The 288358-nt window shown below is 38.6% G+C and overlaps 2 protein-coding genes, 1 long non-coding RNA gene and 1 other non-coding gene across 7 annotated transcripts in view; 1 reads left to right on the plus strand and 3 right to left on the minus strand.

Annotated features, from left to right (window-relative positions):
- The window catches only part of WDR25 (WD repeat domain 25), a 66994-nt gene extending 56348 nt beyond the window's left edge, over positions 1-10646 (plus strand). Inside the window, exons 5-7 of the mRNA XM_087952177.1 lie at positions 4594-4764; positions 8841-8981; positions 9743-10646. Coding sequence (XP_087808303.1) covers positions 4594-4764; positions 8841-8981; positions 9743-9964 — 534 coding nt within the window. The 3' untranslated portion in view covers positions 9965-10646. The remainder of the gene's footprint in view (positions 1-4593; positions 4765-8840; positions 8982-9742) is intronic.
- Positions 10647-21660: 11014 nt separating this feature from the next.
- On the minus strand, positions 21661-29711 carry LOC148133474 (uncharacterized). Its single transcript, XR_015746841.1, has 3 exons — positions 29639-29711; positions 28232-28259; positions 21661-21759 (listed from the first exon to the last, which is right to left on the minus strand). It is a non-coding gene; the product is annotated as an uncharacterized LOC148133474 (long non-coding RNA).
- Positions 29712-36431: 6720 nt separating this feature from the next.
- BEGAIN (brain enriched guanylate kinase associated) lies at positions 36432-205596 on the minus strand. Of its 4 annotated transcripts, none has more exons than XM_087952173.1 (8): positions 205347-205596; positions 204408-204436; positions 145340-145429; positions 121162-121323; positions 117151-117217; positions 50362-50469; positions 44191-44274; positions 36432-38756 (listed from the first exon to the last, which is right to left on the minus strand). In XM_087952173.1, exons 1-8 carry the CDS (start codon positions 205539-205541, stop codon positions 37401-37403), a joined length of 2091 nt encoding a protein of 696 aa, XP_087808299.1. In that variant the 5' UTR covers positions 205542-205596; the 3' UTR covers positions 36432-37400. The 4 variants fall into 4 exon arrangements, with proteins under 4 accessions (XP_087808299.1, XP_087808301.1, XP_087808300.1 ...); XM_087952175.1 differs by lacking the exon at positions 205347-205596 and adding an exon at positions 204523-204942; XM_087952174.1 differs by lacking the exon at positions 145340-145429.
- Positions 68452-68558, minus strand: LOC113420368 (U6 spliceosomal RNA). The gene has a single exon (XR_003372035.1). It is a non-coding gene; the product is annotated as a U6 spliceosomal RNA (small nuclear RNA).
- Positions 205597-288358: the final 82762 nt, after the last annotated feature.

Below are 288358 nucleotides of genomic sequence, written 5' to 3' on the forward strand. Positions count from 1 at the left end.
CCTCTTCTCTTATTAAGTTATCCAAGTACAATTATTTATTTGCAGAACTAAAGCTCAGTTTAGAATTAACACGCAAAATTGAAAGGAGAATCTTAATCACTTTGTGTGTTTAGCAAGAATCTTGGCACATGGCAACAAAAGCAGTAGTCTCTTCGTTTCGATAGTATCCTGTTTGAGAATCCTTTTTGTTCTTCCCAACCTGCTGGAGTGCTTGAAAGGAATTTTGCAAAGGGACTTGGTACCTATTGGTCTCTTGTCACGTAGCATAACTCTCCAAAACAGAATCGAGCAAGAAGGGAGAGCTGGCAACAGAAGGACTGGGTTTAAAAATGATTAGATTCAAGAAGGATCTACAAGAAAAATCTAGAAACAAGGGTGTCAAACTCAAGGCCTGCAGGCTGGATTCAGCCTGCAGGATGCTTAGATCTGGCCCATGGGACCAGTCTGGAAATATCAAATATCTGGAAATGCCTTTGCTGGCCAAAATGGGCCACCCGGGGAGGTGCACAGCCCGTTTTTTGATCAGGAGAGTGCTGCAGGAGGACTGTCTTGGGTTGGATTACAATTATGTGGCCTCAAGTAAGTGCCTGATCTGGATAGAAAACAAGCAACATCTTGTGTTAATACTACGGTTTAATGCCAGATTTTACATACTGTAGGTCCATTTAATCTACAATCAGCAATCTATTCTGTATTCTATATACTGTGTTCTATTCTGTATTTATAATTGGCAGCCATTTCTATTTACTATCCTGGAAATTTACCTCTGCTGTTAGATCTTATGTTATTATGTTTGCCAGTAATATCTGGCAGAAGAGATAGGAAAATGGTTATAGTAAAGAACTGTGAAAAGAAAGAAGGGAAAAAATGCATCTTGCCTGTGTCAAACGCCCACCATGGCCACACCCACCATGACCATGCCCAACTCTGGCCACCCACCAATCCACCCGGCCCTCCGAGCTCAAACACATCTCTGATGCGGTCCTCGATGAAATGGAGTTTGACACCCTGATCTAGAACAAAATCCCCCCATGCATTTCTATGGCAGTTGCTGAAGATGAGTTGCTCAGAACAATGCCAACTATTCCAGTCTAAGCCCCGTTTTTTTCTTCTCAATTACGCTGGCTCACATGGCCAAAAAACCGGAGATGAGCACTGTGCCCTAGAGTGGGACACGACTGGTAGGGAAAGCTTTACCTTTAATTGTATGAAATAGACCATCCTTCTCCATGCTTTGCAATGTACACATACATACAAACATGCATGGATGCAATACAAGGGGAGAACAGAAAATAGAGAGAGGCAACATATATGTGCATATTCTGATTATGACTTTACAGATATGTGCATTCCAAATCACTGAAATGAAGAAAAACATGGGAGCTGTTTTGACCCCAGCCAGAGCAAACAAAACAACCGAAAGAAGCCGAACAAGATTGGAAAATGTGGAGAGAGCTGCTTCATAGAATTAGGCATGATTGAATGGATAGCACCATTAATCATCACATCCAACACAAATGCAACCCGTTGCTTTGTGGCATAACATAAAATACAGGTGCCTCCTATAATCACTGTTGGTAAAGGGGTAGGAAGAATCCCATAAGCAGTGCTGTGCATGCTTTCCCTACTTGATTATTCTTCCCAGCCTGATTGAACATTGAGAATTAATTGTGGTGTTAGTGATTCTGTCAGTCTATTTTCCAGTTACAGAACAAGTCCACCATTGCTTAGATACAATTCAAGGGTGCTGGCAGTCACCTTCAAAGCCCTTCTTGGCTTGATTCTGGATTACTTAAAGAACCATACCCATATCTCCTTTGTTGTTTCTGCCTGTCCTATTGGCATGTCCTGAGTCCTGTTGGCTAAGGAGAACTTTTTGTGTCATAGCACCCACGCTCTGAAACATCATCCCTCTGAAGCCTAAAGGTCTTTAACTTCTGGCCTTTCTTAAGGCCTTAAAGACTTGGTTCTGTGCTTGTTTCCAGGTCCCATGGGTGTTATGGATGGATCCTGTCTCTTGGGCTAATGACTGTTTGTGATTTTTCATGGTAGCTATGTACAGTGTTGAGATAATTCCCCGTTAGGAGAATGAGCGCATACAGGGAGACGTATTTGAGAGAAGTGTTTGAATAATACACACACAGTACACAGATACACTGTACAGTAAATGTAGGTTTTTACTTCCAGAAACGTTAAGCAAAGTCCAAACAAGCAATCCAAAGTCATTCACAAGTAAATCAGTCAGTTTTCATCCAGGGATAATCCAAATATCAAAGTCCAGTGTCAAAAAACAGTTCAGTAACAGACTTACATTAAATCCAGTAATATCAGTCAATTAGAAGAAATGGAGCAACGGCAATACTTTCCAACAGAAGGAAACAGAGATACTCACTCAGACACACTCTCTTCTGAGACTAAGACTAAGACAAACCAGGTTTCTGGCTCCATCTTATAGCCGTTTGAGAAACCACACCCAATTGCAGTTTTTGCAATCTCTTAAAGACATAGTACTAAAATGTTTATTCTGGTTTATATATTTCTAACCCAAATACCTGTTAGGTGACTTATATTCCTAACATACAGCATTTATTATGTGTGTGTGTTTGTTTTTATTTTTATAAATAAAATAGCTGCTCAAAGTTATTTATTTGAAATGGGCAGTCATACACATTGATTAAACAATCAATCAAATAAATAATCTACCAGATACCAAGAGCCCTCTTACTCCAAGAAACTGGTGATAATGAGAGTTCCACTGTTTGTTCTTTTGTTTTATAGGATAACAACCAGTCTTACCACTGTAGAAGCAGCTTTTTCCAAAGCTTAGGCTCCTGCCTTTTTTGTTTTTTTAGCATGAACAATAAAGCACCAGACTTTCTTTGAAGACAGCTTGCTATTTTGAAGTTAAGTGTAGAAAGAGAATGGATAATGTTAGAATAAAATGTGCTGTGTAAAATAAAAACATCAAGAAATCTAATGAAGTTTTCTTTAAAAGCATACAGAAAGATTCTGTCAGGTCCAGTCTTCTTTCCTTGAAAGAAATTTGATCAACGGTTAGAAAGCGAACATCAAAAGAATCATTGAAAGCTTTTCTTTTTAAGATTATCCATTAAATAGTGTAAAAAGCTAACTTTTAAATTAATATTAAGCAGTAGCAGTATTAATAGGTGATAAGGATGATGAGGATGACGACAATGATGACTCCAATATGCTGTTTGTGAATTTGTGTTTCGTATAGTTTAATAAAAGTTTTAATAGAATAAAACCATGTGGAAAAGGAGAACTACTAAATGGAAATTGAAGGTGCTGTCAGACCCCCGGATGTGTCACGTGCAGGCCACGCCCACCCCAGCTCTGCAAAGGGAAAAATGTTGTGATACGTCACGTGACAGTAACGTGACGCAGCGAGTTTGATATTCGTGCTCTAGAGACTTATATAAGTTCCTTTATGATGGTGTTTCAAATCTTGTCCCAATTTTGAACTCATCTGTTTATGTTAATAATGTGACTTAGTGGAACATAGGGATAACATACAGATAATTCTCGACTTATGACCACAAGTGAGCTCAAAATTTCTGTTGCTGAATGAAACAGTTGTTAACAGAATTTTGTATCACTTTATGACTTTTCTTGCCACAGCTGTTAAATGAATCACTGCAGTTGTTAAGTTACTAACAAGGTTATTAAAGGAATGGTTTCTCCATTGACTTTGTTCATCAGAAGGTTGCAGAAGGTGACCACATAAACCTGGGATCAGTGGTGGGATTTGAATATTGCTGCCATATTGGGTGTAGCTTGGTGGGCGCACTTTGCTCGCGTGCACACACTTTGCATGCATGTGCAGGTCAAACGTGCACTTTGCGCAGGCACAGAGGCGTTCTAACTCTCCTCCTACAAGCCTGCATGATCCCGGTCGCTTCAGCAGCTGCCGCGCAGCGGTATTCTGTGCTCCGTAAATCAGCCGCGCTTCAAATTCAGCGGATAAAGGTGAGTATGGGAGCCCAGGTGCGCCCAACAGCAGAGCCAGCAGAGCAGAGGAGAGAACCAGTTTGGTCTTGGGCGCTCATCGCTCCTACCGGTTCTCCAGAACTGGGCAGAACCAGTCGAATACCACAGCACCACTGGGATGCTGCAAAAGTCATAAATACATGCCAATTGTCAAGCATCCAAATTTTGATCACGTGACCATGGGGATCCTGCAACAGTCATAAGTGTGAAAAATGGTCATAAGTCACTTTTTTCAGTGCCTTTGTAACTTTGAACAGTCACTAAATAAACTGTTCCATTTCAAGGACCACCTATACATTTATATAGATATGACATGTTATCTGAATGACATTAGAAGCTCAGGCCTCCCATTTTTTTTACCCTATCCATCAGCTAAGAGGTAATGTTTTTTTTATTTGCATTTCTTTGAGTGACAGGTTTTATTTACCTAATCATCATAAGATGGCCTTTGTCTATTTGTCAGAGAAGGGAAGTTAGAAATCACTTGGGGGAGGGTTATGCTATATTCACTTCCTGGAGGAAAAAAGATAGAAACGTAATAAATTAACAAAAAATATTGTCTTTTTTGAATTTTTAAAATCATAGGTTATAAAAGTCTACAAAGCCACAGTTCAACAGACCTTGGACATCATGTTTCTCCATGAAGGAAAAGAATTTTTTACCAGCACGGATGCAGTGAGCCAAGATTCAGCCGATCGTACCATCATTGCCTGGGACTTCCAAACGGCTGCAAAGATCTCCAATCAAATTTTTCATGTGAGACAGACGTTTCCTTTCTTATTTATTCTGAGGGTTCCTAGATTGCTGGGTATGAAAAATTTATCATGAACAGCAAGTTGCTTGGGAAGCAGTTGAAAGAACGTCGTTGTGTTTCTCAAAAGGTCACAAAATAGGATGACTTTAGAAAACTCAAGTACAACCCAAGGTTAGTTGAACCTCTGTAGAAAACAGCACAGTAGTCATGTACTTCAGTTCATTGCATGTTTATTTGAAATGTTCATCTACTCCAAGAACTGTCTTGGAATTGTAATTTTAACAAAGCTGTTGTCTTTGATTTCAGACATTATTATTGTGCCAGGAAAATAAAGCTTTCTTTGTCTCACACCAATCTACCCAAGTATTAGTATCAGAGGATAAGAACACATTTTTTTCTGTAAACATTTTCTCCAGTTTTGTATCTCAAGTGAAGACCATTTTTGCTGAGTCATTTGCAGACAATTGTATTGTAACCTGATTCCCAGCCCCTTCCCACGATCCTTATTTGAACTGTGTTTTTTTTCTGTAGTCCCAGATGTTAGTGTGTGATCTTCAAAAGTTGAACAAGGTCAGAGCTGATTAAAAGTTGGCGGAAAACCCATCAGAAATCCTAAGATAGACAGAGAGAGAAGGAGATAGAGAGGGAGGGAGGGAGAAAGAGAGAGAGATGGGAAATACAAGGCAGAGAGGAAGGAAGGGTTATTTGGGGACTTTCTCACAGAATGCATAGTCATTCTTTTGTTGAAGAAAAAAATCTTTCACAAATGAAGACAAATATACATGTCCTAGGAAAATGTTGCAGGATTGAATCTGGGTCGGTTACCGGGACCAGAGATGTACTTTTCCAAGCTTTTGGTCTCATGCTGGAGGGCATCTTCAGGGAACTTTTCTCTACTGGAATATGTGCTTTGGGTTATTCTATGAGTCGGGTTTATGTGCTGCCTATTCCTATTGGTTAATTGGTGTGTTAATGGCTGGCAATTGGTTGTTTCTTTGTAACCACCAGCTTATTAGGTACTTAGGAGCTGAGGGTTTGGCAGCACAAGGAAACAACAGCCTATCGCCTGCCATAAACACACCAGTCAACCTATAGGAAGGCACCACATGAATTCAACTCACAGAATAGCCCAAAGCACATATATAGAGAAGTTCCCTGAAGATGCGCTCCAGAGTTTGAAAACTCAGAAAATTAAAACCTCTGAGCCCGGTGACCGACCCAGATTCAATCTTGCAAAGTAATCTTTTTTTAAAAAAAGAAAAAGAAATAGCAAGGATGATGCTCATCAATGAATGGATCAGTATTCACAGTGCTTTTCAAGCAACTGATTAACTTTTTGTTCACGGTGTTCTATAATGGAAGAGAGTAAGGACTTTGAATTCACTTTGCTGGTGACAAGAGATTTTGTTTTTTATAACAAAATTCATTCTGAACAGCCTTCAGAGTGTTTAAGAAATGGGTTGGTCAGTCCTAATTGGCTTGGAACAAAAGACAGGAAAGCAAAGTAGGTGCCTGCCTGCCAATCAAACAAACATCTTTCAGGGTAAGTCATGATATTAACTCGCGAGAAGTGATTTATTGCAATCAGGGTTTGGAGGCTATTTCTCTCTGGAGTTGAGATTGGCAGTTTGGAATGCAAGAGAGTGCTTTCTTCCTTTCAGAAAGTAATGGATACCCAGTGCTTCCCAGTTTTGAGGAATTTCTGCCTTCTGTTCCAGAGATGGGTTTTTATGTCTTGCAGAACAGTTTAAGGCCATGACTCCTAAATTTGGGGCAAAGATACTAATTTTGGGTGGCATGATTAAAGCTGCAGTCCCTGGCAATTAAAAAGTTGCTCACTTCTGTTCTAATCTCATGCAAGACAGTCTTGGTAATCTGGCACCTGCTTTGAGCCCATGTTCACTCCATGGCTTCTCTGAATAAAAAAAGGGTCAGATGATAGATGATGAGAAAGACTGTTTGAGACCTGTTACAGGCACACTAGTTAATATTGGACTGGAGGAACAAATATTTTAAAAAAGAATTTTGCATACTAAACCGTTTAAGGATAGTTTTTAATTTTCTTTGATGTATATGGGCTGTATACCTAGTGGGACTTAAGCAACATTTGTGGCTTTAGAGCCGTTCTCCCTGGCATCCACAACTCATATCCTTCTATTAAAAAAGAGAATACATGGCAGATGTGTTGTGTATGCATGTATATACTCATTTAGAGAGCCTTATTTCTGTGTCTTGTTGAGGGAAAGATTTTGAACTTTGGAATAACTAAGATGTTATCGACTGTCAGGCCTGAACATGTGAAGAAGATTTATTTGAAGATGCTGTCCATTTGATGATTTTAAAAAGAGGTCTTATAAGCTCCTTAGGGAAGGATAATAATCTCAGTTATAGCCGAACCTCTGTACAAAGTCAGTGCAAATTTAGTTTCTTTTGAAAGGCAAAGAATAAAGTCAGTTGGTATCCATTCAGTTTTGAAAAGGAGAAATTCAGGTACAAAGTGGAGTGCATGATTTAATAACACGTTCCTATCACTATCTTCCAAGGTGGCCTTTGTCCAGTTTTGCAGATGCACAGTTCTGTGTAAAAAGCTGTTGTAGTTGACTTGGCATTTGCACTTCAAAAGAAACACAGTTCAGTGAATAAGAAATTGCAGTGTGCTCAGTTTTGATGTATTCAGAAACTTTTACCAGATGATTTTCTCTGGAAGGGAGAATGGGGTAGTTTAATACTCTCCAGAGGAAGTATGAATTTGAGAGAAATTGTTGTGGGTGTGGCTAATAATTATTAGAAATTGCCTGTAATATTTTAAATTTCTGTTTCTGAATTTCTAGATAAGTGGCCTGTGCACTCCCATATGTCAATGTCCCACTTACGTTGTGATAAACATGTTTAAATAATTTCAATTTGATTAGCACTTTGAAGGATCTGCAGTTTGCTCATAAACTCAGTTTGGAAAATCTGCAAACTTTTTCACAAAAATGATGGGAATTGATATTAGGAAAAATATCTCATGAAAGTTAATGAAGTGTTAACACCACTTTATAATGCCTTGGTAAGGCCATTCTTGGAATACTGCATCCAGTTTTGGTTGCCACGTTGTAAAAAAGATGTTGAGACTCTAGAAAGAGTTCGGAGAAGAGCAATAAAGATGATTAGGGGATTGGAGGCTAAAACATATGAAGAACGGTTGCAGGAACTGGGTATGCCTAGTTTAATGGAAAGAAAGACTCAGGGTGACATGATAGCAGTGTTCCAATATCTCAGGGACTGCCACAAAGAAGAGGGAGTCAAGCTATTCCCCAAAGCATCTAAGGGCAGGACAAGAAGCAATGGGTGGAAAGAAATTTCCTGATAGTTAGGACAATTAATCAGTGGTACAACTTGCCTCCAGAAGTTGTGAATGCTCCAATGCTAGAAATTTTGAAGAAGAGATTGGACAACCATTTGTCTGAAATAGTATAGGTTTCCTGCCTGAGCAGGGGGTTGGACTAGAAGATCTCCAAGATCACTTCCAGTTCTGTTATTCTGTTCTGTTCTGTTCTATTCCTACTCCTACTCCTACTCCTATTCTATATATCACTGGATAGGAAAGGGTAAATATTTATTTCAGGTATTTGAGGCTTTATTTTAAAAATAAAATAAATACATGAAGTAAATTGGATAATTGATATTAGGGCTGTGTAGCACTTTAGAAATAATTCAGAAGAGAGGTTTTGGAACATGAGGAAGCATGAGTGCAGCACTTGTCACAACTTTAAGGTGCGTGTTCTTGTGCAGTTGCTTTCTACAGCTGCCATGTGATCCTGGGGGAAGAATGGTAAGCAAGATCCTATTGTGTGTGTCCCTCCCCTTGCATATTAGGGCACCCTTTTTGGATCTGAATCTAAAGCACAATCACAATCTTTCTTGACACCCCTAACATTGTATTCTAAACCTGTTGTTGGGTCACCAATTTTTTGAAGGTGTCGATTTGGGGAGAGTGTTGAGGGCCACAAACAGAGCCTGGGGTATCATATGACCTATATAAATTGATTCAGAGTCTGTGACCATTTTCATTTCTTTCTAATTTTCTTTGCAGGAACGTTTTACCTGCCCCTGTCTTTCAGTTCATCCTAAAGAGCCTGCCTTTGTTGCTCAGACAAATGGCAACTACATGGCTTTATTTTCCAGCCAGCCACCTTATCGAATCAACAAAAAGAAGAGGTTTGAAGGGCACAAGGTATACATCCATCAATGGGTTTTATTCCTTTTATATACCAAATTATGTTACTGCTTTTCAGTAGGGATACAATTTAATAGACTTCAATACTATTGTCTGTAGTTTAGTTAATGTAGAATTTAAATTGCAATAAAGTAACTAAAAGCATTATTAGTTAATAACTAGACAATCCGTGACCCTTTGGGTCATCATTTCAGGGATATTTCCTTACCAGATTCTTCAGTGCCTTCAACAGTGACAGTATTTCTAGCACACTGCCTTGAAAATAGCCATGTTGATCTCTATAGCCTAATCAAACATCAGCACAGAAAATATTTTATGACATTTTGTATTGTGTCATAAACTGTTTTATGATCATATTTATCATAAAAGATTTTAGAAAATCAGCCAAATTTCAATTCCACAGAAGTCCTGAGTCTCAGATTTTGGGTGTATTCTGAGAATTAACCCATTTGAGGTGCCTTGGTTCAAAAATTGGTGCCCTATGATGCACTATTATGTTTATGGAAAGGTTATGGAAAGAGAGTTTTAGTAATAGATGGTATTGAGAGAGGGGAGGGGGGGAGAGAGAAAGGCGTGTCACATATTCAACAACTACTGCTAACATGACAAATCTCTAATATCTAGGGAAGCGATTAGGGTAAAAATTATGGTAAAAATTGTCATGTTTATTATAGTGTGAAATTTCAGGAAGATAGATCATATTGTAATTCATTAATTAACGTCTTAATTTATTTACTGTGAATTCTTGACTCAAACAGGTTGAAGGATTTGCTGTAGGCTGTGAATTTTCACCCGATGGAACACTTCTTGTGACAGGGAGTTCAGATGGCAAAGTATTTTTCTACAACTATCGCACAGCTCAAATTATCCGTACCATGTCAGCACATAGTCAAGCCTGTGTGAATGCAACCTACCATCCAGTTCTTCCATCGCTTCTTGCCACCTGTGGCTGGGATGGGGTAATCAAGATCTGGCAATAATAGGAAAGTTAGATAGCCAACTGGCTTTCCAACTTTGTAAATATACTTTTTTCTTGTAGTTTCATTTCTTAGAACTTTTATCTTCTGTATAGTGGTACACCAAACCAGTGCTTCTCAACCTTAGCACTTTTATGATGTATGGACCTCAAATCCCAAAATCCCCCAGGCAGTATGCTTGCTGGGGAATTCTGTGAATTGGTTAACATATTTAGAGCAGCTAAGATTGATAATACAGTACTAAAAGAATCTTACTGTACAGTGACTATGTGGAGCAGGAAATATAAAATTCTCCAGTCATGCTACACAAATAATTAATTTGCCTGGCACTGTCTTTGACTCATATTTTGCCCTTAACTGTTACCCTTCTCCAAAGAGTTTTTTTTTTAATGCCATTAGAGCTATAGTATTTTTTTTAAACAGCTGCTAAATATATAGCTACTACTAGCTTTCTTCAAGTTCTTGTTGCAGGGAATTAGGACAATATGAGCTAGATTGAAAAAGGAATTAAAGATTAACTGAAGCCGCAAATCTATATGTTCTGCCTGTTTTAATTGGATGTGGAATGCACAAATTTAATTGATAGAAGTAATTAAAAGGAATTCAATATCATTCCAGATTCTTCTGGGAGCCTAAATTTTTTAAATCACTTTAGTGTTACTAAATCAGCAGTCCTAGTTTAAAAGCTATTATTTAGCTTCTGTCACTGCTTTACCCTTGTACTGTTACTTGATCCTGCAGGCTTTTCATCCAGTTTTAATGGAGTCACACTACGCTAGAACTGGTGTAGCCATGAAGGCTTTTCTGAGTAATGTGATTAATGGGGTCTCTGTGAGCACCAAGTACCCCTCATTTCAATCCTGAGCTACAAATATTCTCCTTTATTGGTAATGTGGTTAGAATCTGATTCTCATATCTTTATGGTCACATGAAGCTCAAAGAGATTTGGATGCTTGAGAATCTCCATAGAGATTTATGACAATTTACATTTATGATTGATACTTGCAATAAAAAAAAATCTCAACAATTTGCTAATATATAATTTTAATTAGTTTTGTTATAAAAATTTACAACAAACCTGGAAGCAATGGCATTTCTAGCACCATAGCTACTTCTTTTCCCAAAATAACACTTTTCTTCCTGATTGGGAGCTGATATATTATAATAATGGAACTGTTTTTGTTGGTGCTTTGCATTAATGTAAAATTTACTCTGAAGCAACACATTATGCTTCTACAGGATGTAGGAAGAGGGGAATAAAGAGTTTTGTTGCTCTTGGCATATTGGAGGTAGCCCACCAGGGACATATCTAATAATTATCTTTCAAATACGGTAGCCAGGAACGAAATCAGTTGAAAATGTATCTGTCTTTTCTTTGCAAAATACAGTGTGTAGTTTTATATTTTGCTAAAATGTTCAAAATAATATGTTACATAAATAATATAATGTTACATAAAAATTAAAATTTCAAAGTACCCAAAATGTAACATAAGTTTCCTGTTGTAAATATCTTTTTCTACAATATTAACTGTAAAGTACTCATTATCAAACCTATTTGTATATTTTTATTGACTGAATGTATCTATTGGTCAGCTTTCCTGTGCCCAGCAAGACTAGCATTCACTAAAATTGTCTTTTTTTTTAAGTTAAGTTTTAACTTACCATGCACTCAATAAGCTTCATAAAATATAAATTTTAACAGATTTTTTTTATAATTCTTGGTCAATGATTGCCTTGTTTAGTGACAGTTTGAAGTTACAATCACACTGAAAGGTTACTTTATGACTGGTTCTCAAACTATGACCACCACAATATCCTAATGATCACTTGATCCCCATTTGTGCACTTCACAGCTGGCTTCCAACAAGCAAAGTTAATGAAGAAGCCAGCTGTAAAATTGCAAGCCACAGTAATGTCATGACTCACTTAATGACCATGTCATTTAGTGATGAAGATGCCAGTCCCAATTGTGGTTGTTAAATAAGGACTATCTGTTCTTCCCTAGCGATATGAAGTGGAGTACTGTATTTCTTTTATTTGATTGTTTTAAGGTGACCACTTAGTGTAACACTTATCTCTGAAGAATTGCCAGAGCCATTTATAATTTAATATAAAAGCATAATAACCTGAAATGCCATTAAAATTATCTTCTTCTAAAATCAGCAATTGGGCTAACCTGAAATCTGTGGAGTTGTTTTGTAGAGTGACAGCACTTTATGTATGCCTTTCAGTCTCAGTGTAGCTATAGTTCCAAATCCAAAAAACCAAAATTGAGAGTAGATAAGGAAATCAGTGGTATCCCAAGAAAGCAGGAAAGGGTTGTATTGTCATAAGTTTATCACATCTGGGCTGCAAAAATCAACAAGCTATAAAGGTTACAGAAGCAATCAAACCCCCAAAATACAAGTCTATTTGTATGTAAGGGAGAATACCATCTACATTAATAAATCAATAATCTTTCAACCTAAGATTGCTCTGTCCAATAGCCAATGGTTTCTGTTTTCCTACTAAAGTTACATACAGTCTTCTCTTAGGCTTCAAGAGGATCTAGTTTTTTAAATATAAACTATAATTTATATAAGTATAAGGCTGCTGAGAGAGGGATGAAGAGAAAGAAATTGTGAACTTTTAAAAAGTACTGTACTTGTTATTTTAAGAGTGAACTGATTTATTATAGTCATTATGTTCAGAAAAGTACTCTAATAGTGTACAATACTTCACAAATAATGATGGCTGGTCCTTGACTCACCTTTCCTACATAGAAGTTACTGATTTAATTCTCTTAATAGAACATTTCATCACTCTGTATTTAAAATTCAAGTAATGCCACTTTGGAATTATTCTAGATCAATCTCATTACCTCAACTTTTTGCAAGTAAGTTTTGGAAAATTCATAGTGTACTTAATAATGTTGCACTTCAGAGCTTGTCAAACTTTTCAGATTGTGGAAACTTAGTTAAAAGAAAAACTCCTGGAATCCTAGACCAAGAGGAAATGCACTAATGACAGAATTATTTATTTAGTGTATGATGAAAATGTTAAAAATCACGTCACAATTACATTCTCAGTGAGCAAATGTGAAACTGTTTACTCTATTTACAAATTTACTTATTTATTTATATAGTCAATGCATGATGAAGTTGTATAAAGTCTCTGGGGTTTTCCTGATGCTTGGTGCGCAACAGTTTGTTTGTTTTCCTGCAGATGTTCCATTACCCAAATTAGGTAACAGCACTAATGATATTACCTAGTTTTGGTGATGAAACATCTGCAAGAAAACAACCAAGTTCAGAGAGCATCAAGGACCCCTCATTTGAGCTACAAATTCTCTCCTGTATTGGTTTCCCTGGGGGCACTGTTCCACAGTATGTTTACTTGGAGACCCACAGCCCCATTCTGAAGCAGAGAGCTTTCCCCGTTTATGGAAGAGTATAGTGGTGCACCTGCCATGATGAGTCCTAATCCTAGTGAGCATTGACTAGGTTTTATGGGATAGATTGAATCCTTTTGGTTCAGCTGTAAAGCAGGGAACATTGCGACCCTATGGAGGAACAGTAGAGGACCATTCTTGTGTCCAAGCCGAAGCAGATAATGATATTCTAATGATAGAAATTGGCAGTAAAGCAAAAAGTAAACTGATTATTGTAAATGCAAAATTAACATTTTGAATGTGCAAAAAATAAAAAGTTTAATTTCACAATTAACTTGGGAGATTAATGTTTTAACCAAACAGATCAATATTCAATTATTAGGTCTGATTGCATTCCTTGGAAAAAAAGTTCAATATTTGGAACAATTGATGCTACTCGTAAGCAGAGATCATCTTTTATACTTAGTCTATTTCTCTGCTGGCTTGTTCTCTTTCAAAGGTATGTTATTGCAAATGGCATAAGGTATTTCAAACTTGACAGGCAATATTTTTTTAGAAGCTCTAGGCCAGAAAATCTGCACAAGGGAATGTGGTTTATAATGTGAAATTAGTTAAACTGGACCTACGTTGTTTCTTCTTTAATGGTAGTTCAGATGCAGTATAGTGAACATAATGATTCTGGACCTGGTTAATTTTTTTCTTTTAAAGGAGAAAATATACTCTTCCTGTGGCACATAAATCAGATAGGTGTTATATCACCAAGGTTTTGACATTTTCCCTGAGGGATGTTTTGTTTGGAAGATTTGGAAAGCACATACAATTATTTTAGAAATTCACTTCAATGTGTAAACTGAATTGCATTCATTCGCCTTTGTTATTTGAATCTAGTTATATGTGTACCTTGCAGTGAAACTCTAGTATCATTCCAATAAGTAAATATATCAGCCAAGTATACAATCTTTTGCATCCAACAATTGCCACTCAATTTCTGCGCTAGTTCAAAAGGATGTTCCTATAAAAAAGAAATATATCTTCTTACCACTTAAATTAAATCTTCATTTAAAATGAAATAAATATTTGCTGTGAAACCAGTGGTTGGATTCAATTTTTTTTTACTACCGGTTCTGTGGGTGTGGCTTGGTGGGTGTGGTGAGCTTGGTGGGTAGGGCTTGGTGGATAGGGCAGGGGAAGGTTACTGCAAAATCCCCATTCCCTCCCCACCCCGCTAACCTGCTTTCCAGCTCCATTCTCCTGTGCAGGGCAACAAAAGACCGAGCCGATCAGCTGGGACTCGGGAGGCAGAGAAGAGATGGGGGCGGGGCCAGTCAGAGGTGGTCTTTGCCGGTTCTCCAAACTACTGAAAATTTCTGCTACCGGTTCTCTAGAACTGGTCAGAACCTGCTGAATACCACCTCTGTGTGAAACACTCATCTCACTTCAATATGCAGTAGCAATGGGTTCTCTAGACAACACAACACAGTAAATGCCTTAGAGTTGAGTGTGTAAGATTTGTGATTTTAACTGCCTTGTTGGGTACAATCCTGAGTTCTGCTGCCATGTATTACAAATAAATGACAAGACAGCAGTGATTATGTTTAATAGGCGGAGCTGTATTTTTCATGTGGGCCCCATTAACCTTACAATATTCTGACTATAACTGCTGCTCTATCATTCCATATACTGCAATACAAATCCAAAGATATTTTGTGGTTTTTTTTGCATAAATGTAAAATAGATCAATGTAACTATTGTACTTCCTGTAGTTCAGGTAGGAAAAGGTTTGCAAAAAGGCATATCTTTTTCCACAGATGATTCAGCACAAGCACAACATGAGAAAGATTAATAAACCTGAAAACATTAGTGGATTCATCCATTTGAGTGGGGAAACCTGTAGTATACTCTTTTTAATTGTTTTCTTTTCAGAAAATTTGACATATCCTTGTAGCTATTAGCAAAGAGTAGCATACACAATTGACTTTTATGAAATGTTTCAATTAATCATGCAGAGAGCACCAAGTTTAAAGTTTTTAAACCAACTACTATGCCATATAGTATGAGCTTTACCTGTTTTTGCTATGTGATAAATGATTAAATAAGAAATTGGGCATTTTTTGATACACAAAAATGTATGAAGTGCCTTTTATTTGGAATTCATTTGAAACACTCAGGATTTAATTTCAGATTTTAATGTTTGATGTTCAAATACCTTCATAATTTTGCAAGATTCATACTGTTATCTAATTATTGCTGACATTAGCACAATGTGGGTTGTTAAGCACACACAATCCAAACAACTCTTGTTTTATTTCAATGCTGCGAATTATTTTCTTTCCCAGCCCCAAACAGTCCCTCGAGATAAGCACCCATCTTTATCTCCTTTGAATTGCTGCCAACAACTAAAGTGCCAAATTAACTGTAAAAAACCAACCGAAGTACAAAGTCCACACAGAGCTTCAAGGTTTAATCCAAACAGAATGGACGACTTTGCTTTCTGCAAAGGTTTCTCTACCTTTGCACTTCCTTTATACCTTAGGGAGGGACAATCACCTCCAAGCCTTACTCCTGAGTCGCCCTTTTGTCTTATTTGCTGTTGCCTTCTAGCAGCTCTGCGCATACACATACTGGGAACAGGCTCCCTTTGTTCCTCTGCCTCGCTGCTGCCAGGCTCCGGAGTCAGCACACAACTCTCAGATAGTCCTGGCTCCATCCCTGCATCGGACGTAAGACCCTCGTCCAAGTCCTCCCCAGACTGCTGGACTGGTCCCCATTCTTCCCCACTGTCTGATTCCGCTGCCATCTGCACAGGCTGCCGGCGAACCACAACAGGTTGTTTATTGGCACCTGGCCAGCAGAATTCCTCACCAATCAATAGTGGGTCTTCTTCAAACCGAATTTCCCAACAGCCTTGCATTGTGCTGCGATGGACACTTCTCATAATCAAACACGACTCTGTTATGGATAACTGTCATGGTAACTTTCAGAGGCCACTTTGGGGATCGCATACAGAAAGTCACTGTGACATGCCGTATTCAGGAATACCAACAAAGCAGTAGAAGACACACCTTTCCTAAAATTAGGCTTTTGCTCAGGGTTAACTCTGCTTCCCTAGTTTTGCAAGTTAACATAGGCATGTAAGTAAGTTATTGATGGTTAGTCCTTATAAAAAATGTTTTAAATTGTGTAAAGTGGCATACAACCTTTGCCTCCTTTCAAAGTTCTTTCACATGTTGGGATTAGGTGCTGCTTCAGGGTGGTTGCCCCTTAGTTCTTACTGAGCTTGGGCCAAGCTGCAGACAGGAATCACACCATAATGGGCTGCTTATCATTCCTTGTAGTTCTGACAGTTGACTGATAATCCTCTTGCTTACCTGTAATAGTTGTGTGTTCCCACTTTCTTGCCTGTTGGTTGTCTTCTTATCTTTCTCTCCTACAAGATATCCATAGCTTTTTAGGCTAAGGGCCTGGGAGAGGTGAGACTGCCTATGTCAAGAGGTTCATAAAAATGGCAGGGTGTGACTCAATTAGGCAAATACCTGGAACGCTGGTGTGGATGCTTGTGAGTAAACTCTGAATGGGGGAATGAATGAATAGTTTGGGGGCTGTAAACTCTTCTACTTCAGAGTGAATGAAATATGGCATGACTGAGGGTCTAATGGCAATAAGGATGAGTAAGCTAAGGTTGCTTATTTAACAGAACAACAGAGTCGGAAGGGACCTTGGAGGTGTTCTAGTCCAACCCTTTGCTCAAGAAGGAAACCCTATAACAGTGGTGGCTAACCTTTTGGGGCTCCTGTGCCAAAAATGTGCCAGCACCCAGAAGGCAATGTGTGTGCCCCCCATGCCCCCTGTGCATGTGTGCGCAATCTCCCCCACTGCCCCCTTACTTGCACGGTCCCTCTCAGCTGATTTTTGGGCCTTTTGGGGGCCTTTTTTGGCCTCCCAGAGGCTTGAGGACAGCTTCTGCAGCCTTTGCAGGCCAAAAAATAGGCCCGTTTCGTCACTTCCAATATTACTGGAAGTGACAAAATGGGCCTATTTTTCAGCCTGCAAAGGCTGCAGAAGCTGTCCTCAAACCTCTGGGAGGCCGAAAAAGGCCTCAAACAGGCCAAAAATCAGCTATGAGGTGTGCACATGCGCAGTGAGGTAAGTTTGCCTGCAATTCACATGCCGGCACAAATGGCTTTGTGTGCCACCTGTGGCACGTGTACCATAGGTTCGCCATCATGGCCCTATAACATTCCAGACAAATGGTTGTCCAATCTCTTCTTTAAAACCTTCAGTGTTGGAGCAACTACAATTTCTGAAGGGAAAATAGGGTTTCTCTATTTCGATGGCTTCCCTGATTATCTTGTTGAAGTATTCCATGTTGAAGCCATCAAAATAGAGAAACACCCCCATAGCATGAACAAACAGGACGCTTCCTCCCACCTACCAGACATCTGGAAACTAGCCCTTATCAACAAACGAGTCCCAGCCATGAAATCCTAACTACTCATACAAACCAAGGGGATCTGAGTTAGTAATGATGAGTGATGAGGAAAGAGATCTTGGAGTAATGATAAACCATTCAATAAAGACTTCAACATCATCTAAAATAAAGGCCAATAATTTGTTAGAGATAAGAAAACAGGGATGCTAGTATGATAATGCTATTAAATTAATGGTGCATCTCATCTGGAATGTTTTGTGTTACTCTGGTTCAAAGAAGTGTGGTGACCAGTATAGAGAAGGTTCAAAGAAGGGCAGCTAGGATTATCAAGGACTGAAGCAGCTTTCCTATTATAAAAGGTGTCATATTTGGGGCGTTTTTTATCTAGAAAGAAAGTGAATAACAGTCAATACAAATGAAGTGTACAAGATTATGCATGGTGTGGATAAGGTGAATAAGGAGAAGTTATTTTCCTTTTCACAAAATACAGTATTAAAATCAGAGGTCATCCAATGTAATTGAATCTTGGAAACAACAGATAAATCTGCGGGGGGTTTTGCACAACATGTAATTAAACTTTGGAATTCAGTTAACATGAAAAGTGGTGCTGATCTGATGGGCCAAGGGTCCAATTCAGCATAACATAACATAATGTTTATGTAATAAAAATATAAATAGAATCCTTAGCATTACTTTGGTTCCTAGACTTTAGTGTTTTGGGGCCCATGCATCATGTAAATACAGCTCTGTATACACAAAAGGAGTAGGATAATGTTAAAATATAGGAAAATCTAACATAAATAAATCTATGCTATAAATGATAAATAAAAAAGAAACAACTCCAAAGATGCAGCTTTGTTACACTGATATTCTTCCTCAAAACGTGGATGTTTATTCACAATCACATGGGGAAAAGTGTCCTAGTAAACAAGGTTCACAATAAAAACATGACAATATTTTGAATTCAACATAATTTACTGTAATTAAAAAGAAAGAAAAAAAAATCATACAAATGTATTTCATCCATGAATTAGTGGAGCCCCAGATCTTCAGGGGTTTGCATGGTAACTTTCTCTGGGTTTCCAATATTGGCGCTGAAAAAGTGAATAAATATTAGGATTATTCAACCATTTTGATCTCCTTTCAAAACATAATATAGAATTGTCTTTTAATTTCTGGAGATTCTATGTAACACCTGTTTCTTTTTGTAGTGTTTGCATGGCTGCAGTATATGTGCTTTGTTTACCACAACAGTAGGTTTTAATGACACCCTTGTAGTAGTATTACAGCTTTCTTTTCCATTCTCCCACACTTCCCCCAGGTTCAAGGTTTTTCAAGATAATAAGTGCTTTGGGGTTTCTGTTAATGAAAATAAATCTTGCCATGGACAAGCAACCAGGAAAACAAACAGATTGGCTAATCTGGCTCCTATGAGGGCCTCAATTTTTCATTAATGGTGCAATTCACAGCCATAAGTTATATCTTTTGTTTGAGAATGTGTGAGTCCAAAGCAAAAAGAAAAAGAGGAAAGAAAGAAAGAAAGAAAGAAAGAAAGAAAGAAAGAAAGAAAGAAAGAAAGAAAGAAAGAAAGAAAGAAAGAAAGAAAGAAAGAAAGAAAGAAAGAAAAAAAATACATTCAAGATAAGAATGTGAACCCTGATGTTGCTGAGGGAAGGATACCTTTCTAAAAAAATTCAAGACAATTTATTGTATTCAGTTTGTTTAAAGAGCTCATCTTTCAAGGAATGTCTGGAGGTGCCCACAGTTTATTCATAGGTGTGCCTTCAAGTTCTGCAGCTCCAACATTTACTTTTTAGTGGTGCCAGACAACATGGCAAATCTATCAGTAGTTTACTTGTTAATCACTATTTTTGATAATATCTTGGTCTTCTTTGTGGTAGATAGTCAGCCAAAACTTCTGAATTTGAATTGGGTGTTTACTAATTCAAAGGCAAAGGGGAAAAATGGGAGCAGCAGAAACAGCTCTGTTGGAGCAATCTCATTTTGCAGCCATTCCTCCTCTCTGTCCAGAGATTGAAAGGAGTAGGTAACTATAGATAAATGCTCATTTCCAGGCTCAGAAGATATGCCACACCCAAGCTGAGTTGAATAAATTGACAGCAGTGTTTTCCAACAGTAGTGAAACCACTCCTTCTTAACCTTAATTTAATCTATTATCTTACATTTGCAAATCTTGTTAATTTAACCACAGGATGGCTTAGAGCTTTGATCCTCACAATGGCACCTTCTGTGCTATGTGTCATTCCTACAAGGTAAACGGACCAAGAAACCAATGACATACAGGTCATACTTTTATTCAAACAACTATAGTAATAGAATCTTGAAAATCAGAATGTGCTCTCTCCACCCTTTATCTTTGTGTGAAGTCGGGAGGATTTATCTGAAACCCCTTTGTTGGTTTGTCAGATTATTTTCTTGGCCTGGGCTCAAGCTTATCCAACTGTTGCTTTGGTAATGGCTCTTCCTCCTGTCATTCAAGGCCATTCCCTCTATGCCTAAAGATACTTACTTTGAAGGAGCAGGAGGAGGACGAAGAGAAGCAAAGTGCCTGCTTCAAATATTTTATTTTCAAGAAACTTTCTAAGTCCTTCTTATAGTTCAGAGGTAGTCTTCCAAGAAAAATGCATTGGGGGTATTTGACAGCATCCTGCAAGGTTAGAAGGGATGGTGAGGAGCAGTTTATCTTTTCTGACAGGTCACAACTACTATTACAGCCATTTCGTGAAAATGTCCATGAAATGCCCATTGTCTTGAAAAACTGTCAGACCCTTGGTTAAGAGTGGTAAGTGAAAAAAGTCATGGAGAATTAAATCACTCCAGGATCAGAGGTAGAACAATCTTTGTCCCCTAATGTCAGTGACTAGAAGTGCAATTCTCCCCTTAAAAATCTCACAATCCATCTGCATTTAGCGTGTGTCCGTCCTCTCTTAGCATATCTCCAGAATGTTGGCTAGACAATCAACATTGGCATCATATTCCAAATAACTGATTTTTCTGTGTGAAGGAGGGCTATATTTCCATAAAATAAATCAGTAAAATCAGTTTGTGCTACATTGCAGAATGTAAAGAATGAGCTGTTATAATTAAGGCTTCAGATAGTACAGTGTGAGCACTGAAGAATTTGTTTTGTAGTGTATAATTTCAGGTTTTGTCTAAATAGTTGCAATGAAGAGATCTTGTATATTTTCAGTGAACCCATTTTTCAACTCGCAACAATGTGCCCCACCTTTCTTTGTAACTTCTCAATCTTCTGGCAATTTACTTTTTGCATGACGATGGCTGAACGTCAAGCTGTTTCTGACTTGATTTAGAAGCCATCCTTGGAAAAGGCATTATTCCACAATGTTTGTTCCTCAAATGCCTCCTTCTACACAGTCCAAACCAACTGGTATTCGTGTTGCTAAAAGCCTTCTCTCCCAGAGATATTCTTTGAACACGATTTAAAGATCAGGGCAGCATAATAAATGTTTTGACTCTCATGGCTTATTATAGTGAGGCCGTGTGCCAGTTCCCATTATCAAGCAGGAGAACATGACAGTGGGGGGTAGAAACAAACCAAAAAAGAAAAAGAAAGAGAAGAAAAAAAGAAACCCAATCAAGCAGGCACAGAACAATAACGTACAAGATCTTAGCTAAGGGAGCAATTATTTTTTGCCCTCGATGCACACTTCAAAGCAAACCAAGCATTCTGCTTATAAGAGATGAGGAGGGGTGGGATGTCACCCAAAAAGGTGGAAGAATACATTTTGTCAGAGCTACTAAAAAGCTACATTAGTTCAATAAGGGAATATAGATTTAGGTTACAGTATAACCTAAATCTATAGGTTATTGCTCTGTGAAAATAATAATAAATGGTACCTGAACAAAGAATCCAGATCACCTGAAGTGTTAATACCACTCTATAATGCCTTGGTAAGACCACACTTGAAATAGTGGATCCAGTTTTGGTCACCACAATGTAAAAAAGATGTGCAGACTCTGGAAAGAGTGCAGAGAAGAGCAACAAAGATGATTAGGGGACTAAAGGCTAAAACATATGAAGAATGGTTTTATTTATTTATTTATTTATTTATTTGATTTGCCAATTGTTTACAAGATAATAAGTATAAGTGTATACATAGTTGTGAATACATGAAATGGGTACATGTAAGAAAAATAAAAGAATAAGAGAAACAATAGGACAGGGACGGTAGGCACGTTGGTGCGCTTATGCACGCCCCCTACAGACCTCTTAGGAAAGGGGTGAGGTCAATAGTAGACAGTCTAAGGTTAAAGTTTTTGGGGTTTGGGGAAGAGACTACAGAGTTGGGTAGAGTATTCCAGACATTGACCACTCTATTGCTGAAGTCGTATTTCCTGCAATCAAGTTTGGTGCGGTTTACTTTGAGTTTGTATCTATCGTGTGCTCTTGTGTTGTTATGGTTGAAGCTGAAGTATTCATTGACAGGTAGGACATTGCAATGTATGATTTTATATACCATGTTTAAGTCAGACCGAAGGCGGCGTAATTCAAGGTTTTCTAGTTCTAGAATTTCAAGTCTGGTGGCATAAGGTATTCTACAACGAGTAGAAGAGTGGAGAACTCTTCTTGTGAAATATTTCTGGACTTTCTCAATTGTGTTAATATCAGATACGTAATGAGGGTTCCAGACTGATGAACTGTATTCGAGTATTGGTCTAGCAAATGTTTTGTATGCTCTGGTTAGTAGTGTGATATTACCAGAGAAAAAGCTACGTAGGATTAGGTTAACAACTCTTAATGCCTTTTTGGCTATGTAGTTGCAGTGGGCTCTAGCACTTAGATCATTAGAGGTGAGTATTCCAAGGTCCTTTACAGAGCTTGGGTCATCAACAAGATCTTGGCTATTCAGCTTGTATTTTATTTTCTGATTTTTTTTGCCAATATGTAGGACAGAGCATTTATTTGTTGAGATTTGAAGTTGCCATTTGTTTGACCATTCAGATACATAGTCAAGATCTTTTTGTAGGGTAGCAGTATTGTCTGTGGTATTGAACAGCTTTACATCATCAGCGAAGAGAACGCAATTGCTCTTAATATGATCACAGAGGTCGTTTATGTAGAGTATGAAGAGAGTTGGTCCTAGATCACTGCCCTGGAGGACACCACTATTGACAGGTACTGGATTTGATAGGACGCTCCCGATTTTGACCATTTGTTGTCTGTTTGACAGGAATGCTTCTATCCAGTTATTCAGTTGTCCAGAGATACCATAGGATTTTATTTTTAGGAGTAGTTTGTCGTGTACCACTGAATCAAAGGCTTTACAGAAGTCTATGTAGATTGCGTCTATTGCTTTGCCTTGGTCAAGTTGTGTCGTCCATATGTTTTTGCAGTGTAAGAGTTGCAGATTACAGGATAGTTTTTTTCTGAAACCAAATTGTTTATTGGAGAGTAGGTTGTTTGTCTCTAAGTGGAGGATGATGGATTGGTTAATAATTGATTCCATGACTTTACAGGTGACGCAGCATAAGAAGATTGGCCTGTAATTTTCAACTAGGCTTGGGTCTCCCTTTTTGAAGATGGGGATGACTGTGGCTTGTGACCATAGGTTAGGCAAGGAGCTGGTTCTGAAAGATTTTTCAAAGATTATGCTTAGAGGTTTGGCTATGGCAGTGGATAGCTTTCTTAAGAAGTAGGCACATATTCCATCCGGTCCAATAGATAGAGATGGTTTTAGATTGCGTAGTGCAGGTAGGTTGCAGGAGTGCTATGTCTAGTTTAATAAAAAGGAGTAGGAGTGATATGATTCAGTTGTCTTTTGAGAAATTTCAAGGTAGATTTTCAGAGTATTACTGTATGCATGTGTGTGGAGATTTATGTAAATGTATATTGTAATCTTGCACCCTTAGTTTAAAATATCATTGAACTGAATGGAACTTACTTCTAAAATGGGTATATACAGGATCAGACTATTATTCATACTATGACTAAGATTTATTTAACAGAATAACAGAGTTGGAAGGGACCTTGGAGGTCTTCTAGTCCAGTGGTCCCCAACCTTTTTGTACCAGGGACTGGTTTCAAGCAGAAAATTTTTGCAAGGACCGGGGGAGCGCGGGGGAGAAGGGAGAAGAGAAGGAGGCTTCGCTCTCTCGCTGCTCCACCATCCAAGGAAGAAACTGCTTCAAAGAAGCGGGGGGCTTTTCCTGTCGCCGCAGCTATTCCGAGCGCCCGTTTCACCCCCACCCCGCCCTGCGTGGCGCTTCAATCCACAGTGTCCCGTTCTGCCTGCCTGCCTGCCTGCCTTAGTTTCTGGTTGTTTGGGAGCAGCTTCGGCTGAGAATAATAACTATTCGCCTCTTTTACTCAGCGAAGCTGTTCCGATTCAACCATTAACGAAGGCAGGCAGGCAGGCAGAGCGGGCAGTGGACGGGGTGGGGAGAAACGGGCGCTTCGGGAAGCTGCGGTGACAGGAAAAGCCCCCGGCTTCTTTAAAGCAGTTTCTTACTGTGCTGGTGGAGGAGCGAGAGAGCGACTGAGAGAGCTGAGCCAGAGAGCAGGACAGGCTTCGGTTGCTTCCTCCCTCCTCTTCTTTCATTTGTGTCCTTGATCCCGATCCCAGCAGCATTCACCGAAGGTGAAGAAAGCCGCCATTTTTTTTAAAAAAATTCTTTGCGGCCCGGCAGAGAGTGCTCCGCGCCCGGTACCAGTCCCGCCCGGTGGTTGAGGACCCCTGTTCTAGTCCAACCCCATGCTCAAGTAGGAAACCCTATACCATTTCAGACAAATAGTTGTATACTCTCGTCTTAAAAACCTCCAGTTTGGAGCACCCACAGCTTCTGGAGGCAAGTTGATTAAGGGTTCTAATTGTCAGGAAATTTCTCCTTAGTTCTCAGTTGGTTCTGTCCTTGATCAGCTTACCAAGGCATTGCAAAATAGTATTAACATTTCATGTGATCTTGATTCTATCCCTCTGTTAGTGCAGCCTAGGACTGTATTGGCTTTCATGGTGGCTGCAGCACACTGCTGGTTCATATTTTGAAGTGATTGTCCACTAGGACCTCAAGAGCTCTATCGCAGTTGCTACTGTTGAGCCAGGTTCTACTTATTCTATACTTGTGCATTTGGTTTTCCTTACCTAAATGTAAAATGTTACTTTTCTCTATACTGAACTTCATTTTGTTAGATAGGGCCAGTGTTCAAATCTATCAAGATCCTTCTGTATCTTGAACCAATCTTCTACAGCAGGGTTGTCAAACTCACATCGTCAAAGAGTCATCACGTGGTATATCAGGACTTTCCCCCCCTTTGCTAAACTGGGTGGAGGTGTGGCCAGCACGTGACGCATCTGGCCCAGGAGCCACAAGTTTGACAGCCTTGTTCTAGATCTTGATGTCTGAAAATTTGATGAGTTCCCCTTCTATCCCCTCGTTTAAGTCAACGATGAAGATATTGAAGAGTATTGGTCTTAAAACAGAGCCTTGGGGTATCCCACTGCATACTCTCCTTCATGTAGATGCAATTCCATTAAGTGCAGTTGGCCAGTCAGTTACAAATCCATCTGGGATGATTACAAAATTACAAAAAAAGATGTTAAGACTAGAAAAAGTGCAAAGAAGAGCAACTAAAATAATTAAGAGTCTGGAAACAAAAACGTATGAAAAACAATTGCAGGAATTGGGTATGGCCAGTCAAAAGAAAAAGAAGGACTGGGGGGAGATGATAGCAGTATTCAAGTATTTGAGGGGCTGCCACAAAGAAGCAGGTGGTCAACTTATTTTCCAAAGCACCAGAAGACAAGACAAGAAACAATGGATGGAAACTAATCAAGAAGAGAAGCAACCTGGAATCTAGAAGAAAATTCCTAACAGTGAGGACAATTAACCAATGGAAGAGCTTGCTCTCAGAAATTGTGGATGCTTCATCACTGGAGGTTTTAAAGAAAAGATTGGACGGCCACCTGTCTGAAGTGGTACAGGGTCTCCTGCTTCAGCAGGGGGTTGGACTGGAAGACCTCCAAGGTCCCTTTTGTTTCTATTCTGATTGAAAAGAGATACTGTCTAACCAGTGGTGGGATTCAAATATTTTTACCACCGGTTCAGTGGGCGTGGCTTGGTGGGCATGCTTTATGCAAGTGCACACACTTTGCACGTGCCTGCGCACCAAACACGCACTTTGTGCAGGCGCAGAGGCATTTGCACAGGTGCAGAGGCGTTTGCTCAGGTGCAGAGGCATTCTAACTCCTGCAAGCCTGCACGATCCCAGTCGCTTCAGCAGCTGCCGCGCAACACTCTGCTGTGCCGCGCAAAGCAGCCGTGCTTCAAATTCAGAGGATAAAGGTGAGTATGGGAGCCTGGGTGGGCGGGTGGGCCCAACAGCAGAGCGGCTGAGAGAACTGGTTCGGTCTACGCTGCTCATTGCTGCTACCGGCTCAGCAGAACCGGTAGAATACCACCACTGTATCTAACCCACATTTTTCTATTTTATCAGTATTAGGTGTGGTCAACCTTATCCAAGTAAATTATATCCACAACATTTTGCTGGTCCGCTAATTTTGACACTTTGTCAAAGAACGCAATAAGATTTGTCTGGCATCATCTATTTTTGTCAAATCCATGTTGGCTTCTTGTTTATGACTTTGTTTGCCTCTAGATATTTGCAGATTTGTTGCTTGATAATTATCTTTTCCAGAATCTTTCCAGCTATTGATGTCAAGCTGATAGGTCTGTAGTTTCCTGGATCCATTTCCCCCCACCCCACTTTTTCCAATTTTCCAATTTCTCTGTATGGTTTTGTTTTGATCTTCTTACTAATCCTCAGCAATCAATAGTTTTAATATGCTTTAAATTCAAGTAGTGTACAAGATATGAAATAGCTGAGGTTGCTGTGAATTACCCTGTGGAGGATATGAAATAATGCAGACAACTATTGATGCTGGAAACTGAGGAGAGTAATTAATTGACAACTGCTGCTATTTCTATTTTTAAACTTCAGGGATGCATAGCATTAAACTAAATTCGCTTTGGCAGGAAACATCAAGCCAGTTCAGTTGTTCATATGCATCTGTGATGAGAAGGAATACAGATTGAATTGACCCAGGTATATGAACACAATCATTTTTTTACTTTTCATTTGGTAAATCAATATGCACTGGAATGTGGTGTGCATGATGAAGAATGTGATCAGGTTGTCTGAATTTGGCACTAAAACTCAGTCTAGTTCACATCTTTCACCTAGAAAGCTGATCTGTATTATGAGAATGTATCATCTTTACTGTATTGATGATGTCATTATCCTTATTATAAATTATCATCAAATGTATTATTGTCAGAGGTAGGGTATCAATTATGTGACTGCAGCCATCTTGACTTTCGTGATTTCCCCCTCCCCATGCTTTGGACCTGAAATTAAGTCTTTGATATGTGACAAGGAACATGTCATGCCCCTGTCAGAGTCTGAATCCGAGGAGGAAGCCGGACAGCTGACACGGACTGGGAGTGTGGCTCCATTGGCTGTGGAGGAGGCTGGGGAAGGGCAAAGTCCGGCTAGGCAGAGCAGGGGGTAGATAGAACAAGGGAGAGGGAGTTCAGAAGAAGAACGAGGCCCACCCCCTCTTCATCCTAGGGCACGCAGGGAGGAATGGAGAAGAGAGCTACATGGGTTGCGTGGCTTATGAGAGAGGAGAGGGCCCTGATTCCCTTCATTAGCCATAGCTGGGAAGACAGTTGATAAGAAAGGCAGGCTGCGTGTGGCAGGCTGCTGGGAGCAAAGTGATTTTATTCTGTGTTGTTGTGACTTATCTGTGTTCCTGGCGTCTTCCCAACCATGTGTGTTTTGTCGTGCCTTCAGGCCTGAGATTCTTGCTTCTGCCCTGCCAAACTTAATTACTTTATTTTGGTTTGTTTGGACTTTAAGTTACAGTTCGTGTTGCTCATGTTTTGGACTTAATTTTCTGCAGTCAAAGGCTGTTCCTGGGAGAGCCAGAAGGTAACCTGGACATTGGGGGCAAAGTTGGAGATAAAAAAAGGACTCTTATTGCTTATCTGACTGTGTTGTCTTTGTGCCACGCGTCGGGTCATCACAGAACATGTCAAAGATTATATTCACTGTGATCTGGATCTTCCCAAAGATTCTTTGGGAAACAAATATGGCTGATCCATCTGTAATTTATAATAGTATGAATGCTGATATCAAATGATATTATAATGTCCTAGTCTATATCTTGAACAGACAATCTTACTATGGAGACCCATAAACATGATACACTAGCTGTATTTTTTTAAATGATTACATCAGTAAAATAAGGATTTAAAATCATGTAATGTAAGGAAGCCCTTCAAAACATCTCAAATGGACCAAAGACCACTTGAGAAGAAAGAAGAAAGAAAACAAACCAAGCTAAATTTTAAAAAATCTGCAGAATTCTTGAAAGCTTGGCATTCAGACAAATCAAGCATCTATAGATACACATAAATAAACCATACTTACACGCAATTCAAGGGAGACAATAAATATGCTAAGAAGGAAATAAAAAGATTAGAACACATCTTTGCCAGCAACTAACACCCAGATAAGCAGGACTTATAAGAGGCAAGAATCAAAGAGAAAAATCATACCCTGACAAAATTGGCAGGGCAAGTTATGGTATCCAAACAGGGAACAAACTCCTGAATTCACTTGTACTGAAGCTGCTATCTAGTGGGTTAATGAAATGTTTTCAAATAAACAGCCAAGTTCAGAGATCACTCTGAGCTGGGCAGAGGAGGCTAATGTAAACTTGTGGGCAGAGTTTCTCTTCAAAGGGTTTGCCATTAAAAGCAAATAGCTATTAGCGGACAGGCAAAACTTATTCCTATACCTTAGTTTGTCTAGGTAAGAAGTTCTCAGCTTTTCCACAAAGCATTTTGCCTTCATTGGAACAAAATAGAAAGGAAGTCTGTTGGAATTTTTCTGTCCAAAGCTCAAATATATACAAAATTAACAATACTTTAAAAAACCCAAAGGGTATAACTGTGTACTATGTACTCTTGCATGTTAGAAGGATTTCAGTGAGAAACTCCTTTTTGAATCAATGAAGCCAAATTACTAGATATAAAAAAAGAGTTTAGTAAGGGAAAGCTGCTACCACAGAAAATTCAGAGTAGCCTAAATAAACTTGTTACAGAATGCCCTGCTTTTCAGAATCTGTTCAGATTGCATTACAGAGAGGATGGTTGGAGAAAGACCACCTGGATCAGAGGGTGTCAAACTCAAGGCCTGGGGGCCGGATCCAGCCTGTGAGGTGCTTAGATCTGGCCCGCGAGGCTGCCCTAGAAACAGCACTGGCCTGTGCTGCTCTGTGGCCCCTCCGAGCTCCATTTTCGCTGGCAGAGGGTGGCAGGAGGCCATTGCAGCTGAAAATGGAGCTCTGGAGCCTGTTTTAGTTGGCAGGGCCACCACAGACACCCCCAACACGAGTGACGTCAAGCTGGCTACATCCACTCTGCCCCCAAGGTCAAACACAACCCTGATGTGGCCCTCAATGAAATTGCATTTGACACTCCTGATCTAGATCAATTGCATGAATGAGAATGATCATCTAGGAAGGGCCTCACGTAGTCAATGTAACAAAGGTATGGGAGACTCCTATTCTGAACAGCTCACACAGATTCAGAAGAGAAGCCATATTTAATTAATTAAACTTTTTATGCGGCCCATCTCACCAAAGATGATGCTAGGTGGCTTGCAATCATTCAATAAAAATAGATATGAAACATTGACAATAAATAGAGATCTTAAATGTAAAATTCAGTTAATCTCCACAGTGCCACATCCCCACTGGGGCTCCAAAGCAAGTTGGCAGAGCCATGTCTTCATGCCCTTTCGAAAGGCCAAAAGAATGGACACAGATCTCACCTTAGCTTAGGGGGTACAATGTTCCAAAGAGCAGGGGCCATGGCAGAAAAGGCTCTTCTACAGCTGAAATTCCTTGACTGATGGGGTTTACAGCATGCTCCTTCTGCTGGCATGATGGTGGATCAGGCTACTCCCATTGGGACGAAACAGTTTCTCAGATAGCTTGGATCCAAGCCTTATGTGTCTGTTGCAACAAAACTAGTAAACAATTTCATAGTCTCATTATAACATATTGCAAGGAATTATGATGTGAAAGAAGAATGCTGCTACTCACTGTACATTAATTAAACATATAAGTATAGATAAATCTTTACATTCCTTCTGTCAAATTCATTAGCTACAGATGACCTGGAATATCACTACTTCTCATATTGGCTGGGGATGATAGGCTTTCACCCATTACTGTACATCTGAGGACAGTTGGAAAGTTAAGGCTGCTATGAATACAAAGGATGAGAGGAAAGCCATGACCTCTAATGTATGTTCAGATCTCAGTTGAGATGTGGCCTTGGTCTATTCACTATTCCTCAGCTCAGTCAATCTCAAAGTTACTGTGAGAAAAAAAGTGAAAAATATGAAAGACAAATCTTGAAATGGAGCATGATTTTGGGGAAAAAAAACCTATCAGGGAAGGAGCCCTTGAAAGACACTTTAAAAACAAACAGTAGTTATTAACACTTGATGAAAAGCTGCAAGCCAAACTTTTGAACCATCTCTTTTTTTCTCATGCAAAAGGAGTCTGTGTTTGCCAGTGCCTTTTTAAACTTCCACCCTTCCTTCCTGATTTTGAAGTGGGTGGACATCTTCATGTCAATCCTAGTTGTGAGTCTGCAAAATGAAACCTGTCACTCACATGGATGATTTCTGTCTAGAAGCCAAGAAAGCAAATGGAAAAACCCTCAAGGCAGGCTGTCTCAGCTAAATGAGGGTCTGATGAAAAGGGTGCAGAGCACCATCTGTCCTTTAGCAACAATGAACAAGTGGCCATCATTGGAAAACAGCCCATTAAATCTGCTTGCAAATGCTTCCTCCTTACTCCACCTTACTTGGCATCGAATCCATGGTGATTATCAGCTGGTCTAATAAGCAATAAAGCAGAACGTTTCAATTGTTTCTAAGTAAATTTAATTGTCAGAATTGTTGCTCAAAATAAATGCTAAGATCAAATTACTTGGTCCTTCCTATCATTAATTGGCATCCAAAGACAATGATTGACTAGAATTGTGCTTATGAATGAGGTGTCCATGCAGGGCTTTCAAATTATGTTATCTCTCTTCGGGAAATCTTTTACACATCAGCCCCTGAGCATGTACATGGCTACGCACCCTCAGAGTACCTCTGGGTACTTAAAAGGATTAAGACCATCACAATACAAGTGCAGTAATAAATATAAAATAAACACTGTATTGGGAACAATGCTAACAAACTATCTCTATCCATCCCTATATATTTATAGCATATTTACATGTCACGTTAGACCCAGAGGTGTTTTCAAGGTATGGTAAAAAGATCAAGATGGCAGCCCCACAAAAAGCACATAATAAAGCAAGTGGAGCTTGTATAGGCACTGTTGTGGCCACCATCTCAACTTTTTAAACCTGTAGACATCTTTACTATGGGGGGTGGGGTTTAATTCAAGACCAGCTAAATTTCACCCTCTTCCATAGGTCAGACCTTGCAAAATGTGACTTCTACACTTTATCAGAATACACTGCTCAACTGATGGGACCAAGAGTATGTCAATCTGGATTTGTAGTTTGTAGAATGACCAAAGAGAATTGGAGACAGACATTTCCTCAGATATCCAGATTTGCGTCAGATAGGTGACTTCCAGCTCCTTGAATTGCATGTAGATTCCATTAATAATCAGTACAGTTGTCACAGTAGTGGTTATGTGGGTATATTGAGGCATCCTCATAACTACTCATACTGCAGTATGTACCAGCTGTCATTTCTGAATGGTCTTCAAGGGCAGCTCCATGTGGAGCAAACTGCAATGATAAGTGGTTAAATGCTACAAATAAAGAGATCATGAGTTCTAGTCCTGTCTTAGGCACAAAGCCAGCTAGGTGACTTGGGGCCAGGTATTCTGTCTTAGCCCTAGGAAGAAGGCATGGCAAACTAGTTCCACAAATGTTGGCAAGAAAATTACAGGGATTTATCCCAGCCATTTCTAGGAATAATGACTGACTGACTTGAAGGTATCAATATCTTATTTTTTTCCAAACAAGCCAGGAGTCACTATAACGAGAAATAGGTTCAATTGGTGTATATGATAAATTTATCCAAAAGCTAGGTACAGCTGCCACCTGCTTTTCAAGCAAGACTCAGATGGACCCCTGAACTGTACACCAAATGTGTCTGGGGAAGCGCATGACAAAAGCAGCATTGTGGCATTGCAAGCTCTACTCTAGAGACATTATGTGATATCACAACAGCTACAAAAGCAGAGGACTTGAATCAAGATGGTGCAACACTTTTGTCAGTCTAATTTCCTTTGCCTCAAGTAAATGTCATTGCCTTTCACCTTAAAGTCCATCAATTTATGTCCTTGTGATAGAAGCTATACTCTCTTGTTAAATAAAAAAGAATGTTTGTTCATCAATCTGTACAATTACATTCAGGTTTATTCAGCCTTAGGCAGAACCATACTTATGATTTATACTCTAGATTAAATTTAAGTTGTTCATTGTGAGGTTAAATTTCATTTGGTTTCTATTTCAGAGCCACAAATTTTTATCTTTCACATTCAATCAAACTCTAATCTATTATTAATCTCAAATCAGATATAAATAAGTGTATATTCATTCTCACAATGATTTGAGCCATATAGTTAGATGGTGTGTTTAAGGTAACAATTTAACTTTCGTAATAGCAAAGCCTCATTTCTTGTATTTCCACTTGTATTGCAGAGTACACAAACTCTTTAAGATTATTTATTCTTTTCTGGCAACCCTATTAAGGTTCATACTCAAATATATTTAGTTGCCTTTTGGTTTTCTCTTCCTTCATCTTGCAGCATGTATATGTTCACAAGTATAACCCATATACTGTATTCACACACATAAGCATTACATTTTGGATTACCAACTGATATTTAACTTCTGCCATGAAATACCTTACAAATCCAGACTGCTCTCTTCACAAAGTGATTTGCAAATTGTAGCCAGTCTGAAAATATATTGATCCAAGAATTAAATATTGACCTTGACAAATTAACAATCAATTTTCATTATAGTAGTCAAGTTCTTTAAGGAAGAGATTTTCAAAGGCAAAAGGACAAAAAGAAGCTGAATCACAGACAAATTGGATAAAATCTATATCTTGATTGAAAAGCAAGATTAGCTGAAGCTATCCTCAAAGGAAGGATGCCAAATTTAGCTTTGACCGGATTGATGCCATAGGAACAGCTTCAGTTGGCAAACTCAGAATGTTTTATAACCATGAACTGAGGCAAATGTTAAATTTAGATTTCCAAGCCTGCATGCCTTAAAGCTGAGCTAAATTGCAATTTTGAAATTTTTTTAAAACTAGCATTTTATTAGAAAGAGCACTGTTTGTACATATTAGTATGCATTTAATACCTTTAGCTGTTATTATTCAATGTGAGAAACTGTCAACAGATTTTAAATCTTTATCAGAGACATCTATTAAGATTTGATTTATATGTCTTTGTTTAATCTCAGCTTTCTCCCAAGTGATGTGAAAAGTTGCTTATCAGTTGAAGGCCCTCTCGTTGGCAACATCCCAAGGATGAAATGGCTTCCACAAGAGAAGTCATAAATATCTGGACCTGTAACAGGCTGAATTCAGATTTAATCAAAACTGGAGTTGCCCAGCTGAAATCAATTGAGCTTCATTAGCTTGGAAGGCTTTTTACGTTACATGATCTTATTTGCTTAAATTCATACTATTTAAATGAAGATGGATATTTTTTTCAGATTTTGTTCTATTGTACTTTATTAATTTATTTGATTTTGTTAGTTTTTATTGTTATTTTCGTTTTAAATATGGTTTTACATTCTGTAAGCCGCCTCAAGTCGCCATGGGCGAATAGGCAGCAATGTAAACTCAATAAATAATTTTTTCTCCTGCCTTTATTACTTTTACAAATAATGAAGTAAACATATCCCAACATATCTCCTTCCCCTTATTTTCCTCACAATAACCCTGAGATTGGGTTGGACTGAGAGTGCGTGATTGGCCCAAAATCAAACAAAAATAATAGTAAACTAATGTACAGCTAAGAGCCTAGCAAACAAAGATGTGTCTCCCAAATTTCTTAAAGGCAGGTAGAGAGTGAGGCCATGTCTGAGGAGGTCCGATTTCATGCCACCAGATGAATGGGTGGCAGCCAAGGACAAAACCTTAAAGAGTGGTGGGGTTCATGCAAAGGAAGACGTTATGTCAGGAAGATTAACCAGAGTTATGTGGGTTTCATAACCTATTTTGTATCTCATTCAGAAGCCTTTGGGCAGCCAATACTTATTTAAAAACAGGTCCTTTCAGAATAGCCTTTTTAGGGTCTATATCAACCAAATCAGTGGCTGAATCTATGGTCTGAACACAGGGCAGCCTTTCCGTTGTTTTTTTTTAAAAAAAATTAAAGGTGGTTATCTTGTGAGGTTTCAGCATTGAAAAAAGAGCCTTAGGGCAAAAGGTTAGAAATGACTGGTTTAGAATTAATGGCCCTTGGCATTTATAGATCAGTTATAGATCAGCTACTAATTATGTCAAGATCTTATCTTGGTCATCTGAACAAATACTAATACCCCTCATATAATGAGTACTAATTGTCTTCCCTTGGAAAGGCAGAATCTTTTTCCCAATGTTTTTCAGCAGATGACAGAAAGACATTTTACACAGCTGTTTTTATCAGTCCTTCCACATTCTTTTATGTTTGATGTCCTGGGCCTGAGACAAAAAAGAGGGTTTAATTGCTATTTTGTGTACCTTTAAAATATTTGAAAATGTCTCACTTCTTTTTTTCCATGCACACTACTGTAGACTATTTCTTCCAACTTTCCTTGTATGCCATTTACATTAAATCCTTTGATCATGTTCACAACTCATCTTGAAAGCTTCCTGTTATTTTTGTTCTTATTAGACTGAATACTAGATAGTCAGCAGTTTAAAAAAACATGGTTTGTTGACATTCCATATATTTATAAATATGCATATGATCACTTTATACACTTAATTAGGCTATTTTTCCACTTTTGACTTAGTGTGTTGAGTGAACCATACACGAGGGCAGTAAGTTATAATTTATGGTTTAGCATATTTTGTTAACTCAGTCTGTAAGGCAACAGATCAATTAAGCAAACCATGGTTTAGTATAATATCTGAACCCATCACCAAAATATATCTAATTTGAAACAATGTCCTTATCCATAGGCACAAATCAAGGCATTATTAAGGAATGAAGATTATATCCTGATTAATGTGCATATGATTTTTGAGTTTGTATTTACAAGAACACAATCTTTTAAACTGTTTTCAATACTTAAAAGAGGTCTCAATTAAAAATGAAAGAACAAAACAGTATCGCAGAATCTAAGATGATGGTTGCAGAATCCACTGTGACCAGAGGTAGTATTCCCTTTAGAAAAACTTGCTTGGAAAGGCTTACAGGCTTTGTCTCCCAATTACACACTTTCTAGAGCAGGGGTGTCAAACACACGCCATCATGGCAGCGTCATGTGACATATTAAGACTTTTCCTCCATGCTAAACTGGGTGTGGGTGTGGCCAGCATGTGACACATCCAGCCTGTGAGCCATGAGTTTGACAGCCCTGTTCTAGAGCAGGGGTCTTCAACCTTGGCAACTTTAAGACTTGTGGACTTCAACTCCCAAAGCTGGCTGAGGAACGTGGGGAGTTGAAGTCTACAAATTTTAAAGTTGCCAAGGTTGGAGACCCCTGCTCTAGTGGGATGTATTTAGCCTCTCTTGAAAAACAGGATGTTGGATTTAAAAAAAAAAAAGCTTTTCGCCTGTCCTTTAAGCAAAAGGGTCCCAATGATCCATTTATCACAAACACAATTCAACAATTAACGTTCTAACATGTATAAGTGACTAATTGGCACTCATCCATTTCATCATAAAACTATCCCTGCCCAATAAATTAAGCTAAGGTACAGGAAGTTGCCTAAGGCTGGCAAGGGATTACAGGGCTGAACAATTACTTGAATCAAGATTTCCTTGAAACCTTAATCCAACTCTTTCCATTATCTTATGCTGCATCTCAACATTAAAAATAATTTTGAGGAACTTCACCAATTAATCCGATGCTCATTTTAATCAAGAGCATACATCCAGAGGTTACAGAAACAAAGGAGGTATTTAGTCAAACCTTAGATACTCAAAAATGGAAGCAAAATGATATGTAAGTCCATAGGTAGACCAATAGCAGCAGCAATACATTTCATGGTGGCAGGAAAAAAAATTAGTGATGATTGCTAGAGGATGAGTGGCAGATTTTAGGAGTTTTGTGAGGCAGCTGAAGAGCTCTGGGTCAGACATAGATCCAATGCATCCAATTATGCAAGAAGAAAATTCCTTCTTGATATTACAGATTGTGCTCTAGTCCAGGGATGTCAAACTCACATCATCAGACGTATCGTGATCTGTTTCCTTCATAAACAGGGCATGGGCGTGGCCAGTGTGTGATGCATCTGGCCCACAGGCCATGAGTGACAGCCCTGATGAAGCATAAGTACCATATGTTTTGTATATAGCTTAACCATTGAATCCACCACAGTAACATCTTTTAATGAGAAAAAAATCAAAACATTTTCACTGGTGCCTTTTATTAAGTAATGCAAAATACAGTACTAGTTGTGACACTCCATGCAGCTGAGACGATATAAATGCAAGCTTACAGAAAAATAAGTGACCAAAGAACCCCTCAATTAATTTTGAGGTAGTGTACAGTGTGGGGAAGCTGAAACACAATGGGATAGACAAACCAAAATATCTGTATCACTTTGTGCATTCATTTCCCCCCAGTTTTATTGTCCTAAATACATATGTATTAAATAACTTTGTGGTTTGTTTTGATTCCATTTCATTTAAAAATAGATTTCTTTATAATATCACATCCTTGTTTATCTTGCACTGCACACAATCTACGTTTTAAAATCTTATAGGGTCTGTTTTGTCCTTGCAAAAGTTTTCCCCTTCTTTTTCTCTCTCTCGCTCCCTCTTTCTCTTTTAACCCTTTTCCTCCAAGAATTTAGGCACATGTGGCCTCATGCACAAAAAATAAATAAGAAACTTACTTGAAGGGGACAAAAAATGTCACTCAAAGTGCTTGAGAGTACTAAGGATAATCTAATAAATACCGTTTTGTTTATAAAAATATATTAGGTTATAAAAGTGGGCAAAGGGTTAGTATCCAAAATGGAAAAGTCATTACTGTATGTGAAAAGTGTCTTGTAATATTTTTCTTTCCGTTTATCAGGTTTTATCATTTTTCCTGCTTAAAACAGTACCACTGTGACTGTTTGTATGTGTATGTTCTCTCTGTCTCTGTCTGTCTCTCTCTCTGTATATATACATACACACACATGTGTATGTATATATATATATGTGTGTGTGTATGTGTGTGTGTGTGTATATACATACATGTGCATGTATATATGTATACATATACATATAATATTCATATTCTCAGAAACCTACAGGTCTGGACATGTCAAATGTCATCATAGTTGCTGTTCTGTCTCATTCTATCTCCTTATTGCAACTTTGGAAGATGTTTCAATTAAGGAGGGTTCCATACAATTGTGCTTTTGTGAGGCTGTCCTTTCGACTTAAGCCTGTACTTCCAGTCCGTTGAAACTGCTGCTGCTTGCTACGGAGGCTTGAATGGCTTCCTTGCTCAATGGAAGACTGATGGATCTCTGAAGCCTCCATAGAACTATGGTTGAGGGACTCAGCTGAACTGTTTGGACTAACGTCAACATATTCTCTTTTCAACACAGGACTCCCATCAATGCTTTTGCTACTGCACACCTGGACTGTGATTCGTTCACTTTTTTTGTCCCTCAGTTCTTTTGCTTTATAAGAGGACCAACTGGTACTTATGTCAATATTCAGACCACTGTCTGTCCTCAGGAAGCAAGAGTCCACAAGTCTACTTTGACAAATATCATCTCCCTCTGAGAAGCTATCACCTTTGTAACTAGCATAAATGGGACTTGATCGACTGTCTCCTTTCTTTATAGGACTTCTGTAATACTGCTCTGAAAAGCTGCAGGGAGAAAGCCTACCACTGTTCCTGTAAGAATATGCACCAATATCTTCCACACTAAGCTGTCTCCATTGTCCAGGTAGATCTTCTTCTGACAAATGGGAGTTCCTGCTTTCACTGCGCATCTTCTGTGATGCTAAAGCTTGTTGAGTTGTTATGGCCGAGAAATGATAAGGCTCGCCTGCGTAAGGTGACATAGTCCTAGTGAAAGTAGGGGAGTTCTCATTGTCATCTGCCAGCTCCATGTGCTGAATAGATTTAGCCTTGGCAAATCTTGGACTCCCTTGCTCATAACCTGAAGATGGCTTTCTTTCAAACATCTCATTGCGGCTGCTCAGGTAAATGGCTTGCTGGGAGGCTGTCAAAGTGCTAGCTTGGGCATTCTCCTTCTCCTCAGATGTTACACTAAAGCTGGAGTAAGAACTAGAAGTAGGTAGAGAGGTAACATATTCTGGAAAAGCTTCATGAGAGAAGCTGGAATGGAAGCCATCTTCTTCAACTGTGCTGTCAGTGGAATTCTGAGATCTCAAGAACCCAACGCCCTTTACTTGCATGTCTACACTCTGCCTTCTCTCCCGCCTTCTTTCCTCAGGGCAGTAAAGAGCTGTATCACTGCAGTAAATGTCGGACTTGTACTGAGGTCTTTGGCCAAGTTTTCCAAGAGATTCCTGGAAGGCAAGATCTCTGCTTGATGGGCTTGATATATGGGGAGAAAGATTGTTTGGATCAGGCTTTTCCAGGACTTTTGCAATGACACAAGTTGGTATGTTATCGGCAAATGATGTATGACACAGAGGTACCGAGAGGCTGCATCCATGCTTTTCTAGGTGGAGGCTGACACGTTCCTGAAATTCAACTGGCAGCTGAAATAAATGTAGGGAAGGAGAAGAAAAATATATAAAAGGATTGTCAACACTAAAGCTTATGATCTAGAAATCCCAGTTATTGAAGCCTACAAATGTGGCTTTAAAAGTGAAAGAAAACAATAATAAATAAAAAAGCTCCTATCATGAATGAATTATTAACTCAGACGTTCAAACATGGCAGATTGCCCTGGTTGACTAAAGGAGTTAGCTATTTGTTACTTGTTTATATGCTGTCCTGCCTCATAGAGGGAAGATGTTTAACATTCAGATGTTTAAATTTATGAATCTTTGTCTTTTTTTGATTGATATCAATGCACTAATATACCATACACACAAATTACCGTTAAATAAGGAAGACATGTTTACAAATTAACGATCAATATTAAACTTGAGGATTGCTGGCTGTATTTCCCCTTACTTCCACTGTCAAAATAAGCTTGTTCCTGTGACATAAAGTTATTTCTCATTGACATGATTGTGAGCAATAATTTCAAGCTAGGTTAAAGAAGCCTTAAGGGGAAAAACAGCACTGCTTATTCCACTGGCAGAAGCTGACTGGACTTGCAATTGAACCTGTTTTGTTTTTTAAATACACAAATAGCAGGCAAGTTCTGGGCGCAGAGGAAAGATTGTGTGGCAAGGACAATGCTGTCCTCCATTTGAAACTTAAAAGAAACATTAAGGAGGCTACCACACACAGCAACCTGAAGTGCCCCTTTCAATTTGCCTAACAAGATGCCCTAAATGTTGGACTCTGCAATGGCTCTGAGCATAAATTCCAAATAGCAAGAATAAGACTTTGGTACAGCTGTACTACAATAAGGCCAAATGTAGTTTCAGGAAAAAGCATTCATTTCAGAACCGCAATAAATCAATAGGGCAGAGTTCTATGATAGCTAGATCTTCTACTTGTAAAGAAGCTTTTTGCAAGTGTGATGTGCTAATGGAATTGAGTTCTAACAAAATGCATTCATCTTGATAATCCGTCACTGTCAACATAAAGACAAGTTACAGCACTTGGCAAAGAAAGCAAATTAAAAATATTTTGATATGGCCATACCATTTTTTTAACAAGATAACTCAATATCCCCGATCTCCCCCCAAAGCCCAATCTTATGGTATATGAACATCTGCAGCATAGCAGCATGCACTTCACACGTACTGCAACCATATCCTTCATAGGCTATGAAGCCATGAAAGCAGGCTGTTCTCATTTTCTCAGCTGTAATGAAGAACGAGATGGTGACAAAACATGCAACCTGAAAGCTAACTTAGGGCCCAGAAGTCCAAAGACTCCCATATTGATTTTCTGTGACTCCACAAAACTAAGTCTGTAATCCTACAAGTAGTTTTGCTTGGGGAAAAAAAACCCACCTTAAATCCCAGTGAGACTTCCAGCCTGGCAATCAGACATAAAATGGTGCTATAACCCAGTGATTTGGGATCGTTTTCAAAATTAATTTATGAAGGAGGTCTATCCGGGTGATTATGCTAACAATTAAAAAGCAAATAATATTGACTAGGGATGCACAATTTTATTGATGCAATTCCCCCACCCCACCATCTCCGATTGGATTCCAAGGCTGTACTAGATCTCCCTGGTGATGCCTGACTTCAACAGAGTGGGGAAAGGTAAAATCTCCCTTGATCACGTTTAACTCCTAGCAACTTCATGAATAGGTGTGTTCCTATTCCGATACTAATCAATTCTTGACTTTTTTCCCCCCTTTCAGCCAACATTCATATTTTTGCCCCCCTCTCTCTTATGTTTGTGGATGATATGGATACTCCTTGAGTTAAGCCATAACTGAATCCCACAATTACTGCTGTATGCTGTGATGGTCATACAGCGCAACACCACATGACTAGACCCAATTTTATGACTTTGGGGTGTGTGTGTAGTTGACAAGTGAACATGGAATTCATAAAGTGAATGTTGCAATCGTTTAAGCAAATGTTGTGATTGTTAAGTGAACCTATTGCTCCCTATGGGGCAGTTTTGCCAGAAACCAGAAGTAAAAACCAGTTTCGGGGGAAAAAAGTCATAAACTATGGTCATGGAATCTCAGAGGGCTGCAAACACTGTAAATCCAGGTGATTGTATTAGAACATGTGGAATGTAATCATGTCGCTGCAGAAGGGGGATATCAGAACTCTGAAACTGGATTATAAGTCTTTTTTTTTGGGGGGGGGGGGTCCATCGTAAGTTTGATTATGAAGTCACCAGTCATAGGATGAGGGCTATTTTTATCAGTTCAAAACAATGCCTTAAATTGTAGATTTTGAGGGATTTTAGGCAGTGGTGGGATTCAATTTTTTTTTTTACTACTGGTTCTGTGGGCATGGCTTGGTAGGCGTGGCAGGGGGAAAGATACTATAAAATTTCCAGTCAGAGGTGGTGTGTGCCAGTTCTCCGAACTACTCAAAATTTCTGCTACCGGTTCTCCAGAACTGGTCAGAACCTGCTGAATACCACCTCTGATTATAGGATAATTAAAGAGTGAAAGAATTGCAATAAGACACAAAACTTGAATTTAGGTACTTATTTAGTAATTGTAAATTCCCCGTATCTATCCAAAAAGATTGAAAACATTTATCTTGTCTTTAATAAGATGCCAGAAGAGGGCACATGGTCATCATATGTGGACTGTGTGTTCTAGGAGCTCTTCAAAAATTGATAGCTATGCATACACATGGTTTCTTTTCCTTTAATACACCTGGCATAGATATTAACTGTGGAGTTCTTGGGGCTCTCTCTCTCATGTTCTTGTGTTATTTGCTATTTTCAAGATTCTTATATTAAAATACATTTAGAGGCTCAGGATGGTAGTATAATGGGGCAAGAAAAGCTCTTCTAATTTTTCAGAATGGGAGAATAAGGATTATCAATGAATTTGGTTTGGTACATGAATCAGTTAAGTTAAATCTTCAACATTTATTCATCTTTGCAGAGTAAAAGTCAGAGGCTGAGAAAAAGATTGAACTAGAGGCTGGATTCTTCTTTTTTTATAGTGTTAAGGTATCACTAATATTTGACACACTTCTTTGTAATATTATTAGCTCTCCATTAGCTGAGGAAATTTTGAAACTAAATATGTTTATGATTCCTGATAAAGTGGACAGCATGTCTTGTCCCTGGACCACCCAAATGTTGCTTTGTTCTATTTGAAGACTCTGAAAATCTGGAGGGTAAGGAACAGTCTTAGGCCCAATTCTGACAAGACCAAGTGACTGAATATTCAGGCCCTCTGGTCCTGGGGAGCTTCCCTGTCTCATCTTGGGTGGGGCAGCATACCACCATTTGAGAATGGTACACAATTTGGTATATTCACAATATCCATCTAGTGCACTGGTTGCACTCAACCCGAAGGCCCTTCAGACGATCACTCATGTCCTAGTCACCTTATGATTGCAGGGTTATAATGCATTTAGCATGACATTGCCCCTGAAAACCACTTAGAAGCTAGAACTGTTCCAAAATGGGACAGTGTGGGCAGTAATGAGCATGCCTCAATATGCCATGGGAAACCACTGCTCCATGAGCTGTATTGGGTTGCCAATTGAATTTCGGGTTCAATTCAAGCTATTGTTTACCACCTGTAAAGGCCTTCAGGGCTAAAGGCCTGGTTATCTGAGAGACTGCCGACTGACAATTATTTCTGCCTGACCTGTACAATATGGCAGAATGATATGCTTCATGTTTCATCTATGAAACAATGTCATCTAGTGTGCTTTCTCTGTTGCAGCGTTGCCCTCTGGAATAGCATTCACCCCAAGATTTGAACACACTGATGAATTTCTGTAAAGTACTGAAAACATAGCTATTTTCTCTGACTTTAGGACAAGATGGCGAGTGAGCCCTGTGAGTTTTTGTTAGGTATTTAGTTGATTTTGTTGTATTTAGTCTTTCCAGATGCATATCATCCATTTATTTTTTATTGTTTTCCCCCCTTTTAATTATGTATAATGCCCGGCGTAATCTGCAGTTGGGCATTCTTTAAACGGATACAAATAAACAAATAAATAAATTCTATGACTTTTGAACTAAACATGAAATAAACAAGACTGAGTCTAATATGAAGAATGCATAGCATTTTTAAAAAAAATCATATCGCAAAAGCTTAATGGTTAAGATTTTTATTCATTCTTTATTTCTTATTTCTTTCCCTTTTCAAGTTTAATTAGGATTTTTTTAAAACTGCCATTTAGATTTCAAATGAGCATACTGTGCAAATGTAATTGTTAGGTCTTTAACTGACCTGGTTAAGTAGGTTACGCAAGCACAGCAATGAGATGTCTGCAGGACCCTCAAAAGGCATCCTGGCTGCTCCATAGCAAAATAAAAGAAAACAAACAAAGCACTGAAATCTCACGAGGTTGAAAGATCTTGCACAAGAATGCCAAAATCAGAATTATATCTAAGTAGATGTATAGGCATATGTCTGTGCCTCTGCAGATACACATATACACATGTGCCCAGGCACTTCATATGATGCTTTGACAGGTTCCTAGTTCAAAGACAAAACTGCTGATCTCTAGGAATTGCTGAACTATACTGAACAGATGCTTTCCACATATGGCAGGGCTCCAACTTCTAGAATCCAAAATTGCCATAATCATCTAGAGGAGTACAGTTGGGCAAAGCTAGATTTTTAGATAAGTCTAGAAAAGTACTTCATGTCTCCAAAACTTGTGAATTAGATACTTTTGGGAGGTTCACAAGAATAGCTAAATGGATATGCAGATATATAGTATGTTATTGGGTACAATGTCCTTAAATATTTTGTTGCTGCAGGCAAAATACTGAATTTTCCACTATTTCCACTGTTACAGCTTGGCAGTTGAGTCTGGGATAGCCTCTACTCTAGTAACACTCAGGATATCCTTTTCTGCAGAGTTTGTGGTAAGAAAAATCCCAATTCACCATATAACACTATTAGGAGGGGGTGCAGCTGAGCGATTGGATTGTTTTAATGATTTTAAGCAGCCTAGAATCCATGGAAGTTTGTTTATGACAATATAAGCAAATCCAAATAATGTACAGGAGACATGGAACTTCTTGAACATTCTTCATTCTTGCATCTTGGCCTTGCAGCTATTGGCCTCAATCATGGTTGCATTAATATCCACCCATCGTTAGTACTTTGTCATCCAGTTGTTTCAATTTAGGATCTCACCCAAATTCTCTTCTCCATCCCAGTAAGTGAATGTTACTGTCAGGTCATTATATCTTAGTGACCTTCTCATGATAGTGAACATGGACTTGCCCTTGGGTTCCTTGGTTACTTCTCCCTCTGCTGCCTATTTCTTGCCTAGGCACTGCATCAGAGCATCCATCCTGATGTCTCCATCTCACAGTTCTTGCAAAGAAGAATTAGGCCTTGATAGCAAGCACACTGATGAGTTTTACTGATATATTTATTTATGTTACCTCAGAAAGCTTATGCGCCCTGTCGTAATTCTTGCTACACTGGAGCAGCTGAGCAGCTAAATTGCAATCCTTTCTATAGAGTTCCTGAAAAATAACATAAAATGATATTTAAAATTATTAGTTCTACCACAACATCCCAAAAGCTGCCATCAGAGATCTGAGAAAGAACAGAATAAATTTAAAATTTCATCCCAATGATGATGTGATAACAAAAGGTTTTTCCAGATGCCTTCACGAATCTGGAAGGTTGTACTGGACAATGTCCACGCTCTCAAATATCTCATTTTAAAGGGATAAGAAGTCTCCATGAATTTATTGTCATCCTCCCAAGTAGAACAATAATAAATAGAAGTCAGAAGTAACTCATTGACCAAGACAATTATGGTTGTATTACACATAATTATGCAATGCAATAAAAATACAATTGAATGTCAACTTAAGCCTGTTATTATTCTATCTAGCAACTTCAATTTTCAAAATGAGTATAACAATGACATTTCCACAAATCCAATTTCATTATTTTTCTTTTTATAGATTAAGATTTTTGCTGTCTCTATAAATGCTTATTTTGAAAAAATGAAAGAAACACTGATTAAAGGCCACTTGGATACATGATTGCATCACAGAAAATATGGGCAATCTTTAATTCAAATGTTTTTTTTCCCTATTTACTTATGGTGTTCATAAAACTGAATGGCAACGATCTGGAAAGATGTGGGAATACATATTGACTCTCAGGGGTATAGGAAGTATATTCCTGTCCTGCTCAGCAATTTAGTGAAAGGGGTGATACTAGTAACCTAGCAGCTTAATTGCAATATATTTTCAATTAAGCTGCCCAGCTATTGATCTATTCAAATGCCATTTGTATGGTGGTTGTTCATATGAAAACTGATTTGGCTGGAAAAAAACCCATGCACATTAAACACATTTACAATTTTTTTTCTTTCTTTAGATACAATCTAAAATGTTAGTTATTTACAAAGATCTCAGTTTGGTCCAAGAATGCAATTACTTGGAGGAGCCTAAATTAAATTAAGGAAAAACACAAAAGGAACATTTCTGCAGGGAGTTGGAATGAATAGCTGAAAAGGCTCCTTCCAATTCTAAGACTTCCATATCTTCCATCGATAGTTACTACTGGCTCCTGATTCTCCCCCGCCCCCCCGAAAAGTCAGTAGCTTTCCTGACCAATATGGGAATCCAGGTCCAGCGGAAGAAATGGACAAAAAAATCTTCTGTAAATACAGGAATTTATTAACACTGCAGCTTGATTATGAGCAAACCTGTATTCTACCAGTTCTGCCAGTTTCCTGCTTGGTTTAAGTGGAGTCTACAAGTCTCCTAAGCAAGTTCTTTAGGAGTTCAGTGACTGTAGAGAGATGGTGGTATGAAAAACTTTTCTTCTGTGAATTTACTGATAACCCCTATTATGGCATTTAATGCATAGTAAACCTCATCCAATTCACTGAGTTTTACTGAGTACATAGATACAATTGTGCTGTTCAAATTATCTTACTTAACATGCACAAAGCATGACAAACAAAAATATAAAAAAAAGTCTTGAGCCAAGTTTGAACATTTCTATGTTGCTCTCAAAGTACAGACTGATGCTGTTTGCTTTAATCAGTGTAGCTCTCAGAATGTTTCCATTCAAATAAATTCAAACACTTGATTTTGCTCTGAAAATATTATTTATTGTTGTCACCAAAAATGCTGGGTTGATTTACACATAAAATGGGTTTAAATGGTATTTTCATGAAATTGAAATCTGGAGATAATTTCACTTGACCTTTTGATAAAATTCATACCTTGTAGAATGGTTTGTATAAAATATAAATATTCTGTCTATCATTTAAACATAATTTCTTTGTTTCTCCTGTATAGCTACAGACACAATTAATAACTGTAATGTGAATTCCTGACATGATGATACTTGTGTAGATGTCCCAATTGAGTAAAGCCAGCACCAAACCCAGTTATTGGGTAAAGGACACATATAAATCTTTTTCTCTGAAGCACATTCTTTCGATTCCTGTAGAGCTAGAACAATTATAGGAAGGCAGATTTTGGCAGAATGTAAGGAAAAATCTCCTAAGATAAGAGCGTTTTGATGATGGATCCATTTATATAAATGATAGATGCTCTTTTGCTGGACAACCATCTAATGAAGATGGTTTCCTCTGAATTCCTCCAATCAATAGAGAATTGGTCATCATAATATAAATTGCTCCTTGCCACTCAACAGGTTTATGCTTACAGCTATATTCTTATTTTAATTTATTGGTTAAATTGAGATTGTCATTGTTTGTAAAAATGGCTTTCCCTCAAAAAACAAAAAAGTTTGGAAATCAGGAATAATGACTCACTTGAGCATAGAAGAATTTCTGTCTGCCTTTAACAATGTGTTCTAATGTACAAAGAATATCCACACAAACAACTTGAGTTGTGCATGAAAACTATGGTGAATATCTAAATTAATTCTGCATGAAGGCTCTTGTGGTTTTTGCCAAAGCATCCCATTCTAAAAATAAATGGATTCACGATAATGTATAGTAGCCTAACTCTGGCACCTTTATTCGGTTGTTGAGACTGAAGTTTCTAGAAGTTGCACCTACCATGACATTGGGGAAATATTATAAGAAATGAACTGTAAACCAGCAGTTCCCTGCACATGGGTATCATTTATCAAAGAGCCAGCCACTGCTGGCCTCCAAGTTCGATCTCCACTGAAATGTGAGAAAGGAACAGAGAAAAAGCAATGGATTTAACCTGCCATGGTTGTAAGAAAGGAACTATATCCTTACACTGACTAAGGTTGACCAATTGTTTAATAACAAAATGGTTGAAGTTGATGAAATAATAATTTCTGATTCTCATGCTCAGGAAAAACTGTTGGTACACAAGGGCTAAATGACATGGCAGAGAACTTCAGCCTGAGAAAAGAGCAGCCAAGATATGGGAAGAGGAGGTCTAAAATTTGAAGCTTGGAACTCTTTCTCTCTCATAATATAACTTTGACACATCAAGGAGATTTCAGGCAAATCTGAGCTTGGCAACCAAGTGAAATCATGTAAACTTGGAAAACAGAATTATAGATGAATTTTAGTCTTAACGAGTTCTGACAAATGCAACCCACATTTACTTATGGGTTACCAGGCTAGGGAGTCATTTCACATAAAATTCTTCCAATAGAAGAGAATATACGTAGCTCAAAGTTGAATTGTCAAGAACTTTGATGCTCTTGGTCCTTGGTTGTTGCTTGGTGCTCAGAGAGCCCAAAGAGCATCAAGGACTCCATGAAAAATTACTACTACACAGAACAGCGTCTGCTTGTCTGTATCAACTATTTGATTGTTGATGAAACTGCTAATCAGTTTGCAATTTTTCTATTAATCTCCTGGTAGACTATTTTTTTCAAGCAGAAAAGAACTTCTATAAAAATCTCTACAAATATTCCTCAATGATGAAAAGCTTCTTCTGATATGCCATTTTATTTTCAGAAAAAAGGATGGAGAAAAGATTACAGTATTCAATGTTGAGTATAATGAGTTGGTGGGGATCAATGCAAAGTAAGAACTGAACTATATGTTACATTGAAAATACGATGGGTCATCGGAACTAAAAGAAATAAGTTAGAATCTTCAAAGGGAGAAAAGGATATTGCTGAATAGGAAACGGGATGGAAGATCACTGAAGAACATACATGATTCACAGTTCTGAGAAACTAAAATAAATGTGTATTGCTTAGACTTTAATTTCTTTGGAACCAGAGCATGGATCAGAATGCAACAGAATAACTTCCAGGAGTTAATAAATCTGCTAACAATTATTACTTCCTGCTAATCCATGTGGAGGTTGAGAAAAAGTGCAACATTTTACATCATTAGGGACATCGAACATCTAGGAAGGAAGAGGGAAAAGGATTGTAAACAGAAAGAAGAATATTGCCAAAGAATAACTGGCAGTGCAAGTTGTGTTAGATTTGACTTCCTAAATCATAAGCTTGATGATCAGCATAAGTTTCTTGACACAAAATGAATTATATCTTAGAACAGAGGTCTCCAACCTTGGCAACTTTAAGACTTGGGGACTTCAACTCCCAGAATCCCTCAGCCAGCAAAGCTGGCTGAGGGATTCTGGGAGTTGAAGTCCCCAAGTCTTAAAGTTGCCAAGGTTGGAGACCTCTGTCTTAGAAGGTCTGAAAAAAAATGAGTTGGCCTAAAACTGATGAGCTTGGTCAGAAGGGCTTAAATTGAATCCTATGGAGATTAGAGAAGAAAATATATAGTATTGATATCAGATAATGACTTGTACACTAAAAATAAGGAAGAACATTGTCCTAGTAAACCATTAAATAAAAAATCAGAAAGACTGGCTCATAATATTCATGCATTTTATAATATGTATTATTTAATATATATGTAGCAGAAAGCTGATGGGATGACCTCCATGTCTGGAATATAACAACGAAAAGATACAGTTAGTTCAAAGATGTAAAAGCAGTAAAAAAAGAAGCTGCATGGTAAATAAAGGCATCTATGCCTACGTAGAAATTGAAGTGAATGAATTCATTTGGTGATGCTCTAAAGAGCATCTGGGTTAATATATATGGAGGGATGAATAAAAGCAGTACACTATTACCTGCCTAATCAAGGAGAAGATGGGGATGATGCTTTTCAGGAGCAAATTACTCTTCCTCCAAGAAGACATGGGATGGTAGTGATGGGGATTTTTAATTTTCCTAGCATTTGTTGGATAACAAACTTGGCCAAGCATTGTCTTCCCAGGAAATTACTGATTTCTTTTGCTTTCTCCTTCAGAGGGTAGTCAAATCATTGACTTGATATGAACCAATAAGGAAGGCTTCACTGATGAAATGAAAGTCATGAGAGCATTGGGGAAAACATTTAATTAAATGTTTGCCAATTAAAATTCTATATAAAAGAAGGTAACCCATTGTTAAAGTTAACTGATCCCATAAAAATTATTTTAAGGGAAAGTAAACCTGAATATTGTCAAACAGATAGTTCTGAATCAGAGACTGGATGCTTTCATAATAACAGAATTAGAAGGGCCTTTGGAGGTCTTCTAACCCAACCCCCTGCTGAAGCAGGGAATCCTATAACATTCCAGAAAAGTGGTTGTCCAATCTTTTTTTTTAAAGCCTCAAGTGATGAAGCACCCACATCTTCTGAAGGCAAGCTGTTCCACTGGTTTATTGTTCCCATTGTCCTTAGCTCTAGGTTGCTTCTCTCCTTGATTAGTTTCCATACATTGCTTCTTGTCTTGCCTTCTGGTGTTTTGGAAAATAGGCTGACCTCGTCTTCTTTGTGGCAGCTCATCAAATGTTGGAACATTGTTATGTCGCCCCTAGGCCTTTTTTCCACTAGACTAAACGTAACTAATTCCTGCAACCTTTCTTCATATGTTTTAGCTTGAAGATCGTCACATAAACTGGGAGTGAATGGAGAATTACAAGATGGAGAATTTATGGATGGCTTATTTGGGGTAATTGGAATGTAACAGAATTACTTTCATGCTTTAAGTTTTGTTCTTGGTAAGGCTGAACATGCTCAGACATAACAGATAGTTTGAAGATGTTCCTCCAATTATAATTGTTATACCTCTGTAGCCAGAAAAGCCCGTTGTCAGGTTTGGTTGGGTGCCAACTATGTCTTTTTCTGGACAAAAAAAGCAACATTTAGAACATTTGACCAGTGTATAACATATAATTAGAATTTAATGAGGTGGCTCCATTTGATACTGAGATCATTCCCCCATTTATTAGAAAAAAACAACATGTTTTGCTAAAATAAGTAAAATAAGTGTTCTGTTCATAAGTGTAGTACAAGTAGTCCTTATTTAGTGACCACAATTGGGACCAAAAACCTGATCATTAAGCTAAGGAATTTTTTAGTGAAACTATAACTGTATGCATTATTTTACTTCATCTTTCTTTTACTTTATAGACTGAAAAGTTATAAATTCAAGAATTGGCTGTAATTGCAAATGGTTGCTAAATGAAGTAGTCCCTAAACAAGGACTACCTGTAATTAATAGCTGAAGATAACAAAAGAATACCCAAATTACTTGCAATGTAATATTTCTATCCTATGTTGTAGTTTTTACCTTTATCTTTCTATATATTGTAGTAGAGAAAATACTTACATTATCTTCTGATAATTTATCGATTGTCACCTTGGCTTCTATCAAATGGTTATTGAGGGCTATTATTTCGTGGCTTAATGCTCTTTTTTCTTCTTCATAGTGTTGAGCCTGGGTACAAAACAGTTCAATCAACATTTTCTAAAACAAGTTACTAAGCTGTTGTTTTCCCAGACAAAGAATAATTGTATGAAAGGTCTTTTCTCGAATATTTCTCTTTTTTCCTGTTACATTTCTTTCTAAGAATCATATAATAAGAGACTTCAAAACATTCAGTTTTCATATAAATTGATTCCAGTCACTGTTTTGGGGTACCAGTGTTAGGCAAGTACAACTGAACTGTAATATATTTATAGGACCTTCAGAAAAATATACAGTGCTTTAACTTTTTAGTATCACCCTATCATGTTTAAGTCTCTAATGTGACAGCATGTGTATATTCTTATGGTCAATGTTTGCAAGACAGAGATACAATTTAATTTAAGGGTAATTGTTTAAGTTTGCTTTTATAGATCCATCACAATTATGTGATACACCTTCCATACTTGACCTCAAAATCTGGCCCTTAAAGGTCTCACAAACCTCTAGAGCAGATTTTGAAATAATATAAGGAGTTGCAGGTGGAAGAAAGATAGAAGAAATCCCAGCAGATGAATGGAAGTTTGTAGCAATATGTAGATTTTCCCTTCCTTCCTCAAAAACCACTGATGTATCATGTTTTGGCCAATTCTTCTCAGTGTCCTGAGCTGTTTCCTTATTTCTAAGGTTTCAGTTTTGCCATTTAGGACAGTGACTTTTCAGAAGTGTTTATATCTGAAGAATACCAAATATTCTCTCAACAATCATTTAAAGTCCACAGTTCTTGATCTTTGCACTGCAGCCTCTAGGTCTCCATGGGATATTTTTAGTTTTTGAGAAAAACACAGCAGTAGTTCACAGTTTTAGTCTACAGGTGCTGTGAAACAATTACTGAGACACTTAGGGTGCCATGAACTGAGAAAGTTTGGGAACCTCTGATTTAAACTTTCTTTTAAAAAATCCTATAAAATTCAAGCAGTAATAAGTAGTGTGATTTTTTGATATACTTCCTTTGGTGCCAGACTCACTAGGCTAACAATCTAAAAAATAAATGTGAAGCAAGCAGGCTGCAAAACAACATCTTTATGGAAAAAAGATGCTCTGAACCATAATTAGGTAGACCTAATAAATCTTCTCAGAAAGTCAAAAATGCAGCCTAGTTGCTTGTTGCTTGCTTGCTTTATTTATTTATTTATTTGATTTGTCAATCGCTTACAAGATAATAGGTATAAGGATAAACATAGTTATGAATACAAGAAATGAGTACACAGAAGAAAAATAAAAGAAACAATAGGACAGGGACGGTAGGAACGTTGGTATGCTTATGCACGCCCCCTACAGACCTCTTAGGAAAGGGGTGAGGTCAATAGTAGAAAGTTTAAGGTTAAAGTTTTTGGGGTTTGGGGAAGAAACCACAGAGTCAGGTAGAGTATTCCAGACATTGACCACTCTGTTGCTGAAGTCGTATTTCCTGCAATGAAGTTTGGTGCAGTTAACCTTGAGTTTGTATCTATTGTTTGCTCTTGTATTGTTATGGTTGAAGCTTTGTGACTATACTCCCCCAAAACAAAACAGGATAGAAAGAAGGTCCATCCCACCCCTGAAAGGACCTAATGGTAAAGACTGCAACGACGACACCATTAAAGCCAACCTCTTTAACACATTCTTTGGCTCAGTATTTGTAAACAGCAATGAATCATGCCCACTATTTCCTAGTCGAGCCACAGACAACTACAATGATCTAATACATATCGATTTTACAGAAGACAATGTTGAAAAAGCACTATGCAATCTAAAATCATCTCTATCTATTGGACCGGATGGAATATGTGCCTACTTCTTTAAAAAGCTATCCACTGCTATAGCTGAACCTCTAAGCATAATCTTTGAAAAATCTTTCAGGACCAGCTCCTTGCCAAACCTATGGTCACAAGCCACAGTCATCCCCATCTTCAAAAAGAGAGGCCCCAGCCTAGTTGAAAATTACAGACCAATTTCTTTATGCTGTGTCACCTGTAAAGTCATGGAATCAATTATTAACCAATCCATTATCCTCCACTTAGAGACAAAAAACCTACTCTCTAATAAACAATTTGGTTTCAGAAAAAAACTATCCTGTAAATCGGACCGAAGGTGGCGTAGTTCTAGGTTTTCGAGGTCTAGAATTTCAAGTCTGGTGGCATAAGGTATTCTACAACGAGTAGAGGAGTGGAGAACTCTTCTTATGAAATATTTCTGGACTTTCTCAACTGTGTTAATATCAGATATGTAATGTGGGTTCCAAACTAATAAGCTGTATTCGAGTATTGGTCTAGCAAATGTTTTGTATGCTTTAGTTAGTAGTGTAATATTACCAGAGAAAAAGCTACGTAAGATTAGGTTAACAACTCTTAATGCCTTTTTGGCTATGTAGTTACAGTGGGCTCTAGCACTTAGATCATTAGAGATGAGTAGACAACCTAGGACTACGCCGCCTTCGGTCTGATCTAAGTATAGTATATAAAATCATACATTGCAATGTCCTACCTGTCAATGAATACTTCAGCTTCAACCATAACAATAGAAGAGAACACTATAGATACAAACTCAAGGTTAACCGCACCAAACTTGACTGCAGGAAATACGACTTCAGCAACAGAGTGGTCAATGTCTGGAATACTCTACCTGACTCTGTGGTTTCTTCCCCAAACCCCAAAAACTTTAACCTTAGACTGTCTACTATTGACCTCACCCCTTTCCTAAGAGGTCTAAGCGCACCAACGTGCCTACCGTCCCTGTCCTATTGTTTCTTTTTATTTTTCTTATATGTATCCACTTCATGTATTCATAACTATGTTTATACTTATACCTATTCTCTTGTAAGCAATTGACAAATCAAATAAATAAATAAAAATAAATCTTAAAAATAAATAAAGAATCTTGGGGAACTAGAAGAGCTAGTGGGAAGTAGCTTTACTTGCTTATTGTCTTGTAAACACAATTCTTTTGTGGTTGACAATATACACCATGGTACTCATCACATGAAGAGACAAACTTCCATGACAACTATTTTGTGAGATACCATATAATCTGTTTTTAGTATTCCAAATATACTCCAAGGCCTTAAAAAGACTACCCAAACCTCTACTAAATTAAAACATTACAAGACATGTATCAAAACTGACTGAAATAACTTCTATAAACATAAGGTGCAAAGATTTTATGCTTCTTTCCGGTCAGTTGATGAAAGGACCCATAGCTAGCCTTATTTTCTTTAAATTTGAGTCAATGTGCAATTATTTGCTGGCAGAAGAACTTCTTCAATGGGAACATCTGCACTATTTTATCTGCCAATCAATTGGGGTAGTGGCTCAAGGCAATTTTTCTTTCAGTACAAGCTGGAGGAACAGATGGGAGCACCAGATGCATCCTGAGGGTTCTGACAAAAATGTCCACAAATTGCATCAAGACAAAATACTCATATAATAATTTTGGTATTTATTTCACAGTTTTTAAAGTGTTCCTAGGAATACCACTCAATGCAACCTGAATACTGAAAATGTGTATCACAACATTGGAAATTAGAGAGTTTGGGGGGTTTGCTCTGCTTCAGGATGTTTTATCTTACCTTTTACCTGCTTTTCCATCTAGGTTTACAGGTGCTTAAAGATGTAAACTAAACCAGGAGTAAAATATGCATGTCTACTGGCAAATCATGCAATGTCACAATTGCAATCAATTAATAATAAATTATGGTTTCAAATTATGCTTTATTCATAGAACAAGCATCCCTATTTCTATATTAAATTAAGGTCTAAAACAACCAACCCCTTATGGTTTAATATAATATAGGAGTCCAGTCAGTGGCTTCTTTCCAAAATAATCCTCCTCCTCCTCCTCTCCCAGTCCCCAATTATGCTACTGCTATTATCATTTCCTCTCATTTTTTCAGCCTTTTATTTCCCTCTGGAAAGAAAGAAGGGAAGATAGGAAGAAACAACGCCACACATACTCCTTTTAACAACTTCCTTCTCTGCAAAAAAGGGTTCCTCAAACATACACTGATCTCCACTTCCTTTTTATTGCAATACTGTAACACACTTCTCCACTGCATTGCATCCCTAGGAGTAATAAGACTGTCCACTTTCATCAAGCTCCATGACAAAACATGGAGTTGGATCTTCTCTGACATGCTAAGCACTGTCCCACATTTGCTCTCTGTTACATAAGATAGCACAGGAAGGTCCAAAGTCCTGTTTCTAGCTGGCAATTTCTTATTTATATTATTATTCTGAGATAAAAGTTTTATGTTGTCTTTTAATGCTAAATTCTTACAGCATTTTATAATACCCCCAAATCATTACAGCGTAACAACCAAGCAAAAATAAAAGAAAACACCAGAAGGAAAGTTTGAAGAAAAAACAATGTAAGAGACAATCTTTAAAAGACAACTGTTATGAGGAGGTGATAAAAAGGCAAGATCCATCCAGCATCCTTACTTTTATTCCTTCTAATTGGTTTAGGTATTCATGATCCCTTACCTTCCACTCTATTGTACCTTGAAGTAAAAGAAAGGTGCTGCTTTTTGAGAAGAGTGGAGGAGAAAACCACAGGCTTACAGTAATGCTGTATTTTTTTTCATTCTATGTCTTTTTTTAAAGAAGGACTTCTTGCTTTGAGAAAATGTTTCTATGCTATTCCTTATTTTAATGTTTATCATAACTAGCTGAGTAGGAAGAGTTTATTTATATACGTATATGGAATGCAGGGCAAAGGTAAAATGAGATTGCAGAAATCCAGATGTGATAGACTGCTTATATGAAGCAACACATAAGTGACTTCAAGACTTTATTTTTGTGTGAATGGGAAATTATACACCCCCAAATTTAACCGGTGGCAAAAAAAAACAAACAGTTTTTATTAGCTCAGGGCAGGTCTCTACTGTTTCCAATTGAACTATTCAGCATGTAAGTTGAAATGGCAGCAAATTTAGCTGGTTAACTTATTTCAAGTAATGCAATTCCAGTGGAAGACATTAAAGAAAGAGAAACTAATAAATTATTACATGTGCAAACTCTCTGAGAACATTATCTTGTCTGTAAAGAAATAGGTATGTCTTTCAGGTCAAGCCCAGGATAATAGTTCAGCATGAATAAACAGTATCTCTAATACCCTCTGGAAATTAATTTGAAATGCTTGATGAAACTGATGCCACAGGTATCTTTAACAGGCATAAAATGAAAATAATTATGATAATTAATGCAAAGCAATGTCCAGATAACCATAACAATAACAACAGTAGCTTGGTTTTGTGGCTTCACCTTAACAACAGTATTTGCTTGAATGGGATTCAGGGATGCAATTGGGGAGTAAATTTAATAATACACACTTTTCTTATGCAGTCTACATGCAATGTTTCTTATATACTTTTTTGAATATTACTATAAAATATACACATTTCTATAAAATTTACTTAAAGATTAATATATCGTTTAATCTTTAAGTAAATTTTATAGAAATGTGTATATTTTATAGTAATATTCCTTGGAGCATATGGATTAGAAAAACATTATCTGATCCAACTTCTTTCATATGTGTAGATCTCTGCTTTCACATTGCTTTTTCCTTCCAAATGCTATATTTAAATATGAAGAATAATTTCACCCCCCCCCCCTTTTTAAAGAAACCAAGGTAATTTATATTTAGTGCTGATTTGCAAAAAATGCTTCCTTTCGGACTAAGTATTTCTGCAATATTTTGTACCATTTCAACAATTGCACCAAAAAAAATATCTATGGTTGGAAGCAAATGCTTCCAATGATTTTCCCCATGGAAGGTTAGGAGTTCGTGTTTTTTTTTTAAAATTATGCTCATTTTTTTGCGTATTTCCTCCTACAAAAGAACAAGCAGTTATACTATCAATTTTCCGCAATTGCAGTCAGGGCAATGTAAAATGTCATCTCTGACACTGGGACCACTGTTGTTACCAAAAGGGGATTGAAAAAGTACAAAAGTTCAGGTACAATTTGATGTATCAATACAAGATGCATGCTCAGAGGCACATACCCAAGAACTGGATATGGAAAATTTCTACTCAAGACTTTTGCTTCTAATAAGTGTTAATAATCATAAATGGCATATCATGTACCATATGAGGCTTGTATAATTGTAGTTCTCAAACCATCTAAATCTTTTTCATGCTGTTAAGATGAAAGAAGTCATGTGGTGCAGGTTATTTTTTTTTAGTTAAATCTATTAGCAAGTTCCCATGAAAAATATGTGAATGATTGCAAATTGAAATATTTCAAACAAAAAAAAAAAACGTTTCTAATCCAACTTTCTTTTGGAAACAGCTCTACTGTGACCTTTAAAACTTTGAAGAGCTTTGCACTGTTTTATTTTACACTACATTCCATTATTTTATATCGTTAATATTAATCTAGGCAATGATGATCAAAGGAGAACCCATCCTTCCTTTCACCCATCTCCTCGCGCTTATGACTGTAACTTTGTTGCTTTTATCCAAACTATTTTTATTGACTGTTTCCTAGTATGATTAGATTGCTTATTGTACCCCATGAGTATTATTAAGTTGTACCTTATGATTCTTGACGAATGTATCTTTTCTTTTATGTATACTGAGAGCATTTGCACCAAGAAAATTCCTTGTGTGTCCAATCACACTTGGCCAATAAAGAATTCTATTCTATTCTATTCTATTCTATTCTATTCTATTCTATTCTATACTATTCTATTCTATTCTATTCTATTCTATTATTATTCTATTCTATTCTATTTTTTTTAAACAAGTTTTTATTGGTTTTTAAAGACAAACAAAAACATAAAAAACATAAAAACATCCAACTTTCTTTCATAAATGTACAAACAGTGTGTCGGTTGGTTTACAATTTTTTTGTGCATCGATTTCATAGTCTCAATTGCAGTTACATTGCATAATAACTCATATTATCAATAAGAAATTGAATACCCTAGTATCACTATTAATCAGTCATTTGACTATAATTTTGTTCAATGATACTTTGCGAGATAACTATAATTTACTTTTCTATTCTATTCTATTCTATTCTATTCTATTCTATTCTATTCTATTCTATTCTATTCTAATTCTTATTCTTATTCTTATTCTTATTCTTATTCTTATTCTTATTCTATTCTATTCTGATTTAAAAACGGACTCAGGACTCCCAAGTTGCACATGTCTGTTATATGAAAAGTGAGGAACATGATTAGGAATGGTCATATTCCTAAATTTGTACCCAAAATATGTATAATATGAAAATACAGATGTTCCACTGCTCTTAAACCAGGAGAGGAAAGTAGCTATTAGTACTGGTAGTCCTCGACATATGACCACAATTGAGCCTAACATTTCTGTTGTTAAGTGAGACATTTGTTAAGTGAGTTTTGCCCCATTTTACAACCTTCCTTCCCACAGTTGTTAAAGTGAATAACTGCAGTTGATAAGTTAGTAACCCGGTTGTTAAGTGAATCTGGCTTCCCCATTGACTTTGCTTGTCGGAAGGTTGCAAAAGATGACCACCTGACCTTGGGACACAGCAACGGCCGTAAGTATGAACCATTTGCCAAGTGTCTGAATTTTGACGACATGACCATGGGGATACTTCAAAGTTCATAAATGTGAAAAACGGTCACTTCTTTCAGTGCCATTGTAACTTTGAATGGTCACTAAATAAACTGTTGTAAGTCAAGGACTATCTGTAGTGAGTGAATCACTCAAGTTCTGATTCAATTAATCCATTTTTTTAAAGACGTTAGGTCAACTGAACCACTTTTGAAATATCAGATTGAATTGAAAAATAAGTATGGGATACATCAAATTACCAAACCCATTCAAGGGTATCTGATTTGTTTTGAAGGAATGATTTGATCATAGCACCTCCAAATGAAATCTTTGAAGCAAAACTTCACAGAGTCTTAAATTAAGTAAAACTTCTGTGACTACTTTGACACTATTAGCTTGGTAACACCATGAAGTGATGCGTCCCTCTTATCTTCTGGAATTTCATGATGGTCCTATCCAATATTACCTAGGCCCAACTTTAATTTCTGAGATCAGTCCAAAGTAGAAGCAAAGTAGAATTGTTATGCGGCTAATAATTTTTGGATATTTCAGGGTGGAACTAATCCCAAAGATAAAGCTGAAACAACCAATAACCCAGGATACATGGCATCTTTCATAAGGTTTTGACATACTGTGTAAAGAGGAATATAAATATTATTAGAACTTTGAATCAGCATCGTTAACAGATAACAGATAATCAGAGTTGGAAGGGATCTTATAGGTCATCTAGTCCAACCCCCCCACCCAAGCAGGAGACCCTACACCATTTCTGACAAATGGCAGTCCAATCTCTTCTTGAAGGTCTCAAGGGATGGCGCTCCCAAACTTCCGAGGGCAAGTTGTTCCATTGTTCTCACTGTCAGAAAGTTTATCTTTATTTCCAGGTTAAATCTCTCCTTGTTCAATTTCCATTATTCCTTGTCTGGCCTACAGGTGCTTTAGAAAATAGATTGACCCCTTCCTCTCTGTGGCAGCCCCTCAAATATTGGAAAAATGCTATCATGTCTCCCCGGTCCTTCTCTTCACTAGACTAGTCAAGCCCAGTTCCTGTAACCGTTCTTCATATGCCTTAGTCTCCAGTCCCCTAATCATCCTAGTTGTTCTTCTCTGTACTTTTTTCTAGAGTCTCAACATCTTTCTTATAATGTGGTGACCAAAACTGGATGCAGTACTCTAGGTGTGGTCTTACTAAGGCTTTATAGTCCTTTAGTAAATAGTTCTTTACTTAAAGCTCTTTGGCATTTTCAGGAAAAAGCAAATCAAATGTAGGTCTGTATCTTTCCAAAATGGAAAAATATGAAATTACATGTTCCTTTAACATTTTTCTCATTAAAAATACTCTCCCTGTGCGTAGAATGCTAGATAATTGAGGAACATTCATTGAACTATTCCCTATTGGCATGCTGAAATGGTACAGTCCTAAAATATTTTATTGAAAGTTTATATTTTGAATGGTAGTGATTATTTCTTAATATATTATTAATTCACTGTGACACTTAAAATTATTTGCAGTCCAAATTTATGCATGATTGCTTAAAAGGAATTGCTTACTGGAATAAATGGGATTTCTATACCATAACTGGGGAATTATAAAGTCCCCCAATGCAAGATCAAGCACAATATAACTTACAAATTAATCCTCCTATACATACATCAAAAGCAGCAGTCCTTCTACATATGAATCCTTTGAGCTCCTTCTCCAATCTTTTGTAGTCTATTTGACTATGGTAACTAAAATAACTTCTTCAGTAAATGGTGGTTATTTTGGTACTTGTAATTCTATAGAAATAGTTCTATTTTCAGTTAGACCAAATGGAGAATGCTATATATGCTTCAAGGCTGTTTTGCTATTGCAAGAGCATTTTGTAGCTTTTAGCAATCACAGCTTTAATAGTAATGGATTAATAGAAATCTGAAGGTTCACAGGAATGCCATTAACAGCAAAGTAAAAACAAAGGCAAGGGTGTTGATTTTCCAGTTTAAAAATCAGCCTTGATTTTAAAGCTTTACATGCATCCCACAATTCCTTTAATTTACTTTTACCTCCATCAAATATATTCCTAGCCTCCCATCAGCATCCTCTGACAACATGAATGTCTTCAAGAGCATGCATCTCGGAAGTAGGGAAAACAGAGCAGTGGCCTTCCAGAAATTAGAGAACGGCATGTACTAGCAGTCCCAAATAGGTGAAGGATAAAAGATCAATAAGATCTGGTGAGCCACATGTTTCTGCCCTTGCTCTAAAGTCCATGATCCGATGGTTACACTGGACTATACAGATACTATAGCAACCTATTCATTGCACAACAATCTTTCACAGCCAATCTGAGCATGACTTAATAATGCAGTTGACTGGTTCTAATTGTTGAAGAAGAATGTATGCCAGGCTGGCCAGAGACAAGATGCCATCCTTCTTTTTCCAAATGCTGATTGAGCTGTCAGATTACTCCTGAGTCTACACCTGTGATGGGCTCTCCTTCTTGATGACTAAAATTGTTGGGAAGATTTTGATTACACCTTAGGAGAAACTTCCTAGCAGTAAGAGCTATTTGGTAATGGAACAAATTACCTGTGGAGGTGATGGGTTTTCCATTGCAGGACAGTTAAGCAGAGGCTGGATATTTATTTGTCAGGTATGATGTTGGCCACATCCTGCACTGCAGACCTGCATTTAGCAGAGGGTTTGATCAGATGACTTCCAAAGCACTTCCAACTATGTGATTCTGTACAGACAATGTGTTCAATGGGTCAATGATCTGGCTAAGTAACAAGCAGGTTCCAATGCTGTTAATCACAGCATGATCATCAGTCAGATACTCCAAAATGACAACCTTTCAAGCCAAATATTATTTCTTGAGACAGAAACCCCCCCAGATCATATTCACTCTTGCAATAAGAAAAGGAAAGGTCAGTTGCAGCTTCTAGCTAATTAGTATCTGTCTTTGCAAATACTGTTCTTAGGTGACTGACAGATATCACCAAAATGTAGTATTTTTTCAGCATAAGAAAGCCCATTTAAAAAAATACGGTGCACAGGTCCCACACTAAATCATTATTACAGTATATCCATTTCTTTTTCTTTTGATTTTTAAAACAGTTTTATCTTCTGATAACTTTAATATTTCTAAGCCGCAGGAAAACTCTGACATTACTTTTAATGTGGGAATCAAAGACTCACAGAGAGTTATTCCATCAGAAGAATTCTAAAGGTAATTTGACATGGATTTCCCCAGGAGACTGTTGAAGAGATTTTGCACTTTCCTGGAACCAGAATGATAAAAAGGGACAATAACACTAAATACAACAAGCTGGCTGCCCTTTGATAGTCCTATTCAAAAAACATGGCCCGATATACAAGTATTTTCCTCTTGGATTCAATATATGAAAACCAGAGAATCATCAATTTGGAAGGGGCTTGGTGGTCTTGCTGGTATAATCCCTACTAAAGTGCAGGACATACAGAGCAAGGTTGTTCTCAGTTGATGGCTATCTTGTCCCTGCTTGAAGATCTTCAGTAAAAAAGGCCCCAATCAACCATTCCAAATTGCTTCCATGATGAAATGTTTTTTCCTAGTAGAAATTTTTTCGAATGCCACTCATGCCTAAGTCTTTCAGGAATTACCAGGTCTCCTCATCAAGAAGTGAGTAAGTATACCTAATTTTTAGTATACCTAATTTTTTTTCAGTCACAAGAATGCCTACACAGCTTCACTTTACTCCTTTTTGCCCACCCCAATTTGTCTACAACTTCTAAATGTGTCGGGCCTGGAACTAATTCAGTATTAATAAAAGAGAATATTTGTACTTCAGGGTTGAAATGAGGGGTACTTGGTTCTCTCTGAGCTTGGTTGTTTTCTTGCAGACATTTCAGTACTCAAACTAGGTAACATCATCATGATTTTGGAGATTTATCTTTGCACTTTCCCTTAAAGATGAGGTTTGCACTACTGGACCCAATAGTGATGCTTGATAGCTAATAACATCACTGACATGATGGGCTTCTTACCAGCTGCAGTTATTAATTCAAGTAGTTACATCCTTATTTGCAAGAAAGTTATAGGGACGCATGCTGAGACACGTTTATTCCTGAGTTTAATTTGATATACCGTGAAGGCAACTCAGAAGTGGACGATGAAGGCAATTCAGAATTTCAGCTGCCTCAGAATGAGGGCATAGGAATGATCAGCAGTTCCTTTTGGCTTTCCAACATTATCTACATGTTGAAGTAGCTTCACCGGCAACTTCCTAGGCTAGTCACTGCCTTGGCAAAGGTTTTTGGAAATGGTTTGCCACTGCCTCCTTCCTAGGACTGAGAGAGAGTGACTGACCCAAGGCCATCTGTAGAGATTGCCCAAGGCAATCTCCCAGTTCCTAATCTGGAACTGAACACACTCAAAACCGTATAAATGGTGGTAGACTTTAGAAGAAACCCTCCCATACTACCACCTCTTACAATACTAGACAACACAGTATCAACAGTAGAGACCTTCAAATTTTTCTGTTCTATCATATCACAAGACCTAAAATGGACACCTAACATCAAAAACATCATCAAAAAAGCACAACAAAGAATGTTGTTTCTGCGCCAACTCAGAAAGCTCAAACTGCCCAAGGCTGATACAGTTCTACAGAGGAATTATTGAGTCTATCATCTGCACCTCTATAACTGTCTGGTTAAGTTCTGCAACCCAACAGGACAGACACAGACTTCAAAGGGTAATTAGGACTGCAGAAAAAACAATTAATACTCACCTGCCTTCAATCACCCCCATTCACCTGTATACTGCACAAGTCAAAAAGAGGGCTGTGAAAATATTTACAGACCCCTCACATCCCAGACATAAACTGTTTCAACTCCTTCCCTCAAAACGACGCTATAGAGCACTGCACACAGAACAACTAGACACAAGGACAGTTTTTCCCCCGAAAGCCATCACTCTGCTAAACAAATAATTCCTTCAACACTGTTAAACTATTACAAAGTCTGCACTACTATTACTGTTAGTCTCATCACTCCTTATCCCCTATCCCCTCCCATTTGTGATTGTAGGACTGTAACTTTGTCGCTTGTATCCTTACGATTTATACTGACTGTTTCCTAGTACGATTTGATTGCTGATTGTACCTTATGACTATCATTAAGTGTTGTACGTTATGATTCTTGATTCTTAAAGAATGTACCTTTTCTTTTATGTATACTGAGAGTATTTACACCAAGACAAATTCCTTGTGTGTCCAATCACACTTGGCCAATAAAGTATTCTATTCTATTCTATTCTATTCTATTCTATTCTATTCTATTCTATTCTATTCTATTCTATTCTATTCTATTCTATTCTATTCCTATGCCTTAATCTCTACCCCAAACTGGCTCTTCAAAACTGCCTATTCTTGCATAATCCATTTTATAATCTTAGATCATCAGAGGAGCACTTTCTAGAGGCTCTGCCATGCAGGAATTTCATCAATGAACCATTAAGCTTTTTATATGACTTTATGGTCAACGAGACATGTCTTCTCTACCTGAGGGCAAAGAATAAATGCTATACAAGAATCATTTGCTTTAAATTCTGAGAAGCTACCCAAGGGATATAACACGACCTTGTCAATCCAAATTCCAGGATCCAGGAGTCAGGCTTCATGTGGGCTAAGACAACTGAGTCCCTGAGAACATCAGCCCCTGAGAATAGGTTGAGGCTTTCTAAAATAAAACCTTCTTAACTGATATCAGTTATGTTTGAATGGAAGCCGAAAGAATCTGAATTTAAAACCTGACTGGACACAGTAAGATGCTGGAATAACCTATCAGTGACTGCCTCCTATAAAGATGTATTATGTTATGCTGCTGTGTGGCTATTATATGGACTCTGCTTCCTACATGTCTTGATATGTGACTTGCTCTTCTATCCCCTGTATGAATTTGGGATGGATGCGTATGTTTTTCTGGGTACTTCCTAACATAAGGTAGTACAATGGCAATAGCATTTAGGGGTATATACCGTCCATATATACTATTATATACCATTATTTGTATATTTTGCCCAATAATTTGGATTCTCATTTTACTGACCTCTGAAGGATGGAATCCTCAGTCAACTTTGAGCCCCATCAGGATCGAACTCCAGACTGTGGGGAGAGTTTGCCTGCAATACTGCACTTTAACCACTCTGGCACCAGGGCACATTGTGCATCATACACAATGGTTCAAGCTGAGTATGGCTGGTATGGATTTTTTAATGAAACAGATTGCAATTAGAACTAAAGTAATATTTTATTTGTTTTCCTAGGTTTTTTATGTCACTGTTTTAGTTTCTCTGTGTTTCTCACATATTATAATAATTACCTATTCATCCAACAATACCAGTTTTGCCATGGTGTTGATATTGAAAAATAAAAATAAAATGCACAACATTCTTTTAGATATTTTCAGTGAATTGCTTTCCTCACAGAAAATCCAATTAACAATCTCCCTGGTCTTAATTAGATGCCACTGAGTAAGGAAAAAGCTGAATTTCTGTAGTGAGAACTCATTATACGTTTAACACTGAAACCCTTAAATAGTTCTGTGTTTATCATTTCAGAAGAAAAATATGTCCAGCCAAAAAAGGGGAACTATATGACAGCATATAGAGCAAAGTAATAAATAAACTTAAAAGAATTTTAAAAAAAAAATATAAAACACGCAATTCCCAGAATGTTAGAAGTAAATATTTAATGTCAATAAAGGCTTATCTTCTGAAACAATCTCAAGACATACAGTTTCCATGGTAGCTACGTCTCTCTAAGATGGAGATTTTGCAAAGCTCCCATCACTTGAAAAGGCTTTGCTCCTGGTAGATTTCCACTCAACAAGGTCATACTGAACAGACCCCAGGATGATGAGCAGAGAATCTAGAGAACTTGTAGGGGGTCATGACCTTGGGAGACAGAGCAAAGAAAAGCAGCTATCTTCAGATAAAAGGCAATTGATAAAAGATAAAAGGTAACAGCCTGAAGTAGAAATGGGGATAGGGCAAGAGGCTCAGAAGGACCCACCCTAGCTAGGATGAGGGGAAGAAATATACCTTCACACTGCAAGATTGATGTTAACTTTGTGAAGCAGAAACATGGCCCAATAATCAGCTAATTCTACCGCATGTAAGATTATAGTAACAAAATCTTACACATCTGAAAGGGGCATTGGTACTTACCTGACACACCCTTTCTCTGTGAGCTGTGAAGAGCATCCATTGTTTGGGATGATGCTTCTGTTGCTCGTTTGATAGGCTGGGCTTTAATTGAGAGGACGCTCCTCTTCCTCCACAGGACTCCTCCCTAGAGTCCCCAGTTTTGGCGAAGTCGAAGTGATGAAATATTTCTTCTTCTTCACCCTTTCTAATACTTGGCCAGAATAGCATCCCACCAGACGAATAAGGGTGGGGATGGATGCTCTTCACAGCTCACAGAGAAAGGGCGTGTCAGGTAAGTACCAACGCCCCTTCTCCAGATGAGCTGTTCAGAGCATCCATTGTTTGGGACATACCAAAGCTTGGCGTGTCCTACGGGAGGGCTTCTGTCTGGTTCGGATTCCCCTTTTTCTTGGTCCCTATGGACCCTTTGTAACACTCTCCTGTCAAAGGCAGCCTCCGTAGAGGCGAAGACATCATTCTAATAGTTTCTAAATAAAAGGCGATGGTGAGGCCCATGTTGTCGCCTTGTAAATTTTCTCTATTGGCGCTTGTGGCCCATGTTGTCAACATCGCAGTGCTCCAGGTCGAATGAGCAGTGATGCCCCTGGGTACAGGAAGAGATTGTGTCTCATTGGACTTGGGAATTGTGCTCTCAGCCACTTACTGGTCATTGAGGAAGGGGTCTTGCACCCAATGGTGGGTGGTTGAAAAGAAATGAAGAGAACTTTTGTTTCCTAACACACATCATGCGTTTGAAATATATGCAGAAAGCTCGCCTTACATCTAGATTGTGGCATTGTCGTGCCAGATTTTATGTCAGTTTCAGACAAATGTACGGGAGTATCAGTTCCTATGGTCTGTGGAAACCCAAATTTATCTATGGGTGAAAGATGGATCTGGACTAAGGACCACTTTGTCTGTGTGAAAAATACAGAGCTCCTGTCTGTAGGAGGCTACTAGATCCAAGATGTAACTGGCCGATGTAATGGCAACCAAAAGAACCACCTTGTACGTTAGGAATGGAGACGCATGGTCTACATGGGCTCAAAGGGAGTTTTCTTGAGTGTGGTAAGGACCTTGTTGAGGTCCCACGTGTGATATCAATGCACTACAGGAGGCCGTAAGATTGTAGCCCCGTGCAAGAAAATGGCATATGCGTGGGTGATGAGAGATGGACCGCAAGTCTCTCCTAGTGATGACCGATGCTAAGGCCTCCCCTTTGCCTGTTTATATGAACAAGATAATAATGAAATGTCATATAAATAACACTGCCGTCTAACAGGTGTTCCCCTGAGATGAACAGCCAGAGCCATCAGAACCTTCATAAGAACCTTGGGCAGATGACAACCCAAAGGACAGTGCAATATATTCAAAACGTTGAGTATTATAACAAAAACGAAGAGTTTTGCTATGTGAGGATCTAATTGGAATGTGGGGATGGGCCTCCATTAAGTCAATGGAGGGTAGAAAATTGCCCCTTCTGAAGCTCAGAAGTATGGAATTTAGTATATTCATCTTAAGCCTCCTATGAACTATGGATTGATTAAGTCATTTTAAAACTAAAATTGCCCCTGCTGATCTGGTGCCACAGGTCGGTTGCCTGGATCTCCAATAAATGAACAATAGCTGTCTCCATCATGCTCCCTTTAACAGGATCCCCAGAGACGGCAAGTAATGCAAAGGTTCTGGGGAGAGGATGGAAATTCTACAGCCAGGACTAATCTTCTGATACCTCTAACCCAGGAAACAGAGGTAGAGGCATCCCATCTGTCCATGAAAGGCTTGAGCCTTCCACCAATAGGGGCACAGTCCTGAGGACTATGTTGTGCCTAGGAGACCTCTATTTCATGTTCCTCAAGAGATTCTTTTGCTCTGCCCTCCCCTTCAGTATCTATCTCCAGATCAGAAACTATCTGACTGTTGGTAATTCATACGTCCAGACGGTCCCTGGAGTCTGGAGGGAAAAAGTCCCTGGTAGAGGGAATGAAGGAACCCTCCAAAAAGCTAGGAAGGATTATTTTGGGGTCCATGAAAAGAGAGGAACTTATTTTCTGCTTTTAGTCTCTATCAGAGATAGGTCAGGGGCACCACCAACCAAATTATCTCCATATATTGGAGAGGAAGCAAGCTTCCATTAGTTGTGTGATATCTGCTTGCCAATGTCTGAGCCATAGCAGTAGGCAAGGAGTAACCTGAGATGCCCTGGCTCGAGCAGATAATTTAATAGAGTTTTGCGGCGTCCTTGTGTGCCCTGATATTGGAATTTGAGATAATCTCCCTCAGATGGCAGGGCAACCTGAGAGACGATCTAGTAAAAAGAAGGGGGGGGGATGCGGCCAACTCCACTCTTATGGCCCTCACATCAGATCAACATGCCCTACATGGGGACAACTCGACCCTGTATATCCTTTGACTTGAGAGCCTCTTCTGCTTCTGTTGGAATTGCAGAGGAGGATGATAATTGCCATTATTGTTTTATTTACTATCGTGGTGATGAGAAATTTAGCAGAATGAAAAAACCAAATTAAAAATTTGCTATCATATCCTGTAAGAGGGGTATACGCCACTGAAGAGATCCCTTGTTTCTGGACGAGGTCCAAGAACCTCTGTGGAACAGTTATGACTTCCTTTTACATTGTTGGTTGGTAGAAGATTAAATTGTCTGACCACCTTACAGTAACGATTGTTGGGCCGAGGGGAATGGAATATCAAGGCAGGCAGTAGTTTTGTTTTTTTTTTAAACAACAGAGACTTGAAAAAAGTCTGAGGATGAAACAGACCTGAAGGTCGGTGGTCTGGCTTAATGCCTTCAATGTTTGACATACCCCTCCTTTTTTAGGTGATCTGCCTCTGACAGATTTTGGTCACAGTTGTGAGTAGACCCTTCCTCAGCCTGTTTCATCTGGTCTCTAGTTCTCCCTCATCCTGTGAATGTGTAACTGGATTATATAATAATCCCCTGAAGGAGGTACCTGCTGGTAATGAAGGTCTATTCTGCATAGTAACTAAATCGAGTGAGAATCAAGGTCAGATTGTGGATGCTGCCTAGCCATCAACTTCTACTGTACCCCGGCTGCAATGCCTCTTCAGGTTGCCATGTCCCTCCAGGCCTTCAATTTGTCAGGGATATCCTCTGGGAGGAGGAATTCTGGTGTGGTCCAACAACTGTCTGTCAGGCAAGTAGCACTGCTGAAGGCCTGGGTTGAACCGGTCCCTCTGAGGCTCTTCTGGATGGCGTTGAGAGATCCAGGGATGGAGGCAAGGTGAAATATGGAACACTTCACAAATTTGCATGTCATCCTTGTGCAGGGGCCATGCTAATCTTCTCTGTATCATTCCAATTTTAGTATATGTGCTGCTGAAGCAAGCACTCTGGAACTGGGACCAGCCTGGCTGGGGAAGAGGACTGAGACTTCTGTTCAACCTCCCTCGTGCATTTTTTTAAAAAAATTTAAGATATGCTCATCTAACGCATTTTGGTGTCTCTTGGCATCCTTTGTTGCCTTAGAGGTCTCTCTAGGACGTTTTGACCTACTTTGAGTTGGTTTATTGTCCTCTGGGGGTATTTTTGGTTGCCCTTGAAGATTCTGACCTAAAGCCCACAAGGTGAGATATCTATATCTATATGTGTATGAGATATTAATGGACTGTTGACTGGTTCAGAGGACTGATGTAAACAGAGGCAGGGAATCCTCTTGATATTTGCTCTCCCCCCCTTTTTTTTGGTAAATTCAATTTGTTATTATGTTATTATTCATAATAATATTGATATCATTAATATTGTTATTATTGATAATATTTTTGTTATATCTGTGCACAGCTACTAACATAAATTGTTGTGCTGTTACCAAACTCATAATTAGATGACCGAATATGGAATCAAATTGTGAGGCCAAATAGAGAACACCTTTCAGGACCTGTATTGCAATTGGGTGATCCTGCAATCATTGGCCCTCAACAGCTTCCTGCCCAGGCGGACACAGGCCTTGGCGTTCACTGTTACTGTGCTGCTAGATTCTGTGAGGGCTGCGAACTTAAAAAGGAAGCCCAATAGTCAACCTCAGAAAGAGGTCCATAATGGGCATAAATGTCCCCTGGACCCTCACAGAGATCCTTGTGAGGGGAAGTGGCCTCTCAACAGATAATGCCATGGAATTCTAATAAACAAAATGATGCCGGTGTTGTTTTAGTCGTCGAGATGTAGCATCAACCATCACCTCTTATTGTGAGCTGATGCGAATCTAACTGGAATTTGAGAATTTGAGCAGGAGAACTCTGAGTCCTCTGGCTCCACCCGATCAATAGCCCTTGCTTCTTCTATATACCTGTATATCTGAAACTACAGAATCTCCTGTGGAGAGATACCTGAGGGTAAGGATGCTCTGTCCTGCTTAGTGACCGTAGTTATAGGGAATTCCAGTCAGAAGGAGCGCTCTGTTGTTCAGAGCAGTATGCTGCACCCCCGCAGAGATACACTGGCGTATTACTAATTCCATCCACAGTCACATCTTTGCAGGGATCTTTTCCGGTAAGTCATCATCTTGACAGAATCTGGGCGCTGTTGGAGCAATGTGGCCACAGAGGCACTTCAAGTCATTTGTACTGATCTAGATGGGCTATCTTATCTTGTGCAGCTACACTGCATCTGGATTACACAGACAGATTCAGGGGTGGTTGCAGAGGGGGATTGGAGCCGAAGTAGGTCTGGAGGAGATGAGGTTTGAGAATTTTGACAGGCTCTTGAGCTACTGCCGCTTGTCATTGTAACCGCTTATTAAATTTTACTGTTAATGAGGCTGAAATGTTGGGCGGTTGGCACGCCCAGGGGCCTGAACCAGCAATGGCCAGGGAACCCTAAAACAATGCTCCCCAGTTTTGTATAATCTTATGTAAGAATATTGAATTCTTATTCCTGTTCCTATTATTATTATCGTTATTATTATTTTGTTATTAATATTATTATTTCCGAATTAGCCAAATTTGGAACACCTCATAGGCCTAGAAAGGAAGAATTGTTGAAATAAGATGTAGGCCTATGACAGCTTCCTGCACAGGCGGACATGGGCCTTGGTACTCGCTGTGGTGCTGCTGTTTAATTCTGTGAGGGCATAAGCCAACAGTTTCCTCCTTAATGAATAAGGGTCCAAAATAGAATAATTATATCTGAATATCTATATCTATATCTATATCTATATCTGTCTGTCTGTCTGTCTGTCTGTCTATCTAATCTATCTAATCTATCTATCTATCTATCTATCTATCTATCTATCTATCTATCTATCTATCTATCATCTATCTATCTATCTATCCATCCATCCATCCATCCATCCATCCATCCACACACACATATGTATTAGGGTGATTTCCCTCGGGTTCCAGGAAGGAGACCCCTGCTTGGGGAAAGAAAAGCCCCTCACAGTTCCAGAAATAAAATGCAGATCACTACCACATGGTTAGTGAGTCTGCAATGGCGCCAGCCATTATCTCTTTAGGTGCCTAATGAGTTAAATCGGCTCAGCACTTCCACACCTTGTGGGGAGTCGATATTGCAGAGTTTCCCCTTGAATAAAAAGGCGCGGTGGGGCAGATGGGCGCTGATGCCCCCACCCCAGACGGTGTTCCCAGGGGAGAGAAAAAAGCCTCGGACCCTTTTAAAATGGACCCTCTCCCGTCGGGTGCGGGTGGCGGCGATCGTAGCGGCTCGGCTTGAAAAGATCGTAATGTGAGTTGTTAGCCATGCGGCTGAGGCGTTATCACCTCTGATCGGGGGCGAGAGATCACCTCTGATGGGGGCGAGAGATCATTAGCTACGGTGAGCTCCCTTGGCTCGAGTTATATATCGTAGGGAGCTGACTCATTGAAACTAAAAGCCTTAAAGGAGTTGTTTAGAGTTTAAAAGCAAACCTTTTTGTTGACTCCTTTTGAAGCCTTTGCTATTCCAGCCAAGGGAAAGGAAATTAAGCTGCCTATATCCATGAAGGCTGAGCAAAAACTGGGGACGCTAGGGAGGAATCCCGTGGAGGAGGAGGAGCGTCCTCTCAATTAAAGCCCAGCCTATCAAACGAGCGACAGAAGCATCATCCCAAACAATGGATGCTCTGAACAGCTCATCTGGAGAACTAGACTTTCTCCATTCACCTTCATAGCTTAAGAAACTAGTAGTGTCCTATCTGGGCCACTTGTCCTGACCAATATGCTAAACCACGGCTAAGATGGTATAGATTTGTTCAGTAAATGAATATGACAGCTACTGAGAATCTGAGTATTCTTAGTTTCAGTGATAGGAGAAAAGTGAGACATAACAATATGGAATTAGACTTGAGTTATGATGGCCTACTAAATTTTAAAGCTGCAAGTGTATCAGATTTGAAAGTGATTATAAGGAGGGAAGAGACTTAGGGCTCATCCCAGCTTATATACATTCTGTCAGCTTTTGAGTTTGGCTGTAGGAAAGAAAATCCAACTTTGGTAATAAGCAAAAAGTGATAGGGGATTATGAGTATTGCATCTGAGTTTTTGAAAAAAGAGGATACTGTACATAGGGCTTATTTTCATTAGTATGTCATAATCAGTGTAGCATGCAACAAATTTCCCAAACAAACAGCTTTTGCCACCATGGGAGCAGAATGGTACATTGAGCTGGGATATACAGTATATCGCCATGGCAAATGAAAGTGTTATTGATTATAGTCTCACGGGATACTGTTAAGCATACATACACACAATAGTTTAAAGAGAAGGCTCATCAGTCAAATGGATTATTTTGAAACACCAGAACGGGCATTTAAAAGATGCTATTACTGCAGCAGAGAGTTTTTTCGTACTTCATACTGTTCAGTAGTACCACAATGGTTTCAAATCTTCTCAAAGAAAATACCTTGATTCTGATATAGCCTGAACATTTTCAAATGCTTGAACCAAAATGGAAATGTTTCCATATTTGCATTGATTATTATTAACACAATGATGTGAAATTACAGCTACCAGTTTTTTAGCTGGTGTTGGCTTTCATATGCATTTTCTTCCCAAGAACCTAGGATGTCATAATGTATCACTGTAGTATATATGTGGACCCAAGTAGTTTGTCCATTGTAGTTCAGATGCAGATTTTCTAAGCACTGTCCAAGATTTTTTTTTTTTGGTTATAATAACCAGTGTAAAATAACAACTGGGACCACCATGGTGGGCTTATGGCATACTTTTTCAACTTTGATTTTTGGATCTTGATACTTTGTGATCTTCTCCAATTCTTTATCTTCTATTCTACAATCACCTGGTATTACCACATAATTATCCACACTTTCTTCTTTTCTACCACTGTTAAATGTGATGTATGATGTGCCAAGGATTTATTGGTTTGCATTTGGAATTCTCATGGTATTTTAATTGCCTAATTTTATTTTCAACCACTCTTTCAACTGAATGATCCTATCAATTTTTCAGCAAAGGCATGTGAAAGTTTTTACAGATGTTCCCGATGTTCCATCTGAAAGTTTTTACAGATGGTCCAGTCATCAGTGGTGACTGTGTTATGTTGTTGTTTATCAGCAGTTTGTGCAATCTTCCTGCATGAGTTGAGTATATGATTTACTATTTCTTTCCCTCTTTCCACAATCTACACTTTGGATAATTTGATTATTATTTTTTGTTCTTGCATTGATTACATTAGTTTGAATAGCTCGCTCTTGAGCAGCAATCAAGCCTTCAGATTATTTTTGTAATGGTCCATTTGTAAGCCATTACCAGGCTTTATCTTTATTCACTTTCCCCTCAATCTTTTGTAGAAATTGACCATCCTTGCCATTATTCTGCGTTATTATTTCAATATCCTTGTTTTGTTTCCTTTGTAGAGTCAGTAAGTTCCATTTTTTTATTTGCATCAATGCTTGTTCTTGGCTGTCTTTCACATAATTAGCCAATGCATGCTTTTCTTTTCTAAGAGTTTGACTTGAATTAAACATCTGCCTCTATTTCTGCAGGGCATTAATATCAATATTGGGATGTTGTAGTGAATAGTCATAAGGTTTTTTTGTTTTTGAGTCCAAACTGTCCAGTTTGTGTCCAGTGAATAATTCCAGCAGTGTACTGTATCACAGGAATTGATTACTTTGAAGATGCTGTCTTTGAAGATGTTGAAGATATTGTCTTTGTCTTTGAAGACAAAGTTTTTCTTTAGCAATTTTCTCACTCTTTGGATGTATTATTTAGTAATCACATCTTTAACCTGTCCACATTTGATGCTATCCAACTGTAAAATGCCAAGATACTTGTAATGTAAGCTTCATTCTGATGTTTCCTGATGGTTTGGCCATTTGGCATTAATATTCAATTATTGTTCATTATTGTACTCCAATTTATTGCTATTGTATTATCCATGCCAAATTGCCCTGCTATATCTGTGATAAAAATTCTTACAATGACTAGATTTTGATTTCTGATTTTCCATAAAGCTTCATATCATCCATATGCTGTAAAGCAAATGTGAGATTTAGTAGCCAAGATTTGCTTTCTTCAGCATAACTGGCAGTGGGATCATAGCAATGACAAATAATAAGAGTGATAATTAGTTTGTATTAATTTTTAATCTTCTTGTTTAAAAAAGTTTTAATAAAAATTATATATAATTATAAAATATTTAAGGAAATAAAAATAATATATATCAAGTGAAATTGTATCAAAAATAATTATACATTTATAAGTGGTTTTAATGATTTCTGGAGAGCTGAAAAAGGAATGGTATTTGCTTGGCTTTCAGTAAAGAGAAACAGTAATCTGAGTTTGATTGTAGAGAAATTGAGCTTTTACCTTAGCAAGACATGAGGGACATCAAACAATTAATCAGGTTGTAGAAGTTAGAAAGCAGAAGAAAGACACAACAACAGTCCCCTTTTGATCCTGTTGTTCTTTAAAAGGATTCTCAAGAGTCTCTTAATATATCTTACAAGAATAAAGTAGCATTTCTGGAATCCCTGCAGTTTCTGTTTCTTTACCTTGGTTACCTCAAAGGATGGACATTGTTAGTTCTTTGATCCAATTCAAAAAGTATCTTTTCTTGTGATAACAATTGTGATAATAACAAAATATCAGTTACATTATGTAGTTTAACACCAATAGATAGAAAAGCTGAACTACAAGGTAATAATTACTTTCGCCTCTATGTTCATCCCTCTTCAGGGATACTAATAAAAACAGTGTATCTTTATCTGAAATCTTGTGGTTGTCTGCACTTTTAAAAAAAATATTTACAAAGTTGATGTAAAAATTATTGAATAATCAGTATTGCACAATTATCCATATTCATAGTTTTTCCACACATTTTTTTCCAGCATATCAATTTTGTATCACATCTGTCTTGATAATCAGGGTAACTGTAGGCAGAAAAACAAAATCTAGTAAGGTCTAAAAAGCAAATTGTGCACACATTCAAGGTTAGGCGATGGGAAAAAAACTGCAGCAATTGATTTTAACACCAGCTCTTGTGGCTATTTATATCTCACAGAGAATCAAAAATGTGTCAGAAGTTTGATTTAGAATGAATTGACTTCCAAACGAATTATTTGGACATTTATGTCATAAAGAGATTCTGGATGAAACTTAAGAATACCATCTGACAATCCCTCTTGGCCTTGAGGTTTAAAATGTGAACTGTTTTACTCTGGCTCTTCTTAATTGGGAGATATGGCTAATTTTTCTTTTGGTGTGTTGCTGCTTCATTTATAACCATAAAGGCAAACTGCAGTCCATTTTTGTTGAAGCGTATTCTTTTCTTTAAGAAAAGATCAGCAATGGAATGCACATCTATTTTTCTTGTAAGTTTTTTGATACAATTGCATCTAAAATGCATTATTATAAATTATTTAAGAAAAAAGAATGTCCTTACTGGCATAGACAGGGTGTTCCTTATGAACAGGTTATATTCTAAGAGGGGGTTTACAAACCCATTTTTAAAGCCCAACAAAAAAACATGCACAATACTGTTAAGTTACATTTCTTTTCCATCTGAATGACCGGGGACTAACCCTACCCTCATGCCCTCTGAGTAGCAACAGCGACTGCCCTGGCTTCCTTTTGCAGCTCATTCCTGGGTGAAGGCCAAGGAAGTATCCTCCAGGTGATGCTGGTAGCCTGGCTCCAGGGCTAATCCAGTCCTGATAGCCATTCTTGCACCATTACGTTTCCCTCTTTGGGGTGGGTCCATGCCTGCCTTTGCTGTGCTTGGCCAAGTATGTCTGTTAGCCCCACACCCTTAAGTGCAGGGCACAGCCATCGCCCTTGTTGACAGACAATTCACACAACAGCACTGCCAAGCATACATATGCAGCATGTTGTAAACTATTGCATTTCTGTCTCCTCCTGAGCCTTCTTGGTTGAAGCTTTGGACAGGTCTGTTCATATCAGCAAAAGTTTGCAACTCAAAAGTTCATATGTAGGGAAAGTTTCTCAGCATAGATCCAAAGCACATGATATGTCAATCACCCATGCTAGCTAGGGAATTCTGGAAGTTGAAGTCCACACATTTTCAAGCTGCCAAGATTGAAAAACACTGCTATGCCTATTCCCATCAAGTACCTTTTATTTTAAACAGTAGCCAGAGTTCCTCTCATATGTAAATTATCCTTGGTAGCCTTCTAAGATAATAACTAACTAGACATCGTCATTATTCTTTTTTGAAGACCTTCAATATGGCTAAAATTATTTAAGATTCGCCATTCTCCATCGTCTGAAGTTTCCTAAGGAAATGAGTAGGGGAAAAAAACTCTGCAAGCATTCTGTCCTAACTGAATTAGAGAGAAAGAGATTCATTAATATAAATTGTTCTGTTTCAACTTCCCCTTAATTCAAATACTTTTTAAATATGTCATTTTAAAAATCTACAGTCAAATCACTATATTAGTTAACTTATAAAGCAAATAGACTTGTTAAAAAGGGAAAGGCCATTATGCAAATTGCTTGGCTAAAAGTGTGTGTCTGTGGGGAGATTCGGCTTCCAAATTTACTTAATATGTTTCTCAATTCTATTCCATCACTGCTTCCCCAGAACAACCAATAATACACATTGCATTTTGCATTTTTATGTTGAAGGTTAGTTAGTAAATGGGAGAGAGGAACCAGATGAATGGTTTAGTTTGATCTTTATACATCTGTAGTGGAAAGTAGTCAGGAGTTGCAGCGGGGAGGGGCTCTTTCCTAGAGGCAAAGAGAAAGCAGAACTTGGAATATCTGATGGGAAGGAAAAGAACAAGACTGGACTCTCCCTAGCAATTCACCGAGTATATTTATAGTTATGGCAGATCATTGATTTAGTCTGGCAAGATTCTGTTTGTAGGCAAACAACAATAAGGGAAGTACTCAGAAGCAATTTCACATGTCATTCTTGTTCTTTGCGCCTGACAACATCTTAGACATAAATGTTGTGATGTGTCTTATATGAGCTATTTATTTGGCCCTGGAAGGTTGTCTTAGAATAGTGTAGAATCTACACAGTACTTGCAGTGTACATAACCTCTAGCCCTGGGGTTAATCTGATTTGCAAGGCCAATTAAACTCCAAACAGAACTTTCAGTGTTATAATCTATCCCTGACAGACAAGCATTGCTAATAAATTAAATTTCTCCTTTGGGAGAGCATGTGACCAACTTAGGCATGACTTAAAATATGAACTCTTCATAAATGTCCATCCTACAGTTTCTCCAACAGATTCAGTGATATAGATTGGCAATAATCAAAACAGTAGCATCCTGCTGGTAGGACCCCCTCCTTTAAAACGCTTACTTGGAACCTACGTTATTATCATTCTAAACATTTTAATATCTGTGCACTATTTCACTGCTGATTATGATTTTCTCTCCATTACTGTGCTGTGTTTACTATTAGTTTTAATCATTTTGTTGATATAACTGATTTGTTCAACCCCAGAGAACTATGGTTTTTGTACTTTAGAAATATAATCAGATTTCTTTGCGTGCTCATAAGCTACACATGAGTGCAGCAGTCATCATTTCTTGCTTATTGTTAGGAATAACATAGGTTACCTAATGTAGTTTGGGTAAAATAATATATATAGACTATGATAGTGAATTTAAATGTGTGTCACTTTAACTGCAAAGCATGTAATTTTGGGTGCGGCTGTAAATCGCCATAAGAGGGAGCAAGAGAACTTGATTCATTGCTGGCTTACTGGATTGCTTGCTGACGATGATGGATTGTTAACTGCGTGTTCTTTGCTGTTGCTGAAGGAAGAAAAGAGGTTTTACTTCTTCATATCTCTACTGCGAAGAGATATATTGCTGGACTGATTTGTAAGTTTACTGACCTCTTTTTCGACACTGGACTTTGCAACTGATTAATCCCCGGACGGACTGAACTAGTGTATGATATATGGACTGTTTGACTATGCTATAAATCTTACTGGAATAAACTATTTAACTAGCACATTGTATCTGTTTTACTGAGTGTAAGCTACAACAACGTTTGTCTCACATATTTGCCTGCCTGCCTGACTTCCGTGCAGGTTCTGCTAGGGTGTATATCCCTAACACTTATTCCTAGAAGCTTTTATTCAAAGATGCACTGCCCCTTAATGTGGCAGTATTGATCTATGTTTCTATCACCTTATTCTCAAAAGCTGCCCTCCCATGGATGCTTGACATCCTCCTCCTTTTCTATCACAGCTAAGTGACAGGGACATGGAAACCATAAAATGGGTATTATGAATGTATTTCACTAATGAGTCACAAACATGACCAGCTATTAAACTAGCACTGGAATAAAGATGAAAAGCAAGAAGTGCATTTCTTTCAACTTATGAGCAAAAGGTCCTTTGTTCTTTCAGAAACAAATCCAAGCAACTATCTTCATGCCAGCTTGCAAATAAACATAAAGAATTCTACTTTGCAGGGCCCAAGGTAGACTGAGGAGACCCAGCTCATTAATTGCCTTGTATCTCAATGGTGGATGCACATAGCGATGAAGAATGAAACCATTAAGAGCATTTGGGAGGAGACAAGGTAGAACCCCTTGATTCCAGCAAGAGATAAATTATAGAAAGCATAAGATTTTTTTTCTGTGTGTTACAGAGTGGAAGAGCTACCAAAGTGAGCAAACATTCTTGGCATTTTGTTTTTTGGGTATGGATCTTTCTTGGAACTGTTGAAAGGACAGTGTTGTAGACTGGAGACAGGTGATGTACCCCTCCCCTTCTGTTGAGAGAGGGCTGTTCAGTTTTGATATAGATGGCCTTTTTGACCCTTTTGTCAAACCAGCGCTCCCCTCCATCTGAAATGTGGACTTTGTGGTCTTCAAAAGAATGCCCCTTGTCTTTTAAATGCTGAATCTAGTCCTGCCTTTTTTTCCTGTGAAGAGCTGCGATTTTGTTTTCTTACTGCTGTTTCTGTTCGCTTTCAGGGAATCCAGCAAAGTCAAGAATGCCTATCTCTTAAGAAGGCTGAGCAAAAACTGAGGACACTAAGGAGGAGCCTTCAAGGAGGAGTGCCCTCAGAATTCAGCTCAGCCTATTGGATGAGAGAAGGAAGCACCTCCCATGTTTGGATGCTCTGAACAGCTCATCTGGAGAAGATGGTTGTTCTCCTATGTTGTACCAGGCGTTTATGAAGTGGTTAAAAGAAAAACCAAAAAGTCCAGTTGCCTCTTGAAAAAGTACCTTTGGGACAACCATGATCTGGATGACTGAGAATCTCCATTAGACATGGAGCCTGCCTTTTCTTCCACCCACTATAGCCACACATACAGTTTTAATCAGTTCTTAAGAAAATCATGTCTCTACAAAATCGCCAATGTACTAGCATTTACCTTCAGATGTACAGATATTTTAAATGTAGAGGATAAATAATGGTCACTTTACAGGAAAGCTTTGGGAGATTCCAATGCTTCTGTCTATATTTAATATTTTTGTACAATACTTTTCCTCATATTCCTTTCCATTACAACAAACTCTCTCTTTCTTTTTTAAAGCCACCAAATAAAGGCACACAAATATACTAATGAGAAAGATGGCTGTGAGAAAGGCACTAGCAATTTACGTTACTGATTGGATCACAATATTCACATTCTTCAGCTGAGAAAGGGAGACTGAGAACTGACTGTCTAGTAGTTTTCTCTGAAATTTTGGATCATCTGTTCTGTGAAGGTCAGGGGCCTGGAAACACTGTTGGTATGAAATTGCCCTTGAACAGATGGAGTATAAGTATTTGCCCATTCTACTATGCAAGATTTTTTTTAAAAAAATATTTCGATCCAATTTTACTTTTTGTATTTTAATCAGACTATTATGTCATCCAATTTTGGTGTTTTGCTGCTGTATTTTTTTTCTTCAAAACTTTATTAGTCTGTTATATTTATAGTCTTGCTGCTGTATTTCAATGACCCAATTTTGAGGGGGGGGGAAGAGAAAGGTAGGATGCCACAGGAAGCCTATGTAATAGTGTTAATTATGTTTTGGGGGTAGGTGTGGATCAGGGCTTTTTTGATATTATAGATATGGGAGAAATAGATAAGAGAAATATTAGAGAAGAAATGTACAAACGGAAACTATACCATCCAGAATTAAATCCGGATGTTAAATGGTTTTAAGCTGTAATATGTTAATCGCACTCTCGGGGACCTTCGGCTTTGTAGAAAAGCCACTTCACTTTCACTTATGTTCTGAATTTATTCTAACAGTACAGCAACTTAGTAGGTAGGCGTACTTGAAAGTAAGGCATATTGCTTCTACGCTGACTTCTGCCCTCTTCTCTTCCTTTTAAATGATGTTATAAGCATTTCAGGACATGGAACAACTCCCCTGCAATCTGTACTGCACTGTTGTATGCATATCAATAGCCCAAACAAAAAATATTTGACACACCCACACCTGACCCATCACAAGATCTATCACAAGATCTTGACTTGATGTAACCCTGACACCATCATAAGACCTACTGACCACATAAAGCCCTCATCCTCCACCCGAGCTATAGATATTCACCACTATCATAAAACAATAGTGACACAGTCCTATGGATATTTATTGAGCACAATATAGCTCTCAAATACGCTAATGCATATATCTTAACAATGCTTTAACTGTCTGCTCAGCCCATTTGAGATCAGTGACCTTAATCTCAGGTAGAATGGGGGAAAATGTTGAATTCTCATAAGTCAGGTTTTAGTTAAGAATCTTGCTAAATTTCTAAATCAGTTTGAGTTTTTTTAAAAGAATAAATGATTGTGTGCCTTTATCTGCATTTATTCTAATATATGCATTTTTGTTCATTATATAATACATGAATCTAATATATATTACATGCATGTTTATAAGTATAATATATTGCGTTTAGTTGATTAAAATAGATAATTTTATATTTGCATTATTTACAGAAACTTTTTCTAAACATATTTTAATGGTAGAAAACACAACAATATTGAGAAAAAAATTTGAATAATATCTGCATTTTAGATTGAATACAGGAAGAAAGTGCTTCACTCCCTTTGGCCCATCTCTATTTTCACATAAATATGCATAGGAAATAAGCTTAAATATTACTAAAATATTACTAAAATACCCTAGAATTTGTCACAACACAGAAGTGGTAAGCATGCAAGTATATAATCTGTCCCTTGTGGGTATTCATTGAAAACCTCTTTTCTAACCCTTCATTCCAAAGCTCTTTGCCTTACATTTAGATGTATTGGGCTATATTACTATTATTATTAACACTAATCCCACTTCAGGGATTTCACCTACCACATAAATATGACAAATAATCACAATAATTTAGATAAACATTTTCCCTTCACTGTCATGTTATCTTAGAGCAGAGCCTATTATGGTTATTGTTAACAAAGAAGGCCACCTTGTTAACAATAACCATAATAGGCTCTGCTCTAAAATTAGGAATAACAATGTAACATAATACAGCTTCAAAATGCAGGTTAAAGCAGACAAGAGCTTTTCCAGTGACTTGATGAAAGAAAAATTTTGGAATGGTCTTCCAAAATTTATAATTCCGGACAGAAAGGACTGCCGGTTTGAAAGAGGGGTTAAAGAGGCCATCTATGTTAAAATTAAACAGCCCTAACCTGAAAGGGAGGAATTCACCACCATTTATTTCCTGTTTACAACACAGTTCTTTTAACAGTTCCAAGAAGGTTCCACACCCATGTACACTATTCAGATGCCCTAAGGGCACAGATAAACCTCCAAGTGGCCTCAACAACTCTCAGAAAGAGTGCTAACAACTAGATGACTGCGAGGAATATAAATCCTTCCATTCTCCACCATTCAGTCAGAGCTGAAGAAGCTTCTTGGAGGAGAAGTGAAACTTCTTCATGGAAAATCAAAAAAGCCTGGTTGCCTTTAAAAAAAAAGCACCGTTGGGACATTTAGCAGACTAGTAGATAACAGTAAAGATTGGCCCCCCAGATAGGATAGTCCTTCTCCAAGGAACCTTGGTCAGATAAGCTCAATCTGTAAATTTAAAATATAGTTGTTCTTTTTCCCTTTAGAGTAAAAAAGACTACATATAGCTGTGTATTTAATCACCAACACTGGCATCATTCAGAATATGAGGCATATATGCCTCAAATTCTTATTTGCTTTTTGTACTTTGTGCAAATACAAACGCAAGATTGTTTTTAAATCAAAACTTCCTGTCCCTCACCCAGAGAGGCTAAGTTATGTTGATAACAGTTGGCTTATTGATAAATATATACTCAATCACAGAACAAATATGCATATTTATTTCTTCTTAATGAGATTATTTCTTTCTGCTTTTTGGTAAACTTCTGCATGTCCTTTTCATGTATTTGTGTTTGCTTTGTGTAAGATTATCATCCCACTTGTGGACTGCTAAATTAAAGTGATAACCTGAGGGGATCAAATTGGTAAGAATATTTACATTAGTAAGCATTAGCAAAGACAAATCACTTTGTGCCATATTTCTTGTTTCTGCTTGATATAATTTGTCTGTCCAGATGGATCTGGACAGACTTGAACACTGGTCCCTATATAACAAAATGAAATTCAATGTAGAGAAAAGTAAAGTCTTACACCTAGGCAAGAAAAAACAAAAGTACACATATAGAAACCAGGCTTAATAGAAGTAACTGTGAGAGGGATCTTGGAGTCTTAGTGGACAACCAGTTAAATATGAGCCAGGAGTGTGCAGTGGCAGCCAAAAAACCCAATGCAATCCTAAATTGCATTAACAGAGGAATACAATAATGATCAAGTGAGGTATTAATATCACTCTATAAAGACCACACCTACAGTACTGCATCAAGTTTTGGTCACCACACTATAAAAAAGATGTTGAGGCTTTAGAACAGTGGTTCCCAAACTTTTTCAGTCCACTGCCCCCTTGGTGCTACAAACTCATCCTCGGTGCCCCCCACCCAGGGGTGGGACTCAAAATTCTGTGGGCGTGGCTTGCTGGTCACGTGACTGGGTGGGCGTAACTTGCTGGCCACGTGACTGGGTGGGCGTGGCTTGCTGGCTGGGCATGGCTTGCTAGTCACATGATGGGGTAGGTGTGATTTGGTGGTCATGTGATTGGGTGGGTGTGGCCAGTTGACTGGCAAACCAAATACAAGTGGTCCTCACTTAATGGCCGGTTGTTTAGCAAGTGTTCTAATTTATGACTGGCCTCCCCAGAGATACTTGACCCGTTTTTGGAGTTTTGACGGCCATGCACACACATACACGTGACACCCTCCCTTCCAACCCTGCTGGAGCAGGTCATTGCACTAGAATCGGCAAAGCATCTCTGATTAGATTCTAGCAGTGAATAAAATCTAATCAGAGATGCTTTGCCGATGCTTGTTGATTTGTTTTATTTGTATCTCATTATCTTATGTTGCTGAGTTGCATTGACATGTGTGTCCCTTCTTGTGCACAACCCAGAAGATTTCATGATTCTTTGCAGCAAAAATTACCGACCTCTGGCTTTGCTCTACTTTTCAAACATGACGACACTGCCACGTTCTAGGTGCCGGCCCCACAGGTCCACCCCATTGAGCCCACTGCATTGAAGGCACCTGCCCAACAAGTCAAATCAATGGGGTAAGCCTGAGAGAGGGAAAGAAGAGAAAGAAGAGAAAGAAGAGAGAGAGAGAGAGAGAGAGAGAGAGAGAGAGAGAGAGAGAGAGAGAGAGAGAGAGAGAGAGAAGGAAGAAAAGAAAGAGAAAAGGGAAAGAAAGAAAAAGTGACAAAGGAAGGGGGGAATGGAAGGAAGGGACAGAAAACAAAAGAAATAAAGAAGGAGAGAGGGAGGGGGAAGAAAGATATGAGATATCTATTCTAGTCCAATCATCTGCTCCAGCACGGTTAGAAGAGAGTGTGTGTGTGTGTTCTCCTTGTAATTTCCCAGTACATTTTGGTTTTGTCTTCTTCAGAGTTGTCTCTCTCTCTCTCTCTCTCTCTCTCTCTCTCTCTCTCTCTCTCCTCCCTCCCTCCCTCCCCCCCTCTCTCTTTTGATTACGGCTTAGTCAATGAATAAACCATGGCTAAGATCTTCCTGCTCCTTAATGCAGCTGCCCCTCTGCCCCTTCTCCAGCCCCCTGCAGCTGCCCCTCTGCCCCTTCTCCAGTCCCCTTTGGCATCCAATTTTGCAATGCCAACCTCCCTGGGGCAGTGATGCAGCTGACCTCCCCCTCTTTGCTTCAACCCAAGGTCCACTTCCATCGGGCCAAGCAAGGGGAGGTACTCTGCAAACGCTCAGAGACTCCCAACTTCAGTGAAGCGTTCTGCCCATCTTTATACCGTCCGCCCGGGAGGAGGAAGAAGTGCGGAAGCAACCCAGACCAGCTGAGGCGGAGAGAACGATCGCTTGGAAACTAAGCAAGCAAGCAAGCAAGCAAGCAAGCAAGCAAGCAAGCAAGCACAGGGCTCAGTCAGAAGAACTGGGCTACAGAGGGAGGCTAGGTTCTAGGTCCGGGACGGCCACGTAGAGCTGAGCAGAACTGAGCCATGCGCCTTGGAGAGCCGCAGCTGCACCCACCCGCATCCTGCGCGCAAGCCCGGCTGGCTGGAGAGGGGGAGGCCAAGCGGGCGCTGCACGCTCCCTTGTTCTCCGGGGTATGGGGCCCTAACGCTGGACCACCCACCCCTTTCACTGCACGCCTTGGGAGGGTTTTGCTTTCGGGCCTTCTGGCGTGCCTCCGCCACTTCCACTGGAGAGGGCAGCCTGCAAGCTTAAGGCACCCTCTTTCCACCACCTCCCCCCTCCCACCCCAGGCTTGGCAAGGCTCACCGCGCACGGGTTCCGCATTCGAGGCGCCGGCTACGAAGTGATGAAATAGTCAATGGGCTGCGTGGCCAGCAGTCAGTGAGCCTGCAGGGCCCGGCACCTCAAACGCCCCCCTGCCATGTCTTAGCGCTCCCCTGCTGGCCCTCTTGCCTCTTACTGCTCCCCTAAGGCATCCCACCGCCCCCCCAGGGGGCAGTACCGCCCACTTTGGGAACCACTGCTCTAGAAAAAATGCAGAGAAAAGCAACCAGGATGATTGGGGGACTGGAGACTAAAATTTATGAAGAACGGTTACAGGAACTGGGTTTGGCTAGTCTAGTGAAGAGAAGGACCAGGGGAGACATGATAGCAGTGTTCCGTCCAATATTTGAGGGGCTGCCACAGAAAGGAAGGGGTCAAGTTATTTTCTAAAGCCCCTGAAGGCCAGACAAGGAATAATGGATGGAAACTGAACAAGGAGAGATTTAACCTGGAAATAAGGAGAAACTTTCTGACAATCAACCAATGGAACAGCTTGCCTTCGGAAGTTGTAGGAATTGCGAGAGCTTCATCAATTGAGACTTTCAAGAAAAGATTGGACTGCCATTTTTCAGAAATGGTGTAGGGCAGTGGTGGCTAACCTTTTGGCCTCCTGTGCCAAAACTTGTGCGCACATTTGCATGCTCGCACTCGCATGCCAGCACCCAGAAGGCATTCCCACGTTCCCTACACATGCGCACAAAATTCCCCACCCGCCCACCCCACTGCCCCCTTACCTGCACTGCACCTCACAGCTGATTTTTGGCCAGTTTGAGGCCTTTTTCGGCCTCCCAAAGGCTTGAGGAAGGCTTCTCCAGACTTCTACAAGGTTTGTAGGCCAAAATCTAGCCCCGTTTCATCACTTCTGGTTTCTGGGAGGCCGAAAAAGGCCTCAAACCGGCCAAAAATCAGCTTTGAGACATGCGCAGTGAGTTAAGTTTGCCTGCAGTTCATGTGCCGGCACAAATGGCTCTGCGTGCCACTTGTGGCACGCGTGCCATAGATAACAGGTAACAGATAATCAGAGTTGGAAGGGACCTTGTAGGTCATCTAGTCCAACCCCCCATCCAAGCGGGAGATCCTACACCATTTCTGATAAATGGCAGTCCAATCTCTCCTTGAAAGTCTCAAGTGATGGCGCTCCCACAACTTCCAAGGGCAAGCTGTTCCATTGGTTGATTGTTTTCACTGTCAGAAAGTTTCTCCTTATTTCCAGGTTGAATCTCTCCTTGTTCAGTTTCCATCCATTATACCTTGTCTGGCCTACAGGCACCATCACAGGTGTAGGGTCTGCTTAGGTGGAGGGTTGGACTAGATGACCTATATAAGGTCCTTTCCAACTCTTTAAATCTGTAATTTCCTCCCAGAAACCTAATATAAATGGATGTATGTATATATGATCAAACTATTTTTTCATCCATCTCATATTTGGCTTGGTAGTAGCTGGTCAAATTCACAGGCATAGAGAAGTATCTTCTATCACTTTCTGATGGGTTGCAAGGATGGAACATGGGCCCTTTAGTACATTGCTTCAAGAAATAATAACTGATCCCTACCAAGGTCAGTGTTTTGACTTGACTTTATTATTCTTTAAAGAGTCTTTGAACTGAGTCAACAATTCAAATGTAAATGTGGCATGCACCAGAACAAAAACTGCAAGGCTCTTCCAATGTTTTGAAGCCCCAAAAATACTTCTAAACCACACAATCTTAGAAAATCTAGTAAGAGCAGCAGCTACCAAATACTTTGGAAGGATATAGTCTTGTCCATAAAAACAGAGACTGAACTGAGGGATGAGAGGAAGTGTCTTTGATGGTTCAAGGTGGTAGCTGACAGCATCTTCACCAGTTTGATTCTTGGAAAAGGCCACTCCTCCAGCAATCATTTTCTCAATGTCCAAGCATCACAACATTTGTGTTGCAAAAGAGTCCATGTCATTCTTAAAATGCAAAATGTTCCAACTATCCAAATTAGGTTACTTAACCCTTTTCTATATGGCTGAGCTATGGCTTTTCCTGCAAGATTTCTTACATTAAAAAAGTAAGAATATGAAGATTTAAAAAGAGATGGTATTTCTGGTCCCTGGCAGTTTCACATATAATTATTATAATGCCTTTTCCAACGTCATTGTAGCAATAAATTTACACCTAATGCAACTATGGTGTATTTTAACATATCCATCCATCCTTGGTGAGAGCTAGTGTGGTGGGGAGACCCAAGTTTTAGTCCTTTCTTAGACACAGAAGCCAATAGAATTTTGGGCCAGTCAATCTCCCACAGAACAAATCATTATCAGACTCTGCAACAAGCAAGTTGGAAATAAATCCCTTTGTTGCATCATTGACTGATAACTTTGCTATGTGAACTGAAATGAGAATAGTGGAAAACAGCTGATCTCTCCAACCCAAGAAGACAAAAGTTATGAAATTTCCAACAAAACCAGTATTGTATTTTGTCATCATTAAACGTAACAGTTTCATCATTAAACGTAACAGCCCACCAACTATCATGGATGAAAGAGAAATTAAAACAGATTTCAAAGAAGAAATTAGAAGAGGTTTCCAAAGCAGAACCCTCAGATCTGTATCTTCCACACCAAAGTGTGTATTGGACAACTGATTATTCCCGTCAAAGTGGCTCAAAAACTGATCATTATTATACAGATACAATGCTCCTGAGAATTACTGGAAATCTCATCTCTTTGCTCCTAGCTGATGTTGAATACTTACAGTTTCTATTCAAGTAGAAACAATACTATTTTCTTGCTGCTGTTCCAAAAGTGAATGCAGTATTAATGAATGGACACATCCCTTGAATTGTCTTGACGGAACATTTATTTAAAAAGAAATGGCATAGATTTTTTTAACAAACGTATCTTCTTAAAAAATTTGCAGAGAAATAGAAAGGTACGGATTTAAATGCAATGCATGTGAAACAGAAACAAACTGAATTAATAATTCTTCAATCCACTAAAATGGCAGATTAAGTTTGAAGTAGGGGTCTGGATTGTCTATGTTTCTTAGGAAAGACATGAAAAACATATTTTGTTAAACCCATTCCAAACTAAAGGAGAAAGATCAGTAATATCCATAGACAACATTTGGGCTACAGTTAGATACAGATACATACAGATTAACAGAGTTGGAAGGGACCTTGTAGGTCATCTAGTCCAGGGTCCCCAACCACCGGTCCGCGGACCGGTACCGGTCCGTGGAACAAGTCCCTACCGGGCCGCTGGCTTGCTGGCGCCGCCATCTTGTTTTGATGAAAAAGTGCTTCCGGTGAGCTTTTCGGGTAGAAAGCTCACCGGAAGCACTTTTTCATCAAAAAAAAATAAGCGGCACCCAACTGATGTCGATACCGGGCCGCGCCATAAAAAGGTTGGGGATCACTGATCTAGTCCAACCCTTGCCCAAGCAGACCCTACACCTTTTTTGACAGATTGCAGTCCAATCTCTTCTTGAAAGCTTCTAGTGATGAAGCTCCCACAACTTCTGGAAGCAAGCTGTTCCATTGGTTGATTATTCTCACTGTCAGAAAATTTCTCTTTATTTCCAGGTTGAATCTCTCCTTATTCAGTTTCCATCCATTATTCCTTGTCTCTTCAGGTGCTTTGGAAAATAGCTTGACCCCTTCCCCTCTGTGGCAGCCCCTCAAATCATATGATGTCTCCCCTGGTCCTTCTCTTCACTAGACTAGCCATGCCCAGTTCCTGCAACCATTCTTCATTCATTTTAGCCTCCAGTCCCCTAATCATCTTGGTTGTTCTTCTCTGCACTTAACAAATATGTGGATGGCTGATAATTCCTGCCAATGTGGCTAGTGATTAGGAAAAATGGGAAACTCTATTCAATAAAATCTAGCATTTAGTTTTGGGGTTTGGAAAAGGTTAGAATACTGCTGATTATGGCTGTTTGAATTAGCACTCACACCTCAATAGTCTAGGTCTACTTTCATGTACGGGGATTGGAAACCCTCGGTCATTTTCACTGCAGATTTTAGACTTCCTATATTATCCTAGTTAATATAGAGTCAAAGATTATTCTCCATCCTGTGGTATGCTGACCTGCTGACATGGGATAATGTAAAATTTATGAATGAGGAAAGGGAAAATCCAGAGTTGCATTTTCCAAGCCCAATAAGATTGTTTTTTTGTTAAGCAAGAAAACTGCATAACAATGAGCCACAGTTTGGAGAAAAATATGCGAAAAGAATCAGGCTGTTATCCTTCAACATCATTATGGTTCTGCATAGATTCGAATATAATTTATTCAACATGCCTTCTATATAAAAACATCATTTATTTTTTACTTTGGATAACAAGCTAATGTATTTCATTTAACCAAGCAAACTACATCTGTTTACATAGGCCTTGGGATTTGTCGAAAATTGTTTGTTTCTTGTTTGTTTTTTTCCCCCCTTTCATAAGCAGATCCCTCTGTCCCTTTCACAATTCTACAAGCTGAAATTGTTAAGAATTTGAATGAAGAATCTTTGCAATTGCAAAGCATTTCTGAGAGCACTTTGTTCTCAGATCAAAGAAATATGCTGACTCAGTGAGCAATATTAGGATGCATATTTGTCTGTACATCTGGAAGATCATAAAGCTGAGAATCCTGAAAGATTTATTGCTTTAGGCAAATGTGTGCTGCTGCTGTAATTACTGGACTCTAGGTAGGTAAACAATATATAAACAGACAGTAAAGAGAAAAAGGATAAATGAGGATAAACAACTTATAATGCTTGAAGCATGACAGCTTGTAACAATGCACGTTCTTAATCTGACAAGACAGGCCAAAGGTACAGTTCCTTCTACTACAGGACCAACAATAATGTTCTCCCGGGGCTAGCAATGTTATTGCAGCATTAGGTCAGACTCTGCATTGTCCAGAGCATGAAGCTAAAGACAAAAGTTTGACGATTGTTGAAGAAACAAACTGGGAAAAAATAGTCATATAAATTGAGTGGGACATTTCAAGCCATGGGGCACACATCCACAAATCTTTCCTTAGGAAAGGAATTAGGACCTTCCCTTTCAGTCACACCTTTTGAAATGAACCAACAATTACTTTACTTGCTGTTTTCAGTTAAGTATTATTCACATTTAACTACATTACTGTGGGATGAGAGGTGGGCTCCTTTTGCTTTGCACATCCTTGGGATGGAAAAATGGAATATAAATTGAATCAATCACAAAGTTAAGATGCCTAAAGAGTCTCAGTCTTTGAAGTGAGCTGACCATTCAGTTCTGGAGTGACAAATTAATACCAGTTCTGGACCTTTTCTCTGTTTTTTCCCCTTGAAATATGTTTTTTGTTGCGATACTACAGAACCATAAAATTCGACAGGTTAGAGAGGGCCATGTTGTCTGAGCCCATATGCCAGGGGTGTCAAACTCAAGGCCTGCGGGCCGGATCCGGCCTGCAAAGTGCTTAAATTCGGCCTGCATAGCCGGCCTGGAAATATCAAGGGACTGGCCCACGGTGCTTCTGGAGGCTAAAATGGGCTGTGTATGCCTCCCGCCGTGACTCATTTTCACCCTCCATGGCCTCCTGCAGCACTCTGCCGGCCAAAAAACTGGGCTGAAAAACAGACTTAAAACAGCCAAAAAACGGGCCCAAAACAAGGGCGAAAATTGGCCATGTGCACCATTTTGGCCAGCAGAGTGCTGCAGGAAGCATCCGTGTTCCCCCTCTCCATCGCTGGCCCACAGAGAACTACAATGCTGATCCGACCCTTGAAGAAACCCAGTTTGATACCCCTGCCATATGCAATGCATGAATCCATTATTTTGAGAGATAGCCATCCAGCCTCCACTAAAAGGATGCTCACCATTTCCTGTGGTAATCTATTCCACTATTGAACAGCTCTTAAAAACCATTTGATGTTTTTTTCTGATCAACCAAGATCTAATTCTTTTTCAGCTGAAATCCATTATTTTCTGTCCTACTTCTAGAACAGTTTCTGAACAATTATGCCTCTGCACACAAAGTTTCAATCTCATCAGAAAAAGTCCCACTAGAAATGCTTTCTTCATTTAAAGCTTGTGTTTGACTACTACCCTATGACTTCTTATAACATAGTATTTGCTATGGAACAATTACTACTGTTTCCATTTATTTTGTTTTATAATTATGTCGATCACACTTTCCCTTCCATTGTATGATACATCTAAATTTTTTACTCTTACAGCCAATATAAGAAAAGACAGAAGGGAGACTGACTAAACTATAAATTAATAATAAAAATATGCTTTTATTCCCCCCCAAATTTTCAGTATTTCAGTTTGAGTTACTAGGATTTTTAATTCAGGTGGCAGGGTTCCGAAATAAGATCAGGTCTTTGCATGATCTTATAATTAGTAAAAATGAGCGAAGGAAAATATAAGTTTGATGTGCAATGGAGTCCAGAAAATAATGTATAATATATGCCTAATCATTACCGAAAGGCATTTTATTATTAAATCTTGCATATTCTAGGATACAAACAGAAAATTCTAGTCCTATTGCAAGAAGAAAAAGTTTCTACTGTGGTGATTTTACACACCTCTTAATTAGGCTGCTCAATTAGACAGCATTTGATTTGAACATCATATTTTCTTATTGGAATCTATGGGGTAATCAGTGGGATAAGATTAAACCTATAGAAATCCAGCTAGGTTTACTCTGAGGCTCATAAAAGATGATCTTTTAAAGGCAAAGTTTAACCTGGAAAATATAACAGATAATCAGAGTTGGAAGTGACCTTGTAGGTCATCTAGTCCAACCCCCCACCCAAGCGGGAGACCCTACACCATTTCTGACAGATGGCAGTCCAATCTCTTCTTGAAAGTCTCAAGTGATGGCGCTCCCACAACTTCTGAGGGCAAGGTGTTCCATTGGTTGATTGTTCCCACTGTCAGAAAGTTTCTCCTTATTTCCAGGTTAAATCTCTCCTTGTTCAGTTTCCATCCATTATTCCTTGTCTGGCCTAAAGACGCTTTAGATAATAGCTTGACCCCTTCCTCCCTGTGGCAGCCCCTCAAATATTGGAAGACCGCTATCATGTCTCCCCTGGTCCTTCTCTTTACCAGACTAGCCAAACCCAGTTCCTGTAACCATTCTTCATATGTTTTAGTCTCCAGTCCCCTAATCATCCTGGTTGCTCTTTCTGTACTTTTTCTAGGGTCTCAACATCTTTTTTGTAATGTGATAAACAGAAAGAGAAGAGAGGAATAGAGTTTATGAGGTTCTAAGGAACTTGAAGGCATTTTATCAACCACGTAATTCAGGTCTATTTAGCTCTAATACATGTATGTAAATTTTTATCTGTATGTTTTAAGGGTGGAATTATAACTCTGAACACAGTAGAAGCAGATATTTTTCTTTGTTTTCTTTTAGTGACACCGTAATCCCTTACATTGATTGGAGTCGGGGCAACTGAATGGAGCTGAATGTTTATTGGCTGGATACCCTTCCTGTCGCCAATGCAGAATTTGCAGCAGATTGTGCCCAGAGAGAAAAATATCCGTCATTACCTAGGATCGAATTAAGCCTCCTGATTGTGAGGCAAGAGTTCCACCTCTGGCCACTGCACCATTCTGAATACAGTAGAGGCAGTGTTACCAAAATATTATACAGGTAATTCTTGACTTACAAAATGTTCATTTACTGACCATTTGAAGTTACAACAGGACCCTGCCCCAAAGCTACTCACAACCCTTTTTCAAAGTTACGGCTGTTACAGCGCTTCCATGGTCATTCGCTCTTGCGATCAACGGCAGAGATGTATCATTGTATCCCCTTGCCTATTTCCCCCTCATCCTGCCCTACCAGATCCCAAAAGCCACTGGGCCTGTTTTGCCACCCCACTGGATTCCACGTTTATCACCACCTCAATCAATAATTGCTAATTTACTTTTCAAAGATCTCAGGAAGTTGGGGTAGGGAAGGAAGACATAGCACAACCCACAAGCATCACTCTTTTTCTGAGCGCAGCTGCAAATCGCTTCAATCCAGAAAGCCCAGCAACAAAGCAGTTTGTGGATGTCCAGCATGATCATGGAAGTGCTGGCTTAGAAAATGATAGCTGCTTGTGGGATCCAAGCAACAGAGAGAGTGTTTCGCTTCGCTTGTGTTAGTACTAAGCAGTTACTGTGCAGTTCTGAAGTTCCCATGGCTGCCTCCCTGCTGTCATGTGACTGCATTATGGCTGCTAAGCTAGGGCCCCACATTTATGACCATTTGCTGTATGCTGCAGTCACATGACTATGATTTGCAACTTTTTTGTGGAAACTGGTGTTTACTTTCGGTTTCCAGCCTAAAACAGCCACAGTGAACAGTGATTTGTTTAACGATTGCAGCATTCAATTAATTAATTCAATTAATAGTGTTCACTTTATAACTGTTGCAAAAAATTGGATTGGTCATATGATGACCCATTTACAACTCTCGCAACTTACGACTGTAATTTTCAGGGTCAATTATGGTCATGAGCCAAGAATTACTTGCACATTTTTCTCTCCCTCCATTATATTCTGTAAGATCAGTGACCAGAAGTGGAAGGGGAGAGAGCGATAAGTAATGAAAAGACAGGCATGCATTTCAACTATGACACAGTTGAGGGGACAGGCACTAAGAAAACATCTATGCAACATTTCCCAAGCTATCATCTGAAGCTCAATATAACTTGCCAAATTAGGCCATATCTTGGATACCATGAGTATCAAAGCATAAGTGTTCTGTGAAGGCTTGATTCTCCCTTTATTGAGTGATGGTAGACTATGCATCATTTCTCTCTCTCTTTAAAGTGGCTTGTGGGAATAATGGTAGGTTACAGTGAAATAATAATGTGAGCAAGTTCATTCATCATCCTAACACCTTTACAGTTTGTCTCATAAACAAAGACACACTTTTTATTGCTCACTAGATAATCCTCGATGCTGTTAATGAAAAACATTTTAGCTATTTTTCTAATAACTTCTAAAGAAAATAAACTCTTGTCTTTGATTTATCCCACTCATGACATGTAGTGTTTGCATTATTTAAGACTGATCATCTTCATAACTAATACCGGAGACAGTTCATTGAGTAAGTAAACCAACAAATGAACATAGACTGCTGAGTTCCACCAAGTGAAAAATCAAGAAATAGTTTTATAATTTAAGATGGAGCCTTAAGAACAGCATTCTACATTTATGATAGACCACCAATGGCTATTGGGCATGCTTTATAGGAAGTCCAGAAGCAAGACCAACTGTTCTAGTTTTCTTCCACAGCAACTCAGCACAAGAGTTCTCTGATATTGGAGATGACATGTATAGATAGTCCTTGACTTATGACAAGTTGTGTTGCTGAGTGTGACATTTGTTAAGTGAGCTTTGGCCCATTTTTCGACCTTTCTTGCCACAGTTGTTAAGTGAATCACTGCAGTTGTAAAGTTAGCAATGTAGTTGTTAAGCGAATCTGGCTTCCCCATTGATTTTGCTTGTCAGAAGGTCACGGAAGGTGTTCACATGATCCCCGAGACACTTCAACCATCATAAATATGAGTCAATTGCCAAGTAACTGAATTTTGATCACGTGACTATGGGGATGCTGCAAGTTGTCATGACCATGAAAAATGATCATAAGTCACTTTACATCTGAGTAGCGTCCTTGTGCAGCAAACAGCCTGGTGAACGTTCCCTGGTAGCAGCTCAGCTCAGTTGACCAATGGTGGGCGCAATGGAGCGGAGCCCTGAAAAGTCGCATGATGGGACTGCAATAACATGCTGAAGGAAGGGAGTTCTTTCATTCATACAATGTTGAAAAAGCAATACGCAACCTAAAACCATCTCTATCTATTGGACCGGATGGAATATGTGCCTACTTCTTAAGAAAGCTATCCACTGCCATAGCCAAACCTCTAAGCATAATCTTTGAAAAATCTTTCAGAACCAGCTCCTTGCCTAACCTATGGTCACAAGCCACAGTCATCCCCATCTTCAAAAGGGAGACCCAAGCCTAGTTGAAAACTACAGGCCAATCTCCTTATGCTGCGTCACCTGTAAAGTCATGGAATCAATTATTAACCAATCCATCATCCTTCACTTAGAGACAAATAACCTACTCTCCAATAAACAATTTGGTTTCAGGAAAAAACTATCCTGTAATCTGCAACTCTTACACTGCAAAAACATATGGGCTGACACAACTCGACCAGGGCAAAACAATAGACGCAATCTACATAGACTTCTGTAAAGCCTTTGATTCAGTGGTACACGACAAACTACTCCTAAAAATAAAATCCTATGGTATCTCTGGACAACTGAATAACTGGATAGAAGCATTCCTGTCAAACAGACAACAAATGGTCAAAATCGGGAGCGTCCTATCAAATCCAGTACCTGTCAATAGCGGTGTTCCCCAAGGCAGTGTTCTAGGACCAACTCTCTTCATACTCTACATAAACGACCTCTGTGATCATATTAAGAGCAATTGCGTTCTCTTCGCTGATGATGTAAAGCTGTTCAATACCACAGACAATACTGCTACCCTACAAAAGATCTTGACTATGTATCCGAATGGTCAAACAAATGGCAACTTCAAATCTCAACAAATAAATGCTTTGTCTTACATATTGGCAAAAGAATCAGAAAATAAAATACAAGCTGAATAGTCAAGATCTTGTTGATGACCCAAGCTCTGTAAAGGACCTTGGAATACTCACCTCTAATGATCTAAGTGCTAGAGCACACTGCAACTACATAGCCAAAAGGCATTAAGAGTTGTTAACCTAATCCTACGTAGCTTTTTCTCTGGTAATATCACACTACTAACCAGAGCATACAAAACATTTGCTAGACCAATACTCGAATACAGTTCATCAGTCTGGAATCCACACTACGTATCTGATATTAGCACAATTGAGAAAGTCCAGAAATATTTCACAAGAAGAGTTCTCCACTCCTCTACCGCTGTAGAATACCTTATGCCACCAGACTTGAAATTCTAGAACTAGAAAACCTTGAATTACGCCGTCTTCGGTCTGACTTAAGCATGGTATACAAAATCATACATTGCAACGTCCTACCTGTCAATGAATACTTCAGCTTCAACCATAACAACACAGAGCACACAATAGATACAAACTCAAAGTAAACCGCACCAAACTTGATTGCAGGAAATACGACTTCAGCAATAGAGTGGTCAATGTCTGGAATACTCTACCCGACTCTGTAGTTTCTTCCCCAAACCCCAAAAACTTTAACCTTAGACTGTCAAATATCATTTCAAAATATATACTTTGTCCCAATCTTTGTTAGGTGTGCGGACAATGTATGGACAACATATGACCAATGTGTGTGGACAATAAAGGGAAAAACTTCCCTTTCCTCTTGGGACAATAGTAGGTTAAGACCATTCAAGGCCATGTGAGATCAAGATAAGTCAATGTAATTCAACACTAGAAAAATAAGACTGCCCAAACGGTAGCCAAAGAAAATACCAACTTTTTCAATTCCTCAATTTAGCCTAAATCCTGGGATTTCCATCTAAATATTGAATAAATCAAACTCAGAAGTCAACTGAGGTTGGATAGGTTCTACTATCTATATACATGGAGTGTTTTCCTAGTTCAAGAGGAAAGTCATTTATCCTGTTCTATCCTCCTGGGTATAGCAAAATTAATGCAGTGCTTACTTTGCCAGTGGATATCCCTTCCTCAGTATAAAATTAAAGACATCAAATACCAGTCCTCCATAAATAGAACATATTAAGCATCAATCTTTGGTTATATGGTTAAGTTTCTTAATGCCTGTAGAAAAAAATCCTCTTATATTAATGCAAAGAATGAAATAAAACTAAAAATGCTCCCAATGTACTCTGAAATAAGCAGGTGTTTGACCTAAGTAAATCACAGGGGAATGTCTCAGCACTATTATGCAAGTTTCATGTTCTCCCCTTCTGCACGTTAAAAGGATCAGTGCATTGATGCACTTGTTTGCTATCCTGCAGTGAATTCTTCCTATTAAACCTCTAGTCATCAACAGCAGGGGTCTCCAACCTTGGCAACTGTAAGACTTGTGGACTTCAACTCCCAGAATTCCTCAGCCAGCAAAGTTGTCAAGGTTGGAGAACCCTGATCTACAGTACATAAAATTTCTTTTTGGAACACCACCCCAGAACATCATCTGAAAGTGATCATATTCAAATTAATTGAAATAAGTTTAATTACCATCACTGCTTTATTAAAAAAAAATCATCCAGGATGAAGTTGACTAATGAAAAGGCATGCTGGTTGACCAATAGAAAAAAGTTAGCATCTGCTCAGCAGAATGAGAATGGATGGGTTAGCAAGTCAGTTCCAATGAGTCTCATTAATTCAGTGCTTCCCAAACTTTTTCCTTCATCCCCCAAAATCACTTATCAGAAAGTCCTTTCTACCCAATAGGGATAAAATGCTTTAAGTCAATTTAAATGTCCCTGTTGTGATTGGGTAATGGATTCATGTGTTCATTCACCCTAACCCTAACCCAAGGAAAAAACACTTTTGGCAATTTTGAGTATTTTACCCAGGCTTGGAAGATTTGCACTAATTATTCAATTGTTTACAATTTTTTCTCTCACAGTGTCAAGGGTTTAATAGAAAATAAGCAGACATGAGGCATGCAAATTGATTTATTTTCAGCATAACTCTGAGATTTGCTGATAATATAAAGTGGGTAGATTCACCCATCATATTAACCCATAGTTTATTTAACAGAATAAGAAGAGTTAGAAGGGACCTTGGAGATCTTTTAGTCCAATCCCCTGCTCAAGCAGGAGACCCTATACCATTCAAGACAAGTGGCTGATCAGTCCCTTCTTAAAAGCTCCAGTGATGGAGCACCCAAAATTTCTGAAGGCAAGTTGTTCCACTGGTTAATTGTTTTCACTGTTAGGAAATTTCTCCTTAGTTCAATGTTGCTTCTCTCCTTGATTCATTTCCATCCATTTTTTCTTTTCTTGCCTTCTGGTGCTTTGGAAAATAGGTTGAACCCCCCCCCCCACTCTTTTTTGTGGCAGCCCCTCAAATATTGGAACACTGCTATCATGTCCTTCTTTTTGGACTGCTATCATGTCCTTCTTTTCTCCAGATAAATGAATTCTATTCCTGCAACTGTTCTTCATATGTTTTAGTCTCCAGCCCCTTAATCATCTTAGTTGCTCTTTTCGGCACTCCTTCCCAGTCTCTACATCTTTTTATATGGTGAACAAAACTAGATGCAGTATTTTAAATGTGGTACGTTACATATGGTTTGTTGAATAAATCACAATTATCTCAGTACCAATAAAGAGAACAAACATAGCTCAGGGTTAAACTGTGGAGTCCTTGATGCTCTTTGAGCTTAGTTGTTTGCTTCTAGACATTTTATCACCTGAACAGATAATATAATAAGTGCTGAGTTCATACATGCTAAGCAATAATCATGGTTTATAAATCACAATGGCTGAATTTTCAGTCATGCTAACCCACTTCTCTTGTGGCTTAGTACAATGGATAAATCTAACTATATCTTCAGAATTAAAAAATACTAGCTGCATTCAAATATTGCTCTTAGTCATAATGAGATTTATTTGATTTTGGTTTACACATTGTTTGAATCAAAAACCCACCCGTCATTTTCACTTACTTAATAAAGTATAATTGAAATTTTGTTTAACATAATGTTAGGCACGTTAAATCTAAGAACATTTTTTTTCAGTATTAGAATGGAAAAGAACTCATTGTCCTTCAACAAAGAATTCCAGTCTTGGGATCTCTGGATAGAAAAATGGCAGTCTTTACATAATAGCAGGGATGACGAAATGGCTGAATGATATGGTTGAGGTAACATGGCTTCTCCGGACAAGAGAAGCTATGAGATCGCCTATATGAGCAGGGGGATGGGTGGCTTAGCTGCTTGCAAGAAAGCCTGCAGGTGACCTGAGAGTAGAGCACCAAGTAGCCATGGAAGAAGACTCCATGCTCAAACCTTGAAGAACACCTGTTCTAAGATGTCAGGCCTGCCCAATCTAATTTCTAAAACAAGATTAAATGGAGCAAACTGTGTAGTGTTTAGTGTAAAGAGACCTTTTAGAGCACCAGAATCCTTAAAATCCCTAAAGCTACCTGGATGAGTGAACCTTCAACCTGAGAAAGATTATATTAAAAAGGAAGGAATCAGTTACAAAGATTTAAAACAAATTAAATGCAAAAAGCTTACCAGGATTTTGGAATGAGAAAGTTTTAAAAAAACAGACCAAAGGGACATTTAAATTTGGAATATTGCTTCATTTAAAATTTTTTTTTTGAATAAACAGATAATATATAGTATATCTCTGTGAGAAAGAAGAATGTTTACATTTTTAAGGAAGCTGATGGTTAACTGTGTTAAGCAAAGAGATCAATAGAAATCAAATATTTTTTACTATAGTCTTTAACCAACCTTTGCAATAAAAGGAGCACAGTAAAAAAAGAAAAACAATTTAATGCAACAATTTGTTATTGGAGAAGGGAAAAAAATAATAGGGCAGTGATAAATAGAAAGAGACGAAAAATGTGATGCTAAGTACCAGTAGTAAAAGGGACTAAAATGTTATGGATAGCAGGAAAAAGACCTGTTTTATTTTTTACTTCCCTTTTATGGAATAAAGATCAATAGTTATTACTTAAGGGAGTAAAAGTTACAGAAGGGAAAAGAAGATTATTGATAACTCCAGAAGAATGTATTTCTTTACAACAGACATTCACAGAAGAGGATAATATTTTGTCATCCAGTAAGATTAATATGTGTATAAAATTGAGATATATTGAAGTAAACACAATGGATGATAAAACAGCAAGTACTTTGGCAGAATACTGACACTTTTATGAACTTTTTGTTGAAAGTAGAAAGAGCCAAAATGATGATTTTTGGGCTAGATGATTATGGTTATGTTTAAGAGGAAGGAGAGACAATGATTTTGACTGTAACTGCTGTAATGAAGGTCAGAACTCACTTCTTTGATTATCTTCCCTCCCCCTCCCTTTTTTTTCTTCCTTTGTGGTGTCCTTGGTGTTCTAATCTATACTCTAAATCAGAGATCCCCAAACTTGGCAACTTTAAGACTTGTGGACTTAAATTCCCAGAATTCTGGAGAATTCTAGGAGTTGAAGTCCACAACTCTTAAAGTTGATAAGTTTGACGACCCCTGCTCTAAATAATATATTTACTATTTTTTATTCAAGTAACATTTCCTAATAAAATTTTATTAAAAATACACTGAGCTCCAGTTTTGAATCTCCCAAGTTTTATTTATCTACAGAAAATCAACCATACATCTATTGCTATTTCTAATCTGCTTTCCTGTTATATCTATCTAAGAAGACACACGTCATGTGATAAGTCAGGAAAGATGTGATCCAGTACAAGTATGGCAAGTGCTTTGCTGGTGTGAGTGAGTGAACAACTCAGTATGCAGTCTTTGAAATTATTCATTCAAATATAGTGTGTGTATAAGAACCCATATGGTCTCAAACATGAGTTCTACCTTTTCTCCTTTCTATCTCCTTTTTTTTTCTTGGATCTAGTCCCACCTATAAAAGCAAGAAAATGATATTTCATGAGATTCATGTGAGGGTATAATAGTGCTTCTAATTATAGGTTTGGGGTGCCATTTTGAGTGGTCGTATGTACAAAAATATTTATTTTATAAAATAAGAGTATGTTATAAAATTATAAGGTTTATAGTCTGTCTTAATCCTGGCAAACTCTGAGAATTCTCCAATGAGGTCAACAACAATAATAAACAACTTAGTACAAACATGTGAAAAATAGTATCATTAATAAACAAACAAGAAATCTCTATAAGCAAGCAACAACAAAGCAAGCACAAGGGTAAAATGCTTATTAAATTTTCATCTTGCTATTCTCTAATTTTCTAGTGGTGCCATTCAAAATTTGATTCCCTTTCTCCATCTGGTATAAAAGGAGCTAAACAGTATTCCAGCACTCGTGACTCAGCAGAGAATATCCTCTTGATACTGCTGAAGAAATCTGGACTATAAATTTGATATTTATAATATCAAAGATAAAATAGCAATAGCAATAGGACTCATATACTGCTTTATAGTGCTTTACAGTCCTCTCTAAGTGGTTTATAGAGTCAGCACACTGCCTCTAACAATTTGGATCCTCATTTTACTCACCTCGGAAGGATGGAAGGCTGAGTCAACCTTGGGCCTGGTGGGATTTGAACTGCCAAATTGTAGGCAGCTGGCTGCAGAAGTAGCTTGCAGTACTGCACTCTAACCACTTAGCGTTGCTTATTTCTGTCTTGTTATATTCAATATTCCTTAGAACAGCCTTCTTCAAACTGGTTCCCTTCAGATATGAAACTCCAGAACATCTGAAGGATATATCAGCTTTTTAAAGGCTGTCACAGAATTTCCCATGACCTTGGCGATAGGAGTCCTTACATATAAATTAGATTTTTAGAAGCGTTAATTAATGAGGTAGATATAATCAGATAGATTAGTTATAGTTCTCAATATGAAATCAAGTTTCAATACAGGTTCTAATTATGGCTTCTCTCTTTAAATGTGCTCATATTTAATGGTGAGAGGTAGTGTATTGAATTGCATAGGCAATTGACAATCCCTTGTGTGACAGCATAATAATAGCATAATGTGAAAGAGTGATATGCATATTAAACTACTATAAAAAGTGCCTGGCATTTCTATCCACGATCAATCCATATTTAGACACTGCATATATATATATACCAAAAGCCTTCTTTAAATTTGTCCCATCCAGTTGTTTTTGAATTGAAGCTCCCAGAATTGTCAGCCCACATTCCCAAAAATCTGGAGGATGCCAGTTTGTAGGAACAGTGAATTTTGATTATGAGATAAATAACACTGCCTTGCTTTGGGCATAGAGAATTGAGACCTTTTGTTGAATTCATTATTGATATCTGTGGCAAACCAGCAAAGATCACTGTTCCCTATGGGTTTCTTTTTTTAATTTTAATTTTATTTTATTCAAAACATTAAAATACAAATTCCAAATATAAAGAAAATCAAAAATTGAAAGAAAACAAGACAAAACTACACAAAAAGTACATAAAAAACAAAACAGATATACACATAAACTGTCCCCCCAGTTAAATACTGATAAATATATTTCAAAGCTAAATAACTTCTTTTCCCCTGTGAAGCAGGTACACAATTGAGAAATTTCTACAAAACTGTTTACCTAACCCACATAGCCTGATACAATTAACAGGTAACAGGTAAAACCAATAGCTAAATTAAACTTCAAAGGCTAACAGTGTCTTTATTGTATTTCACTCGCAGAAAGTACACAATGGTTTCTGGTGTACCATAAGTCACCACAATCATTTTCTCTGGCCTGTCCAGGATCAAATATCTTCGATTGGTTCTTACTAATGAGGCTTTCCTTTCCTAGCAGTTGGATAGTCATAAATCTCTGTTGTGCATGTCTCCACAGCATTTGTTATACCAAAAAGGTTCCTGTAAATTGTAACATAACATCCCTTAACATTTGTTTTCTGATTGGGTATGACAAATCCATTCCCCTACTTCTCTTGATCTTCTTGAAAAAGCCGAGTTCATTACAGCACTGTTATCTCAATGGGTTTCTAAAAGTCACCCTCCATTGCACATCAAGAATATCCTGACAAAATATTCTTTCAGTGTATTTTAGGCATTTTATGGTTATAGCTTCCTAACCACTTGGTACTTATGTTCAGTATAATTGAGCTCTGGATAGGAGGTAAATGTTGGTAGTTTTAAGCATTGCTATCAACAATTGAACCTGCACTTGCTCTTAGTCCAGTTTCATTATTTCTGAAGTTCCTTTGGATACTTAAGCAGTCATGCACACTAATTCTCATGATTTCTGAAGAGTAGACTAGTTCTAATAACTTTAGAAGCCCTCAGGTTGAAAAAGATTGTATTATACAACTATCTAAGCAAGAACTGATTCAAATATTTTCTCTCTCTCTCTCCTCTCTCCCCCTCTCCCTGTGTGTGTGTGTGTGTGTGTGTGTGTGTGTGTGTGTGTGTGTGAAGTCAGTATAAATTCTACCAGTAAATGGGGTTAAAATGAAATATTGGCATTCATTATTAGTGGGGAATAGATTGTCAATATCTCCTGTAACAATTACATAACCAAGAACAGATTTTTCTTTTAGCATTCTGTTTAGTAGTATTGATCAGAGCTTTTCATTACTGCAATGTCAAGAGTATTTTACATCCAGGCTGACAGAAAACAATTTAAATTTTCAAGTAACACTCATATTTGAACTTACATTAGTTGCAAATTGACCTATGTTTTGTGTAGGTGTTTAATCCTTCACTATACAATAATTTCTTTAGCCATCTGCAGCCAGCATGCCTGCTCAGATTTCAATTAAATCCCACAGGAAGACATCATGCAGGAATTCTTCCCATGGGCTTTTTTTCAGGTAGTAAGATCATAACAACAGATAAATTAGGGGTTATTTAAGCAACTAGCATCTCTGGCATATTGCTGTTCAACTTGCAACTGAACAGATCCAGTGAAGGAGGTTTCATAATTATTGTATCTCTAGGCACCAAATCTCACTGTCAAAGTCATCTTACTAAAATTTTAAGGCTTTTCTTATCAGTTGATCAGAATCAGATCTTGATTTTATTCTAGTGTGACATCCAATTACAAATCTGAAAAGGACTGTTTTTATTTCTCCAAGTCTCCTCATTCCTAGTTCCTTCAATCTTTTTTAAATAGGATATAAAGTCTAGCCCTGATTACTTTTGTTGCTCTTCTTTGAATCTGATTTAATTTCTTTGAATCCTTGTTAAAATGTGGTGCCTATTAATTGATCACTAGGCCCACTCGACCAAATAAAGTAGAATGGTTATTTCCTGTGACTTGAAAATAGGCAAAATCAACCTGGAGTCTATTAGCAGTGTGACAGACTGAATATTTCTCAGGCCATTATTGAATAGCCACATTTTCAGCAAACAAAGACAAGCTAGGAACAGAGTAAAATCAGAAGCTGGTGGTGACAGTCTAGCCTATTTTCACAACATAGTATGTTGGCATGGGTAACAGCTACTTACAGTAATTGAATTGATGTAAACAATATATTTAGCTCCAAACTAACCCAGTCTTGCACAGAACTAAATTAGTTCAACTTAGTCAGCCACGTTATGGGAACACTGAAGTCCAATTGATTAATTCAATGTTTTTCAACTATGGCAACTTTAAGATGGGTGAATTTCCTTTTTTTTTTTTTTTTTTTGGGGGAAAGGGTATTGCAACTTTTAGAAAAGTTTTCAGGGAATCAATTCTTTTTTCCACTTCTGTCAAACTTCTGCTTTTTGTATTAAGTGGTGGAAAATCTTTTTTTCAATCAATCAGAATAGAGCTGAAGGGACTTTGGAGGTCTTCTAATCCAATCCCCTCCACAAGTAGGAGACCCTATACCATTTCAGACAAGTGGCTATCCAGTCTTTAAAATAAAAAAAAAAAACCTCCAGTGATGAAGCACCCACAACTTCGGGAAGCAAGCTGTTCCAATGATTAATTGTTCTCACTATTAGGAAGTTTTTCCTTAATTCCAGGTTGTTTCACTCCTTGATTAATTTCCATTCCATTATTTCTTGTCTTGCCTTTTGGTGCTTTGGAAAATAAGTTGACCCCCTCTTCTTTATGGCAGCCCCTCAAATACTGGAATACTGTGATCATGTCAGCCCTAGTCCTTCTTTTTCTTTTGACTGGCCATACCCAATTCCTGCAATTGTTCTTCAAATGTTTTAGTCTACAGGCCTTTAATCTTTCTTTCTTTCTTTCTTTCTTTCTTTCTTTCTTTCTTTCTTTCTTTCTTTCTTTCTTTCTTTCTTTCTTTCTTTCTTTCTTTCTTTCTTTCTTTCTTTCTTTCTTTCCTTCCTTCCTTCCTTCTTCCTTATTTATTTATTCAATTTATATTGCCGCCTATTTGCCCATAGCTCTTCTTCTCTGCACTTTTTCCAAAGTCTCAACACCTTTTTTGTTAATGTGATGGCCAAAACTGGATGCAGTATTCCAGGAGTGGTCTTACTAAGGATTTATAAAATGGTACTAACACTTCACATGATTTTGAGTCTACCCCTCTGTTTATACAATCAAGAATTGTATTAGCTTTTTTGACTGCTGCTGCACAATGCTGTACTCTCAGTAGAGGGGCAGGCTTGGGTATTTCACTCTCTGTATATGGAACAAAGAACATTTCTCCCTTGTGGGGATGTGTAATTGTTGTCTGAGCAGCAACTTGCAGTGCTGTCAGGCAAGTAAGCACAACACAATAAAAGGTCAGGATTAAGTCTCTTCTCCTACCCCCAACAAGATGATTGATTAAGAATATAGTCACATGCAAAGATTTAGGCTATTATTTCTACCAATTTGCAGAATGAGAGTGTATCCAAACTTCTGTCATGTCATGTCAAAGTTTGTACTATGCAGAGATCATATCAGCTTCTATTCCTTTACAACTTAATTGAAATAAACAATTTGACCAGAGATGCTTAGTGGTTTGCCTACACATGCACAGTCCTTGTACAAGAACTGCCTATTTAGAACTTCCTGTAGGCAGAACACCTGGCAACAATATTTCATTCATTTATAATATTAGGTCTGGCTGGTATCCAGCTACCTTTACATGGACTCGCAGCTGTCAATGGGACTTAACTACAAGAACCAGAGCCATTGGTTTCAGAGTTCTGAATAGGCAGGACAATGAGTTTGTACAACCTTATTGATAGAGATGTTTAAAGATCATGATTTCTCCTTTGGGGGTGGGGGGTGGGGGAGGCATTAAAGCCAAGAATAATCTAGCTTGAGACACTTCACTGAAGAGGTTGGCAATGGATCAAATGCTCTTTGTTTCTGTTATAATGGTACTAAATCAGCACTAAACAGAGTTAATTATAGAAAATGTCTACGAGAATAAATGTCACTGGTGGAAACAGCTGGTACCTCTACCTCGCATTCCAATTCCCCTTCTAATAAAACTCTACAGCAATTCTCTTCCTGTCTTTTCTATATTATTCCTTTCCCCAATTTTTGATCTTCATCAATGGTTTATGGTTCAGTAGTTTATGGCAACAATGAAGAAGCTTTCTTCCTTTTTGGAAGAAAGAAATTCAGGTGTGTAGACCAGTTGAACAAGATAATTTAAGACTTTGTGAAAACGCAATTCAGACAGAGTTTATCTCATTATACAATAAGGTCATTTTCTTTTATTAAAAAATTAAGCTGAGAGAACTGAAAAGAATAATAAAATATTTAAAAGTGAATTTAAAAGCGAATGATCTTGCACCACCAAGTAGAAAGAAGTTGAATTAACAAATAAAAAAAAAATCTCACAAATACTATCTCCTCGTGTTAAACCCTTAAGCAGCATTAAGCATAGTAACAAATTAAAATGTCTAGGACAACAAAATGTTTTTGTGTAGGGCTAAAGCACTACACAATGAAAAGAAAAACATGTAAGAAAGAACTAGACATTTTAATTTTGAAAACCTACTGCTGTTCAGAATCATGAGAATTAGGAGCACTTGATATTTGCTGAGAAAGGTTGATTGGCTTTTAAACACATATAACTATGCAAATGAACAGAATCAGCATGGATATATTTCAAAATGTAATAGAATATTTAGGTACCTTTAATGATCCTAATCAGTCAGAACATTGTATCTGCTTTGAAGCAAATGAGGAGATCCTGTACTTCGTTTGCGAGTGGGAGACCACAGAGTTATTATGGGTCAAAGAGAAACCAAGAAAGCAATGGAATTAAATGAATTAAGCCAAGGTACTCCACAACATAATAATAAAAGAATCAGAATAAGGCTAACTCATCATTTGTCCATAGTTTGAGGAAAAAAACACACAATTGATTGGACTCATGCATACATCTTCCCCAAACCCCAAAAACTTTAACCTTAGACTGTCTACTATTGACCTCACCCCTTTCCTAAGAGGCCTGTAGGGGGCGCGCATAAGCGCACCAACATGCCTACCGTCCCTGTCCTATTGTTTCTCTTATTCTTTTATTTTTCTTATATGTACCCATTTCATGTATTCACAACTATGTATACATTTATACTTATTATCTTGTAAACAATTGGCAAATCAAATAAATAAATAAATAAATTTAAGTTATTCTTTGGATAGGAAGTGAAAATTATAGGGCAAGTGAAATATGTGCCATTCATGGAAAAGGAAAAACCAAATTCCAAAATTGTAGAAGTTACTTAGTGGAATAAGCACACTGGGGTCCTTGGTGCTCTCTGAGCTTAGTTGTTATTTTTTTGTATGTGTTTCATTAGCAAAGTAAGTTAACATCATCAGTCCTAGAAGGTAGTGGGGGCTTTGCTCTCATTTTATATACTAGCAGCTTGTCGTGTCAATGTTGGTTGGAAGGATCTTGGTAGTTCCGATTAGGCTGTTGTTTACCATTACCTTGTTTGTCGGAGTTGGTAGTTCCTTGATTGGGATATTATTTACTTCTTGATTGTTGGTCTAGTGTTAATTTAGTATTAATCTCTGCTTATCTGGTGTTGATTGCTGGTGAGGAGGTGGTTTTGGTCTTTTGGTTTCCTTTTTGGCTTTTTGATTGCCTCTTTTGAATGGTATATAATGCTTAATGGTATGCAATGCTTACTGTAATTCTATCAGTACACAAATTGCAACAATATAGCCAGGAAAAAGAAAGCGATACCATAGCACACTTTCCAACTACATACAAATTAATTAAATTCCAATTTGTATAACTGGAGGCCCAAAACAAACAGAAGGATTCTCCCAAAGGTTCCCGTACTGAAATGATGCTTGATGGGAGTTGTGGAGGTCATATGGGTCAGTTCTGTTCCTCTAACACCATCACAGGCACACCTAACTGTTATCACCCATGGCAAAAACATGATTTTCTTGCCCTCTATTCAGAAGCCACATAAGTGCTAATGAATATGGACAGACAGCCTAATTCCTCCATGATAAATCAGGTTTGGCTCAACCAGTGTCACTTCTTGAGTGGAGGGCAGGTGACTTAGTTATGATATATCATGTGTATACAACCTAACTCAAGTAATAGTGAAATAGAAAACTCTGCATCTGACATGGGAAATGGGGAAGGCTCAAGCTGTTTGAAAGCCTAGGTAGCCTGTTCCCTCCCCCCCCCCATGGCTTTTCCCACTCTGAGATACCTCATGTGCACTTAACGAGCTGCACATTTGATTAGCGAATACATGGGCGAAAGCAGGGAGTGATCTTGTTCACTCCTATGAGTCCTCAAGTTATGAATGGAATGGGCAGGCTCCATTACATTTCTAACTCAAAGACTACCTGTATTTACTTATTCAGTGGATTTATATTTACGAATCATATATGACTTTGTAATAAAAATGTACAAAAATATAAAACTCATAGCAGCTGGTAAAAACTACAAAGCCACAAACACTTAACATAAGCAAACAAGAGGCTCTTTTTCAGGGCCTTGCAGAACGCCAACATAGGGTCCAGTCCACCACAACTTGGTACTTTTATGTATAAATGCACATTCACCAATGAAGTGCCATCAAGCCAGTGTTGATTCCTAGCAACCACATAGTTTTCTTCCCATGACGCATTCATTACACACAGGAAATTACTTAGCCTTGGAGATGAACCCTACTGACATTCAACCAAATGTGGCTAAATCTTCACTTCCCATTTTCCCTCCCAACATGGACCAGAATGTCACAATCCCATATATAGAAAATCCTAGATTTACAACCACAATCAGGTCCAAGATTTCTCTTGTTAAGCAATGTGATTGTTAAGTGAGTCACATTTGACTTTATAACCTTTTTTTTTTTGCCATGGTTGTTAAGCAAATCCAGCTTCCTCCATTGACTTGATGCTGAGACTTTGGAAAAAGCGCAAAGAAGGGCAACTAAGATGATTAAGGGTCTGGAGACTAAAACGTACGAACTGTTTTCGTACGTTTCGTACAAACTAAAATGAACTGTTGTTGCAGGAATTGGATATGGCCAGTCCAGAGAAAAGAAGGACTAGGGCTGACATGATAGCAGCATTCCAGTATTTGAGGGTCTGCTACAAAGAAGAGGGGTTTAACTTATTTTCCAAAGCCCCAGAAGGCAGGAGAAGAAACAATGGATGGAAACTAATCAACAAGAGAAGTAACCTGGAATTAAGGAGAAATTTCCTAACAGTGAGAACAATTTGCTTGCCTCCAGAAATTGTGGGTGTTTCATCACTGGAGTGTTTCTTTTTTTAAAAGGACCGGACAGCCACTTGTCTGAAATGCTATAGGTCTCATGCTTGAGCAGGGGGTTGGACTAGAAGACCTCCAAGGTTCCTTCAAGCTCTATTCTGATTGAAAAGCCAGCAATCACATGACCCTAGAACATTGCAACTGTTATAAAGACATGCTGCTTTGCCAAGTACCCAAATTCTGATCATGGGAGTGTGGGCATGCTGCGTTGGTGGTTAAGTGGAAGGAACACTCGTAAGTCACTTTTTTTTTTTTTTTTAGTGCTGTTTTAACTTCAAATGATTTCAAAAAGAACAGTTGTAAGGTGAGGACTACCTTTACAACAATACATAAACAGGGGTCTCCAACTTGTGGGCCATGGCCCACTACCAGGCTGTGGGCTAATAGCTACCAGGCCATGTGAATAGCCAGCTGGTGTGCACGCTCCCATGTGCACGCAAAGGCCCACTTGCATCAGTTTTATCATGGGTACCTGCAGCCCCACTCAGGCAAGTGTTGCTGCAAATGTCACGGGCGCTTGCCCCTCCCACAAAATCATCCCCTCTTTCCCTCCTCCCCCTGCTCCAGGACACCAACCCAGAAAGGTTGGGGAACTCTGACACATAAGGTACTGTACCTTTTAGAGATTAAAGGGTTGGACTAGGATTGACCAAATCCATGTCCCACATTCTAAGTAAGAATCTAGTCTTCTAATGGAAAACAATATTTTCGACTCTTAGCCATTTAGAGCTTCATGAATCCTAATTGCTTAATTCTGGTCTGAAATATACTGGCAGGTACTGAATGTTCACCTAGAACAGGGGTCCCTAAACTTGGCAACGTCAAGACCTGTGGACTTCGACTCCCAGAATTCTCCAGCCAGCTGGGAGTCAAAGTCCACAAGTCTTAGAGGGGCCAATTTCGGAAACCTCTGAGCCTAGAAACAGAATGTTCTCTATACAGCAAGTCCTCAACTCATGGCCACAATTGGGCCCCAATTTCTGTTGCTAAGTAAGACATTTGTTCAGTGACTTTTGCCCCATTTTATGACATTTCTTGACTCCGTTGTTAAGGGAATCACTGCAATTGATAAGGCAGTAACCCAGTTGTGAAGTGAATCTGGCTTCCCCATTGATTCTGCTTGTCAAAAGGTCGCAAAAGGTGATCACATGACCTTGGGACACAGCAATGGTCACAAATATGAACCAGTTGCCAAACATCTGAGTTTTGATCATATGACCCTGGGGAATGCTGCAAAGGTCGTAACTGTGAAGAGCAGTCATAAGTCACTTTTTTTCAGTGCCGTTGTAACTTTAAACTGTCACTAAATGAACTGTTGTAAGTCGAGGACTACCTGTAAAAGGTTTCTAATCAACAACCTGATTTCATCCTGAAACAATTGACGTTTCTAAACAAAAGACACAATCCCAGATACAATTGATTACAGTTCAGTTGTAAGCAACAAATATAACAAAGTCATATTAAATATAGACTAGACACATTTGCCATTCTAAGAATGGGCAACGACATTTAATTAGCCACTTTGAATTGAAATCTTTCTTTATTGAGTATAAATGCTTTAGGTATGAGCTCATAATGATAATTTACATCTACTCTAGGAAGGTGAGATCCTGCCATAAAATAATATATAACAAATAACTCAAGGATTTGTCATGGCAATAAATCTATCACACTCCTGGACAAGGTAATTCAAAAAGCTGTGATTATATGTCAAATATGGACACTATAAATTATATAGAATTGCTAATGGCAGGTGGCATGTTCAACATTAATTTATGGGAGAGAAATGTAAGAAACGAAAGTAAGAAATGAAATCAGAAGCTAAGAATGTGATTAATAAAGAAATTAAAAATGTAATCTCTTCATTACATTTTTTCATTACAGAGCAACATTACAGTATTTAAAACTGTAAGAAAATTGGCTTAGAAATACCTTTTCCAATCATAATAATCACTGTATACATAATACATGTTAAATGTCTAAAAATACACATTTTCATAAAAGCTACACCTGGAGCATTCATTCACTTTTAGATCAAGAGTTTTCAAAGGCAGTCTGTCATGCTTATTAGTTGTAATGTAGGTCTCTTTACAATTCTTAAAACTATTTAATATTCTCTCACTAGAGTGATAGAAATTGCCTGCCTGGTTTCATTCACAATTCACAGGATATCTAAAACAGCTTTCAACCTTGAATTACTGTTAGTTGTGGTTAGCCACCCATAAATGATTTCACTGGCAAGGGCCAAATCATTGCTGTAAGTTTCTACGAGCATCCCTTGTCAGTAAAAGATCTGAGACATATACCAATAGCTCTAGAAACCACTGGCTTCCTCAACCCCAATGTAAGAACACCTAAAAATGTATAAATTATACCAACGTCTGCATAATGAAATTGTTAAATTTGATACATTTTCTACTTTTATGTTGCCAAAATAGCCATTAAATGTAGTGATTGTCTTAGGTTAAAGTGTTGGGGGACAAGAATTTAATTGTTGGAGAGAGAAACATATAAATACATTATAGGTCTTTTACATTTTCCTCTGAATACACTATAGCAGTTCTTAATAATCAGTCATTCCTTGCCAGTATCGCATCCTTAAACAATATTCCCAAAACTAAAGTGCATGCCTATTTGGAAGTGTGCCTTATTGAATTCAATGGACTATGCTCTAAACCATCATAGGGCTGCTCCATTAGTTATAAAAAATGTAAAGCAACCAACTTTATATAGCAAAAAAAAGTGTGAACCTTTCTTAGCTACATTTAATATCCGTTGCATTATAAACATTTTCCTACTATTCAGAAAATGCATGCACACAGACGTCTACAGACCTCTTTTCTAAAGTGTGATCTGTTTCAGAATTTTAAATATACCCGAACTTGAGGCTGTCTAAACATTTTGGAGCTACACTCTGACAGGATGGCATGTTGGAGAGAATTATTACCTCCTCAAGTTAGGGATATAGTTGTCAAGTCCCAAAGAAGATAACAATATAGATTTAGAGATAGATATAGAAGATGTAGATGTAGATAGATGATAGAGACAGAGACATTTACCTTCTGGCTGATAACACGTGTAGTGAGTAAGTCTCTGTACTGTTTCCAGTTAATTAGTCCTACCATATTTAGATTGCCCAAATCCAAATGATTTTAAAGGAAATTCTAATAGCCATCCAGGTTTTTTGCAGGCCAGATACGATACACCTAACTGAATATCAAAAAGTTGTATAATAGGAACCTCAGAGGAGATTAATTCAATTTATTGCATTAAAAATGGTAGTTTCTCCTCTCACCAACTGGAAACTCTGAAGAAGAATCTCCTATTTTAAATTATCTTTTTGTTTATTGGGCCTGCATTTTACATCAACGTTTTATTGACACTTTATGCTAACTAAAAAAGAATACATTTTAGGAGAAACATAAACAACCCCTTCTCTGAGCTATTTGAAAAGTGTATGGTAATTTGTAATATTTACAGTGTATGCTTTTATTGCAACACAACAATAGAGAAAATCACTGCTATGCCCATTTCATAGATAGGCAACTATGAAAAAAAAGCAGCTGATCAATCACTTAAGGATACGGTATGAGAGAACCTTATGGCAAATTTAGGCTTTTAGCGCTTGACTTCCAAGTGATGCATTCTATATTCTACTTCAGCTTTTGCCAACCTGGCATTTTGTGGATAGTTTGAGTTGCAACTCTTGGAATTGCCTATTCAGCTGGGAATCCCAGCAGTTGTAATTGTAATATTCTACGAAAGTGGCAATCTTGAGGAGGCAAGCCTTGTAATATGTGTGCAACAGGAATGATCACATATGCTATCCATGTTTAGCTTTCTCCTCCATGCTGCATCGAGAGCCCAGGATGGGGTTGACTCCTTCCTATGACATCATAGCTGAGTCTGTACTAAAATATAAAAGCCAGCCCCCGGGAGAGACCCCCGTTTTTGACTCAGCTCCGTTCAGTCAGTAGCTGTGTCTTTGAAAGCGTTCTGTTAGATAGCAATCACCAGCGATCTTCAGTACTTTTTTCCTCTCTTCAAGCAGCTCCCAGGGATCTGGGCAGCTGCTCTTCCAGGAGAGCAGGGCTCTCTCTCTCTCTCTCTCTTTCTCTCTCCTGCAAGTTGGGAGCAGCTTTACAGAGCTCTGTGCAGGCAAGCTGGTCAGCGTCTGCAGACCTCCCCCACGCCTGCAGTTTGGAGGGATCGTAAACACGATCGGCAAACTGATAAGAGCTCAAGCCAACTGATTGTGTAGCTGGTTGCTGTGTTTTTCCCTTGCTGACTTCGCTCAGGGCTCTGTATAGCCTAAGGAGCGATTCTTCAATCTTGGAGCCTGTTTTCCTGTAGTCAACGGCCATCTTGGATTCAAGCCTTCCACCACGAGATGAACGGCCATTTTGTAAGCCCGTGGGCCATTTATACCCTAAGGGGCTTAATAGAAAAATTTCTAAACAGCTTCTTTCCAACGCAAGAGCCTTTATTTTACAAATGGAGCAAGATAAGGCTCTGGCAGAGCTTTCTCCCCCAGTGGAACAGTCTCTTAAGCCGAATAGGAGAAAAAGATGTAGGCAACGCACCCAATCAGTCCAGAGGGAAGTGGCTGCTAAAATCAAAGCTAAGTCTCTAGCCTCTAAGAAGGGAACTCAGGCTGAATTGAGGGCAGAGAAGCGCAGACGTGCAGCTCTAGAGAGGCAGTTCAACAGAACTATTCAACAGAAGGGAGTGCAACGACAGCATATTTCAGGTGATTCTCGTGGGCCCCAACCAAGCCCTCCCAGGGGAGGAGAAGTTATCTATGAGCCTTTCCATCCTCCATCCTGGTCTCCTGAGGCTCTTGCTGTACAGTCAGATCCTCAGGATTTAAGCAGATCTGGGCCTTATTTCCAACAGGCTTCTGGGCCCTGTGCTCCTCCCTCTCCCTCCAGGCCTCGAACCTCTCCTCAATCTAGGCCTGAAGCCACCTTCACTCCCACAGCAGCAGGTCTTCTGCCTTCTGCCTCTACCTTTGAGCGTAGACCAAGGGATATCCAAGATGTAGTCTCATCAGCCATTAGGCAGGTATTGGCTGAAGGCTTCAAGCAAATTCTTCAACCTCTGGAAAGGGTTCAGGCCCTTCTCCCTTCTCAATCTATAAGTTTCTTGCCTTATCATCCTGATTTACACAGGCCCCAGGACCTCAGGGTCCATTCTTCTCTACCAGAATGGGAGGAGGTTGATGAGGAAGGAAGGCCTTCACCATCTGAACACAGTTACTCCTCTCATTCAGAGTGTGAAGAGGGTGAGATTTTTGACCAAAATCTTTCAGAGGAAGAGGATTCTCGCCCAGAGCAGACATCCTCTGCATTGGTCTTCAAACCTACTCTCTTCAGAACATTACTCAGCAAGGCCTTGGTCACTGCCAAGCTGTCGCCAGAGGAAGTGGCTCCCGAGCCACAAGGAAATCCCTCTAGCCAAGGGGATTCGTTCTTCTTCAAGCCTGTAGTGCATGCAGAGGTTTTGCCTTCTCCCATTTTGTTCATGGACATGGTCAAGGAACAGTACGCTTCTCCTTTGGCAGGTCCTCGCCCATCTTCTCTAGATAAGCGTTTCTACAATGTCAGCGCAGCTCTGGACAATGCCCTGGCAGTGCCTTCTGCTGACATTCTGGTTCTGGCTTCGTTCTCATCTTCTGGCACTCCCACCGAGCCAGAAGATATCCTGAAACCGGATGATAAACGTTCTGAACAGACCCTCAAGCACAATCACCAGGCTGCTGCTTGGGCTGTTCGGGCTTCAACAGCAGCATCCTTTTCACCAGGGCATCCATACGGTGGCTGCGCCAACTCCAGAATAGATTGCCTGCTTCTGACCTTCGGTCTCACCAAGACCTTAATAAGATTATTGCAGCGGCGGAATTCACTGCGGATGCCACTCTCAATTCTGCCAAATTTGCATCCAAGGCCATGGCATCTTCTGTAGCAGGAAGAAGACTTTTATGGCTCCGAAATTGGCAGGCGGAGTCACGCCGAAAATGGAAGCTGGCTTCAGTTCCTTTCGCAGGCGATAAGCTTTTTGGCGATGCTCTGGAACCTTATCTCAACGAAACCAGAGATAAATGTAAAATTCTCTCTTCCTCTGGGAAGAAAGCCGACTATCGCCCTGCTCCTTATCGCCCTCCTGCCTTCCGAGCGGAGACCTCATCTCGCTTCCCCCGCTCTCACAGGCCATACTCCCAACGCCAAGACCAATGGGCGGAAACATCTGGCAGGCAACAACCTTCTACTGGTAAACGGCCCTTTTTTTGGGGGGAGGGGGTCGTTCCTTCCATTGCTCTAAGTAATCCCTCGTTCTCCCCACCCATCGGAGGTCGCCTAGCCTTCTGTGCCTCCAAATGGGAGGAGTCAATGACGGACGCCTGGGTGCTCAGCACTATTAGGTCAGGGTTACAATTGGACTTCCTAACCCCACCCCCCAAAATTTTTTTGATCTGTCCTGTGTCTCGGGACATTTTCAGGCAAGCCCTCATGAATCAGGCCATTCAGCACCTTCTGGAAATCAGGGCTATTCAACCTGTTCCCCCGTCTCAATGGGGACGTGGGCTTTACTCTCGCCTTTTCATCATTCCCAAAGCCTCAGGGGGGTGGCAGGCCATCCTTGACCTAAAATTTCTCAACCAATTTGTAAAATACAGGCGATTTAAAATGAATATACATTAAGCGCACTTCCTCCTTCAGGAAGTCGGAAGCCATGTTTGATTCCTTTTTCCCTTCTCACTTGGGGCACAAGGCCTCTTCTCCAACTATTAGCAGGTGGGTCAGGTCTTGCATTGAGCAGGCCTACAAAGCTATGGCCCTTCCGGTTCCCCGAGGTCTGACGGCGCACTCTACCAGAAGCACGGCCACTTCTGCTGCCTGGGCAACTCAAGCATCCTTGGAGGAGATTTGTCATGTGGCCACGTGGACATCCCCGTCTCCTTTCATCAGACACTACTGTCTGGATGCTTTTGCCTCGGCGACTGCTGCCTTCGGCAGACGGGTGCTTCAACGAGTGGTTCCACAGTCCGTGTGATGAGCCAGACGAGGACCCGCTCGTGGACATGCAAGCTTTGGTATGTCCCATTTTGGGCTCTTGATGCAGCATGGAGAATGGGCATTGGTAGAAGTTTCTGTGAACGGCCTTTCTATCTATGCTGCAAGAGAGCCCAGCCCCTCCCTTGATTCGTCGGAGAGGGTAAGACATATTTCTGTATTTATTTTGGGCTTTCAGAGACACCTTTCAGTCTGTCAAGTATCTTCGCCAAAGCTGGGGTCTCTCCCAGGGGCTGGCTTTTATATCTTAGTACGGACTCAGCTATGACATCATAGGAAGGAGTCAACCCCATCCTGGGCTCTCTCGCAGCATAGATAGAAAGGGCGTTCACAGTAGCTTCTACCAACACCCATTTGCTTTGTTTACTTTCATCTTTTCACTTTCTGTAAGATTTTAGGCAATTAGACAGTTGGGTGAAGTATTTAGTCTCTTGTATTATGTAAAGCACCAGAACATGAAAAATTGTATTGTTTACTACTCTGTGCTGTGAGGGGCAGAATCCTTCAAGATTATTAAAAAGACATAAAATTGTTTCATAAGAGACTTGTAAGGAATAAAGCTGGGATTGTCAGATTGTAAAATAAGATACAGCCTGAGCACACAAATCTATGCAATGTAGCTAAGATACATCTTCATATGCTTTAATCTTCAACTCCCCTGCCCTGAAGCTGCAAACGTTTATATAGAAATTATTTTCTATCCATCACTACTGAAACATTGATTCTGTAACTGAAACAAGTACCGTAAATATGGTCTGCAACAAAATACTACAGTAAATAGTAGGCATTTGGAGTGGCCAGCTGGACATGGCTATTCCCAGAAAATTCCATTCCATTTCAAACTTGAATTTTTATTTACTTTTTTCACTTTCTCTCTCTCCCAATCTCAGTCACCATATTCATTGATTGCTGCATGCTCAGTTATCATTGGACTCTTTGGGGGTATCTAATTTTCTCCTGTTCAGATTTCCCCCTGCAAAACAGTTCCAAGCAACTGCAACTTGCCTTATAAAATGATGCCAGATGAGTTCATTTTTACAGGACAAACAATTAGAACATCAAATGACGACATTAAAACTGCCCTAAATTCATCCTCTAACAATGGAGGTTTCCCTTCATTAGACAAGAAAAAAATATTCATGCAGAATAGCAGAAAAATCTTACCGTTATAAAATCAGACCCTTAGCACACTTATTAGAGAAGATGTTATAATTCCGTATTGTAAGGCTTACTTCTGAGTTGCTTAGTCATAATGAGAATATAAAGTTCTTCATTTTCAATTTATTCTGGCAACCCAAGAATCATACAGGTCTACTTAATAATCATACAATAACCTCCTGTACTTACCATCCTGTATAATTTATCTTCTAGGTCTTGATTAATTCTTTGTAAAGCTAGGTAGTTGTTTTGTATCCTAAAATAAAGAAGAAATCGTGTAATTAACATAGTTTTTGCATTTTCACTTTGTACTTTTAAACTTTATTTTGTGTGAGCAGTTGCAACTCAGTTCCTATTTCTTTATATATGAGATAGTTACTTTATCCGTCATAAATCTGAAAAGCAAGATGATGAAATGGCCCAGCTAAAACCTGGAAGACACAGAATCAAATCACCACTCAAATACGGAGCTTTCATTGGCCAATCTTGGGCTGAACACTATCTTTGAGTTTAGGCCTACCTCACAGGATAGCTGTAAGAAGAAAAGAGAAAAGGAAGAGAGAAAAATACTGTATATATTATTTAGTTCCTGAGAGCAAAGTTAAGAATAAATCTGGAAACAATAAGAATCTGACCAAACAACTGTGGAACTTATTGTACCCTATTCCTCCCTGTGGTGCAAATTCAAAGGTTGTTATGAAATATTGGACAGTCAGCCTAAAATAAGTTGACCTAGATAAAGAATTGTGCCCTGGTGCATTGGCACTTTTCACATTCTTTACCTTCATAGAAATTAAAGGGGGAGACCATGTCTATCAATAATTTTGATTCCTTGCAAATAAGAGGGACAAGCATTGAGAATAGCTCTTCTCTGATATTGATCAAGTGTCCAGAACGAGGACATTTTCTCTTTCTATTCTGAATTCATTGTCCATCTGAAGTCATCAAAAATGAGCAGGAGACACAAGTTCCAGGCCTGTCCATTAGGAAGTTTTTGGCAGAAGAGAAACGATAGTCATTGTTAATAATAGAGCATATCAATTTAGCCATAGTCTATCCACTGCAGGATGAAGGCCTCTTCTGCACATTTCCAATCAATTCAGTTCAGAGCTTTCTTTTTCCAATTGGGCCCACAATACTTGCTGATGTTGTCAATCCATCTTGTTTTAGGTCTCTTTCGTGGACACTTTTTATCATTCTGTGACTGCTTTGGTCCACCTACCATTAGTTCTTCTTGCTATGGCCAACCCATTTCCATTGCAATTCTTTTACTCTCTTGATGATATTGTATACTTTCGTTTGTTCTCTAATCCATGTGCAGGTCTTTCTATCTTGTCTTGTAATGCCAAACATGTATCTTTCCATGACTCTCGTAGGTTTTATATTGACTGTGAGGATAATGTCCATGTTTCACTGGCATATGTTAGAGCAGGTAGCACACACTGATCAAAAACTTTTCTCTTCAGGCATAGGGAGGAGGTTGTTCTTGAAAATTATGCTTAGCTTGCCAAGTGCCTGCCAACCACATTTAACACATCATTCAATTTTTATTGTATCTCCTTCTATTGAGATCCATTGGCCAAGGATATGTTGTAGTCTACTCCATCTAGTTCTTCTCCAGATAAAAATTTTTTTCTTTCTTTGGTGAATCTATTAAAACATAACCTGGCTCTTTTTCAAGTTTATTTTTTAAGCCAGATGGTTCTGCTGCTTTGTGCAGCTCTTGTATGTGTCTTTGTAACTCTTCTGGGCCTTGTGAGAAGAGAACATCACCTACAAATCTTAAGTGATTTAAATAGGCACCATTGATTTTTATTCCATCTTTTGCCCAGTCCAGTTTGCAAAGTACTTCTTCAAGGAAGACTGAGAAAAGGCTAGATGATATTGTATTATCTATTATTATACACCCTGTTCTACGTTGATTGCCACTTTAAGATCATTAAGGCAAATTGCTGCCATTGTTTTTTATATATTGATTGTAGTGAGTTTATCTAAATAGTGTCTATGCCTGCGTTGAGCAATGCCTTAATTATTGCTTGCTCAGAATACTGAGTCAAACGCCCTTTCATAGTTAATGAAAGTCATGTGCAGCCATTGCACAGAGACATGGTGTACCCATTGTGTCATTCAATGACTTGCTGAACAACCTGGATGTGGTCCATTGTGCTGTAACAACTCCTGAACCCTGCCTGCTCCTTTGGCTGTGATTATTTAATGTTATCAATCTTCTTTCATCTTGGTGGAAAAACTGTAGATGACTGAAAGAAGGCTCATTGGGCGGTAGTTCTTTAAATAATATTGGGCCTCTTTCTTGTGTATAAGAATCATGTCAGTATTTTCCCATGCATTGGGTATTTTTTCTTCTCTGAAGGATCTTGAGTATAGTTTTGCTAGTATCTTGTGTAAACTGTGACCACCAGTTTTCAGCATTTCAACCGCAGAGCAAATGCAAGGTAGAAAGATAGAAAATATCAGATCTCCACCAGTTTTTAGCCTAAGCACCTTCAGTACTGTAAAGAGAGCTCCACTGATGTCTTATGAATTGCTGTTTTAGAATAAAGCAATTTAATTTTGAATATAAATGTTTAAACCCTGATTAAATAGGGATGGAGAACTTTGACATGAAACCCAGGAGTATTTCTGTCAGTAAAAATACATTTGTTTGGATTTGTTACTACCCATCTTGCAAATCTGGATGAAAAATAATATAAAATGTTAATGATTTTATCATGAGAATTGCCAGCATCATATATAAAACTTGCAATATAGCTAACTTTCTGGCTGCAGGCAATTCCCTAGCATCTTTTTTGAGGCATCCAGGCTGGATGGGAAGGAACATTTTGGGCTGATTTTTTTTTAAATTTTGAGGTAAGTGTAATTGAAAGACTGAACTCTTGCAGAGGTTTAAAGAACCCGTTTTCTTAAATAACCCTTTTGATTTTCAATAGGAAGAAAAATTGGTCCATATAAGGTCAAAAGGAACCTACTAAGGAGTTAAAAAAGACACAGATTAATATAAAAGAGACTAGGAAGAATTGCTGTGATGCTCTCCTTTCACAAATCCCTTGACAAACGGGCTGAAAACATTAGATATTTCACCTCTTTCAGCCCTCATTGGATTTTAAGTGTGGCCTCTGCTCACAAGGAAGCAAGGAGGACATGGATTTTAATAAGATCTCTTTAATATTTGACTGGGGTTAATAGACTCTTAAAAACCCTAATAGGAATTTCTCTGCTGTGGTTATATGGAGTTAATTTCGATGGAGTTTCTTTGAAACACTTTCCTCATCTCTTTCAGCAGCTGGGCTCAGTTTCTTTTTCTGAAATAAACATTCAACTGCCTCTCCTTCATTTCCCACAATCTCTCAATCAAATGAAGCTGCATACCATGATTTAGTGAATCAATATGTAACAGTACCTATCCTCATAATGTGCTGCAAAGATTCCTATGTATGCAATATGGGTAATTTGTCATAGGGACATTTTTCCCATCCCCTCTTGGCATTTACAGGTAAAAGACAGAGAAATATAATATAAATTTTTATTAAGGTAACCTGGAGTTTCATACAAGTATAAATAAATAAATAAAACAATAAATTAAATAAAACCAGCAACTTACTTCTTACTTCTGATATTCAATCATTCATTCTTTTTGACAAATGGTGAAAAAAGGACCATTTTTAATTGTTTATTGAAGGCATAAGACAAACAGGATCAGATGAAAGATCTTTTTAAGTCCTGCATTTAGTTCTATTAGTAGTCAACCAATAACCCACAGACTAGAAAGGAAAATAACTTCCTTCCACAAATCTTAAAGTTGCCAAGTTTGGGAACCTCTGGTCTAGTGGAATCCCTTATCAATTAGCTTTGTGCAATGACTCCAAGATCCAACATTATTAGAGAGAGAAAAAGAATTCCTATTTAATCGCACTACCTCATGAATAAGTTTTCATATATTGATCCTATCTCACCTTACTTGTCCCACCTCCCTACAACTTTAAATTTTGTAATTTTTCTTCATAGGGGAGGTGTTCCAATCCTTTAATCGTTTTACTAGTAGGTTTAATTAATTTAATTGATGCCAACATGAACTTCCTTTCTTATTTTTAATGGGTATCAACATTCTTCACATTTCTGATTGTTCACTAAAATAAGACATGCAATTTATTTTCTGTAAGGTCAATGAATTCAGACACAAACCGTCTCAGCTTTTCAGTCACTTTTTCTAGTTCTTCCTGAGCACGTCTCAGTTCTACTTCAAGATATTGACGTGTAGAATCAAATTCAGTTTCAAGCATTTCCAGTTTGTGAGTTGTGTAAGAAAGACGCTTACAGAGTTCCCCCTTCTGTTCCTGTAGCGTGCTAGAAAGACAAAGAGCGCAACAGATTCACATCCCTTTAGAGACAGCCTAGTGTCAGATATGGTCACATGAATTATACAACTTATATAATGCAACAAATATTAGAATTTTATGATTATTCCTTGGTATTGAATTATAGTTGTCATCCTCTGGAGCAAAATTTCAGAAAGTGAAAATCATTACCAATATTTTGGCTTACTATATTTTGGCTTACAATGACTACCACTGGAGTATAATTCTCCAGTGTTTGACCTTTAGACTTCTAGTGAATTAGCCTTTTAACTGAGAACTATTAATTGGAGATACAAATACATGGAACTAAGATCTTTTACACAAATCAAACAAAAACTATGGGACCAAGTAAAAGTTCCTGCTATGGATTCAGAATTCAAGATTTCAAAGGCGATCCCACCAATTGGATGCCCACTGGATATTTAGGACTGAAATACCTACAGTTCACTGGTTGTTAGTACTGGGTGGTCTGTTTTGTTGCTTGGCCCCTATTTTATGTTTCGTGTTCTGTATTTATATATTGTAGGTGTTTAATGTTGTATGGTTTGGAAACATGTTGGTTTCTTATTTGCTTTTATATTTTATATGTCATCTAGAGTCATGCAGAGTTTGGCAGACTTATAAATCTTGTAAACAAATAAATAGTAGTTCCATGTTAGCTAAGATTGCAAGGAATAACAGAAAGTGAGAGAGACCATCTAGTTTTGGGATATTCTTTATTTCCTATGCTGCTATAAAGAGTCATCGAATTCCTCCTTTTAACATCTCTCTCTCTATATATTTTTTGGTATGGGAAAAGGAAACCAAAATATTATCTCACTTTTATATATGGTACAGGTAGTCCTTGATGTACGGCTACAATTGAGCCCAAAATTTCTGCTGCTAAGCGAGACAGTTGTTTAAGTCATTTTATGACCTTTCTTACCACAGTTGTTAAGTGAATCACTGCAGTTGTTAAGTTACTAACAGGGTTGCTAGATGAATTTGGCTTTCCCATTGACCTTCCTTGTCAAAGAGTTGCAAAAGGTGATCTCAGGACCATCATAAATATGATTCAATTGCAAGCAACTGAATTTTGATCACTTGACCATGGAGATTACAACAATCATAAGTGTGAAAAATGGACATAAAACACTTTTTTCAGTGCCGTTGTAACTTTGAACGTTGTCATTAAACAAACTGTTGTAAGCTAAGGATTACCTGTACCAGGATACTGACAAACCTTTCACGTAATGGAATTCAATAATAGGATAGGATAAGAAAGGAATGGGAAGACAGGAAAGGATTTAGGACATATTTCTATGAGAATGTGGTAACTCTTAGTACGTTTTGGTAAAATGTCTTACAAAAACTGAACAAATTAGCTCAGTTACAGTTATTAAAATAATGTAGTTCATAATGTATTCAAACTATAACTTATTATTTTAATAAAATCAATTTATAATTACAAAAGATGATTTTTGGGGGGAATCACTCTGAACCAAAAAAATGGGACATAGAAACAGAATCTTTTCCATATATCCCTTTTGGAAATTGAACTGCGTGTACTGAAGTATGTTATGTCAGTTCTGGGTGAAGCCTGCAGGCTGAATCTATGAATGTATAATACAATGTTTTTTAACTGTATAACTCCTGTGCTATTTTACATGCCAAACAACTACAGGTAGACTTCGACTTACGACCACAATTGAGCCCAAATTTTGGGTTGTTAAGTGAGACATTTGTTAAGTGAGTCTTGCCCCGTTTTATGACCTTTCTTGCCACAGTAGTGGCCTTACATATTCTAGGTGCTTGCTCATACCCCATCCCATAAATAGAATTAGTACCATGCCTATAAAGTTTCTTACTATTAGACTTCTTTGTGTTAAAAGTCCTCAAATATAAGAGCATTGGGGGGGGGGGGAGTTTAGTAAATTCAGGTGAGACCTGTCTTTTCAGCAGTGGCAAACCAGAAGCCTAAAAGAAGGACCTCCAAGAAGTCTAAAAGTAGGACAATAGCACAGTAGTTCCTTCTCACTGTCATTCATCAGTGATAGGAATGCAAAGAAAAACTGACTAATAGCCATTGAAACTTCAATTAATACGTCTAATCCTCTTTTGAACTTTCTGAGTTAGTAGCCATTACTCTTTCTTCTACCATCTTAAATATGTGCATTGGGTATAGAAATGTTTTTTGGCTTTGCCGGATTCAAAACTCCTGTCATTCAAGTTTCATTGGAAGGCATCATTCTATTCTTATTAAAACAACCCAACAGGTGAAAGTCTCTGTGTAATTTACAATAAAATACATTAAACAATGCAATTTGAATAAAAGCATACACAATGAGCAAAAGGAAAACTCCATTTGAATTACACAGCAGCAAAGTTTTAACTGTATAACTTCCGTGCTATTTTACATGCCAAACAACTACAGGTAGACTTCGACTTACGACCACAATTGAGCCCAAATTTTGGGTTGATAAGTGAGACATTTGTTAAGTGAGTCTTGCCCCATTTTATGACCTTTCTTGCCACAGTTGTTAAGTGAATCACTGCAATTGATAAGTTGTTAACCCGGTTGTTAAGTGAATCTGGCTTCCCTATTGACTCTGCTTGTCAAAAAGTTACAAAAAATGATCACATGACAGCAATGGTCATAAGTATGAACCCAGATGCCAAGCGCCTGAATTTTGATCACATGGATCATGGAGATGCTACAAAATGTGTAACTGTGAAAAACGGACATAAGTCACTTTTTTCAGGGCCGTTGTAACTTCATATGGTCAGTAAATGAACTGTTGTAAGTCGAGGACTACCTGTACACAACATTATTTTTGTAAGAATCAGCTTTTTTAATGGCACATATTTCTGTATATCTGAGTAACGTTCTGTACCAAAGCTGGGTCTTTTATGATATAAATAACATTAAAAAAACAGCACTATCCACTGAACACTACAGACCTTGTAATAGCCAGCCTTAGCTATTTTAACATTTGGAGAGGAAAACTGCATTTCATAAAAAACACCCCAGATTCCCTTCTTCTCCCTTCCAATAGAGAGAAAGGGCATTGGTACTTACCTGACACGCCCGTTCTCTGTGAGCTGTGAAAAGCATCCAGAAGTGGGAGGTGCTTCAGTCTCTTCTGGAAAGGCTGGGCTTAAAACTCCGGGATGCTCCTCCTCCTCCACGGGACACCTCCCCAGCGTCCCCCAGTTTTGAGAAGACTGAGTGAAAAATTCCGGAACTCATCACCTAATCTAGATCCCTGACCAGAACGGAACCCCACCAGACGGAAAGAAATGGGTGGGGCTGGAGGCTCCTCACAGCTCACAGAGAACAGGCGTATCAACACCCTTTCTCCCATGAGCTGTTCAGAGCATCCAGAAGTGGGACACACCAAAGCTCGGCCTGTCCTTAGGGAGGGACTCCGTCTGGATCGAAATCCACTCCTAAACTCTGTGGACCCTCTGCAGGACTCTTCTGCCAAATGAAGCGTCCGCTGAGGCATAGACATCAATTTTATAATTTCTGACAAAGGGCGATGGTGAAGCCCAAGTTGCCGCTCTGCAAATTTCGTCTATGGAAGCCCATGTGGCCCATGCTGCTGATGTTGCCGCACTCCTTGTTGAGTGGGCTGTAATGCCCTTAGGAACTGAGATGGACTGGCATTCGTAACTTTTAGCTATGGTGGCTCTCAACCATCTACCAATGGTCATCGACGACACCTTGTGTCCTAAAGTGGATGGGTTGAAGGATAGGAATAGAGCCTCAGATTTTCAAAATGCTGCCGTGCGGTCTAGATAGATGCTTAACGCCCTTCGAACGTCAAGTCAATGCCATTGATGCTCCAGTCTATGAGATGGTTTCAGACAAAAATTTGGAAGCACCAACTCCTGCGCTCTGTGGAAAACTGAATTTACTTTAGGGGTGAACGATGGATCCAATCTAAGAACCACTCTGTCCGCATGAAACATGCACAGGTCCTTTCTCATCGATAATGCTGCCAATTCGGAAATCCTCCTTGCTGACGTGATCGCAATTAAGAAGACCACCTTATATGTCAGGAATTTGAGACTAGCGGTTCTTAAAGGCTCGAACGGGCCAGTTGTAAGTGCGGTTAACACCTTGTTGAGCTCCCAAGTGGGATAGCGGTGAATTACAGGAGGTTGTAAATTTGCAGCACCCTTAAGAAAGCTGCGGACATGTGGATGGTGCGCTATGGACCAGAGGTCACTTCAGGATATCACCGAGGCTAAGGCCGCCACCTGTCTGCGTAAAGTATTTGGAGATAGGCCCTTGGTCAACCCCTCCTGTAAAAAGGCCAATAATTGTCCTATTGATGGGGCGGTTGGGTCGACAGAAAGTGGACCACGTGGCCTCGTATATACGATTTGTTGAGGACCGTCTGGATACTTGTATGGTGGCAATGGCATCCTCTGAAATCTGTGGGGTCCTTAAACGGCTCCGCTCAACCTCCATACAGCTAGGCTGAGCCATTGTGGGTCCGGGTGAAGTACCGGCCCTTGCGAGAGGGAAACCCTTGACGGTGGACTTTTCCAAGGTTGTTCTCTCGACAGGTCCTGTAAGTCCACGAACCACGTTCGCCTGGGCCAGTAAGGGGCGACCAAGATCAATTCCGCTAGTTCCTCCAATAACTTCTGGATCAACCTGGGTATTACAGGGAGTGGAGGAAACGCATATAGAAGTCCGGGAGGCCACTGACATCGCAGGGCATTGACGGCCTCCATCCCCTGAGTCGGGTACCTTGAAATATACCGGGGCAATTGGGTGTTGAGGGGAGAGGCAAATAGAGAGATCACCGGTTGTCCAAACCTCCCCACTGCTTCCTGGAAGAAAGACTGGTGTAGGCGCCACTCTGTCTGATCTATCATGGCCCTGCTGAGCCAGTCCACTTGTGTGTTTAAGGCCCCAGCTATGTGCTCTGCCTTGAGCGAAAACAGATTGGCCTCGGCCCACTTGAACAACCTGGCCGTCTCCAGTATCAGAAGTTTGGAGTGGGTACCCCACTGTCTGTTTACGTGGGCCTTGGTTGTGATATTGTCTGTCAAGACCAGAACGTGGCGTGATTGGAAAAGGGGTAGAAAACTGCGTAACGCCAGATGAACTGCTCACAGCTCCAACAGGTTGATGCTTTGTGATTGTGCGGAAATAGTCCAACTTCCCAGTGCAGTGTGGGATTGGAAGTGAGCTCCCCATCCTACCAGGCTGGCATCAGTTGTGATAGTTGCCCTGCAAGGTTCCTTGAAAGGACACCCCTTGTTTATCGTGTTTTCCGACCACCAGCGGAGCGATCGGAGAACATTGTGTGGTACCTTTATCCGGACGTTGGAAGTGGCTCTTCCGGATCACTGGAAAGGTAGCAGGAACCATTGCAGATTTCTAGAATGGAATCGAGCCCAAGGCACAATGGAAATACAAGAAATCAGAGACAGAACTGCCAGGGAAACCCTCTTTAAGGCTCTGATCTCTCTGGCCAAAGACTGGACACTATTCAACCTGTCCTGAGAGAAAAACCTTGCCCTCCACGGTATCTATCACTGCCCCTAAATGAACTAACTTAGTTGAAGGGATCAAATGGCTTTTATCCCAATTTATGAAAAAGCCGTGACCTTGAAGGGTCTCCAGAGTAATCTTGGTATCCAAATTTGCTTGATGTCTGGAAGATGACAAAATTAAAATATAATCCAGATAACATTGTAAATGAATAGATTTGATCCTGAGGGAGGCAGCCAAAGCCGCTAGGACCTTGGTAAAAGTCCTAGGGGCCGAAGCCAGACCGAGTGGTATTCGTAGTGCTGATCACAATAGCAAAATCTAAGATATTTGTAGTGAGCAGGTCTAATTGGTATATGTAGATAAGCCTCTGTCAGATCTATAGAGGTCAGGACATCGTTCTCTCTAATGCTGAGCAGAATGGACTGGAGAGTAGTCATCTTGAATTTTCGATAAACCAATGATCTGTTCAGATGTTTGAGGTCCAGAATTGCCCTCCAGCCCCCCCGAACTCTTTGGGACCACAAACAATAGAGAGTAACAGCCTTGATCCAGGTGTTCAGATGGGACCTCTCTAATGGACCGAATATGCAGAAGATGATTGATAGCCTCCTGCATCAACGCTCTCTTAATGGGGTCCGTGGACCTAGGGCTCCTAATGAAAAAGTTTGGGGGGGGGAGGATTGAAACTCTAGCGCCAAACCAAACCTAACAGAGTCCTTGACCCACGCATCAGAGGTGGAGCTGTCCCATTGATCAGCAAACAATTTTAGCCGCCCTCCAATGGGACCTACTGTCAAGGACTCACTTGGGGCAACGAAAAAATCGGCCTCCGGTACCTCTGGGGTTTCTTCTGTTTTGGCCTCCCCGCTGATGTCTATCGGAAGATTCCGACCTATCCTGTCTAAAACTGGGCCCGTAGCCTGATGTTCTCTGTGATCTGGGAATGTATGGGCCTTGATAGTAGGGCCTAAAGGAGCCCCTTCGAAACGACTGGAGCGTTCTGTTTTCAGACCTCCGAAAAAGAGGGGGTTTTCTTGTTTCTATTCTCAATAAGCAGGGGCTCCAAGACACTGCCAAATAATTTATTCCCCGATATTGGGGCTGATGCCAGCTTGCATTTATGCTTGGTATCCGCCTGCCAATGTCTGAGCCATAGCAGTCTCCGTGCTGATACGTGAGATGCTATGGCTCTAGACGAGAATTTGACTGCATTAAATGTGGCGTCGGCGGAGAATTCTGCCGTTGCAATAATCTTAGCAATGTCCTGGTGGGCTCTGACATTTGATGCTGGCAATATATCCCTCAAATGGAAGAGCCATCGTAGGGAGGACCGTGTAAAAAAGGACACAGCTGTAGCTGCCCTAATGGCCCAGGCGTCAGAAACATGCGCCCTATGGAATGCCAACTCTGCTCTCTTTTCTTTCGGTCTCAGGGCTTCCTCGGCCTCGTTGGGAAAGGTTGAAGAAGAGGCCAGTGCCACAATGGGCTCATCCACCTCCGGCGTTTTAAGAAAATTTGAAAACTCTGGTGCCAAATTATAATATCGTTTATCGTACCCTGTTGGGGCTGGGTAGAATGCTGCTGATGCCCATTTATTTTGTACTAATTCAGCAAACATACGAGGGACAGGAATAGTTTCTGCCTCATTAGCCGGTTGTGAGAATATTAGATCCTTGGATTCGTCCTGAGACCCTGTTGACAATGGATGAGGGCTTTATGTGTCTAGTTTAGCGGTGTTCTTTGCTTTGAACAGTAAAGATTTAAAGAGGTGCGAACGAAAAAGGCCAGAAAAGGTAGGTTGGTCTGGAATGAGGCCTTCATCATCCGACATTCCTCGTTCTAGTGGGTCAGCCTCTGACAACCCCAAGTCCATCTGATGGATCGACCCCACCTCCATGGGAACATCCTGGTCATCTAATTCCACCTCCTCCCGAAGACCCTGGACTGGTATGTCAGGAATATTGGGGAATACCTGAGTTTGATGATGTCCCATATGTGCAAAGGATTGAGCAGACAGGGATCCCGCTTCCGAAGTAGCCGAAAAGTGTCTGGTCCAGATGGATTACTGAACTCCAGCTGCAATGCCCTTTTGTACGGCCATCTCCACCCATTGCCTCATTTCGATGGGAATAGTCTCAGGTAATCCCTCCTCCTGTCTTAAACCGGTGGCCGTAGGGGTGAAGGTTGCCTCTGGGATTCGCCGGGCAGTGCTCATTGGAGGAGATATGCCTATGGGAGGCTGTCCAGAAATAGCCTGTCTGGGCTGGGTGGATAAGTCCAAAAGCCCCAACAATGTACTTGGGCCCTGATCCGATTGTTGTGTCATAGCCATCTTGTCCGCCTCCCTGGCCTGTTTCTGCAACTGCCTTTCCAAGGCTTGGTGCCGTCTATGGGCATCCTTATCCACCGCCTTAGAGGCCTTTTTGGGGCCCACTGACTTATCTCGGGACTTATTTGTCTTGGAGCAGAAGACATTGTCACCTTCCATTGTGGAGTACTGATTCTCGTGCCTCTAACTTTATTTTTTTTTTAAATTATTATTATTATTATTATTGTTGTTGTTATTATTATTGTTGCTGTTATTATTATTGTTGTTATTGTTGTTATTGTTGTTATTGTTGTTGTTGTTATTATTATTATTATTATTATTATTATTATTATTATTATTATTATTATTTGTACTTAGGGGTGATGCCTACCCCTGTGGTTGAAAGTAGAACGCTTCTCCAGGAGTGTAAGTCTCTCTATACATACATACATACATACATACATACATACATACATACACATACACATACACACACACATATATACACACACACACACACACACACATGTGTGTGTGCCTATATCTACATGTAAAACTGTGTATATGGGAAACAGTATCTAAGGGTCCCCAACAAGGGAAACCCCCAAGCGCTCCAAGCAAGAAATATTCTGGATCCCTGGTCCCCAACAAGGGAAACCAGCTATACAGAGCCTGGATGGATCCTTTCCTGTCAAAAACGTCCCACTGTTTGAAATGGCACTTGCGGCTTCACTCCAATGTAATGATCCAAAAGCAATTGCAAAAGGAAAAAATTCCTGTTTAAGGACTAGCCTGCTTATCCAACGCCAGCAAGATAAAAGAGAAATAATGCCAGGGAAGTGGAGTGGGTAGGTACTTGCCCCGGTCCCCAAGAAGGGAAACCAGCGGGGAATGGTGCCTGTGATATTTAGGCGCGAACTTGAAGCCAGCCATTGAAAATGGCGGGAAGGCAGAATCTCCGATGTTAATTGCCTGAGCAGTTTAACAAGCCGCTGCTGCTAACTCTCTAAATTGTCAGATAAATGATCCTGTCAGTCGAAACGGCAAGAAGTGAGCCACGGCTGCGAGCGCTCCGCCAAGATCGCAGAGATACGACGATTGGGGGATTAGATAAGCTAATTGCCTGAAGCGGCCATCTCAGGCTGCCTGCGGAGAACTGCTCTCAAACTGATCGGGGGGGATGACCTAATAGAGCCACAAGCCTTGAAATCGCCAAATTAATTGGGGAAACATTTACAAGCCGAATTAACCCAAAAGCAAACCTGAATTTTGACTAGCTGAATCAGAAAACCGTTCCAGTCAGGGAGTGCACAACCTCTTACCACGAAGGCTGATCTAAAACTGGGGGATGCTGGGGAGGTGTCCCGTGGAGGAGGAGAAGCGTCCCGGAGTTTTAAGCCCAGCCTTTCCAGAAGAGACTGAAGCACCTCCCACTTCTGGATGCTCTGAACAGTTCATGGGAGAAGTTCAAAGCTGTAAACAGCACCATCCCTGAGAAATAGTGTTTCATATTTCATTATAAATCCAGTTTTCACCCCAAGCTTATTATTGCCAGAAATGGTAAATGAAATTGTTTCACAGACAAAATCACATCATTTCTTGGAAATTAGAATCGAGCCGATAACATTGAATGTGTTCCACAGTTGGAAGATGCAAGATTGGGAATAATTGCTTCCCAAAGCCTATAATTAAATTTATACATTGCATTAGGATCCGTGGTGGTGCAGTGGTTAGAATGCAGTACTGCAGGCCCATTCTGCTGACTGCCAGCTGCCAGTAATTTGGCAATTCAAGTCCCACCAGCGCAAAGTTGACTTAGCCTTCCATCCTTCCGAGGTCGGTAAAATGAGGACCCAGATTTTGGGGAGCAATATGCTGACTCTGTAAACCACTTAGAGATGTCTAATAAAGCACTGTGAAATGGTATATAAGTCTAAGTACAATGTCATGATTTACTTAACCATAATTGGTTGACTAAGCCACAATTGGATTAGTTTGCACAATGTTCTATACCATTAACCATGCTTTAGTTGGACTGATTCACTGAATAAAACTAAATCCAACATTACGGCCTTAGAAAATAATTGCTAGTTAAAATAGACATTGTAGCAAATGCCAATGAACTTAAGATTTCCTTCTGAATAAACCCGTATGGCGTTTTACTTCACAAAAACTAAATTACCAATATGGCAGTTGATTGCTTCCTACGTACAAATGGGATTTAAAACAAAATACTTTTATTGTGGATTGGCTCCAACTTAGATTTCCACCCTCTTTGTTCAATGAATCTGTATTTTTTATTTCTTTCCTTGAGTCAAGCAGCATTTGATAACAACTAAGTGTAATCAGCGCTCAATGGTTTATGTTTTTGGGGGGGGGGCAGGAAGAGAAGGATAGAGCTTTTGCCTGTAACATTTTCAAAGAATTGTACCTTTATAAACATTGTTATGACAGAATGTAGCCACTGCCTTAAAAAAAAAAAATCAGTTGATGGTTTGGAAAAAGGTCAAAAGAAGGAAATGCAGGTTATCTACCTCTTCAAACACACATTTCTCTCTGCCTGTATTTTCAAGACAGACTGAACAAAAAGCCATTTTTCTTCCACTACTCAGGTTACTGCATGTTTTTTTGGTAAACTTTTTAGAAGAGGTTTGCCACTGCCTCCTTTCTAGGGCTGAGAGAAAGTGACCAGCCCAAGGTCACTGACCTGGCTCTGTGCCAAAGGCAGGGCTAGAATACCTGTACTTATAAATAGCTTCATAGAGAGATTTCCAGTGCATCTATTTAGGGATGTAAAATTGTTCTATTATGGAAAATGTGGCCTTGAATGGGCTGTATTAACTATTGAACAGAACAGAATAGAATAGAATAGAATAGAATAACAGAGTTGGAAGGGTCCTTGGAGGTCTTCTAGTCCAACCCCCTGCTTAGGCAGCAAACCCTACACCACTCCACACAAATGGTTATCCAACATCCTTTTTAAAAATTCCAGTATTGGAGCATTCACAACTTCTGGAGGCAAGTTGTTCCACTGATTAATTGTTCTAACTGTCAGGAAATTTCTCCTAAATTCTAAGTTGCTTCTCTCCTTGATTAGTTTCCACCCATTGCTTCTTGTCCTGCCCTCAGAAGCTTTGGAGAATAGCTTGACTCCCTCTTCTTTGTGCTAGCTCCTGAGATATTGGAACACTGCTATCATGTCTCCTCTAATCCTTTTTTTCATTAAACTAGACATACCCAATTCCAGCAACCGTTCTTTATATGTTTAGCCTCCGGTCCCCTGATCATCTTTGTTGCTCTTCTCTGCACTCTTTCTAGAGTCTGTTTTACATCGTATTGGATTGCACTAAGATTTTTTGGAATAATTAACTTCAAGGTCAAAGTAGCCTATTTCAAAATCAGTTCTATTTCTGAACACTGGAACAGCCCTTTTTGAGAGAAATGCTCCATGATTATATATTAGACTCATAGCAACATTTATTATCTCCTGTTTATCTCATGGGATTTATTTATTTATTTTTGCCTCCAAGTTGTTGTGTATCTAATATCTGACACTGGATATTGAGTGAGAACTAGTTAAGAAATAGGTTAGGTTCTCCCACTCAAATGAAAGACTAGTTTAAGTGGCTAAGGGGGCATAGTCAGCCCTTCTCTACTTCTAAAAATATTGGCATCTCATTAGCTTTGATCCCTAGATAGAAATAGCTCAAGCTGCTAGCAATTGTTTTCTTTTTTTTCCAAAATCTCTGCAGTAAGTGGAACAAGCCAAGCACATTTGACTTGTGGTGCAGTGGACAGGGAACACCAGGGAACGTAATCCAGAGCAGCAGAAATGAAGTCATCATCTCCCTATTGGGAGATCCTTTTTGCTTTGGCAAGTAGATGAGATGATATTGCTGTGCATGGCAGATGAGCATTAAGAGAGCCAAAGAAGGAGAATAATTATGAAACTTAGTCAAGGTTTTCCTTTTGCCCTCCTTTTTTGGATGGAATTACTATTTCATGTTAGCAGTTTCAACAGTAACACAATTTGTGAGATTGCTTGCATTTTTTAATTTAAAGGGAACAGTTCTCAGTCTAGCAGCTGAGGTCTTTTCAAAAATCACAGTAACTTTCCCAGTTGAATCTGTGCAATAGAACTATACTACGTCGAGCCATGAAAGATTATTTCAATATATAATCACAGAAACAAGATTACTATATGCACAGAGATGGAAAAAAAAATCATGATTACGCACTATGAAGGAATAGCTGATAAAACTGCCAGAATTTGCTGAGATAGACAAAGTGACTTTTTTGATTAGAGAAAGCACAATATCGTACATTTACTGGTGACTGGAAACTCCTTATGGACTTTTTGCGTAAAAATGAACTTGTGATTTATGGTTTTGATAAATTACACAGGATAGTTATAGAAAGAAAGAAGAAAGAAGAAAGAAGAAAGTTATGGTGGGACTTTAGAGAAAGAGGTTAAAATATAATTCTACTTAATTGCTGTGAAGAATTATTGGAAGCCACTTTAGACCTTTGTATTTTTCTTTAAACCTTTTTCATTTTTTAAAAATCTTTTTTTCTTATTGCATTTTTTCTTTTATTTCCCTCTTTTCTTTTCCTTTTATATATTTTAGTTAGTATTCTTAATATTGCTGATAAAACTTTCAATGACAATGATATATACAAAAAAGAGTATTGGCCATAATAGCTCCTAGTTTTCTTTTAAAGACATATAAGTAGTTGATCAACACCACTTCTAATTTAGATGGGTTAAATGAACTTTTGGTCCATATTCTGACTTAACACCTAATAAATTTATAAGAGACTCTCTAAATGTTTTAATTTGGAATGCATACATAATTGCATTTTATACACATGTGCAGAACTGTTCACTGCTATATTTTCTTATGTATTCATCATAGATACTTTCATTTAAAAAATTGACTCTGGTATTTGGGTCTAGATATATTGAAAGAAAGAAAAAGCAAAGAAAAACAGTTACATTATGACGTATCAATAATATTTTACAACAAAAAGAAAAATAGAAATTCAGATTCAATAGATCTTTTGTGGAAGCTAGAAACTACCTACATTTTAATATGATGAGTCTAGAATGGCCTTTACTGTAGAGCATCAAAAGCAGAATTGTTTTAACTCTAAAACATTCTCATTCTGAACAGTTACTTCTTGAATTTGTCATGTACATGCATTCTTTTTCAGGACTAGGGACAGCTCCATGCAGAATAACCCATATCAAATAACTATCTTTAATACACATTATGTTTGAGCTCAATACCCAATGTTCACAAGGAAATATTAGAGATGGAATTGTATTGGAAACAATATTTTCAGTATAGTATTCAGTTTGCAAATTTCTGGATACAACCCTCATTTAAGTTTGAAGAATATTTCAATGCCCAATCAGCTGAGGCAATCAGTTCTTCGAAATTATAGTACCATATATCTCCTAAAGAGACTGAACAAGAAATCACTAATGGGTTCCCTTAATTCTGGAAATAAGTTGCTATTTTGATGACCTTTATAAAGAAAAAAATAAGAACATTTATGTGTGGATATCATGATTCACTTACCACTTATTAAATGCTGCCAAGTACAAAGAACAAACTGCTGCCATTAAATTGCATTCCAGGTTCATGGATTGGTTTTGAAATGAATAAAATCATCATGAATGGAATTTATTGTGAAATAATTTGCTGCATTACATTCAGCAGGCTATTTCACTCAGTAGATCCACTTTCATTCATGAAGACTTAGGGTTAGATTATTCTTGAAAGCAGCACAGCAAGAAGAATGTTCATACTTAAATGAATTATTGCCTTCCTTCTTATTCTGCAAGTAAAGAAAAGGATTTATACAGCAGAGAAAAAACAATTGGGTGGGGACAGATATGAAAGTACTTTGCAAGTATCTTAAGTTTCACAGAAAGTCAAGATACGTTCTCTCTCATATCAGAGTTCAGAATATGATATACCATAACAAACTTAAAGGTGAACTGAATGCCACAGAAAAACAATTCAATAGAAGAACTACTTGTGTGATTGGGAGGTAACACACCTTGTTTTCAACAAAGGTTGAAAACAAAGGTTTGGGGTGCTGGATTTTTTCACTGATAAGAGCTTTGGAGTTGATGGACCACATGATCGCATTCCACTGTATGACTCTACGTCTATTTCCAAGCCATCAGTCTTGGGATTTTTGTAGGATTGGTCTTTTTTTAATGAAATAAACATGAGCCAGAATTCTTATGCTACCTAAATATTTTATAGAAGGAACACATCCTATGTATGGAGCTGGTATACAGAGACAACAAAGCATTTCACTGGCTATTTATCATCCCCCTGAATTTCATGCAATACCAGTGCTGTGACAAAGCACAGATGTCAAAACTCTGAAAGGTAAACTAGCAATGACCTCATTGTCCAAGAAAATGGGGTTATTGATGGCAACCCAATATCATAGTACATCCTGTGCTTTCTCTTAAGGCCAGGTAGAAATGCAATGGAAACAGTAGTTTCTACTCTTCCTCCCCTGCCATCTCCTCAGCCCTGAATGAGAAGGTATAATTGTATCCAAGAGACTCTAATCTTCTGATTTCCACTGACCACCTGGGAAGACAATAGGCTGATAGATCTAGATGTACTAATAGATATCTCTTAATTGTTTTATAGTAACGGTGAAGCAAGTTCTTGCCTGGATGTATCCCCAAGATTTTTGCATGACCATAATTCATTTCTCACTCTACCTTTAAATGTGTAAGTGCCTAAACAGGGTCAGGATATTTTTTAAAAAATGTAATATTTAAAATTTAAGACATAGTATTTTTATCACTACTGTATAAAGATACATATAAAAAGTAACCTTGAGTAGGATGGGAATGTTATTTTTTAAAGGTATTAAAACAAACAATAAGAACCCTTGGCCAAATTTGGGACTTGGGTGTTGTCTTGAAACTTCCAACTTCTGCTTATGCTTAAAATAAGCAATATTCCACAATCATTAGCTTTTATAAAATGAACAGTAGATCAAAACAATCCTAACACAATAAGATATCAAAGTAATTCTGAACCTGATGGAAAAGATAGATCACACCAGCCAAATAGTAGGGATTGCTTGAAGTGTGTAGGTGACCCTGCCCTTACACTGGTGTTGCATTGTACCCCAGTGAGGAAATGATCAGACGTTCACTGTGCCTGTCCACAATTCTATGAAATTCCTGCTGATAATGAACAATGTCCCTACTTTCCTTTCTTGTATGTTTTTTTTTTGGTCTCTAAACCACATTTAAACCAGACTAGCCTTGAAATCTTCAAAGACTTCTTCAGGAAGAGAATGTGCTTTGTGAAGCAGGAAATATGATTAATCTATAGCAATAGCAGCAGCAGTAGCCTAAATGTTTAAAGTGTTTAATGCATAAAATCTTTGTCAAAAGGCCAGGGAGAGCTAAAGGAATTTCCAGTGATGTGTTAAGTGAACCACTTGGCAGAAGACATTTTCAATTTGTGGAAATGCCTGAAATAATCGCTGTCGTAGTGGATGCAAATCTTGCATGTATAAATATGGCTTCTCCAGCATTAGATAGTATCAAAAAAACCAAAGGTGATCATTTAGAAAAATGCCGTATGTATTAATGAACATTAGTCATCGTGATATGTGCTATACTTTGATCTTTGCTAGTTGATTACCATGTACAGTACATAGATAGGGAATGCAGAAAAAGCAATTCATAAATAATATCTCTTGCTGCCCAGAAGAAATCAGCAATAAATAGGACTGTTCCAAGAGATTTGTCGCCTGAATGCCTTGGCCATTTTCCTACATAGAAGAATCACAATATGAATCAGCCTGGGGCAGTTCAAATAAACACAGCAAGCCAGCTGGGATGGAATGCAGTGAGGAGGTGGATTCCCAGAAGGGTGTGTGTGCATTCCAGAAGAGTAAGGAGCAATATGTGAGAGAAAGAGGGGAGAGACAACCTCTCCCTAATAGTTCATAGAGTATATTGCAAATGCAGATAACAGAAATCTGTCTGGCAAGATTTTTCTGTATTTTTATAAAGTAAATAAAGAACTCAACATGGAAGAATGGCTATATGTCATTCTTGGTTTTGGGCCTGACACCAGGTTTAAGGGGATTGCCCCATGTGGTTCATAGAATATACCCAGCTTTGATCTGTGGGAAGGAACTTGGGGCAAAGAGATACTGCCTAGGGAACGGTCAGATAAGAAAGAGATGGTCGGCAGCAGGTTAATGGGCAGGGAAAGAAGCTCAGAAAGGACCTTTCCTAGTTTCTCAGGCTGTAAATGAGACAGCAGGAGATGTGTATGTTCAGACTTGTAAGATTCTATTAATATAGCCTTTACAATAAAATAGAATTGTCTCATTTGGTCATATTTCCTGTCTAGTCTACCTTACCTTGGAAGGCTGACATATCCCTCCCATTAATAGCTCCTGTTTCATTCTTCCTAATTGCCTGACCTTATTCTTTATTTTACCTGCAAAGATGGAAAATAGTTAGGAGATATTTGCCAGCCTTCTGTTCAAATTACATCAATCCAATTTACAGCCCTTTTGAATGGAAGGAAATGAAGAGTGTTTATATCTTGGTCATGTTCTCCTCTCTTGCAATAGTTCACCATCAGATATCCTTGGAGTTTATATTAGGAAAAAATAATAATTAGGTCACCTTCTGTTTCTAGGCAGAATTTGTCAATTTCCATTGCTTCCAGTGGCAATGGAATGCACAGACCCTTGATTGGTAAGATGGAAGGAGTGGGAGAAAAGAGAAGTATGCATGGAAATTATTTTAAAGGTAACAAGAATACTAAGATGTTTTCGTATCTTAGCCTGAACAACAGTGCACAGAACTGTTCACAGGCAACTTTAGGCAGAAAAGACTCTGAAACCCACATTGAATAAGAATATACATATAAATGATCCTAAATTAATAGCTTTATTTCTACTAATGAAACCCAGGGAAGATACTTTGGTAAATTCTCAGTTATACACAACTCTCCTCCCCTTATGAAGCATAAATAACCAAGAGATTATTGTCTTTAAGAGTCTTCCTCAAGAAAGGGAAAAAAGAAGACGAGACCTGTTTCAGAATATATAGCATTGAGAATGTTCCAGGATCAAGAAGGGATACAGATCATGTGATCTGCAGTATTCTAGGGTAACTAAAGAACCAGAGTTTTCTATAAGGCTAAACCTTCAGCTTAGATGAGTTTACTGATTGTTCCTCTGGCTATACTCTGGTAATACATTGAATCCAACTACTTTTCTCTAAAAATTTACAGTCCTCCATTTTTTTTATTTTACTTTTATTTTGCTGTGATATATTTCCTAATACATGTTCAAACAGACATTTCTCTTATTAGCATTTAGGATTGCTGTAATCTTGCAGCTTGCTACAGACAGCCAATATAAATTGTTTACTAGCTGCTGGGCTTAAAGTGCCTTTGACTTTTCGTCTTTTAATTAATTGAAGTGACAAGTTTCCTCTTTTTGACCTTAGGCTTAAATCTCTGGTTGAGAGGTGGAAAAGGTTTTGGCAGGAGCAATACCAGTGGCCAGAATTCACCAAAGACCTCAGAATATGACCCTGAAATCATCCAGTAATGGGAAAAGTAAACAGGAATGAACATTTCTGCATTCCTATATATATATATTTCAGTGCACATATACATTGGAATATAAATAAATAAATAAAAATCTTGCATGATGCCTACCTTCCTCCCTTTGTCAAATTAGGTTTAGCAACTCCAGAGGAATCAATCTTGGAGATCTCCCTGACAATAAATGTTTTTATGTGACACTTTGTATATGTTCATGTGTTTATGTCTGTCTGTCTGAAGCCCAGCTCCAAAAGAAGGGCTAGGGCAGGATAAAAAATTGATATAGGTTGAATAAAGACTGATTAAAATTAATTGCTTATAAAATAAATGACCCCATTTATGAATCAAGAAATATCTCTCTTACATAGAAATCAGTTTCACATACAGAAATATAACCTGTAGTCCAGCAGAAACTACAGAAAAGGAGGAAAAATATATAGGATGGGAATGAGGGAAAGAAAAAAGTGCTAAGAGAAAGAAGAGAAACTGGATGAAGATGTAGAAACAGGCAAAGGAATGAAGAAAGGTAAGTCCTGATTAAGTGTTCAAAAAGGGTTTAAATTCAGACATCAAAGCAGGCCCTCTATATAAATGACTAATTTTCAAAAGCTTCCATGCTTTTCACCAACCATTTTTACTTCACACCCTATATATTTCTCTCATCAACTTTGAGATCACTGGACATCTCCCTACTCTATAATTATATACGGCAATAAATGTTTGCCTTATTTAAGGTAAAGGGCTCCCCCTGCACATACATGCTAGTCATATTTCCAGCTCTAGGGGGCTGTCATGCCCCTGGAGACTGACTCTGAGGGAGAGGAGGAACAGCCGACAGGGAGTGGAAGTGTGGCTCCGGAGGTTGTGGAGATGGCTGGGAAAGGGCAGAGGCTGGCTGAGCAGTCAGAGGAGGACCCAGGCCCATCCCCTATCCATCCTAGGACATGCAGGGAGGAGAGGATAAAGGAGAGACGTGGTCTTCTCAGGAGAAGAGGGCCTTGATCCTCTTCATGGGCTGCAGGTATGAAAACTGAATAAGAGTTTGGACCTGCGTAATGGCAAACACTGGAAACAAATCGTGTAAATATCTCTAGTTTATAGTTCCTCTCTGAGTTTGGCGTCCTTCCCAGTGTGATCTGTGGACATCCTCCAGCCCTTATCTTGCCTGGTTTGTGTTAGTTTTTGCCTTCTTCGTGTAACTGTGTGGGAGGTTTTTTTTGTCTTCCATCAAAGATATTTGAAGCTTGGAAGCAAACTGAAGGAATAAAAGGGGGCTTCACCTGTTTTCTGTGACTGTGTTTGTTTTGTATCCCACCCTGGGTCATCACAGGGGTGGTGCTCATCTCTGTTACAAAGCCGAAGAGCCAGCGCTGTCCAAAGACATCTCTGTGGTCATGTGGCCAGCATGACTAAATGCCAAAGGCACATGGAACGCTGTTACCTTCCCACTAAAGTGGTTCCTATTTTTCTACTTGCATTTTTACATGCTTTCGAACTGCTAGGTTGGCAGAAGCTGGGACAAGTAAGAGGAGCTCACTCTGTTGCGCAGTGCTAGGGATTCAAACCACCAACCTTTCTGATTCGACAAGCTCAGCGTCTTAGCCAATGAGCCACCGCGTCCCCTAATATTTACTGTCAAGTAAATATGGAAAATATTCTTTGTTTGTGTATATATGTGCCACAACAAGCTATCCATGGATCTGCACTTCTACATTTGACAGTTATTTCTTCTTGTCTGAACTGGGGATATATTGAGAAATGGCCGAAAGAATTAAATGGATTGAAGGTTCCAGTCAAAATTGCAATTTACCCTTTAAACATTTGGGCAAACTTAGACAAATCAGTAGGCTCTCAATTTTGTCATTTAAGAGGGATAAAAAGGTATTACAAAGTGGCAGTTCAGAAATCGGTAAAAACATATATTAGAACTTCAGGTAGTCAGAAAGTGATGAAGCTCTGCAGTAGAAATGAGAATGACAAACCAGCCAGTCTGACATCAATACCTGGAAAGATTCAGGAATGATGCTGTATTAAGAACCTTGAAAACAATGCAGTGATTACAGAAATATTTGACAGTAACTTCTCATGACACTCTGATTAGGAAGCCAGTTATTTATAGAATGCATGGTATGCCTATTATGTGGTAGTCACAGCTGACTTGGAAACCATTTGGTGAGAGCTCATCAAACAGAACTGAATTATCAAATGAGATGTTATATCAAGTGAGATGCGGTGTTGTCTGGGACGCTATACATCTTATTCATGACGTATTTTTCTTGTTAGCTTCTGGGAGGAGGGCTTTGTGGTATCCGAAGTAGAACATCCAGATTAAGTCAGTTGTGTTCCATATAGTGTGTTATGTATGTGTATAGGAATATATATGCTTACATATACTTTCTTTTGAGCGAAGGCAATAGATTTTCATTTTTAATGTGTAGTAAAAAAAGAGAATCATGGTTATCTTATCTTATCTTACCTTACCTTAACCTACCCCACCTTACATTACCTATCATTTCATACTTGGCCAAGTATTCTTCGATGTTTTTGTAATTAATGACTTCGATAAAGAAGTAGAAGAAATGCTTATCAAATCTACAGATGATGCAGAACTGGGCAGAGTTAATATTCTAAAAGGCAGAAATAAAGTTTAAACTAATCTTGACAGTTTAGGGACGTGGTTTGAAAAATAACTACAATGAAATTAATAAGAGACAAATTCAAAGTTAATCACTTAGGGGGAAAATCAATTTGAAAGATACAGCAGGGGATGCCAGACTAAGTATATGAGAAAAATATATTGTAATTGAAGTGAATATGTATCACTAGCAAGACATTGTTGCTGAAATGGCAAATGTAATTTTAGATTGCATAAATTATCTAACTTAGGCTGCACAAAACCAGATCACCTGTGCACTATCAAACTGTTAAAGAGCTCTATATTTCTTAGCTGTCAATTAATAGCCATCTAGATTTTTACAGCTTAAGTTATTATAGAAAAGTGAATAAAAGAAGACTTTCCATATCAAGGGGTGAGTTTCACTTCATTCTATATTGTTCAATACATGCTTGAATACTGCCTCTAGCATTAGGCTCTCAATATTGAGAAAGATTCACAGAAATTAAAACACTGGGTAAGAAGATCAAACATAATAAGCAGGGGATTAGAAACCATGTTTTAATTAGAAAACTGGCATGATTAGCTTTCAGAAAATATGACAAAATGAGAATACAATAGACATTTAAAGTAAGTGAAGGGATGTCCCCAAAAGAAGTTAATGCTTGTTTTCCATGGTACCAGCTTTGGGATGGGAGTTGGGTTCATTGGTCTACATGCCTGTTTTCAACCTTAAGTCATAGGAAACACTGATACTGACTGGTGTAATTTCGTCAGGATCTCAGGAAGACATTTTTCATCTGTATCTGCAGATACTGGAGATTGCAACTTAGACATTCTGCATGTGAAGTGTATGTTCAGCCATTCCACTTTAGTCACTCTCCTGAGATTGTGCTAAAAGATGATCCACAATTTTGACTTCACTCACCTGGTTTGGGATTTCCAATGACCCTTTAGTGGTGTATATATGTGTCACTTATAAATGAATCCCAAGGCAAGTGAATGAAGCAGGAAAAAGAGTTTGAAATACTAAGACACTCTTAATCAGGGAAAGTTTCATTGCTAAGTTGATCTGGAATTTTTCACACATTATGCTATTTTTTATTAACACCTGATTTTGTGGAAGAGACTTTCTTGAGGGTTACATATTTAAGAGAGATAAAAGCATAGGCCAGAGAAAAATAAATGATTGTTCTGACTAGAAAATGCAGGAAGATAGCTGCCAAATTAAACGATGACTATGGGAATCTAAAGTAGACTGGACACTTAATGAAGACTTGAGCTGTCATATTTTAGACTCTTGAGCTTCTGTAGCATGTGTTTCAATTCAAATTATGTTTGACAGGCTATACAATCTTGAATGACAAGGAGGGGGAACTTGGACAACTGGTTTAATGGACAAAGCTTAGAAAGAGAAGAAATCTTCTACCTTGACTCTGGGAAGTATGTTGACTCTGGATTGCTGATGATACCCAATTAGATATCTCTGTGCTGACTAAGTGATGTTGTCAAGGTGCTTTTGCAATTTCTGGAAACTATAGGAGCTAAGATGGGGAGGATCAGAGACAATTTCAACCCTAAGAAGACTGAGTGGCTGATATTTGGAGGACTTCTTAGATCTGTGTGTTCAATAAGGTTGCTTCTGAATGGGATGGCATTTCCCAGACAGCTGATGGGCAATTATAGATGATTTCTATTTTCTTGAGTCCTCCTTGTGTACCAACTATACCTCTTTTTAGATTAGAAAGCTGTATTCATGCTTTGGTCACCTTTTGGACTTTACATGGAACTGCTTTAAAAACTACTTGGAAAACTTCATTATTTACTGAAATACATGCTCAGGGCACTGGGAATTCCAATAACCAATGTTGGAAGAAAGATACAACACTGACTAAATCAGATTGGGAATTTAAACTTGCAGACTCTGAAGCAATGGCAAAACTAACAGCATATGCCCAGAACAGAAGTTTAACCGAATTCAAGGAAGGATGTTTTCCATATAGAGTACTTCATGTGGCAAGCAAAATATAAACCCAATATAGTTTTAAGTCTAAATATTTATAAACACTGTAAATTGATCAGAATATAAAATGAGGGAAGTTAGAAGTTAAATATCTATCTACTATTTTCCAAGCTGCTCATTTTTTTCCTTTTCCTTTTTTTTTAATACTTATAAATAACAACAAAGAGAAGAATTTAATATTATGTATCAGTTTCAAAGACTGGAACCTTTCTCATAAAATAACTCAGTGCTTTTTTCTAATTTATCTCTGTTATATTTAGCGTTAACAGTACAATTTAAGCAACCCTATGTTCATTACATTTTAGAAACCACATTTAACACTGATGTACACTTCTCCTCTTCTTTAAATGTTTAATTTATCTAATTTATCACAGTGTTAACAATTTCTAGTTACATAAATACCACTGTACCTAGTTATCATCAGTATTCTATAATGTATTCTTTGCATTTTATAATGCAATAAAATAATTCATTTGGAAAAAAAAAAAAGGTTACTTGGAAGGTGTAACTGGTCCAGAATGCAGTAATAAGGTATTTATGGGTGTGACTCTGTATGTCTAAGTAGAACATCTACTTCAATAGCTGCACTGACTCTCAGTTTCCCTCCGGGTTCAATTCAAGGTGATGGTTATAAAGGTGATGCATGTCAGAGGGCTGGTTTATTTATGGAACTACCTTTCTCCAAACATTTCTGATCCTCCCACAAGAGGTATACTAGGCCTCTTTATTACACAATGCCATCTAATGAGACCCAAGAAGCATGTTTCCTCTGCAAAGGCATCTGCCCTATGGAGCAATATATTATTTTAGATTCAGTCCCTGGTAATCCTTGGGGCTTGAAGACCTTCTCTATACAGTCTGTTGGCTGAGCCAGTTTTAGTGTTCTTGAAATCCATGCTAAGCCCAAATTGCCTTATTCTATTCTAAAGTATTCCTCCAAAGAGCTGTAGAAGCCTCACAATAAAAATAAGAGTTAAATTTACAGCTTTCAATAATACTAATGGCTATTATGAAGATAAATGGAGAAGTCATCTGAAAAAAGTTCAGTTCACAAAAGGGAAAGGCATTCTAGAATTCTAGAATCAATCATAATTCTTATTTCTTTTAACAGCAGCATAACTATTGAAATTAGAGCTTCACAGTAAGTATAATTTAAGTTTTTAAAAAAGCTGTCAACTAGCTTCACAGTATAATGGCCAAATTCCAGTAACCATTATGTTAAGAGATTCTTGTTCAATGTTACAAATGTTCTATCCAACTTGCTTCTGTGCACTCAAAAATCTTATGTGAAATGAATTATTATCTGCAGGGTTCAGACATAGGGTTTGAGACCAGCAAAAAGTTGGCAACCCGATTTCAGAAGTCATTATACAACCTTTAAAAAACTATTTTTATTCAGAGTTTTTGCAGCATTAATTCAATGTCAGAGAAACAAACACAGATGGCTGATGCTTCATTTAACATCTTTATAAACATAATAAGTAGATTTTACAAACCAGTTGTAGATTTCTCCAATATGGAGCAAACTCAGACAGAAGCAGTTTCATTTTCAATCAGAGCTCAACATAGCTGCAGAGCTTAACATAGAGACACACCTAGGCTACTTTTAGTTTCAGTTTGCTAGGCAACATCTAGTTTCAATTTCTTAAACAGTTCTCACTGGCTGACTTAGTTGCTATGCCTATTCATTGGCTGACCTTGTTACCATGCTCTATTCCAGTTCATGAATATACTCTGACAATTTTGATTGCCATCCTTTAGTGGTGGTTTATATGGCCTTGAAATAAACAAATTGGGCTTATTTTCAAAATACTGTCTCCTTTAACAAAGCATCAAGAAAATGACTGGCAAGGGAGATAGGGAATAAAAAAAAAAGTAATAACAGAAAGTTACAAAAGAAACATTAACTTGATAAAATATCACTCTTTAATTACCTGTCCCAGAGGCTAGGTGAAGATTTTGCGAGCCTGCCCTGGAGTATTCTAGGCTGCCATAGGCAGGTAGGCACCCAGGAATTTCGTACCCTGCAGCATGAATAAAGCATAAACCATGGCTAGGAATTCGTCAAAATAGACATCTCTGTGATAACCTAACAAAAATCCTGCAAACAGGCAGCTAATGTATATAAACATATGTACTGAGAGAGCTAGTTAAAATTAGGTCCCTGAAAAATATTCAGTATATGATGGACACTTCAACAAATCTCTTCAAACAACTACCAATTCATAGATCAACAAGCAGACAACTGGAAAGAAAGTAAACTAAGCACAAAACTGAGAACTATGGATTATCACCTTCTAATTGAAGATCCTCCCACAAAGTGGATTCTAGCGTCAATCTAGTTAATTAATTCTATTGTCAAACAATCGTTGGATGTTTTTTCTTATTGTTCATCTGAAACTAGGAGCATTTTCTATAAGCTAAGAGTTCATCAAGTAAGTTCTCTTGCTGCATAGAGTGTGCCCAATTTTCTGTGTTGATTATTTGATAATTGTGGCTATTTTATTGACTTTTAAGGCCGCTCAGAGTCATTCTGATTTGAGTGGCCTTGCGAATTGAATGAATTAAAATAAAATTAAATATATGCTTTGATGTCATGATACAAGCTTTATTCCTTTTATACCTTTGTATCATTTGGCCTTTTGCAGATGCTCATGGCACTGCACCTCTAGGTCTACTCGCTAGACCAACCAAGTATTTGTCTTCTTCTATGTGACAGTCCATTCCATTTGTATACATCTGCTTTCCCCAGCTTTGCACTTTCAGAAAGTGTTTAATTAAAATGTGCAGAATCTAAAATCTTTTCCACTGCATCTGGAAAGCATCAGATTGTGAAAGAGTGCTGTATATCATACAGTACGGAACACCTGATATATGTCTTTAAATATCAGTGCAGAGATGTTGATTAAGCAGGTAAGAAGCATAATAGTTTGAATCCATTCTTAAGACATGTTGCATGTGAAATTAAAATATATCAATTTGTATGCTCCCTGAAAAGAGTTTGTCATTAAGGGTAGTCTTAAGGAAAGGATGATCTTAAAATTGCAACTTGGAAATCCTAAAGCTATTATCATTTTTACACCAAGTATGTATGTTTTCTTTCCAAGAGATCGTAACTTAATTGGATTCTGTGCAGGTAAATGTGGGAAAGGAAATGATATCGGGGTTCCTTTTTTCTTCCTTTGCAATTGTAACAATTTGTAAGGAAAGCTTGAAGAAAGAGATATGAGTGGATCAAGACCACTGCTCTAAAGAAATGATGAGGACATCTTAGTTTAAAATGGATTTGGACTTAGGTTCTGCATCTAATAAATTGGGCACATCTGGCAGCAGAAACTGAAAGATCTGTGATGCATTAGAAATGTATTGGAGTGAACACAACTGGAACTAAACTTGAAGAAGCAAATATACAGACTATGATTAACACACAGCTAAAACAGATTGAGTGCCTGACGAAAGAACAACAGGTAAGCAGGCTAAGCAACAGGAACTGCCACAGAATAAGGCACAGCTGTGCAGCACTAGTTTGCAGTAATTTTAATTTTAACTACCTATTTTGTGCAATTTCTTGTATTTCTGCTAAAATAAGCAGATGGCTTTTTTTTAAAGAATATCTAGCACTCATGACATTCCTTGGTTTGGGGAATGAAATATCTGCAAGAAAACATCCAAGCTCAGAATGCATCAAGGACCCCTCAAAAGAATATCTGCACAGCAATAGGAAACTAGAACCCAACATTTTTTAATAATTAACATATCCTATTTCTTTTTTTATGTTTGACTTTTATATCCTTCTTCATGGCTCTGTAGCCCTTTCCACGCCCCCAATATTGTGCACAATGCATAAATAAACACCCTTCTGTTACCACATGCCAGTATAAACCTGCCAGCACTGTCTTACAACAGAGGTAAAAACCGCTGGAATATTTCCCAGGAAGAGCACAGTAGGCTCTGTATAATTACAAACTGCACTACTCCCAATGGTTACTGAAATAAAGTGATGTTTCCTCATGTTCATATCGAAGTAAGGGCTTGCTCTGATGGCCTGTAATCAGATACTAGGTTGCCTTAAGACATTCTGATACCAGAAGTGAAAATCAAGATGGTGTCTTTCTTTAATTCCATTTACAAATTAAACTGAAAGTTGAACCTCAGTAAGAATGCGAGTTTAGCTCTGGCAAAGGAAGAAACAGGTTAGGTGATTTTTGGATAGGTTCTTAAACCTCACTGCTGCTTTTATTTTAAAGTTGATTCTCTTATTTCTTTGTCACACTATCAGTACACAATAGAACAAAAATCTGCTAGTCCAATCTCTGCTTCTAAAGTGCATGTCATGCATTCACATTTTGCCCTTTTTTGCATTTGGGTGTATGGAAAAGTTTCAAAATGGTTGCCTGAAGTCTTGCAGAGAATTAAGACATCCAAGTTTTGCCCACTGACTTCAATGAGAAAAATTGACTTGTTTCTTTGAGGGCATGGGCATTTTTAATGTTGCAAATAGAAACTTCTGCAGCCTTAAGATACCTAAATTGGCCCTTATGCCTAATCACATCCCTTAATACCGAGACAAAAGTTATACAAAGCATTGAAAGAATGCCAGCAGTGCCATAAAAGTGAGGAGAATCAGAATCAGCAAGAGGGCGAATGGATCATTATGATTAAACTTTGCCCCTTTTCTATATGGGTGTGATATCAACACATGCACAAAAAGGTTAGGGCAGCATCACCAACCTTTCCAACTGGTGGGCTCCCCCGGGGGGTGGAGAGAAGGGTTCTGTTTGAGTGACAGACCCATGCACTTGCACATGCAGCTCCATTTCCATGCCCACCACTCACACAAATGTAGCTTCATGGGCAAGCACAAGTGCCCACTGCTTGTGCAAGTGGAGCTGAGTGTGCACCCCCACTTGGACAGCCTGGTTCCGAATGGGCCACAGCCTGGAAGCAAGCTGGAGCCTGGGGACTGGGCACCCCTGGGTTAGGGTTTGCTTCACAACATGCTGACTACCAATTTCTCAATTTTGGTACATACCCATATGTGATACCACTGTTGAGGATTTTCCTGTGACATACTTTCTTGCTTACTTTTGACATAATAAATTAATAATATGAATCATATACTGCTGTCAGACTCAATGAAGTTTTTTAAAGTCTTCAACATCCCCAATTAAATGTATAGCATAATTTTAAGCCCTGATTTTGATTGATAACTAATGTTTTTCCTGCGTTCCTTCTTCATATGCTTTATGACATACATTGCGAGCAAGACTCACATAACTTCTAACTGAAGAAATGTTGAGAATTGCATTGAGATGTAATAAATGTGGCATAACTCGGCTTAGAAAAAAATGTTTAAAAAAATCTCCCCAAAGGGATTTAATAACTTCCTGTCAGAGATAATCAGTGTTCACTGGGGCTACATTAATCCAATTCAGAAATGTAAGGTTGAAAGATAATGAGCAATTATATGACTTATTTATTTGCCTCATATATTAGAAATATGAAAATGAAGTTAGTGACATTCTAGTGGAAACTGTTTTATCTTTGATAAAAGGAGGAAAGATTCTGACACATTCCAGTATTCTTTTCTGATGAAAGTGTTTTCATTGAAAAACCAACAGGAAATGTAGCTATACTTTGATAAGCCCAATTTTTGCCTTTGTAAATGTAGACATTGATTCAATATATGCATCTTTTCTTTTTAAAAAGATTATTTTTATTACTTTATCTGGTATGCTTTCCTGCCAGGAACAACAAAACATGGTTTATTTCTATAGATAGCTCTGCCAAATGCTGAATATACGATATTAAAGAAAAGAAATAAGGAAGCTTTTTATTGTGTTGTGGTTGATAATCTAATTGATTTTGCTTTTTATTTTCATATTTCATTACTGACAGTATAATTTTTAATATGTACTGTGGTGCAGAATTAGTATTTTCCCAGTGCTTGGTAAAACTAAAGAAACTTTGAAAGCTGCATGAACCCTTGGCAGTCCCTCAGTTGTGCTAAAGGTACAGACCTGGCCTTAGGCCATAACACCACCACCACCACCTCCACCTCCTCCTCTTCCTCCTCCATGTCAAAAAGGAGTACTTAATTCTTTCTTTCAAAGAGTAGAATGGAAATGAAGTTTGGTGAGTTATCACAATGGTGATGTAGGAGAGTACCTCTTCTATCAAAGGTCAAATCTTTTGAGGTCAAGGCCCATGTAGGATGTAGGGAGGTTGACAACTCAGCTGAAGCCTACTGCTGACAGAGGTACCGTATTTGGAGTTCTGGAGTTGAGGCACTGTTATGGGAATACAATTTCATGTCCCAAAGGTGCTTTTTCAAAAGGCAACTGGACTTTGTTTTTCCTTGAAGACATTTTGCTTCTCATCCAAGAAGCTTCTTCAGTTCTGACCGAATGGTGGGGAACAGAAGGATTTATATTCCTTCCAGTCATCTGGTTGTTAGCGTTCTATCTTAGGGTCATTGAGGTCACTTGGGGATTTGTCTGTGCCATCAGGGTCATCTAAATCAGAGTGCAAATGGGTGTGGAACTTTTTTTGGAACTGCTGAAAGAACTGTGTTCAGGTGACCCTGTGGGCACAGAAGTGGCCTCAACGACTCTCAGAGAGTGCTAATGGCCAGATGACTGCAAGGAATATAAATCCTTCCATTCTCCACCGTTCAGTCAAAACTGAAGAAGCTTCTTGGATGAGAAGCAAAACATCTTCAAGGAAAAATAAGAAAGTCCAGTTGCTTTTTGAAGAAGCACCTTTGGGACATGAAATTCTATTCCCATAACAGTGTCTCATCTTCCTTTACTGCACCCACATTTCAAAGATCTTCCTGACTGTTTTGGCAAGTGCTGTGGGGCTCTTCAAAATTGGCGTGCACCACAACTGGCCACCTTAGAGCTAATACTGAAGTCCTGAGCATCTTTAGTGATTTATTTATTTATGGAATTTATTGGCTGCCCATCTTACCACAATGCAACTCTGGGCAGCTTGATTGCTAACAACAATCCTACAGTGTTCATTGAAGCAAACTAACCAGGAAGATCTTTAGTATATGTCTAGTGGTTTCCATTGGTGGGTACAATGGGACAGTCTGCAGCATGTGCATTATAAAACCTCCCACTCTAGAGCTTCTGTCTTGCATTGAAAGTCTTACAGACTGGAGTTGGAGGAGCATTCCCCACACTTCAATCCCCAAATGCCTCTTGTTCACCTTGACTGCTTTGTAAATGTGAATGGGATTGCCTCTTCACTTCAGCAAAGGAAATCAAGTTACCTCCATGGCCTAAATTACTTCAACAACAACAAGGTGTAGTAATTAGGGCAACAAACTAGAAACAAGGAGACTCTAAGTTTTAGTCCCACTTTAGGCCTAGATAGATTGAGCCAGTCACTTGCTCTCAACCCTAACAAGTAGGCAATGACAAACCACTTTTGAAATCTTGCCGAGAAAACAACAAGGTCTTGTCCAGCCAGTCACCACTTACTTGAAGGCACACACACACAAAATAATAAAAACAAATTAACCACAATCTTCCTGCAGTTCTGGAAGATGAGAAGAAACTGAAGCAATCTAAGGCATCATTAAACATGCTTTAATCTCATTCAAAAATGCTAATTCATCTAATGTTTTATTAGTTTAAAATATTATTTTCACAAATCCAAGCACAGATGAAAATATTCATCAGCAGAAAAAAGCTTCTAATTATGACAACCAAGTTTTATCACTTATACTAATAAGAATTATAACAGTAAGAACATCAACAATTAATTAATATTTGAATCTTGCTTTCACTGTTCAAAAGCTTTCACATGCATAATCTTATAAGAAAATCGCTAATCCTTTATCCCATAATGAATCTGGCAATAGGTGGTGGGACAGACGCTGAGACATAGCAGCTTGCTAATGAGAATGCATGGAATAACTTTGTCAAAAGATTTGTTAAAATCAAGATATATTAGATCTGTAATTCTCCCATAATTTAATAAGGTAACTAATTCAATTAAACAATGAACTAAATTTAAGTGGTAAGCTTGATTTTTTACAAATTCATCCTGATGCCTGATAGATGAATACACTGTTTTCAAGGTGCTTACAAACAGATTGTTTTTTCAATCTATTCTAGAATCTTGCTAGCTATTAATGAGAGATTAATCATATTTGTAACTCCATGAATCCTTCTTTCTTTTGTTTTATTTTTGGAGATGAGACAACTGTCTCATCTCCAAAAATAAAAATGTCTCATCTGCAGTCACCTGACTTTCATTCATTCTCCAGGATTTCTAGAAGATAAAGGATTGAGATTTGGCCAATCCATCGGTAAGATCTTTCAGTACCCTATGAGACATTATCTGGCCCTGGAGATTTAAACTTATTTAATTTCAATAGGTATTCCTTAACAATATATTGAACATTAAGCTCGGAGTAAGGACAGCAGTGGCTCACATGGTTACAGGGCTGGATTAGCCCGCATTCAAAGCCCGGTGCCCCGGTATGTCAGGGTGAGCTCCCATCATTAGCTTCAGCTCCTGCCCACCTAGTAGTTCAAAAGCATGCAAATGTGAGTAGATAAATAGGTACCATTTTGGTGGCCTCATTAACAGGGTCATGAAAGGAGCCCCGAACTGGGTGTACTCTGGGCAACGGTGATGTCACCAGCTAATCCTTTTACCACAGAAGCACTTCAGATATGCACTGGAGAAATGCACCTGAACCACAGGTGGCAGTACACAGAGATTTTGAATTTTGTTAACCTGGAAATAGCAGTAGCTCAAGGTAGTGTCCTAGTCCCACTTGGTCCTCATAATTGCTCAGAAGTTTTAATGAAGATTCAGTCATTTAGGTACTGAGTTGATGTGATGTTCCTTTGTTGCCTTCCAGCATTTTGTCATATACTTTGAGAAATTGGCACATCTATTTCTTTACTGCCTTATATTTTGAACATATCTGAAAAAGATCTTTTCATTCACTAATCCCAATTTATTCTAAACTTTATGTTTTCTGACATCAGCTTTGCAGCTACAGGCTACCTTATGTACTCTTTCTTAATTTTTTGGTTTTCTATTTTCAGCCTTTATTACTTTTAGTGTGCAATTTGTACAACCACATTGGACTCTTCTAGCTTTCTTTACTTTACTCAGTGGAATTCTTTATGACTGTGCTTTTAGTATCTCCCAACATCATAATCTCCTTTTCCTAACTGCATCTCCCACCATGGAGGTTTATTTATCATTACTCTATGTTACAAACCACTTATAGCTAAATTGACCCCATGTATCAAACATAGGAAAATCAGCATTTGCCTGTTAGAGAGTCAGGGTTACACAATTTTCAAGCAATTAACATCTCTGCTGTTCAGAGTTTTTGAAATACACTAGTTGTAAAAAATCTCTAGAATAATTTAGGGCTCCAATAGAAGAGAATATTAGTATCTCAGGGTTGATGAAGTTACTTAGTTTGGTAATGAAATGTCTGCAATAAAACAGCCAAGCTCAGTGATCACCAAGGACTTCACAATAACATTTAGAACATTCTGTGATTTTGTTTTGTTCAAATCAATTTGATTTGATATGGACTGCAAAAATACAGAGGAATCTCAGTTGTCAGCACAGAAATATAAAAATAATATACAGTAGATATTTTGTTGCTCAAATTGACTAGCCTAAGAAAATAGCTAAGACCTTTGTCTTCCTAAGACAGGCTACCTAACAAAAAGTCTGGTTATAGGCAAATCAGCTGTGAATTGTCTTAACCATTAGACAACAATCAAAAGTGGGTGGGGATTATGGCTGACATCACATGAATAAGCAGGAAAGCTTGTTGATGGATGTTATAATAAAGCAAGTGTCAGGCTACAGTGCAGTGCTTTAGGTATTGTTATAGCTCAGCCTACCTAACTTGATATATTCCAAATATATTGCTCTTCTACATGCATATCATATATCATTATACTTCAACAGATGTCACTAATACTTTAAAGGCCTTCAAAACTCTCTGTTCTTTGTCAGATGCTTAATTTTAAATGTTAATAGATAACTTGTTCTACAATATCCTCTCCCAAACACGAGTTGAAATTATGTGCAGTGATTACTAATTATTCCATTTGCAGTTACTATACTATAAGCTGCCAAATCGTTCCTGGGGAATAACTGTAGTCTGGGCATGGACTGCCTATTCTCCTCTAGATAATATATTGCAAGAGGAAAAAAATGAACTGCTTATATCAAGGACATTCTGATTGATTGTGCCGAACAATTGAAGACCCAAGCAAACAAATTAGTACAATGATCCCAAATAGAAAGATTATTTGGTCAGAACATAGCATTGTCTTATTCATGATAGCAATAATGGCTTATTGAGGAAATTAAACGGAATATATCAGAAATCCTCAAAACACATTTTGCAGATACCAGGGAAATCTGGTGAAGGCTTTAGAATATAAATATTACTAACCGATGTTCAGAATTATTGTTTTAATTACTAAAAATATACAAGAAATGTACCAGGTGTGAGCAATCACTATATAATTACTCCATTCTGAGATGCCTGAATTACCTTTGCTCTCATTCTTTAAACTATTGTCAAACATGTCTCAGTTTCACAATTTTTTTTTAAAATCTGTATACCCAGATGGGAGTTAACGCCACCTGGGCTGCTTTCATCATTGATTCTTTCATTTCAAGCTTATAGAAAGCTCTGCAGTAAAAGTCTCAATGCATTTAAAATTTGGAGGACCAGGAAGTTTTAGTCTGTATTAAAAAAAAAAAACTTAAAATGACTGCCTTAATGTGAAACTCACATCTAAATGTATGTAACTGTCACACAAGGATGGGCCATCTTTTCTTATGTGCTAGGAAGCCTCTTTGAAAAATGGGAACAATTAAGAGCTGGTTCACTGCAACCTGAAGAAAAGTTGACAGTTCTGAAGTTTAGGATTGCGTGAGAAGGAAACAATGGCTTATCAATTTACTGAAGGCAAGATACTTCAAATTGGCTTCTGAATGGGCTATTATGAAGCTGAGATCACCTAACTTGGCATGATGGATTATTTTTGCATAGGGTTCAATACAAGGAATGCATTGTTCCTTTTTGGCTCTTCAGCAACTTTCTGTATCAAGTGTGCTCTCCTTCTGGACTGTGAATGATGCAGTTATTCCTATGTTAGATTGATATCTAAAGGTGCCAGCTGGAGACAGCTGCTCCTGGAATTGGGAGCTATTACACAGTGTTATATAGCATCCCTTAGGCTCCATTCTATCTCCTAGTTTTCAATATCTAAATGAAATGCTGGGGGATATTGCTGGGAAATTTAAAGTTATATATGCTATCAATAGACTGATGACTTCCAAATCTGCTATATCTGCAGGTAATGGTGTGCCCGCCTGCAGTTGGTAATGAATACATTAAAACTGAATTGAGGCGAGATAGATATGCCTCATGTTCAGGTTATAATTCCAGAGAGGGATAAATTTCCTTGTTCTGAATTAGATTATACTTTCTTAGAAATAACAAACAGTGTCGGAGGACAGCCTTGTTACTTTATGGTACACAAATATCAGGAGTACCATAGCACCTTTGTTGAGTAATCTGATGAAATGAGCTGTAGTATAGCTACACACAAACTCTGAAATTTAACTTTGTTGATTAACCTCTTAACTATATACATGTGTGTGTGTGTGGGTGTGTGTGTGTGGGTGTTAGAGGTATCACAGGCCAACTGGTTACAAATAAATACAAAAGCTTATAAATCTTAGACCTATTCACAAGAGGAGAAAACTATTATTCTTGTAACATATTTGTCAGTGCTCAACTAGGAGGATTTTTGTCTTAATCCATATTCTTTAATGTTTTTGTGTAATGATTTGTGTTTAATGTTTTTGTCAAAGTTTTTACTTTTGTAAAAATAATCTTTTCTTCTTTGGAATTTTTAATTTTAATTTTCTGTATAAAAAAAATGACACAAAGACAAAAAAGTAAATTAAATTAAAAATACTTTTCAATTTTAAACATTTTTTTAGTTGAAAAAGGTGCTCCCAACTTGTTTTCATTTATAGAAAAATCCGGTATGCTATCACCAAGATTCTGGAAGGGTGAAGGATCTTAAGAATGTAGAAAATTCTACTAGCCAGTCCCACTTTGTGTTACTGCACAAGGCAGCAGAATACTTCTGAAAAATCTGGTGATGAATAAGTTTCTCAAGGCTGACATTCAGAGGCACATTGCCTCCAATACTGAAAGCCACGTGTAGTCACTAAATAATATAAAATATTTGTAATGCTCTTTTCAAACCACTTTTAGCAACATCTTGCAGTAGACTTTCTTTTTCCTAAATCTTCCAGCATTCAGATTCACTCTGAGATAGTCCACCACTATTAAATTAAGACAGCCGGTGTGATGCAGTGGTTAAGGCAGGAGTGTCAAACTCATGGTGTCACATTGTCATCACATGACATATTGCAATTTCTCGCCCTTCGCTAAACTGGGTTAACCCCTGGGTTAAGGCATCAAGCTAGAAAACAGGAGACTATGAGTCCCTGTCCTGTCTAGAAGTCAGCTGGATAACAATAGCCAATCATTTTCTCTCAACCCTAAGAAGAAAGGAATGGCAAACCGCTTCTGAAAAACTTTGCCAAGAAAACTTCAGGGATTTGTTCAGGTAGTCTCTGAGAATTGGACAACATTGAACAGAAGGGGGAAAATGGTGGAAGGAGGAGAGTAAATCTACTTTCTCCATGCACATTAATTATTTAATTCATTTATAGCATGCACAATGAGAGCTTCATTACAATGGGTAATTGCTAAGAGAAAAGAAACACAGACAAAATTGGTCTATTCCTCACATGAAAGAAATTTGCTCTTGTAAATTTCTTTGTTTTCAGATAGCTTCCACACCTAATATTGCAATCCACCAATATAATGCACCTTCTTCAGGATATTCCTCTGACCCTTTAGAATGGACTTCAGTATAGTGCAAAGATTTTGAGTTAGGGGTTGGGAGAAGAGCATGAGCTGGATGAAAAGGATCTTTGCCTAATTTTTAATTCTATTAAGAGTGGTCACTTAACATTACATCCACAAAAAAAGATCAAACAAATTATCAATCTGCATAATATTTGCACATTATGGAAGAATTCCAATTTTGGAAATAATCACCATAATAGAAATCCCATGCAGCTCGCTAGAATGAGGAAAATTGGGTCTTGGGTAGTCACATGGCTGCTGTTTTATAACTGCTAACTGCCATCTGGCAACCCTGAGGTTTCTCTTCTCCATTCTTACAATTTTGTATAGAAAAAAAATCCAGATCTCAGATACTTTCAAAGGGAGAACTATCCTCTAAAGTAGGAATTTCAGTGCACCCTTTTGATTTGATCATCTACAGGTTACTGCCCAAACCATCTTGACAAACTGTCTTGAAACAAAACGTTTTGGTGTGGAATTCTCATTGTTCCAGCCATTCCATTCCATTGACACTCTCATTCTATTGCCCCTTCCTCAGCCACTTTTGGTTCTCTGAATAGGCACATTACTGGACATGCAGAAAAATTATCCCTGGCATCTATAAATAGGCCTGGGAAAACTCCAATGGGAATCTTAGAGAACAACTTCCAGCCAATATATATAATGTTTGTGAAATAAAAGGGAAGCAGAAAATACCTTGTTATATGGGACAGAAGCACGAAATCAATGTAAGCAGTTATAATTTGGAGGGGTTTGACTAGAACAGGGGTGGGCAAACTACGGCCCGCGGGCCACATCCGACCCGTTGGTCTGTCCAATGCGGCCCGCCCCTGAAAAAAATCGCTGCCATTGGTCTGTCAAATCCGGCCTGCCCCTGAAAAAAATCGCTGGGCGTGGCGTATTGCCCTGTGCCGCGTGGCCCCAAAGCTACAAAACAGTGCGGAGTGATCTAGGGGTAGGAAAGAAAAGAAATTTGCAAAGGCCTCGGCTGGGAGTTCGAAATCACCTTCGAGTGCGACTCTCCGAAGGTGAGTCCCCGCCGATCCCCTTTTTTTCCGGGGCTTCCAGGCTTAAACTTTGCAAAGGCAAAGCTTGCAGGCTGGAGCGTCTTCCGCCGAGGAGCGGGAAGGGTTCCGCCCGGCGGGCGGGCGGGCTGCTTGGAGCCACTTAAAGCTAGGCCACTGCTGGTGGAGCCTTGCCCTGCCTTGGTGCCCGCTTCCCGGCTCGGCGGTCCTGCTCGGGCGGCACTTTAAAAGCCTGCTCCCAGCACCCGAGCAACTTCCCAGCAACTTTCGGCTTCCTTTTAACTCGGGCGCTCGCGCCTGGCCCGAGTCGCGGGCGGAAGGGAAGCCTGGCGGGCGGGCGGGCAGGCTGCTTGAGGCGGCTCAGGCTTCCCCTCCGCCAGGCGAGCGCCCGCGAGTTAAAAGGAAGCCGAAAGTTGCTGGGAAGTTGCTCGGGTTTCGGGCTTCCAGGGCTTTGCAAAGGCAAAGTTTGCAGGCTGGAGCATCTTCCCGCCGAGGAGGCGGGAAGGTTCCGCTCCGGCGGGCGGGCTGCTTAAACTTTGCTCGGGCGCACTTTAAAAGCCTGCTCCCAGCACCGAGCAACTTCCCAGCAACTTTTAACTCGCGGGCGCTCGCGCTCGCCTCCCAAGCCGCACGGAAGCCCGCTCCAAGCAGCCCGCTCCACCCCGGGCGGAACCCTTCCCGCTCCTCGGCGGGAAGCGCTCCCGCCTGCAAACTTTGCCTTTGCAAAGCCCTGAAGCCCCGGAAACCCGAGCAACTTCCCAGCAACTTTCGGCTTCCTTTAACTCGCGGGCGCTGCGCCTGGCCCCAAGCCGCGTGGCAGAGGGAAGCCCGGCGGGCGGGCGGGCAGACTGCTTGGAAGAGGCTCTGGGCTCCCTCCGCCAGGCACCCAGCGCCTGCGAGTTAAAAGGAAGTCGAAAGTTGCTGGGAAGTTGCTTGGGTTCGGGCTTCAGGCTTAAACTTTGCAAAGGCAAAGTTTGCAGGCTGGAGCGTCTTCCGCCGAGGAGCAGGAAGGGTTCCGCCCGCGGGCGGGCAGGCTGCTTGGAGGAGGTGACCCGGCGGTGCTCCGGCAGCAGCAACAGGTAGTTTCGCCCGGGCTCCGCTCAGTTGTCCGGCTGGGGCTGTCAGGAGTTACTACGCCGGCGCAGCTCCGTCGGCTCCAGTCCCACGTTGCCTTGGGATGGAAAAGGCAAAACCAGGAGCCACTGAGCCTGAGCCTCCGGTGCCGCTGCTCCCGTTGCAAAGCACCGCCGCGCTCTTCCTTTTGCCTTTCCCTTCCCGAGGCAACGCGGGACTGGAGCCGCGCGAGCCGCGCCGGCGGTAGCAACTCCTGACTCAGGGGGCCTCCGAGGGGAGGGGAAGGAGGAGAAGAGGGGGGAAGGGTGGGGGGGCGATTCCCAAAAAATCTTGTGCTGACCCGGCCCGTCTGTCAAATTTTAAAAGTCAATGCGGCCCCTGAGCCAAAAAGTTTGCCCACCCCTGGACTAGAAGAACACCAAGGTCCCTTCCAACTTTCTTATTCTGCTAATTCTTTCTACCTTTTAAATGGGAAGAATCATTAAGAAGAGTGCATCAATCAAATAAAATTAAAACACCAATAAAATATAGGATATCAGAGGAGACATTTCCTTCTGTACTTTAATGCAGTAACCAACAGTTACTGATTTTTACAAATGAAAAGCAACTCGATGAACAAAAGACCAAAGGCGGTTCTCTTTGTCCAGTGTCTCCACTGCACAGACTTTATCAGAAGTGCTCAAATTTTACCAGGCTCAAATTATCACATTTTTGGATGTATTTGGATGATCAAAAGAGAAGAACAGAAAAATCAGCATCAAGGTGGGTTTGATTTAGTTACAATGGCAATGTTAGAAGACTTGAAGGGCCAGGCTGCAGAAAGAACATTCTGGGGAAGATTCACCAATGTGGCCTCTAAGAGCAGACATTCACTTGAGGGCACAAAATCCATCTATCCATCTATCCCTTGGCAAATTAATCCAGATTGTATGAATATACTGTGAAAAAGTTAGCGCCTCTTCAGTGAGTAAGAAGTAAACTAAAAGGTTTATCAGGGAGAAGGAAAAAGAGAAACTGACAAATGCATAGGCTTTTATTAAATGTAGCTCCAACAGCAACCACACCTATTGTGAAACATCATCAATAATCTTTTGTTAGCAGACCATGATAAAGCTAAATGCTGATGCTAATCCAGGGATGTATGATGTTCAGCTGATAGCTCTTAGCTTTTTTTCATTGCTTCCTAATAGCTGGCAGACATACTGTATGTAGCACTTGAGGGAAATTGTCCTCTGCTTCTGACAAGACAGATATAATATCTATGCTCATCTAATGTGCCCCTTAAGTGTATTAGAAACATGTAAAAGCTAAAGAAACTAAATGATCCAAGCTCAAATACCTATTCCAGAGAATAGGCTATGAATGCAGATGAATAACAGAAACTGTATCATTTGCCATAGGAGCAGGCTGATTCAACACAATACAGAAGTTTAAAAAGTGCAAGTTTGGTTTATGTTAACAAGACTGCATAGAACTAATATCCACTTCTTTAAAATTGAAGGCATATATTTAAAGATAATTCATACAGGGTTAGATATCTTGGTAACTGCTAGGTAATCTGAAAATTACTGTTCTGAATTGGACCGTACTGGCCAGAGTAGATGAAACTTGAAGTCCAAGCCATTAAAAATGTACCAGGTCTCCTAGATATTAAGGAATTGAAAGAGATTTTTGTGGCTCCCCATAATAAACTGTTTGTATTCATACAAGTATGATCACATTAGCTAAAGATTTGGCAACTGTATTTGCATAAGGTACTACACAGTTTGATTAGTATTAATGTAGTGATGTCTTTTGATGCTTAGCTTGTCATTAAAAAAAAACCCTTCCTCCTTTGATTAATTTGTGGTTCAAAGTATTGTGTGAACCCAGAAAATATTTTCATTTGGTCATCAGATCAATCATGTTGGGCAAGTGTAAGCATAGCCTTTTAGGGACAATTAAGAATATTATATGCTCAGTTCTATACTATCATGTCATTTCTCCCATTTCTAGATTTTAATTCTGAACTTAAAAGTTCTAAATCTCTTGGTCTATGCTCATACGGGAGGTTCTTTAACCTCTTAATCATGAGTAGTCCTTCTACTCATCTTTTCAAGGGTTTGCTCAATGGCATTTGAGACCACCTGCTGGAACCGTCATCCAAAAAAGATTTTCCCCATCTTCTCCCTCCTTTTCTTGCAAAGAGAACTCACATTCTGTTTTGCAGAGAGAGAGAAAAGGGTCAGAAATACAGATTGCACATTTCAACAAGCACACTTTTTTGCTGCATTACTGACTGCAGCAAAGTATGTTGGGGTTACAGTCTGAACATCCTCTTTTGATCAGGTATGGCTAATGCAGGATTTGAATCCAGGCCCTCTTAAATACTACATCATAATCATTCCTGAAGACCAGAAGGTAGTTAGCCCTTTTCGTGGCCAGAAAGGTATTTTTTTCTCGTTATTTTTTCATACAGGTAGTAGTCTTCGACTTACAACAGTTCATTTAGTGACTGTTCAAAGCATTGAAAAAGTGAGTTATGACCATTTTTCAGTTTACAACTTTTGTAGTCTTCCCATGATCATGTGATCAAAATTTAGATGCTTGTCAACTGACTCATATTTTTGACAGTTGTAGTGTCCCTGGATCGTGTGATCTCCTGTTGCAAAGCAAAGTCAACAGGAAAGCCAGGTTCACTTAACAACTGTGTTGCTAACTTAACTACAGTGATTCACTTAACAACTGTGGCAAGAAAGGTTGTAAATTGGGGCAAAATTGACTTAACAAATTTCTTACGTAGCAACAGAAATTTTGGGCTCAATTGTGGTTGTACGTCAAGGACTATCTGTAGTGTACTATGGGTCCAGATAGAAAGTGGGGAAAAATCTAGCATCCTTCAAGCTTTTTTTTAAAGTGAATAACAAGATGGCAGTAATAAAATCATTATTGTCAGCTCTGTGGGGTACGAAACAGTTTTCACAAGTAATACTGGATCTCTACTTTATTGATATAATAATCTATAGTTACAGAATCTTGAAATTTTTCCCCTTCCCTCTCTTTTATACCAAAGGAAGTCAAAGTGGGGTCACTTTAAATTTCTTTCTAATGCATTCTTCTCTTCCCAGGCTTAATTCTGTTTTGCTAATGGTTTCCACATACCTTCTTCAAGGTTTTTCCTGTAGTTCTCTACAATGATGTAGGAATGAAATCTACGTTCTTTATCTGCCTACAGATAGGAGATCAGTATCTGTTTTTCTAGTAAAGCTGTTCTTGTACCTTTCTATGATACAACAGTGGTGGGACTTATCTTCGGGGGGGATGAGTCTGCCTACCGAGATGTGGTGGACTGGTTGCTTTCGTGGTGTGGAGACAATAACTTGGTCCTCAACACCAATAAGACCAAGGAACTAATAGTGGATTATAGAAGGAACAGATCAGACGTCCAGCCCTTGCTTATCAATGGAGACGAGTGGAGCAAGTGGCCAGTTTTAAGTTTCTGGGTGTTACCCTAAAAGAGGACATGACCTGGAGTGCCCACATTGCAGCCCTGGTCAAAAGGGCCCAGCAGAGATTATACTACCTGAGACTTCTCAGAAAACAACAACTGAATGAAAAACTTCTGGTGATCTTCTACCGCTACACCATAGAGAGCATTTTAACATACTGCACCTCTGTATGGTTTGCCAATTGCATAGTGGCAGATAGGACAGCACTCCAGAGGGTTAACGTCATTGCCCAGAAGATCATTGGTTGCCCTCTCCCCTCTTTGGAACAGCTTTATACCCCCCCGATGCCTTAAGAAAGTTCAAAACATTCTCAAAGATCCATCTCATCCTGTACACCCTTTTTTTGAACTGTTACCATCTGGCAGACGGTACAGAATAATAAAAACAAGGACAAATAGGCTGAAAAACAGCTTCTATCCCAGGGCAGTAGCTCTTTTGAATTCTGCTGTATAGTGCAGTGTTGGTGTGGTGTCGTGGATTTCCGGTTCAATGTGTGAAGGATGTGTGTTTGTGTTTATTTTCATGGTCATGGTCATGATGATGTGCACTGAAGATGGTGTTTGATTTCGTTGTACGAGGTGCAATGACAATAAAGTAAACTAAAACTAAACTAAAACAATGCCTGGGGAAGTGTAAAAACGATGTCTCATATCTCACCCAATATTGGACCTAATGGACCTTCAATGTATTGATTTCAGCCTTCTCCATCCTGGTGTTCTCCAGATGTTTTGAGATGGCAAACTCTCAGAATTCCCAGCATGAATACAACTGGAATTGCCCTATGGTGATTGGATGCAGCACTTCTGGATTTCAGAGAAGGATCTGTCCAGCTCCTACAGGGAGATGTTGGAGATGAAATCTTGATTATGGTGCCTGACAAATATATCCTCTTCCTGCAAAAGTTTTCTCATCTTCTGTCCCCTCTTCTGATTCAGACACTAGGAAATGAACTCCTTTAGCGATCAATTTCAAATAAGAATCGTTTTTAAATCAGGTCAGAAGCTGTTTTATGCAACTATAATGTCTTCTTCCTTGCACCAATATTTAGGAAACTATCTTCTCCTGGGCATGAAATAAACTTGGCAATTTCCACATGAGCAGGGTCAAAGACAGTCATTCCAATTCATAACATTTCTCAGCAGCACCCAGAGATTGTTTATATCATAGCTCCCACTTCTGACTCTTAAATGACAGTGTTGTTTTTATGGCATTTAAGCCGGCAGAGTCTGTTCCTTCCTTCTCATTACTATTGAATCAGGTGCTTATTTGTCATACACAGTTCAGTTAATTGACCCATAGACTCACTGACTAGATTGAACTTGGACTTTCATTGGCATGGGGAAGATATTCTTGACATTGCACATAGCTTATTATTAAACAAACATTGGCAGTACACTTCTTAAACAATGAGAAGCACTCTCCATATTCTCCATATTCGACAAACAGCAGGATCGCACTAAAGTGCTTCTCACTCAGGCCATTTAGTTTCTAGCCGGCTTGCCTGCTGGCCATTCGCTGGAAAGAGGCTATGTCGGTGGAATCGAGATCCCGCTTTTCATGCCAATTTCAACCCTGGAGAATCATTCTCCATATTCTCCTTCAAGAAGATGAGGGCAAAATATTTTATGTTGCTCAAATAAATTTTATTTGATAAATTAAAAACTGGGAATATAAACAAAGCTCTGTTAGACCTTTAAATCTATTTTCTTAAGTTTTCGCGGGTAGTTACATGTGTGGTATTCAGCTTTGTTCGGGTATTTTCCCACGTCATTATAGTTGTGCTTTTAAAGTTGTAGCAACGTTTCGGCAGAATCTCATCTGCCATCATCAGGCTTCTGTATTGAGTTCATCTGTGAGTCAAACTTTCACAGCCGTTTCAGTTTTAAATTTGGGGCTAGCCTATTGCTGTGCCAGAATGGTTTTTTTCTTCATCTTGATTGGTTGGGAGTCTTGGTCTATGTTTATTGGTCTTGGAGTTTTCTGTGTTCTACTTGATTGGTGTTTCTAATATCTTCTGTCTGTTTTGTGGCTTTTTTTGTCTTGATTGGCCACAATCCACACCACACCACACCACAAGCCAGGCAAACACCTGGGCACAAACAGATCCCCCCTGATACCTCCAGCTTGAACACAGCCCAACCAGGCACCCAGATGAAACCTAGCTTCCTAACAAATGATAGCCGTCCATTTACTCGGAGCCAAGCTGCACTAAAAGCCTCCAATACAGGAACACAATGTTGCCAGCCAACCAAGACAAAAAAAGCCACAAAACAGACAGAAGATATTAGAAACACCAATCAAGCAGAACACAGCAAACTCCAAGACCAATAAACACAGACCAAGACTCCCAACCAATCAGGATGAAGAAAAAACCATTCTGGCACAGCAGTAGGCTAGCCCCAAATTTAAAACTGAAACAACTGTAAAAGTCTGACTCACAGACGAACACAATACAGAAGCCTGATGATGGCAGATGAGATTCTGCCGAAACGTTGCTACAACTTTAAAAGCACAACTATAATGACGTGGGAAAATACCCGAACAAAGCTGAATACTATATATGTATGTATGTATGTATGTATGTATGTATGTATGTATGTATGTATGTGTGTGATTGTATTATTTGATGAATACTGGAATTCCATTTTTTATTGTTCTTCCCTTATCATGTTAATGTTTCACTGCTGCAAGTCAACTAAACAATAGGAACTTAGTATTTTATTATATCACAATAATATTCTTCATCAGGCTGCCAAAACTTAAGAAGAAATATTTAAGGAGTTTTTTTTAATGGTGCATAGGGTATTTCTAGAAGAAATGGAATGTCATGTTTGCTACTTCATGCATATTACTTAAGGTCCCATTTCCATCATTTATAGGCATGAGGACTTTTAAATGTATTCCTCTTTTTTTTTTTCTCCCCTAGAACTTTTCTTGTGTTAAAAAAAAACAAAGATAAGAAGCATCCCTTCTAAACCAGTTTCCCATGCTCAAGTGGTTTTCTATTCAAATTATTACTTGGCTTGACAGTGCTTTTCAGAAATTCCTTTTCAAAGAATAACTAGGGCTCCTTCTGCAGAATGATAGCTGCTGCTCAACAGGACAAGTTTAATTAAACAACACTTCATACAACAAGGAATTTCTTGCTTCTCAACTGCTTTTTTTAAAAGTTGGTGTGAATAAGTGACAAACAATTGTTCCATATATTTTGCAAAGCTTTATATACAATACCTCAGGTGTACAACTAATTAAGTCTTGAAAATTAAAGTAATTAATGTAATATACATATATATTCTTCTGGGAGCTGAATTTGACTACAATCTTTTTTATACATACATGGAGTGGCACATTTTCTGTGGTCCATGCAGTTGTACGGTTTTCAATTCAAACTAAACATTCACAGATCAATTAATCCATACTAAAAAGATTATATATTTAAAATTTCCAAGTGTACTTACATTGCTGAATTCATGAAAGACACTGGAAATTTATTCTATAATCCAGTGGCATGGAACATCACCGTCAAAACAATTGTTAAAACATAGGTAAACAATCTATGGACTATGAATTACATTAATCATCCAGCTCAATTTTTGTGCTGCTCAGAACCTTTCAAAATCATATCACTCATCCATTTATATTCTGCATTTCCTCCAGCAGTTCAGGACAAGGTTTAGCCTAAGATCTCTCACTCCCTCTGGCAAATGTCACTTGTCAGCTACCATACACAATACTTGACCGGACAGATCAATGGTCCAAATCAATGAAAAGCAATTTAATCTGACAACAGGGGCTTTAACTTTATTAGAATCAAAAAGAGATATAGATGTATGTATATGGTGTTATGAATGAAAATGCATAGTTGCAATAAAAAAGCAAAAAATAATCACTCACTGTAACATATTATAAATAATCACAAAGTTGATCTATATCCAAAGAAAAAAATTAATTATTTTATAAAACAATAAACTGACACAAAACATGTATCTCAACACCTTCCCCCCAAGAATTATGCAGGAATACATGAACTTATACAAGGTTTTGGGAAAGGGAAAGTGAGTAAATTAACTCGATAAAATTCCATGAAATGCAATCAATTCCAAAATTCTGAAAATAAATATGTGGCAGACTTCTGAATCCTTCCAATGGGACATGATTTGCAAAGCTGCATGTAGTTTTAAAACAACAGTGTCAGCTTCTTACATTGGAATAATTAGTACAGTCATTTAACTCTAGATGCTCATTAACTGATCTTTATTTATGTTCTTGTCTCTAAACATGGAGTTTTCTTAAATGGGCAATGTGTATTAAAGATAGATGGAGCTGCACTAAGGAAACCAGCAAGGACATGCTTTGATAACGTTATAAAGTTTATAAAACAAGAAAAGTCTAGAACAGTGTCCATTTCATACAGAGACACTGAAGAGAACACAAAGCTGAACTAACTGAATTTGCAAGAAAATGGTTATAATTTGAAGAATGAGGGAGAAATGACACTTTTCAGGGCTTAATCAGAATTTCTGTCTCATCTCTTCATGGAAGATTATAGTATTTCCTGTCTCTTTCTCCCTCTTCTTGCTAGTTCTCCTCCAAAGTTCATCATCTTCTATGTGTCTTGAAAATAACCAGCCACCCCATATTAGAAATATGATGCTCAACAAAAGAGGCCTTTGTTTTATGGCTGTTACGTTCACCTTCATACTTAAATCCTGACTACAAATTTATGGCTAGGGGCAAAGTCCATATTGACTGATGGATTGATTGGCCTTTCTTGCCCATCCTGCCTTGCCCTGAATATTACATATTAATCATGTGGAACGTGCAGGGCAAGGAAAATGTATGCATGGTTGAAGCATATGGTAAACACAGCATTGAGTGTTTCCTTAAATCCAATTCATTATTTCTATTGATGCTCACATTATCCTTCTCTCCTTCCTTAAACTTCAACCTAATCTGAACAGCTAAAGGAGCTGGACAGAGGCAAGGAAATTAAAGAAAAAGCTTCCAAGGTGCACATTTAGATTTTAAGTTCCTTGAGGTAGTTTCTATAATGCCATACTCACTTATAATGCTGGAATACTTTAAACAAATAACATGGATGAAAATATTGTGCAGCGCTCCTGTCTAAGATTCCAACATGGTCAGCTTGTCAAAATGTCACCATTTCATTCCTCACCACATACCAGATTTCACTGTTATTCAGTTCCAACCATTGCATTATGTTCATTGAACTTCACTGAGTTCTTAACAAATGGTCCCACCTCAATGGCCCCTTCCCAGAATGTTTTTACTTCTGTATACTGTGAGATTTATCACACCTGTTGCTACCTTCCTCTTGGTGTTTGGGCTCAATAAGGATAGAGAATAAGTTTGCCTTTATTACAAGCCACACTACGCTTTGTATTTCCCTACTGCAAAACTGGATTCCTTACAAAATAAACACTTAATCCATAACTACTGCCAAGACTGCTACTGGTATTATATGCATGCTTCAGCCAAATGATAATAATGAACACCTACATCTGCTGTTTTTAAAGTGACCAGTTAAATCATGCACTTAGTTCTTGTACATTGGAATCAATGGGATCACAGTATGCTGACTTTTGGCTGCCTTCGTTCACAGTGCTGCATTGCAAAAGTTGCACTAATGACAAACCAATAAGAATAAACGGTAAGAATGGGCTAATCATATAGTCCCCAGATAATCATGCTGTTTACTGTCCAAACAATTGCTGCAATGCAGCAGCAAATTACATGAGCAGCGCAATGCATGGACAAGGGCAATGCCTGCTGCCTCTCTATGCACTTGCTAAGACTGTGACGTATTAGGAGAAGGCTAGATATAAGCCCCAGAGTGCCAGGCTGACAATGTTTTTTAAAAATTTCTAATAGTTTGGTGGGTATACTCTGGACACAAATACAGTGTTAACTGTGCCAGACAACTTGCCACAATGTGCCACAACATTGTTCACATAGCTAAGGCTAATTGAATAACATTCACTGGTATTAAAAAGCATTTGAGTCATAAATTGGGCTTTATAAACTACAATTGCTAGGTTCATACAATATTTAAAGGTAAAACAAGCAAACTTCCATATGGTTTGCTGTGCTATGAGAATTCTGCCAATAACATGAGAAACAGAACCAAAAGGAGAAAATGAAAAAGTATGAAAAATTTTGGAAACACCAAGGCTGCCATGTTGGGTAGGTTCATTGAGACTTACAAGGAGCCAATCATATGATAATGGTATATGCTAGCTTCATAAGAATCATATGATAATGGTCCACAAGTTATGTGGGCAATGGTACTTTATTGCTCATATGAGCCAGCAAATGGAGATTTGAAAATATTGCATAGATCATGGTTCACCTAATTGCAATGAATTTATAGCCATGTATTTGCAAGATAGAGGAAGGAAGGATATGAGGAGCATGAACTAGGGACTCTATTGGAAAATGCCTGGTAACTGGAACTAAAATGCCTGGTAACTGGAACTAAACTAGAAAAAATGACATCTTGCTGTTACTATTGTTGATAGAACAGTCTGCACAGTTAAGACAGCAAAACAATATTTCAGGCAGTCAGCTTCCATTGGATCTTCAAAACAAGAAGTCTTTGACTCTGATTTGGCTTATGTTCAACCAGCATGCTGCTTCTGGCACCCAATGATCTGTCTAACTAGTTTTTCCCCATTTCAAATTTGACAGATGTTTCTTTAGTTGATAAGTAGAAGCTGAGATCAATCTAACAGATTTTCAAAACTTTCCCATAGAGAAAGGATGCTGCTGCTGAGCTGGCGAGAAGAAGGAAGAAGGTGGAGACTGAAAGATAAGTCCTTGAACAAGAAGGAAAAGGAGATGAGCACACCAAGAGGATCTAGAAAGAATTGGCTGTTAAAGAGTTGTTGTTTCGAAGATCCAGGACAAGAATCCAAGGTCTGTGATTGGGAGAGGTCTGAAGATCCTCAGAAGAAAGAGGACTGCAATGGGGCAAATCTACCCCATGCAAAGAGCTTTAATGGAAAACTGAAGACAGAGGAAATACTACATCCTCCTAACAAGAGAAAAGCACCAGAGAGAGAATGCCAGCTAGTGTAATTACTCCCTACTTCTCTCTATGTAGGAGGTAAGGCAGAACACAGGAGTAGCAATATTTGAATTTAGCTAATACATAACAGGTAGAGTTTACCAGGAGCAGAAAGCTTTGCTTTGCTAGTTGAAAAAGAGTTTCAGAATTCTAGGAGTTGAAGTCCACAAGTCTTAAAGTTGCCACGTTTGGGGACCCCTGGAATAGTTGCTTCTCCATTGAGTCAAAGGGAGAATCAAGGCTGGGTAGTCTCTAGCCTCGTTGCTCTACAGACCGAGTTGAATTCTGAGGACACCCCTCCCCGCTAACGGTCCCCAGTTCTTCACTTGGTCTCAAGGTCATTCAGACCACCCTAAAAGGGCTCTGAATTGTTAAAATTTGTTGAAGAATATTTCTACTCCCTGGATTCTTTTCTTTGTTTGGATTAGAAGAAAGGTTTGACAGCTGTTCAACTTTGCCATTTCAGCCACTTTTTTTTTGCGCCTTTTTTCCTTTTGTGCCTTTTAATTTTATTATTTAAAATTTGGCTTGTTCTTTTGCTGGTTGACTGATTTTTTTGTGGTTGTTGGTTGAATTGAGAATGGAGAGTGCCCCAGAGAGCCCATTGGCCCGGGCTGGGGCTGGAGTCAGTGCCGATACTTCAGTCTGTCTCCAAACATTTGCATTTGATTTCTGACAGCCGCGGCAGCTGCAAGGTGCTTCAGACTGCCTATTTTATTTGCTGCTTTCTCCGACCTTTTGGGCAAGTTCTGCACTTTTATCTAGGATGGTCCTTATTTTGGGGATTTGTCACCTGGATATTAGATCCAGACCCCCTTTACCTGTCACCAGAGCACCATGGCAGCTGCGAGACGCTTAAGTCTTCCTCGGTTAATTGCGGTGCAGCCAGCACAAAGGCTCACAAGTCAGGGCTTGTTGCAGTTTTTAAAAGATCCATTTTTCTTTCTTTCTGGCCTTTTAAACTGCTTCCCTTGGGGAGTGGCACTGAGATAATTACCAGCTTCTTGGTCGCATTTGCCTCCTGAAGCTGTGGACAGCTGCCCAGCCATCGCAGCTAGCCCTAGGCTTAAATTTTTTTAAAAAATTTCCTCTCTCTGTCACTGACAGTTGCTTTTGGCAAGCACAAGATGGCGGCCAGGGGAGCTGATCAGGAATTGTCAGCATCTCAGCAGACCAGAGAGAGAGCTGCCAAAGGCTCAGCCAACCCCAGATCTGCTGGTTTAGAGACAGCAGCCAGAATTACAGCCAGGGCCTTAGCCCCTAAAAAACCTTCTAGGGCAGAGGAAAGACAGACCAAGCGCAGACAGAAGGCCTTGGATAAAGAATTTGACAAGGTTCTGAGGGGATTCAAGATGGCTGACAGTAGTGCCATCTCACAGCAGATTCCTCCTGAAGCCTTGCAGCAAGACCAATTGGCAAATACTAGACAGTACTTGACAGCCTGGTCACCAAGTGGCTCAGTTAAGCAAGATTTGCAAGGAAATCTCCAAATTATGGCAGAGGCTGCTGATTCTATTTCTGAGTAATTGAAGGGCTTATGGCAGCTGGACTGGGAAAACAATCCTCCAGTAGAGTAAGAACTGTGCCAAAGGCCACTTTTACACCTATGGCTGCAGGGCTTCGCCCAGAGGGGGCTCAGAGTCAAGAGATGCCAGCCTTTATGAGAGCCTGGATCTCTCAAACCATTAGACAAGAAATAGCAGCAGAATTGAACCAGCAGCGCCAGTTGTTATCTTTGGATGCTGACAGGGTCATTCCTCAGGTACATTGGCAACCCTCGGGGGAGCAGCTGACCTACAACAGAGATCGTTCACCATCTCTCTCAGGGAGCAGCCAGTCTTGTTTTTCCAAAATGGACCTTTTCCCAGGGGAAAGGGATTTTTCGGAAGATGAGAAAGAGGCAGCAGGCACCCCTCATTTAAGGGCCTTTTCCAGCTCTATTTGTTAAGGCTAAGAGCACAGCCCATCTAAAGAAGGACACGGTTACCCGGGACCACCCTCCAGAGGAGAGGAACAAGAGAATTATATTTTCACTGAGAAAAACATCAGTGGTGGACATTGTTCCTGTGCCCTAGATGTTTTTGGATGTGATCAAGTGCAGTGGGCTTCTCCAGGGGTGTACACTTGCCCTAGTGGATCATAAACGACTCTATTTAATGTGGACTAAGAACTTTTAGACATTATTGATCTGCCAAAGGTGGATGACCCAGTGGCATCTCTAGCATCATCATCGGCCATACCACTGGATGCAGAGGACGCATTGAAGGTGGAAGACTGGAAGGAGGAGATGGTGCTCCGCAGGGCACATCAGGCAGACACCTGGGCCATCAGAGCCTCCATGACGGCATCTTTTTTCACATGTACCTCTCTGCGGTGGCTGAGGTAGTTGCAGGGCAGAATTCCACCCGAGGACCTTAGAGTACGTCAGGATCTTAATAAGATAATAGCTGCAGCACAATTGACAGCAGATGCCATGCTCACTGCAGCCAAATTTTCTTCTAGGGTCATTGCCTCTTCTGTAACAGCACGTAGGCTTCTTTGGCTACGCAATTGGCAAATGGACTCCGAGAACAAATGGAAGCTGGCGTCAGCCTCCTTTAAGGGGGAAAGGCTTTTTGGGGAGTCTCTGGATCCATTTTTAATGGAGACTAGAGACAAATGCAAGTTACTCCCTTCTCAGGGGACACATTTTGATTACCGGCCTTTGCCCTATTTCAGGAAGCCCTCCTTTAGACAGGGAGAGGCTGCGGTGAGCTTTCCCGTCAAAATAGGCCCTTCTTCCAGAGACCTTTGGTGTCATAGGCCAGAGGGCAAGAGGTCCTTCCGGGGCTCTGATAGGCCCTTTACATGCAACAAGTGACGCCAGAGACATCTATCCCTTAGGGGGCCATCTGGGTCTCTTCTGGTAGAGAAGACCATGATAGGCTCTTGGATCTGGGAAACCATTCAACCAGGGCTTTCCCTGGAATTTCTCTCCTTCATTCAGGTTACTTTATATACAGACCACAGATCATAACTGAATTGTCTTACTGAGTATGAAAATTGAGAAAAGCTTTTGGATGTTTATTAGGGGAAAACACAAGTAAACACTGATGTTTTAGCAAAAATGTCTCCCCCAAAACATTTCCAATATATATTGATACAGAAACAAGCTGGTAAGGACATAACTGAACAAATGCAGACTGTCATTGTCCAGAAAAAAGAATGATGTATATATCTCAATGTATCTTGTTAAAAAGAATTGAATCAATTGACTTCATTTCCTGGAAACATAATTAAATAAGTTTTTGTATTGCTACTAGAAACAATTGGATTAGTTTAGATTAGATTTCTGATATACCTGCCATCTCAATCTTCAGTCTCTTAAGTGGTTTACACATATTAAAATGGCAATACAACCTGGACCTGAGGTATGCTGCTACAGCCACCATGAGCTTGGTAAATGTTTGTGGGGCTGATGCCAGACCGAACGGAAGAGCTCTGTATTGAAAGTGGCAGCAGCCATAACAAAACTTTAGAAACTGGTGGAGGTCCAGATAGATGGGCAAATGGAGGTAAGCCTCCGTCAGATCTATTGAAGCCAAAAAGTTTCCCTCCCCAATTCCCTCGAGGATTTAGTAGAGGGAGTGTATATTGAATCTTCTGTATACCAGATGCCCGTTGAGCCCTTTCAAGTTGAGAATCGCTTGCCACCCTCCCCAAAGGCCTTTGGGATGAGAAACAAAATTCAATAAAAAACCCGTTCCCTCTGGTTCCCTGGAGCCGGTTGGATGGCATGGATATCCAGCAATTGCTGGATTGCCGATACCATGAATGCCCTCTATGTCTCAAGAGACAGGGCAGCACATAAAGGCTAGAAACTCTTCTCTCTTTCCTTTCTGCTTTGGTCTCTTATCATTCAGAAGTTAACAGACATTCAGATAATATAATGCTACTTGCCAAAGCTAACCCTAACCCTAACCCTTGATTAATATTAAGATTACCACTTCCTTGCTAAAGACTTGCTATTTAATTGTTCTAAGACATTCAGGGCTCTATTATTCTGTATTCTGTTTAGAATTGCCACAATACAAGCAAGGTATTAAAGGTGCTTCACACCTTTAAGTGCAGTAAGATCAAAAGTCTAAGAACAGAATGAACGGGCAAAAAAACCACTGCTCCTTTTTATGTTTTGAAAATTGTATTCATTCATATTCATTCATTCATTCATTCTTCTTTTTATACTTTTTATTAAAAGTATATTAAAAAGTATAAGCTTTGAGCTTCCTAAAGGATAGAAAAGAATAATGATAAAATATGGCAATCAGGCAAAAGATCTAAAGGTGCATCTATGCATCTCCAAATTTAATTTCATGTATCCCATACTCAGATAATCAAAATCACCGATGCAATTTTGTAAGAATTATTTGTCTTGTAGGAAGTTAGCACCCAACCCTCCCCTAAAAAATTGAAATATCCTAGGAAATATTAAAAAGGCAGAATATTTCCCCTAAAAAGTGTAGAAACTCAAGAGCAGAAACATCCCAGAAGCAGAAGCTCACCCCCACTTTTGTTAATGTGTGGGCCATTAAGGCCTGGGCCAGAATACTTTACATAACAAAGATCTCCAGGTAAAGCTATAGCAATTGCTCAAAAGCCCTTTTCAGTGCATCATCATCCAGCAAGTCTCAACCAAGCCTGGAACTCTGGACAGCCTATAGAGTTGCCCCTGCATGGCCCCATGGGAGTCTGACAACCAATCAGAATATAAGCTTCAATTCAAATCCCAACAAAGGTTATAACACCCAGGCACTCTCAGCATATCAGCCCTTCTTGATCTTTTCCTTCACCTTGAAGCATGTGATCATCTTTTTCACTCTGGAGCTTCAAGCCACGTGGTCCTGCTGTCCACCATTAAACCATATTTCCTAATAGCCTCCATGTTTCCAGTGTCTTTTTCCCCACTTGGAACTGAACCCAGAAGGATATTTCTTCCAACAGTATATAGATGCTCAACACCCAGCATTGTGATGTTAAAGTACAAGGTGATTTAAAATAACCATACTCTGTCAGGACATCTTATGTTATGGCTCTTTAAAACATGGTTTATTACAAAAAACATAATGACTGGTTACATACAACTTATAAACCATAAACCATGGTTTATAAATTACTAGAAATACATTAAATTATGTATATAGAAAATAGAGAGGAAGGAACTTTGGAATATTCCAAATAGCTATATATGGACTGATTTTGGAACACTACAGATAACATATTGTTGAGTTATGGTATTTGTTACCATAAGACAAAATGAAGATGACTATGGTAACTAAGGCTGCACAGGGGAAAATGTGGCTTAGTTAATCAATAAAATATGCTAGTCCCAAGTCACTTAGAGCACTATACATACAATTGGTAAAGCTTTTAAGCATATCCAAAGGTACTTTTTAAAGAATTTAAAGTATTTTAAAAAAACAGAGGAGCTATCAATAAAGCAGTCTAGTTAAGCTGAGACTGAATAGAAGAACTGGAGATGGCAGCCCGGAGGGGGGGGTGTCTTCAGTTTTCTATTCAGTCTATAGCCAAGCAGAGCTGAATATATCCCATGCCTGGATCCTGTCGACACCACTCTGGAGAACAGAGATTTCATATTTCCTAAAGCCACTGGACTGCTTTGTTTTCCATTGCCTGAATTTGCAGAATTTGCATCAAGGATGCCCCACACAGAGGAGATCACAATAGTCCAACATGGAAACTATGGCATTTACTGCCATATAGTAAGATGAGTATCTGAGGGGAAAAATAGCAGATCTGACAAAACCCCATCATCTGTGAAAAGCAGTTCCAAACTTTAGCACTTATTTGAGATGACAGAATAAGAGGCCTATGATGACACTCAGCTCTTGCCCTTTGATATGTTTTTTTTTTTTTTTTGCTGGATTCGTGAGAATCACACACTATCTCTGATGTCCATTCTCCCAGATCCTTTTCCCTATCTAATATTACAACATTAATCTTATCAGAATCAAATTTTAGGCAACTCAATATTAACCAGACCTAGACCTAGCTTTGCCCAATCTGAACCAAGTAAGATGTACACCTAGGTACTAATTGCATGTATATGATACTGCAACCCGTTACATTTAAACAGTTCTCCTAAAAGGTGCAAGTATAACTTGAACATGAAACTCGAGAGGTGAGCTCTTTTTGGAAACCCAGAAACCCAGGATTCCAAAACTATGGAAACATTATCCATTGCTATTCAATAGCAATAGCACTTAGATATATATATATACCGCTTTACAGTGCTTTACGGCCCTCTCTAAGTGGTTTACAGAATCAGCATATTGCCCCCAACAATCTGGGTCCTCATTTTACCAACCTCAGAAGGATGGAAGGCTGAGTCAACCTTGAGCCTGGTAAGATTCAAATTGCCAAATTGCAGTCAGCCGGCAGTCAGCAGAAGTAGCCTGCAGTACTGTACTCTAACCACTGCACCACTGCGACTCATTAAGTGGTTTAAAGTAGTGATCCCCAACCTTTTTTACGCCGCGGCCCGGTACCGGCATCAGCTGGGCGCCGCGCCCGGTACGGCATCAGCTGGGCGCCGCCATCTTTTTGATGAAAGCGTGCTTCCGGTGAGCTTTCTACCCGGAAAAGCTCACCGGAAGCACTTTTTCATCAAAAAAAGATGGCGGCGCCCAGCAAGCCAGCGGCCCGGTAGGAGTTGTTCCACGGACCGGGACCGGTCCGCGGACCGGTGGTTGGGGACCCCTGGTTTAAAGTTTTTAACTTTAAGTTTTAAGTGGTCTGGGCTTCAAATTGAACTGGGATCATGCTAAAGACCAGAGCTTCTGCATCAACATTATTGCTGAACAGAACTGAACCCCATTGATAGATGTCTATGGAGATTCTGTCATCCAGGTCATGATGATCCCCCTAAGGTGCTTTTTCAAGAAGCAACTAGATTTTGTTTTTCTTTGCAGATGTTTCATTTCTCATCCAAGAACCTCGGATGAGATTTGAGCTTCTTGGATGAGAAGTGAAACATCTTCAAGAAAAAACAAAGTCCAGTTGTCTTTTGGGACCCACTGGTAGATCTAACAACAGAAGCAGGATGGATGGAAAGGCCCACTGTTGATCACCAAAACGAGATAATCACAAACAGCGGTGAGTGCATTCTCCGTATTGTACTCGGGCATAAACTCAGCTTGATATTGATTTCCAGATCTGCTCAAGCACTTCTTTCTCAATTAACTTCCCTAAAATAAGAAATTAGAATTTGTCCAGTAATTAGAAGGAACAGAAGAATAAAGAGATTTGAGCAGGAGTTACTCACTAGCAACTTTAAAATCAGTGAGGCCCTGTTTGCTTTAAAGAGTGAAATAATCATCTCCCAGCAGGTTAAAGTAGCCAAGATTGGTTAACACACAAGAGATTAATTTGAGAAATGCAGAACCCTTCCAGTTTTGCCAATGAAACTTGCCTGAAATAACCCAAAGGATGCACTTCTCCAAGAATAAATCTGTAAACCAAGTTGAAGGGTTTTGATCTGTCTGATTTTAGAAGGAAAAAAATATCACACTACACAGCATTGAACAGATGGCTCTACTTGGGAAATAAGACAGTATGGATTTACTAGACTGTGCAAAACTTCAAACACATCTATTGGATGATTCTCAGTCATGGTTATATCAGAGGTAGTATTCAGCGGGTTCTGACCAGTTCTGGAGAACTGGTAGTGGAAATTTTGAACAGTTCAGAGAACCGGCAAATACCACCTCTGACTGGTGATTTTACAGTATTCTTCCCCTGCTACACCCATAAAGCCACACCCACAGAACCGGTAGTAAAAAAAAAATTGAATCCCACCACCGGGTTTTATGTGAGGCAAGAAACAAAACACCCTTCCTATAGCCTTATGAAATTCCGAGCAATATGCAGTAAAGCATTTATGATGAGCACAGGAATGAATATGCCTCCGGCAAAACTGAAGTCTCTGTTTTTTCCTTTGCAGCTCATCTGAATACCAGAATAAGACAAGGGGGCTAGATCTTATTGCCTGAATACTATTTGCAAGGAAACACAAGTAAAAGGCTGCAATTTTATCTAGCTGAATGCTAGAGGAAGTCAATGCTGTACTAATCAACCCTGGTCTAACCAGAATGGCTCGTCTGCTTTTTTGAGCCTATTTTGAGGATATTAAAGGTCCTCATTGTCATCTTGCCAAGTGGCTCACACAGTCATAGAAAGAGTTAGCTTTAGAATATTAACCTTTTAAAAATGATATATCAACTCTCTATTGACCTGCAAGTTAGCTAAATTGTAACCTGAAAGAGAGATAATCCAAGTAGAAACTGGCATATTTCTCATTCCTTCCTCGGGACCATTATACAGTATAATGTTATATAATGTAATTAAAACAGCTTTGCTAGGATCAGATATCCCTGCACTGATAACATTGCCTAGTTTGATAACGAAATGTCTGCAAGAATACAGCCAAGCTCTGAAAGCACCAAGGACTCCATGAGATGCCACTATTTACTGGTATAGTTTAGTTAGTGTGCAGCAAGTACTGGTACAGTTTAGTTAGTGTGCAATAATCCCTGGCATGACATCAAGTGCCAGTATGATAATGTGGCCAGCATCATGTAAGATGGGGACTGGACTACAGCAGGATATGAGTCTGCCTGTCAATGGTATTCCCTAATGTGATTTATTAGAATTTAGATGAGTGAATTATGAGAATCCGGCTACTGCCTTGTTAAATTCTAATTTATGGCTAGGCATATTATGTAAAGGCAGTCGACTGTTCCTTATTTAATAAATCAAATCCAAGCAACCTATGGAGTAATGTGAATCAGAAAGTAGCCAAGATACTTCAGTGTAACTTACTTCGGGTGGTATATGTAAAAGCTGCATAGAATCAACAGTTTGGGTATACTATATAATACATGTAGAAAAATAACTCTGTATATCAAAGAATGATATCAACAATGATAACTTGGAATCAAGTTTAGAGGGTTAGCATTTATGCATATAGCTAGATGAAGGTGAGGTAGATATTTACCCCATCCAACACAGTAACTCTTCAGATGGCCTGCAGTTTTCTTTTACTACAGACATTAAGGTTTTAATCAAACATGGTTTGCATGTCATCTATACCTGAGTTTGGACAGTATTGATGAAAAAATAAGATTGTAATCTTGAAATGAATTTTGATAAAACATTTTTTAAAAAAATATAAATAAATATACTGTAGGAAGCTTACGAGACTATGTAGAAAACACATAAATTTTAAAACAGCATTAACAATAAATGGTAAAACCTCTATAATACTAACAAGGCCTAGGTAAAATAAAATAAGTGTTCAGCTTCCATGTGAACTAGTTAAGAAGAGGAAAACATTTTTTTAATTTATCCAATGGCACTTTATTCCATGCAATGGGGACCTCCTGAGGAGAAAAACCCAGAACGTATTGTTGATACCAAATATATCCATAGTATAACTTGCAAATGTTATCCTTGTGAGAACAGGAGTGCTGAGCAAGTAACTAACTGCAAAGAAGAAAGCAAGGGATTTGGGATTAAGCTACATCGGTTTTTTTAATATATCAACACAAACTCAATTTGGAAAGCAATGCAGCTTTTTCAAATGTTCATAATCTAGCACTCCTAGATTGCCACTGGCTGCAGATTGTGTTACATTCAGGGCCTGGAACAATTTCCAGACCATCTTCAAGAACTTCAGGAGACATTATGCTACTAACCTCCTTGTAGGAATCCAAATTCCAATTCTATACCCTATACTTTAAAACAATAAAGAATAGGTTTGAACCTTCTGCATGATATTCCTTCAGCTGGTCATGTTGGGTATCCATCCTTAGTCACTTTTTTCTCAAAAATAAACTTCACTGGTGTCCTCAGCTTTTTCATTTAAGATATAAATTTTCAGTCCCTGATCATTCGTTCACTCTTTCTTGGAATATTTCTTAAAATATGTTCCTAGAACTGGACATAGTACACTGGATAGAATATAATCAATGTAGAATATAGTGGAATCATTTTTTCCTTATGAATTTATTTATTCACCAAATTTATACAGCTGCCCAGCTCATGAAAAGCAACTCTGGATAGTGAACAAGTATATTGAAAATGATATTTTTGTGCTGCCTAAAATTTCATTTGTCTTTATGGAAGCTACATTGACCTGCTGATTCATATTCAGTTGGGAACAGCTACAATTCAAAGATCAGTTTCACATGTGCTATAATCAGATGAGTTCTCCTCATTCTATCCCTGGTGTTTGGTTTCATTCATCTGACACTTGATTTTAGCCAAAAGGTTGAGAAGCAATTGATATGATTTCACATTTTCTTTCTTTGTTTATTTAATAATGTCTTTATTTTATTCTTCTTAATTATTTATTTAATTTATTTTGGGGGCGGGGGGTTTCAGTCTATTTCACCAACCTATGAAGAACAGTTTGAATTTTACTTCTGCCTTCTATAGTACTGTCTATCCTACTTAGTTTGGTGGGAAAATGGAAAATATCTGCCATCAAATTTGCAAATCTGATAGGTTTTTTACAACAAATTTTACAACAACAACAACAAAATCTTCTTAAAAGATTCCTCTGTCTGAACCAGGACTTTCTATTTTGGTTTTAGTCTGGTCCCTGTCATAGAAGTCGTGTTGAGATAATTCATTCAGCTACATAGTAAACAGTCAAATTTCTTTTAGATCATTTACAATTTGGATGTAGCTTCCATGGAGTAGGAATCCAGTCTTTATTCTAAAAATTTGTGTGTATAAACCAAAGCTAATCTCTCCTGAAAAAAAGAAGAAACAAGTCTTAAATCTCAAAAGAAAGCTTGTGAAATCTCATGTAACTAACTAACTCTCGTTCCTAAAGGACTGACTGAGTGCCAATATTATTGCTATTAGTCAAAGTCTTTGCTAATCTACTGCAAACCATCTGAAGAGAGACTAATAAATACGAATACAAATCCAGGCGTCAGTTAAAAGGCAGGCATAATTAAATCCCGTACCTCCTAACATGTACATTAATTTGATGTTTCACTTTTTTTCTAACCCTACTCAAAAAAATCTGGTTACAATTTTCATTCTGTTTTATAATGTTCATTCTATTTTAGTGGTCCAGGGAGATATTTGGCAAATCTATCATCTCCATTTTATTTCCCCAAAGACTAAGAATTGTCTACCCATTCCAAAATTTGAAGCCTGTAGCTCATTTTATGTTCCTTCTTCAAAAATACCTTTCTGAGTCTCTAAATTTCCTCCACTCTTTCCAACCTTGATCTTGGCTTGCTAAACATGCTTTGCCGATTCATCATCCCACAGAAATTCCATTTTCCTCTCACCATTGCAATACATACTCAGCACTCAATTTGTATGATTGAATAAGAATCCCATCAATGCTAATACATGTTTAACATTGCCAAAAAGTTTTTTTTCCTTAGTGAAGCAGGTATTTCAACTTGTCTCAGTGAAAAATGTGCTGTCCTAAAGCTATAGGTGGCCCCTGAACACTTTTTTGTTTTGCTCCTTTTACATTTTCTCCTAAAAAGACTTAAGAGATGCAACAAAGAAACAAACAAAGAAAGAAAATATTAGCAACATGCAATTTCCAATCATTTTGACGCAGGAAACCTCCACACTGCGTGTAAGCTGCAATGTAGCACAATTAGGAAAAGAGAAAGATTAAATGGAAAAAAATTGAAAATATCTGCTATGTGCAATAGTAGATGTCCTCCACCAGAAGAACAAGGGTTACCATTAGCTTCATTTCCACTGGCTTGGAAAATAATAGTAGATCCAGTTTGCATTCAGTAAAGTCTTAGGAGTGGTATTCTGTTTGTTTGTTTGTTTATTGGTGTCTTTGGATGTAATCCTAGCTATTTTCTTTCTTTCCCCTCTTCTTTCCAGCTGTTTTCTTGGAGGACCAACTTTGAAAATAGGTCAATTGATTGAGTTTTTAATGACAAAGCCTAAGTGGAATTGAACCTTATGTGTGATTAAATCTATTTTGGATTACGTTTGACCTCCTACAGGTTAGCTAATTGATTTCTTTTTCATGTTCCCACAATAGACCAGCCCTGTCATTGACCCAGTTAAACCTGCTGTGGGAGCAAAGCCCCTGTGTATTAAGCCTGAGTATCTAGATGTTTGCCCTTTTGGGTCAACACAGGATACTTGATAATTCTCTTTGTCTTTGCAGAAAACCAAATAACTTGTTGTGCACCTCACTAATCCAATACCTTTAATAGTTACCCTTTTTTGAACATTCTTGTGGTGTCCAGTAAACACCTTGAACTGGTCTCATCTTAAGGTCATTAGCAATGTATTTAATATTCTTTCATACTCTTGATCTATTAATAAGGAATATTCCAATTTTATTCCAGATTCCTTGCACATAATTTATGTCAACCTTAGTGATGTTTTTCACTGTTTATTAAAAAATACTGAAAATGTAGAATTATCTAAAGTGTGTTCAGTTGCTGATAATAATTTGGATTTTTAAAACACTGCAAGTCTATCTTGACTAAGCTGTGAAATCAAGATGGATTGTACCAACCATACTGACTATACAGGGATGGAATATAAATCCAGCATATATTGCACCAGTCAAGAATAAATTGTTAAAACAATATTCTTCTGCATGTGGGCTGCTGGCCTTTAGCAACTCTAAAGCAACACTAGATGATGTATAAATCAGTCTACAGTATGACAATCAGGGAACAAATGTGCCTTTGGCAGGATCATCCCTAGAGCATACTAATTTGAGAATACCTCTGCATGGGTTTGCCTAAGTATAGGTCTTGTTCATTTTAGATAAGCCAAAAGGACAGATGCTGTCATTTGAAGAAAATATTGGCAAAGTCATTTGGGGACAAGGGACAGTGTGGTGACTCATCCAGAATATACTTGTGTATGCAGCATGAAAGCATGAGTAGAAAGATGATACAGGGACAGCCCATCAAATCACAATGAATTGAATCAGGGACCCCCTTTCCCACTTTAGTTATTATGATCTCACAAATGAAGGGAACACACAACTTGAGAAACGCTGACAGTCCTCCAGCATTGTGCGGTGCTTTGAAATCTCTTGTGGAAGAAAGCTAGTGTCTACTGTGATGGCTTTACAAGCAGATTACAGTCTACGAACTAAACCTATAAAATGGTTCTTCTTCAAAGGAGACTGCAACCATAGCTATGGAGTTAAATGAAAATATATGCATGTATGTATGCATGTATATGTGTGTGTGTGTGTGTGTGTATGTGTGTGTATCTCTATCTATCATCTATCTATCTGTCTGTCTGTCTGTCTGTATATCTATCTATCTATCTATCTATCTATCTATCTATCTATCTATCTATCTGGACTTGCATTGGCCTTTAATTGAGGCTTGTCAGCACAATTTGCTAGCTTTGAGTAATTACTGAGCTATTTTCACCCCAAGAAACTGTTTTTATATGCATATGTTCTAATTCTGGTTTATGAATAAGAATGTTCTAAGAATGGAAATACTCATATTTCCCAAACATGGGTGATTCAAAAGAAAAAAAAAAGGAGGAGGGAGGGGGACTGAATGAATACAGCTTAAAGAAATACAGGTCTGCTGTGCCAGTCTACTTGCAGCAAATTCCTATTAAGAGGAGAGAATATTCAGCTTCAATAAGAGTTACACATTGCAAGCTTAAGAAAGGTGGTGCAGGGAAGAAGACAATGTGAATGTGGGTTTGTAGCATTACTACATTCAGTGATGGGATCTTTTTTTACAGAATTTGGTTGCTTGTAATTTTAGAAAACAAAATTCTATTCTTGGAATCTAAGCATACACAGGCTATTCAGACATAGGTGCTGTAAGTGCTGTTGCTTACAAATATAAGAGGTGTCAGGCCATTTGCAACAGCTTTTTAACTCTTCATTTTCAATTTAGTATAAAAAGAAACTGTTTTTCAAAGGAAAAAGAATATGCTAGAAAAATTCTCATGGATGAGATTCCTATATTACTAGGTGGCTGAAAACAGTGCAAATATGTGCATGTCTTTTTTTTCATTGTGCTATAATTATTCCAAAGTATGGGGTCTCTAGCTTCCCAAGCTTCAGTTAAATCCCAATGGGAGATATCTTCTGGATTTGGGGGGGTTGGTGGGGTTGGAAGCATGGACAGCTAAAGGGGGCTTCAGATAATGGAAATAGAAAACACTATCCATATTGCCTTTTGCCATTTTTAGTAATACAGAAAGCTCTATATTTTATATAGAACTTTTTATATATCTTGTTATCTCCAGGAGAAATTTGAAAGAAATTCTCCAGCATTCTAGTAACACATGGAAACATAAAAGCCTTTTGTTTGAGAAAATGTTTTAGGGATTTAAAAGATAAATTGTTTTATATAACAGAATTAGGACCAGTAGTGGCCTCTTTAGAATAGGGGGCAGGAGGAAAAGAAAACATGCTAGAAATTTTCTCCAAGTCTATTTTCTGAGAAGTTTAGGCTGAGGTCCACTTCCAAAATGGAATTGAATGTTGCTTCTCCCATAAATAAATATGAAAAAGGTCCTGATGGCAATGTATCACAATCTGCGAATCTAATATTAATGACAGGAGTGTAAGATAGGATAGCTTCTCCTAAAATGTCTACTTTGCTACCTAGAGACACTAACTGATGTACTTTTATCTTTAAATCTCTGACTTTTGTGATTGAAGCTCACTTATTGAGGCAAACTTATTGGCACTGAAAAAGAATCTGATTATTTTTTCATGTTCTAATCCCCCATTTAGAAGATTGGGTTTTTTTTTCATAAGAATAAAAAATAAAACAGTATAGAAACTGAACTTTGTCCAGTACTTGACCTGCAAGATTAAACTTTGTGAGTCTAAGGATTTTGATAATGCTTTGTTAACTATACTGTTTCCTAATCCATTTACACACTCAATTTAACTGGTCATTTTCTATTAAAGGTACTGATCAAGCCATGTGAAAGTGCTCCTTTTCTTATATATTTAACTAGCTAAACCCTAGGATCTTCTTTAATGGCCAAATGTCACTTTCGATTGAAATCTTTTAGGCTAGTCCTCTTAATTTAAAACTAACATTTTCAACTGTGTTTTAGCATTAATATTTTGTGATGTTTTTATTATTTACAACCTTGCAGTTATGAGTAAAGTAGTCAGACAGCTAATTTTGTGGGCCTGCCAACTATGCAGAACTGCTTATTATTAATAAAGACCAAGGGAGCACATTATTTGACAAGACTGTGTTGAGATACTGCTTATTACTCTAAGTCATACAATGGTTTGTTTAGGGATTAGATAGATAGGGAAGGGACCAAGAATTAACAATGATTTATTTCATGACAGTAAATCATAGGTGAAACTGTGGTTTGTATGACGTATCAAGAGGTACATATAATTTGTTTATGGTTTATTTTGGTTTGTTTTTAAGCAATCTGAAAAGGGGCAATGTGCAATTACCTAAAAAGAAGGGAAAAACATATGATGAAGTAGCCAAATAGTCCATGATTATCTTGTGAATCTGCAACACCAATTTTCACCTTTCTGTTTTATTTGGCATATAATGCTTTAGCACAGGGGTGGGCAAACTTTTTGGCTCGGGGGGCCGCATTCACTTTTAAAATTTGACAGACGGGCCGGGTCAGCACAAGATTTTTGGGAATCGCCCCCTTCCCCCCTTCTTCTCCTCCTTCCCCTCCCCTCGGAGGCCCCTGAGTCAGGAGTTGCTACTGCCGGCACGGCTCCACGCTGCTCAGTCCCACGTTGCCTCGGGAAGGGAAAGGCAAAAAGGAAGAGCCGCGGCGGTGCTTTGCAACGGCAACAGCGGCACCGGAGGTTCAGGCTCAGCGGCTCCTGGTTTTGCCTTTCCCTTCCCAAGGCAATGCGGGACTGGAGCCGCGCGAGCTGCGCCGGCGTAGCAACTCCTGACAGCCCCAGCCGGACACCTGAGCAGAGCCCAGGCAGAACTGCCTGTTGCTGCTGCGGGCGCTGCTGCGCCGTCTGGCTGCCCAAGTAAAGAACCGCACCAGCTCAGGGCAACTGTGAGGAGCAAGAGGGGAGAGGCAGAGAAGGAGGCAGAGAAGGAGGAGAGCACCTGGCCAGTTGGGGGAGGCTTCTTGTGCTGCGAAAGAGGCGGCTAATGATCTCTGGCTCCACTCTGCTTCTCCAACATCCGAGCGCTGCCCTGTTCTGTGCACCGGCTGCTCGGACTTGCTGGGCCTAACACAGAACAGGGTGGCGCCGGATGTTGAGAAGCAGAGCGGAGCCGGAGATCATTAGCCGTCTCTTTGGCAGCACAAGAAGAACAGGGTGGTGCCGGACCATTGGAGAAGCGAAGCAAAGCCGGAGATTGGTAGCTGCCTCTTTGGTGCAGAAAGCTTCCCCAACCAGCCGGCTGGTCTCCTCCTTCTCTGCCTGTTTGTTCTGTATGGCCGAGGAGGAGGAGACCAGCTGAGAAGCACGCTGCCAGGCGGGGCCATGCGGCGCAGGGCAACACGCCACCGCCCAGCCCTGGCGAGGAAAGCAGTGGGCGTTCCCGGGCGGTGGCCTTGGCCCGCTACCAGGAAGCGGCTGCCCAGCTCCGTGTTGTGTGTGCAATTTTTGGCGTGCGGCGAGGGTCTCTTTGGCCGGCCCCAATTTTTTTTTCAGAGGGGAATATTTTTTTTCAGAGGCGGGCCGTATTAAAATGACCAACGGGCCGGATGTGTCCGCGGGCCGTGTTTGCCCACCCCTGCTTTAGCATGATGTTTTAACACAACCAGATGGAGCGCCTGAAGATGGCATCCTCCACATCCATTGCATTCATACAAACCAACTGGACTAACAGATTAAATTTACTTCAGTGCTCATGATGGGACAATCGCATCTGAAAACAGCAAGCTAACTTTGAAAGGTAGAGCAAGCTGATTGGAACTCATAGTTCTGTCTTCTCCACAGCATATTTGTTGCTATGTGTCTGCCAAGACCTGTCATCTAAAGTAGCTATTTAACTCTGCTTGTTGATAGGGCTGGCTTTGCAGTTTGCATTTTGTGTTTGAAGGCCATTCTTCTCCTAAATCTTTAAGTGGTGATCTTGCTCATAGTCTCAAGCAGAAATCTTTGAATTGCAGTTGAATGTGTGGTTTGAAGCAGTTTGCACTTCAATTTTAAGCTGATATTTAGGTTTACTGATTGGATGGTCCTGCTCAAATTAGTCTTTCTTAACCAAATTATTATATTGATGAAATGGCTATTTTCAAGTCTCTAATCCCCATCAGCCAAGTATCAATTGTCAAACAGCCCTGACTTCTGCAATCATTTCCTCCCTCCCTCCCTCCCTCCCTCCCTCCCTCCCTTCCTTCCTTCCTTCCTTCCTTCCTCTTCCCTTTCCTTCCCTTTCCTTCTCTACTTTGTTGACACCCATCTGCTTTGGGAGAGTTTAAAAATACTTGTGGAGTTCTTTCCACTAGGAATCACATTTAATTCTATGTCTGTCATATTTTATCTGCTTTCTTGCTTTTCTTATACTATCTATTTTATCACTTTGGGAATATTAGGGTATTTTATGATTAAGATTTTATCTGCTCTGAGTAGAGTGTAAGCAGAAAAGCATATTAAACACAAACATATCCTAGATGCTGAGGATTAAAACTATACACGCAGAGCCTTTGTTCCCACTGAACTTTGTAGCTTAATTAGTATTTTCCCAAATGACCCTAACAACATTTAGTCTGGAATTATACATTTAGTATTCTTTATATGGAAAGCAAAAAGGACCCTGTGTTGAATAAAATATACATTCTAGTTGATATTCTTTTTGCAAATGAAATTCTGAACCTGAGGATGCAAAAAGCAATTACACATTAGTATCTTAATAAATGGTAACTGTGTGTTAACTGTGGGTTGGTTAGAATAATCCATCCAACAAAAAAGCCAAAGAAAAAATATCAAAGCAAAGAGATATATATCTGATATAAACATTGTATTTTAGCACTTTAAAATGGAAAAAGAAAGATTTCTGATTCTGAAGTCTGCAAAGAAGTAATTGGCTTTCCTTGCTAGTTACCAGAGCTTTGATGAAAGATGCTTTGCTGAAATAAATCGGATTCTTGAACGTTAAATGGTTTATGGATTTGAGCCTCCATAGCCCAAATACAGAGTAAGTTTAACAAGCTAACAGAGATAGGAGAAACAAACTATAATGAAAGAGATATTGATTGGAGGGAAAAAGAAAATTCAGTTCAAAATATACTTGTTAACTAAATATAAAGTTGCTGTCAAAAATCCTGAATGGAGGATGGAGGAAGATCTATCTGTAAGTCTGGACTTCACTATGATCATAAATTAAGCTCTCATAAAATGTATAGTGGATCCAGACTCGATTACTTTGTTTTACTGAACTAAACTTGACCTGGTTAGGCACTCTGAGTGACTGTTAGGTGATTTTGCTTGGGTTTGGTGTCAGGATATTATACTCTAGAGTGAAGATGCCTAATACTAGCATCCTGTTAATATGTACTATTGTTGTCATATGGCAGTGATGGCGAACCTTTTCGGCACTGAGTGCCCAAAGCATGCATGCTCATCCCCAAAATGCAATACATGCACATCCCGCGCGCATGTGCCTCACCCCCCACGCAAGCATGCACTTCTCCTGTGCATGTGCCCTGCCCCCTCACACATGCGCAGCAGAAACCCAAAGACCAGCTGGCCAGCATACGCATGCCATAGGTTCGCCATCACAGTCATATGGCAACAAAAGGCACATGACATCAGTACTCTATCACTTTTAGATTGTTCACAATTTAAATTTTCTATAATGTCACAATACTGTTCTTCTGGGATATTATGGGATATTAAAATGACTCCACTGAGAAGGTGCCTTTTGCATTTTCCATATAGCCCAAATGAATCAAAGGAATAATGAAAGATTTGTGGAGTTTTAAAAATTAAAATTCTTTAAAAATTTTCTTAGGACTTTGATTTTTATGTATAAACCGTATTTCTTATGTCAGTAGAAAATTGCATAGGACTAAGAAAGTTGTGATTCTTTAGTTTATCTTATCTACAATGATCTACAATGGATTGTAGATCAAGATTAACAACCAGAGGCACGAGAGTTAAGGCTGAGTCAGACTACTTATTTCCAATAAAGAGTTGGGTTTTTTCCTGCCTAAGTAAATACTAGGTATAGTATAGAAGATAGGAAATACTATAGATGCGTATTTCCTATCTTCTATAATCCAAAATGATGCCTCTAAAAATGGACATCAGCAAATGGAATGTCAAGCTTTCATTTTATATGATATGGGATTTGTTTTATCAATGGTTGGATAAAAAGACATGGTAAGGTAACAGAATAGATAATTTTGTTATAGAAGTTTAATAGACTGATACAAAATATAATGTAGACATATATAACCATTGGATGACAGCATAATATAATATTGATGGAATAAATAGCAGGATAATTAATAATTGATAAATAGATAAGCATATGTTAGTTTGACAATGTGAGATTGATATAAATTGTGAACAATGATTATGAAAGGATCACACAAAAGATTCTAAACCGACACACTGTATGTACAAAATGGAAGATGGTTTTATGTTTTTTTTATGTATTGCCTGTGTATGTTTGTCTTAAAATAATTAATATATACATACATACATACATACATACATACATACATACATACATACACCTGATGATGGCAGATGAGATTCTGCCAAAACTTAAGAATGAATATATATATATATATATATAATGTCAACATCTAAGGTACTGGAGAAGATATTATCTATTAAGAAGAAGTACATCATTACCAAGTTGGAAGGCCAAAGGAATAAATTGAAAACTCATAGAAATGTGGCAAAATATGGCAAGAAGTTGCCTCTTGAAAAAGCATCTTTGGGACAACCATGACCTGGATGACTGAGAATCTCCATAGACATATGGCAAGAAAAATTAATGATGGTTCTAACTAAGATATGTCACCAAATCTGGAGATTGATTTGGTGGCCAACAGATTGGAAAAGCTCAATCTACATTTCAAAATAAGAAAGAGAAATTTAACAGAATGTATAAATTATTGAATCAGATTGTCAGGGTTCCAACGGATGCCCTAATTAATTCATGAGTAACCTGGTATCCTGGGACACAATCTGGAAAAAGGTATGTGTGGAATGTGCTTCTGGTCATAGCAACCAAACTGCTCCATCAGATCTCCCCCCGCCATCCTTCTTATGCCAACTCGAGAGCAAGCCAGGAATACTTTACGAGTTGACACAGATCTTTAATGTCACATGCTAGCTAAATAATACTTAGGTTAGAGTCCTACTTGGAATAAGAGATGCCAGATGTTCCAGATGGCTTTAGAAAAAGCTGGGGAACATGAGACGTTATTTCAGGTGCATGATGAATAATTGAGAAAGTCAAAGAATATTAAAACAATAACAATCATGTGCTTAATTAATTATTTAAAGGCCTTTGATATTGATCACATCAAGCAGTTGAATGTGCTTAGAAAAATGGGATCCCCAGAATACTTTATTATCCTCATGAGAAACTATATACAGGCCAGTCACAACATGTACAGACAGAACATGGCAAAACAGACTGATTTTGGGTTGACAAATGAGTCTAACAATAAAATAAAAGATAAAGTCAGCCTTGAGTCAAGCTTGATTCCTGATAACCGCAGAGACACAACTACGCATTTGTTTTTGGAGATGGTATAGAACTTGTTTGGCATTCCTGTCTCTCAAGACAGTTTTCAATTTCTCAGTCTATGTTGTACCTCTGGTATTTGCTATTGGTCTTTTATCTATCCAATTTCTCCTGGCACTTATACCAACTCATCGTCTAGTATATTGGCTGAGAATGTTTAGTTTACCTAAAGAACAAAGCAATATTCCGGTTTCTGTGAAGGAAGAGAAAGGTGTCATGTGAAATAGAATTGAAGTAATGTAGCTCAGTGACTGAGAGAAAAGGACCCAAAGGAAAGGGAAGGAATGTAGGAAGGCTGCTTGAGAAAAACAACAGAGGAAACATGATCTGAGGAAAAGATTTCTGAGAAAATTCACACAACTTAAGTAGTGGAATGCTAAAATTGATTAAGTCCTGACACAACTTCTACATTCCTATCCCATTGTGTAAATATTTTTATTGCTTTATTAGCATGAATGTAAACATCTCAAAACATCTCAAGTTGTAGAGGTAGAACATTAAAGGTATCAAGAGAAGGATTCTTACTGCAATTCACTTGCAGGCTAGCACAGTTTACATATACCAGTTAATTAAGATAGGCCACCTTCTATTTCATCAGGAAATTCCATAAGCACCTTTTTTAATCACTCCCAGGTGTATGTTTCTATCATGGCAAATGATGACCATGCCAGAGAATCTGAATAATCACAGTCTGCATATACAGTATAATGAAGAGTTTAGTTTAGGTTTGGTTATATAATAAATAGATTTGCCAAAACATTATAGGCAATGAATCAGAGATTCTCTTTTACCAATACCTGAAATGTCGCATTTCACCCTTTCAATGACATTTTGTGCATTTTTTCCCATACCAAGCCTTACTGAACATAGCTGTGATATTGCTTGTACCAGCATTCACACAGTGACATCAAGAATCACAGAAAGATGGTTCCCCCTCTTCAGCTGTTTGCAAACCAGTATTATTTCTACACTCTTAAACATGGCTTTAAAATGGTATTGCACTGAACAAGATGGCAACTTTCCAACTATACTTTATAACTGTATCTTAAGCTGATATTTGACGTATAGTTTAGACATTAGCAGTTGATAATTAGTTGCTAATTTCTGAAGGTCAAGCAGATATTTTAAAAGCACAAAGGCAGGGTAGGCTATGTGTATATATATTTTTTAATTAATTAACATCTTAATCAAATTGCAACCTTGATTGGTCAATAGAATATTCTAGTTTTGCAGTGTCATCATATAGTATCATGCCAACATGTTAAAATTTTAGGGGCTGACCATTTCTCTCTATCTTCAAGCACAGCTTTGTTTTGCAGAACCAGGTAATTTAATTGGCACTGGTTTTTATTATAATGCCTTGACTTGGCTAGGAAAGAAAACTGTCAGTGCCTTTGAATTATCAATGGAGCTGCATTCTGCATCCTAAAATGGTTTATTATTGCAGATCTTAGTATGAAATATTTAGATGTTTCATAGTTGCTGCTTCTTTTATATGCTATCTGGATTTGAGCAAATGGAACAGATGTGGTCTTCAGGTGCATAAAACATAGCCTATGAAGAAAGCTATGCACAGATCGAAAGCTCAGAAAAATAGCATTCACTATTTTTTTTCCTGTCTGCAGGCAAAATCTGTTTCTGACTTACTTCAACTTTCTATTTTTCTCTTTCCTTCATTTCCTCCTAACTTCGATAGACAAAAACCAGGTGTGAGAAGCTCTGGTATTAAAATAATATTCAGTACTGCTATAACCATGGTGTACTTGTTTTCTTTGGACTCAGCTACCTGATCTCAATCTCTTTGTGTTCTACGTGATTTACTTGCATTTTTACAGTCATGATAGACAGAGACTAGAATTGTGACTGCACATATGATGGGAAATATCAAAGCATGAGAAACCACTGGAAGTATCAAGTATAAATATATATTTCAGTATACCTGGAAGGTAATACCTCCAGGAGCCAGCGGCTGCAGCTCTGGAAATGAGAAATATAGGTACTCCTCAATTTATAACCACAATTGAGCCTCAAATTTCTGTTGTTAAATGAGACATTTGTTAAGTGAGTTTTGCCCCATTTTACGACTTTTCTTGGCACAGCTGTTAAATGAATCACTTAACAAGTTAGTTGTTAAGTTAGTAACCCAAGTGTTAAATGAATCTGGCTTCCCCGTTGACTTTGCTTGTGAGAAGGTACATAGGATATGTACATGGGACATAGCAACGGTCAAAAATATCGACCAAGCATCTGAATTTTGATCACATGATCATGGGGATGCTGCAGAGGTTATAACTGTTCAAAATGGTCGTAAGTCACATATATCGGCACCATTGTAACTTTGAATGGTCACTAAACAAGCTGTTGTAAGTCGAGGACTACCTGTACTTAAGTTCTGACTGACTGAAGATGACTGCAAAGAATATAAATCCTTCCATTCTCTACCATTCTATCTGAACTGTAGAATCTTCTTGGATGAGAAGTGAAACATCTTCAAGGAAAAAACAAGGAAATCTAGTTGCCTTTTGAAAAAGAAGCTTTGGGACGACCTAATTCTCACAGTACTATCAAATGTCTATACATATTTACCCATGTTGTATGGCAGAACTATAACTATTATTATGGTAAGAGCTTGGTGGTGCAATGGTTAGAGTGCAGTACTGCAAACTACTTCTGCTGACAGCCAGCTGTCTGCAATTTGGCAATTTGAATCTTACCAGGCTCAAGGTTGACTCAGCCTTCCATCCTTCCCAGGTGGGAAAAATGAGGACCCAAATTGTTGGGGGCAATACGTTGACTCTGTAAATCGCTTAGAGAGGGCTGTAAAGCACTATAAAGCGATATAATAAAGTCTAAGTGCTATTGCTATTGCTATCCTTCTTATCTTTACTACCTCCTCTTATTGGTATTATGATGATGATTACTGTGTTTCTTTGCTTGTACACTGAGAGCTTCTGCACAGGAGACAAATTCCTTATGTGTCTAATCACACTTGGCCAAATAAAGTATTTTATGCTATGCTATGCTATGCTATGCTATGCTATGCTACTCTCTTCTCAATAAATGAGAGAATTTTGTTACTGCCAATCATAAACCACATACATGGATATTGTCCGGTCCCAGCAGAATTGTTCCTTAAATATACTTTTAAGAAAAACAGAATTCTTAAAGGAGAAGATTCCAGAAGCAATCCCTCGGCTTTAGGTCTGATGAGGATGACAATCAAAAAATGCTGGAGCAAATCCTCCTGGGCTGATGGATTTGTAAACAGTCAGCAATGGAGTGAATCCATACGGAGCAGATCTTCTGTCTGTTCTGTTGCTGAAACTTGTCAAAATTCCAACAAAACCTCTAACTAGAAGCCATGACAGATTGAGAATTGTCTTCACAAGTTTCTTCCAGATCAGATATGGCACTTTTACAAATATTTCCAAATGAGAACTGTCTAAGGAAAGTTCCCAAATAACTAACCAAACATTAACTGGACTTTAAATATATTCTACTACAATTACTAACGCTATCTCATCTGGAAATTCTAATATGTTATTGTCTTAGAAATTAAATGTACAATTACAGGATGTAACCTCTTAAAATACATCTGCTACATGATTAATAGTAAAGTCAGTGGCAGGTTCTAGTATAAAGTCTGCACTAACTAAATTTTATAGCACCAAATAATACAGGGACAAGTAAATTGAAGGGTTTCCAAGCAACAATATGATCCCATATGGGTGTCCTTGGGCAGCTTAGTTACTCTTTGACTTGCAACTAAAATTTATTGCTACTAATTTTCAATCTTTTGTGTTTATCCAGAATAATAAGTGGAAAAGCATGGAGAGCATACTTTTAAGCAGTTTATTGTAGGAAACGGACAGTATGTGCTTCCTTTCATAAAATGAAGCGTTGTGTGTGCATTTCTTCTTTCCCTTCACACTGCATCTGTAAACTGGGAAGCAACAGGGTCGTTTGCACATATTCCTCCATAAGTCATATGACCAGGAGGGAGAAGAGAAAAGGGGTTCAGAAATGGAACAACCAGCAATATTCTGGCCACTATCCAAACTGCCTGTTTTATTGAGATAATTTTTAAAACTTCCATTTTCTCTTTCTCTAGTTATTGTTCTGGTGGGCTGGCAGGTCAAAAAATGTACAGGTAGACAAAAGTCTGAGGCCCCTTAACATAATTCCCTTCAAACATTTCTTCTGGTTGGGGTTGTATACAGCATAAAAAAACAGAAGTAAATGCAAGGTGTTTTTTTTTCATCCCCACAAACATAGGTAGTCCTCAACTTAGACCACAATGGAGCCCAAAAATCTATGTTGCTAAATGAGTAATTTGTTAAGTGAGTTTTGTCCCATTTTATGACATTTCTTGCCACAGTGGGAGGTAGGGACCAGGTTGACTATCACTGGCTTAAAGCATAGGTGTCATACTCGCCAAGTCATGTTGCTGTCATATGATGTTTCACAGCGTTTTTCCCATTCGTGGAGCTGGAGTGGGCGTGGCCTCTGTGTGATGCATCCGGCCTATGGGCCGCCAGTTTGATACCCCTGATTTAAGGGGTTGCAGGCAGGTGCTATGTACACACCCATACATAGGAATCCAAAGGATCATGTTTGAGTCATTGAAGCACTGTCTATCACGACTGTTCTTTAAAGTTTAGGGCAAATGTGTTAATCAAACTAAAACTGTTCAGAAAGTGTATATTGGACTATAATTCTCATTTCTAAGGTTGTTTTTTTATATGGACATTCCCTGACTTTCAACTCTCCCAATTTATTTTAATGGATTGTTCTTACTCTGGCTTTTACTGTGAAATGTTTTTCGGATTTAGGATTTGAAAAACCACCGAGAATGAGAATTGAGAAATAATTAGAAGTGGTATAAAATGCTTCAAATAAACAAACTCTAGGGTGGCCATGATGGCTGGAGATTATTTATTCATTCAAAATATTTTTCAACTACTTGTCTAATTACAAAGTACCCAACATTAAAAAACAAGATAATTAAAAATGGAATTAAATATACAACCAATATTTCAGCCAACAACCAATCATAAGCATGAGCTTAATAAATTTCGGGTGATAAAGTAGTCCATAAAATAAGAGCAGCTACCCTAAAGACCCATCCTTCTGCAGATTATAGCCTGGTTTTCAAAACCAGCGGAAACACAAAAAACACAACTATCCCTATTTTTTTTTTTAAAGCCCAAGTATTGGGAAGGAAGAAAAGTAAGAAAAAAAAAAAAAAAAAATAATAAAAAAAAAAAAAAAAAAAATTTAAAATAAAAATTTTAATTGGGGCCCGCAAAAAAAAAAAAAATTAAAGTATTATTTTTTTTTTTTTGGAAAAAAGGGGGGGGGGAAAATAAGTAAAATTGTAAAAAAACCCGCACCCGGCGAGGGGGGGAGGGGGCAGTAAAGAGTTTGTGAATACACGAATTGAACACAGCATAAAAAAAAAACATCTAGTTAGAAATGATTCTATCCCCTATGATTTTACAGCCCAGGCATGCTGGTTGGGGAATTCTGGGAATTGAAGGACATACATCGTTAAGCAAATGCCATGAAGAGCAAATCTGTTTTTCCCAATTGGCAAAATGTGGTTATGAGACTGCAGGACACTGCAAACATCTGTATACAGAAGCCAAACTGCCAATGCCCATGTGAATCATGTTACTATGGTACATGTTTGTGTATGATCATTGTATCTTTGAATCGGGTTGTAAGTAGCTCTGGGGAGGTCAGTCATAACTTTGAATGGTCACTAAGAAATTGGCCATTAAGCAAGAATTACCTTTTTTATGGCAATAAATTCTTTTTCTGTGTTCATTATGAATGGACATCTAATGCATTTTTAAACTGGATGACATTTGCATGCCATCAAAGAGAGGAAGTTTTCAACTACATGCAAAAAATGATGGATTTGCCTTCAGCAGATTACCCAGAGAATCCGATTACATAAATACTTCAAAAGCAAAAGGAAACAACAGCTAAGTTCCAGGTTTAGATTTGTACAAAGATTTATCAGGTGCAAAAGTCACTCAGGCTTCAATGAATTTAAAGCAAAGTTTGTTTACAATGGTGACTTTCGTCTCGCAGTATGGCTTAACAATATTTGTTTTAAGAAAAAGCTTTAGGATAGATTGCAGATTTGGGTAGCAAGAAAAATGCAACCACTTTAAAAGTTAAACTACACCTTTCATTTCTGCACTTTTCTAGAAGTTTGTATTCCCAGGTACAAAATGAATTTAGTTAAATGAAATGTAATAGACCTTTTTTTTGGTTCTGTAGAATATATGAACTTTCTGATATGCTGACTTAGAACATATAGCAATGATCTGCCAATGAAGTAGTACTTATTCTGTGTCACTAATTCATGTTCACCTATCAGATCCAGCATAGTTGGCATATATTTTGTATTTATTTGTACATTTTGCAGTATGCATTTCCAATCTTCTCAAAGGAAATGCATAAAACATTAAGGCATGTATTGCCTATCAAATGGTAGTCAACCTCTGATTAGGTACTGTCCTTATTTTTACACAAACATTTCAATTTTATTTTAGATGACAGACAGTTGTTTTTAATCATATGAAGACATGTTACCACCTGACTCTTAATTTTAAACAATCTTGTTTTCCAGAAAAAGCATACAGCAATGACTATTTGATCTCACTTCAATCTTGCACAGCTCTGTACCTATTTCTATGTAGACACAAAGCAACTGCTTATGCAATCAAAAAGAGATGATCTTATCTCAGAGAGAGAAAAGAATTTTGATTTAAACATAACATCTAACATCTTGTAACTTCAAGAATATTCCTTGACTTTGACAGGGGTCCTGATTGAAAGGGATTGTTTTCCTGGATGCTTGGATTTTGGACAACTTTTTTTTTGGATATTTTCAACAAGCTATAGGTTCTAAGTTCTGGATCAATTCTTCAACTTTTGAGATTCTTCTTTATTGAAAGGATATTGCTTAGGAGTCTGGGATGATAAAGTTAAAAAAATGTCTTTCTTTGTGCCTCCTAGCCACATTAACCAGATTTGTCAACTGAAATGCTGCCACCGAAAAACAATAACATAGCAGTTGTTATTCCCAGAAAAACATCAGTGTAAAATCTTGTTAACCTTTTACTAAAAAAATAGTGCATATATTAAAGGTCACCTTTAGGAACATAATTGGCTTTTTAATGAATTACTCAAAAGGAAGCAAAACAAGTAGTAGTGTAGGTGGAAGGAACAACTAACTATACTGTACATCCCAATCTTTGGTTTTCATTCTCATTCTTTTTCAAAACCTACCCTTCCCTCTTTTTTTTTTTTTTCAAATGGAAAAGGTGCATTGCCTTCTTCTCATATTGGTTTGGTGGAAGAGGAGGAAATAATTGCTGTGAAGAAGAGAAAGGTGAGCAATGCAATATTGCAAGAAACAGCAGCAGCCCTCTTTATCTTTTACATATATCACTAGGAATAAACTAGAGCAGTGGCCCCCAACCTTTTTTGTGCCGCGGCCCGGTACTGGCATCACAAAATGATCCGCAGCCCGGTACCGGCATCAGCATGCATGACAAGGCAAGGCGAGCGACCGGCCAGCCAGCCGTCCCTTGCTTCTCCCCGCCACCTTCAACTCCTCCTTTGTACCTTTGTCGATGGGCTTCGCTTCGGGACGGTCGCTCGGCTCGCCTTGCCTTGGGTGCTGAAAGAATCCTCGCGCCTTAGTTTCGTTCGAAGCCCCCCCCTTCGATGAAACTAAGGCGCGAGGATTCCTTCAGGACCCAAATGCCGCTTTCCAACCGGAAAAGCTCACCCGGAAGCACTTTCTCGTCAAACAAGATGGCAGCGCCCAGCAAACCGGCGGCCCGGTAGGAAATGTTCCACGGACATTTGGTTGGTGGTTGGGGACCCCTGAACTAGAGGACTGAAGACCCAACTTCTTTTTCTGAAAGTCTTAAAGCAACTTCTGCTCCATTTGCATACAAATGGTCCCAGACTTCACAGGAACTGTTGGCCATCTCAGCTCTTGAGTTAGGAGGAAGTTATCATCTACTCTTACAGGCCACTATTTTATTAAAACATCTTAGGATCTCCATGGAGCAAAAATGTAGCTTAAAGTAAGAACGGTTAATACAATACGTTTGCCAAAGTACAGGTAGTCCGTGACTTACAACCATTTGTTTAGTGACCATTTGAAGTTACAATGACACTGAGAAAAGTGACATATGACCATTTTTCACACTTACAAGAGTTGCCAGGCCAGGTGATCAAAATCATCTTTTGTGACTTTCTGACAAGCAAAATCAATGAGGAAACCAGATTCACTTAACAATCAGGTTACTAAATCAACAACTGCAGTGATTCACTTAACAACTGTGACAAGAAAAGTCATAAAATGGGGACAGAGCACACTTAACATTTTTTTCATTTAGCAACAGAAATTTTAGGCTCAATTGTGGTCATGTTGAGGACTACCTGTACTGCAATTTTTCTTCTTTTTTCCACCTTCTTTCTGAACTGTCTATTTATTCAGTATCAGTCAAGATGATAAAGTCATTAGAGTCAAATGTCTGCAGTCTACTAAAAATTATTTTTGACCTCCAAAGGATGAGCGGGAACCACCTTTTAATAATGGGGGACAGATGATCTTTTAAAAAGAAAAAAGCTAATTACGCTTTTCATATATTTAAAGCATCCATTTTACTTATTAAAAGGAGTTCTTTTTAAATTAAAAAAATAAAATTAAAAGGAGTAAGGTCTGGATATCTGAAATACAGCTCTCAGTTTACAATGTACTTGAGCCTACAGAAATAATGCATTCCTCTTAAGAGAATGAATTAGGATTAGGATCTGAAAAACTTCTATTTCTCACTCAATGTTCCTTGATTGTCCTGGGGTCTTCCTCAGCCTGAATTACTAATGCAGGCAGTTGTATGGACACAATAGGGAAGAAAGCACTTATTTTGCTTTGAGGTTCTTGTAGGATGAGTTGGTCTTGATAGTATTTGTGTGTGTGTGTGTTGGGGAAGACTCACATGAATCACCATCAAGGATTTGTGTGTGTTAGGAGAAACATACTATGACATAGTTGGGCAACTTTTAACCTAAAGCTGCATACATCTAATATTTGGCCTTTGGTGCTGAAAATAAATGATCATTGAAGTAGATTACAAGTAGCTTCCTGTCATTTATCAGGAAACAATTTGGTTTCCCAATCCTAATGGCAAAATTGGACTATGGGAGGAAAGAGAATGAAAGAGGAAGAGAAACGACATTTATACTTATATTATATAGGTGTGTCAAATATTTGTATTTGTGTGTGTGTTGTTTGTGGAGGTATGCAAGTAACATGAATCTTCCATCAGGCAACTTATAAGATCCTTGTTACCAAAAAGACTGCTAAACTATGCACTATTCCAATTAATTACATGAAGAATGTGAAATTATTGTGTTAGAAAAAAAGAAGAAGAAAAATCTGTTAGTCTCTTTTCCCTGTGATTTTTTTTTTTACTTTTCCCCTTTTTTATAATCAACTGAAATCCTCACCCATGTCTTTTGGGTCAAATTCAGAGCTGGTCTACTGAAATCAATGAAGTTTAAATCAGACATGATTAATTGAAGTCAGAGTAATTTCAATAGGGCTTCTTAAAGACTACATTGACTTATACATTATACTTATTGAATAAACCAAAATTGCCTCGGTTCCCACAATATGTTAAGCCATTTTCACAAATAATGCATTCACGTACTGTGTAAAAAAAAGACCCCTAACTAACCAACCAATCACAGCCCTTATTGCAATGTCTGAACTAAGTCGACATTTAACTAAAACAGACTTGCTTTAACCAGTCAAAACTGGTTTTGTGTAAAAAGAAAAAAAAATCAGGTCTTCTATATAGTATCATAGAATCTGGAAGACATCTTGGAAGTCTTCTAGTCAGAAAGGTTTTTTGTGGCCTTTCTTGCAACAGCTGTTATGTGAATCACTACAGTTGTTAAGTTAATAACATGGTTGTTAAGTGAATCTGGCTTGTCAGAAGGTCACAAAAGGTTATCACATGACCCCGGGGCACTGCAACTGTCATAAATATAAGTTAGTTGCCAAGTGTCTGAATTTTAATCACGTGACCATGGAATGAACACAGCTGGAATGAAAAAGCTGAAATCTACCGTAAGCACCTCAATTTAGGCATTGTTTTGCCAATACTAATCCATCTTGGCCTATAACTATTTTCTGGATGGTTTCCGCCGCCATACCCCCCCCCCCCTGAGGTGGTATTCAGCAGTTTCTGACCAGTTCTGGAGAACCAGTAGCAGAAATTTTGAGTAGTTCAGAGAACTGGTAAATACCACCTCTGACTGGCCCTGACCCCATCAATTCTCTGCCTCCCGAGTCCCAGCTGATTGGCTGGGTCTTCTTTTGTTGCCCTGCACAGGAAAATGGAGCTGGAAAGCAGGTTAAAGGGATGGGGAGGGAATGGAGATTTTACAGTATTCTTCCCCCGCCACGCCCAAGCAACGCCACACCCACCAAGCAACGCCCACAGAAACGGTAATAAAAATTTTTTTGAATCCCACCTCTGCCAACCCCCCCAAAAAGTTAGCTTTACAGGGTTTGTTTTAGATGAGTATAGTACAGAACCAAAGGACTACTTCTAGCTAAGAATGCTTGTTATACAGAAGTATGCAAATATCTCAGAATTTGGGCATTAAGAGTGTTCCTATTCCCAGTAAATCTAAGAATCAAGGCCTTCCCTGACATTTTGCGAGATGTGCAGACTCTTTGGTAGAGTGGAGCACGACTGTCTCAGCTTGCAATTCCACAAGTATTTATCTATCTTACTTAGTTCAAAACAATTTGCTTTTGAGTTGATAGGCCTAAGAGAATGCTGTTACAAACCATGTTTACTTCTGAAGTGATTACTCCTTGGAAAAAAAAGTCATTTACACTGCCCTCTCTTGTTTTCTTAATGGCCTTGACCTATTAAAGACTAAACCATGAAATCCTCATGCTCAATGGATGATTACTGATCAGGTAGGGTTAAACATTTAACTAATTTATTTTTTAAAAAAGTGGTATCAGTTTGTGATGCTGAATGAGAACCAAAAAAAAGCAGTTCAGTGTAAGAGTTAAAGGCAGGGCTGTACAAATCCTTCGATTGGTTTGCTTAAGCATTAAAGTAGATAGGTCCATGCCAAGTGCTTCAGAAAAAGTTCTCATTAGTCTCCACTCATGTGGGGAGGAAAAAATCAAGTGTCCATGCATCCATGTACAAGTGAAAGTGACAAGGAACAGCTTCCGAAGCAGCCTCACCAGCTGTTTAAAAGGTGAGATTGCTTTTAATGATTCAAAAGGAAGGGCTCCCACCAGACCAAAAGAGAAAAATATTTACAAAACCCTTTTGGGGTTGTGCTGATATTAACTAGCATTGGGGTGGGGAGGAACTGCTGTGATTGGACTCCTAGTACTGAATGTTTAAAATACATATTGATGGAAGGCAAAGAAATATCGTGCCCCTTCTTACAATTCTCATTCAATTTGATGAAAAAGAAGTTGCTTCGGACTTTTGAGAAGATAAATTTGAGATAATTTTTCACAAAGGGTACGTGGTATTCCTGCATCGATTTAATTACAAGGTAGCCCCCAAAAAAGAAATGTGTAACTATCCTGCCTTCCCTGTACCATTCTCTTTCCAGTGGGCTGCAACCTGCCTGGCTTCCTACTTCAGTTAAATTCCAGGGGAAAATACTGATGAAGTCTCCTTGCATTGAGCTTTTCAGGAGCAGTGTTGCAGTCACTTCAAGGGAGAAGTCCTTTATTTTGGGAAATGGCTGGATAATTCCACTTTTCTCTGGAGAAATAATTTACCAGATTTCTCTAACTACTTCTTTGGCAGAAAATTAGATAGATAGATAGATAGATAGATAGTTTTCTTGTTATCCAATGAACAGGAATCACTCTTACCTGAGAGATCTCTGGGGAAAAGCATACATAGCTATAATTTTACTTTTCTGATGATTTTCAAACAAAGGACACAGGTAGATGGAAAATGAGAGAAAAACAAGAAGGCAAAGGATGCCTGCATGATTCTTACTGAAGCAGTTGTCATATTTCTTTTAAATGCTCCATACAGGATGCTTTCATGTTCACCTGATGTCCTCCAACTGACAGAAAAGCCACATGTGCGAATTTAAACAATAGCACTTCTTCTCATTTTTAGCATGAGCACTTTTGCTAGCTGGACAACCTAGCTGGAAATGAGAAAGTGCTAAGGCGCTGTAAATGGAAGCTCATTGCTAAAACAAACAACATGCTAACCCAAACATCATCCTGAGCCTAGGATGTGTCCACGCCCCATCTATTGGCTAAGGCAGTGCCAAAAGCAAAGTATTCTCAGCAGGGATTTGAAAAGTTAGCTGCAAAGCCAAGAGTGAGGTGAATGTCTTTGTATATCCAGAAGCAGACTGCCAGCTCATGTTTGAGTGGAACAATTCCCAGCAGAACTTACATGCAATCAAGATACCTCCCCCCCACCAAAAAAAAAAACCAAGCGCAGGATTTTAAGGGCATGTAGTACATTGATTTTCACATTTCATAATAACTAGAGCAAAACCACATCAACACAGGATATAAAAAAAGAAAAGTGATCCATGTCTTTGTCAGTTACACCTATGTGAAGATCCTTTTTCTTTATGAAATAACAGAGTTGACCCCCTAAAAAAGTGTTCCTGAAGATTAATTAAGGACAGCAAACTCTAGGGAATATCATTTCATCTCTTCTTAAAATCTGGCTTGCATCAAGCAAAGCTCTCTCACAGTGTTAGCATACTGTTAAAAGTCTATTTTCTTTTCAGTCCCTTCTATCTGCCAAAAGAGCATATTTGTGTTCCCGTCATAAATTATTGGGATAGAAAACATGATGAAAAAACATACAACTAATAGGCCTTCCTATTATTTATATTTTTATAGACTGTTTTTTTTTTAACAAAATACCTACAAAAAATCATGACTATGGAGACAAGAATCTATTCAGAAACATTTCTAGCTTGGGAATATGATTTAAATCTTTTGCATTGGTATACTGTCCTCTTTGCCTTGAAAAATATCATTTAGCTCATTCTTTTCAAATCCATTCCTTTTTTGGAATTCAGTGGTGGACCACCAACAATAATTCACTCAAAAATATTGACAAAGTTTGGTATAAGTAATTAACATTTAGGGACATCATGACAAATCATACTGCAATATATTTACTGATTCCCTCAAAGTCCTCTAATGAATATTCACCAAGATATTTTCCATCATCCTGAGAAATTCCAATCTTCAGTTCCTATGACTCAAAATAATCATGAATGAACTTCATATACAACCACTCTAAAACTCTTTGAATGTTCCAATGATGGCATTTTCCCACAACCACGTAAAAATAAACCAGACTATGTTTTTCAGGCTGAATTCACATTTCTTCAAGAACTCAGCTATTCGTTGACTTTTTTTTGTCTTTTGTTTAGAACGTTTGCCAGCTTAATGGAAACCGTTTTAATACTGAAAAATCCAACACCGTTGGATACAATGCTAAAAATTGGAAGAAATAAAGGTAATCAACCAGAATCCTAGAAAATAAGCCTCAATGTTAATTATTTAAACAAAATAAATTCTTTTTAGGTTCAAAATTCTACTTTGTTGCTCACATCACAAAACTAGTTTACTCCAATATAAACCTAGTAGTGTTCAGTGGGGCTTCGTCTCTAGTAAGCATAGCCTGGATTGCTTATCTATATATATAACACTTTGCTAGAGCTGACAACAATTTAACAAGGTCTTATGGCCTTTATCTAAGGTGAATTAGTTACTGCAAGACATACAAGAAATTTCCAAAGCAGACTTAGCAGTCAAGACATGAACTGGAAAACTTGTCCTCTTCCAATTGTCATCTCCTCCTTGACTTAAAGGAGGGAGTGACATCCAGAAGAAACTTCCACAGGCAGACAGCGTTTTGAACACAGAGAAAACAACATTTTTTAAGAAAAAAAGAGAAATTGTCATTACTCAAGAAACATAAAACATAAAATCAAATATTAGTGCTGCAACATTTACACTGAAATGAACATTAGCAATTAGATGATTTGATGCAAAGGTTTTTTTTTTTTTAAAAAAAAAAGATGAATGAATATTACTGGTAGCTTCACCCCACCTCCCATTTCCCCCCCCACCCCCACGGCCCATCCCTTTCCTGGGAATTATTGATCTGGCTTTTCTCACTGAGAGGGGGAAAGCAGGCTCTTGCAGTCAAACTGAGAAGTGGTAGTGACAAATGCTACTGCATTTGTTTAAGCAAGTGTTCCCTCACATCTTGGAACAGAAACATTTCAGCCTGCGGAGAGGGCAGAGATGCTCCTTTTGCAATTATCACGTTTGCAGAAACACATTCACTAAAACAAATGAAGTAGCACCTCACTGGTTCCCTGCATGCCATTTGCTCCCCTGGTACACCAAAGGAGGAGATGCAGCCCATGGCAGAGGGCACCAATGCTTACTGACAGAGAAGGGCTAGACTGTTTGCCTTAAAAGAAAGAAATGAGTGTGTGTGTTATGTGTGTGGAAGGAGGGGGGGAGAGATATTTGGCTTACCTTATTTTCTCCATCTCTGCCGCAGAGGCCTATAAGAAATCAAACAAGGAGCAAGTGAATGGCCAGGGAGCGCTGGGTTCCCCGGGCAGATTAATGCATAGTTCAGGCTATATACCCCAAAGACTTGCTGCTGGCCGGTAACTCCCAAGCCCACTGCGAACAGAGGCTAGGTCTTGGGGTGAGCATTAACACGAACACACATACGCATACACACACAGAGAGAGAGAGATACACACACACACGGGCTGAGAGATTGAAACTCCAGCAGAACGCAGCAGGCTGCAGAAAAGACGCTGGGCACCCAGGAGGCCTGAGCAAGCATGGGATGACTCAATGTGGAGCGGCGAGGAGAGGCAGGAAAGAGAGCGAACCGGCGTGCCAGTAACAGGTTACTGTGCCGCTCGGATGCCAGGAGAGAGAAACTTGAAATCGCAGGGGCAGACCCGGGCAGGAGCAGCGGCAGCAAACAGCGGGAGGGGGAGAAGGAGGGAAAAAAAGAGGAAAGGACGGAGGGAGGGACGCGGTGGAGCGATCTGAGACTGCCGGCTGGAACCATCCAACGGTTTAAGCTTCGCTTGGAAACCGGAGATGTTTGGCACGGGCTTGGCGGGCGGGCGCGGGCGCGCGCGCGCGTGTCTTTTTCCTCGTCACGTTTCCAAAGATCTCGACAGATGGGAGTGCGCATAAGCCTTGAAAGTCGGGCGGAGAGTTTCAATGATCAGCGGTTCTTCCCCCACTCTCCTCCAAACCCCCCAGCCGTCCGCCCCCGTAATTCAGTGCCTTTAAAATTAACAGCTCTCTGCATCTCTTTCTATACGCTCCCCCTTTCCCCCCTTCTTTTTCTTTCTTCTTTGCCTTCTCTCCCGCTTTCCTTTCCTCTTTGCAGCAGCGGCGCCGCGCTGCACCAGGCACCTCCCCGCCCAGGCTCGGATCACACACCTCGGGGAAAGTTTCAGGGCGAGCCGTTAGCCTGAGCCTCCCCCTCTCCTTCTTCTTCCTCTTCTCCGGCTTGCAGCCCACGGACATGGCCAGGAGGAAACCTCTCTTCACCCACCGGTTCCGCCCGTTCCCCGCAGAGCCGGGGAGGAGAGAAAGCGCCAGGCACACGCAACCCTTCCGCTTCATGTTTCGCATCCCGCAGCTGCCGGCTCTCTGCCTCCCGCAGCCTGCTTCCTAACCTGCCGCTTGCCAGGTGTGTGCTGGACCAGAACTCCCAACAGCCCCGACCGGCGCAGGCCACGCTCGGCCGGGGATGATGGGAGATGTAGTCCGGGACGCCGGGCAGGTGGCGGTGTACGGAACCGGGACATCGGGAAGCCTCGCAATTAACCCGTTGCTTCCCGATGAAGCCATAGAGCGAAGCTCTGGTCAGCAGCGAGGTGAAGTGAAGTGCCCCTTGCCTCTTTCCGTCGCCAGATTCTTACTACAATTAAATCCAGGACCTTTCGTCCCGATTTTGTGGATGAGAGAGTAACATCACAAAACAAGCGTATCATCACACATTTTCCAAAAGTATCTTGCCTCAAACTCATTCCTCCCCCCGCCCCCAAGAAAGTAAAAAGATCCCTTACTTTTTAGATGCTCCGATTTTATATACCGTAGTACGTGCAACAGAAAGTGCTTAGATACGAAAGCTAAGACGAAGTAAAGTAGGAAATGAGCTTCCATGTGGCATCACTTCGTTGTTGTTTTTCAGTGAGAACAGATCCCCAAATCATTCCTGTTTGCCCATAATCCATTCACTTCACAGTTTCTATATTACGTGATATCATTCCCCCAAACCATTGCAATTCTAGTGAAGTGCATGGAGAATCTTGATTCACCTCCCCCATTTTCTCATATTGTTTGGTGTGCAAGAATAAACACCCTATCCAAATGTCACATCAATAGGTGTGCCTGATTACCTTAAACCTCAAGAGTAACAGTTGGCATCTGCTATACAACTGGAATGTTCTCCCCCCCCCCAACCCCCAATCCCTATGGCCTTGTGTTTCCCAAGCAACTCGCGTATGCTGGTGCAACTTCCTGAATCAGCCCACGTCTCCTATGTTTTACACAAACATAGGAGATCAAATTCAGGTTCCCATTTGCATCAGTGCACATTCCTATGTCTGTGCATGCTTCATACAGCTGCAAGGAAAGAACAAAGAGAAAGATAAGAGGCGTGTAGGGAAATAGAAACATTATTTTATGGTTGTGGCCAGCCTTTTTGGCAAGTATTTCATCAGTTCTGTCAAGGGACTATAACGCACATGGTGAGGGACCCACTGTTGATGGGTGGGCCTTACTGGAAGGGGAACAATCTTCAAAGGAAATCTAGCATAGTAATCTAACCTAGCTACATGTATAACTAATAGGTCTATGCAAGCTGCCAGAGATTTGCCTCATTGGTGTGCATGGTGTGCCTTTTCCGATTCTTGTACCTGAAAGAGACCTCTGCAAATGTGCTGACCATACACAAATACCTCCCTATTGGAAGGGAGGTGTGAGAAGCAACACAAATTAATTCATTCTTCAGCTTTGCTGTGCTTTTCCTAAGCAGCTTCAAAGGGTTGCTTGGTGAAAAGCATTAGTGGTGCAAAGCATCCTTTCTAACTTTGTACTCTCCTAATAATTAGTATACTACCTCCCTGCCCTATGCAATGTCTCTTGGGATTTGCTTCTAGACTACTGAACTAGTGAGCAGGCAGTAATGCAACTAGAGCTGGCCACAAATGCTTTTTAAAACTCTTCACCAAATTTGAAAGTAGAAAAATATCCACATTTTACCAAGAGAAGAAGAAAATGCCTTAAATGCCTTTAAAGAAAATCACTTTCTTAGGAAATGCAGCCCTTCTTAATAGTGCCAGACTTACAATAACTTTGTTGTCACTTTAAATGTACACTAATCGGCAAATATTAAAATGAAATTTCATTGCATACAGTTCTCATAAGGGCACCACCTCCAATATACACTACATAAACATGACAAAAAAAGTATGCATGTACCCACATACCCACATATATTCTATGACACAGAGAAACAACAGAGTCTAGTTCAGATGTATACAGGTACATGGCGAGAAAAACAAATCTTGCCAGTAGTACTACTGTTTTAAAAAGCCCATTGAAAGGAATGACATCTACCCTTCGGATCAAAAGGAAGTGTAGTTAGACTGAGAGGCTGCCAAACACTGAAGAGATGACTATGCAGCAATAGACATTTACACATATCCCTTGATCATATATAAACATATCATTGAAATCCTCCCCTTTTCCCTGGGAGAAATTTCTAAAGCAAATTCTCTTTCATCCTAACAAATAAGAGCTGGGGAGGGGATGGATAGCCACAGGGATAATTCTCTGCCTGACACAAGGCAACTTGGGAGAAACAAACTGAAGAATAGAATTGACACTAGAATGTAACCAGACACTTCAAATTGATCAGCTACAACATGATACAGCACAATACAGTAAGGTTAGGACTCACCAATTTAGCACCTCCAAAAGTGTTGGCTACAGCTCCCAATAACTTAGCAATCAGATTGCAAAGCAACAACGTAGGGCTGCATCCTTGGAATAACTGGTTTCTGCATAACGTGAGACCAAGTACTGGCCTTATTCAGGAAAAACTAATAGAAGGGAATATATGCAGTTCAAGGTTGAGTTGTGGAGTCATTGGGGCTGTCTAAGCTTGATTGTTTGCTTGCAAACATTTCATTACTTGACTGGGTAACATTTGCTGAAAGAGAATGGGCTTTTCTCTCTGTTTATAGACTATTCTCAATCTAGCAGTAAACAATAGCCTAATTAAAGAACTACCAAGCAGAAAACAACACTGACAGGACAAGCTAATGTACATAAACAGAAAGCAAACCCCACTCCCTTCTAGCACTGAAGGGACTAGTTACCTAGTCGGGTAATGAAATGTCTACAAGCAAGCAACCAAGCTCAAAGAGCCCCCAAGGACTCAATAGTTCTTTAAGAAAGCCTAATTTCCAAATGGGAATAATATTACACATAAGGAATATTCCATGCACTAGTCAAATCCACAATCTGTGTTATGCAGCATTTGACCATGTCCATTCACACTGCCATTTTTCCAAGTTTGTGTGTGTGTGTGTGTGAAAAATTGTTTGAAATGAATATTCAACTTCCAAGAAGCTCTTACTTTTCCATTGATTTTAGCTTTTTCAAAGATGTCTTTATCAAATTTTATTGTGCTCCAACACATTATTCCATAAGGAACTTAGACAGTAGCATAGAAGCTTAGACATAAAGTTGCTTCTGAACAAAAGTTATCAGGTGCAAATCTTAACATGACAATACCAGATAGTATAGATCTACTGTACAAGTATAGAACTTAAGTAACTCAGACAATACCTTTGAGTGGCCAAACCTATTGATGGAGGAGAAAACTGAGCTTTGTTATTGTGTAATAGCTCATAAGGCTACATTTAACGGATCAACTATTGTTCTTGGGAGTCTGAAAGGTTTTGAGATCACTAATTTGTTTTCCTTATAGAAAGAAGTGATATGATGGAATTGACTCCTATGTTGGATGACCCATCTGTAAATAAAACACTCTCAAAAACTCAAAGTTTATATCTATGCATCAAATAAGTCTATTTCAATTTGCTTTTCTATTGTAAGGTAGCATATTTGGTAAATTGTGTTAGGAATCCTTAAGTGCAATTAGGAAGATGTATGTTTCAAAACTCAATGAACAATAGTGTTCAGTAGAAGACCTTTGGTCAGTCTAATTCTCTCAATCTCTCATGGTCATTGTAAGAACAAATGAGGCACCGAGATCATAACTTCTGGTATTTATACATCCTGTTGCTCAGTAATGAATAATAATAGAACAGAAAATTGTGTAACCGTCCCTCTGGAAGCAGATATTGAGATTTCTAATGTGAAGTCCAGAAAAATTAACACCTAAAGCTCTCCAGTTTGAAAACCAAAGCATGAGTACTTTAGATATAATGAACACCTTTTTAGAAATTGTTACCTGAGTACTTCAATTACAAACTGGCTTATACATGTTTCTTCATCATTCAGTGCTAATATTAGAGACTGGAGTCTGCATGGGGTAAATGAGATTTTTATATACATTCAAATGATTTTCCCCTCAATTTCATCAATTTACACAATCAGTAAGTAGTTGAGTACTCCACTGAAGTGGGTGGAGTACTCAAACACTCTTTTGGGTATAGCACTATTATGTTTTCTTGGAAGGTTTGACATAAGAGCTTGCACATTAAGTAGGAAAATTGGAAGCTGAGGCAACATATATATTCAATTACCGTAATTGGCTTAGGAAAAGAAGGTGATATTTTAAAAAATAATCTTCTAAACCATTTCTATTTTGGGGTTTCAGAGAGTGAAAATCAAGGTTGTATACATCTAAGGGTCCCTGGAAGCCAAAAGCCATTTCTAGATGAATTTTGTACAATGCGTCAACTATATGTTGTCCACAGAACCAACTCCACATCTGCATTCACATCACTTGGTCTCTTAAACATTTAGATTTAACAGAAGGCTGGATGGATAGATGGATAGATGAGCTGGCTTCATTAAAAAGCATGTTACAGAAATATTGTGATGATTCATTTACAGATGAAAGTCTACCCTGAATGTGCAAATCAGCCTTGATTTTCACAGAGATAGATAATAAGATCTCATATACAAGAATCTGATTTTTACAGATTTGGCTTTTCTAACTAGAATTAGAATTCTGTTATTGGCCAAGTGTGATTGGACACACAAGGAATTTGTCTTGGTGCAAATGCTCTCTGTATACATAAAAGAAAAGATACATTCGTCAAGAGTCAAGAATCATAAGGTACAGCATTTAATAATAGTCATAGGGTACAATAAGCAATCAAATCATACTAGGAAACAGTCCATATAAATCGTAAGGATACAAGCGACAAAGTTACAGTCATACAGTCACAAGTGGGAGGGGATGGGTGATAAGGAGTGATGAGAAGATTAATAGTAATAGTAGCGCAGACTTTATAAATAGTTGGACAGTGTTGAGGGAATTATTTGTTTAGCAGAGTGATGGCCTTCAGGAAAAAACTGTTCTTGTGTCTAGTTGTTCTGATGTGCAGTGCTCTATAGCATTGTTTTGAGGGAAGGAGTTGAAACAGTTTATGTCCGGGATGTGAGGGATCTGTAAATATTTTCACAGCCCTCAGTATACAGGTCGTCGATGGAAGGCAGGTTGGTAGTAAATGTTTTTTCTGCAGTCCTAATTATCCTCGGAAGTCTGTGTCTGTCCTTTTGGGTTGCAGAACCTAACCAGACAGTTATAGAGGTGCAGATGATAGACTCAATAATTCCTCTGTAGAACTGTGTCAGCAGCTCCTTGGGCAGTTTGAACTTTCTGAGTTGACGCAGAAAGAACATTTTTTGTTGTGCTTTTTTGATGACGTTTTTGATATTAGGTGTCCATTTTAAGTCTTGAGATATGATAGAACCTAGAAACTTGAAGGTCTCTACTGTTGATTCTGTGTTGTCTAGTATTGTAAGAGGTGGATGTATAGGAGGGTTTCTTCTAAAGGCTACCACCATTTCTACGGTTTTGAGTGTGTTCAGGTCCAGATGGTTCCAGTTACACCACGAGGCAAGTTGTACAACCTCTTGTCTGTATGCGGATTCGTCGTTGTCTTGAATGAGACCAATCACTGTTGTGTCATCTGCAAACTTAGATCTGTCATCTAATTTCTCGACTATATAGTATTCCTGGGTAGTTTTGTGTTTAGACGCTGAGTAGGTACTGATCTGCTTAGCTTCAGCAAAGTATGTCTTCAGACTATCCTCTGGGAAATATTTGAGAGCACACGTTTTGCCCAACATAGCTGTAGTATATATCATGTCTGCATAATATGAAGAAATCCATATTTTAATATTTCAAGCCCTGGAGCCATACAGCAATTCTGCACAACATGATGTGATTTACTATACCAAACTCAGGCCACAAGGGTCATCATCATCCTAACTTTGCAGCTGGCCTGGGACAAAAAACAAGGCAAATAAGCACAGTGATGAAATTAAGGCAATGTTTTATGGCAGCAGTCAAGGGTCTCATTTAAACAAATATATTAGAGAGCCACCGAATGCAGCAAGGTTGGCCCTTCATATTTAGAAAAAAACTGGAAGCACATATAAGATGTAATGGTACAGCCAGTCTAGTGGTCTAGTGGTTAAGGCATCAGGCTAGAAAACAAGAAAGCAAGTTCCTGCCTTAGCCATGAAAGCCAGCTGGGTGACTTTGAGCCAGTCACTCCCTCTTAGTCCAACTCACCTCACAGGGTTGTTATTGTGGGGTAATCCTCAACTGACAACAGTTCATTTAGTGACCATTCAAATTTACAATGTCACTGAAAAAAAGTAACTTATGACCATTTTTCACACCTATGGCCATTGCTGTATTCTTATGGTCATGGGACTAATATTTGAATGCTTAGACATAAAATAACTTTATTGTCACTTTACACACACACACACACACACACACACACACACACACACAATTTTTAATATGAACATTCCATCTTCCATTAAACACTTATTGCCACTTTAAATGTACACTAATTGGCATACGTTAAAATGAAATTTCATTGCATACAGCTCTCAAAGGGTCACCATATCCAATATACACTATATAAACATGACCAATAATAAATAAATTAATATAATATACCCATATATATTATATGACACAGTATATTATATGACACAATTGCTTGGCAACTGGTTCATATTTATGACCGTTGCAGTGTCCCCAGATCATGTGAACAACTTTTTGTGATCTTCTGACAAGCAAAGTCTATGAGGAAGCAAGATTCAATTAACAACTGTGTTACTAATTTAACAACTGCAGGGATTCATTTAACATCTGTGGCAAAAAAAAAGTTGTAAAATGGAGAAAAACTCACTTAACAAATGTCTCACTTAGCAACATAAATTTTGGGCTCAATTTTGGTCGTAAGTCAAGGATTACTGGTAGGAAGAGGAAGACTCAAAGGTGCTTTTTCGAAAAGGCAGCTGGACTGTTTTTTCCTTGAAGAAGAAGAAGACGTTTCGCTTCCCATCCAAGAAGCTGCACAACACAACATACAAGTTACACTTTAAACCTAAGAATACAATAAAGAAGAAGCGTGTCCACCCCAAGGATAAAACACCCAGACTCAAATATGCAACACAATGCAGTGAGGTGTGCAGATCTGTACATTGATGAAACAAAACAACCACTTCACAAGCACATCGCACAACATAGGAGATCAGATCCACCAGGACAAGATTCAGCAGTCCATTTGCATTTGAAAGACCAAGGTCACTCTTCTGAAGATAGCAAACTCCACATTTTGCAAATGGGGGACCATTGGTTTGAAAGAGGGCTAAAAGAGTCAATCTATGTTAGAATTGAACAACCCTCCCAGAGTGGGAGGAATAAGACACTACCTATCTGATGTCTACAATGCAGTCCTTTCAGCAACTTTAAGAAGATTTCACAACCATTTGCACTCTGATTCAGGTGATCCTGAGGGCATAAATAAAGCCCCAAGTGGCCTCAACAGCTCCCAGAGAGATTGCTAATAACTAGCTGACTGCAAACAAACACAATCATTCCATTCCGCCTTCCATCATCCTATCAGAACTTTCCATTCATCTCCCCACCATCACCATCCAGTCTCAACTGTCACTACTTCTCTTCTCTTCTCTTCTCTTCTCTTCTCTTCTCTTCTCTTCTCTTCTCTTCTCTTCTCTTCTCTTCTCTTCCATTCCCCCACCATCACAACTGATGAGGTTTCTTGGACTGGGAGGTGAAAAATCTTCTTCCTTGAAGGAAAAAAAACCAAAACTAGCTCAGTTGCCTTTTTAAAAAGCACCTTTGAGACAACGATTGACTGAGAACCTCTATGGACATTTAGGAGGAGAAAGGTGTGTTGGATATGTTCGCTAAATTAGGTTATTTGTAAAAATAATGATGGCGAGATGCAAACAAACAAACAAACAAAGGTATGTGGGAATGTAACAGTATATGGGAAAGACCTTGGGAGATACGGCATAGAGATCAATCAATAAGAAACAGTGTTGCTCACAACTGGATAGTGGGTGGGACAAAAGCCGCATAAGAGACCTTCCTAAGTTTCTCAGTTTGTAAAAAAGACAGGTGGGGGAGAAGTGTATTTTCATATTTGCAAGTTTGATGTTGGCTTTACAGAGCAGACCAGATAGGAAACATGGCCAGAGGAACTAATTCTACTTTATTGTAAAGCTGCATTTGTAGAATCTTATAAGTTTAAAAGTACACAACCACTCCTGTCTCTGTTACAGTCTGAGAAACTGGGAAGGGCCTCTTCTGAACTTTTTTCCTAATTCAGTATCCAGCTGTGGTCTATGCTGACTCTTATCTTAGTTTTTTTGCATCTTTTGTCACCCTACAGTACAAGGGTTATGACTGGCTTCTTAATTCATAAATGTCAAAAGGATAACATACAATTTCATTATCAGGGAAAACCAGAACTTTATCAGGGAAAACCAGAACTTTATCAGGGAAAACCAGAACTTAGGGTAATTTGGTAAAATGGGCAACTGTACAAATCATATAAATGACACTTTGATCCATAGTGTTTTTACAGTACTATCTGAGCAGTTTACAATTTCAGCAAAATGCCTCCAACAAACTGGGTCTTCATTTTACCGAGTTGGATGGAAGACTGAGTCAACTTTAAGTCTTATCAGGATTGAACTCTAGGCTACAGGCTGAGTTAGTCTGCAATACTGCATTCTAACCACTGCGCCACCGGGGTTAAAAAATCCCCCACATATATATTTAAAATATTAATCTATGTAGATCTTAAATTTTGTTTGTGGAACAAAAACTAAGACATTTTTTAATTGGATTAAATAATGGGGAACAATTATTGAAAAACATATTTTTTGAAATAATTCATTTGTGGCAAACTCAGCTGAGTTTGACCTTAAAGAAACAGATTATTTATGAATAACATTGGCTGATCAAGTAACAGAATGACAGAAGATTATAGAATCAATGAATTAGTACATAGTTCTACTTAGTATTAGGTTTAAACTAAATAACATCTGCAGGTGTGCAACATAATGTAGAGATATTACATTTATGCTATGAATATGGACTATTTTTAATTGCATTGTGTCATTTAGGCACAAAGGGTTCTATTCAAACAACTGGTGCATTTTTTTTCAGGCAGAGCAAATCTGGACATCTTGAATGTGTCCTTTTACAATTTCCTATATCCTTGAGATATGACCTTTCATCTTTTGATGTCATCCTGATTTATCCAAGTGTCACTAGGTTTTAAGAAATGGAAAGATTGGCAAGCACTGTGCAAATAGGATTTTACAAAACTGACAAGAGGACAGAGTTGGCCTATTAAGCAAGACTACAAATATGGCATGTCGCTTGCATAGACAGACTCTCCGAAGGTTTGTTTCTAAGGATGCTGAACTGAAGAGCTACAGTTATAGCTATGCGCATAAGTAATAATGGCCAAACAGAGGAAGTTATATTAAAATCTCTGCATTATACAAAAAGAAAAGAGAATAGGTTGGTTTTGTGAAAAAAGCTGGAGAAATAGCACCCAGAAATTGATATCTGAGCCCTAACCGTAGCAGGATTACTTTAAAAAATAAAGGTAGGAATGAAATACTACTAATCTAGCAGCAGCAGCTACCCTTTGGAATGAGGTATTCTCCCCTCCCTCCAAAGATCAAGGTGACTCCAACCTTTCTGATGTTTTGGGAGCCTTGAAGACTGGGTTGTTTGCCCAGCTCAGTCCCTTCTGAGTAGGCAACCTCTGTTCTAGTCCAACCCTCTGCTTAGGCAGGAAACCCTACACCACTTCATACAAATGGTTATCTAACATCGTTTTTTAAAAGATGTAAGTTCAGATTACTTTAGTCAGCCAAACAAAATGTTAACCTTAACATTTGAGTTGATACCTAGGCTCAGTTATATCCATCATGAGCTCATGATGATGAAAGCTTTCCTTTTGAACAAATGTCTTGTTTGCCACAACATGGAACAATTTGAGCTATTCCTCACACTTGTTGGGAATACATTTGGGGATATTTATGTCTGAGTTCCTTAAACAATTTCTAGGGAGTAAGACTCATTGAACACTGTAGGCTGATTCCCCCCTGGGTAATAACTTGGATAGGATTGTGCTGCAGACTGTAAATGATGAATATAGCCAATAATATCCCTTAAACAGACTCTATATTCTGCTTTTTGTCTAAGAATAAATGAGGATTTGAATCAGCATGGACTATCTTATTATAAAATAACCTTTAAAGACAGTCAATAAAGCATTCATATAAAGACATGATTTGCTAGATGTGCCACCTCATTTTATGTTCTTCCCATCCTCCAAATTCATATCACTTCTTCTGATCAAAATATTGGATGGAATGAATTGATATCGAGGAGATTGCTATCATATATAAAGAGTTTCACCAGAAATCCCTTTTACTATTTTAAAATTATTTTTATTTCTCTTCCCTTCATTTTTTCCACCTACAAAACCTGAAGCTGTGCTGAATACGGTATCACAATGAATGCAGCTCAAGTTAAAGGCTACATCGGGCCTGACTTATATTTGTGTCATCAAAGGGTTATAAAAGAAATCTCTTTACATCTCCCGTCATCCCCCTACCCTGATTCAGGCTGCTCTGTGGCTTAGCATTTCTCTCCCCAGGTCATTCTTTGTAAACGTAAGAGTCAGTTCTAACCCCCATACAAAATGTGTAACTGTTAAGATTGCAAAGCAGATATTGAAATATGTCTCTAGAGATTTCTTGTCAAAAGCAACCCATATTTATTAAAATGATTGTTGGCTCCTCACAGGTGTCATATCTTCCCCTCCTTCCTGTTATTTTCCCTCCTTCCTGCACAAACTCCAATAAAGGAGGAGGGGGGAGGCAAAGCCAAAGGAACACTCAGTGAATATGTGATGCTATTTTTAGAGAGGGGTTTCATCCAATTGCAGTTCAGTAGACTAGTTGTCAAGGCAAGCACGAGAAGATGGTTAAGGTTGAAGTTGTCAATGATTCAGCAGCACCGGCTGTTGCCAATGCTGCTCTGCTCTGCTCTGAAGATTATGTGCATTTGTACAAAGCCATGTGATGTAAGGACCAGAAAGATGAGCTCTGGAAAAAAAAATATGCTCACCAGGAAACCTTGTACTGGTTCTGGGTTAAATCAGAATTATAAACATTTTACCTGCTATTTAGATCTCTGGCAGTTCAATGCCACTCTGCATTGAAAAAATGACATATGTGGAACGATGGTTTTGGCAGCAGGGCATGAGAAGAGGGAATGCAGGTGAGCACAGAATTTACTTTGGAGCAAGGGTGATGATGATATAATTGGTAGGAGCCCTGGAATAAATGTCAAAAGACTGCAGTAAGGACAGTAACAATTGCGGTTTTACTACTGTTTTTCATACCTTAGCACAATGGAAGAGGGGGAACAGGCAAAATAAATCAAACTGAGGCTACAGAGACCTTTTAAAAAAGAAAATGCAATTTGTACTTTATGCTGCTACTTTCAAGCAGTTACACTTAGCATTAAGGTTTGCATTTCTAATCACAAGCTAACATTTCAATTGGCCAAAGATCATTGGCTAAATTCAATATAAGTTACCAGTTAAATGAACACACTAACTAGCAGGCACCACTGAACTCAATGGAGGCAACTCCAATCACCACATGAGAGCTGTGATTTCCTCCCCCCGCAACCTAATTAGACCTTAGTTTCTGCTGCTTCTTCCTTTTTAACTTCAGTGTTAGCCTCAACATAAAAATGGTGAAAAGTCCAAATTTACTTATTTATTTTTGTTTATTTATAAAATGTATGGGCTGCACATCTTACCTCAGGGTAGCTCTGGGTGGCTTACAATCATTAAAAAATAAAAACTGTACAAAGATAAAAGCATAAATAAATTACTACACACAGCCAAATACAAAGACCCAATTAAAAGATCGGAAGACTGGGATCAGTTGTTAATCGATCGACCACTTCCACTGTGATGCTGCCCCATTGGAGCCCCAAGCCAACTGGTAGAGCCAAGCTTTAGGCTCTTATAGAATGTCAGGAGGCATGGGGCCAACTTCACTCCGAGGGGCAAACTTTTCCAAAGGGCAGGTGCAACAGCCTTCTCCTGGACCCTGCCTGCCAAAATACTCAGGCCGAAGGAAGCTCACATCACGCCTCTTCTGCCAGCTTGGGTGGGACCAGCAAATCTTAGTGTGATGAGATGATCCTTCAGGTAGTCTGGATCCATGCCATGAAGGGCTTTAAAGGTGATTAGCAACATCTTGAGTTGTAATCTGAAAGCAGACTGGCAACCAATGCAGCTCTTGGAGCATTGTGTTACACAGGCTATTCTTGGTGCCCCAAGAACTGCTGCACCCTACACTAGTGGTAGCTTCCAAATGCAAAAATATCCCAATTTTTCAATGCAGAGTGGTATTGTACTTCCAGAGATTTAAATAAATGGTTAAAATTTTATAATTACTTATTTTATGATTACCTAAACCAAAAACAGCAGGTGACTCCACTCATATGTTCAGCAGACAAAATTACAATGATCTAGTAATAAGACGTCAAGTGTTATGGACATGTATTTGAACCATATGTGTGACCCTATGAGGAAAAGCCAACCTTCTTTGTCAGAAACACTCCCATGTTGACTTCCTGAAAGTCTCTGTACCAATCTGCTACCTAGTCAGTGTCAGCATCTGCCACAATCTCTGTCACCGGTCAATAATGAACTACGTGGATATTCTTCCAGTGTATAGTTTTCTTATTTTTCCAATGTAGGGTAAAAATACTGTAAAAACATAATGTTGTAGTGACACCCTTACTTTTGCAAATGAGGTCAAGGAATTCATGCTCAACCATTGTCCAGTTTGTCTGAAAAATTGTAAACAAATTTATTATGACATACAGGAAAACCAGCTCAGAAGCCTTCTCCATAGCTATGTGATTTTAGGATGTATTTAGAATATTCCCCTGCCCTCCATTTGTGTGATATTCTTGGAGGCAGCCAAGTCCAACACAATAAGTCTTGGATAAGTTTTCTTCTGAAATGGTTTGCCATGGCTTCCCTCCCAGGGCTGAGAGAAAGTGACTGGCCTGAGGTTATCTAGTTTGTCATGCCCAAGGTGGGACAATTTTCTAGCCTGACACTTTAACCACCCAACCAAACTGACTCTCATTTAGAATGTATTTAAACTAAATATAAAGAGAAAAAATCTAATCTAATCTAATCTAATTTAATAATCTAATCTAATCTTTCTTCTTATTTAAAAATAAAAAAGCCCTCAGAGCAGCTATTTGAGTCAAAATCACTTAGGGTTTAAGACATTTCTAAAAGAAGCACACTTCAATCTTGGAACATCAAAATTGAAACTGAATGGTTTTCAAGCATAATATACACTCATGAAATAAATTATACTTATAAAAGGCTAAGAAAAGAAAGCATTAAGTGATTATCCCTCTTCTTCATCCCTAAATAACTCATGAAAACATGGTTACCAGTAAGGAATAATAACAGTAGATTATTACTAGTTTTAATGCTTGGCAATTGCCTGAAAACCCCCTTGTAGTTTTCTTGCCAAGATTTTGAAAGTGTACTTATAGACAGCAATCAGCATACCTTACAATAAAAATAGGAACCCAGTTGCGTGTGGCCTGGTTTTCACCTTGGCTCTAAAATTGCCAGTGAAATAGCAGAAAATCTGTTGTCTAGATCACGGTCACTAAACCTTGAAGCTCAATACTGGAAGTGGATTGCCATTGCTCTTTCCTAGGGCTGTGAGAGAGAGAGTGACTGGTCCAAAGTAAGCCAGCTGGCTATGTGCTTGATGGAACTAGAACTCACAGTCTTATGGTTTTTAGTCTCATGCCTTAATCACTATGCCAAACTGGATCTCTTAACAGTAAGTTAGAACTGGCAAATAAGGATATCATCCATAATGACACCTCTTAAATGCATAAAACAATTGGCTTCATCTTTCCCTGCCACCCTTGCCTTTATAAAGACCAGAAGTAGAAAACATACAGAAAATGTTCCAATCACTCAAGTATTTTTGAAAGCACAAGAATCATGAATGAAATCATTTTAATGAATAAAAGGATATCTTTTATGTTCATAGAATTATATAAATAGGGGAAACTTATGGAGTTGTTTTGGTTCTTGATTCTTTTCATCTTCTCCCGTGAAAATATCTGAATAGGATTTTGCAAACTTTCCACTTAAGCTTTAGCAATAAGCAACATTTGTTTGTTTAGAGATTATTGAGGCTCCCTGAAGAACAGCGTTGACCAATATTGCATTTGTTAATGTGGATAAAACAATTTACAAGATGCTGGCTTCTGATAATACTAAGATGTTGCTTTAAAGCTTAATTAAACTAAAACATATTGAGCTGGCAAAGTAGACTCATGAATAATTCTCCATGACACACTGGGAGGATTGGGGTTTATTTGCTTCCAAGGTTAGCCGAAACTTGATGCATAGCACAAAGAGCAAAATTCTGCTGACTGTACCCCTGCCCTTTTGCTACAGCTCCTGAGTAATTGTTGCAGTCCAATACACTTTGATTCAAGAAGTTTAATTACAAAGTTGAAAAACTGGTTTATATTTTTGGGACATTAGGTGGATATTAAGAATGTACTGAATATCCAACTGATAGAGCACTTGGCCAGGCTAATGAACATCTGGGAAAATATACAGTATATACACAACCTTAAACACTCAAAGAGCCACAAAGGTCCTAACCAGAAGCCCCCTGTTCAATTCTGGAGCTGACCAGAAGTCCAATTATTCTACCATTGAGTCTCCTCCTAGCACAGTATCCTTTTTCCACTGCTGACTGGAAGTCTGGTTCCTTCACCATAGAGTCTCCTCCTAGCACAGTATCCTTTTTCCACTGCTGACTGGAAGTCTGGTTCCTTCACCATAGAGTCTCCTCCTAGTGCGGTGTGCTTTTTCCTTTACCTGTCCTAACCAAAAGCCGTATCAATTGTGGAGCCAACCAGAAAACCTGCCCCTTGCCATTGAGTCTCCTACTGGCGCACCATGCTTCCCTCCCCCTAACTGGAAGCTCCTCTCAAAATTGTGCCGCTGACTGGTGACAGGAAGCTGCAGCAAAGGGATGAAAGAGCCACATGCGGCTCCAAAGCTGTGGGTTGCGACCTCTGATCTAGTCTTTCCCCTCAATTCACTCGCTTTCCTTTCTATAGTTATTCAGCAGTTCCCTCACTCCTTGGGTCCTTGGGACCAGACCACTTCAGTGTCCTTCTTTTGTGCAATCACCTCCCATGTATTTGGCCCAGTCTTCCCTTCCCCATCTATTTTTGCCCCTTGGATCACACTGCTTTAAGTTTTGAAGATTTAGATCAGTCAGATGGAGAGTATTAGTCTGGGATTATAAAACAGTGACACTAGATTTGCATAATGATGATATTTCAGGCATTTCTATTGTAAATAATCTGTATTGTAAAATCCATCCAACTTCTCCCTGGAAAAAATGTAAAACCAACCTCCGTTTTCTAAGGCTGCCAAACCACAATAAAATCTGATGCAGAATAATATGTGCAGTGTAGAATATCTGCACAACTGAGGCAACAGTTTCCTAGCAACCATAGATCCTCCAAGAATCTTTCCCTCATAGCCATTAAAATACATGTTAAGTAGAATTGGGCATTAAAAAGAGAATAAAATATAACAATGAGATTCATGCCTAAGAAGACTGTGAATAAGATCTTCAGGGTCTGAAATTTGAGCCACAAAATATTTCCATAATTATATAGACAAGGATGATTTTTATCTAAATAGCATTGCTTATTATATATTGTTTTAATACACAGCACCTGGTAAAGCATTTTAAAAATCTAAGGGTGCTTTTACTCTTCCAGTCTCTGGGCATGGTTTGCAAACAACACTGGAGCAGATGGCAGAATTGCATGCAACTTACTAGAGAAGTTTGCAAAGTTTTGAACTCTGTATGTTTCTCAAGCTAACCCCAATCAAAACATTAATTGAGATTTAAAAGTTCTAAAAGTTTGCTTGTATATGGTTTCTTTACCCATGGCTTAGCTTATTCAATAAGACATATAGTATTTGACTGAGCTTGCACACCATATTGTCCTAAATCATTGTATACAAACCATACAGCTAGATTTACTGATCATCCAAGTCAAAATAAAACCAACTACCTCATAGCTGAGGGTATTATGCATGTTAGGTCATAGAATAATCAACATGGGAAATACCTCAAGGGGATCAGACATGGGTTGACCTACTTTCTAAAATGTACAAGATAAGTTTCATTTTTCTTTAATGGCATGCCTACAAAAGGTGCTACTTTGTTGAATACAGATTCTTTGCAGATGCAGGGGTGTCAAACTGGGGCCCCGTGGGCTGGATGCATCACGTATAGGCCACACCAGCTCCACAAATGGGAAAACAATGCAAAACATCATGTGACGGCAATGTGGCGCAGCAGGTTTGACACCCGTGAGATAGGGTGTCACTTGGTCACTTTGCTATTTCAGGAGATGCAGGGGAAGCCTTTAGTTTGCAAAGAATATGGTATACTTACAGCAAGATGATAACATTTTTAAAAAGTTAAAGGTGAAGGAGGCTGCTTAGCTACCTCATACATGTTAAAAAGCTGTTGCATCCTCTATTTTTCCATTGGATTCAACCTGGCAATTTTTTTTGTAGATTTAAAAAAATGTCCTCGAATTATCAGTTTGAAATTCTGCACATACCCCCACCCCCTATCCTGTGAACTGTTAAATGATATAGTCCTATTGATGAGCAGCTACTATTCAGGACACCATTGGAAAAAGTTCCTTTTGGAAGTTGCTTGAGCCTCTGTCCTATTAGCTGTTAAACATAAAGGAGAGAAAGAAATAGGTTAAGTTGCCTAGAAATTAGAAGGGAAGACTTTGGTGGATGAATAGGGTAGGAGTAGACACTTTTTCTAAGTTATTTGGAGTCTACTTCGAGGAAAAAAGATTAATCAGTTAGCCTGAGTCAAACTGTGAGCCCTGCCTTTACATATAACCAGGAGGCACTCCTAATAGGTACTCACTTATCTGGGAAACTGGGTTCCCTCACCAAGAATTTTTGAACTAGCCACATAAGCCTCTAGAGGTCCCTATTGCATCAGAACACAAACATACCGTTGACCTCCAACCAACTGGTAAGGAAACTTTGGAGATACACTTGGCTTAGTTCCTGTTTAAGAAGAATTAACCTCACCTCATGAAGTTAACTAGCCAGGAGAGAACTTACTAAGGGGCTTTTATCTTGGAATCTTCTCAGGAAGAGGACTGGCTAATGAGAAAGAAAACAGAACATACTTGACAAATTAGAATTTTTCAAGACTCAAAACTCCCATGCAGTCTTCCAAAAGCAATAAGTAAGCAGCATGTACAATTTTCTTCTGTGTTAGATGTGCTCAAAACCCTGTCTGATTCATTACATAGCTATTTTTTCTCTAAGGCTCACTCTTTATTATGAAAGGAGTCTACTTAGAGTTCCTTTGTTTAAATTTATTCTTTGAATCCAGCTCTTGTTCTATTAATCCCAAATGCTTCCCATTGCTTCTCATAAAGTAAATAGTACAAAAACAGACTTGTGTTTGTGTGTCTGATAATATGTCTTAGTGGCCTAGGACCCTGCAGTTTGACTAATGGCTGTTGAGCTTAAATTGCCCTTAAGTGTTTTTTTTTCCTCTTTCATTAGCAGGAAAGGAAAGATATTTTCCCTTTTTAAACTTTTCTCTGACATTCCTAAGTAAAAGGAAGTGGGGGGGGGATACTGGCAGGAATATTGGGGGGGCATTACTGTGGATTCACCATGGGCTGCCTAGTGTCGTGGAGGAAGTCTCCCCGGTGGAGTGGGTGATACCCTTTATATTCTCTTTTTCTCTTTCACCTGAATATCTAACCCAAAGAGTTTTACCATGAGAATCAGATGGGAGCTTCAGGTGTTATGAATGAAACACTAAAGCTTCTTTCACATTGCTTTTTGTTTCAATGATATCTAAACCACTGCCAATATGTTATATTCCAGGGCTGAAAGATATTATTTTTCCAGGTGCCATATGGCAGTAGATGATAATCTGAAATTCAAGTAGCATAGTTCAATTAAATCTCTGGATGCTGACATATTAGGACTTTTCACTTTATGAGACCATGGACCAGAATATGCTTTTAAATGGCTTCAGAAATACCTAATTAGATTACTTTTATTCTTTTTTTTTAAGGACTGGGAGAGGGATTGGAGATTAAAGTTTAGGCTGGAATTCTGGTTCTAAGGATGGGCTTTCTTTTATCTTGTCCAAATAATAATTGTTGATCTCCTGGTGTTACTTGCTATGTAAACATACATGGCTATTCATCCTAATGGAGTAAATAACAGTGTCTTAGGAAATAGGGGAAACCACCAGGAAGGTACAGAGGGGGGAAAAAATGAAATGTTATTTCCCCAAACTACAATCCAGATCAGAATTGTTTCTTGCCTCCATCACTGTTTTTTAGCACCAGGTAAGATGATGAGGTATCTCATTACTGATCTCCATCAACTCATCTTGTTTGGTCTTGAAATAGAGTTCATGCTATGCATGAAACAGAGATAAAAATCTGACTTCCATCTTCCTGTACCTCCTGCTATCAGCACTCTAAAATACCGTTCTCTGTTGGAATTACATAGGATTACCAAAAGCAACCTGGTAGCAACTTCTGCCCTTATCTCTAAATTACCTTGTCTTCTGATTGTATAACAAAGAGCATTTCTCTGTTATATTTGATGAAAAGCTGATAAAAAGCACCTATAAAGTAAGAATATGATACTGCAGTAGACCATCCCATTGCCAATGACACGAAAAGTGAGTATGGCATTGAGTTGATGGAAAAAGATGTTAAAAGGGCCGGGATATTTAGAAAATTATCCAGAACATCAGAAAAGACTAAGCAGATTAAAATGAATTATTCTGGAAGTCTCAAAAGATGTTCTCTGTTGCAGCAACCCATCCCCCTGCAAAACTATTTTCCCCAAGATATATCTGGCCTCCATCCTGGCTTTAATCAAAAAAAGTTACATCTTTACCCAGGCCTTGGATTGGAGTGGATGGCAATCCTACTTGTTGGATTGTCTTTTAATAATTGCTTTTCTTGTGTAGTTTGGGTGGACTTTTTATACCTTTAATTGTATTGCATGATTATTTATGCTATACATTGCCAGAGTAATTTTAAAATTGGGTACATTTATGGATTTCTAAAATAACCAATAAATGCGGAACATTGTTGCCCTTAATTTCAGTTTTTGAATTAAACAATGATATTGGTTTTAACTGGAGCTTCTTGGATTCCACCTAACATTTAGGTATTACACTGAAATTGGAACAGTTTTCAGAGAGTGGATCTTGCAAGATGAATCCATGCTGCTTAATTCTGGAGTATCATCAAAAATTCTGATGATGGATTATCATGGGTCAGAAGGAAAAATAAGTCCCATCACCATTCCCTTTCTTCAGATGTTATTTTAAAATAACAACCCAAAATATCAGAATGTATCTTTTAATTTACAATTTATTTATGCTAGCATTTATTTCCCATGATACTCTGTAAATGATGGAATAGATAGCACAATTTTCCCTAAGTTCAAAAAGTGAAAAACAGTGAGCTACATTATTTCTCAAGTGGTTATGCTCTCTGACAAGCGAGAAAGTTAGCATAGAGAATAAATATGCTGTTATCTATTTCTTATTGTGTTCTTGACCAAGCAAGAATACATTGCAATTGCATTAGATCTGGAGTGCTATATCTTCATGGCAAGTATTCAGACAACCACTAGAGGGAATCAAAGAGATATATGTAACTCTTACCTTCTTGCTTTCATCCAATTTTATGCAGTCTGCATATAAGTATCCATAAATTAACTATATTCAGTGATTATATGCTATGAAGTCAGCGTTAATGTTTAGTGACCATATAGATAGTTCTCAGATGAAAGTACTTCAGCTATTATTATAATTCTGATTATGAAGAGATATTTGCTGGGTTTAGAAGTTAATTATAGAAAATTCTCAATTCCTTGTAGAATTGTTTTTAGGCACCACTGGGACCTATGTTTTATTAAATCACATGTGCACTGCATCTTCAATACAATTGACTATTGAGATAAAATGCCAAGTAGTTTTATTTGTAATCATGAAATATTCTATCTGGGCTTCTATCCAGCTAGTCTCCTCCAGAATAGTTAGATTATAGCTCCAAGCATCCGTTGAACATGGCCAAAAGCCATGCTAGAAGAGCTTGAAAATGAGTTTGAGTCTAACATCTCTGGAGGATACCATGTTAGTGAAAGATAATTTAAGCCTGAGTTCTCATAAATACTCAGGATACATGATGCAGTTGCCACTAAAATAAATATATAAAGAAATGGAAGCACCATTTCAGCTGAGTTTTTCTAAAACAGATCATAGTCCTTCTATTTTAGCAGCCAGGTGTAGTTGTTCTCCTGTGAGATGCTAACTTTTAGTATCAAGCAATAGAATAGATCTGTACTTTCCTCTATTGCACAAATAATTATTTAGGAAACTGTGAAGAGCTGACAGAAACTAGCAGGTTCTCTTCTTGTGTCTCTAAATTGTTACCTTCTGCTCTACTGCTTTCCATCTGCTTCCTCTTTTTCTCACAACTAACTCTACCAGCATATCATTCTTCCAATGTACCTGCTGGTTGTTAGCTTAATCCTTGACAACAGGATGCTTTTGAATTAGTTGCATTTTCTCTATTTTTATGAAAATGAAATAGATAGAAAATTATGTATGCTACCTTAAATGTTGGTTGGGGAAAACAAAAAACCTTAGTCTTCTGGCAGTCTCTAGATGGGTTGAACTAAATTCCATTCCTTGGTCACTGTGCATAACCATTGAGCATTTTGAAAGAGTTGCATTTCAATACATTCAGAAGAACACATCCCTGTTGACCTGATTTCAAGAGAAAATAAAGAACAAATAGTTCTTTGAAAAATAAAACCCAATAATTCTGAATTAATTCTAAATAGTAACTTGGAATTTTCAGGAATAGGGATGCTCTGAAGATGTTATAACACAGAATAATACTCTACCTGACTCTGTGGTTTCTTCCCCAAACCCCAAAAACTTTAACCTTAGACTGTCTATTATTGACCTCACCCCTTTCCTAAGAGGTCTGTAGGGGGCGTGCATAAGCGCACCACCAACGTGCCTACCGTCCCTGTCCTATTGTTTCTTTTATTTTTCTTATAAGTACCCATTTCATGTATTCATAACTATGTATATACTTATACCTATTATCTTGTAAGCGATTGACAAATCAAATAAATAAATAAAATAAAATAAATATAATAAAAGAAGCTGGATTAAATAAGTTATTCACTGAGACATTGGAGTAGTTGAGAACTCTACAGATACAGAACAAATTAGGTAAGCATGAATGAATGAATTCTTTATTGGCCAAGTGTGATTAGACACATAAGGAATTTGTCTTGAAGCATCTATTAATAAAGCTAATATTTTCCTAAAGACTTATATGGGGAGATTGCTATTGTAACATCAATGTAATATTAAAACCTTTTATATCAGTGGTCCCCAACCTTTTTTGTACCAGGGACCGGTTTCAAGCAGAAAATTTTTGCAAGGACCGGGGAGGGGAGAGAGAAGGAGGGGGCTTTTCCTGTCGCCGCAGCTATTCCAAAGCGCCCGTTTCACCCCCACCCCGCCCGCCTGCTGCAGCGCGCTGGGCGCGCTTCAATCCACAGTGTCCTCGTTCTTCTGCCTGCCTGCCTGCCTTAGTTTCTGGTTGTTTGGGAGCAGCTTGCCGCTGAGAATAATAACTATTCGCCTCTTTTACTCAGCCGAAGCTGTTCCGATTCAACCATTAACGAAGGCAGGCAGGCAGGCAGAACGGAGCACTGGGTTGAACCCGCGCGCGCGGCGGGCGAGCGGGCGGGCGGGCGGACGGGCGGACGGGGTGGGGTGGGGGAGAAACGGGCGCTTCGGCGACAGGAAAAGCTCCCCCGCTCTTTGAAGCAGTTTCTTCCTGGGCTGGTGGAGGAGCGAGAGAGCGACTGAGAGAGCTGACCCAGAGAGAAGGACAGGCTTCGGTTGCTTCCTCCCTCCCCTTCTTTCATTTGTGTCCTTGATCCCGATCCCAGCAGCATTCACCGAAGGTGAAGAAAGCCGCCATTTTTTAAAAAAATTCTTTGCGGCCCGGTAGAGAATGCTCACGCTGCCCGGCACGGTCCGCGGCCCGGTGGTTGGGGACCCCTGTTTTATATTATTATATAATAAAAAGATTCAGCACCTATCCTCTTTTTTTACAATAACCTTCAAAGGGAAAAAGAGCCTATGGCGTCCCAACTCAATCTCCTCCTATTAGCGGCAAACTGTTTATAAAGGATGAAATGGGAAAGTTACCTGAGGATGATGGGAATTGTAGTTCATACATTTGGAGGCAACTGAATTAGGCAAAACCACGATTTATGTATTCATATCAGACATCAAAGTACAAGTGTGTAGGGGTGGATTTGCATCATATGACCAAACAGATAATCTCATAGATTATTCCACAGATACTTATGAAACTTTCTTCATCGAGAAAAAAAAGTCTGATATTGATTAGTTTGTACATGAGCGTTCATCTCTTAATGTCTGTTACTCAACACCTAATTCCCTAATTGATCAAGTGTTCAGATAATCAAGAGGCAAACCTTTGTCTTCCATTATACAGAGGTATTGAGCATCAGGCAGCATGAGATTTCCTGTTCATTATTATTTGTGATAATTTAAAGGGTTTTCTGTCCTTCAGATCTGGTCCTTCAATATTTATAATTAATAAATGCCACCTATGTGCCTTGATTCTTCTTATCATAAGATCTAGTAATTAGGGAAAATAAAAGAATGTGATGTCAACATATTCCATGTTTCATGCACACTCCACTGTAATAGCTTATGATAGATTCCCCATGAAAAAATGAGGAAGTGGTAAATAATAAAATACAACCCAGCAAAGATCTATTGAAAAAGCAACCCACCACCACCAATCTGCAGCATTTTGAGGCACAACAGAAAGCAGTGATGAGGAGGGTGGGTTGAAAAGGAATCTAAGTGTCAAAAAAGCTTCATTCCATTTCCCTGAAATATAATTATCTTGCCTGCTGCTCTTGCATTGAAAAGGTGAAACAGAAGGCCAAGGAGAATTGGCTTCTCACTTCAGCTTGCTAAGCAAGGAGAAGTGGGCAGGGTTGCTTCAGGTGATATATAATCCCTTCTTTGAGGAACATGGTTGGAATAGCAAGATTTCTATCTACAGCTTCAGTGGGTTTTTAAGATTTCTTTCAGGAGATGTTAACAGAAGGAGAGGTAATGTAATACAGAGACTACTGTTAGTGTGGGGAGCCATGGAGATGACCTTGGAAAAGCCATCCAAAAGCTGTAAAGACAAGAATAGGTGCAGAAGCTTGCATGAGACTAGGGAGGAGGGAAACTATTAGAAAAAGATTCAAGATTGGTTGAATCTCTGGGGTAATCTATGGGGTATAACCAGAAAGGAAAAGACTTGCAGGATACTGCTACTATTATATTCTTTCTGTGTACAAGTAGTCCTCAATCAGAATAGAGCTGGAAGGGACCTTAAAGATCTTCTAGTCCAACTCCCTGCTAAAGCAGGAAATGCTATACCATTGCAGTCAGGTGGCTGTCTAGTCTCTTCTTAAAAACCTCCAGTGATGAAGCACCCACAACTTCTGAAGGCAAAGCTGTTCCACTGGTTAATTGTCCTCACTGTTAAGAAGTTCTTTAATACCAGGTTGCTTCTCTCTTTGACTAGTTTCCATCCATTTGTTTCTTGTCTTGCCTCAACTTACAACAACTTGTCCTCGACTTACAGCAGTTCGTTTAGTGACCATTCAAAATTATGACACTGAAAAAAGTGATTATGACTGGGTTTTTTTTACACCTACAACTGTTGCAGCATCCCCATAGTCACATTATCAAAATTTGGCTGCTTGGCAACTGACTCATATTTATGACAGTTGTAGTGTCCCAGGGTCATGTGATCATCTTTTCTGACCTTCTGACAAGGCAAGTCAGTGGGGAAGCCATATTCACTTAACAATTGTGTTACTAACTTAACAGTGGCAAGAAAAGTCAGAAAGTGGGGCAAAATTCACTTAACTAATGTCTCATTGAACATCAGAAATTTTGGGCTCAATTGTGGTGATAAGTTGAGGACTACCTGTAGTCAGTTTCCACATCTGGATTACCTCATACAGCTTTGTATCAAACCTACCTCTTCAAAACTCCTTTGAAGACATGGCTTTCACCTTCCTAGACATAGATGAATTTTCTTCTAACCCAATATGCAGCCCAAAGAAATAGTTATATAATTAGGGCACAGCAATTTGATTTCCCTTTGCACTGAATGATTATTGTGTAATTATCAGTGGCAAATCTGTGTTTTAAAAATGTATTTTGTTTTAAAGATATTTTCTGCTGAGATAGTTATGTCAACAAAAATATTAAAAAAGAAGAAATGGATCACTAAAAAGATAAGGTAGGGACTTCCGATTTGAGCTTATTCGCAGACAGACCGAAACAGCGATCGTGCGCAGTTTTGATCCATGTTTGCCGCTGGAGCGCCCCAAGCCGGCTGGTTTCGGGGCTAAGCCACCCCATAGAGGTGGTGAAGAGGGAAGAGACTGCCATCAGGGTTGAGGAGAGCCGCATCTCTCCTTCTCAGCTGGCCATTTCTCCCTTTCCCGAAGGCGGTTGCAGCGGTGGTCAGAAATGGCCACCTCAAAGAAGAACTTGATTGGAAAAGAATGTGCAGGAGGAAGATAAGAAGAGAAAGTTTTGGCTGACCGAGTTAAACTGCAAAAGCAACAACTAAGGTACCCTGGAATTTAAACTAAAAAAAAAAAAAAAAGTAACATTGTTCCCTAAGAAGATTTTGAAGCAGCGAAGGAGAGAGAAAAGGGAAAGGATTTGTTTTTTCTCTCTCTCTCCTTTTCTCTATACTGACAGCTAAGAGATCTAAATAAAAAATTGGAAAAAAAATCCACTTTGACATCAATAGGCATTTAAGCTGAAAATAAAATGTCAAAGGGATAATAAAGATTTCTGGATACTTAAAACCTTTTAAAAGCAGGAAAGGAGAGAAAAAGAATAAAAAGGCAGGATCTGGATAAAAGGGAGGAGACTGCCTGGAATTAAAAGGAATTTACAGTAAAACCTCAACAAGACTTCTAAAAGATACATTTTAACTGAAACTTGGCTACAAAATAGTAGGACCCCGGGAAGAGAAAGTGGAAAAAAGAAGCATGATGAAACAGCTTGGGAGTATTTGGATTATTTGGTGATCTCTGGATTTTTGGTTATTGCATTTGAATGACTAAAATCAATCGGGTGGTTGTTTAAAAGTGTTTTAAAATGGCACTACTTTTAGATGAACTGAAAATGGAATTTAAAAAGTACAAAGAAGATGCACAAGAAGGGAGAGGTTCTTTTGGCTTTGTATTTCAATTCTTAGAAATTGAGATCTCAAACTATGAGAAACAACAATAAATGCCTGCAGAACAAGAAGACTTGGACAAAGAAGAAGCCATCTTTAATGAACAAGTAATTTCATGTGGGGGGAAAAAAGGAAAGGGGGGCAAGAGAATGAAAAGTTTAAGATTTGAAAAAACAACCAAGAAAAGGAATAATAACTTGAAAAATAAGTATAATATTAGAAAGCAACAGAAGAGAGGAATACAGAAGAGAGAATTATAACTAGAGAGACAAGGGGGTAAAAAGGGGAGGAAGAAGAAGAGAGGGAAGAAGGAAAGGAAAAGAAGTTATAAAGGACAGAAACAAGATATGGAGAAACAGGGCCTATTTAGAGATAATGGGTGAAAATTTAATTGAAAAAGGGATTCTGCAAAGGTACATAAGATAGTATTGTTATATTAGAAATAGAAATAATTTTAGAAAATATGAAACAATGTATGATTAAAATGATGGATAAAATAGTTATTGTAATCTAGTGAAATGTTTGTTAATAAATAAATGAAATAAAATGAATGAGAGAATTGAATTAGGAAAGGATGGGAACATTTTAATTATTTAATGTTTTATAAAATATAAGGGAAGAGAAATAGAGGGAAAAAAATTAATTATGGAAAGCTTATAAGTGTTCCCAAGGAAGTATGATATTTAATTGAAAAGTAATGCTAAACATGTTAAGACTTTAATGAATATTAATGATATAATTGAATTGGAATGGAATGAGTGTTTTAATTACATATATTTATAATCACTTTTTAAGAATATAGTGTGTATTTTAAGAATGTACCAAGCAGAATTCAATTGGAAGTTATGTATTATATTGAAGGTTATAACCTCAAGGTATATATTGAAGCTTAAATAAGAGTTGAATGGATAAAATTAAAATATATAAAGGTGTCATACTCCAATTAGTAACTACAGGAGAAAATTTGTTTAATGAGAAGAAAATATGAAATTGAAACAGGACAGACAAAAGTATAAATATAATGATTTGAATTGATATGAGATAATTAAAATAAAATTGAGAAAATTAAGAGATGAGAAAAACTATGTAGAAAATGTAAAACAGTAATAAGATATGGAATAGAACATAAAAGTGAGCATGAAATTGAGTTTGTGTCTGTATGAAGAAGTGTAACCCGGGACCATGCTATTTTCAAAAAAAGATGTTTTATATGTATTATGTTTTTTTGTGTGTGAAAACCCAAATAAAATTTTCAAAAAAAAAAAAAAAAAGATAAGGTACAGCTGAGTAATATTTTTACACATAGAGATACAAATGTGTGTGTGTGAAAATAGATTAAATTGTTTTAAGTATATCCTTTTAAATACATCCTATTAAAAATTAGTAATATTGAAACTATAGATGAATTTATTTTCAGTTTTATCAGCTAGATCATTGTGAACAATTTATAATCTTTATTCAATAATGATATGGGTCTATAATTTTTTGTTAAACCCAACTCTTGTCCCTCTTTAGATATTAGTGCCATATTAGCCTTTTCCCAAGTTTCTGGCATATTTCCATCCTCTACAATAGAATTCATTGTATTTTTCAAAGCTTGTAAAAGTTCATCCTCAAAATATTTGTAATAAGAATCAATAACCTGCCTTTGGTTTAATCTTTTGTGTAGCTTTAGAAATTTTCCATATATTTATAAGCTCACTCATAATCGATCTTTGTTTCTCTTTAACACTTGATAATTTTAAAAAAATGTTATCTATTTCTCCCAAATAAATAGCATGCTTTTTATACTACTGATGAAATGTTGTTATATAGCAGTGTTAATACAATCTGTCCTCCTTTAAGTTTCAATATCATTTTATTTTCTGTTTCTTTTCTCAATTTCCCTACTTTTTTTGTAAATTTAATTTTTTTGCTTTACAAGTTCACTTTTTTAGTTCTCTTACGAAACATACAAAAGTTTTATTTTATGAGAAATACTAATACTAATAAACAGTATAATCTCTGCTAGAGTACTTTTGCATTATACAATTTTTGTATAGTCTCCTCTGCAGGCTCTGTTTGGATTCCTTCCAGTTCTCATTTTAAGTTTTCCAAAAATTCTCTTACCTTTTGAACAGACTTCAAGCAGAATCTCTGCTGTTTAAAAGTCAAACCTAATTTGTCCCAGTAAAAGAAATCCTTTTTTGATTTATTCTTTTAGTCAAAAAGGAGTATTCTTTTCCTTTAATAGAATTATGACAAGGATTTCTTTTAGGATAATTATAACTGCATTCTCCATCTTCAATCTTGTACTGAAATGCTGTTGCAAAACTTAATCATCACAAAATGCATCAAAATATCCCTTGAAATATTTCTTGTTCTCCCAAATCTTGAATTTATTCTGTAAATTTTATCTGTCTTTGCCTTTGTGTTTTCCTGATCCAAAAATGCCAACTAAAGAGAAATTTCCAACAGCTTGCCTGCAGAAGTTGTGGATGTTCCATCACTGGAGGTTTTTAAGAAGAGATTGGACAGCAATTTGTCTGGAATGATATAGGTTCTCCTGCTTGAGCAGAGGCTGGACGAGAAGACCTCAAAGGTCCTTTCCAACTCTGTTATTCTACATTCTTGTATAATTCTTCCCCTAGTATTTACACGAGAGCTTGTGGGATAGTTCCAAATCTCAGACAGATTGTGCTTCCCATTACATTTTCCAGTTTTTGATTGCCTCTCTACTCAAGAAGCATTAAAGCTGCTTTGTTCCACAGAAGCAAATTGCTGTTGTTAAAGATGGATCCAGAAGGACAAACTTGATCCTTTAGGGGAGAGTGCAGTCCTGTCTAGAAGAGGCTGAATTCCACTCACATCAATACATGGATAGCACCAATGTTTGCCTGGACTGAGCCTGAGCCAGTATATTGAATAATATCGCCATAGACCAATTCATCACTTTCACTGCCTACTTGGATCTGATGAAAATAGAAATAAATTTGTCATCATACTGATGATTATTTTGTTCTCAATCTATAAAGATCTGGCTTAGCAGTTATTCAAATAAAGGCAAGGTATCAATCAATCAATTGTGAATGAATGGACGGTATAATGGACCCTGGTTCTATCTGTAATAGTGCAGACTTTGTAAATAGTTGGACAGTGTTGAGGGAATTATTTGTTTAGCAGAGTGATTTATTTAGCAGAGTGTCTAGTTGTTCAGGTGTGCAGTGCTCTATAGCATTTTTTGAGGGTAGAGTTGAAACAGTTTATGTCTGGGATGTGAGGGGTCTGTAAATATTTTCACAGCCCTCTTTTTAACTCATGCAATATACAGGTCCTCGACTGAAGGCCGGTTGGTAGTAATTGGTTTTTCCACTTATAACTCTTTTATTCTCCAAAATAAAATTGTCCACATTATCATTAAGTTGTTTTGTATCTCCAGACATGTGTTTTATAGAATTTTCTATTGTATCAAGACTTTTCAACTATTGTTTTTCAAAAGCTGTAAATTTAGTCTCAAGTGAGTCAGGCAATTTGTGGTCATGATGATCCAATGTTTTCTGAAGTTGCTTTCTCTGAAGGCTGTTCTAAGGAGCCACTTCTGTCCTCTAATTGTGCAGCCATATGTGATGTCATTGTGCTACAATCCAAAAGTGAAAGTATAAAACAAAAATCCTCCTTCTTTTCCCTTCCTGTGTGTTTTGATGTTGTAATTGCAGGTACACGTCACATCTCCATCTCTGTCGTTACTGGAGTTCTCAGTTTACTCAATTTGATTTTATCTTTTGCTTTGTAAATTCCACCAGTTGTCTATGTTTTTTAGTAAAAAGTAAATAACATTCACACATCTCCTTAGGAAGACCTGAGTCAATTGCCTAATTTAGTTATTTCCAATACAGTTTTATAGAAAACTTAATCTTTCTAAAAAATAACATTCCCCTTTATCCATTTTAAGGTTTCTTATATCATTGCTTTTTAAGCTTTCTGACAAATATTCTTTATACTTTAAGTCTTTAAATCTTCTTTTAATTTTGTAATCCAGAAAAAAAAATGAGAGTCACCAAGAAGAACACTTATTTGTTGTAAAAGGAAATCTCTCTCAATCTGTAAAATGCCTGCCTGGTCTTATTGTTCACATAGGATACATCACAGTTGTGAATATAGAATGGAATTCTACATCTCCCAGCTGCTCAACTTGTGAGTGAACCACAAACATTTCCATTCTTTTAGTTTATTTACAAGGATCAGTGCCTGAAAAACATGACTTATTTCATGATGTCTTCTTATCCAGAGAGGTTTTGGCATCTAGTGTTGGGCCTTTGGGTGCCAATCTCCATTGTAGTGTGGTCTCTGCTCTTTCGAAGACAACTAGAGCACCATTAATTTTTACTGGAAGTTTGGCCACTTCTAAAAAAAAAACACTACAGTAGAATTAGGCAGACATAATAGTACAGTTAAAGCACTACAGACTAAGGTGCAAGTAAGTCATAATTACATTGCATGGCATTATGGATGGTGTAATTGAAATATTTTGCAATTAGTGCAGTGGTGGCATTCAAATTTTTTTTGCTACCGGTTCTATGGTGCTACCGGTTCTTGGTGGGAGTGGCTTGGTGGGCATGGCAGGGGAAGGATATTGCAAAATCCCGATTCCCTCCCCACTCCTGGGGGAAGCTTACTGCAAAATCCCCATTCCCTCCGCACCCCACTAACCTGATTTCCAGCTCCATTCTCCTGTGAAGGGCAACAAAAGAAGACCCAGCCAATCAGCTGGGACTTGGGAGGCAGAGAATAAATGGGGGCAGGACCAGTCAGAGGTGGTTTTGCCACTTCTCTGATCTACTCAAAATTTCCACTCCCAGTTCTCCAGAACTGGTCAGAACCTGCTGAATACAACTTCTATATTAGTAGCTAGATAGCAGAGGACACTACCACATTTGTTCCATGTCCAAAGCTGTTGAATTGTCTCTCAAGTCTATTGATAGAACACTGCTCAGCTTGGGAGAAGGCCAGGCTGTATAGTAGATACTCAAACCAAGTTTTCAAGACTTTACAGTAGCCCTTATCCCTTAGGCAAAGTGCTCATTTTGGCTAATAACTGTCGGATCAACCTTGTATCTTTATATCTCTCTTTACATGACTCGAAGCAAGGAAGAAGGTTGTAATTTTAAGCAGAAGGTCATGAAGCCCTTGACCAAAAAAAGAGAGAGTTTGCATGTTAACTGAATTCATATTATTCCCTAGGCAGAGGAAAATTCTAATTGTAAATGTTTTCTTCCCTTTCATTCTTCACTTTGATTAGTGTTTATGGCCATTCTCTCATGCTGTGCAGGCCTGACTGCCAATCATGGTACTTTTGCTTCATTGCCTACTTTATAGGTTTTCTCCAATTTCATTGCATTCTTTGACAGTGATTCAAAATGCTAGTTTGCTGGAACAGAATTTGTCTTTTGCATTCTTCTCCTCTGCAGTGGAAAATTGCAATAGAAATGTGAATAAGAAAACACGTTGATCATGTGCATTTTTTCAATTTTTTCTAGACAGGTTTCCAGACCTCTTAGATTATTTAGGGAGATAATACTAGAAAGTAATAGACTGGATTTACACAATTTGCTTAACTCAGTTATGAATTAACCAACCATAAACAAATTTAGGTTGCAAGAATATGAATAACCACTAGATAGCAGCAAGGAAGTACAGAAAAATCTAACTCTTGACTACCATAGTCAGATAAAATATCTTTAACTGGCTTGAGCTTAGCCACTTCAAAGTTGATTAGATATTTAAACTTATACAACAGGTCAGAGCAGTAGATGGACATTTGACTCACAGTTAGTCAATGTTGTAGCAGAATAATAGGCAATCCTAGTCACAAATCATTCTCACAAAAGACAGATCATTCTCACATAACTCAGAAATTATATCATAAGGACTGATATACTCATACAAAAACTAGTTTTGTGTAGTCCTAGACTGCCAATCCTGAATACGTGAGTTAGGCCTGGTAAAGTGGCAAACCCAGTGGTGGGATTCAATTTTTTTTTACTACCGGTTCTGTGGTGGTGGCTTGGTGGGCGTGGTAGGGTAAGGATACTGTAAAATCTCCAGTCAGAGGTGGTATTTGCTGGTTCTCCAAACTACTCAAAATTTCCACTACTGGTTCTCCAGAACTGGTCAGAACCTGCTGAATGCCACCTCTGGGCAAATCTCAACAGAATAACAATGGAGTAGAAATTTAGGGCTTCTGTTCCAAACAGTAGAACTGCAGAGAACAAGACCATAGTTAATGAAAATATGGGGAAAATACTTTATACACTATAAAAATCCATCTTCCATGTTGGGGGTGAGTAAAACACACCCACACACCCACACAAATAAACACTCCAGAATGAGAGGACTATTTTACTGTAGATCATGAGGTCCAATCTCTATTTTCCAACTGTGGAAACGTGGAACTGAATAACAGGATGACAATGTCCACCTGAATACAGCCTCCCTGAATTTTGGGAAGTCAGGGATGATGGGCAGAATCAGGGGACTTATTGATCCCAAACATTTCTGCTGCCTTCCACATTCCCATACAACTCCTAAAAACATTCAACAATACCTACAGAGATCCTATTTTACAGAATTACAGAATAACAGAGTTGGAAGAAACCTTAGAAATGTTCTACTCCAGGAGACTGTATATCATTCCAGATAAATAGCTATCCAGTTGTTCCAGTGACTGGAGCACCCACAACTTCTAGAGGCAAGCTATTTTATGATTGGCCTCCTTAGCTTTTCTTCTCTACTTCAGAAAGAAAAGAGAAAGATAATTCCCCAGGAAGAGATATGGATGACTTGAGGAGTTACACAGGTAACAAATAGCCCTGGGACCGTGTTACAGTAAAAATAACTCTCTCAGGTTTGGTTTTCTGAGTCTGTAGTCTTGATCAGGGTGTTTAAACAACATGTTCTTCCCTATGACCTGGTTAAGAAATAACATTCATGTTCCTTTAATTTTATGCCAGGAAAATGAACTGTGATGCAAATTCCAGCACAGATCAACTTTATAAGGATTCTATTGTCTATGTCAGATCAATACATTATAGGAAAATGTAGATAGCTTGAGTAAGAGAAGCATTTTATATAGCCAGGTAGAATATTACAAAAGCATTCTATCACTGTGAAGGAAGTTTTCAGCAAAGCAAGGATATTACCCTTGCTACATCAGATCATACACTATAAAAATCTGATAAATTGATTTCATATAATAAAAGAGTTGCAAAATTTAGTAATATGTGGGTACTCTAGTTTCTCATAATGTATTAAGTATGATAAACTCTCACCAAAGACAAAATCCGTCACTGGCTCTTAGCAATATAAAATTTGTGGCTGATTTATTTTGCATATATTTCAGGAATATGGAAGCTTGATGTTCAAACATGTTTAAAATGTGCTCTGTGTCAAATCCTATAATTTGTTATGGCTCAACAGTGCCCCCTGGAGCATCTGGTAAATTGGCACCATGCTGGAAAGTGGGAATGGTGGAGACCTTTAATATCCTTTACCATCATTTACCTTCAAAGTATCTCTGGTCTTTCAAATGTTGTGTGGTGAGGTGTTTAGATACAACCAGTTAGGACACAAGAATGTACTTACAAAAGCTCAAAGAAGCAGTTACTGACATAAAATCTGGGCAAAATGAGGTCCACCAGATCATAAATAATTGAAAGTGACTGAACTTACAACAGTTTCTTTCAGAGGAAGGAATTGCTGCAGAGATAGGCAGCCAGCAGAAACCAGAGTACCATTTTGAAAATGCTGTGTGAAAATTGAGCCTTAGATATAAATGTTTACAAGGAGGCAAATGGGGAAACACAGTGATATCATGGCACAAAAGCTGTTACTTACAACTTTGTGTAAGAGATGTTAGGATGGAAATACATAATTTATGTGCATGTGTGGGATGATATGCCTTCACACCATCATACATCTGCCATTGTTTTAGAATTATCACAATTTGTTTTGAAGGCCATTCCCTTCCCATATCCTTTGGTGCCTGATTAATGGGAAAAGAAGGGATGATGTCTTGAAGCTTTGCCAGCATCCCTGTGATGTGAAGGCTTGTGGGATAAAAAGCGTCTTCTATCTAAACAGAGTGAGTGACAATTTTGTATGCCTAAAACGGCGATGGGGTGGTGGTGATGCTGGTGGTGATAATGACTGAAATTTACCATGGCTGCTTAGTCCAGAAGACCCCATTGCCCTAGTTAGTGCATTGGTAACTTGTAGATCCAATGGTAAAGATTTGATTGTGTAAGTAGCTGAGTCAAATATGTTAAGAGAACAAGGCCCTTCCATTTTTAAGATTTTCACAAAATTTGTTAAGATTGCACTGGGCAAGAAAACCCCAAATTTCTCTTTATTCTCTCCCCGCCAAAATCTGTGTGGAAGTGTTTACAATTCCCCAAGTAGGCAAATTAAAATACTTTAGGAGGTTTAACAAGCTGTTTCTATTCCTTCTCCTCTGAGAAACTTGGTTAAAAAAAGGACTCATTATTTGGGCAGCATCACCCCTTCTCCCAGGTCCATTACACTAACTCAGCTACTAAAACATTTAAAACTCCTCTCATTTTAAGCTAATTGAAAAATGCCCTTTAATACCATGAGCTGGTTCACATATTTTAGTAACATCAACTGCTGTGAAATTGAATATATCTGAAAATTAATTTGTATGACTATGTGTGACAGTTGCTTTATTATTTTTGTCAGCTTCTTTGAGACTCAAAAATTAAAAGCTGGATCTGTTGTGGAATGGTTGATGGATCCAAAAGAAATTAGATAGCCTCTTACCTCTTTTCAGGTAAGAAATTATTGGACAATTTCTAATAGAAGTAAAATCAATATACCTTTTGTTCTGTCTCACTTTTCTTCTTTTCCAAAAGATGAAAGAATACAAACTCACACAAACACAGGCAGGCAAGCTGGCTCGGACTTCACAGAGTTAATTCTTTGGAACTGATAATATCCTTGGCATTCCAACATGGTCTGCCTGCCAAGTCCGAACTGATAACAAATAAAAATCTACTCACAGAAAATTACAAGGCAGTCCACAAAAATCATTCACAAAGAAAATCTGAAGTAAGATTAAACTTTGTCCCGTACCAAGTTCCAGCCGAAAACACACCCACTTTTCCCCTGTGGGGTGTGGCTCAATGACTCAGCTCACTCTCTGACCCTCCCACGCCTCCTACGTTGCTGCTCACGTTTCTCCCTACGACGCTGCTTAGGATCAAGCCAACACTCTTCCTCTTTACTCCCTGTCAGGGCTGCTCCGATATGCCTTCCTCCTGATTAATCTCAGGCTATTCCTCTCGGTTGTCTGATGAAACCTGAGGCATTATCAGGGAGGAAGGCATTGCCAGAGAGGAAGGTCCTGGGGAGGAAGGCATTCCCAGTTCCTCCTCCTCATCTTCCAGGTCTTCTTCCTCTGACAGCATAGGCTCGGGAATCGGGGCCACAAAACCTTTGAACCAAAGTTTGCTTTGCTTTTAAAGCTATTTTGAAAAGGCCAAGTAGCATATGGGAATAACCTCTTGACATCATTTGCTTCTGTCTCTTCTAGGTCAAAACTCTTCTTTAATTTCTGATCTGATAATTACTAGGTTCAGTCAAATCCTTCAGGAAGCCATGTTTTTCTCAGAAACTAATTATTGTTTACTACAGCAAAATATACATCAGTGCACAATCCAGGCAAAATATGTCTTTGTCTCTTCTATGACAAAGCTGCTTAACAGTTGGACTAGTATGGCTTCCTCAGGTCAGTCTTTTCTAGGTTTTCTAAATGTTAAAATATAAAAGCATGAGTACCCATGGAATACAAAATATCTAAAATAATAACTTAGTAGGTGGCGGTCATGATGATGTTCAAATCTAATACATCCCATCCAAATTCAGCCCTTGAAGATGATTGGATTTTATCAAGGCCTCATTAAGGGAGAAGTTTTTTCTTAATATAAAGACTTTTGAAACCAACCTATTACTAATAATTTTGTATTGGAGCAGAGGAAATGAAAAAAGATGTACAGTATTATGTAAGTTCTGAATGCATCTTCAGAAATGGGGGTTGGATATCTGGCCAGGTTGATTGTTATTAATTCATTAGAAACCCTTCTGCAGTCTTTGTGGCAGCTCAGATGGGAAAAGAAATGTCCTTGTTTTGTATTTTTATTAGAGGTGGATCATTCTGGATAAGAAAAGTGATCCATTTCTTACCCAGAATGAGAAATATATTAATTGTATTAACAATCTGCTGTCATCAGAACAGTGGATATTTTCTTCTATTACATACTGCTCCAATATACGATATAAATATAAATATATATAAATATATATTTATTTTTATTGATCTTAATTTATATTTACCTTTCCCCCCAAGGAATTACATATGTTAAACTTAATTTTTTGATAAAACACAGCATTTTATAAGTGGTCATCTCAGTAAAGAATGAGGCTTCAGTAGAAGATTGGATATTCCTTCTGCACATGTTTTGTGTATTTGTATTATGTTTGTTTTATGAAGATAAAAGTACATTTTCCATGAAAAAAGATGAGGCAAACAAAGAGAACAAGCTAATGCAGAAAAAAAGTATGTATACCTACTGCTTTGTTTCATTTGTAACAGGACTTTTTAAAAAATTAATCTAAATGCCACAATTGCTTTATATAGGTGGGATTATACTGGTTGAAACTAATTTATAATGTTAATTTAATTGACTTGGCCATAAGGTTGCCCATTGCATAATATTTGAAGAAGATTGGGCTGAGGTAGATATATCAGGATGGATGCTTTCAGATATTACCAAGTAGGATGTGGAATAAACCTTACAAAATGTAAGAATTTACAAACTGTACATTCTTCCCACATCCTCTTCAGTAACATCTCAATAAGTTTACAAAATGTGAATTTGTAAAGTTGTGTCAGAATAATTCTACTACAGGTTTATAGCAAGAAAAATAACAGTCTGACAAAACAAAATGTAGTAAAACAAAGATTAAACTATGGCCTCCTCTTTAGATATAACAATTTTGTTTACAACACATATAAAACACAATCTGATTTCAATCTAGCACAGCTTGATTTATAAACCTAGCCGCTATGTTTCATAAACCTTGGTTTAATGGCTTACTGTTTTTATGAACCAATTAAGTATTAGCCTTAACTGTTGAAACTGAGCTATTGGATGGTACATGAATTACAGTATATAGGTCATGTACTGAAGCTGTTTATTTTAATTTTACTAAATAGAAGGATTTTTCAATTAGGTAAAATGTGAACTTTTTACAGACTTTCTGTTAGATACATTTAAAAAAATCACCTAACATTTCTGAAACAATTGAATTGTTTTTGGTTGCTCTTGGTTTTAATGTATGATATATTTTTAATTCATTTGAACTTTTAAATAGTGATTATTTTTTGAAGCTACAATGTGAGATTTATAATGAAAAGTATGGTATTAATTTAAAAATATGTTAGCTATTCCCATGGTAGTTAAAGAAAAGAAGAAAATTATGTACATAACTATAAAAATATTTGGTGGTGCTAGTTTCTCACCTCTAGACATTTTCAAAGGAATTGTGTGCTTCGGGCAGAAAATAAAGCAGAAAAGTAATATAGAGAAATGATCTATATTTTTGAATATATGATATGAATAAATAAAAAGTTGAAGGATGGGAATCCCAAAGCAGCTCCATATTAATATAGTCATAAAGTACCATCTTGGATGAAAATACAATTCTTGAGAAAAGAGTCAACTCATCTCAGTTGAGTAGTCTAATCATCAAAGTTGAAGATACTATATTCATACTAGCTACATTTCCTGGGAATACCTCTAGCAGACAGAAAGAGAAATGATCAGAGAGAGAATGTAGGCCTGACTGAACCACAACAGCATCCTAAGTGTGTACTGATCTGTCAGTGATTTACAAGCTAGTAGGGCATAGCGTTAGCTTTGTTCAGAAGTGAGCAGGAGTCAAAGTTGACTACGTGGGAAGTTGCCTGTTGACTACATTGTTGGATTGCTACACATTCTGTACTAGTCAGAAAAACAAACATTTAATGGCGGCCTTTTGTGATCCTTACCATTATTTTCTTTATGCAGTATTTTTCATCTATAACTCAAGGTTATAATTTGGGATAGAGCATATCACTCCTGAATTGTTATTGACTTCTACCAAGAGTTTTGTTCTAAGGTCCTTTCTGGCCTAGAGCAAAAGTTAGAGACATTTTATAAAATAGATGTCTGATACTTATAAATCTGCCTAGATTTAGTGGATGAATGGATGAACTATACATTGAAGCAAGAAGTATTTTCTATCCATTTATATTTACCAGTATGAAGACTTTTCTCTAGATGTTTTCTCTTAATTGTAAAAGTTTCTTAATATAAATGCTCAGCTTAAAATCAAGTTTACATAATCTCAAGGCCAACTTGTTAGTATTTCCTATGATGTAAGGTCCTTAAAGGAGATGGGGAAGATGTTGTCAATCCCATGCTTATTTTTCAAGTAAATCAAAAAATAAGTTTTAGGCTTAAAAATAAGGATTGGGGAAAAGCTCTAACATGATCATTGGTAGCCAATATCTATAGATCATAATCCAGCAGAAACCACATGTACTAGCAAGTTTGGCCTACATGAAATCTCCTGTAAACATATGAACATACAGAGAAATTTTTAAATCACCTTTTGATTCCATCAATGGTGACCCGCATCATAACTTTATGTCCATTAATTTACAGTGTTCAGAACAAACCTCTATATTGTACATGTGAGTGTTCTTCTCATTTGCTACATTACCTCCCAGGGTATAGGCCTCTGCTGGCTGCCAGCATGGATAAAGTTAGGGACTTGAACTCATATTTTGACAAACTCATTTATATTGGGCTGAAATTGTTCAATAGAAAAATATTCTGATCATGTTTGATAACTTTCTGTTTATCTCACTGCCTCCTTTCCCAAGAGACAATAATTTTGAAGCATATTTTCTGATATGTCATGATAACTAATTAATATTAGTTATTTAAACCACTACTTTAAACTTGTTTATTTATTTTGAGTAGCTAATGTTTTTACGTACACTGAGGGCATTGTAGAGGATCAAAAAGTGGTCTGGTTGATAAAATCATTTGGAAATAAATTGGAGATTTTCTCATCACCTTCAAGCACATTTCTCCTAAATTTGCAACCTATAAATAGAATGAGGAGGCTATATTTTATTCAACAGTATACCAAATCAAATTAGCATGCTTGTTATGAAATGCTTTTAAACTGGCTCACCATCCAAGTACTTCGAAGCAAAGAAGCAGATTTTCTAGTAGGCATTTCACAATTGTACTAAATAAGGCTTTCCTAAGGGAGAGTACCTCTTACTTGACATGGCATTTCATTTCTATGTTGCCCATAATGTCCAAAGGCAGATTTTGTACCCACAGGCAAAATATTTTTTCCCCTCAGGATATACATACTTCAGGGATAAAATCATCACTTGCCAAGCATTCCAGATCCATCTCTCCATTTGACTTTGGGATTTTATGCAAGCCATCCAATCTTCTTCCTTCTGACTCAAGGGTACTTTTGGGCTTGACAGTGTGAAAAGCACTCAGGCTCATGGGGTCAAACATTTGGAATGTAATTTCGTTAAGAAGCCAAACTAAAATTCTCACTGTGAGAACTTGAGTTTGGCTTCAGTCTTTTCTTCTACCACAGAACTTGAGGATCCTTGGCTTCTTTTGTTCCGTGTCTTCTTTTGTCTTGAGGGCTTTTGGCTGAGGTTCTCTGTTTTGGTCAAGCAAAGATTGGTTGGATGCAGAGGTGGTATTCAGCAGGTTCTGACAAGTTCTGGAGAACTGGTAGCGGAAATTTTGAGTAGTTCAGAGAACTGGCAAATACCACCTATGACTGGCCCCACCTCCATCTATTCTCTGCCTCCCAAGTCCCACCTGATTGGATAGGTCTTCTTTTGTTACCCTGCACAAGAGAACAGAGCTGGAAAACAGGTTAGTGGGGTGAGGAGAGAATAGGGATTTTGCAGTAACCTTCTCCCTGAAGTGGGGTGGAAATGGAGATTTTGCAGTATCCTTCCCCTGCCATGCCCACCAAGCCACACCCACCAAGCCACGCCCACAGAACTGGTAGTAAAATTTTTTTTAATCCCACTACTGGTTGGATGGTCAGCCAAAAATGCTCTCCATTTCTGGTTATGATTTAAGTTTTGAGCTTGATAATCTACATCTTTGTCTTCAGTAAAGCTTACAATGTTGATCATGCGCTACTTTGCAGCTTAAAACATATTTACATTAGAATTACAGGATTTTGAATAGTTGTCTATGGCCAGTATATCCAAAATCTTGCTTTCTGCTTCAGAAGCACACAGATGGGCAGCAGCACGGCAGAATCATTCTTCAACTATCCTTGCAGACCCTTCTTTTTTTTTGGACTTTGCCATGTGCCACATTTTCTACCTTAATATGGCAACAGCATAGCATAATGTACTGTATTTTGTATGTATTAGAATATGATCTATCATTAGTAAAGCAACATTCCCATTCTTCTTTTATCCATGCTAAATGGCAGAATGGTTATTGATTCTTCTCCTTTTTACACTCCTAGTCTAGCTGTTCCATCCCACCCACAGTTTGCAGTATCTAGCAGTTTAGATCAATTGTGAACCTGCATCATATTATTTAGATGTCTTATAAAATGGTTTCATTGTATACATACATTTTCCCTCCAGAGGTAGAGAAATGTGGGTTTGCATTGATCCAGACAAACATACAGTATAATATATTCCCACCTCTTGAACTGTGAGCTTATCTAAAATGATGTGAATCAATTCACACTAATTTCTGGGGCAGGTGTTGTTTAAAAAAATAAAATAACCAGAGAACAGAGAACATCACTTGATGGTTTGACATCTCTTACTAATGCTGTCTATCTTATTAGAAAAAACATACAAATCTAACAGGATGCATCAAATCAAACAAAATCATTTTTAACACATAGTTCCAGTTCCAGCACTATAGCAGAGAATTATTTATTGGTGTTCTTTCATGGGGACCATGGAAAAACCACACAGTGAAATATTCTGGAGAATAGAAGACATATGTGTGAGGTGGGATTCAGCAGGTTCTGACCAGTTCTGGAGAACTGGTAGCAGAAAATTTGAATAGTTCGGAGAATCTCTGACTGGAGATTTTACAGTATTCTTCCCCTGCCATACCCACCAAGCCACGCTCACAGAACTGGCAGTAAAAAGATTTGAATCCTACCACTGGTGCCTGCCATTGTTATCTGCCCAATGTTCAAGCACTCCATGGCAAATTCAATTTGCATTGTGTGGAGAAGGGAGGGCAGGCATAGATTTCCTGTTGTCTCCCAATATCTAGTTGTGTTGGGCTTTTATCAGATTCTATCAGTCCTCTGAAACATCTCTACATGATCAATATTACACCCACAGTGAGATTTGCCTGAGCCATTAATTCCTATATATTGTTAAATGTCAGTGTGTCATTAGCATTTTTATTATCAACAAAGTAGGAAAAGCATGCAGAGCACAGCTTCTAGGATTCTTCCCAAAGTTAAATAATAGTTTTTCTCTGGGCCATGAATTTGCGTCTTTCATGGACTACACTGGATAATTTTTGGACAACATTTTTCTGTGCAGCCCAGAGCTGGATCTAGCTTATTTTTAACTTGATCTTTCTTTTGTTAGTTTCACCCTCCCCCCACACCAAATGTGGCTCCATTCTATTCACTTTTTCAGAAAATTATGGGCAGGCAGCTATGTAGAGTCTTAAGCTTTACATAATTGCTTTCTAACATTATATTAAGTTTGAAAGAATAAAAAGGACTGTAGAAATATAAGATTTTTTTGAAAAAGAAGAAAAACATCATATCCATTTCTTATGCTATATTGAATAATATTGCTGCTACATTGTTCTATTTACTAAGCCTTGTACAGAATACTACATTTGTCCCCTTTGGGATCTGAAATGTGCATTTCTGGAGGTGTGAAGAAAGGGATCAGCATACTTTGAAATCTGCATCTCTCTTGTGTCTGTTCTAGTAGTTCATAACCTATTCAACATCCATTTAGTTCAAAAGGATAGAGATTTTCAAGATTACACGGAGTCAATTCCATACTGTTCTTTTTAATTGTTATGATTCCACAGTTTTTTAAAGAGAATATTTACTACATTGTCTACCTCAAAAATTATTGAAAAGAAAAAACATGTTTCTTTTCAACTGTGAAGGACCTTAATATGGCATTCACACAGGTGTCAGGATTTGGCATCGTCTACTGAATAGAAAATACTTTGGTGAGTAGATACGAAAAATTTCTATCTGGTAACATTTCTTGCATCCTTTAGGTTTCTGACCAGGTTGTATGGGTGAAATAAACAGATGCAGGATAATATTAGAGAAGTGGTCTGCAATTATGGAATTGGTTTTCCGTTACCATCTTCTGGCATGTTTTTCAATTTCCCAGTCTATTTAGACCAGAATCCTAGCATTTCTTGATAACTTTCCATTAAGTAGATGCAAACAATTTGGAAATATGTTTTTTTTTTAATGACAGAATTATATCTGTAGATTTACTGCATGCAGGTAGTCATTGATTTATGACTGGTTGCTTAGCAACCATTCAAAGTTACAACGGACTCCCCAAAAGATACTTAGGATCCAAACTTGAAATTCTGATGGCTGCCCCCCTCCCACTGCAGTCATGTGATTGCATTTTGGATGCTCAGCAACCAGACCACATTTATAGTCATATGGTTATTGAAAAAAATAGTTTTAATCCCACATGGAGTCTGTTTCTTACCTTCTTACTCCTTATAGCATTGGCAAAACAGGATATAAAGAGTATTGGTGCTCTTGAACTTCGATGTTGGAGGAAACACCTAAGAATACTATAGCTACCCAAGAAAGCAAATAAAAATTGACCCAGAGTTAATACCTGAGGCACAAATGCAAGCTGAAGTTCTCTACAAAAATCTGGCCAAGGTAAGGGAAACACAGTCAAGGTAAAGGAAATAAGGAAAGAGAGGCATTCAAGTCAGGCTGGATTTAGATCTCTTGTGGGCACAAAGAGTCTCATGTTTGACCCCTCCTTTGAGCTCGGCTGGTTATCTCCTGCAAAGAGCTGACTGGGGATAGATACTATTGAAGAAAATGTATGTAATTATTAATAATCAACTTGATGGCATATCATCATCAATCGGCAATTAAAACTCTCCCAACTGCATTTGCCTAAGTTTAGTTGCTGACTATTTATCTCTGGTGTAGATAATGTGCATTACACAAGCTAACTATTTTTATTTTCTCCGCAAAGTTAAAGTAAAATAAGTGATCAATGGATATACAATACCATATGTTCTTGGAGTAATATATTATCAGCTTAAACTATGGCTTATATATCTATATACTGTGCTATCAAAAGGTGTGCCGGATCTTTCAAATTCACAATGTTTCAAATATGAAACATACCATTTGCCTTGTCTGAACTTTCATTTTAGAAAGTCTTTCTTTATTATTGTGTTTGAACATCTAGCAATCTTAATAAAGACAATCAAGAATGCATACTATCTCCCATTCATTAACTGAAAGAGGCCATTTTGTAGACTGAAGGTTTGAAATGAATGTGTACAGCATTTCAGTATACCATGAAATGAAAAGAATCCTCCTTGTGTTTGTCACTGTATGGATGGGGTCAAGATTCTCTTTTTCCCCCTGAACCAAACTTATGTTTAATTTTTCAAAAGGGCTTTGTTTTCCTTGGAAGTGTCATGTGTAATACATTTATCTTCATGATACTGATAAGCATGTAGTGATACTGGGTGGGTCAATAATTGAAAGTGATCAACTTGGTATGTAGTCCTAGGGGCAGGGAAACTTATCTAACACCAAAAATGTCATAGGCCTAGAACTAGTAGGCCTCACACAACCCAACCCAGATCTGCTCAATCTTGCCAGGGTTCATCTGAAGCTGTTGTTCCTCATTCAGATGTTATCCAAATTCCCATTCATCCCCCCCACCTTTAATGAAAATTCTGATGAGGTAGACAAATTCAACTATTTGTTCTAGTCGTATTACATGCTAAGCTAGTTGCAGTGAGCCACACTTATTCACATTTGATTATTATTATTTTTATTTGGATGTCTATCATTATGATCTTAATAGATGCTGGCAATATATATTGAAGAAAGTAGATCCACACTGAATTGGCAACAATTTCTGAATATAACCTCTCCAACAAATCCCTGGATTTAGGATTCTGAATTCAGAGTCTACCATTTGTTGCAAGATCTGATTGGCTTTGGTTTAATTCTGCATATAAAAAAGCAAAGAAAGAAAGAAAGAAAGAAAGAAAGAAAGAAAGAAAGAAAGAAAGAAAGAAAGAAAGAAAGAAAGAAAGGAAGGAAAAAGGAAAAAGGAAAAAGAAAAGAAAGAAAGAAAGAAAGAAAGAAAGAAAGAAAGAAAGAAAGAAAGAAAGAAAGAAAGAAAGAAGAAAGAAAGAAAGAAAAAGAAAAATGTTGCAATAATTACTCTTGAGAAACTCAAGTGTTGGTAGAATTGTGTTCATGTCAATCAATCAAGATTCTACCAAATACTCCAACAATGGCATCAGATCCTTTTAAAATGTTGAAAGCAGTAGCAACAGATTTCAGATGAAAGTTGATTAATCAAAAATTGTGTTTATAATGTATTGCCCAAAGAATATACTTGACATCAGGATTTCTTCACTGATGGTGTGAAAAAAAAAATAGAGGGTTCACTTACCTATATGATGTGACCATGCAATTCACTGGTTGTTTTTTGCAATGGTATTTTCATACATATGGGTAGATTAATAGAAAAAATATTAAAGTTGTTGATGTAATGTTAAATTATATATTAGAGGTTGGGATTTGACTGTTGATAAGAAATTATAATTGTATTGAACATTTGGGCCGGGGGCAGTGGGGGGGGGAGGTAAAATAATTGAGAAATTCTTAAGAGATGGCTTTTGAAACTGTGTGACAATGGATATGGAAAAGGCTATATTTACTACTAATCAAAGCATTGCCACAACTTTACTACATATTGTGTATGTACAGGTGAAACTCAAAAAATTAGAATATGGTGCAAAAGTTCATTTATTTCAGTAATGCAACTTAACAGGTGAAACTAATATATGAGATAGACTCATTACATGCAAAGCAAGATAGTTCAAGCCATGATTTGTCATAATTGTGATGATTATGGCTTACAGCTCATGAAAACCCCAAATCCACAATCCCAGAAAATTAGAATATTACATGCAATCAATAAAACAAGGATTGTACATAGAACAATATCGGACCTCTGAAAAGTATAAGCATACATATGTACTCAGTACTTGGTTTGGGCCCCTTTTGCAGCAATTACTGCCTCAATGCGGCATGGCATGGAAGCTATCAGCCTGTGGCACTGCTAAGGTGTTATGGAAGACCAGGATGCTTCAATAACAGCCTTCAGCTCTTCTGCATTGTTTGGTTTCATGTCTCTCATCTTTCTCTTGGCAATGCCCCATAGATTCTCTATGGGGTTCAGGTCAGGCAAGTTTGCTGGCACATCAAGCACAATAATCCCACGGTCATTGAACCAGGTTTTGGTGCTTTTGGCAGTGTGGGCAGGTGCCAAGTCCTGCTGGAAAATGAAGTCAGCATCCCCATAAAGCTCGTCTGCGGAAGGAAGTATGAAGTTGTTGTGATTCCGGCATCTGCTACAGATTTTTTGAATGACAGCTCCAGCGAGGAGGACTTATATGAATCAGCAAGTTCTAACGATGAGGAGGAGATGAATGCATTTGATTTGCAAGATCGGCTTGAACCTTCAAACTCCTCCACCCTTCAATTAGGTGGTCAGCCGGGAACGGGTGATAATGAGGAACCAATGATATCTTCAGGTGAAGAAGATGATAATTTGGATGATTGCTGGGTAGATGTCAGGACAAGACGTCTCCTGACAAGGAGGAACCAACGAGGATACAGTAGGAGAGCAGACCAGCAATTAGACTAATTAGTTACTCTATAAAGGGAGAGATATGACTTTGCACTTTGTCCGGAACAAAGTGTCTATTTGCAAGGAGAACTGAAGAGCACAGTTTGGAGGATTTTGATCTGAAATATCTTGTTGGGATTTGGATTTAATTCGTTGGAACTTCTACTTATTGGAATTATTTTGTGAAGGATTTTGATCTGAAGAATCTTGTTGAGTCTTGGATTTAGTTCGTTGGAACTTTTACTTATTGGAGCTATCTGTGAAAATTCCTGTTTGCTGCCTTTCTTTACAAGGACTGTTGCTTTCAGCCTTATCTGTTTACTTTAAAAGGTGGGACATAACATTTTCCTGTTTGCTGCCTTTCTTTACAAGGACTGCTGCTTTCAGCCTTAACTGTTTATTTTAGAAGGTGGGACATAACATCTTTCTCTTGGCAATGCCCCATAGATTCTCTATGGGGTTCAGGTCAGGCAAGTTTGCTGGCACATCAAGCACAATAATCCCACGGTCATTGAACCAGGTTTTGGTGCTTTTGGCAGTGTGGGCAGGTGCCAAGTCCTGCTGGAAAATGAAGTCAGCATCCCCATAAAGCTCGTCTGCGGAAGGAAGTATGAAGTGCTCCAAAATCTCCTGGTAGATGGCTGTGTTGACCCTGGACTTAATGAAGCACAGTGGACCAACACCAGCAGATGACATGGCTCCCCAAATCAACACAGACTGTGGAAACTTCACACTGGACTTCAAGCATCTTGTAGTGTGTGCCTCTCCATTCTTCCTCCAGACTCTGGGTCCTTGGTTTCCAAATGAGATGCAAAAGTTGCTCTCATCAGAAAAGAGGACTTTGGACCACTGACTCCAGCCTCAGTCCACTCCTTGTGAAAGTCCCCAACACTTTTGAATGGCCTTTTCCTGACAATCCTCTCCAGGCTGCGGTCATCCCTGCTGTTTATGCACCTTTTTCTTCCACGCTTTTCCCTTCCACATAACTTTCTATTAATGTACTTTGACACAGCACTTTGGGAACATCCAACTTCTTTTGCAATTACCTTTTGAGGCTTTCCCTCCTTATGGAGGGTGTCAGTGATGGTTTTCTGCACAACTGTCAGGTCAGCAGTCTTTCCTATGATTGTGCTTCCCACTGAACCAGACTGAGAGACCATTTAAAGACTCAGGAACCCTTTGGAGGTGTTATGGCTTAATTAGCTGATTAGAGTGGGACGCTTTGAACCTAGAATATTGAACCTTTTCACAATATTCTAATTTTCTGACCTTGTGGATTTGGGGTTTTCATGAGCTGTAAGCCAAAATCATCTCAATTATGACAAATCATGGCTTGAACTAACTTGCTTTGCATGTAATGAGTCTATCTCATATGTTTGTTTCACCTTTTAAGTTGCATTACTAAAATAAATGAACTTTTGCATGATATTCTAATTTTTTGAGTTTCACCTGTATTTGTATGTACATACAAATATGTATTTTGGCAGGGATTTTTTGATGTTTTATAATAATATTTTGTGTTATAAAATTGTATGTGATACTATACTATAGTATTCTATGACTTTATTAATAAACCAGTAACCATTGATACATTTAATATATTGTGTAAAGTAGTTTTTTTTATTTAAAAAAACACAATCTTTTTGGTTATTTGTTTACCCTTTTCCCCTTATTTAATGTTTCCATTATTTTTTCTTCATGCTTAAATATTGTTTCAATTAACCGAGAATATATACAGTGGTTCCTTGGTATTCAACTGCTTCAAAACTCATAAAATTTGGTACTCGACAAATTTGATGTGAAAACGTGCCAGAATTCATTGTTTCTTTGTATTTGGCACCCTGCAAAAGGAAGAGGTGGGACAACTATAGAAGGCAAGACAGTAAGTTGACTATGCTGGGAAGGTTGCTGACATTAGGAAAAAACACAGTCAGAAAGTTCTCAGCCCAAACAAAGGCACATGTGGTAAGTCACCTGGTTTGTTTGGCACTCATAGATTTTAACACTTGTCGTGCCTCCCAGAACCAATTAACATTGAGTACTGAGATTCCACTGTGTAGGTATTTTAATTACTTAGGCATTTTGTCAATATTTTGTATTCTAAATGTAAACATAAAAATGTCTCACCCTGAAAAAAAATGATACTAATAATTACTAGATCATGCCTATGAAGTATCATCTTTTGAGACTGAATTAAGTGGATGGGTTAAGTGAATGCATATTTGGAGCTGTGAAATTGTACTTTTAAATATTTTTGACGCTCTTCTAGAGGAATAATACGTTATAGTTGTAGGAAGTTAGCACCCACCCTTCTCCTAGAAAAATGAATTATTTTAGGATATATTAAAAAGGCAGAATATTTCCCCTAAAAGAGAAGTAGAAACTCAGAAAGGCAGAAACTCACCCCGGCCTTTGTTAATGGGCCAGAGTATTCTACATAACAAAGATCTACTCCAGGTAGAGCCATAATAGGAATTGCCCAAAGCACTTTCATTACATCATCACCCAGCAAAGCTCAACCAAACTTGGGACTCAGGACAGCCTATAGAGTTGCCTCTGTAGGGCCCCATGGGATTTTGATAACCAATTAGAATACAAGCTCAAATTCAAATCCCAACAGAGGGCATAAAACCAAGGGACTCTCAACATTTCTGCCCCTTTTTTTCTTCACCTAAGAGATCCAAGGCATGTGATTCTGTCCACAATTAAACCATCTTTCCAAGAAGTCACCATGTTTCCAGTGTCTTTCTCCCCACTTGGAACTGAACCCAGAAGGATATTTCTTCCAACACAGTCAATTGGGGGTGGAAAAAGATTCCTGCTTGTAATTTTAGAAGGTTCCTCAGACATGGGAGCCTCTAACTGGAAACAATATAACTTCTCACGTCAATGGGAATTTCATATTGACCAAAAAAAAAAAAACCTTTCAAATTATGCTACAGTTTTTCCCTTTCAGAATCTGGCTTGGTTCTCACTTTCAAATCATCTGGTGAAAGCTGACTTTTGGCTGTTTGCCTGAATGGGCTATATTTCATTTACATGTACATGATGTGAGCAAAAATAGTAATTGTGTTGGGGAAAACATGGGCAAAAGTCATTTCCAATGAGTGTTTTTCTAACATGAAAAGAGAAAAACAACTGAAAGGGGAAAAAACACACATTCCGTGGCTTTCTAAGCAAAGAAGATATGGTATTTATTTCAAGGCTCCCTGTAGTTTCAGTGAGAAATGCTGAGGAGTCACAGCATAAGCAATTGGACTTTGATATTGCTGGTTCTCATCTTTGGCCACTGAGTAATTTCAGGTGCTGTGCTATGCTATTATTGATGCTCACATGGCACCTATTAACAATGAACTAAAAATAGCAGAGGTGTGTATCCACTTGCTACAGGTATTACCTCCTACATTTTCACAGCAGAAGCAATTTCCTCCAAATGCCCCCACTTCCACAGTGAAAGTGAGTTCTGAAAGAGAATTTTAAACATGTCTTCATTTGCCTTCTACACTCAGTTTTACAGGCAACTAAAATGAAAATATTTTTTGTTTTAGACTGGACAAGAAAGTAAAACAATTCTCTGCCAATAGGTATTGCCTTTTTTTTCTTTGCTTTGCAATGACGTTTTACAACGTCACTACAATAGCAGGATTTTTTTTTGTACTGGGATGATGAACCTTTGTACTTCTCTGTCAATTTTATCCATTTCTTAAAATAATACGGTTGCAAAGGCATTTTCAACAGAAAAATAGCATGTACTTCCTGAACAGCCATAAGTCAGTGAAATAATATGAAATATGACTTTAAGATGTTGAACTCAACATTTTGAAATGAGTCTCCAGGCTCTGTAGTTTCTTCTCATGAATTCAGAAGCAAGAGTATGGTCAAGTGCCTAAAATGTTACATCTGATTTTTAGGCATGTTGTCATTTTCTCCTAGGAAAATGAAATATTTTAGGATATACAAAAAAGGCAGAATATTTCCCCTAAAAAGAAAAAGTAGAAACTCAAAAAGGCAGAAACTCAGTCCCCCCACTCACCTTTGCTAATGGACCATTACTCTGGCCTGGGCCAGTCTTATTTTACATAACAAAGATCTACTCCAGGTAAAGCTATAATAGGAATTGCCCAAAGCCCTTTAATTATATCATCATCCAGCAAGGCTCAACCAAGCCTGGGACTCAGGACAGCCTACAGAGTTGCCCCTGAATGGCCCCATGGAACTGAACCCAGAACGATATTTCTTCCAACAGGTGCTTAGATCGTTTAAATTTTGCTTTATAGTGTTCTCCTATTTTCATGCGGTTCCTTTCATACCCCATGTAGCTTACATACTAAAACAATATAATTTTATAAATAAAACTTCACGTGCTTTAAACTGCTGCATGTACTTTTGTACAACACAAAAAAAGTTTTGACAGTTTTAAATAGTTTTGTTCTAAGTAATTCTCATAAAAGAGTCTCAGGGAAAATACTTTCTGAATGCTCTGTTAGTTGCTAACCTGCAAGTAAATCTTTCTTCTGAATTTAAATAGAACAGCAGTGGATATTCACAGAGCTAGAAGCAGCAGCATTAATCTTCTAACAAAATGAATCTGTCAAGCTGCTGGATCCTGTCTTCCAAGATCCACCCTGAAGCCAGCTATTATTGTACTGCATCAGGACAATATTGCTTGAGAGGCTTTGAGTATAGCATCTCCATTATTTCTTTGCTAAGCTGTTTTCATTCCTCTGCTCTTATATTCTGCCCAAGACTGTTCGCATGGTTGTCCCAAAGGTGTTTTTTCAAGAGGCACCTGATCTTTCTTTGTTTTTTGTTGAAGATGTTTTGCTTCTCATATAAGAAGCTTCTTTGATTCTGACTGAATGGTGGGAAATGGAAGGATTTATATTCCTTGCAGTCATCTGGTCATTAGCACTCTTTCTGAGAGTCATTGAATCCTCTTGGAGGTTTATCTGTACCCTCAGGATTTCCTGAATAATACAAATAGGTGTGGAACCCTTTTGGAACTGCTGTGTTGGACTGTGTTGTAAGCAGGAGATAGGTGGTATCTATCCCTCCCCTTTGTTGAGAGAGAGCTGTTCAATCTTTGACCCCTCTTCAAACCAGTAATCCTCACTGTCCAGAATGTGGACTTTGCTGTCTTCAAAAGGGTGACCTTTGTCTTTCAAACGCAGATGGACTGCTGAATCTTGTCCTGATGGGTTTGTTCTCTTACGTTTGTGAAGTGAATGCTTTGTTTCTCCATTGTACAGATCTGCACATGTCTCACTGCATTGTACAGTGTATTGCTCAAAAACACCCAGACCCAAACATTTTCAAGAAAAAACAAACAAAGTCCAGTTGCCTCTTGAAAAAGCACCTTTGGGACAACCATGACCTGGATGACTGAGAATATCCATAGGCATTGTTTACATTGTTGTTGACAAAACTTCTAGGGGAAGGCATTAGAAAAGGCATTTCTGGTTGCAGAAACAACTTGTGCCACTTCCACAGATAAGGACTGTCTCATTAAATTCACCATTTAAAAATAATAACATTAACAAATAACAGATAACAGATAATCAGAGTTGGAAGGGACCTTATAGGTCATCTAGTCCAACCCTCCACCCAAGTGGGAGACCCTACATCATTTCTGACAAATGGCAGTCCAATCTCTTCTTGAAAGTCTCAAGTGATGGTGCTCCCACAGCTTCCGAGGGCAAACTGTTCCATTGGTTGATTGTTTTCACAGTCAGAAAAATTCTCCTTATTTCCAGGTTCAGTTTCTCTCCTTGTTCAGTTTCCATCCATTATTCCTTGTCTGGCCTACAGGTGCTTTGGAGAATAGCTTGACCCCTTCCTCTCTATGGCAGCCCTTCAAATATTGGAAGACCGCTATCATGTCTCCCCTGGTCCTTCTCTTCACTAGACTAGCCAAGCCCAATTCCTGTAATCCTTCTTCATATGTCTTAGTCTCCAGTCCCCTGATCATTCTGGTTGCTCTTCTCTGCACTTTTTCTAGAGTCTCAACATCTTTTTTATAATGTGATGAACATAACTGGATGTAGTATTCTAGGTGTGGTCTTACTAAGGCTTTATAGAGTGGTATGAGTACCTTACTTGACATCTTAATCATTAATCCAATCTTGAATGACATAGAAAGAAAACTAAAATTAAATCTCTGCTATGAAATATATAGCATATAGATTACAGCATATAGAAAATATATAGGAGAAACATTTAAAAATCCTTAAATAAATCCCCTTATCTCCTGTAATATCATGTGAACTAAGATATACCAGTGCCAAAGCAGAATTTGAATAAGGGTTGTTGTGAAACAGGGGAGAGAAAAGAAAGACTAGACAAGCCACATCTGGCTACTAAAATGAAATGGGTGATCATTAGATTTGCCCTGAAACTTTCAATGGTATCTTGTTCAACAAGTTCTTAAATTATGTTGGAAAAACATTTCTAGAAATGTCCATCAACATTTATTTAAAGAGTTTCTAGGCTGTTCTTTAGTAATAAAAATTATTAAGATGATATAGTACAAAATGATAAAATTGCAAGTTATAATAATATAAAATGAGGGTTGGCTCAGAATTACAATGATTGTTGCAAATCATTTCATTCTTATTGAAATGAACCCATTTTTCAATAAAAGGGAAAAAATATAACCAAAGAAGTTTTGAAGGATGTGTCTTGATCTTGAAAATGGGATGGGAAAGGGAAAATTGGGGTTGAATAGCATAAAACAAAAGTTCCAATGAGTTCAAAAGATTTCATTCTGAAAGGTCGAAGGAATTAATCAATGACTCAAATTTTGGGTGGAACAGCTATTTCACAAGCTATTTCTCTTTAAAATTGAAGTGATGTTTTTCTTCCAGGCGTAATTAAAACATAGGTACCTTAAAACTGTAACAGCAGAGAAGTGCAGAAAACCAAATAAAAACCACTTTTGAAACTGCTCATAGCAAACTGCTAGAGTATGAAATAAAATAAAAGAATCTTTCAGGGAAATTTGTGGGAAGTGGAATAAAAAAGTCAAATGTTGGTGGCAAGCATCATTTTGTCTTTTTTGACACACACCCTCCTGTGGCTATTACTTGAGTCTTCGCAGTGATTCACGGTTGGTGCTAAACCTCCTTGTGGAGGGCATTACATAAACCATGTTTAAAGAATAGACCTCTCTTTTAATTAATTTCTTAATTAAATTTAAAAAGTATAATGGGTGCAAACACACACACACACACACAGACAGAGTAATAAACATTTGGATAGGTGTCATGAAACAGAGTTTTTTCCAATTATTTAGCTTTGGAAATACTGTAGATTGGGAACCTATTCAGTTGGTTGAAAATTCTTAGGAGTAATTTACCAGCTTATTGACTTTTTTTCCTCCTGGAACAGACCTTTTATGCTCCAAGCTCTTGAGAGATAATTTTAAACTGCTAACTATTTTGTGCTGTTTTTCCTATCTCATGACCTTTTAGTTTATTATGTTTTGCTATTTCTACTTACGTTTTAATTTTAATGCTTCTTGTAAACTGTCTTGGGGATTTGATTGAAGGATGGTATAAAAATACCTGTAATGATGTAAGTAGTTACAATTGCTGTTACATCTTACTAACTCAGGTCAGAAACAGAAAATCTCCTCTGAACCATAAGACAAACAGGAAGAAGACTTGCAGAATGCTTCCATGAACACCAGATAGCAGTCAGAAGACACGATGAAAACTCTTTAATATCACAACATATGACAGATTTAACCATAGTGTCAGCTGGGAAGCTGTGACCATCCTAGACCAAGCCAAGTCCAAAACCCTAGGGAATTTCTAGAAGCCTGGAATTCTGACAAATTAGCTATCAATAGATACATAGACTTTAGCAATATCTACATACTATGCAAATGAGACATCAACAAGCCAAAAAGGGAACAAAAAGGCCACCTCTCCACCAATAATCAGCACACAGATGACCATAGATTAACTCCAGGATTAACACAGACCAATAATCAAGTAAACAATACCCCAGTCAAGGAACTACCAAACAAGCCAACAACAAACAGCCTGATTTTAAAAAAACTTTAAAACCACTCCCATCAACACTGACAGGACAAATCTTTAGAATATAAACTGAGAGCAAACCTCACTCCTTAGTAGCACTGATAATGTTACCTAGTTTGGGTAATGAAACATCTGCAAGAAAACAACCAAGCTCAATTGTATGCAGCAAAATTGAATGGGGATCAATAAGTACAGAGAAGGAACTGGGAGGGAAGGATGTGTGCTTCTTGCTTCTTCTCTTCATCATATGTAGAGCTTCTTCCATATAATGTAGATGTCTGAAGAAACATCAAGACTACTATAAAGGCCAGGAGTGTGGATGCAATTCATATCAGATAAAAGGAAATGCTTTTTTACACAAATTGTGAGAGCTGCTAACTTGGGTGATTTTAGGAAAGAATTAGACACATCCATACTGGCTAGGCTATGATTTTGTACTAGTCACTATGGCTAGTAATGTCTGTACAAGGGCAATAAAAACATACATTAGAGGCGGCCACTGCCTTCACATTTTACAGGTGGACAGAACGATTGCATGAAAATGGTGTCCTAGTTAAGTTTTAGATATACGTCCAAAATGGCTTTTTCTTTTATATATGTATATCTTAGAAAATATGTTTGTGGAACATTGTTCTTTTTCAGAATTTTATCATATGATGGCACAATGTTAATATACAAAAGGTACCAGGCTTAGTCACTGAAAGTGCCATTTTCAGACAGGACTGGGAAAACTATCTGATAGTTGATATCTACCAGGAATTACTACTGAGAGGTCTGTGAGAGATGGACTGATATTCTAAGACAGTTGCCACACTTATATAAAATCAGAGTTGGAATTAGTGTATTAATGTATTATGTAAACATGAAACAGTCATTGCTTGGACAGGAAAGGATCTGTTTAATGTAAAAACAGCTCTGATTTATTACATATTTTATGGTTTGAAAAATGATTTTTTCAAACCATAAAATGTATAACCTCAAGTTAACCCTCTCTTCCTTCTGATGGACATAGAAGTGGATTTGGACTAAACTTTCAGAAATGAAGTAGTAGAATCATAGAAAGGGAAAAGGCTGTTTAGTTGATTTGAGTCCAACTTTCTGCTCAATGCTAGAATCCAAATTATAGTGTTGCAGCAGATCCTGTTTCCAAATCAGGACACAAGACCATGAAAGGTTGGAGAATACAGGTTTTTATTTGTGCACAAAGGTTCAGAGCATTAGCATGGCAAATTCTGAACCCCTGGCTCTTCCTGAGGAGTCACTTTTATACATTTCATAACCTCAGCCTAGCCCGGGGTGTTTCTTATGTTAAACTATACCAAAAAGGAGAAGTACATATCTGTTATTTTCCAGACCCATCCTTATTCACTGAAACATGCTTACTTCCAGTTCCTTAGTTCAGCAATTTCGTGGTTTTGCACAATATTTCTATAAGAAGCAAGGTAAGGGGTCAGAGGATTTCTGGTAAATGCATATTTTGTTCTTGACCTTCCAGGTTGCTTCAATAGCATTCCAGACAAGTGGCTGTCTTATCTCTTTTTGAACACATCTAATGAAAAGTAAGTGGTTGTCCTATCAAACTGCTTTTAAGGTTAGGCACTTTTCTTAACAGTCAACTGAAATCTATTTTCCTATAACTTTAAATCATTATTCTGTGTCCATTTGGAGATGGCAGGGAACAGATCTTGATCTCTGTGACATCCTTTCAAGTATTGTACAGATAGTCCTGCGCTTATGAACGTTTGTTTAATGACCATTTGAAGTTATGACAGCACTGAAAAAACACTGACCTATGAGCAGTACATGCACTTAGTACGGTTGCAATGTCTCTGTGATCACATGATCAAAAATTGGGCACTTGGCAACTAGCATGTATTTATGATGATTGCAGCATCCTGGCGACACCCAATTGCCATTTGCAACCTTCTTGGGAGCTTTCCAACAATCAAACTCAATGGCGGAAGATGGATTTCCTTAATGACTATGGCCAACAACCTCCACCAAGCGAAATGTGGCTTAAGAAATATTTTGAAACAAATTTTTACAGCACATGGACAGAATTTACAATAGTTTCAACTGGAGGATGGTGGGCATTCAAGACCAAGCTAAGTCCAAAAAAGCTGGAGAAATCTTGGAAACCTGGCATTTAGGCAAATCAGTCATCAGCAGGCACATAAACAACATCTGAGTACCATTCAAAAGAGGCAGTCAAAAAGCTAACAGACCACAACACCTCCTGGCTAGCAAGCATTCAGACAAGCAGAGATTAACACCAAGGAGTACACAATACCCCAGTGAAGGAATTATCAACTCAGTAAAAACAACCTTATTAAAGAACCATTAAGAACACTCCCACTAACACTGACAGGGCAAGCCACTTGTATACTAACAATAGGCAAACCTCACTGCCTTGTAGCAATTATGATGTTACCTAGTTGGGTAGTGAAATGTCTACAAGAAAGAAACCAAGCTCAGAGAGCACCAAGGACTTTAAATCCTGAGCTACAAATATTCTTTTCTATTAATAATTTAAAACAGTAGCCATTCTGCAAATGCTCAGGTAAACAAGATATCTTAAATTATCATTCAACATTAGGTAATGTAAAGTCCAATAGTCATTCTCTATTCATTTTCCTGGTGCATTAATTCCCCTAATTAATGCATCAGAAGTCCCCTATTTCTAGTCACTAATCTAGGAGCTAGATCTGCTGTAGTTGCAAGAAGCATGAGAAGGGAAAATAAATTTCACTGTGTTTGATGGGAAATCCGGCAAAGTGGATAAAGCAGTGGTGTCAAACTGGCGGCCTGTGAGCCGGATCTGTCAAGCCCAGGCCACGCCCACCCAGCTCTGCGAAGGGGGAAAATGTCATGAAATGTCACGTGATGGCAATGTGAGGTGGTGAGATTGACACCCGTGGGATAAAGGCTTGAAGTCCAAACCTTTAAAAATATTTTTGTAATGTTGCATTACAAAATGTTTCTGCTGCTGAATTTTTAAAATGTTTTTTTTAAAAGATTTATAATTGTATTATATGATTATAAATCAACTGGACACTTGTTTACAGAGGTAATTACAATAACTACAATTATTATGTTGCTGTCTGGGGCCGAGAAATAGGTATTACGTGATGGAAGATGTCTTATATGCTATATACATCATTCTTAAGCTATGTCTGTGTATCAAATGGTGCTACACACCTTTAGAAAAACAGATGATGATGAACGCTGAAAATATAAATTTCCAACCTTGAAATGCAGAATGCATTAATCACCTTCAATTTCACTGAAGATTAATATAACGAATTAGATAAATAAAGCCAAAGGGCAGCATCCAACAGAATACAAGCTGGAAGGGATCTGGTAGGTTCTCCAGCTTTGCTGGCCGAGGAATTCTGGGAATTGAAGTCCACAAGTCTTAAAGTGGCTGAGGTTAGAGACCGCTGGTCTTGTCCAACCACCTAGTCAAGCAGGAAACCCCAAACCATTTCAAACAAATGGTTGTCCAATCTCTTTTCCACAACTTTTCTTGTGGATGTAATAAGAATAACATTTATTATTTCTTTACAATGCATATTTGTACAATATTCTAAAACCAGGTATAGATAAATATAATGAAATATGGAATTTATTTATACAAAATATAGAGGTTAAAAATAGTTGTATAGCTATATCAGAAATGTGTACATATTAAGTAATATTTGCATTAGATAACTATACATAGAACTTTAAGTATTTTTTGTTATAAAATACAGACTTTATGTTTTTATCATATTTTAAAACTTTTTTGTGGCACTTTTAATGTATTTTTTATCTTTAACAAGATATCTATCACTATCACTATTATTCTAATAGAATAGAATAGAATAGAATAGAATAGAATAGAATAGAATAGAATAGAATAGAATAGAATTCTTTATTGGCCAAGTGTGGTTGGACACACAAGGAATTTGTCTTGGTGCAAATACTCTCAGTATACATAAAATAAAAGATACATTCGTCAAGAATCATAAAGTACAACACTTAATGGTAGTCATAAGGAACAATAAGCAATCAAGTCATACTAGGAAACAGTCTATATAAATTGTAAGGATACAAGCGACAAAGTTACAGTCATACAGTCACAAGTGGGAGGGAATGGATGATAAGGAGTGATGAGAAGATTAACAGTAATAGTAGTGCAGACTTTGTAAATAGTTGGACGGTGTTGAGGGAATTATTTGTTTATTGTTTTTGTTATTAATTTAAAAAGCAATAAGAATAAATTTTTAAAAAGTTGTCTTTTTTTCTCTATGCTGAAGAAGAAAATAGTTTAGTATAACTTGGAATATATGCTTTTTGAATGTGTTCATAAAGTTTAATGCATTTATTCCTCTCCTTCAAAAACTCCCTATAAGGGTATATTTCCCAACAACTTCCTTCATTGAGTCTTAAGAAAAGCTGTTGTTACATTATCTTGTACCAGGTGTGAATCCTCAAAACAGTTTGATTGTTCTCCTTTAACTCAGTGATTAGGCATCTATAATTTGGGGTGGGAGTGGGGAATGACCCTATAAATAAAGTTATTTTAATATGTAATAATACTTTCCTTTTATGGAAGTATTTGGCATGGAATCACAGCATAGTGTGACAGGGTTATCAGACAATATACAAACTATTTGATATACAGTAGTTTCTCAGGGAGCAAATATGGAAGATGATTTCCATTGCTAGAACTAAACTCTAGGAGACTGTCAAATTTGAGTGAGGAAGTGTTTTTTCCTTCTCTCTGAAGTGATAGGTAGGAGAATGTAGTTTTTTTTAATGTGTATAGAATATAAATAGTCTTCAACATTTTATTTTAAGAACACATGCTTGTAAGATACTTGCAGTGGTTTCAAGAACTCATTTTCCATAATATTTTGGTATAAAAATGTCAATGTATTGTTTGATAAACACTGTTTACTCACATCTTATTACAACAAAGTGTGACCAGTTCATCACCTGCCTCAATGTTATGGAGTGAACAAATCTGTGTAGATTCTACTGTAAAGCTGTGCCTGAAGTTAAATTCACTTCACTCTGTCATCACAACCATAGCATGAAAGATAAGGCACTCTTTGACTACATCATCACAAAATAATGAAAATAAATTAACTATTAACTGCAGACTGGTTGAAAGTTGATGCCTTCAGAAAAGCTACCAAGCTCATTTGTCACATTCCAAATTCTTATTCTTATTCTATCCACAGTCTCAACACTAGTTAATTTGGTTACTCTGAAGTTGTTCTGTGGCTAGAAGCTCTTTTGAGTTTATATATTACTTCTTCAAGTTCCATTTCAGACAACTAGATCATCTTCCACAATAATTATGTACACACATATTCAATTCAAGATTTGGATTTAGGGCTGCAAAGAATCATAGTGGTCAAAAAGGTCATTTAGGCCCCTGATTCCAGTCCCAGTTCAGAGTAGAAATCCAAATTAAAGCATCCTTAGAAGATGACTGTCTAGCTTCTGCTTGAAGATCACCATTATTGACCTCCCTCAGTAATTGGTTCCACTGTCAAACTCCTCTTACTGTTGAGACATTTTCTTAGCACTTGGTTAAAATTTGCCTCTCCTTAACTTTAAATCACTATACTGTATCCTGTATTCCAGGATAATAGAAAATAGATCTTGAGTCTCTATGTGACATCTCTTTCAGTTTCCCTGTCAGTCTTCTCAAGGCTAAACATTCCCATTAACCAATATGGTTGCTATGCAATGGACTAAATGTTATTTCTGGTAGAGAAATCTGGAAATCAAGATTGCCAAGTAACAATCCAAAATCCAATGTGTTTCATGAACAAAATGGGAGTTAGCCATGAGGGGAAGAAAGTTAAACTTGAAGAAGCAATTTACATGAGAGATTGTGACTCTTTGTTTTGTTGTTCAGTTGCTAAATCTTGTCTGACTCTTTGTGACCATGGATCATAGCACTCCAGACCCCCTGTCGTCCACTGTCTCCTGGATTTTGCCCAAAATCATGTTCATTGAATCAATGACACTCTTTAACCTTCTCATCCCCTGCCATCCCCTTCTTCTTTTGCCTTCAATTTTTCCCACTGTCAAGGTCTTTTCCAATGAGATTGTGACACATGGATATTATCAAACTGTAACCCCAGAACAGTGGTGGGATTCATTTTTTTTTACTACTGGTTCTGTGGGCGTGGCTTGGTGGGTGTGGCAGGGGAAGGATACTGTAAAATCTCCAGTCAGAGGTGGCATTTGCCAGTTCTATGAACTACTCAACATTTCCACTACCGGTTTTCCAGAACTGGTTGGAACCTGCTGAATACCACCTCTGCCCCAGATTTACCAATACTTTGAGTGCCACATGTTGCCTATCTCTGTTTAAGTGATTCATTAGATAACAAAAACATATCTGTTTGTTTTCTAAATCAATTGATTCCTTTCAAAAAAGTTGGATTCATTCAATCAATTCAGCTTGAAGTTATTCACTGGCTAAAATTCTATTCTAATTATTAGTTGTGCCTAACAACCATAATTGTCTTTATATAAACAAGGATGCTGACTCCATCCCAAACTATGCCTATTCCAAGGACTTTCTACATCCATTATTACTTTATGTATATTCAAGAATTTACAACTGTCCTTCTAATAAATTGATCAAACCAATAAATACATGAAATGTACAGTCCAAGAAAATATTGATTAGATAGATGGGAAATGTGCGTGCCATTGCTGAATAAAATTGATGGCACATTGATAAATTGAAGATGCCTGTAATTGAAAAACAATCGTTTGTGGTTTTAGCCCCAAATAAGTATATATTTTAGCATCTGCAGAATATACATCCTGGAAGAAGCAGCAAATTTGATAGGGAAGTTACAGAAAATAGCCAAACAGGTAGAGGAAGCCTCTGTTACCTACATGTAAAGGCAATTCTGAGTTTTTTTTTTAATCAATTTGTTTCTTTTTGTGAGACACAACAACTGGAAAAATACTGTAAAAAGATATTGTGCTACAAAAAACAGCGTTTTTAAAAGGGATCTGTACTCTGATCCATCACTGTGCCCCTGAAACAGCTGTGGGAAGTATCCTCTGGTACAAAAATGTTGGCAACTTGCCAATGCAAATCAAATCATGCTTAACATTTTTTCACACAATTATTTCATCTATGCACTGCAGCAAATATTGGTGGCTTTGAGCAGTAAGGGACAAATGCCTGACATGATTGAGCAAACAATTCACCATTAAATAATATTCCAGAAATGTTTAATCTAAACAGCTGAAGTATGTTTTTATCATGTCAATGCCAGCTTTCTAATTAATAAATGGGAAGGGGGGAAATGCTGAATTGCAATTCCTATCTTGCACCTCCTGCTCATCAAAAATGACAGGGATGATTTTGTACTTGACAGCCAATCACATATATGCGATGCACATTCCATTTACAATGAAATGGAACTGATTTTCTCCATGACATGCATTATGCAAATGAAAGAACCAGAACTCCATCTCCCCCCCCCTTCCTTCCCAAGCCTTACTTTGATGCTTTTAACACTCTATTATAAAGCATTACATGAAACAGTTTTCTCTTGCTGTAGCTATAGGAAACCATGTCCTCTTAATTTGCTATCACTCAGAGGTGGGATTCTACCAGTTAGCACTTATTCGCTAGAACCAGTTGTTAGCATTCTAAGCAGTTCAGAGAACTGGTTGTTAGAAGAAATTACTGGCCTAATCCTGTAAGGAAGGCAGGAAGGAAACATTCTGGTGTTGCTTACAGAAACGCCGCCTCTCCGTTAACCCTGTGTTACATTCTTGGCAGGACTAGACTTCCTGTCTCAGGAACATCTCTGGAGTTTTCCCCCCTCCTTTGCTGATACTTTGCTGATACTTTGCTCGTGTGGAGTAACCATTCAAAGTTACAATGGCACTGCAAAAAGTGACTTATGACCATTTTTCACACTTATGACTGTTGCAGCATCCCCACAGTCATGAGAGGCCAGGCGAGGAGATGGTGCCTCGATGTGAGTGATATTGAGTTGGCCACACCCAGCCAATAACCACCAAGCCCTGTCCACCCAATCACATGACCACCAAGCAACGCCCACCACCTAAGCCACGGCCACAGAACCGGCTGTTAAAAAATTTGAATCCTACCCCTGCTATTACTGTACTAAGGTACATTAGAATGTCCCATTTTTCAGGGTATAGGAGTGGTGCAAGCATCACAGGGAACGCTCCTGAGGGAAATCTCTGCGCAATGTTTTGAGGAAAGCCTCGGTTTGTTCTATCTTGTTAAAAGGCAGCAGCATCTCCTGAAAAGTAGAACCAGGCATATTAAATCATATTAAAATAAACAATTTGATGTTGTATTGCAGTAGTATGATTCTCAGACCAAGGCCTGTTTTTCCCCTATGGTACAGTTCTAAAACCAAATGCATGCTGTGCAATGAAGAGGGAGGATAAAAAAACACAATGCTGACTTAAAAAGGATTGCTTATTTATACTCTCTTTTTCTACTGCCTGCAACTGTAGAAATACCAGTAGCTTATTAGGTACATTCAGCCTCAGCAGTTCCTGATATATATTTTCAAATTGGTTAGTTTGTTGTTCAAATGGCATCTCTATTTTTGGCCAGTTGCGGAGCAAACCATTATTAAAGGTCGCTCACTTTTTAAAATGAAAAGAAAGGGTGACCCATGCTCTCTCATGATATTGCAAAATTTAATAATATCAAAGAGAGGGTTCTTTGTGATTTTGTGATTTTACTTTGTGATTGTGATTTTACTTTTTGGTTCTTGCAGCCGACACTCATGACAATGACATGGCTGGCAGGACAAGATAAACTAACGTACCATGTTACTTTGTAGCATGCCCAAATCCATCATTCCTTTCTGTACAAAGACCTGCTAATGGCCACAAGGAGATGATTGGTTATGGAAAGGGTCAAGTTATGATTGTCATTGATTTGGACTAGTATATTATTCCAGGAGTGAGCCCCAATTACAATAATAGAATGACACCTTGCTCCGAAGCAATATAAAGAAAACCACTCTAAGAAGTTGGAATCTTTTTATATGTGGCTCCCGTTCATGCCTGCAGCAATTTTTTATGCACATAAATTCTCTGGATGGTGTTTTGCACCAAGAAATGTCAAACTTTATGAAAATGTAAGCACAAATGTCCTCACCGGGGAGAGCCATAGTTCAGTGGCAGAGCACATGCTTTGTATGCCAAAGGTCCAGAGTTCACTCCCTGCTATTACCACCTTAAACATTCACATGGTATGTAATGGGGAAAGGGTTTTGCTTGAGATCCCAGAAAACTACAATCCTTCACCAGGACAAATAATACTGACCTAAATAAGCAGATAACTGCCATTAGCAGTTATCAAAACAACTTCACAAGCGTGACTTAATTCTATCAACATAAAATTGCATACAACAGGTGTTCCCCATAATATGCTGAATTTAAAAAAAATCTCTTTCGTTGTGATGAGCAGATCAAAGGATATATTTGTTTATGGTTTCTTCTCCTTAAAAACATAGTACCATGTATGAACACTGGATTAGTAATTCTATCTGGATTCTATCCTTTTTAAAGTTTGGGATTCCTAGTCCTCTCCACATAACTTGCCACCTTCCATCTCATACAGTGAAAGAAGAATTAGAAATGTTTTCCTCTGCCTCTGGGAAGATGAAGGAATATTTTCGTGAATAATGCTCCTCAATAGTTACATGTTATGATGATTAGGACAAAGATTGCTGTCACTCTTATGGGGAAGATATTGCTTAGAGCAGGGGTGTCAAACACATCATGGCAGCATCACATGACATACTGGGACTTTCCCCCCCTTCGCTAAACCGGGTGTGGGTGTGGCCAGTGCGTGATGCAATCAGCCTGTGGGCCGGGAGTTTGACAGCCCAATCTGAGCTGCTTGGAGCCTATCATTTGTAATTCCACATTCGGCACTTTCTTTGTCTTGTCAGATAAAATTGGTTCCTCATCTCTCATTCCTTAATCAACATTTTTTGATACAGAAGCAGACAACATTACTGACAGTGTTGACATTATAGTTATTAATTTCTGGTTCCATACGTCAAAGATCTCATTTAATATTTTTGACATTATAACGCTTTGTTTCATTTTGTAAGACCTGGTTTGTATTTTATTTTCTGTTGCTTAAAATCTTTACTCCCCTCTAGTTTTCAATTTCTAAAATCATCACTTATCTTTTGTCATGACATGACAGGATAGTCAAAGTTAGTCTGTTTTCCGATATAGAGACTTTTATTTTTGTAGTTAATTCCAAAATCTTATAGTAAAAATCAGTATTACAAATTTATCAGGACCCTTAATATTTTTATAACTTTCTTAGATCAAAAGATTATTTAACATTTGTAAAAAGTTCTGAAGCTTATGATTAATTTTTGTTTTCTTTTTCTTCAGAATTGAAGATAAACTGACCCAATAAGGATTTTTCGAAATTGTCAATCTGAAAATATTTGACAGCTTTAGGACACTAATAGGCAATTTCTGAAAGAGATTAGAAAGCTTTCAAATTTAATGTCCTTTAAAACAGAGGTCCCCAGCCCCAGGGCTATGGCCCAGAATCGGGCTGTGGCCTATTCAGAACTGGGCCGTGGAAGCAGTGGGTGAGTGCATCTATGTGTATAGCTCCACTTGTGCAAGTGGTGGGTGTGGGTGCCTGCCTGTTGTGCAAATGGAGCTGAGCACTCATGCTCCCTTGCCTGCCACTTGTGCAGAATCATCCCCTCCCCCCCACCAGTCTGCAAAGTCTTGGGAAGGTTGGGAATCGCTCCTTTAAAAAGCTTCCCTGCAGTTGTGAGCAAGATGGCTAATACCATCATCTCCCTGCATTCAATCCTATGGAAAACTGTTGTTCTGCAGTCTCACATCTGGAGCACATGTGAGCACAATTTCCTATCCTCTTCTCCAGACAATTCCAAGGAATCAGTTTTTTATTTTTATTTTTTATTTTATTTATTTATTTGTCAAACAAGTATTAGATTTAGATTTAGGTATAAGTATAAACATGGTTATGAATACATGAAATGGGTACATATAAGAAAAGCACGCCCCCTACAGACCTCTTAGGAAAGGGGTGAGGTCAATAGTAGACAGTCTAAGGCTAAAGTTTTTGGGGTTTGGGGAAGAAACCAGAGAGTCAGGTAGAGTGTTCCAGACATTGACCACTCTGTTGATGAAGTCGTATTTCCTGCAATCAAGTTTGGTGCGATTAACCTTGAGTTTGTATCTATTGTATCTATTTATTCACTGGTTCCTTGGTCCTTGCCACACTTGTTGGCATCATTTTTGAAAAGCCTTCTTCAGTTCATCTTACCTCTCCTGGAAGTTTCACTTGGTGGCTTTCTTTGATAATTGTATAAATTTATTTTATCTCACCTTCATGGGAATGAATTTTACTGCAACTTTATAGGTTCTCTGTAAAGGCGGGTGTGTTTTGCTTTGCGTAAAATGATCTTTTAACTGAAGATATGGTTTATGGAAATAACTGTTTAGTCTACTTTAAAAAGAATGGATCATAACTAGGGACAGTTGGCAATCAAAAATTGATGAACAATAAGTAGATTGAGTAACTACCCAGTGTTTCTCGTAACAGTTTTCCCAATTATGTTAAATAGTTTATATTTTTATTTAATTATCTTTATGTATTTCATAAATCTCAGATTGCCTTTTTAACAACGTATGGATGGTCATCTAATCTGCAAAAAGGAAAAGGTTATTACATTTTTTCCTGCATAACCTCTACTTGGCTACTCTGGAAAATAGGTTGCTGGACCAACACCCCCCCCCCACCTTTGTTCTTATGTTTAAAAAGGCAAAAGAAAAGGGGGAACCAAGAAGGATCTGTACATAGGAAATTAAAAATAATCACTCAAAAGATGACGCAAACAGAGTCTGGAGTGCAGATATTAAAACTGTATCATGATAAATGATGCCATTAAATTTCTTTGACAAAGGTATTCATAATAAAACATCTGGACAAATTATCTCCAAAAGGAGAGAGGCATATTATTATAACATCTTTGCAAGCTCCTTTTCAAATATAATAAATTCCTTCTCTTCATTTATCTTGATTTGAACATAGCTGCTTATCGTCACTTTAGTCATACACAACTCCCAGCTGCCTGGCTACTGCACACCTACACACATTTTCTGGCAGTTTTCATTCATTTCATCTTATAGTGTAATCAGAATTGCTCTTTGAAAAGCACGAATTGTTTAAGAAGCTGATGGTATTATATTACTGTGATTTTTCCATTGCCCCATTTTCTATAATCCCCCTGTGCTAAACCTGGGATAATATTTGCAATTTAAAATATTTATGTGTCCTATTTAGGAATTGGAATTGCAATCCTAAGCATATTTACCAATGAATTAAGTGGAACTGAATTCTGAATGAACTGTGAACTTGGCTTTAAGGATTGTGAAAACATGTATTGAGCATTCTATATAAGAAATTCTAAAGGTCTTTAGATAGTCTGTGATATTATTTTTAATATTTTAATATTTAATATTTAAAAATTAAATATTCCATATTTCTTTTCTATTGAGGTTCAAATGATGTGTTAAGTGAAAGCCAGAACATGTTGATTAAAGATAGAAACAAATCTGCCAAATTGATAGAAAAAGTCATACAAACAGCCAGTGGAGTGAAAGGCAAAAGTGTAATTTCACACTTTTTAGAAAAAAGAAATAACCGCTTTGCAATTTGAATGAAAATTAGTCTTGTGCTTCCAAATCAAACCCTACACTTGTTATGTGTTCCTTTATTGAAAACAATATTTTTGTGTTCAAATGACGGGGGTGGGGGTGGGGGGAGGAAGCAGATTTGAATCCCAATCAAGATCCCATGACTTGTTTTATTCGTATAATATGGTTGTATTATTCTGTACAATTTGAAAATGAGAAAAGCCAATCTAGATTAGCTATACAAATGCTATTTGCCTAAGCAGATGTTACTCCCTGGGAAGAGTTCTGAGGCCATACATAGCATTCAGACATTCTGGGTGCAGGTGAAAATTCTGATGAGGATAAACTTTTGGCTTTCTCTTCTGTGAAAAGGTATCAAAGCAAGGGCCCTTCCAGAAAGTGGATATAGTTTTGTCATTCTTTTCCAGATGGGTCCATCTTCTTGGATTTGCAGAAATATGTCTAGTGTCTGATGACAGTCTCTTAACAGTCTAGTCAAGCCTTCCAGAAATTGTGGAACCAGCTACATTATAAATGTTGACTGCTAAGTTTCAGCTGGCTCTTGGTAAAGTAATTTCTTATTGTTTTATTAGTAGAGAGCTTTATGACTAGCACTGATAATGTTGTCTAGTTTGGGTAATGAAACATCCGCAAGAAAACAACCAACCCTAGAGACCCTGTGAATAGAATAGAAGAGAAGAGAATACTTTATTGGCCACTGTGGCTCATGTGATAAGACACTGGAGCTGCGTACCACTGAGATCAGCAGCTTGATTCCCGTGAATGAATAAACCACATACGGACTAGAAAGGAACCTCCCCTGATTGCCTACCAGCATTCAGGCATCCTGCTGCTAAAGATAACACTCTGTGAAAAATTCCTTTCACAAAGGCAGCCAGCCACCTCAGTGATCCCTGGCTAACACATGCCATATGTTAAATAAATAAATAATGCATAATGCTTTTTCCTACCTTCCTTTGCTAAATATGGTGCCTTTCCTGGTTAGTGTTAGCTATTCCATTTGCACTGAATTTATCCTGCCTAGATTTGGTTAGATCAAGCACCATTGGCTTTCCTTGTGAATTTCAGGGAGCCTCCCTGGCTCAAATGTGTTATGAACGGGGTGTTATGAATGTGTTATGAACTGGCATTTACTTGGAAATGAATGAAGACTGAATAGAATGGTGGTCATTATTTTCTGTTTCTTTTCTGTTTGCTTGTATGTTTTTAAATAAGGCATACTTCCATTAGGCTGAAATTCTGCAAGTTTAGGGCAAGTGAAAATGATGCTTGTCAATTACCCAATAAAATTTAGGATTTAACAGCAGGATATTTTTTGCTATCCCCTTTTTCTGATTTAACTTAGAACACAGACTGACATCTCTTGAGTGAAGAATATAGAATAGATTGTTCTTAGATGCTTTCTCTTGTTATTTACAAAATGTCTTGATCTCTTATAACTTATATAAAATGCTACCTTGTTTTCCCTCTTGGTTATTGGAGCAAAGTTTTGGCATATCTGTGTATATCTTTGACTTGCAACATTTGCCTTTTTGGTGAAATCATATAATTAACTTTATGCATTATGATTAGAAACCACTCTGACTTTGTAAGATTGTAATTAGATCCCAAGGGAACATTGGATACAGCAAGAAAATGTATTCCAATGGATAATTGGTGGTGAAGGACCGTGTCTCATTTAATATTTTTTAAAAAAGGGATTTAATGAATGGGCAAAAGTTTTTGAGCTATAGATATTCTTTTCTGTAGCCTCCTCCATTTAAACATCTTTGAATGATGGGAAATAACTAAGTATTTTAAACATTATCTTCCATTTAAAAGAAAAACGTGCCAAAAGTATCTTTTCTAACAATCAGTTTCTTCTTATCTTGACAACTGAAATACATTGTCCTGTGGAAAACAGAAGAAATCATGCAATTGAGAGCGCTATGTAAATTGAACATCAGGACAAAATGTTTGTGTATGGTGGTCTGTTTTCTTCCAGAATTTTGTAAAACAATAGACCAGGAATAAAAGAATCAGAGCTCTTTTATTGTTGTTGTTGGATATCCACATAAGACTGGGCAGAAAACTATTCATGTCAAAAAATATGATGTTGCATTTAATATGACATAAACTCTATCAAGTCTAGCTAGAGATAGTTGATAATGTCATTGCCTCCAGCTGAAATTGGCATAAGTGGAAGCAAAATGAACTTCATGAAGATTGTGCCAGCAATTTGACATTTTTCACCTCCTATCTTTCATGAGGTGCTTACAGAGTTGGAGAAAGCTAACTACATCAAGGCTATGTTTTATCTAATTGGAGCCTTAGCTTTAAGAGCTCTTGAGAACTGTCTTGATTTAATCATGACATGAAGCTAGCATTCCAGAATAAGGGGAACCCTGTTGCTGGAAAAGTAAATGGGGAAGAGGCAAAGTTAATTTTTGTATGAAGTAATAAGAAAGGATGTAAACCTGAAAACTCTGCCTTTTCTAATCAGCTGTTTCTGAGAACATGCTATTAAGGGGAACATATTTCCTTTAAAATAACAATTAGTGAAATGAGTATGTTATATCCATTCTTATTAAATTAATTACCCTTTAGGGTTTTTTATAGAGTGAGACCCCTTTATTATTTATTCTTAAAAACTATTTCTATTTAAGAGTTAAAATGGAGGAAAAAAGTCAGTATTATAGACACTTAGACTAAATGTAGAATCTTAAATAGTATCTCTATGGTTGCATCTTTTAAGGTTTTAGAAGATGGTCAATTTAAAACTCAGCTCAAAAATGTCTCAAGCACACAATAATGAGTTTGATTTTTTTTAAAATGTCAATAATGAAGAGTATTAGCGTTATCATCACATCTATATTGGATAGGAAAGGAAGCTAAATTCATTCCATCCCCCTTCCAGTGAAAATCATCCTATGAGTCTGTTGTGAGAATTTGAAGGAAAAAAGTTGTGGATATTAATGAAAAAATTATTCCAATACAAAAGGTATGGACTTCCTTTGAGGAATGCTTGGATGGGAGAATCTGGGAGCTGAGGTTGGAGTTGAACACCACACATCTAAAACTTGCTGTGGTTGAGAAACACTAGAGCAGTGGTGGCTAACTTTTTTGGGCTCCTGTGCCAAAAATTGTGTGCGCGCTCACATGCCAGTACCCAGAAGGCAATGCATGCAGCCCCCCCCCACAACCCCTGTGCATGCATGTGCAATCCCCCTCCCACGCCTCCCCCTTACGTGCACTGCGCCTCCCAGCTGTTTTTTTGGGCCGTTTGAGGCCTATTTCGGCCTGCCAGAGTCTTGAGGTATTTCAGGAAGTGATGAAACGGGCCTATTTTTTGGCCTGCGAAGCCTAGAGAGGCTTCTCTCAAGACTCTGGCAGGCCAAAAAAGGTCCAAAAATCAGCTGGGAGGCACGCACATGCGCAGTGAGGTAAGTTTGCCTGGGGCTCACATGACCGCACAAATGGCTCTGCATGCCACCTGTGGCACACATGCCATAGGTTCGCCATCACGGCACTAGAGAATGGGATGGGATCTAATTCTTCCCAAATTTTGCAGTATTTCTCTGGAAATACTGGGGGGTCTCTATGTGAAGGTACCTCCACTTCTAAAGCAGCAGCTCAGAACCTCTCTCATTTCACAGTGTTGGCTGATCTGAAAAACTGTATGAATGAACTCATTTGTGAATTCATGCCATTTTCATTGAAGGGGGGAGGGGGACTTTTTCCCTTTGTGGTGCTGTCATTCTGCAGAGCTTCTCTGGTTGTTGTTTTTTTTCCAGTTGGTGGCAACTTTGTTTTGTAGATCTCATCTCATTACCCTGATTTTCAACTGACATTTCAAAGGCAGTTTTAAAGATGGTATCCACTGGAAATCTCAAACAAATATTCATTTGATGAAGTGCTTTTTTGATGTAAAACTTCATGCCACAATAAATATGCACAGCATCATAGGAATTTCATGATTTTTTAAAAAATTATTCAATAGAATATAGTCTACATGAAAGAGTTCACTTTTACTTTGAACTATGATCCATAACAACAGATTGAGAGCTTAAAATTTCTCACTTTCATCTCATTTCCTGAATTACAGTTATACTGCCTTATGAAGAATGAATGGGACAAGGCACACATATTCAGTAACTGATACATTCATTACTTGCATGCATTCTTGTTTACATATAATATATTAAGAATGAGCAGTAATGGTCAGAAGGTGATTGAAAATAATCCTATAGGTTCAGAAACAGGTGCTGATGCACAGGAAATATCAGCTGGTATAGTGATTTTACCTTATCAGCTGAATGATATAATTAGCATTGCTAAGGAAGAAAAACATAATTAAGCACTTTGACAGGTTGTGTTTAAGGAAAAGATGATCTGGAGTCAGACTGAGGAAAATTATCCCAAAAAATCTAATGCCAAAAATAGTTATTACTGTATTATTACAGCCTGGTTAGTATGCAACATCCTTTATTTTGCAAATTGTTTTTTTTACAGTGCTGTGAGGTAGCACAGGATACATGATCAATCTAATTTCATAAATGAGAAGTTATCATTAGCACATCATTTGATGCCCCTCAACTGCCTACCAGCAAAGATGGGAAAGAAAAAGGCTGCAAACACATCAAGGAAGCCCTCAGAACGTGTGGCTATCCCAAGTGGGCCTGGATCAAATCTCACAAAAGGCCCTACAGGAGCTCCTCTGTAACAGACAATGACGAGAACAATAAATGGAGCAACATTGTCATTCCATATGTTAGGTTAATCACACCAAACTTTATTGCAGGAAATACGACTTCAGCAACAGAGTGGTCAATGTCTGGAATACTCTACCTGACTCTGTGGTTTCTTCCCCAAACCCCAAAAACTTTAACCTTAGACTGCCTACTATTGACCTCACCCCTTTCCTAAGAGGTCTGTAGGAGGCGTACATAAGCGCACCAACGTGCCTACCGTCCCTGTCCTATTGTTTCTTTTTATTTTTCTTATATGTATCCATTCTCCAGATGAGCTGTTTAGAGCATCCATTGTTTGTTTGGGATGATGCTTCTGTCGCTTGTCTGATAGGCTGGGCTTTAATTGAGAGGACGCTCCTCCTCCTCCACGGGACTCCTCCCTAGCGTCCCCAGTTTCTGCTCAGCCTTCGTGGATATAGGCAGCTTAATTTCCTTTCCCTTGGCCGGAATAGCAAAGGCTTCAAAAGGAGTCAACAAAAAGGTTTGCTTTTAAACTCTAAACTCTAAGGCTTTTAGTTTCAATGAGTCAAGCAGCTCCCTACGGCATATAACTCGAGCTAAGGGAGCTCACCGTAGCTTCAGATAATGATCTTTCACCCCCAGGACGATCGGAGGTGATAACGCCTCAGCCGCATCGCTAACAACTCACATTTCTTAGCCCATACCATTACAATGTTTTCAAGTGGAGCCGCTACGATTGCTGCTGCCTGCGCTAGGGTTTTGTCTCAGAATCTATCTGTAAAATAAAGAGCTGTTGTTCACTACTCAAGCTTCGTCTATTCATGGGACCCACCGACCGAACTTAACAATTACTTTGATGAAAAGTAATAAGTACATGAGAAGTCTTAAGTACATGATTGTCAGCAGGGGTGGGATTCTACCAGTTCGTGCCTATTCTCTAGAACCGGCTGTTAACATTCTAGGCTGCTAACATTCTAAGCAGTTCAGAGAACCGGTTGTTAGAAGAAATTACTGGCCTAATCCTGTAAGGAAGGCAGGAAGGAAACATTCTAGTGTTGCTTATAGAAACTGCCTCTCTGTTAACCCTTATTACATTCTTGGCAGGACTAGACTTCCTGTCTCAGGAATGTCTCTAGAGTTTTTTTCCTTTCCTTTGCTGGTACTTTGCTTGTGTGGAGTGACCATTCAAAGTTACAATGGCAGTGAAAAAAGTGACTTATGACCATTTTTCATACTTATGACTGTTGCAGCCTCCCCACAGGCTTGAGAGGCTAGGCGATTTCATTGAAGGGGGGAGGGGGACTTTTTCCCTTTGTGGTGCTGTCATTCTGCAGAGCTTCTCTGGTTTTTTTTCCCCCCCCAGTTGGTGGCAATTTTGTTTTGCAGATCTCATGTCATTACCCAGATTTTCAACTGACATTTCAAAGGCAGTTTTAAAGATGGTATCCACTGGAAATCTCAAGCAAATATTCATTTGATGAAGTGCTTTTTTGCTGTAAAACTTCATGCCACAATAAATATGCACAGCATCATAGGAATTTCATGATTTAAAAAAAAAACATTATTCAATAGAATATAGTCTACATGAAAGAGTTCACTTTTACTTTGAACTATGATCCATAACAACAGATTGAGAGCTTAAAATTTCTCACTTTCATCTCATTTCCTGAATTACAGTTATACTGTCTTATGAAGAATGAATGGGACAAGGCACACATATTCAGTAACTGACACATTCATTACTTGCATGCATTCTTGTTTACATATAATATATTAAGAATGAGCAGTAATGGTCAGCAGATGATTGAAAATAATCCTATAGGTTCAGAAACAGGTGACCATTCAAAGTTACAATGGCACTGAAAAAAGTGACTTATGACCATTTTTCATACTTATGATTGTTGCAGCATCCCCACAGGCTTGAGAGGCCAGGCGAGGAAATGCGTGCCTCGATGTGAGTGATATTGAGTTGGCCACATCCAGCCTATAACATGACCACCAAGCCATGTCCACACAGTCACATGACCACCAAGCTACGCCCATCACCTAAGCCATGCCCACAGAACCGGTTGTTAAAAAATTTGAATCCCACCCCTGATTGTCAGCCTTGCAACCCAAATCAGACAGGAAATATGGCCAGAAAAGGTTATTCTAGTTTATCTGAAGATTATATGAAGAGAAGAAAAATGAAATTCAATGGTGAGAAAAGTAAGGTTCTACATTTAGGCAAGAAAAATCAAATGCACAGGTACAGTATATGTGATACCTCGCTCAACAGTAGTAACTGTGAGAGGAATCTTGGAGTCCTAGTGGACAACCATTTAAATATGAGCCAGCAGTGTCTGCAGCTGTCAAAAAAGTAAAACAGTAGGAAGTTTATTTTATTTATTTATTTATTTATTTATTTTATTTATTTGATTTGCCAATTGTTTACAAGATAATAAGTATAAGTGTATACATAGTTGTGAATACATGAAATGGGTACATATAAGAAAAATAAAAGAAGAATAAGAGAAACAATAGGACAGGGACGGTAGGCACGTTGGTGCGCTTATGCACGCCCCCTACAGACCTCTTAGGAAAGGGGTGAGGTCAATAGTAGACAGTCTAAGGTTAAAGTTTTTGGGGTTTGGGGAAGAAACTACAGAGTCGGGTAGAGTATTCCAGACATTGACCACTCTATTGCTGAAGTCGTATTTCCTGCAATCAAGTTTGGTGCGGTTAACTTTGAGTTTGTATCTATTGTGTGCTCTTGTGTTGTTATGGTTGAAGCTGAAGTATTCGTTGACAGGTAGGACATTGCAATGTATGATTTTATATACCATGCTTAAATCAGACCGAAGACGGCGTAATTCAAGGTTTTCTAGTTCTAGAATTTCAAGTTTTTCAACTATTCACACAAAATGTATTTGTTCTACTTTGATTCCTGTGTCCTTAAAATTTCTCAATATTTCCTGCTATCCTGTTTTGAAATATATTAGAGAACAGTGGGAAATATATGGCTGGATCTCCCAAAAGATAAAAATAGGTACATGGACCTAAAATCATGAGGCTGGTCTATGATCCTGGGGTAGATGATTATTTTCTCTATGCCCCTTGACTTCAGTCTAGAACATTCTACAGAGAGGGGAAAAGGTCAGGTAAACCTGGCTATCTTTGATTTTTTCCCTTCAACTAATGTAACTCATAAGTGTTTGAACAATGTGAGTTAGGAAAATTGTATAAAGAATACAGTGAAACTTAACTCCCACAGATGTATTTTGGTCTAAATTAAATACCCCTTGTAGCTGCTTTCAACTAAAAAAAGAAACTGAGAATTAGAATATCCAATCTAAACTCAAAGCAATATTGATTGACAATTATTATTGCCAATGAAATTCATATGTTCCAGACTGTTTTCCCTGTGGGAGACTTTTGATTTCTCACTGGGGGATTGTTTTATTATAGAAAAACTTGAGAGAAATCCCACATTTCTTATTTTTGGAATACTGTCAGATATTTATTTATTGCTTGGGTGGTGGTGGTGGTAATACTGCAGTTCATTAAGAACAGAAACATTTACCTTTCATTTCCACCCTGATTAATATTTCTTTCTTATGATCAGTTGCATGTTGAGAAATTTAAACATTTACTCTATGCAGAAGAACAGTCAAAAGCCAGCTAGTGCCAAATGATGGGACAAATAGCACAAAGGAAGGCAAAATTGTTACCTCTAGCTTGCCTGAAACATGTCATTTACTTGAAGTAAAACTTGTATTGATGTAGAAAGTCACATTCTTTTCTATTAAAAAATTTCCTGCTGCCTTTGACAGAGCATGGTGATTCTACTAATTTCAGCACAAGCTTTATTCTATCTGGGTGTACTTTTGCTATTTCTCAATTCCAAATGTTCTTCTATTTTCTTAATCAACCCACTCCTTCTGTTCAGTATGAAGAAGAACTGAGTAGTATAATTGATAGCCCCTGGTTTGAGTAATGCCAATTTAATGCACTTTTCAGTCATAGTTTTTCTTATACTTTAGATCTTGTTCATATCCCAATAAGATAAGAAAGAGTTGGCTACAGGAATTTTTTTTAAACTTCATTATCAACTGGAAGAAATGAAGACAAAGACTCAAGCATCAGGTTTTTTTATTGTATGATAATAAAACCTATGTGTCCTTCTCATTAGAACAAGCATTTGCCCAGTCCTCTGTTTAATGGAAATAGAGTCCAGTTCCTCATAGATACTAGAAACAAAGAAAATGCTCAGGGCATTGGTTTTTGTTTTTTTCTTTTCTTTTCTAGGCTTAATTTCCAGTTGGCAGTGGCTTTAAAGTTAAAAACATTATATAATGGTTTATCTAATGAAGATTTTTCCTCAGTGCCAGGCTAAATATTACTTGCATGTTGCATCTTTTGTGTTGTTGACAAAAAAGCAAATAGGAACAGACCTCTGTATAACAGAAGAACAATTTAAGAAATGATCAATGAACAAAATGTCTTTTAGTTATGATCAATGTGTCTTGACCTTAAGTAGTGTTCATCAGCAAGTAGTTCCTAAGAAGTAATAGTAGTTCTGCAGCTTTCTTAGTACAGGTAGTCTTCGACTTCCAGCCACAACTGAACCCAACATTTCCATTGCTAATCAAGTTAAGTGAGTTTTGCCTCATGTTATGACCTTCCTTGGCCTAGCTTTTAAGTGAATCAGTGCAGTTGTTAAATCATGGTTGTTAAGTGAATCTGACATTGATTTTGCTTGTCAGAAATCAGTGTGGGAAGTCACAAAGGGTGATCACATGACTCCAGGACACTGCAACCACCATAAATATATGACAGTTGCCAAACATCCAAATTTTAATCACATGACCATGAAGATACTGCAACTGTCATAAGTGTGAAAAACAATAATAACTCACTTTTTTCAGTGTTGTTGCATTTTCAAACTTTGTACAAATGGCTGTAAGCCAAGTTAACCCTGGCCACTCACTGCCATCATTGCCATTCTCTTGCATCATTTATCCATTACTCTCTCCTGCTGCTGCACTTCTTACCTTGACTGGTAATTCATATGCTCAGTAGAGGGATGGGGGTGGTAAGCAAGAAGGAGTTTTGCTGATGGATTTGTAAGCTCCTTAGTATGCCAATAATCTTTCAGCTTGGCTACTTCTAACTTTGGGTCAAGCACTTTTTTGAAAACCTATTAGATGTGCCTGTTAAGCTGTGACTCATTATTTCTTATTGCAACTATAAAAACAACATTCTAAGTATCTGAGTTTGCCTTGTTGTGATGTGATGTGATATATAAGGAAGCCATTCTTACATGAATTTGCTCAAGCTTCTGCTTTGAGTGCACACTCTTAATTTTGCCATCTCTCTTTGTCCTCAAGTTTGGTTTTCCAGTCATATTTAACCATATCAACTATCAACAGTAAAGCAATCATTGATCAAGAAATATCCCATCACTACCATTTGACAGAGTAACAATGAAGGCGTTGGGAAAGTCATTCAGATGTTGTCATGTATCTGTATCTACTAAGATTAAAATTTGGATTTTGAAGAAACCAGATAGAAAAGTGATGCTTTTGAGCTCTGCTTTGAAAAACTTTCCTGAGAATATCATGGCCAGCCAAGATTTTTTCAAAAAATAGAACCAATCAATCCAGAGTTCTCCCTTGAGGTACAAATGAACAGGCTCAAATTACTGTATTTTTGACATACTATGTGGAAGCTTATCTCTCCTGAGAAATACATAATACTGAAAAAGGTAGAACAAAAGAAAAGAGGGTAACTAGCAGGGACACATATAGACTCAGTTACAGTTGTGATAGCTAAGAAGATCTGAAAGGCCAGGTCAATGACAGATAATCCCAGGGAAAGTCTATGTGGTTGCTGAGTTGATACTGACTTGATAGAACTTAATTAATATTAAGAGAATGAATATAACTTAGTAAGAATGAGATATGTTTTAAAAGATAACATTATAATGTCAGTGATAATATAATATTTGAACAATATGATATAAATGTTGATTAGAATGGTTTATAAATGTATAACAAGAAATGTATAACATTATTATGCACACAAGATATATGTGACACACTGTAAAATTGAAAGATGGTTTTATTTGTTGTTTTTGTTGTTAAAATTAAAAATACCTTTTCAAAAACAAAATACATTGATTCAGTAGTTTCAGGATGACTGTTATATGAAGTAGGAGAAGAGTGAAATAATAATAATTCCTTCACCTCTCCAAAGTGGCTGTGGGGTTTTCTAGAAAAGAAAGCGAACTAGAAAGATTTCCTAATGTTGGATACATTATTCTGTCCAATCTCTGGAAAGTTCTGTGCTTAAAGTTTTTGATAAATAACTATGTTTAATAGGTAATAGGTAATATAAATTCTTCCCTGTTATTCATGTCTCTTTGTCTCCCTTATTGCCAGCTTTTCTTCCCGTTTTGCTAGTTAACTGTTTTAGTATTTGCTGGTGTTATATAAATTCATAATCGAGCTTTATTTTTGAGTGTTGGATTTGACCTGATCTGGATTATAGGGGTTGACTGTAAGTGTGATGAGTGCAAACTAAACTGAAAATTTAGATCAGCACTGCTGAGGCAACTGTAACAATTCAAGTTATGTTTCCAGTGATGCAGGAAGTGAAGTTTAACCCATGGTCTATGTTGTGTATTAAGAACCTGCCTGAAGTTCCCCTTCTGGTCTGCCATCTGAGCGGGAGCGCTGATCGCTCCCATTGGCTGATGCCGTTTGACAGCCGGCTATAAAGGGAGCTGTCAAGCGGCATCAGCTGTGCCCAGCTGGCTGTCAGATTGCATCTGAAGCCGCGGCGACCCTTTATTCTTTGAATAAGTACGTTAGCCTAGCCTGGCTCAGTCTCCCTTCTGTAACCACCGCTCTACAACACTGGCGATGAGGGCGGGATGCAGTAAAGCGTCCAGGCGAAACAATTGAGCCGAAGTCACACAGAGAAGAGCTGAAGCCGCTAAGTGCCGAGTGAAGTCACCGCCGCCGGCGCTCTCCAAAAAGCGCGAACTTCAAAGCTCCGCAGCTGAGGAGCGAGCGCCGCTGACAGGCACTACTGAAACGCTTTTCTAAGCGACTGCTAATTTTTCCTCACCTAGCTGACCCACTGTTATCGCTCAAATGGCATCTACGCCGACCTTCCCACATTTCCAGCCGGAACAGAGACTTGGGAATCCTACATTAACAGATTTGAATGTTTTTAAACGCTATAGACTTGTCTAGGGCTACAGACCTGAGGAAAGGTCTTATTTTTAAGCTTCTGTGGGGCTACAGTTTTCGACACTGCCTCAGCATTAGTGTCACGCGACCCATTAAGGCTATTCCCTGGGAAGAGCTGAAGGAGATTTTAGCCAACCACTATTCCCCAAACCCTCTCAGATAGCTAGGAGGCTAGCCTTTAGGAGAAGGGTTCAAGCTGAGGAGAAACCGTGAGCCAATATATGGCAGCCCTAAGATCTGCTGCCATACACTGCAGTTTCAGGGATTACCTGGAAGACATGCTTCTGGACCAGATAGTGGGTGGTATTAGGGATTTAAAGCTCCAGAGAAGGCTGTTAGCAAAGAAAGATCTAACTTTATCCACAGCCATCGAGAAGAAGCTCAAGCTGCTGAACTATCTGAAATATCTGCAGCTGAGATTCAGGGAGCTTCACCAAAACAAGGACAGGCTACAGTCCATTATGATGAGGTATCCCAGGAGGAAATAGAAGAACCATTAGAGGTAAATCGCCTCACACACCCCAGAACACCTTTAGCTCCACCAAGAAGAAACAGCAACCAGTCCACCAAACAGCAGTTCCCTTGTGCAGGCTGTGGAGGTAACCACCTTAGATCCAATTGCAGGTTCAGGAATGCTATTTGCCTAAACTGCCAGAAAAAAGGGCATATAGCCAGAGTTTGTCAAGCTGAGCAAGCCCCCTTCCAAAGATCAGAGGTCTGCCTCATCCCAAAGGCAAGTAAAAAGCTGCTATACCTGCCATCACGCGGGCAGTTTCTCCTCGAACCCTAACAAAATAAGTGTTTCTCTTCTCTTAGAAGATAAGCCCTGCCACATGGAGGTGGACACCGGGTCAACCCTCTCCATCATCGCTTGGTCCACGCTGAAGAAGATTCTACCTTTGTTCCCAAGGAGGAAGCTGACTGCCTGCCACCTGAACCTTCGGGACTACCAGGGAAAGACCATTCCGGTCCTGGGTAAGGGAAGATTCCTTATTCAATTCCAAAACTTTAGAGGTTACTTGCCACTGGTAGTTGTTGATGGTGCCCTACCTAGCTTGCTAGGACTGGATTGATTCCTGCCCTAGGTCTAAACATCACAGGGATTCACTCTGTCAAAAGCTCTGAAGTTGATGCCCTTTTTAATGACTACGCTGATGTCTTCAGCAATGACCTGGGCTGTTATACGGGCACCCCCATATCCTTTAATGTGGGCCCACAAGCCACCCTATCCGTTTGAAACCTCGAAGGGTTCCCTTCGCCATTAGGCCCAAATTAGCGCTGAGCTAGACAAACTCATAAATCAAGGAATATTGGAACAGGTAGATTTTGCCAAGTGGGAAATGCCCATAGTCACCCCTTTAAAAAAGGATGGTAGCGTGAGAATTTGCGCGGACTATAAGACATCCATCAACCGTTTCCTTCAAGTTAGCACATACCCAGTACCTGTTATTCAACACCTGCTTCACACATTTGAGCCAGGCGTAGTTTTTTGCAAAATTGGACATGTCCCAGGCATACCAGCAATTCCCTGTGGACCAGCACACTGCTGACCTCCAAACCATAGTAACACACAGGGGCGCGTTCAGATGTAAACGTTTACAGTTTGGGGTCAGCGTAGCCCCAGGCATTTTTCAATCACTCATGGAAAGAATCCTCCAGGGCCTACCGGGGTGGTTCCATACTTTGATGACATTTTAGTTTCGGCCCCTAACAAGGCACAACTGCTACTCAGAGTAAGGTCTGTTCTTGACAGATTTAGACTAAATGGGCTCAAATTAAAAAAGATAAATGCACCATAGCTACCAACCAAGTAGACTTCCTGGGTTATGGAATTGATGCCTCAGGGATTCACCCCATAGAAAGTAAAGTCAGGGCCATTCACGAGGCACCCACTCCCTCTAACAAAACTGAAGTACAGGCCTTTTTAGGGCTCCTAAATTTCTATGCATCCTTCCTACCCCACAAAGCCTCTGTGGCTGAGCCCCTACACAGGCTCCTAGACAAGAGGTCTCCTGGCACTGGGGACATAAAGAAGCCAATGCTTTCCAGGCAGTGAAGTCGCTGTTAACCTCAAACGCAGTGTTGGTTCAATTTAACAAGGACTTGCCCTAGTACTCGCCGCTGATGCCTCACCTTTTTGGGATAGGAGCAGTTTTAAGCCACAGGCTTTCAAATGGATCTGAGGCACCCATTGCCTATTTTCAAGAACATTCTCTGCTGCTGAGAGAAATTACAGCCAGATCGATAAGGAGGCTTTGGCAGCTGTAGCTGCTGTAAAAAAGTTCCATGAGTTTCTTTATGGCCATTTTTTTGAACTGGTAACTGACCACAAACCTTTGTTAGGGCTGTTAGCTGGAACAAACAAACCCCACGGGTACTGTCCCGAGAATGACCAGGTGGACACTTTTTTTTGGCCGCTTATTCATACACCTTGATCCATTGTCCTGGAATTAACCTGAGCCACGCAGATGCCCTCAGCAGGTGCCCCCTGCCTACACCAGTCGAGGACCCAGCTCCCATCCACACAATCTTCGAGTGCAGGACTGGACCTCCCACTTTCAGCCGGGGATGTTGCTGCGCACTCAAAAAAGATCCATTGATTTCCCAGGTCCTGGACTGGGTGGGAAGGGGTGTGCCAGATATACATTTGCCCCTGATTTAATTCCCTTTAAGATTCGCAAGCAGGAGTTGTCTGCAATACAGGGCTGTCTGTTATGGGGGACAAGGGTGGTCATTCCTGCCTCCTTGCAAGAGCCAGTTCTAAAAACACTGCGAGGGTCATCCGGGCATGGTACGGATGAAGGCCTTGGCCGCAGCTACGTTTGGTGGCCTGGACTAGATGCCCAAATTGCCAGTTGGGTCAACGCATGCCAGGCCTGCCAGGCGACAAGAGCAGCTCCACCCATAGGTACACCCACCAGATGGGAAGATGCAGGGGCACCCTGGGCCAGGCTACATATTGACCTAGCTGGCCCCATGCTGGGAAAACATTCTTGGTGGTAGTGGACTCGTTTTCAAAATGGACTGAAGTAGCCATGCTGTCTTCCACCACAACTCAAACCATCACTAGTGTTTTGACCAGACTGTTTGCTACTCATGGACTGCCAGACACCTTGGTGTCAGATAACGAGCCTCAATTCAGCTCAAACGAATTTGCCATCTTCACTGCCAACCTGGGCATCAGGCATGCCCTTACAGCCCCTTTCACCCCGCCAGTAATGGGATGGCAGAGAGGGTTGTTAGGTTAGCCAAGGAAGTTTTGGCCAAACTAAGGCAGGCAGACTGGCACTCCAAGCTGTCCGCTTACCTACTCACGCAACATGCCACGCCATGCCCCACAACCAACAAGTCACCTGCTGAACTTTTTGATGGGCAGGCGACTCCGAACCACCCTGGACAGGTTGCACCCCACTACTCACCCAGCACACCCCTGGCATCTGACAGCCATGCCAGGGCTTTGCCCTGCAAGACCTGGTTTATGCCAGGAACTATGCAGGGCACCCGTTATGGCTGCCAGGGCGGATAGTTTCTATTACAGGGCCCAGATCTTACAGAGTCCTCCTGGAAGATGGGAGAACCTGGAGAAGGCATATCGACCAGCTCAGGAGGCGCTGGACTTCGCCACCGCCGGAAGCCTGGACAACCCGCCGCCGAGCCACCCGGTCTACTCGCTGCCTGCCGCAGCCGTCCCGCAGAACTACCCGGTCTACCAGAGGCCCGACTTCCCAGCCAGCCGACCGCCGCAGGAAGACTCACCAGAGCCGCCTCCAGATAGCAGGTCCGGATCGGCCGTCGACCCTCCGCAGGCGCCTGGCACCGCCGGAAGACAGAGACTGTGTTGCAGCCTCCAAGCCTCCAGAGCCGCGGAGGACAAGCCGCGACGAAGGCCGCCATTGTGGCTATGGGACTACGCATGCGCGCGACCAGGGGAAGGAGTGTTGTGTATTAAGAACCTGCCTGAAGTTCCCCTTCTGGTCTGCCATCTGAGCGGGGCGCCGATCGCTCCCATTGGCTGATGCTGTTTGACAGCCGGCTATAAAGGGAGCTGTCAAGCGGCATCAGCTGTCGCCGCCAGCTGGCTGTCAGATTGCATCTGAAGCCGCGGCGACCCTTTATTCTTTGAATAAAGTACGTTAGCCTAGCCTGGCTCAGTCTCCCTTCTGTAACCGCCGCTCTACAACAGTCTATGTTTCTAGGATATGACTAAATGGGTGATGTACTTTAGTCGCAAATTCCTCTAACTCCACCAGTGAATCAGTTACAGAATTGTCAAAACACACTAATTCTGCTGATGATCCAGTTAAAAATATATAAACACTACCAGGACTCTGAATCTCAAATTATATGCAAAATTAGACAAAATCCTCCAAAATGTTTTCCCCTCCCTACATATCACGCTAATGGGCATTTTTGTTAGTTCACTAGAGTTAATAACATTCGTCAGGTCTGCCAGGTTTGGCTTGGCACCTCGCAGGCATCCTTCCATCAAAGGCTAGAAAGTGGGGGGAGGATAGATGGGCAGTAATGCTACGTATGTATGTGATGGGAAATAGGGAGGAGAAATGACAGGTG

This window comes from Notechis scutatus, chromosome 1, assembly GCF_049901735.1.
Source record: "Notechis scutatus isolate UNSWTSFEM ecotype Mainland chromosome 1, rNotScu1.2, whole genome shotgun sequence".
Taxonomy (NCBI): domain Eukaryota; kingdom Metazoa; phylum Chordata; class Lepidosauria; order Squamata; family Elapidae; genus Notechis; species Notechis scutatus.

Coding starts and splice junctions, on each gene's coding strand:
- BEGAIN (XM_087952173.1), bottom strand. CDS start 205,541: ATGCGAAACATGAAGCGGAAGGGTTGCGTGTGCCTGGCGCTTTCTCTC. Junction 121,324..145,339: donor TCACCTAGCCTCTGGGACAG/GTAATTAAAGAG, acceptor TTGTCTTTCTAG/CACGCTACAGGAACAGAAGG. Junction 38,757..44,190: donor GGGCGCATAAGCTTTCTGAG/GTAACATAAATA, acceptor CATTTATTTCAG/CTGCCAGTTGAATTTCAGGA.